This window comes from Pelodiscus sinensis, chromosome 2, assembly GCF_049634645.1.
Source record: "Pelodiscus sinensis isolate JC-2024 chromosome 2, ASM4963464v1, whole genome shotgun sequence".
Classification (NCBI taxonomy): domain Eukaryota; kingdom Metazoa; phylum Chordata; order Testudines; family Trionychidae; genus Pelodiscus; species Pelodiscus sinensis.
In genome coordinates, this window is record NC_134712.1 from 81,005,014 (window position 1) to 81,283,587 (window position 278,574).

At 44.3% G+C, this 278,574-nt stretch overlaps 1 protein-coding gene across 3 annotated transcripts; it reads left to right on the plus strand.

Moving 5' to 3' along the window:
* Nucleotides 1-32,657: 32,657 nt before the first annotated feature.
* On the plus strand, nucleotides 32,658-235,004 carry SMCHD1 (structural maintenance of chromosomes flexible hinge domain containing 1). 3 transcript variants are annotated; one of them, XR_012901535.1, is made up of 49 exons: nucleotides 32,659-33,219; nucleotides 52,631-52,706; nucleotides 53,722-53,883; nucleotides 57,317-57,399; nucleotides 57,493-57,623; nucleotides 59,687-59,801; nucleotides 59,957-60,076; nucleotides 64,990-65,156; nucleotides 65,601-65,694; nucleotides 66,656-66,866; nucleotides 67,820-67,940; nucleotides 68,031-68,214; nucleotides 68,751-68,948; nucleotides 69,582-69,695; nucleotides 78,122-78,228; nucleotides 78,517-78,599; nucleotides 78,755-78,868; nucleotides 79,699-79,776; nucleotides 79,859-79,978; nucleotides 96,861-97,005; nucleotides 97,204-97,300; nucleotides 103,234-103,306; nucleotides 111,494-111,633; nucleotides 120,182-120,316; nucleotides 125,093-125,320; nucleotides 127,042-127,190; nucleotides 130,378-130,466; nucleotides 135,482-135,600; nucleotides 139,995-140,162; nucleotides 141,226-141,351; nucleotides 143,815-143,894; nucleotides 145,832-145,989; nucleotides 154,197-154,312; nucleotides 162,823-162,884; nucleotides 171,193-171,280; nucleotides 171,967-172,098; nucleotides 174,492-174,644; nucleotides 179,296-179,422; nucleotides 179,656-179,775; nucleotides 181,869-181,954; nucleotides 184,723-184,845; nucleotides 185,078-185,268; nucleotides 198,119-198,228; nucleotides 203,996-204,066; nucleotides 205,452-205,623; nucleotides 216,418-216,576; nucleotides 218,470-218,587; nucleotides 221,037-221,191; nucleotides 233,994-235,004. XR_012901535.1 is itself a non-coding variant. In XM_075920926.1 (48 exons), the coding sequence occupies exons 1-47, from the start codon at nucleotides 33,046-33,048 to the stop codon at nucleotides 218,565-218,567; spliced, it is 5,967 nt and encodes a 1,988-aa protein (XP_075777041.1). In that variant the 5' UTR covers nucleotides 32,658-33,045; the 3' UTR covers nucleotides 218,568-218,587; nucleotides 221,042-223,714. The 3 variants fall into 3 exon arrangements, 2 of the variants coding, with proteins under 2 accessions (XP_075777041.1, XP_075777040.1); XM_075920926.1 differs by lacking the exon at nucleotides 233,994-235,004 and having other exon boundaries at nucleotides 32,658-33,219; nucleotides 221,042-223,714; XM_075920925.1 differs by lacking the exon at nucleotides 233,994-235,004 and having other exon boundaries at nucleotides 221,037-223,714.
* Nucleotides 235,005-278,574: the final 43,570 nt, after the last annotated feature.

Sequence of the window (278,574 nt, forward strand, 5' to 3'; positions counted from 1 at the left end):
ATCTTTGTTGACCACTTGTTCTGAATGTTGATGTGATTTGACTCTTTGATTTGAAAAAGTTGCCGACCACTGTGTTATGATGTTTCCTTTTGATGTCCACATGGCTTCAAATTAGGGATGTAATAGTGTAGTCAATTAACCGATAAGCAAAAGCTTATAAGTTAATGCTATAGACTATATGCATTTCCCTTCCCCCCCCACTAAGCAGTGCACTTTTTAGCAGCCCGGCTTTGTTCTGGCTCATGCCAGGTCTGGGACCTACCCCTGCTATGGCTCTGCATTTAAAGTGTATTAGGAGTCGAGTGGGCAGGCAGCCCTACTTAGTTCCAGTTCGTGACAGGTCTGGGAGCTCAGATTACCCCCCTGTAGCCAGACACAAACCCCATCTTGTTTTTCCACAAACCCCATCTTGTTTCCCCCCCTCCCCCAGAGAGCAAGAGAAAGGCAGTCAGCCTTTGATGCCCTGGGAACACAGGTGTGCTGCCTGTCCCTGACTCTACCATAAACAGAAACCAGACAGTAAATGGGCTAGCTGACGACCCGGGGCCTCCCGTCGTCCTGATGGCTAGTACCAGTAATTGACACGCCTGCACTGTCCCAGAGAGGAATCTTCGCCCATCACATACCAGAGGTGCCCATTGTCTGCATTTTTCCCAGGTGTAAATTATGCTTTGCACCCTTCGTGGGAAACTTGGTGTTCAAAGCCATTTTTCCTAATTGGCCACTTGAAACCAGGAAGAAGCCTATGTGACCCAAGGGGTATAAAAGAGGTTCAGCAGCCCACCCCATTGGAGCTCCAGGTATTGCTGGCAGGTATTGATTGTCTCCCGAGGTCTGTGGGACGCCCAACCTCGCCCTACTTCTTCCCGAGGGATTGAGAGAAAGACGCTAGCCACGCCAAGTCTGGAATGCAGGGGTGAGAATATATACCTGCTAGGTGTCTATTTTGCATGCATTTAATAAGAGCTCAGAGAACCAAAAGGGTTTCATGGTACCTGTAAGTGACTTCTTAGTGTAATTTCTGTCCTGTCCTTTGTAGTGGCTGTGTTATCTGTAACACAGCAGTAGCATTTAACAACTAAGTTTACCCTGTAACAATAAAATAGTAACTGTTTAAGCTTTAACCTGACTCCTTCACTTGCTGTAACAGAACCAAGCACAATTTAAAAGAACTTCAGCCGGTCATAAGGGACTCACTGCCCTGACCGTCGGCTGACACCCCCTCCCCCAGACAAGGGCTGCTACCACTCTGCACTGCTGCCTCTTTATCAGAGGCAGCAGCACAGGGCAACAAGCAGCCGGTCTACAAGAGGAGCTATTGGCCCCGCCTCCAGGGACTAAAGAATAGTCAAATAACCTATATGAATTCATGACGTTACTCGACTATTCAATTAACCAATACTTAACATCCCTACTTCAAATATTTGCAGTGATCTTTGATGGTTCTGATCATTAGAGACGGGACATGATAGACAATTCATCCTAGCATTATGTCATCAGCTAATGAGGGTGAGGTGATAACTCCGCACAATTGAATGGGCCATCACTGAGATAAATGATTCTCTAGTGGAGGGGGGGGATACTGGCAAAAGTAAGTCATGAAGGAGTTGCAAAGTTGTTATAGCCGGGCTCTGAAGATAGCAGCTGCAGAGATTCCTGCAGCAGGAGGAGGCAGACTTATGGAGACTGACATGGGTCTGATCTCTCCTGTGCTGCTGGGAGCACCCCAGCTGGGGGTCTTCTGGCTGCTAGTCCCACTTAGTGACCACTAGCCAATTTTGGGAACAACCTGGAAAAATGGGTGCTCTGAGTCCTGGCAAACTCCATGGGGCAGAAGTCCCAAGTCTGGATACCTGAAACCCGAGCAGCAGCTGCAGAAGCAAACTCCCGGAGCCTTGGGTGCTCTGAGCTACAGCAAAATCAGTAGGATGAAAGCCTGGGCAGAATCCACAAAAAGAAAACCCCAAGCCTGACTCCTAGGTTGGCTGGGGAGTCAGAGAACTTGTTCTTCCCCAGCTTGGCTGGGACTGACAATTAGTAGTCACCTGGATGCGGAGATCAGCTTTCACAGAGAAAAATGTATTTCTGGTCCTTGGATTCACTTGGGAGCAGACAATCTGGGTATCTATGAATATCCAATATATGGATCTAGATATGACGGGAACAATTCAAGTAAGGTAAAGACAGCATTGACAAAGTCCAGAGGAGCATGCTAGAGTGACTGGCAGGCTAGTGATGGTAGGGAGCAGACACCCAGTTACCACAGGCAAGCTATCTGTTACCTCCAGGACGAGGGCAACAAGGTGACTCCAATTCTGGGTACCCCAAGATCTGTCACACATACCCACAGGCCTTTCTCAACATAAACCAGAATAGAAAAACCCTTCATTTTTAAAGGAGGTTTTTGAGGGAAAAATAATGAGACTAGTATAGAATCATTTAAAATAGTACAGAAAAAGTGAGCTTAGTCTATTTTTAAAAAATCAAGTTGTGTCCCTTTAAGTGTTCCATGTTCCCAGAAAAAACCCTTATCTTGCTACCCAGACATGTCTGCACCAGAACAGATATAAACAAGGCATGTTATCTCTGGCTACATGGCATATCAGTTACAATGCAGCTAATGTTGGATATATAGTCTATTTTTAAATAAAATTAAGCAAGGGCTCGCATCACAGCTTACTTTAGCTCTCTTCATCCTGTCTTCCTTAGAGGGGTTAATATTAGTGTCTAGAACAGACACTCATGCATAATAAACAAGAGAACATGGATAGCTATCTTTTAAAACTAATGGCTACGTCTACACTGGCAGTTTCTTGTGCAAGAACTTTTTTGTGGAAGAGTTCTTGTGCAAAAACTCTTCCACAAGAGAGCGTCTACACTGCCATGTGCTTTTGCGCAAGAGCATCCATGACAGTGTAGATGCTCTCTTGCGCAAGAAAACTCTGATGGCCATTTTAACCATAGGGGCTTCTTGCGCAAGAAATTCATGTTACCTGTCTATTCTGGCCTCTTCTGGAAGAGCTCTTGTGCAAGAGGGCTTATTCTTCATGGGGAGAGGAATAACTCTTCTGGAAGAAGCCCTGTTTTACAAAAATGCTGTACTATAAATTTACTTCTGGAAGAACGCTCGTGCAGTGTAGTCAGCCGGCAAGTTTTTGCGGAAGAACAGCTGTTCTTGCGCAAGAAGCTGCCAGTGTAGACGTAGCTGTTTTGTTTCTCTCTTTCGTTTCCTACTTTGTACAATGGACAGTAACTTTTTTTATCAACATTTAGTGCCCTTAGTAATTAAATGTACCACGGAATCTCCTAGCTAGCTAATAGAAAATACTTTGGTCAATATTTTGCTTTTTTGATGCATCAATCAAACAATTTCAACTGTAATGAATAAGTATCTATAAAAAAAAGTACCCTCATTGGCTACATCTATACTTTGCAGTTATTTCAGAAAAAGCTATTCTGGAAGAGATTTTCTGGAATAGCTTATTTCAGAATAGCACATCTACACACAAAGGCTGCGTCTAGATTAGCATGATTTTCTGGAAATGCTTTTAACAGAAAAGTTTTCCGTTAAAAGCATTTTCGGAACAGAGCGTCTAGATTGGCACGGATGCTTTTCCGCAAAAGCACTTTTTGCGGAAAAGCATCCGTCCCAATCTAGACGCGCTTTTCCACAAAAAAGCCCCGACCGCCATTTTCACAATTGGGGCTTTTTTGCAGAAAACAAATCTGAGCTGTCTACACTGGCCCTTTTGCGCAAAAGCTTTGCGCAAAAGGGACTTTTGCCTGAACGGGAGCAGAATAGTATTTCTGCAAGAAGCACTGATTTCTTACAGTAGGAAGTCAGTGCTTTTGCAGAAATTCAAGCGGCCAGTGTAGACAGCGGGCAAGTTTTGCCGGAAAAGCGGCTGATTTTCCAGAAAAACTGGCCAGTCTAGACACAGCCAAAATGTGTATCGGAATTGTGCTCAACTATTTTGAAATAGAGCTTCCACATTGATTGGACGCTGAAATGCATTTAAGACCACACAGAACCAGTTCAGGCAGGGCATCAGGTCAGTAGTTACTTCATGTGGCTGCTGCTTGAGGCTATCTGAGGCTTGTGCTTAAAGGGACTCTCCCCCCCCCCCCCACGGACAGCCATTTCTCAGGTTTTCCTGCTTGCTTGCCTACCTCTCTGAAGGACAGCAAAGCATTTTCTCTGCACGCTCTGGTTGCCCTGCTTTTGGACACCACAGTACTCTCTGCTATGGAGCCAGAGTTGCCTCCAGGAAGTCTTCAGCTCTTTCAGCTTTTGCTGCTAGTCATGCAGCAGTTTCTGCAGGCTGCCTCCCAAGCTCTGCAGGAATCTAATCCCCAGCCCTTGTTGGAGACCCTCCTTGGATCTATGTAGGCGTGGCTCCTGCTGCTAGATCCTGCCCTGCCACCTCTGGTGTCTAGACAACAGTGCAGACTTGTGGGACCACATTGTTTTGGAGCGCTGGGAGACCAGCAATGGCTCCAGAACTTTAGAATGAAAAAGGACATGGAGCTCTCTGAGTGGCCCATCCCTCCCCTGAGGCAACGGGACACGCACATGAGGCCCGCCATCCCCCTCCAGAAGCATGTCACTGTCGCCCACTAGAAGCTTTTCACGCCGGCCAGCTACCGATCTGTGGGGAACCAGTTCAGCATTGGGAGATCTCCCTGGGAGATTTTGTTCAGCCCGCCCTCACAGAGCCTTGCCAGTGGTTGAGGTGATTGGAGGGGGTTGCTTCCTAGGAGTGGGTATTGGGGGAACTTTCAGGGGCCTTGGCACCCCTGTGATTATCATAGAATCATAGAGCTGGACGAGATCTCAGGAGGTCATTAAGTACAGCCCCCTGCCCAAGGCAGGACCAAGCCTAACTAAGATCACTGTTTGTTTGTCTCCTTCTTCAGGTGGTCAGGGCGATTAACACCATCCTGATGTGCAGAGTCATCTGCCTTGAAGACATAGACGCCTTTATCGCCAGGTTTGCTAACATGGGCTTCCCCAACTGCAGAGGGAGGGGCTATCAACGTGACCTACATCCCTATCCATGCCCCAGACCACTGGGCATTTCTATACATCAACCGAAAGGGATACTTTTCAGTGGTCCTGCAGGTCGTGACGGACCACCAGGGACAGTTCACTGACATAAATGTTGGGTGGTCAGGGAAGGCACACAATGCATGTGTGTTTCAGAACTCGAGCATGTTCCATAAGCTGCATGCTGGAACTTTTTCCAAACTGTGTCATCAGGGTCCAGAACATGGACATGCCCATCTGCCTGGCGGGGGATGCAGCCTATTCCCTATAGCCTTGGCTCATGAAACCCTATACTGGCCATTTCAACCCCTCCAGAGAGCTATACAGTGCCAGGCTAAGCAGGGCTCGCATTGTTGTGGAGGGTGTCTTTGGCTGTTTGAAGGTGCGCTTTAGATGCCTCCACACTCATCTGGACCTCGGAGATCACAACATTCCCTATGTGGTGACTGTATCTTGTACCCTGCACAACGTGTGTGAGAGGAAGGGGGAGGCATTCCTGCCAAGGTGGGGGGTGGAGGCTGACTACATAGGCAGGACCTATAAACAGCTGTGCACGGCTACCATCACACAGGACCATCAGGGGCCATGCACATCCGGGAGGCCCTGAAGGAGAGCTTCTCCCCTGAGACCAGTGACACTCTCTCTTGGTCCTCCTCACTGGGGGCTTCTGCTTCACCCTTCACTGCCATCCGTCCACTAACCCCTTCCTTCCCTGATGAAAAAATAAAGAATACATTTCTTTTTAAAAACTAAAACATCTGTATTTTCTATGTAGGGTCAAAGAAACTGAGCAAAGAACCTGGGAGAGGAGAGAGGGTGGAAGAAGGGGATAGTGAGAACCTTAGAAGAGGGAGGAGAGAGCTGGAAGGGGGAAGAGGGAGAGGAGAGGCTCAGTGCAGGGCCTGGGATGGGTGCCGGGCTCTGTTGATACCACCGCCACAGATGTGGGGGCCTCAGCATCCATGGGAGGGGGGAAAGTTTTGATGAGGAGAAGCGGGAGGGGGAGAGGGAGCTACAGCAGGAGCAGAGGCTGGAGCCGGAGCAGGCATCATACTCAGGACAAGGGAGTGCGCATCCATGCACATGAAGTGGCCCTGTGCAAGCAGCTCCCGTTAGCTCTCACAACGCAGCTGCAGGTCGTTCTGGACCCAAATGTGGATGGTCTGTTCCAGGGCTCAGCGTGCTGCCAGGTGCTGCCGCTGGAATTCGTCTATGGGATGGTGATGCCTGTGGATGCCTTGGATCCGGGAGGCTGTTGCAGGTGGTGTGGGTTCAGCTGTGGAGAATGAAGAGATGGTCAGTCATCCCACGAGACACTGTGCCTGAAGCCTAGCCCCCATCTGTAAGCCTAGAGAGACAGTTCATAGAATCATAGAGCTGGAAGAGACCTCAGGAGGTCATCAAGTCCAGCTCCCTGCCCAAGACAGGACCAATCCCAACTAAATCAACCCAGCTAGCACTTTGTCAAGCCAAGACTTAAAAACCTCTAGGGATGGAAATTCTACCACCTCCTTAGGTAATCCATTCCAGCAGGGGCAGATGAGAGTGCCACGGGGCCCTGGGCAGTGAAATTTCGCGGGGCCCCTCCTTTGACAAGGCGCATGCGCCGTGGCACCACGGCAATGCGCGGGGCCTCGGGAAGCGCGGGGCCTGGGGCTGCTGCCCTGATCGCCCTGCCCTAAATCCGCCGCTGCATTCCAGTGCTTCACCACCCTCCTAGTAAAATAGTTTTTTCTAATATCCAACCTAGACTTCTCCCACTGTAGCTTGAGACCATTGCTCCTTGTTCCGCCATTCGTCACTAATTGTGAGCAGCCTTTCTGGACGTGATGACCTCTTTGGAACCTCCCTTCAGGAAGTTGAAGGCTGCTATCAAATCCCTCCTCACTCTTCTCTTCTGCATATTAAACAAACCCAAATCCCTCAGTCTCTCCTCATAGATCATGCGCTCCATTCCCCTAATCATTTTGGTCTCCCACCGCTGGACCCTCTCAAATGCATCCGCATCCTTTATATAGTGGGGGACCGAGAACTGGACACAATACTGCAGATGTGGCCTCAGTAGAGCCAAATAAAGGGGAATAATCACTTCTCTGGATCTGCTGGCAATGCTCCTCTAATGCAGCCTAATATGCCATTAGCCTTCTTGGCTACAAAGGCACACTGTTGACTCATATCCAGCTTCTCATCCACTGTAATCCCCAGCTCCTTTTCTGAGTTCTGCTACATAGCCATTCGGTCTCCAGCCAGTAACAATGCTTGGGATTCTTCCGTCCCAAGTGCAGGACTCTTCACTTGTCCTTGTTGAACCTCATCCGATTTCTTTTGGCCCAATCTTTTAATCTATCCAGGTCACTCTGAACTCTATCTCCCTTGTCCCCTAACTTAGTGTCATCTGTGAACTTGCTGAGTGTGCAATCCATCCCCTCATCCAGGTCATTAATAAAGATGTTGAATAAAACCGGTCCTAGAACAGATCCTTGGGGCACGCTGCTATAAACCGACCGCCAACCTGACATTGAGCCGTTGATCACTACCTGTTGGGCCTGACAGTTTAGCCAGCTTTCTATCCATCTTATAGTCCATTTATCCAATCCATATTCCCTTAATTTGCTGGCAAGAATATTGTGGGAGACCGTATAAAAAGCTTTGCTAAAATCAAGATATATCACATCCACTGACTTTCCCATATCCACAGAGCCAGTTACATCATCATAGAAGCTAATCATAGACTTACCCTTTGTGAATCCATGTTGACTTTCCCCTCTTCCAAGTGCTTCAAAATAGATTCCTTGAGGATCCCCTCCATTATTTTTCCAGGGACTGAGGTAAGACTGACTGCTCTGTAGTTCCCTGGATTGTCCTTCTTCCCTTTTTGAAAGATGGGCACTACATTTGCCTTTTTCCAATCATCCGGGATATCTCCCGATCTCCACAAGGTTTCAAAGATAATGGCCAAAGGCTCCACAATGATATTTGCCAACTCACTCAGTACCCTCGGATGCATTAAATCTGGGCCCATGGATTTGTGTTTAGCTTTTCTAAATAATTTCTAACTTGTTCTTTCCCCATCAAGGGCTGTCCACCTCCTTCGCATACTGAATTGCCTAGTGCATTTGTCTAGGAACTGACCTTGTCCATGAAGGCAGAGACAAAGAAAGCATTGAGTACTTCAGCTTTTCCCACATCATCTGTCACTAGGTTACCTCCCTCATCCAGTAAGGGCCTCTCTGTCATTGTCTTAAGGTACGTCTAGACTACATGCCTCTGTCGCCAGAGGCATGTAGATTAGGCTACCAGACATAATAAAATGAAGCGGCGATTTAAATAATCGCCGCTTCATTTAAATTTACATGGCTGCCTCGCTGAGCCGACAAACAGCTGATCAGCTGTTTGTCGGCTCAGCGCGATAGTCTGGACGTGCGGGTGTCGATATCAAAGGTATATGTCGACCACCCAGGTAAGCCTCCTGGGATGAGGTTTACCTGGGTGGTCGACATATACCTTTGATATCGACACCCGCGTGTACAGACTATGGCACTGAGCCGACAAACAGCTGATCAGCTGTTTGTCGGCTCAGCGAGGCAGCCATGTAAATTTAAATGAAGCGGCGATTATTTAAATCGCCGCTTCATTTTACTATGTCTGGTAGCCTAATCTACATGCCTCTGGCGACAGAGGCATGTAGTCTAGACGTACCCATATTGTTAACATGCTGAAAAAACCTTTATTGTTACCCTTCACATCCCTTGCTAGCTGCAATTCCAATTGTGCTTTTGCCTTCTTGATAACTCCCCTGCATTCTTGAGCAATATTTTTATACTCCTCCCTAGTCATCTGTCCACGTTTCCACTTCTTGTAAGCTTCCTTTTTGTGTTTAAGCTCACCAAGGATGTCCCCGGTAAGCCAATCTGGTCACCTACCATATTTGCTTTTCTTGTGGCGCATAGGGATGATTTCTTCTTGTGCCTTTAAAAAGGCTTCTTTAAAATACTGCCAGCTCTCCTGGACTCCTTTCCCCTTCATGTTAGCATCCCAGGGAACCCTGCCCATCAGTTCTCTGAGGGAGTCAAAGTCTGCTTTTCTGAAGTCCAGGGTGTGTGTTTTGCTACTCTCCTTTCTTCCTTTGGTCAGGATCCTGAAATCTACCATCTCATGATCACTGCTTCCCAGGTTGTCACCTACCTTTACTTCCCCTGCTAGTTCCTCCCTGTTTGTGAGCAGCAGGTCAAGCTGCGCATGGCCCCTGGTCGGTTCCTTCAGCACTTGAACCAAGAAGTTATCCCCAACATTCTCCAAAAACTTCCTGGATTGTCTGTGTACTGCTGTATTGGTCTCCTCACAGATGTCAGGGTGATTAAAGTCCCCCATGAGAATCAGGGCCTGTGATCTGGAAACTTCTCTCAGTTGTCTGAAGAAAGCCTCATTTACCTCATCCACCTGATCCGGTGGTTTATAGTCGACACCAACCACAACATCACCCCTGTTGCTTCCACCTCTAAATTTAACCCATAGCTTCTCGACAGTCTTTTCTCCCTCTAAATACTGGAACTCTGAGCAATCATACTGCTCTCTTACATACAATGCAACTCCTCCTCCTTTTCTCCCCCACCTGTTCTTTCTGAACAGTTTATACCCTTCCATGACATTGCTCCAGTCATGTGAGTCATCCCACCAAGTCTCTGTGATTCCAGTCAAATCATAGTTCTTTGACTGGGCCAGGGCTTCTAATTCTTCCTGTTTCTTTCCCATTTGTGTACAAACACCTTAGATAATCAGTTGATCGCCCTACGATCTCCATTCGAGTCAGGGGTCCTCCTTTGTTGCTCATTCCTCCTTGTGTTTCTTCCCGGTATCTGACCCTCATTTACTCCAGGGCTTTGGTCACTGTGCCCCAACGAACCTAGTTTAAATCTCTCTTCACTAGATGTGCAAGTCTGCCTGCAAAGATGCTCTTTCCTCTCTTGTTTACGTGGATCCCATCTCTTCCTAACAATCCTTTTGCCTGGAATAGAGTCCCATGGTCAAAGACACCAAAGCCCTCTCTCCTACACCACCTGCACAACCATGCATTTACTTCCTCAATTTGACAACCCCTACCTGGACCTTTTCCTTCAACTGGAAGGGTGGACGAGAACGCCACTTGTGCTTTAAATTCCTTGATCCCTCTTCCCAGAGCTACATAATCCGCTGTGACGCTCTCAAGGTCATTCTTGGCCATATCATTAGCTCCTGCATGGAGAAACAGGAAGGGGTAGCAATCCGAAGGTTTAATCACTTTTGGAAGACTCTAGGTCACGTTCTGAATGTGAGCTCCCAGTCAGCAGGAGTTCTCGTCCCTGTTACAGGTGACATGCTTGGAGCAAGGCCATGTGTGCTATGTCCAGTAGACCCAGATGTCCCCGGGAGCAGGTGCTGCCCCGAGACTGGGCATGCCCATGTGCTGTGTGCAGGACTGCTGAATGTGTATGTGTGTCGATGTCCCTTGCCTCCTTCTAGAGGTGGCTTGTGGAAGAAGGGTGTCCCACTCTGAGGTCAGGAGCATGGCAGGCTTCTCCAGACACCCTGTGGCCAATAGCACAAGGGTCCTTTGTGGCAGCCTCCTGGGGCCATGTGCCAAGGAGCGGCACAGCATTTGCTCCCACGCACAGGTTGCTACGCAATCCATGAGCAGCAAGGGCCAAGCATGGAGCGCCCAGCTTCCCGCTTCCCCCCACATTGGCCATCCTCTCCACCCCCCTGTATGAAGGGAAAGTGATAGCACTCACATGATATACCTTCCCTAGCCTCGGACGACGCCTGGGACACATCCACGGGGAGGGTTTCAGGTTCCTGGGTCAGCTGGGTAGTGAGGCTAGCCTTGTCTGGGTCCTGTTCCTCCTTGTTCCCATGAGGACAACAACAGGCATCTTTAAAATAAGGGCAGCTGTGGGGCTCTGCTCTGGAGCAGAAGTTGCCTGCCCTGGCATATGCCTGGCGGAGCTCTTTCAACTTCATCTGCACCTGTTCTTGGGTGCAGATGTGACCTTCTTTGGCCAGGCTGTCAGCCACCCATCCACAGATGTCCGCATTCCTGCATCTGGTGCAGAGATCCTGGAGATTGATCTTGTCCCCTCAAACCTCAATAAGATCCAGGATCTCTGCACCAGACCAGGAAGGCACATGCCTTTTTCGGTCCCTGACAGGCTCCTAGGAACTGTCTGACGGCTTGCTGGGAGCAGTGGAGGGCTATGTGGGAGCAGCAGACTGGCTCATTTTAGGAGCACAGCGAGTCAGGTGGATGAGGTAGATGAGGCTTTCTTCAGACAACTGAGAGAATCTTCAAGATTGCAGGCCCTGATTCTCATGGGGGACTTTAATCACCCTGCCATCCGTGGGGAGACCAATACAGCAGTACACAGACAATCCAGGAAGTTTTTGGAGAATGTTGGGGATAACTTCTTGGTACAAGTGCTGAAGGAACCGACCAGGGGCCATGCTTTTAGGAGCAGGGTGGCTCAGGGTTGTCAGGCCTATTGTGAGCCACAAACCCTTTCTGCAGAGGCTGCAGCTTTAAGGGCTCCAGTGAAGTGGGGGGTGGAGGGAAGGGAAATACAGTTTTGCTAAGTGTGGACAAAGCAGCCATCAGGACACCCTGAGAAGGGCTGGAGGCCCCCCTATTTTGAAATATCAGCTATTTCCTGTCTATACAGCACCTATTCCGAAGTATCTATATCAGAATAGGCCTTATTCCTCATATAGAATGAGGTTTACAGAAGCCAGAATAACCTGTCTGCTATTTCAAAATTATTTCAAAATAGCAGAATTGCTGCGTAGATACTTGCATAGTTCTTTTGGAATAAGGGTCGTTATTCCAAAAATAACTGCTGGGTAGACACACCATTGTGTTTTAGAGTTGCTGCTTATGCTTTCATCAAGTCATAGAAGGCAGATGACAAAACAGTTCACTATGTAGATCTGGAATGCAGCTGGGTAAAGTGTTTTGAAACACAGACCCACACTCCAAAACAAAACTTGAGCTAGAGTCATCTCTCAGCAAAGATTATGCTCAGCTCTGAGCTAGATGTTTCTTTAATATCTTATATTATTATGTTTTCAGATTATAGAAAATGACCTAGAATTAATGTGGTATATATTGGATCTTCTGGCTCTCGAATGAGTATTCTGCTTCAAACATTGACAGAGCGATAGTAGTTGACAAAAAATTAGATTCCTAATTATCCATCCTCTTTACACTCCAATAATTATCCATCCACTTTACACTCCAATAATTTCTCCTCGCCATACAGACTGTTACAGAATTTATCAAGTAGATAATACTCCCTTTTCCTCTCTTACTCAAGACTGTTCCCTGTTCTGTCATTTATTCTTTGTAAGCAGTTCTCTTCTTCTTGAATAGCCTTCCTCTTCCCATGGGCCACACATTTTCTCCTGTTCAGAATGCATTTATTTTGGTTCATTTTCTGCCATTTATATGCTTTCCAGAAACTCCTAACTGTATTTATAAGGAAGTAACAAACAAATATACAGAACAAAGCTCTTCATATGACCTGCTATTAATAGATTTTTTGTAAATGCTCTCTCAAGGGATATGTTCTGTTTCACTGCTTACATGTCTCTCCTCCCCTCTTCTCTAAGCAACTTCTCATTATGCGTTTGACTAATTTAGCGCACAACTTGCAGTCTTACTCTTGAGAGTTGTCTACTGACTATATGAGTGAATAAAATCTCAGTAAGATTACATGAGTAAATCGCATTTCAGTTGGACTACTTATATGGATAAAGATGGAGAATCAAGGCCAAAAAGTCTTACTCTCGAGTATTCTGTAAATCTCCAGCTTAAAGATTCAAGCTGCTTGGATAATAGAAAAGTTCACAGTTGATATTAATATTATTTGCAATAAATTATTTGATCAGCTATGATTTTTGGGCTAGATCACCAGCATGTAAATTTTATATATTTATTTTTAAGTTAATGGAGCTTCACATCAGTAGAAGATCTGGCCTTCTGCGCAATATATACACACCAATATATACACGCACGCCACAAAGTAATAAGTGATTTCCAACTCAAGTTAGGATTACTTAAATTACAACTTTTTACTAGTTTCTTCAAACTCCCAGAAAGTTCTGGAGAATGGATGCTCCTCAACCCTTTCTGAAAACCAGACTTGTTTAATGTGTTTGAAGTGAGGATTCAAAAATTGAAACACTCATAATCATTAGTCATTTCTGAAAATGTTGCTCATGGAATAAATCCACTTTCCCAACATGCATTTGTAATCTAATAGGTAATTTTTTTCTTACACTCCAGAGGAGAAACAGGCCTTCTGAAATGGAATGTTGCTCTTAAACTGCTGCACCAAAAACCAAAGATCATTACTACTCTCAGTCAGTTTTGCTACTAAAGTACTGTACATTGTCTTAGTTGGAAACAAATATGTCTGTACGTAGTAATTTTTAATTGGTTCTTTGGCTTTTGTTTGAATATGACTAGTTTGTCATGGAATATCTATTGTGCAGAATGTGATTGCTTAGAAATTCCTTATAGATGTTTGTAATATTTTATATTGAATAAAATGTTAAATATTTAGGTTACCTAAGTGATCCTCTTATGATATGGGTGGGATAAAACACATAAAGAAGATACATAGCACTTGAGTGTGGCCAGAGAAACTTTCTGTTGGATGGACAAGGAGTGCTGCTTTCCACCAAAAACTAAATAAATTTCCTAACTGATCTTTTGGAGCTGTACTGATCTCTAGTAAATGCATTCTATACGTGAAACTATTTTAAAAAAATGGATAAATTTCTTGAGCTATTTAAGACTGAAAAATAATAGCAATAATCCAGAAAGATAAACTTACCTTCCTTATACTTTAAGCAGGATTTTTAAAAGCACCAAAAGGGTTAGGTGCACACATCCAAGGGTGTGTCTAAACTACATGGCTCCGTCAATGGAGCCATGTAGATTAGGCTGATCGGCAGAGGGTAATGAAGTCACGATTTAAATAGTTGCGGCTTCATTTAAATTTAAATGGCTGCCATGCTGAGCCGACCAACAGCTAATCAGCTGTTTGTCAGCTCAGCGCACTAGTCTGGACACTCCCACGCCGACCTGAAAGCCCTTTATCAACCTCCCCGTTATGCCTCGTAGGATGAGGTTTACCAGAGAGGTCGATAAAGGGCTTTCATGTTGACAGGGGAGCGTCCAGACTGCCCTGATCTGCTGACAAACAGCTGATTGGCAGAGCGGGGCAGCCATTTAAATGTAAATGAAGCCACAATTATTTAAATCGCGGCTTCATTTCCCTTTGCCGAACAAACAAATCTACATGGCTCCGCCGATGGAGCCATGTAGTCTAGACGTACCACAATTGACCTTAAATGGGAATAAGGGAGTAAGAAATCCCGATCCCTTGGCCCACTCAGGCAGTGGCTGGCAGATATGGAGACAGCCTGATGCTGGTAACATGGATGCCAGAATCATCTCTATGGCTGTAGGGATGAGAGTGGTGTCATAGCGTCATCTTTGGGATCCCCAAAGGAAATGCATACCACATCTTTGCCAAGAAGACCGATGCCTCACTCCATTCCTTAAAGGATTCCAGGGTTATTCAGATAACTAGGCCAAAAGAGACATTTTCTGGAAAGCCCTTTTCTGGAAATTCTAGCCATTTAGCTAACAAAGTCTTTTCATGGTGGTAAACTCTTGAGACCTAACCCTAATTATCTAGTCTGTAAGGGTTAAAACCATAGATAGTGGGTACTAGAGAATCCCCAAGAATGCTAGGGAAGCAGGAAGTGAGTTGGCAGGAGCCAAGGAGTGTCAATGGAAACAGGGTGTGAGTTTTTTAATTGGAAGAGTGATCTAGCTGCTCCTGTTGTGTCCAGAGGAGAACTTTGAAAGATATGAAAGAAGCAAGGGAGCCTGGCATGGAGATCCCCAGCCACATCCATGCTTAGGGAAAACCTAAGTCTTAAGGATACAGATATGTAAGTAGAATAGGGAATGTTTAGTCAGACGCAATCAGGTTGTTTTCTTTATTTTGGGGTTTGTTGGATTTCTCTGTGCTGAGTCCATAGCTACCATCTTCACTGTAACTTTCCAAACTGAATCCCAGAGAAGCAATTATCTGTGTTTTAATCCTTTTATTTTCAGTTCCCCTGTAATACTTAGCAACTAAGTAATGTTTCACCAAGTGGGTTTTCTTTTCTTGTTGTAGTAGTTTGTTAATAAAACCCTTTTAAGTCCATGATCTGATTTCTGTGTCCTAGAAGGCAGAAGATTCTGTGTGTACATGCCTAAGACTGCAAAGCCAAAATAAAAAGAGAAATTACAGTTTTCAAGCTCTCTCCAGAAGGAGGGTCAAAAGAGATGTACTTAAAACAGGCAGATCTCTAGTTACGGGTGAAATGTAATTCTTCTTACAGATCAGGCACTTAGAAAGTGAGGTAGAAGAGAAGGAAAAGCAAAGGCACTTTGAGGCAGAGAAGACTAAAAAGCAAAAGTACTTTGACCGGGAAAAAGCTGAGAAGCTAGGAGCTGCAGTTACAGTGATCAATAATTCTGCTCCAGCTAAATGCTTTCCAACTTAAGAAATACCTAATGTACAAGGTAGGGAATGATGCAGAAGCCTCTTACATAATTTTGAAAGGGCGTGCCTTGGGTACAGCATTTCCATAGACCAATACATGGTAGAGTTGAGACCACAATGCAGTGGACCCTTAGCAAAAATGGTTGTTGAAATATCTAGAGAAAATATAAACAATTATGAACCTTTAAACAAAAGGCCAGAATTAAGATGGGGCTCAACCCATGTTAGGGGCAGCCACGTCACCAGGGCTCCTCCAGCAGGTAGTCCTGGGAATTAGTTTGTGGACTCACCCCTATTGACAGGAGGGCCCCATCCATTAGCCTCCCCCAAAGTGACCCAAGGGTTGAGGTCCAATGCTCACCCCCCCTTTCCCGGCTACTCAATCCAATGTTCCTCCCCGTGTCCCACGGGTCAAAGTCTATAGTTTGTCCTTCGGGTTCAGGACAACCCAGTTCACTAGTCCCGACATAAGCTGAAGTTAGTTGTCTGTTAAAGAGTTAGTCGGTGCAAAGTACGTATCCCCCAGCAAGAGGTCTAGATCCTCCCCTGCAACTGGACCTCAGCCTGGGGCCCAGTTAGTGGCATCCTCATGCCACGGAATCAGTGGGAATTCCTGACCACAACACGCTGACTCTAATGGTGGCCTGCTAACACCCACAAGTCATCAGGGAATCCTGACTGCAACCCGCGGGCTCCTCAACAGCAGTTCACTCACCCTGGTTGCCATTGCTGCTCCAGGGCTACTTCAGGCTTTTAGGCTCACTAGTAGGCCTCAGTTTCACCACATCCCTCTGTGTTTTGGGCTCCACTCCTTTCCCTTGAACCCAGCGAGGTCTCCAGAGGCATCCTGTCTCCAGTTTGTGTGGCAGAGACCTGGCTTCTAGGTAAGCGCTGCAGCTTGCAGGGAACTGGCTCAGTATGTCCTTTCCCTCCAGCTGCCAGTCCCAACTGAGCTGAGCTGCTCTCTTTTATACTAGTGCAGCCTGAGTATGCCCAGTAAGCTAAAGGGGGTGTAGCCTCTTGCCCTCAGGGCTGAATTAACCCCCTCCTGACCAGTGCGGGGTGGATAAACCCCATGATACTCCCCTTTAAGAGTGGACCCAAAGTGGGTCCATCTACTTATTCCCCACCCTCCAGCCAAGAAAAGAAATCGACATTTGTATGTGTCTTCCCCGGACGGTGTCTCACCTGGAAGTCATAAGGTTGCAGCAACAGGTACCAAGGCATTTTTCGCAGGTTGGTTTCCCTCATATGGTGAATCCAACACAATGGGGTATGGTCCATCACTAGCATGAAAGGGTTTCCTAGCAAATAATATCTCAGTATGTTCATGGCCCATTTTGTGGCCAAAGCCTTTTTCTCGATGGTGGAGTATTTAGTTTCTCAGGGGAAATAGCTTCCGGCTTAAGTAGAGCACTGGTGTCTAACCAGTCATTGGGCAACGGTAGCCACCCGTTCAAAAGTTTCTAAAAATGCTTCCGGGGCATCACCCGGCCCCATCTTAGCGAGTCTCAGTGGGATTCCCAAGGACGAGATCCCCTGATGCGTTAAACTGGGCACTGGGTGGCCACAACAATGTTGCCAGTTGTTGGACCAAACTCTCTTGCTGAGCTTGCTGCTGTGCCACCAATGTCTTTATCATTTCTTGTTGGTGTGTCATCATCTGTTGCAACAGCTATGCATACTGCTGCTGCTGTTGCTGCTGGCTTTCCACAAGTCTGATGTGATTTCTGCATCACTCATCTAAACCTCTTGTAAACAAACAAGCAAAAAAAAAAAAAAAAAAAAAAAAAAAAGAAGGGAACCCTGCGTTCTGTCTGGGTTCACTTTCTTTTCCCCAGCCAGAGCCTCTTCTCAGGTGTGGGGACCTGCCCACTTTCTCCACCATGTGCCAGCCGTGTCACCAGAGTGCCTCCAGCCAGTAGTCCTAGGAATTAGCTCGTGGACTCACCCCTACTGATAGGAGGGTCCTGTACAATAGCTTCCCTCAAAGTGACCCAAGGATTGTGGTCCAATGCTCATCCCTCCAGTTTCCTAGCCACTCAGTCCAATGTTCCTCCCTGTGTCCCATGGGTCAAAGTCTATAGTTTGTCCTCCAAGGTCAGGACAACCCAGTGCACTAGTTCTAACCTAATCTGAAGTTAGTAGTCTGTTTAAGAGTTAGTGAGTGCAAAGTACGTATCCCCCAGCAAGGGGTCTAGGCCCTCCCATACAATTGGACCCTAGTCCGGAGCCCCGTTAGTGGCTTGCTCATACCCCTGAGTCAACAGGGAATCCAGCCTGCAACATGCTGACTCTGGTGGCCTGCTAATACCCCCGAGTCGGCAGGGAATGCTGACCACAACCCACGGGCACCTGAATCGCGGCTCACTCACCCTGGCTGCTGTTGTTGCTGCTGCTCCAGGGCTGCTTCTGGCTTCTCGGCTCACTGGTAGGCCTTAGTTTCATCACGTCCCTCTAAGTTTTGGGCTCTGCTCCTTTCCCTTAATCCCCAGCGAGGTCTCTGGAGGCATTCTGTCTCCAGAGTTTGTGCTCTAGGTAAGCGCTGGGGCTTGCAAGGAGCTGGCTCAGTATGTCCTCTCCTTCCAGTTGCCATCCCCAACTGGGCTGAGCTGCTCTCTTTTATACTAGTGCAGCCTGAGCATGCCCCGTAAGCTAAAGGGGGTGTCGCCTCTCTCACCCTCAGGGCTGAGTTAACCCCCTCCTGACCAGTGTGGGGTGGATATGCCTCATCATATCCCAGAACATGCCCATCACTGTTTCAGAGCCTTAAGATGAAAACTAGATGTGACATACCAAATGTCTACCAAAATGACAAAAATTGTAAAAAATGTAAGAATATGGAAGAGCTATCTTTCCTGATGAGAATGGAACAGTTCCTAGAAGGTGTTCTGGAAGAGATACAAAGATACGTCTCAAATGTGAAGCCCAAAACCATAATGCAGGTGGGGGAAATTGGAGCCAGATAGGTGGAAACGACTGAGAGGAACAGAAATTGTAGCAGTTTGTGAGGATATCAGAAAGGGCATACCATCACTAGGGGGAACCCAAGAGCCTACTTCATATGGAAGAGTCCTCTCCACCACAAATGGAAGCCCCAGATGTCCTCTAATCCCACAATCCTATTCTCCAGCAACCTACCTCACTCCAATGACAAGCCAGCTGGGCAATGTTTTAAATGTCCCACTCTCATGACATTTCTTTTCCCAAAGACACTCCTCCATTGCTTGCCTTTACAGTGGTGTGACAGACCCAGATCAGCTGGCTGCTGCACAGTTATGGAGGGATGACATCCTGGAGCCTGGCTGAACAGTTTTCTCTTCCTTGAGTAAACATGGCCAAATCTAGTGCAGCATAATCAGGAAAGCACCTGAGGCCAATTAAGAGCTTGCTGGAAGCTGCAGGCTAATCAAAACACCTGCACCCCATTAAGACCTGCTGGGGCTTGTTTATAAGGCCTCTCTGACTATGCTGCCTCATAGATGTCTGAGTACCTTCTTCACAGCTCCTTTCAGGAGCAATTTCCATACATACAAAAATAGAATAGTGTCATAAGAAACTTCCCCGAGAGAGAAAAGAGTACATGAAATTAAAAGGATGATTTTTTAACTAAATGGCATAGCCCTTCCCTATAATTTCTGTAACTTATTTATCTAATATAATAAGCCTCTACCGGCTAATGAAATGGGTTAACTTGTCTCCAAATAAAGGGAGACACAGATCCTTGCTGATTAGCCCACAATACGCAACCCTCACATCAAATCTGGGGTGTGATATTCAGTGAAGATGAAGAGAAGGGACAAGGTTGTATTGTCTTGGGTCTGGATCTGAAAGATCTCTCTTTGTACTGGCTCTGAAGCAAAGACATAGTCTGCTGATGTTGCGGAAGTTTCTGATTTGAGAAAAATGTACATAACTGAGAGTAAAAGTGTTTCTGACAACAAAAAGGAGTAGAAAGTCACCTTCTGTTTGAAGGATAAAGATACAGTAATTGAGCAGTGGTAGGGATGTTAAATTTAGTTTAATCAATAAATCGACTAGTCCGGGCTTGGCCAACCCGCGGCTCATGAGCCACATGCGGCTCTTCCCCCAATCAGTGCAGCTCACGAAGCTGCCCCCAAGGCTTACAAAGCTGCCCCCGCACCCACTGAACACAGCCCACGCCTCCCGGCTCCCCTGTACTCGTCCTAATAAAAATGGCAGATCCAATATGGCAGCTGCGGCTGCCGTCAGGAGCCTGCTGAGGCCAAAAAGCTCAAAAAGCCTTCTTAAAGCTGGATCTTGGCTCTTCATCCAGAATGGGTTGGCCACCCCTGGACTAGTTGATGGATTTTTCCATTGACTAGTCAATAAGCCAGGAGCTAACACAGCTACAGCTCTGCCTTTTAAATGTATCAAGAACTGGCAGCACCTGAGACTGGGCGCCAACCAGAAATCAGCTGATTCCTGGCTCGTGCCTGGTACCTGCTACCCCCTTACCTCCTTTGCTCACTGTGGAGATGGTGCTGGAGGGAACTGGCTTTTAAGCTAACTCCCAGCAGCACCAGCTTCTGCTCCCCCTGCTTGCTGCCTCTGATGGGGGCGGGGGGGGAGCGACTAGTTGAGGGACTAGTTGACTATCCGATAAGCTTTTGCTTATTGGATAATAGACTAGTCACTTACATCCCTAAGCAGTGGACCTAGTTTTTTTTGTAATTTTTGTATTAGTCCATCTATCCCTTTGTTAGAAAGACCATCCTCTTCAAAGGGAGATCATTTGCTGTAACCCTAGTATTCACTAAGGATGTTAGAAAACAATTAATTTAATAACTATGTAACTGAATCAAATTTTAGCTGTTAAATGATTATCCAATGGTCTCTGGGGGTGGGCCTGGCAGCCAGTGCATTCCTGACCTCTCTCCTGGGGAGCCCCCTGTAACACCAGCAGCACTGTATCAGAGGCAGCAGTGTGGAATAGCAGGTGAGAGCTGGTCTGCGAGGGGAGCCAGTTTAAAAAAATAGGCTTATCAGTTAATCATGTAGTTGACTATGTATTGATGTCCCTAATATTTATGGCAAAAGAAGAATGGAGATAAGCATGCCTTTTAATGGTAACTATGTGTCATGTGGTTCAATTTATTTTAGATCCAAGGGAAACCAAGACACGCCAGGGCTACTTAACCACTTTCCTATTTATTGCAAGCTTTAAGCAGTTAATACAGTTGTTTAAGTTTTACAAGCCTTAAGAATAATTACTATACGTTTTAAACCTTAAACACTATAAATTCTAAATCAATTAATACAGAGCAAAACAATGCAAAAGCAATTACTAAAAGATCTACTATATACAATAATAAAGCCTAATTCACTTTGGGTATGTCTATGCTAGCCCCTAGTTCTTCCTGGGCGCCGCCATTTTTAAATCCCCCTTAGTCTGAACTCCGTGCCCGCGGCTACACGCGACAAGGAGTAGGTAGTTCGAATTAGGATCTCTAATTCGAACTACCGTTACTCCTCGTGGAACAGAGTTCGGACTAAGGGGGATTTAAAAATGGCGCCCGGACGGGAAGATGCAAATGAAGCCCGGGATATTTAAATCCCAGGCTTCATTTGCAACTTCGAATGCCTACATTAGCCTCCCTAGTTTGAACTAGGGGGCTAGTGTAGACATACCCTTACACTTCACCCGTATGCTATCTACAGTGCCAGGCAGGAGGTCGTGGTTCCGTTTCTTCCCACACATTGGAACACCACACACTGGGCCGCCCGTATGAAGGGCCTAATTACTTTGTTACATCGAGCAGGATGTGTGGATCAATCCTGCCCATTCCCTCCCATCGATTGTTCTTACTAAACCCAATTTATAGCAAAGAGAGACTTGGTCAGTCTAGTAATATTTACCAATTGATTACGTATTGTGAAGGATACGTAAAATGCCCAATGACCCTATTCAGGGTACATCCTGCTGCTCAGGATGTTGCTGCTATTTGCGTAGTTGACAGTTTTATGACTGCATCTGTACTTTTTGCTTATCAGAAACAAGTACCAGTTCAAAGCTGCTTGACCTGTGTTTTTTTGACGTGTCTCGTATACCATGCTTAATCTGCATTGTTATGCAAAACAGTTCCTGACTCTTGGGCCCTTCCTGCATGGTTTGGCACACCAGACTTGAGACAGGCCAGAAATCCACACTTTGGACAAGGCAAACATCACCATTTATTGCCAAGGCAGGGTAGTCTAGGCTCCCCTATACTATGGATCCCAGTGGTTGGGCAAAAGAGTTTCAAACATCAAATAAAGCTCTGAGAACATGCTTCATCACATTTTGGCCATCAGTCAAAATAGTATCTGCCAGCCTTCTTTTATCATCTGGCAAATACCAGACAAACACAGCCATCTTTTCCCGTACATGGAATTGGTAAAGGGCCATCATCATCTGGTAATTAGCCAGCCTATTATTGAGAGAAGAAGAAGAGAAATCCTTTCTTCCTAAGGCATCAAATTTCTTTCTCCCCTCTGTCACCAGGAGTTAAAGTACCTTGGCTGGACCCACCCATTTCTGGCAGCAGCCACCACCAGAAAAGGTGAATATGAAAATAAGAAAACCCTTCATAAGGGTTTTTCTGAAAAAAAATTGCTTTCTCCAAATAGGCAAGCAGGAATCTCCCAAACAGTTTTAGCAGACCACAATGTATCATCCAGCATTGCAATGACAACCTATTCCGGGAAGTATCCACAAGAATGTCAAATACTGGATGGGACAATTGTTCCACAGACATAGAAAGTAATTTTAGTGTGGATGCCATGTGATCCACCAAGTTGTGAAACTACAAAGAAACCTCAGAAGAGGAAGATGCAGAAGCCACACCCACATGTTCACATGAAGACAAATCAGAGAAAAAAGAACCCTGGGTGTGTCTATGTAAATTCAGTTTGCTCCTGCTTTGTTTAGATTTGTTAGACATTGCTCATTGTCAGGGCTCACCGAACCGCGGAGAGCCCCGCTTGCCAGCCACGCTGTCCGGTGATCTGCGCATGCGCAGATCGTTCTGCGCATGCGCAGATCGTTCTGCGCATGTGCAGATCGCCCAAACCCGGCTCTTCCGGGTTACAATCTACTCGCCTGTGGTGAGTAGATTGTATTATTTGTCAAGCCCTGCTCATTGTAATCAACTTAATTTGTGAGCTGACACTAGCTATGTATGTATTAAAGCAAAGAGAGCTGAAATATGGTAACCAATTATTATAATCTTATGGGAATATGGAAAAGCATGACTATGCTAAACTATTCCAAAGGAAAAGGGTCACCGTTAGAGATCTTTCAAAAAAAGTCTTGCGAAAGAGAGTATCCACACTGCAAAAGCGCATCGAGAAAGCGATGTGCTTTTTCGAAAGAGAGCATTCAGTCTGTCTGGACACTCTCTCAAAAGGAAACTCTGATTGCTATGCACAGAATGGCCACTAGGGCACCTGTGCTTTTTCCTCTTTCCTCTTTTTGCACAAAAAATCCCTCTTCCCCATCCACACACACCTTTTTGCGAAAGAGCTCTTTCGCAAAAAATAGTTCTTTCTCATAGAATGAGGAATACCTACGCTGGAAAAAACCCTTTGTTCTTTTGATTTTATTGCATAAAAACGTGCTTGAGGTGTGAACATAACCCAAGTTTTGTTGGAAAAACAGCCGTTTTTCCAACAAAACTCTGTAATGTAGACATAGCCGGAGAGTAAGAGGGACGAGAGAAGGTTATTCTGGTCAGTAGTAAGGTGACCATATATTTCTGTGCTGAATATGGGACAGCTGGTAAAAATTACTCATGTTCAAGTGAATTCAATGGTAATCAATCACAATTGTGTAGTTCAAACATTCAAATTAACATCAAGTTGGCTGAGACCATATTCAAAAGAATACTGTGTAGCTGAAGTTCTTTTTATTTATAGGGGTGACTGACTTGACCCAACCCTCCCTACCTGGTGCTCTCCTCCCTCCATGGCTGACTGGGCTCCTGGGACAGACCAACATTTCCTGATACCTGGCAGCAGGTTTTCTCAAGGCAATATGTGGGGGGCACACAGGGTCACAGGCCTTCCTCTTCAGATTTTTCAGGGTTCACACCAGAAAGTGGCAAGCAGCAGCCTTTCAATACTGCATGAGAAAAGGAATGGGAGCTGAATGGGGATGGAAGTGCAGATAGGGATGACCTGGCCCAGAAAGTCATCTCTTCCCCTTGCCCCCATGCTCCTCTGTGGCTAGAAGTAGCTTGTCCCTTCCTGCCTGCACAGTATAAAAAGGCAGATAATATCTTAAAGCTGTTACTGGCCATTGACATAACCCAGCTGTTGCCTGTCCCCTGGCTACAGCACAGGCAAGAAGGGGTTGAGCCTTAAGGATGCATTGAGCATCCAGCCCCAGGGAACCTGATTGCAGGGGCTTCAGCAAATGAGCCAGAGAGGTGGCTCAGCAGAGGAGGGTTCCTAGGGACAGAGCCGCCCAGCACTCCCTGGGGGCAGGACTTAGGGTGGGGGCAGTGTGTGAAGAGGGAGCTAAATGCCCCTGTTTGGGAACCTGCATAAAGACGCTAGAAGAGTTTAGGTGAGAGGCAGAGAAGCTTCCCCTTGCCAGTGCTGTGTGGGGCTTTGGAGCATACAGGGCTTGGCTCCTGCTGGCCAAAGCCACAGGCCAGAGAGTCTTGAACTTTCCCTAGTTGCCAGCCCAGGCAGAGGCAGTAGACAGAGGAAGGAAGGAGCCTGCCAGCCAGGCTGTTGGTGAGCTCAGGGCTCTGACCAGGGATTGATTCTCTGTACAGTGCCAGGAGCAGGGATGCATCCTGTCAGAGAGATGTATAAGGAGGAGCGGCAAGACAGGGTGTGTGTGTGAATGGGCAGAACAGGCAGAGGACAGGGAGAGGGGAAGCATGTAAAGGGCCAATGGGTGGCCAGCTGAGGTGACACATAACTGGCTAGCACCTGCCTGCAGGTCCAAGGCTGCAAGAGGAAATGGTGGGTTGAAGGCTGCTCTTCTCTTCTGCAGACTAAATTATATTAACTCAATATGGATATCAATGATATTAACTCAATAATGTGTAGTAATTAGTTTGGGAATTGGGGAGGAACAGACAAATTACTGAAAGGAAAGCTAGCCATGTTAATCCATCCAATAGATATACTGTCAAGATAAGTACTTCACAGTTTAAGGAAACTTGCTTTTCTTACAGTTCCCCTATCAAGAAACAAGGATAAAGTATATGGATTTTGGGAATAACTCCTCTCACTCCTGGCTCATGAAGGGAAGGGGGAGAGGTGTGCATAGAAGCCATGTACATTCCCCTCGCTCTCTGATAGTCAGGGGAAAGGGTAGAAAAGAAAGCAGCATCCCAGTACACATGGCTGCTGCCCTTGCAAAATGGTGCCCTTGGATTGTGATAAGATGTACAAACCGCACACTGAGGGAACAAGGGGGTAAGGAACTACTATGGAACCAGCCAGCCCTGCCCTGCCCCATCTATAGCAAATGCTCTAACTCAAGGAGGAGATTAAAGGCAGGGGAACAGCACATTTGATGGCACACCAGGGAAGAGATCAGAACTGTCACTTGCCGCTCCAGCAGAAGAGAAGAGAGGGAAGACAACTGCCCACAGTTTCCTCCAAAGGGAAGGAAGGATTTGTCTCAGAGGCAGCTGGAAAGGGAAGCATTTCCCTTATCCTCCCCTCCCCAAGAACTCTGGACTTTGGCAATCCCTTTACTTTTTGTTTGGGCTGTCCCAGCAGGGGAAAACCCTTGGACTGAGCTGGCCCAGAAGGGTGTGCCATCATCATATATATAGTAGCTCAGTGTCTGTCAGTCTGTAACGCTGAAATGCTGGCTGTTCCCTCTGGGGGGCACTGTTGCTGAAATGCTGGCTGTTCCCTCTGGGCGGCACTGTTGCTGAAATGCTGGCTGTTCCCTCTGGGCGGCACTGTTGCTGAAATGCTGGCTGTTCCCTCTGGGTGGCCCGTGCTGTATGGGGAGTGCGGGGCCCAAAAGGCCGCTTGCGCCGCTTGCTCCCCCGCGGCAGCCCGGCTGACCAGCGCAGAAGTCAGCCGAGCGCCATGGCAGGAGGGGAAGAGGTGCGGGGCAGTGACATACATGGCTGGGGGCGGGGCCTGGCTGTGTACGACACTGCCCCGCCCCCCTTTGCCTCCCACCGTGGTGCTCGGCTGACTTCTGTATTTCTCAGCCAGGCTGTCGCAGGCGAGCCCAAACGGACGCTTGCTCCCCTGCGGTGGCCCGGCTGAGCAGCACAGAAGTCAGCTGAGTGCCACGGCGGGAGGCAAAGGGGGGCAGGGCAGTGATGTGCAGTGTGACAGCAGCTCCAGGCCCCGCCCCCTGGCTGTGAATGTCACTGCCCCGCCCTCCTTCACCTCCCACTGTGGCGCTTGGCTGACTTCTGTGCTACTCAGGCAGGCTGCCGCGTGGGAGCAAGTGGCGCAAGCGACCGTTTGGGCTCCGTGCTCCCCATGCAGCACGGGGAGTGCGGAGCACAAAAGGCCATTTGGGCTCTGCGGTCCCCCGAGTGAGAGGCAGGAGGGGGAGGAGAGCTGAGAGAGAGCGAGGAGGAGGCAGAGAGAGAGAGAGACACGGAGCAAGAGACCGGAGTCTCAGGAGAGAAGACCGATGTGGAGGAGAGACCTGAAAATCCCATCTTATGATGGGCTAAATTGGCTAGTCACATGAGAAGAGGCAGTTGCTGCCGGAGAAAGAGAACTGCCATGCTGTACGCTGCCACCAGAGGGTTCCTCATGGTGAGTGGGTACCCTTCACAAGGCCTTTGGGACAATCACTGGGTTGCGGGGAGATAGGAAGTGGTCCAGGAGTGCAGCCTTAAACAGCTGTGGCTGTCAGATCACTGACAGCCCTTAGAGGGCCCTGAGCTGAAGGCCAGAGGAATGGAAGGACCTGTGCTCTCCTCTCAATAACCTTCCTGCAGGTCACGGACCTTACACCTGACTACAAGGTGACATTATCTTATCAACCGACCCAAGTGAGGGCCATCTTGGGAATATATGGGGAAAAAAGGATTAGAATGGGCATTTTTTTAGCATAGTACTAGAGTCTATAATACCATATCATATTTATGCCAACACCAATATATAAGTCTAATGCAAGAAACTTTGGATTCAATTTTGCTTCCACTGAATTCAACTGTAAAATTACCATTGTCATAAACGGTACAGGATCAGGGCCTAAATTGGTAAGATTTTAAGGGCAATTAAATCTATAGGAGTTGTCTACTTAATTCCCATTTGAGCCTTTGAAAATCTCATCCTAAAATGTTTGATGTTCTACCAAGTATAAATTTGTTATGAAACTTGGGCTCTCACAGTAAAAGTCACAAAGATTGCTTTTCTTCGGGATGGCTGCCCCCTATACTTGGCTCAGAAATGCCAGGTCTCTCTCTCTCTTTCTTACTCTCTTTCCTACAAAATTACTATAATCAGGGGCGGATGAGAGTTTTGCAGGGCCCAGGGCAGCACAATATCGCAGGGCCCCCCCTTTGGAGAAAAAACAGAAAAAAGGGGTCCCCCCCATGCCCACTCCTCCAGTAGCCCCACATTGATCATGTGAGCTACCCCTCCTCATCCCCTCTCCTAACACCTCCCTCTACACACCTGCCCTGCCTCTCTCCTCTGGTGCTGGTCCCTCCCCTGCAGGTCTCTGCCCTTCTGCTTCACCCCCAGAATCCCCTGGCACCTGCACCTTCCCTTACCCCTGCACTCTCCTGGTGCCTCCCCCTTCTCTCACTGCTCCTGCGCCCTTTGCTCTGTTTTTCCCTGATGCCCACCCCCTCACCACCCTCTGCCCCCATGCTTTCACACATGCCTTGCTCCATCCCCACCTTCCTCATGCCCACCCCTCCTTTCAAGCCTTCACCCAGCACCTCCCCCTCCCCCCTTTAGCCCTCAATGCCCTTCCCCTCTCCTCTCCCAGCATCACCCTGTCCCCCCCTCCCACTGACACCTCTCCTCCTGCCCTTTTCCTCATTGTCTCCATTTGGCCCCCTGGCATTTGTCTCTCCTCCCCTTTCTTCTTCTGACCTGCCCCCCTCCCCTCAGCACAAGCCCCTTCCTCTGCCATCCACCTTATGCCTTCCAGTGTGCAGGACAGCCGCGGCCCCGGCCCCGGCTCAGGCTCCAGGCCACATGCCGAACCGAGCGGTGAAACGCTGGGCTGCACGGTTTTGAAGTCCCAGGCCGTGACGTCACGCCATGCCAAGCCTGGGCGTGTCCCCTCTCAGCTGTTGCACGGTGTTTCAGCACACCGAGCATGCGCTCCCTCGGCCCCACGTGGCCCGTATTGGCCGGCGCCGGGGAATTTCAAAAGTGCGGGGCTGCGGCACCCCGCCACAATCCCCCGCCTCCTCCAGCAGCCACCAGATGGCCCTTCGGCGGACTGCCCACCGGGAAATTCCCAGTATCCTGCTGGGCCAGTCAGCCCCTGGCGCTGGTGCAGGGCCTATTGAAGCGCGGGGCCCAGGGCAGCTACCCTGTCCTATATCTGCCACTGACTATAATATTTTAAAGCCACAGGCTTGTTAGTTTGACCTCAATGGCATACAGGATCTCAGAAAACTTTTTGAGACAGAGTAGTTGAGAATATTGAGGCAAAAGGTAATTCTGGTTAAAGGGGACACTACAGTGGGTCATAATGAAAGGTGAACTATCAGATTAGAGACAGGTTGTTCATGGAGTTCTAAAGGATTGGCTCTGGCACTAGTAATATATTAACATTATTATCCCATGTGACTATTAACTTAAGGGCTAGTCCAACTCCCATTTAAATCCATGTCAAAACTCTGTTTGATTTAGTGGAATAGGACTAGTGAATCTGGCAGTTCTTGAATTATGTGGAAAAGATGATACTGCGGGCGGGGGGGAGGGGAGGGGAGCTGAATGTCCAGAGGCTTGCTTTAATTTAAACAGTACTGAGAAGTAAGGAGGCTTTAAAGAGAAATAAGAAAGTCACTATAGGTAGTAATGGGGTCCACCCATTATTCTTGTAACTGTCTTGTAACTATGAGCACTTTAGGCCCCTACTCAGTAATCATCAATGAGGATTCATCATCATATGGGAAAGTTTCTAAAGGGGTTCTCCAGGAAATTGTACAAGGCCCAGTGCTATTTAACATGTTCATGAATGATCAGGAAGTATAATAACATCACTTCTGATAAAATTAGTGAATGACCAAAGATTGTCTGAATTATAAATAAGGAATGGGACAGGGTGTATCACGGAATTATTTGGATTGCTTCATAAACTGAGCTAATGCAAACAAAAAATGTTTTAATAAAGGCAATTGCAAAGTTATACCTCTAGGAACAAGGAATCAGGTCACACCTACAGAAAAAAGCACTGAGTATTGGGGCATGTCTATTCAGACTAAAATCTTTTAAATTAATCTATAGTAAGGTACCACAGTAATTTCTGTGGTGGTCCATGTCCACACTATCCTCCTTCATTCAGTGGTGTCTCATCTCCAGACATGCTTCAAGAAACGTAAAAGGGGCAGCATGGAGAGACAAGCACTCTGGCTGTCACTGCCATAGGCTCTCAGCTCCCCATTCGGAGCCTGGTTGCCCGCCCCAGATCTCAGTTCCTTGCTCTCCAATGGGAGCATAGCAGCCCGTAGGCTCTTAGTTCCTCACTAATAGCAGCTGCCCAGAATATTACCTCCCTGTTCCCTGCCAAGAGAAGGGCAGCCAGAAGGGAACAGGAAGCTATGGTGCAGCTGGGTTTGTGGTATGGAGCAGGATGCTGGTAGCAACCCAGCTGGCAGTGGGAATCCTTCATCATGGAGCTGTGAAATTGACAAAGATAGCCAACACCTCATGTAAGTTACACAATGTTTACACAGACACAGCATCACTGTAACTATACCAATGTAAGCTCCACACTTCTTGTGAAAGTGGAGTTATTATGCCAATGTAATAGGGTTCTTACAGCCTTGCTCCTGCCAATGTAACAGATACACCAGTGGTCTTCAACCTTTTTACGCCGAAGATCATTTTTTTTACAATAAGGGCAACCACCTGCCTCTTCTCTGAAATCCCTTTCATTATCCAAAGCCCCACTCTCCTCACTCCATCCTTCCACTCTATTGTTCTTTCTCTCCCACCCTCACTCATTTTCATGGGGTTGGGGCACAGGGTTGGGATTTGGGAGGGGGTACAGTCTCTGGGCTGGAGCTGAGTGGTCTGCAATGTGGAAAGGGCTTCTGGCCTGAGCCAGGAGTTTGAATACAGGAGGAGGTGATGAGTGCAAGCTCTGAGAGGGAGTTCAAGTGCAGGAAGGGGCTCTGGGCTCAGGCAAAGTGTGGGGATGCTTGCTCTGAGAGTGGGCTTAGGATTAAGGAGTGGGTTTGGGTACTGGCTCTTGGAGATGGCTCAGGGCTGGAGCTTGGGATGAAGAGGGGGCATGGGGTTCTGTCTCTGGGAGGGGGCTCAGAACTGGGGCTTGAGATGCAAGAGGGGATTTGCACTTCAGGCCCTAGCCTTGAGGTGCAGGAGGGCGTATAGGGTACTGGCTCTCAGAGGAGGGTCAGGTCTGGGGCAGGGGGTTGGGGTTCAGGAGGGAGTTTGGGTACAGGACGATTCATGGGGTGCTGGATCTAGGAGCGAGCTGGGGGTTTGGATGTGGCCTCTTGCCAGGGGGAACTTAATGCATGTGGTTCCCAGATGGCAGCACAGTGAGGCTAAGGCAGATTTCCTGCTTGCTCCAGCCCCATGCCACTTCCAGGAGCTAATGCATCCCTATTGTCCCTGGGGGTGGGAGACAGGGGGCCGTGGCAGACCAGGCCGGGTCTCGGCACCGCTGGTGCTTTTGCGGAAAAACTTGCCAGCTGTCTACACTGGCCACTTGAATTTCTGCAAGAACACTGACGATCTCATGTAAGATTGTCAGTGTTCTTGCGGAGATGCTATGCTGCTCCCGTTCGGGGAAAAAGCCCTCTTGCGCAAATGCTTTTGCGCAAGAGGGCCAGTGTAGACAATGCAGTATTGTTTTGCGCTAAAAAGCCCCGATGGCGAAAATGGCTATTGGGGCTTTCTTGCGCAAAACCGCATCTAGATTGGCACGGACGCTTTTCCACAAAAAGTGTTTTTGTGGAAAAGCATCCGTGCCAATCTAGATGCTCTTTTCCACATATGCTTTTAATGGAAAAACTTTTCCATTAAAAGCATTTGAGGAAAATCATGCCAGTCTAGACGAAGCCCCACAGTATAAGCAGAGTCCATATTCATAGCTCCACATACAGATATCACACACATACATGGGTACCGTACATAGAATCAGTACAACATAAGCTTTCATTTGATACCTCACATGGCCCCCTTCATATACACTTTGGGGACTCGTGGGTGCAGCAGTGATCTGTCTGCTCCCCTTAAAATCCAATAACGTGACAGGGGCACGTGGCTCTGTGTGCTGCCCCTCTGCTAGAACTGCTCCCTCAGCTCCCATTGGCCACACTTCCCCATTCCTGGGCAATGAGAGCTGCGAGGGCTGCACTTATAGACAGGGAGCAACACACCAACACCCCTGCCGCCATCCCTCCTCCAATGGTGCCCCACAGAGCAGGCAGAGAAGCTTGGCTTAGCAGCAGCCCTGCGACACCACCACAAATCACGATTGACTAGGAGAGTCCCCAGAATTGACCAGTTGATCACAATCGACTGGTTAATGACCACTGATGTACAATAGAGCATCCAGACAACCAGTTTTGGACAAGGTAGCACACACAAGCAGAGGAACAATATGAGTGCAGCAAACATGTTAGTTCCATGATTTGGGGGGAGAGGGAAAGTAGTTATGTTTTGTGTAGATTTCCTTACTATTCTGTATTTAAGAATTTGATGTGGGGGAAGAACGGGTAGGCAACTTTGAATTCCCAGAATAGGAGGGTCCTTGGGTGGAAGTGGCAGGACAGGGCAGCTAGCACTCAGCGCACCCCAGAGCGCAACCCCCCACCCATCCCACACACCAGTGATTTAAAGGCCCCAGGACTCTTGCTGTCTGGTTATGGGTAAATTGAACCAGTACAATTGATATACTAGATCAGCACTCTTGTTGTAGCCCATTGAGATTCTGCAGAATTTTACATTTAGAAACATTTTCTAGGCTTTATCAATACAGAAGCTTCCAAATGACACAATAGAGCATCGTCTTCCCGAGTTTGCAACACAACTTGGCTTTATTCCTCTCAATAGCTTTTTACCCTGGAATCTAATAATGGTCATGTAATCTGACTGCAAATTATTGTCAATTTGACAATAATCTAGGCTTGCGTGTAGAGCTGTTGGTGTCACTTCAGCACAACACTTTTGCTCTTCACCACTCTAAAAGTTATTTTTAGCATCAATCAACTCTATCCTTAAGAACACAGAGAGCCAGGACAGATTCTCTACTCTCCGGAAATACAGATGGAAAGCAGGGATGTAACCGGTTCCCTTGGCAAAAGTGATGCGTACCGGTTAGTCAGTTACATTCCTACTTCCCAGCCCGGTCGGCTCCATGGCAACTCTGGTTACAAGGGATTTCACATCCCTAGTGGGAAGGGGCAACAGCTGCAGGGAGGCTGGGACGACAGCAACGGACACGTGCCTGTATATTTGGCCTCCTCCAAGAGGAGCAGGACCCTGCACTTGGCGACGTCCCGGGCTGACTGGCCCCACTGAGCGCGAGGGTCTGTGCGGGGCCGGCCCGGGCAGAGGGAACGGAAATGGCCGCAGCTCTGGGCTCAGGCTGCAAAGCAGCCTCCTGCCCGTGGCGCCGCCTCGCCGCCTACCAGCGCAGCAGCTTCGATTTGCTCCGGAAGCGGGCCCGGCTCAGGGCGGGGGGGGGGGGGGAAGCAGAGGATCACGTGATCCCGATGCTGCCGGCGCACATGGTCTTCTCCCCCCCGCCTGCGGGGGCAGCAGCAGCGCTCAGAATTCCCAGGTGAAAAATCGCGGCTTCCCTGGCCACATCATTTCCCCTGTCTATGGTGCATACCGTCCGGAAGTGACGTCGGCCCTTGTTTTTTAGCTTAATCCACCCAAGGATGATTCTTGCGCGAGAAACTTCACTTCCGGGACAGACGGAAATGACTGGTGTTCCTCACCTCCCCCACCCCACCAGCTCTGCTCTCAGGCCGAATCTCCTAACTCAGCCCCGCCCCCCTCGGTACTGTACTTCCGGGTCCTCCTTTGCCGGCATAGGTTCCATCTCCAGGCCCCTCCCCTTTATGCGACTGACTCCGCCCCGTCGCGGGCTCCCCGTCAGCCCCGCCCCCGCCCCCGCGAAAGCTGCTGCTCGCTGGGAGAGCAGCGCCAGTTGGGGGAGCCCGCGCGCCAGACGCCCAGGCAACCGTGACTGCGGAGCTTCCGGCTCTACGGCTTTCGCGCCCCAACATGGCAGCGGTGGCGGGCACCAGGGTTCCCGAGCCGAGCCTGTCAGGGCCGCGCAGCAGCAGCGACCGGACCGTCTTCTTGTTCGACCGGCGCCTGGAGCAGGGGGACACCCAGGAGAAAGTGCTGAGTTGCGGCGAGGAGACCTACTGCGGCTTCCGCAGCGCCTTGTGCCAGGTAGCGGGGACTCAGGCGGGGGGGGGGGGAGGGGCGGAGCTGGGAGCGCTGCGGAGCTGGCGCCCGGACTGGGAGACCAGCTGCCAGGGGGCGGGGCGAGCTGGAGGCGAGGGACTTGGAGCTGCTGTTTCTGCCCAACCGACCGGCCGTTGGGCGCTCGGGCGCGAGAACCTTTGGGGGCGGGAGAGGGGGGAGGGGCTGATGCTGCCGGCACGTGCCGCCGCGCGGTCCCACGTGATCCCGTCGCTCCTTTCTGGGGAGCGGGCGGGGCAGGTGCGGGGATGGAACCGTTCCTGCTGCGCGCTGCTTGCCGCCTTGCACGTGGCCTGCCGCGGCGTCTTTCGTTGCTCTGCTGCAAATGCTCGGCCCCCGATGGTTGTAGCTTTGCGGCTCACCGCTGGGGGCTGCCGCCTCTTGAGCAGAGGGGACTGCTAGGCGGGCTCCACTTGGGGAACTGTGTGTGTTTAGCTCACCAACGAAGTGAGGTTTTGATGGCTTGTGTTTTTGTTAAGGTTCAGTATCCGCTAATTTCTTGGGACATGAGAATTTTTTGGATTAAAAAAACGTGGTAATTGGGACCACAAACGATCTGTTCTGTTAGGAAAAAGTAGGGGATTTTATCTTTTCCCCATTTTTGAATGTAATTATGAAGTATTTATGTTGCTGTCTTATTTCGTTTTTTTTTTTATCCTAAGAAACAAGCTTGAGTTTGGGAGTGGAAAACTATTGGAAGGATAAAAAGGGAAGCAAACAAAGCCTTTTAGGAAACATGAGTTACACAACTCTAGAATTGTGGACTCCAAAATGCAGGCTATGCCCCCATAAGAGGGGATGAGGAACAAATGGGGGATGTGTTAAGGCCTGGGGCCTGCAGGAAGTTGAGGCAGAGAATGCCACCAGAACTGCTCTGCTCTTGACTACAACTTTATAGAGTGGGGATTGGACAGCTTCCATTACTGATGGCAGGAACAATAGAAAAAGCTTGGATACCCCATATCTAGAAGCGCAGATATGAAAACTAAGAAATACCTCCACAGATTTCCTTAAGAGAATGCCTTGTGGTTAATTAGTGCAATTAACTTGGCTGTTGAAGAGCTGAGAGGGTGGAAGTATGACTGATGAAGCAGGTTTCTAAAATCTAGAAACTACTCTTCTTTGATTCTGCCCACTTTTTTCCCCATTAACTTCTTGGCATTTACATCTTGCTGTTGCTTTCTGTATCTAGCAGTATACTTAAGTTGGGTTTGTCATGAGATAAACTAGGGGTGGTAACCTTTTTTGGGTCAGGGGTCATTGACCCATAGAAAAATCAGTCGGGGGCTACACAGAAGTGAGAAGCTCCTGACTGAGAAGGAGAAAGACACTCACATTCCCCTTGTGCCATCAGAGCCTTGGCGTGCCCAGGCTAGAAGCTTTTGTGTATTCCAGTCCTGTGAGTGGATAGCAGGGGGCTGGCGCGGCACCACAGGCTCCCCAATGTGGGCAATCTCTGAGCCTCAGGAACTGGATCCAGTAAAGCCGGGGGCCAGATGCAGCCCCCAGGCCTGAGGTTCCCCACTGTTGGCATAAATAATGACATTTATTTAGACTAGCCTGAAAAAAAGTGTGATTTCTCTGCAGTGTTTCTCAAATTGGGGTACCTGACTAGGGATGTGATAGTATACAGGCAGTCCCCAGGTTACGTACAAGATAGGGACTGTAGGTTTGTTCTTAAGTTGAATCTGTATGTAAGTCGGAACTGGCATCCAGATTCAGCCGCTGCTGAAACTGATCAGTTTCAACAGCGGCTGAATCTGGACGCCAGTTCCGACTTACATACAGATTCAACTTAAGAACCCCAGGCGTCCCCATGTCAGCTGCTGCTGAAACTGATCAGCAGCTGATTCCAGGAAGCCTGGGGCAGAGCAACTCTGCCTTGGGCTTCCTGTAGTCAGCCACTGGTCAGTTTTAGCAGCGGCTGACTTGGGGACGCCTGGGGCAGAGCAGCTCGGGTGCTGCTGGGTTGGTCCAGTAGCGCGGCCGCTCCTCGGCGCTACTGGACCAACCCAGCAGCACCCCAGCTGCTCTGCCTCAGGCGTCCTGATTCAGCCGCTGCTGAAACTGATCAGCAGCGGCTGAATCAGGACTCCTGGGGCAGAGCAGCTGGGGTGCTGCCGGGTTGGTCCAGTAGCGCCAAGGAGCGGTGCTGCGGGACCAACCGGCAGCGCACCACTTGCTCTACCACAGGCCCCGGGCTTTGCTCCATGTCTCCCTGGTCTGCTGGAGGGGGGCACTAGCTGCCCCCCCCCCCCAGCAGACCAGGGAGACGGGGAGCAAAGCGGCGGAGGACCCGGGCCGGATCCGCGGCGCTTCCAGCTGATCTGGAAGCGCCGCGGGTCCGGCCCGGGTCCTCCGCCGCTTTGCTCCCCGTCTCCCTGGTCTGCTGGCTCCACGGGGAGCAGCTTTTCTTCCACGGGGGAAGACGGGGAGCAGCTTTTCTCGCCCCGGAGGAGGTGGGCGGCAGGACCAGGACATAAGTCGGATCCGCGTAACTTGGGGACTGCCTGTTCATGTTTAAATAGTTAACAAATGAGCCTGGACTCATTGGTTAACCTTCATGGTTACATGCAAGCTCCTTCCTCTCCCCATCCCCCACTTCTGGCTTGCAGGGAGCCTTATACTAACATTTTCAGTAGTTGTGTTTACCAAAACCCTCCATATGTAATCTCCTTAGTCCTGGTCCAAAGGGGGTGGTGGTTGCAAGCCTACTGTATGAAGGAAGCATATTGCTACCTTTACTCAGCACTGGTTTTAGAGCTGAGTAGCCAGAGAGTGGCAGCTGCTGCTGGTTGGATGCTCAGCTTTGAGGGAAGCAACAGTGCAGAAATAAGGGTGAAAGTACATACTATGCCACCCTCATTTCAGTGCTGATGGTAGCACTGCTTGTAGAGCTGTTGCTTCCTGTATTTAACAGTTTACCTAAGCTGGGATGGCTACCATTCTCTGGCCACTCAGCTTTTAAGGCACAGTAGAGAGCAGTAGCAAAATGCAGGACAATGTAGCACTTTAAAGACTAACAAGATGGCTTATTAGATGATGAGCTTTCGTGGGCCAGATCCACTTCCTCAGATCAAATAATGGAAGAAAACAGCAGTGGCTGCCTGCCTTGGATGCTGCCTTGCTGCTGGTGACTGTTGGCCTCCCATCTGTGAAAGCATCTCAGAAGTAAGGGTGGGAATACCGTGACTGGGGATGTAATCAACTGGTCAACTAACCAATAAGCAAGTGCTTTTTTTGTGATGGTACAGTGTACCGTCACCTATTGTCCCAGCACACAGTAAAATGAATGGGATTTTCCCCCCGCGCATACTGGCACCTGTTTTCCTGGCACTGTTAGTCTCTTGATGGAAGTCTGGGATCCAAGGTGTTTTATTTTAGCTCCCAGCATGGCATTTTGGCTCTTAAAAAGGCCACAACTGCATTTCTCTCTTCCCCCTCCCCTCTCGTCCTCTCCCCCAACAACTTTTCCAGGGTGGTGGTGGTTTTTTGTTTTTGTTTTTTCTTCAACAAGTTTAAGCCTGGAATACCACACTCTTTTTTTTATTTAAAAAAAAAAAAAAAAGCACCGGTTAACACTATTGACTAGTTGTATCCTTCCCTGCCCCCTCTCCCACTGTGACTCTGCAATATTAAGGGACTGGTCAGCCATCATGTGAAGGTGCTGGCTCAGTCCCTGGTCCCGAGGGTCTCTTGTCAGTCAGCATAACCTCCCCTGTTGCCGCTCTGCATTGTAAGGGACAGGAGCTGGCACATGCAGATGCTTGTTCAGTCCCTGGTCCCACATCTCTCATGAATCATAGAACCACAGAGCTGGAAGAGACCTCAGGAGGTCATCAAGTCCAGCCCCCTGCTCTAGGCAGGATCAATCCCAACTAAATCAACCTGGCCAGGGCTTTGTCAAGCCGAGACTTAAACACCTCTAGGGATGGAGACTCCACTACTTCCCTAGATAACCCATTCCAGTGCTTTACTACCCTCCTAGTAAAATAGTTTTTCCTAATCTCCAACCTGGACCTCTCTCACCACAACTTGAGACCATTGCTCCTTGTTCTGCCATCTGTCACTACTGAAAACAGCCTTTCTCCATCCTCTTTGGAACCTTCAGGAAATTGAAGGCTGCTATCAAATCCCTCCTCACTCTTCGCTTTTGCAGACTGAACAGACCCAACTCCCTCAGCCTCTCCTCATAGGTCTCATGCTCCAACCCCCTAATCATTTTGGTTGCCCTCCGCTGGACCCTCTCCAACGTGTCCACATCCTTTTTATAGTGGGGGGCCCAGAACTGGACACAGTACTCCAGATGTGACCTCACCAGAGCTGAATAAAGGGGAATAATGACATCTCTGGATCTGCTGGCAATGCTCCTCTTAATACAGCCTAATATACCATTAGCCTTCTTGGCTACAAGTACACACTTTTGACTCATATCCAGCTTCTCATCCACTGTAATCCCCAGGTCCTTTTCTGTAGAACTACTACTTAGCTGGTTGGTCCCCAGCCTATAACAATGCTTGGGATTCTTCCGTCCCAAGTGCAGGACTCTGCACTTGTCCTTGTTGAACCTCATCAGATTTCTTGTGGCCCAATCCTCCAATTTGTCTAAGTCACTCTGGACCCTATCGCTGCCCTCAAGTGTATCTACCTCTCCCCCTAGCTTAGTGTCATCTGCAAACTTGCTGATGGTGCAATCCATCCCCTCATCCTGGTCATTAATAAAGATATTGAACAAAACCAGTCCTAGGACCGAACCTTGGGGCACTCCTCTAGAAACCGACCGCCATCCTGACATCGAGCCGTTCATCAGTACCCGCTCCATAACTTCTCTGTCCCTTACAGTGTAGAGCGGCAGCCGAGGAAGTTATGCAGGTTGATCGGAGATCTTGCGAGATCATGCGCTGGCTCTTCTGTCCCTTACAATACAAAGTGGCAGTGGGTGAGGTTATGCTGAGACCGGGTAGGAGCTAGGCTGAGTGCTGTTACTACCTATCCTTATTGAGTAGTCTCTTTAAAAAGTCTATCGACTACTTGCTTAGGAAAGTAACTGCATTTTAACATCCTTAACTGTGACCCCCCCCCCCTTACAATAGACTTGTGACCCCTTTTTTGGTTGGATTCCATAATTTGAGAAACTGTACTTTTGTGTACTTAGACTATTATGTAAAAGGCCATATATCGTGGTTTGTGATGCAGTTTCACAACTGCAAATTTGGTAGCAGTACCTATACCCAGGCCATCCATAGGCAGGAATGGGGCCTACCCCTTCCCCTCTTTTGCTCCCACCTGTTCCAGCTACTGTTCTGTCCCATCCCCATTCCACCCCTTCCCCCAAACTCCCTTCCTGCCTACACTCTGCCCCTTGACAACTCCTCTCTGGAGTGACACTGGGAGCCAACAAGCCTGAGTGGAACTAGTGGAGCTGCTGCCCAGTCCCTGTGGTACCATGAAGTGTAAGGCCTTGGGCAACCACCCCAAACCAGCCAATAGATAGGACAGCTCTGCCTCTAGCAGTGGTTTTCAAACTTTTTTTCTTGTGACTGACTGGATGCACCAGGGCCCAGGCAGTGCTGACTTTGGGAACTGTGTGTTTGCCTGCCCCGCCCTGAATAAGGGCTCAGGTTGCACTGGCCTTGGGAGCTGTTTGTTTCCCTGAACCAGGGCCTGGGCTATACTGACATTGGACTTGCATAGCTGCCTGCCCCGCCCTCTGGCCCCATGGTCTGAAAGGGGCTGCTGGACTGTTACTTTTAGTCCTGGACCCCTGACCTGTGTTCAGGCATTTGACAACCAGCTTACAGTACTCAAATCTTGAAGCAGGCATAAAAATCCTCCTGTGTAAGTCAATGGTCAGTTAGAGAAATGGTCAGAGGTAAACAGAATGAGGTTTAATAAAGAGAAATGCAAAGTGCTCTACTTAGGAAGGAACAATCAGTTCCATACATACAAGATGGGAAGCGACTGTCTAGGAAGGAGCATGGTGGAAAGGGATCTAGGGGTCATAGTGGACCACAAGTTGAATATGAGTCAACAGTGTGATGCGGTTGCAAAAAAAGCAAATATGATTCTAGGTTGTATCAACAGGTGTGTTGTAAGCAAAACTCGTGAAGTCATTCTGCCACTCTACTCTGCGCTAGTTAGGCCTCAGCTGGAGTACTGTGTCCAGTTCTGGGCGCCACATTTCAAGAAAGATGTGGAGAAATTGGAAAGGGTACAGAGAAGAGCGACAAGAATGATTAAAGGTTTAGAGAACATGACCTATGAAGCCAGGCTTCATGAACTGGGCTTGTTTAGTTTGGAAAAAAGATTAAGGGGGGACATGATAGCGGTTTTCAAATATCTAAAAGGATGTCACAAGGAGGAAGGAGAAAATTTGTTCCTCTTGGTTTCTGAGGACAGGACAAGGAGTAATGGGCTTAAAGTGCAGCAGAGGAGGTTTAGATTGGACATTAGGAAAAAATTCCTAACTGTGAGGGTGGTCAAATATTGGAATAAATTGCCAAGGGAGGTGGTGGAATCTCCCTCTCTGGAGATATTTAAGAACAGGTTGGATAGACATCTGTCAGGGATGGTGTAGACGGAGCTTGATCCTGCCTTGAGGGCGGGGGGCTGGACTTGATGACCTCTTGAGGTCCCTTCCAGTCCTATTATTCTATGATTCTATGATTCTACTAATGGACCCAAGCTGCACAGGGAGAGAGCCCTGAAATACAAGAGGGTCCTGAAACCAGTACCAATCCAGACCCTCTAGATTAATCCGAAACAGAAGATCTCTGGGAGTTAGGGCTACTAAGTTCTGGGAGGGCAACATTTGGCTGGGATCAGGTAGAAGACCCCAGGTACGAGAGTGCCAGAAAGGAGGTGGCTGAGATAGATGGGATACCTGTAGTGAGAAAATCCCAACATCTGGGTCCCTATTTCATAATTGGGTCCTCCTATACCAGGTCATGCACCTGCAGGACCAAGAGGTACACCAACTTCTGGTACTCCAGAAGCACCAGAGAGCAATCCTGAGCTTTGCTCATAGTCACCTTTTCAGGGGGCACCTGGGAGTTGAGAAAACCCAAGCAAGAATTTTACGCAGGTTCTTCTGGCCAGAGATGTTTGACGATATTGTGCCTTCTGCCTCGAGTGCCAACTACACAGCCATGCCCCTATCTAAGAGCTCCTTTGATACCCCTGCTGATCATTAAAGTCCTATTTGAATGGCTTGTCATGGATCTGGTGGGGCCTTTGGAAAAAACAGGCCTGGGGGCCACCAATATATATTAGTCATTTTGGATTATGCTATTGGGTACCCCAAGCTGTCCCGTTAAGAAATACAGCTTCCAAAAATATCGCCAAAGAATTAGTAGCTATCTTCTTCCAAGTGGGGCTGCCCAAGGAGATATTCACTGATCAAGGGACTCCATTTATGTCCTGTGTGATGAAAGACTTATGTGCCCTTCACCATGTGCAGACGCTATAGATTTCTGTCTACCACCCAGAGACCTATGGCCTGGTCAAAAGATTTAATCAGACCCTGAAGGCCATGATGAGGAAAATAGTAAGCAGAGATTGAAAGGACTGGGACCTTACCATATGTTTGCAATCTGAGAGATTCTCCAGGCCTCCACTAGATTTCTTCCTTCGAGCTTTTGTATGGCCACCACCCTTGGGGCTTACTGAACATAGCCAAGGAAATTTGGGAGGAGGAGCTGACCATGGGAAAAATGTAGTACAGCATGAATTACAGATGAGGGACCCAATTGCACAGGTTACTCCTGTTGTGAGGAACACATGGAAGAAGCCCAAGAGGTCCAATGGGCATATACAATTGGCAAGCAAATGTTCAGCGATTCCAGCCTGGAGACCAGGTAATAATACTAGTACCTATGGTAGAAAGTAAGCGTTTGTCCCAGTGGCAAGGACCATATGAAATAATTGAACCTGTTTGGGAGGTGAATTATAAGGTACAACAACCAGGACGCGCCGCAAGAAAGTACAAATATATCACATTAACCTCCTAAAACCCTGGAAAGCACAAGAGGCTTGTATGGCAGCCCATGGAAATCTGAGAGATTTCCCAACACATGAACCCTCAGTACGGGTGCAGATATTCCCTGACCTAATGACCAGCCAGAAGGAAGAGGTTTCGGGGATGATCCTCTGCAATCAGGATGTATTCTCAATAAAACTCGGGTGTACTTCTGTGATGTATCATCAGATTATCATGAAGCCTGGGGCCGAGTAACAATGAAGCCCTACCGGTTGCTAGCAACAAAAAGGAAAGAAATAAGAGTGAAAATAAAGATGAAGCTGGAGATGGGGATAAGTGAAGAATCACAGTCAGTGGTCCAGCCCCATAGTGCTAGAGCCAAAATCAGATGGCACAGTAAGATTCTGGTATGACTTCCATTGGCTAAATGAAATATCTCAGATTGATGCTTACTCGATTGCCCGCATAGATGAACTAGTAGACCAGTTGGACAGTGCCCAATTCCTAGCAACCCTAGACTTAACCAAGGAGTACTGGAAGCTCTCGTTATCTGAGGAAGCAAAAGAGAAGATAGAGTTCTCCGTTCCCAGGGCCTGTTCCAATACACGGTCCTTTCTCCAGGGGGTCCCTGTTACCTTTCCAGCACCTCATGGGCAGGCTGTTACATCCCCAGGCCATTTATGCTGCTGCCTATTTGGATGATATAGTTATCTACATCCCAGACTGGGAAACACACCTAGAAAATGTAAAAGCATTTCTTGATACTTTTCAATGAGCCGGCCTGACAGCAAACCCAGCCAGCCAAGTGTGCTATGGGGTTCACAGAAGCCAAATACCTTGGTTATATACTGGGGAAAGGCCTGGTAAGATCCTAGCTGAATAAGTTAGAAGCTATCCAAAGCTGGCTCTGAACAAGGCAGAAAAAACAGATGTGGGCATTCCTAGATTTGGGGTACTACCGGAGGTTTATTTCCCATTTTGCCACATGGGCCAGTCTTCTAACAGACTTAATAAAAACCCATGGACCTGATCTACTTAAGTAATCAGATGCAGCAGAAGAGGCATTCTTGGACCTTTGGATGGCGCTCTATAGTAACCCAGTCTTAACAGTCCCGGACTTCACCAAGGAATTCATCCTACAAACTGAGGCCTCCAATGTGTCTTATCACAAATTGTTGGGGAGGAGGAGCACTCTACCCTGTATCTTAGCAGACAGCTCCTTCCAAGGGAGTAAAAATATGCGATAGAAGAGAGAATGCTTTGCCCTTAAATGGACTATGGAAGCCATACATTACTATCTGCTTGGACGCAAGTTTATTCTCATTACGGATCATGCCCCTCTCTAGTGGATGCAGTGAAACAAAGAAAAGAATGCAAGAGTGACCAGATGGTTTTTTTTTTTTTTCCCTCCAGCCTTTCTAGTTTCGGGTGCAGCATAGAGCAGGAAGCTGCTATGGCCATGCTGATGGGTTGTCCAGAATGCACTGTTTAATGATGCAAGTTACCCAACCATGTTGTATGAAGCAGAGGGGAGGATGTGTGACAGACCTAAATCAGCAACCTGTCACATTCTGTTGGAAGGCAGGTATACAGGGCACTGAGTAAATGGTTTTCTCTTTCCAGAGTAAACTTCTAAAGCCTGCTGCCATAAAACGAAGTCAGGAAAACACTTGCGGCTTATTAACTAGGTTGCTCCCTCACGCAAGTTACTCAACACCTGCAGCCAGTTACAGCCGGTGGAGTTGCTTTGCATCCCCTAGGTAAGGAGAGGGGAAGTTAGTGATAGACCAGAAGAAGAAAAGGGAGGAACAAGAAGCTGTGTGTGAGGTGAGAGCTGGTTAACAGGTATCAGAGGGAGACATTTTGGAGGAGTTGTTTGGGGAAGTGACTCAGGGGAAAAAGCTATTTTAGGGGCCCTGAGCTGGAACCTTCCCCCAGGTCAACACAGTCCTGGTCTTGCTTCTTGGGACAGGCTCTATCGGGGTTTTCACCCCAAAACCATGGACTAGCTTGTGATGAATATGGCTTAGTAAGCTGTGGACCTTGCCTCCTGTAAAGAGAGAGGGGTGTGTATGGGACAACAGTGAGTCTCTGAGGCTAATATTTTATCTGAAACCTATGGGGCATGGCCAGAACTTTGCCACACAATCTACAACTAATCCTGAAAATGATCCCTCACACTCTCAGATCTTGGGAAACAAGCTGGTCCTTGCCTACACACAGCCCCCTCCCAATGTGAAGCAAATACACAACAGCAGCCACTCCACACCACAGAAACACTTACTCTCTAACTTATTCTTGCCCCAAACCCAGTTGCTAACTGTGTGCACATATCTGTACAAGCAACAGCATCACAGGACCTAATCACATAAGCCACACCACCAGGGGCTCATCCACTAACTTGATATATGCCATCAAGTGCCAGCAGTTCTCCTCTGCCACGTATATTGACCAAACTGGACAGTCTCTGTGCCAAAGAATAGATGGACACCACAAATCATACGCCAGGAAAGATAATACATAAACTTGTAGTGAAACACTTTAACCTCCCTAGACATTCTGTAATGGTTTTGAAAGTAGCCAGCCTTCTACAAAAGAATTTCAAACCCCAATTACAAAGGGAGACAGCTGAACTGTAATTCACTTACAAATTCAACATTGTCAGTTTAGGCTTGAATAAGGATTTCAATTGGTTAACACATTACAGAGGCAATTTTCCCTCTCTGGATAGCCACATCTCTACATAAAAGGCCATGAATGAGCTACTTCTACCCAGATATGATTAGCCTCCTTAACACAAGCAACTTCCTTATATATACCCCTCTTTTTGTAACTTCCACTCCAAGTCATGTGATTAAGTGAGTTTTATCCATGAAAGATTATGCCCTCATAAATCTGTTAGTCTCTAAGCTGCCACAGGACTCCTTGTTGTTTTTTGTAGATACAGACTAATGCGGCTTTCCCTTTAAGACTTTCCTATTTCAAAAATAGGAGTGTCAGTGAGCATCAGCCCCTTACATCTAAACTACATCTATACGGTGTTCCATAGGAATTAGTGTATAACCTGTACCTGATGTTTAGTCCTAATGTGGTCTGATGATTTTTCATCTTGATCAGTTGATCAATCTGCCTGTCTTAAGTTCTTCCCAAAATCACACTCTGTATGAGGAGAAAAGAAACACACAGTAGACTTTGCTTGACTTGATTGATTGAACCAAATCAATTAGACTGTTGCCCTCTTTAGAGTTATAGCTGTGTGTTGTAAACTCAAGCCATTTCTTTATAGAGCGTATCAAATTTGGTAACGCAATGCGGCTGGTATACTTCTGCAGCCAAAATTCAAGGCTCGTTGCACTAGAGTTCAAGCGATCCTTGACCTGCCCCAGAAACATGTGTTTTCCCCTTTGAGTAGTGTCCTTGTAGATGCTCTACTCTAGGTGTTGGTATGTCTTCTCTTTGGCGATTAGAGGTTTACCCCCAGCAGTGCTTTGCCATGCATGAGCAGTGGCTGCCTCATGCTGTTATTTCCGTTGGCTGCGTGCGAAGCGCAGCACCCTCAATTCCTTCTCTGATATTCTTGGCAGAAGGTGGAGCTCATCAGCAGTTCATTTCTTCTAGATACAAAATGTTATTTTACTTAGTTTAACTCATTAACTTCTTTTAATCACTTCCTACTACTTTTCAATTTTTCACCTCAACTTTAAAACAAAAAGAATCCTTTCTGCTTTTTTCTCCACAGTTTTAACCCAGCTTTTCTACCATGCCCAGCTTACCCAGTTGTAAAAAAATGAGACTCCTGTGCCCGTGTGAGATGTCTTGGTGAGGGCCACATCTCTCAGAAATGTCAGCACTCTCTGAACATGATGGCTAGAACCAGACAGGAAAGGGAGATGGGACTTAACCTCTTGTTGGAGGAGTCTGTCCACTGGGGCACATAATCTACTTCAAAGCCACAAAAGCCTGTGCTCATGGAATATTCAGCTCCTAGCAAGAGAGCCTTATCTCCGCTCTGAGACTCCTGCAAGTCTACGGCTTCCTCAACTCATTTGTTGCCTGCAGTGCTGACCTCAGCAAGAAACTATTTGCCGGCACTGTTCACCTCCGGCACCACCAACACCTGCAAGACGGTACTGCTGAAGTATGCAGAGTTGGAGCTAAAACGTTAACTAGCCTCCTAAGCACTAGCTGCACCGATCACCCATCCAGCACCAAAAAGCAAAATACCCACACATGCTGCCTCCCCCCACCAGCCAATAATGCTGCACTGGTGCTTACCTCTACATTGGTATGCATCTAGTACTGGCACCTAAGCACCAGTCCACACCAGAACCAGCAGACAAGATTAAACATAAGAAAGCAGACCCTCGGCACTGGTTGGCACTGACGCAAACCTAGACTGTTTTAGATACCTACAGTGACTTGGTACCACTCTCCACTTCCTTGGTGCTGACCGTCCACCCCGGCACTGTGCAGAACATCACTTGCTGTCATCCACACTGTCCTCACCATACCCTGAACTAGGCAATGGACAGGAGAGCAGATTTTCATCACAAAGCTCCTCCCCCACGTATCCTGCATCAAGTTGGTGGTCAGCAAAACCACAAACTACTCAACTGATGCCTCAAATCCATGGTTTAACCACCTATGTCCCTACCCCACTTCTGTCCTGATTGCCACAATGATCCTCATGGACATGGGCTCAATATCAACAGCAGTATATGGCACCCTTCAGCCTGGCCCAACCTGCAGTCAGTCACAACCAACTTGTGTGGCCGATACAATTTCATTTACAGGAGAAGAGCCATTGGAGGAGGACAATGACTTACCTCAGTCTGATACGGAGGATCCCTTTCGAGCCTAAAACAATTTCAAGAATGCTCAGGACATTGCATTATAAGAAGTGCAAGACAAACAACACAAGTTGCTTCAAATACTGCAACCTTCCTTGTCCACAAAAATTGCCCTTCCTATCAATGAGACCACAAGTGATCCATCAGAAATTATTTGGCAAACTCCAGCCTCTGTTTCCTCATCAGCAGAAGGGCAGACCAAACATAATTTGTACCTGCCAAAAGCATGGGCTTCCCCCCCCCCCCCACCTTCCACCCAGTTCATTAGTGGTTGATGTGGTCAACCACCATTCGAAACACTCTCAGTACAGAACCACTCCTCTAGATAACTTCCACAAATGCCTTAACCTTTTTGGATGAAAGGTTTATTCATCTGCCACTTTACAGTTCTGGATTTCTAATTACACCACATTACTTGCCTTTTATTACCACTCTAACTATTCAAAACTGCAGGATTTCCTTAATGATCTTCCAGAGCAAAACAAGCCTCAGTTGCAAGCCACCATCCAGGAACATCAGTCAATTGCCCGTACTTCCTTGAAGGCTGCTATGGATATCATGAATATGGCAGCCAGAGCAACTGCCACTGCTATTGTGATATGTCACACTTCTTGGTTTCAGGTTTCGGGACTCCTGAAGGAACTGCAGACCAGAGTGGAGAACCTTTCTTTTGATAGGGTGTATCTATCCGCCACAAAAGGTGCTCCGTTTGATGAAAGGTTCCCGCACTACTCTCGGCATTTTTGGCATGTATACTCCTCGTAAGAAGAGGAGGCATTACAGCCAGTATTGGAGGCTCCAGGATATGCCCTTCTAATGGCACCACCAATGACATTTTCATCAAAGGTCCAAACAGTGTCCCGGAAGGAGATAGCCACCTTCTACGAAGTCCCAGTTTTGAAGGTGTAGTTGAGGACCTGAGCGACCTCCCCCCAGGAAACTTCCTTCTGGTTGCCTTTTTGGCCATCGCCTATGCCCTTTCTGCCACCAATAGGCTCTCATTACATCACACCAGTGGGTCCTAGAGATACTCAGATCCAGATATATTATCTCTTTACTCTCTAAATCTAAATCCCCTATCTTCTCCCTCCTTCCTCATCCCTCTTCAGGGACCCTTCCCATGAGCACCTATTACTATTGGAGGTACAGAACCTTCTGCTCCACATAGGTGCAATAGAACCAGTTCCTCATGCACACCATAGAAACGGGTTCTACTTGAAGTATTTCCTCACACAAGAACATGGGAGGGTGGAAAGACCTTAGAAGGCTAAACAGATTTATCTGGAATTACAGATGCAAGATGATCACATTAATAGCTATAATACTGGCACTAGATGAGGGAGGCTGGTTCTTGGCCCTCAGCACACCTATTTTTTAAATAACAATTCACTCTTCACGGAGACGATTCCTCAGAATAATTGTTGGGACCAATGGTAACCAATATCGAGTTACTACCCATTGATCTTTCTACTGCATCTTGTGTCTTCTCCAGGATGCTCAGAGTCATTAGTGCCTATCTCATACAATGAGACTATAATTTTTCCATATCTGGACAGCTGTTTAACCAAAGGTTATTCCCAACAACAGATTCCTACAATGCTTACTGCTACACAAGATCTCTTCATACATCTTGGACTATTGATAAACTTCCAAAAATCCATGGTGGAACCCACAAAGTCAATAGAATTCATAGGAGCCCTGTTAAACTCTGCCAGAGCCATACTACCTTATCATTGTTTAATCACCCGCTCTAGTTTCATCACCTCATTTGTCCACAGCCCATTTATATCCATGCACATGTCTTCAAATTTTAGGCCACATGGCAGCCACCACCAGGCTCTTTCTGTATTTAAAAGGCAGAAGTGCAGTGGGGTTAGCTCCTGGGGTCAGCAGTTTACCCCCTTATCAACTAATGAAGTAGTCGATGGAAATTCAACTAGCTGGTTAAACACAATTTAACATTCCTAGTTAAGAGATGGGTAATTGACTAACACAATTAGGTGCTCAGTCCTGGCTTGCACCAAATTCAGGAGTTTCTTCCGCTGCAGCTCTGCAGTTTAAAAGGGTTTAAAAGGGTTTCTAACTCAAGGCATGTTCCTTCATGGTTCCAACACGATGAACATACCTGTTTTGACAGAGTAAAACAGGTCCTATTAAACAGACATCACCCCTTCAACCTATATACCTACCTGAATAAATGGTATTGATTTCGGGCCTGGTGTCGTCAGGAGACAATTACAACTCAATGAGACTTCTATCCTCAATTACTTATTGGGCCTGAAAGAAGATGGGCTTTCCCTGAGTTCCTTAAAGGTTCACTTGTCAGCTATTGCTGTCTTCCATGATTTCATCAATGGCACTTCAGCCTTCACTCACCCCATCACCAAGTGTTTCCTCGCTGGTTTTCACAAGTTACACCCTGATATATGTGCACCTCCAACTTGGGACCTATCCTACCTTTTCAACATTCTCATGAGACTTCCATTTGAACCTTTGGCTACCTGTTCCTTTTGATGAGGTATCATTTTTGGTAACCACCACATCTGCCAGATGCATAGGGAAAATCACAGCCTTGATAGCAGATCCCCCTTATGCTGTTTTTTTTCAAGGAAAAGATTGTTACGACCACATCCCATGTTTTTACCTAAGGTCATCTCCACCTTTCACATTAATGAACCAATACAGCTTTCCATGGTTTTTTACTAAGCAACATAACTGCCAGGAAGGCTGCATTCCACACCCTAGATGTATGGCATGCTCTTACCTTTTATCTGGATAGAACTAGATCCTTTTTCAAATCCACAAATCTTTGTTTCTATAGCTGACCGAACCAAGGGCTCAGTGGTTTCTGCACAGCATTTCTCCAAGGGGTATAATCGTACATACACATGTACTATGCTCTCCGCAGCAAGCATCCCCTACAGAGGACCACAGCTTGCTTAACTCAGGCAATGGCTGCCTCTATAACTCTTCTCCATAATGTTCCTCTTATGGACATCTGTAGAGCAGCTCCTTGGTCATTGCACCACGTGTTCACCCAATACCGTGTGTTACAACATGGACCATTTCCAGCTACTTCTGTGGGACTTTCTCTCCTTGTTACTTCACAGTAGTGATTCCAAAGTCCACCACTGCCTGATGTGGATAATGCTTCATAGTCACCTAGAGTGGAGTGCCCACAAGACCGCCACTTGAAGCAGAAGACAAAGTTACTCCTCTTGTGCACTAACAAAGGTTCTTCAAGATGTATTTCCCTGTGGACTACTTTGGAGTCCAGTGATGGATTCCATGGTAGAGAAGGAACAGAGGGTGCTGCACTGTGCGCGCAGCCAAATGACACTTCAGCACAAGGTGGCCACTGTGCATGTGTAGCATGGCAAGACACTGCTAGGGGAAAACCTCCAATGACTGGTGGAGGATACTTTGGGTGAATCACCCACAGTGACACACATCTTGAAGAACTATTGTTACTGCACAAGGTGAGTAACTTTTTTTTCCCCTGAGGCTTGAAGCATTATGCATTGTATTTAGCTGCTACAGCTGATGCCAAGTTTGTGAGAACAGTACTACAATCAGTGTTCAATTGAAGCAGCTGTAGCTTCATTCCCACCACCTAAGAAGATGCTGCTTGCCGGTCATTGACACAGAGATCTATGCTGATACCTACTTGAAGAATCAAGAATGGTTATCTATGTACAGTAACTGTGGTTCTTCAAAATGTCAGTGTAACTACTATCACCCAGAGTTTGTTGCTGCTTTCGGGGGACTTCCAGCTACCACAAGTTTCAGATTGTGAGTAAATAATGGAATGTTGCAGCTGCTCTTCCCTTTATGGCTTTGCATGAGAGCGTGAAGAGGTGCAAAGTGCATGTGTGGCAACAGAGGACATTGTTATACAAAAGATTCTGATCAGTGTGTTCATGAGACCCATACATATTTAACCATGAGATTCACAATGACTACAAAATCTCAAAAAAACACTGTTAGTATTGGCTAAATAACCATTCTTTCCTTTCTATCTTCATTGCCAATTTTTTTATCCAGGTTATTTCCCTCTTGATGTAATGCAATCCTTTTTCTCACCCTTCTCCTATGTATCTTGCCCCTTCACATCCATCCAAAATGCTACAGCTAAGATCATTGTTTTGGCCAGTTGATCTGACTGACTCATCTCTGCCTTTCCTACTTCTTTATTGCATCAAATAAAATGTACTTATCATTTTCAGACCCTTCATAGTTTAAACTTAAACTCCACTCAACTCAATTATCAACCTTGCTCTCCAGCTGCAGAGAAACTCTTTGTTGGTGAGTGTCATCAAGACCCCTTTTCAGTTAGCTGCTACTTTTAGCTGTTTAGGTTTTTGTATAGAGCTAATTGAAACTCAGAATGTCTGATTTGTGGGAAATTTTAGCATTTTGAAAATGTAATTTTGTTCCAATTCCACATGTCTTGGAATTCTCAGTTTGTAGGACATCTTTGTTTCAGAAAACTTGCATCTAGAAGTTTTTTTAAATATTTTTTGGTACAGTTATTTTTATATATTTAACACTAAATCATAAGTACATACTACTATTACTACTAGTGATATATAATATGATAGTTGAAATTAAGGATGTTAGGAATTGAGTAAATAGCTTATCATGTAGTTAATAGATTTTTCTATCGACTGCACGTTTAGTTAAGGGAGGAAGCCTCCCACATCTCCTCCATTAATATGGAAGAGTGCAGCTCTCAACAACTTTCCAAAATCTTGGAGTGGCTCCCCCATCAAAAATTATTGCCCACCCCTAGGTTAACCGGTTAGGTTAACCAGTTACCGTGGGTAACATCCCTAACTTAAAGTAAGGTTAAACTAAAAAAAAAAAGTCTGGTAGCACTTTAAAGACTAACAAAACATGTAGATGTTATCATGAGCTTTCGTGGGCACAGTCCACTTCTTCAGATGACCGGAGTGTTGGATGTCCAGAACCAAAAATAAATAAGGGAAGGAGGAGGAGGGAGGGAGGGAAGGAAGGGGTTTGGGGGCGGAGGAGAAAGAGGCAGTGGGTAGATGCATACTGGCTCGGCTTTCCCTTTGAAATGTAACAGGAAAAACTGAAAATCAACAAAAGTCTATTAGCACCTAAAGACTAGATAGTTAAAAGAAGCAGATAACCTTTAGTTTGCAGTTTACAACCTATCTTGGAAAATGACCTCTGAATCTGAGGCCTTGGGAAAAAGGTCTATTCTCGCTTACAGACAACCCCCCAACCTGAAACAAATTCTTTCTGGTAACTATGCTACACAGCTACATCAAAAGAATCTAGGAACCCAACCTTGCAGTCAGCCCCAGTGCCAACTCTGCCCACATATCTCTACAAGCAAATTCATCACTGGAACCAACCACATCTGCCACCAAATCCAGAGGCTCATTCAGCTGTACATCCAGTAATGTGGTCTATGCCATCAAATGCCAGAAATGCCCCACTGCAATATATATTTGACAAAATGGACAGTACCCGTGGGAAAGAATTAATGGACACAAATCAGATGTCTGAAAATGGGACATGCAGAAACTTGTTGGTGAACACTTTAACCTCCCTGGACACTCATTAAGGGATCTCCAAGTTGCTGTTTTGGTACAGACCAATTCTACAAGCCAAATACACAGAGATGGTTTGGAACTCCACTTCATTCACAAGTTTAATTCTCATGTTTATGGTTTAAATCACGATATTAGATGGCTGGGACATTATCAACCAACCAAACAATGAAGGTTCATGTGGTTCTTTATGTCTGTGTAGAATCTAGTGTTAATACTGTTCCTTTAAGTTGTAGATAATGCGCTGGAGGGTTTAAGTTGTGGACTGTAGGTAATAAGTGGAATTCTGTTTTCTCTTTTGGATATCTAGTCTTTAAAAGGTGCTAATAGACTGTGTTGATTTTCAGTTTTCCCTGTTACATACTGGCTCGGCTTTCCCTTTGAAATTTATCTACCCACTGCCTCTTTTTCTCACCCCCCCCTTCCAATTTTTTCCTTCTCTTCCCCCCCCCCCCCCCCTATTTATTTTTTGGTTCTGGACATCCAACACTCAGTCATCTGAAGAAGTGGGCTGTGTCCACGAAAGCTCATGATACCATCTACATGTTTTGTTTGTCTTTAAAGTGCTACCAGACTATTTGTTGGTTTTTAAGTTGTTTCTATTACAGTCTAACTCGGCTACCCGTCTGAAGCTTTTAAAGTAAGGTTATTCATATTCCATGTGTCAGGCTCTAAGATTGCCTACAAGATAGCATCTCTTTGTACAGCTAGTTGATGGTGCTTAAATCATGTAAGGGAAATGTCTCATACCAGGACATTCTGCAAAGATGTAACAGAGAGTGAAAAAGAAGGTTTGGAATTACATTGTGTTCTGTTTATTCCCAATTTCATGTCAAGGGCAAAATATTACATACTTAATTATTATTGATTGATTAATGACACAATTAATGGAAAGAAGACCATTCCTTTTTCTTTTCTTTATTTAACAGGTAATTTATGCATCAACTAATTTTTTTACCGTTTTGTAGGCACTCTGCATTTCTTCTGAAGATAACTTTGTTATCACAACAACCAATAGAAAAGAGATTACAGAAGACAACTTCAGTAAGTATCGTATGTTGTTTACCATACATCACTCTTCACAACAATTGTCCAGTGCATACCCATGTTAAAAACCATAAGAATGTTGTTTGTGTTCTTATGCTGCATATAGAGTAGCTTAGATATATATTATAAAACCTTACAAAATTGTTATGAAAACCCACCTGTGGGGGGGAATTCTCACTTTGTCTTTTGATGATGTATTGTAAACTAATATTTAGTTCTCTCAGCAGCTAGATACTTTAATGTGCAACGTAGTCAAATGTATAGTTAAGGTTAAATTTTTTATTTTGCAATGCTAAATACTGCCATATTTGTACAGGAACCCTTGGGGTACTAAAAAATGAATAAAGTTATTTATATTGTAAGTGAATCATGCCTACAAAATGGCATCCCAATTTATGTGAAGCTTAATTTCTTCTGAAGTTAGAGCAAAAAGTGGTGTAGTTTAGTATACCTGGATAGTGAGACACAGTATTTTGTGGTTGTTAAATAGATCTATCTTAATCTTATTGTGACAGTCCCTACACTGTTTTCTTGGTAGCAGATGAGGAACATTACAGGTAACATTGAAAAAATATTTCCAATAAAACTCTCTGCTTTCATTCACTTGATTTTTAATTTTGTGTGTTTTTGTTTTTGGACTCATTTTTGTTTTGCTTCAGTTTCACCAAAAGGTAAATTTAGCTGCAAAACTGGGCGAAAATCTCAGTCATTTTGTCTCATGGTATGCTTTTTCCACTCAACATTATAGTATTGCTTTAATTTGGCTAGTAAAAATATAAATTTTGAAGCTGCAAGGGTTGTATGTAGTACTTCCAGTTGAAGTACTAACTTTGCTATGTTTGGGGATGTGAAAGGTTTTGAATTTAAGTTCCTCCTTGGAAAGTTTCATAGCTAGTAGAAAGTGAAAAGAGGTGCATCATATTTGAAAATTATCTTCCAGATTTTTGTGCTGAAGTTGACCAATATCTGTAGGGATTTTTCCTTTGTATTTAATATTTTAACTTTATTGTAGGTGAAATTGTTCAAGATGGAGTTACTTTGTATTTGCTACAGTCAGTTGATCAGACACTACTTTCAGCAACAAAGGAGCGAATTGACTTCCTACCGCATTATGACACGCTTATCAAAAGTGGAATGTATGAATATTATGCTAGTGAAGGACAAAATCCTTTGCGTAAGTATTCAGATATTTTTATAATCTAAAAATTATTTTCATGTATTTATTCTTTTACCTTAGAAAGGCCTCAAAGACAAGAAACGTCTTGCTTATGAATAATTTCACTTTCATTTTACCTTTTGTCACTTTTGTTGAAGCGTTTAAGCTTTTTTTTTTTTTTTTTTTTCTTCCCAATTTAAGATCACGTTTACTTTTAAAACCCTGGTTTAAAAAGTGACTATAAAAGTAGCATCATGAGGTTCCAAGATTACTGGGTCTCAGTTACATACAGAAGAAATTTGCTTATTTTACAAATAAAAATACTTTATTGTTGATGATTTTGCTAACTAAACTAGAGATTTAAAAGCTCAGCCTTTCTTTCTGATGCCTGTACTTGTCATAGATTCTGTATTTTGAATTTAGTTATTGAAGAATGAGTTTCAATGCAAGCCTGCTCACTGTTCCTATATGCATTTTGGCTTTTCGGGGCTGACAGGATTAAAAAATACAAACTCGTGTTCTTTGTTAATAAACTGATGTACTCTATGACGATGGTGACCCTTGTACATTGGTAATTTTTCTCATCATTGCTGCATTTCAAAATACAAATGAATGTGTACCAAATACTACTAACGTTTAACTTCCTTTAGTATCCATGTCCTTTTAAGCTCAAAACAACCTAGAAAAATCACATTTGTATAACTATATGCACATTGTTCCAAACATGGAATTCTGGATTATAAGTAGGTATGTTAGCTATCATGTAATTGAATAAAATATTGTAAGTTACATGATAGTCCCCGGGGGTGGGGGCCGGCAGCCAGTGCACTCCAGTTCCACTCCCTGAGAGCCCCCTGCTACCTCATGCTGCTGCTTCTCTATCAGAGGCGGCAGTGTGGGGTGGCAGGCAGGTACATGAAGAGAGCCAGTTTAAAAACAAGCTCCCCTCGTGAACTGGCTGCCTGCCACCCTGTGTGGCTGGCCCAGGCTTGCTGCAGACAGAGGCTGCTTCATGGGATGTGGGGCAGCCTCTGTTTGCGGGGAGCTTTGGTCCCCCATGGACAGAGGCTGCTTTGCTGCAACCTCCACTGCTCTCCTACTTCCCTTCCCTTCTCCTGCGCTGCTTCCTCTGATAGAGGTAGTAGTGGGGGGAGGGACAGGTTGGTTCAGGGAAATGGACAAGGGGAGGATGGAACAGTGGGTGTCCAGCCTTGCTGGGGGTAGAGTCCCTCCCATTGCCTCATCACCCCCCAGCCCTCGACACCCCAGATCCACCGCCCATCTTGCATGGTGGTGGCTGCTTGCGGATGGCCCCAGGCAGGGAAGCCTGTTCCCCTCCCCTGCCTGCGGATCCCTGCATAGTGGCAGTGCTGGGGTGGAAAGAGCAGCAGCAGCACATGTGGGGGGCTGGACTTCAATCCCACACCTCTGCGTGGGGTTCCTGTGCCGCCTTTCAGTTTAACTGAATACCTGCTGTTCTGTTATTAGAGAGTGACTAGAAGTACCTGATCTGTTCTTTGTAAACTTCAGTATTTTGTATACCCGGGAGGCAGTTCCAAGCCCTGTCCCCTAGTGTGTTGCCTCGGAGGGAGAGAGTGCGGGTACTTCCCTTTCTATTTAAAGGGCGCACATCTTCCCTGTGCCTTGCCTAGTAGCCACAGGGAAGGCACAAGCCCTTTTAAATAGAAACAGTTGAAAGAGCTCTGGGTCTCTGGCTCCCTAGCAACTTGCTAGAGGCTCGAGGAGCTGTGAGCCCTTTTAAGTGCTTCTATTTAAAGGGCTGGCACCTTCCCAGCCCGTTAGGCAGCTGTTGCCTAGCAGCCACGGGGAACAAGAGAGCCCTTTAAATAGAAACAGCTGGAAGGGATCATGAGCCTCCTGCAATGTGCAAGAAGCACAGGGAACTTTATGCCCTTTCAGCTGTTTCTATTTAAAGAGCTCTCCTGTTCCCCGCGGTTGCTAGGCAAGCTGCCAGGCAAGCATAGGGAAGGGGTCAGGCCTTTAAATAGAAGCACTTTAAAAGGGCTCCAGCTCCCAGCACTTCTAGGGAGCCAGAGATCAAGCCCTTTCAATTGCTTCTATTTAAAGGGTGCGCCTGCTGGGTGTCTGTATTGCCTGGCAGCCACCAGCAGGTGCAAGCCCTTTAAACTAGGGATGTTAAATATGGAGTAATTGACTAATCGAATAGTCACTGAATTTGGCATTGTCTGTTCGATTAGTCGATAGGGTGCCTCCACCTTTGAAGTGTAGCAACAGCCTTAAGGCTGCACTTCAAAGGAGAAAGTGCCACATGGAGCCTGGGGTCAGTTGGGGACTCTTGCTGACCCTGGGCTCCATGCCACACTGCCACTTTGAAACTCTGCGGGGAACCCAGTGTCAGACTTCTCACGGCGTTTCAAAGTGGCAGTGCCACACAGAGCCCGGGGTCAACAGGGGAGTCCCTAACATCCCAATGTGGTGCTGCCATTTAGAAATGCCATGTGCAGCCTTGGGACACCCCAGCTGGCTCTGGGCCACATGCAGCATTTCAAAGTGACAGCGCCGCATAGAGCCCAGGGTCTGGCCCCAGGCTCTATGCGGCGCTGCTGCTTTGAAGTACCCCTTCTTCTTCCCCTGCCATTGCTGTCTCTTTCTGATGGAGCCTGTTGACTATTCGATAAGCATTTGCTTATTGGTCGACTAGTCATTCACTTCCCTACTTTAAAGAGAAGCAATTGAAAAGAGCTTGCAGCTCTGGCCCGTTGCCTGTGAGCTGCCTGGGAGGTGTTAGCCCTTTCAACTGCTTCTATTCAAAGGGCTTGTGCCTGCCGGGCGGCTGCCAGGCAACACAATAGCAGGTGGGTCAGGAGCTGTCTGACATGTTATTCTGGGAGGCTAGCCCCTGGCACCCTGCCCTCTGCTCCAGGTCCCTTCTATTGGCCAGAAGTCGGGTCAGGGACCCCAGGTCAAACAAAGCTCCCACTAGGGCAGCTCTCAACCCCGCCCCTTCCGCTGAGGCTCTGCCCCTTCCGCTCAAGGTCTCACCTCTTCCAGGTCAGCCTGCAGCCACTGCCAAAATTTGTGAAGTGGCCCCCCTTCAAAAATTATTGCCCATCCCTGTTTTATAGCGATGACTGATCCAGAGTATGTTCCACCAGTGAATGAAGAGGTACAGGTTTGCCTCCTGTTTTATGTAGCGGGGGAACCCCTTTCATGTTGTTGTGTTCCCAAGTATTTCTAATGGCCACTCACCTGACAGGAGGCTTAATCATGCTCAGCAAATCTCTAATTAGCACTCATGAATGATCCTTAAAACAAGTGATAGTGGAACAAGTATTTTTCACTGTCAGTTATATAGTGCAAACTTATCCTGAGATTAATGCTGAGAGAATACTGGTTCAAGTATGTGGGCATTTTGCAACTGCTACTTTTAGAGATCAAGAATTACTAACAGTCTTTTCTCTTTCCGTAGCATTTGCTTTTGCTGAGTTGATTGACAATTCTTTGTCAGCTACTTCTCGAAATACTGGTATTCGGAGCATACAGATAAAATTGGTAAGATACAAAAGGATTAGCATACTTGTTTCAAATGTATGATTTCATGTATTCATTTGGCTTGTTTGGTTCTTGTTTTTCCTTTCCAAACAGTTATTTGATGAGACTCAAGGAAAACCAGCAGTTGCTGTGATTGATAATGGAAGTGGGATGACTTCTAAGCAGCTTAACAACTGGGCTGTGTATAGATTATCAAAATTTACAAGACAAGGTGAATTTGAAAGGTTAGAAAGCTTTATACATTATTTTTAATCACAAATGGAAAAATAACAAATTGTGATAATCTGGACAGAGCATCTTTTTTTAAAACAGTCAACTACCAATAACAGGCTTCCTGTCTGGGTTTATTCCATTGCTGTAACCAGTTGAGAGGATATAAAAGTATGAAAAATTGAGCTCAGAGTTCATTAGGGCAGGATAGAGTATCCTAACAAATTGGAGATGTTAGAAAACGTTACTTATGAATGCTGCTATATTAGGGTTTAGTGCCAGTGGGGATTCCAGAAACATACTTAACCTAAGCACAGAGTGAGCCAGCTGTGGATGGGTCCCTTCGGCCAAAACAGACTGCGTTGTATCTAGAAATTACGTTATGACAGTAAGCCACATTTTGTTTCCATTTGGGACTTATTAAATTTGAAATATAGATCAGCTTATCCATTTCTATCGTATGAACAAAGAATTTGCCAAACCAGATCAGTTTGTCCATCAAGTTCCATATTCTTGGAGTCAGACTTAACTACTGCTGGCAGCTATCTCTCTCACATTACATTAGAGTTGGGCATTTTATAGTGCCCTGAACGCATACAAATATATCCTTGGATACAAACTGGTATTTGTGAAACCACAGGACTCTCTCAGGAACTACAGTAGTGAAAGGAGCTGAACATGGAGCTACTGCTCCCAGGAACCAGCACCCTGTACTGGCAACTCTTCTGGTGTAGCTGTACCACCTCCTGCCCTGCCCCAGGCTCATCTGCAACCCCTGAATAGGGGACACAGCTGTGTGGAAGGGACGGGAATAGGACTGGGGATGGTACAGTTGTGTTGGAGGAATTGCTGGCTTCTGAGAGTGGCAGATCCACTTTCTGCTCCTTTTGCTGTTGATGTTCCAGGGAGGACCTTGTGGTTCTACTGATGTGCACATCTGGGGATATAAATTTGTATCCATGCTGGACTCTAGGCATTTGACCATTCAAAAATAACTGATCAAATACCGGTCAAAATGTTTTTAATCATTAATTTATTAAAACAACAATAATAAAAACAAGAGACTTTATGGATTCCAAATAGATTTAGCCTTAAAAACATACATACTTAGTCTGAATTACAAAAAAAACCCAACTTATTTGAGTTATTTTAACTTAAAAATTAGATGAAGTTTTAAAAAAATGAAATAGCATGACTATGGTTAAATTGTGGATGGTCAGTTGATATTATGTGACCGATTAATTGATTGGCTTTCCAAGCCTGCATCATATTCAACAGGATGTCCAGCAAGCTTTCTCATCTTTCTGACCCAAAAATCTGTGGTAAAAAAAGGGACTGTTACGAAGAGAAATTTACTTCCTAGCCAGTGTTTCTTTTTAAACATTTCATATGCAAAGACATTGCTGTAGGCAAAGAGTAAACTAGTCTAGTTTTAGTATGTCTTTTTACCACTCTGTCATCTTAGGGGTCTGTATAATGGCTATCACCATGGTATCTCAAATGTTAAAAACACCGATCTGGCAACTATCAGAAATATTTTTAAGATTGTGTCTCATGTCTTATGAAAAGAACTTGATATAGAAGAAAACTGATTACTCTAAGTCATTTTCCTTCTCTGGTTTGTACAGTATCTGGGTGCAAACAAACTGGTAATAAAACTAAAACTAAATAAAACTAAAAATAATTCAAATACAGATTACAATGCAGAAAAGCAAACAGGCTTATTACCCTGTCACAGGAAGGGCAGAAAAATATACATGGCTCATTGGGGTGGGAAAAGACTTACAAACAATTTTGCTAGATAGCCATGTTAATTCAAGTATATTGTGGCCTACATGATTTCAGAATAGTAATCAATTTTGTTTTTACTTTTACACATTTATAAAACTAGAATCTGAATGATAGTTACAATGTCAAATGTATGCTCTTAACATAGATCTGGGGTCTTGACTGAGCTCTTCAGGGATGATGATTACAGGAGTTCTTTAAAAGAAATAAATGTTTATTCATTAGTAATTTTGTAATGCTTGTTTTGAAAAAAGTATTAAAGATAGCTTTTTTGGGGGTGTTTTTTTAGTGATCATTCAGGATATGTACGTCCTCCACCAGTACCTCGCAGCTTAAATAGTGACATCTCATATTTTGGTGTTGGAGGCAAACAAGCTGTGTTTTTCATTGGGCAGTCTGCCAGAGTAAGTAAAATGATCTATGTATTTTAACTTTTAGTAGTTCTTTACACATTGACATGGAGGTAATTCATCTGTTTCCATGTCACTGAACTGTAAACTTATTTTGGTATCCTACAGTGATTTTTTTTTTAAATTTGTTTTTCTTTCAAACTGAACAGATGATAAGCAAACCTGTGGAGTCTCATGATGTTCATGAGCTTTTCCTTTCTAAAGAGGATTTTGAAAAGAAGGAGAAAAACAAAGAAGCAATATATAGTGGTTACATTAGAAATAGAAAGGTAAAGTAACATTTTTTTTAAATGAACATCTTTCCTAGGCTAACATGTCAGTTTTACATAGGTACACCTATAACTGTTCTTTAGGTGACTGTGTTACATGCACACACTTTGTGGTGTGGTATAAAGTTAATAATGTAAAACAGTGGCGGATATTGTAAGGCTTTCCCACATGTAGTTCTTTTGCCATGTATTTTATCCAAAGGATTGATGAGCTAGTGACACTTTCTATCTGATTCACTGTGCTGCTTTGAGGTACCATCTGAAGGAAGAAATGCTTTAACATTGTTACTACTAACAATTGAAAATTTATTTGGCTTAGTACCAAACATGAAAAGAAAATGTACCAGCTTCAAACAACTTACAGTCTAAGTTACAGAGGGAATATATTTCAAATCAAAATATTGTTATACATTATATATCAGTGAAGTGTTTAGTGAGGTTTTTAGTTTGTTTTTGAATCTTCATGATTTACCATTGAAAAACTTATGGATGAAATGATCCAAGGATCAATCTGAATTGTCCATTCTACTATGCTCCATTTTTCTGCTGTTCTGGAAGAAAAATTAAAAATGAGTGAGAGGGGAAAGACAGTAAGGAGAGAGGCTCAAAAGGAGCATGGGAAGAAAGAAATGAGACTAAAGATATAAGCAGGGTCATAGCTGCAGGCATCTTGGCAATTATAAAGAGTTTGAATTTTGATTTGGAAGGTGAGAAGCTAGTGAAGAATTTAGAGAGTAGACTGATATGGCTAGAGGGGCAGGAAAAGGAACTGCTTTTTGGAGAAATCACTTTGAATATGCATAAGTGGGAGATTAGAGAGAAGTAGTTTGCAATAGTACAGGCAAAAAATGGCTGCGTCAACAGAGTGTTTGCTGTAGGAATGAGAAGGAACAAATGCATTTTGGAGATGCTGTCAATAAAGAATGGCATTTGTTAAGGATCTGGATGTTAAGAATGATTATGAGGTTCTGATGTTGAGATGGGAGGGAGAAAAAAGGAAGGCAGGAAGTTTGATAGAAATGGAGACATTTTAAAGAATGTAGTCATGCATGTACTGTAGTCATGCATGTACAAGTGACTATATTCTTCTTGTTAGCAGCATCTGTTGGGACTGTGCACTTGCCATATGTCTCCCTGTGCTCTCCTGCAGATTTATAAAGGGAACTGTGCCTGCAACCCCCTTCTTTTGTTCTCTCTTACTTAGCAGTGTCTATCTGGTGAGAACTGTTGCATAAACTCTTTCTAAACTTCTGAAACATTTCAGATTAACCTTCATTCTCTTACATTTTGGACTTAGATAATTGTTTTCCAGATCTAAATTCTTGACGTGACTCCTGTACAACATCATGCTACACACCCCATTGTGCTTACAGCCCCTGTACAAGATCTTCAAGATGGAATATTCAAAACCCTGTGATAGTCTAATCTTGTTTAAAGATATATACAGTGGGTCCTTTGTATGCCTGGGTGAATCAAACATTCTAAGCAGTGGCTTTATTTAACTTTTCATTCTCCATTGTATCTGAAAATGATGGGTTACAAGACACAAGGTCCATCTTTGAGAACAATCGATGAGTGTAGCATAGAATCCAGAGTTCCAGGCTCAGAAACTCCCATACTGATCAAACATGCACCCTTCAGTGCTTGGAGCAGGTATGTGGTGCCAAAAATGTCAATGGGAAAGTCTGTACCAAATAAGGAACTGACAGTGACATTGATGCTGGCACTGACCATAGTACTGGAATTGTCAAGACTGTTGCATCAAAGGTGATGCTTAAGATATCAAAGAAGGCCACTGAAAGAGGACACAATAGAACACAGGCGTTCAAAGGAGATTTTGGTGGCCTCTTATGCAGATAGCCAAGGAAGCATTGAAAAATAAGTCCTCCAAAACCTGTCCAGCTCCATACATGAGCGAAAAAGAGTATACTTCAGTGCAGCTGATTCTATTAGTGCTTGACCTACTAGCAAAGGCCCAACTGCCAATGTTGATCCCAGCATTAGGAGAACAATCATAGACTACAGGACCATCATTGATACTAAGACATTCCAGAGCATCATATCCCTTCACACAATCTTTGCAGGAGGTAAACACCTTATCACCATCCCAGTGGCACACCTTGCTGATGTTGAGGAGGAAGTCCTCCCTTATACAGTTCCTGACCAGAAGAACCTACTGTTCCACCCATGTATTCATACAATATGCCACTGTAGTTATTCTGGCATCTATCTTTGCAAATGATGGCAAACTAGTCAAGATCGTTAAGACCAAAGAAGACTGTCAAGAGCTTCAAAAAGATCTCACCAAACTAAGTGATAAGCAACAAAATAGCAAATGAAATTTAATGTTGATAAATATGAAGTAATAATGCACATTGGAAAAAAATAATCCCAACTATATGTACAATATAATGGGGACTAATTTAGCTATAACTACTCAAGAGAGATTTTGGAGTCATTGTGGATTGTTCTCTGAAGAGATCCACTCAATGTGCAGCGGCGGTCAAAAACGGAAATAGAATGTTAGGAATAATTAAAGAAGGGATAGAGAATAAGACAGAAAAAATCTTAATGCCTCTGTATAAAACCGTGGTATGCCCACATCTTGAATACTACATACAATGTGGTTGCTTCATCTCTAAAAAGATATATTGGCGTTGGAAAAGGTTCAGAAAAGGGCAATAAAAATGATTGGGGTTTAGAACGGGTCCCATATGAAGAAAGATTAAAAAGCCTTGGACTTGCTCCTGAACAGATTCAGTCATTTGGAATCTTTGAATTTTGATGTGTGTTGGCATGATTTTTCATGATTGGTGGCAAATATTTTGTTGGGTGCAGATGATGTCACAGTTAGTTTTATAGCTGCTATTGTGACCTATGGAGGGCATCATGGCTCCATGTTGTGGGCATGTGTTATGAAAGGCAAGTCGCTACTGAAGATTTGCCATTTGAAGGAGTGGATACAGATACTTAGCGAGAAAACAATGCCCTACAATCACTAATAATTCTGTAATCCTTTGGAATCTGCACACTTTGGGTTTGCAAAAGTGACGAGGAGTCCTGTGGCACCTTACAGACTAACTGAAGTGTAGGACCATAAGCTTTCGTGGGCAAAGACCCACTTCGTCAGATGCCCTCCATTTTATCCATTTATTGCCCTCCATTTTATCATTTAAAAAAGACAGTGGATGTCTTCCTGTTATAGATGGCCTGAGTACCAATCCAAAAAATGTGAAGAAAGAGCAGAGGACATCAACTTTTCTCCAGTCTACTTAAGTACAGAGCCTTTCATTTACCAGTGAATTTGACAGCTTGGTTGCAAACAAGACCAGTCAACAATCCTTCGGACGCCACCTTGCCTCATTCCTTTAGTCATGGTCAAACGTTACTAACATCATCATCTAGTTACTTTTTTTCTTTCCCCTTCCCTCCCTGTTAAAAGATCAGAGAGAATAAACCACACACTGTAAGTCAGTTATATAGTTTAATGCATTCCTGAACGTTTGATTACTACAATGGTGCAGTATAACAGTGGTCTCCAACCTTTTAAAGCACAAGATCACTTTCTGAATTTGTCAGTCCAGGATCTACCTCAGACCCACATACTCCTGCCCTTCCCCTTCTCCAAGGCCCTACTCTGTCCCACACCTTCACCAATGACCCACCCTCCTCACTCTGTGAAGTGGGGTACAGGAGGAGGGGACAGCAACATCAGTGCCCTCCTTCTTCTGTCTTCCCCACTCTGCAAAACAAGCTGGGGGCTCCAGGGGGCAGCTCTGAGGCTTTGGGCTGGAGCAGTAGGGCAGTGTGAGAAGGGGAAGCTGAAGTGCCATCCTTTGTAGTCTCCCAGCCAAACCATTCAGGATTAAGGATGTAAAAAGACTAGTCGACTATCTGATAAGCATTTGCTTATTGGATAGTATTTTGACTAGTCAGCTAGTTGATATTCCCTCTCCCCTTTGCTGCCTCTCTAAAATAGAGGCAGCAAAGGCTGGGAAGGGGTATTTCAAAGGAGACTTCCCCCAGGAGACTTTTCAAAGGGGCAACCGTTGCATAGCTGATCCACAGATCAGCTGTGCAGCAGCTGCCCCTGTAAAATGCTGCCTGTGCACCTTTCAAAGGGGCAGCCATGGAGCCTGGGGTCAGCTGAGGACTCCCCAGTTGATCATGGGCTCCCCGCAGCATTTCCCCGGAACCCAGGATCAGCTGAGGGAAACGCCCCTGAGTTCCAGGGAAATGATGCAGGGAGCCCGATTCTGATGCAGGGAGTGGCAATTCAAAGGGACAGGTGCTGTGGAGCCTGGGGTCAGCTGCATTTCCTCAGAACTTGAGATCAGCTGGAGAGTCCCCAGCTTATCCTGGGCTCCAAGCGACATGCATTGTAGCTTTGAGCCCGGGGTCAGTGGCTTTGAAATACACAAGAGTTCCCATTGGTGGGACTAGTTCATTTCAAATCAGGCACCTGCGTGCAGCCCGGAGTCTCAGCGGGACTTCCTGCAGGCCCCGGGCTATACACGGAGTTCTGCATTTCTCCTTTCAAAGGAGGAATGTGGAAGTGCCTATTGACTAGTTGATAGAAATTCTGTCGACTAGTCAATTAACCACATTATAACATCTTTAGTCAGGATGACCTGTTAGAGACTTTCTGATCTTCTGGTTGGTGACTACTCCAGTATAAGACCCTATATAGAATTGCATAGGTGTTGAGGGATTGAACATAGATGAACACCCAGATACTGACAATTAGTTAAGCGGGAGCTCGTAAAGAGGATTAGCCTCCCATGTTATATTTGCTATAAGAGTAATTTTTGCCTCCATATGCTGCTAGAGCTATTTTCACTCATTTCTGAAATGATAGAGGGGCTTCTAGTTGAATTCCTGGCTTCTGTTTCTTTTTTGGCCTCTTTTCCTAGCCATCTGACTCTGCTCACATTACCAGTGATGATGAACGATTTCTACACAATCTCATAAAAGAAGAAAGGGACAAGAAGAGTTTTACAGCGGTTGTCGTTACAGGTGTACAACCAGCTCATATGCAGTATCTGAAAAACTATTTTCATCTTTGGACAAGGCAATTGGCGTGAGTCAACATTTAATTTTTGTAAAAGATTTTTCTTATTTTAAAAAAATTCCTATTTAAAAAAATTTGAATAAAGTCAGACTATAATCTGTGCTTTGTATACTTTAAGTGACGTAGTTTGTGTTTGTATTTACTACAGATTTGAAACTCTTAACTGGGTCTCTCTTGTCTGGCAACATCCGTGGTCCGGGAAGACCAGAGATGTTCCAAGACCAGAGAGTCCAGGTGGAGAGCTAGCGCCTGAGAACTCTGTGGGCTGTCAGGACAGTGGGATCCCAGGCCATGGTAGCAGGTCTTCCCAGCTAAACTGCAGTGGGGGGCCAAGAACTAATTCAAATAAATGTTTTAATATGAAAATACTTAGGTTTTGTAAATGTTTCACTTTAGATTGCTCTAGTTTTTTCTGTGTGTTTAATTTAGTTAAAACATTTTTTATAACTTCAGACACATTTATCATTACTATATCCATGGACCGAAAGGAAACGAAACTAACTCTGCAATGAAAGAAGCTGGACCTTTCAACAACATTGATATTGAGGTAGGAATATAAAAAATCTTCCTAAAGTTAATATTTTAAACATAAGAAACCTAAAAACATAAGAACGGCTATACTGGGTGAGATCAACAGTCCATCTACCCGAGTATCCTGTCTACCGACAGTGGCCAATACCAGATGCCCCGGAGGGAGGGAATGTAACAGGTAATCCTCACATCATCCCTCCCCTGTTATCCGTTTCCATATAAACAGAGGCTAGGGACACCATTCCTACCCATCCTGGCTAATAGCTGTTGATGGACCTAACCTCCATGAATCTAGCTAGCTCTTTTTTGAACGCTGTTAAAGTGCTAGCCTTCACCACATCTTCTGGCAAGGAGTTCCAGAGGGTAGGCTGAGTGAAGAAAAACTTCCTTTTGTTTGTTTTAAACCTGCTGCCCATTAATTTCATTTGGTGACCACTGGTTCTTATATTGTGGGAATAAGCAATAGCTTTTCCTTATTCACTTTTTCACACCAGTCATGATTTTATAGACTTCTGTCACCTCCCTCCCCCTTAGTCGACTCTTTTCTAAGCTGAAAAGTCCAACTCTTTTTAATCTCTCTTCATATGGGACCCGTTCCAAACCCCTAATCATTTTTGTTGCCCTTTTCTGAACCTTTTCCAGTGCCAGTATATCTTTTTAGCAATGAGGCAACCACATCTGTACGCAGTATTCCAGATGTGGCTGTACTATGGTATTATATAAAGACAATAAGATATTTTCTTTCTTATTCTGTCTTCTTTACATGGCATTAATACATTACTGTAATCATACTTACTGGTAATTGCTATGAAATGCTGTTGTGTTTGAAAGATGTGTAATTTCATGCAAAACAAAAGTAAAACTATCACAGATTTAATATTAATAACTAATTTCAAAACTGTAGTTAGCAATTTGTAACATTTTTGTTTTGACTGTTGATTAAAGGAAAAATTATACTTGTTTTGTTTTTGTTTTAGATTTTGATGTTTGAAAAAGGAAAAGTACCTAAGATGGTCAACCTTCGAGAGATAAAAGATGACATGCAAACATTGTATATAAATTCTGCAGCAGATAGCTTTGAGTTTAAGTCACATGTTGAAGGAGAAGGTGTAGTGGAGGGCATCATCCGTTACCATCCTTTCTTATATGATAAAGAAACATATCCTGATGATCCATGTTTTCCACAAAGTAAGTCAGTTAAGACTTACTAGTTAAATTTCACAACTTTTCATAAAATTGTGAAATTTAAGTAGTATGTAATAATACATTTTGTCAGTATGCTACTTACATATTTCCAGTTCTTATCACTTGTATAATTTGCTTAAAAGACTCAAGAATATTCTTTCTGAAGTAGATTGTGTCAAAATTTGGAGCTCAATAAACTTCATCCGTTTTTTTGTGGTAAATTTTAAATCTTGAGCCATCTCTCAGTTCTTTGTACTGAGATGAATTTGAAACTGAGTAATGATAACATGGAGGGGAGGGCAATTTAAACCAAGTTGGGACTTAGTACAAATTTTCAAGTGAAGTTTTACAATTTCAGCTTTAGGATAAACTATGTAATGAATTATGAAAATTGTGGACATGCTTAACATTTTTACTCTCGGAGGCCTCTTTTTGTGAGAAGTAGGATTTGGGGGAGGAAGGGCTAAACTCGTGTATACCCAAGGAAGACTGTTAATACATGCCTAGCTAAGTTAGCTTTGCTGTCAACTGGTTGGTTATCTGTTCTGCTATTTTCTTAGGGTGTAGGAAATACAAAATCAGATTTAGTTTCTGGAGTTAAAATTCTAGCCCCTGAAACTGGGTCTGAAGATAGGTTTGAGTCTGTGGTGGAGAAAGTTGTTTGGATATTGAAGATAAGCAGATCAGATGCAACAAAAAGATGCCTTTTTTGCCTGGTAGATGCCATTTAGTGTAAAAAAGGTTTCTTAAGATGAGGAAAGAAAAGGTATGTGATAAACAGAAGTACTGGTAATTAATTTTTTTTCCCCTGTGTGGTATATACCCTACTAAATACATTCTGTTTAAGGCTGTACAGTGCAACTATGTATAATTTAAAAAACTAGGCAAACATTACAATATAGTCTTCTTTTGTTTCTTGTTTTATTATGGTGACGCTGGTGTGGTTTTCAATTTAGGATTAAAAGATGACGACGATGATGATGACTGCTTTGTGGTAGAAAAAGGAGCAAGGGGCAAAAGGCCTATTTTTGAATGTTTTTGGAATGGAAGGTTAATACCATACACAACTGTAGAAGAGTAAGAGATTTCCATTTCTACAATTTAATTATTTCATTGCTTTAGTTTTTAAAAAGATTAAGTTTCTAATTATTTTATTTTTTTGTTAAGTTTTGACTGGTGTGCTCCCCCCAAGAAGAGAGGACTTGCACCAATTGAATGCTACAATCGAATTTCTGGTGCATTATTCACCAATGATAAGTTTCAGGTTAGCACAAACAAGCTTACTTTCATGGACCTGGAATTGAAGTTAAAAGACAAGAACACTCTGTTTACACGAATCTTCAATGGACAGGTAATATTTTTAATCTTAACTTGCATTTCTGCTTGGTGTACTTCAATGAATGTGATTTGTCAAGTCCTATCTTACTTCTTAGTGGTCATTTGTCCATGTCACTAAATTTTTGCACTATTTCCAGTGGCAGTTCATTGTGGAAATTTGCACAGTGCTCTGTTTAAAATTGAAAAATGAACACAATACTTGGGATTTTTGTTCTAAAACAAGTGATTTCGGTGTCTTCTCCTACACCTAACTTTTATTATATGGATGTAACTAGTTATACAATGACACAGACTTTTTATTAAGCCAGACCCTTTTCTATTTGGAGTAAGCAACAGTCTGAAAATTAACTCGATCAGTAATTAAGGATAATTTTAAACATTTACTGGGCTTAAGATCAGTCTTACTTGGAATGTGATTATTTTACAACACTCTTTTAAGAACAGATTTTGCTATGGTATCACTGACCACAATGATTAACTTTGTCGCTATTCACACCTATGAAACTGTGGTTTACATTTTATTAATGCATCTACTAAAACACTTCACAGGAGCAGCGAATGAAAATTGACAGAGAGTTTGCTCTGTGGCTCAAAGACTGCCATGAGAAATACGACAAACAGATAAAATTCACACTGTTTAAAGAAATAATTGCACGTACTGATTTGACTTCCAAAAGAATGCAGAGTCCTTGGGCTACATATTCTGCAATAGAGTGGGATGGGAAAACATACAGAAGTGGACAGTTGGTAAGTTAATTGCTTGGTAAGGTTGACACTGTTTAAAATTTTATATACATTGTGTAGAATATGTACAGTATATAAAGTAAGTGATACTAGTTAGACCAACAGATAATTTTCTGTTAACATTCTTTTAATGTAATTTTTTTTTAACATTGCAAAGGCAAGCTCTAAAATGTTAAAATATTAGATTTTTTTCATTAACCTTTATAATAAACATAGAAATGTTTAGTCCACCCCACTTCTTTTAGCCAGAATTACAAAATGGATATAAAATGAGTCTTATAATGGAATCTGATTATAACCTTAACAATGGACAGGACTGGTCACCTGTGATTTGTTTGAGCAGGAGGTTTGAGAGAAAGTTCCTGGCCACATATTCTGGCGGCCACACTAATTTAAGAAGGGGAAGTTTGGGTTTTAAGAAAAACTTCTCTGCTGACAACTAAAACCTTGGTGAAGAATGTCTAACTTCAGAAAGGTTAATTGTTTGAGTCATACATGCAAGCAAAATAATTGGAAGGTGGTTAATGTACTAATATAATTTTAATGTGTAACTTCTGTGTAGTTGAACCACATGCATCAGGAACCTTATTCAAATTAAGATTTATGATAATTGCTGAGCTATCTTTTTTCTCTTAGGTAAAAACAATTAAAACTCTGCCAATATTTTATGGAAGTATATTGAAATTTTTTCTGTATGGAGATCATGATGGAGATGTATATGCTACAGGAGGAGAGGTTCAACTTGCTTTGGTAAGTAAGCTGTAAACTAAGTCATACAAACTCTGAAACTTACTCCATTTTACAGCGTCGAGGAGTCCTGTGGCACCTTATAGACTAACCGAAGTGTTGGAGCATAAGCTTCCGTGGGCAAAGACCCACTTTGTAAGATGCATCTGACAAAGTGGGTCTTTGCCCACGAAAGCTTATGCTCCAACACTTCGGTTAGTCTATAAGGTGCCACAGGACTCCTCTCCGCTTTTGCAGATTCAGACTAACACGGCTACCCCTCTGATACTTTACTCCATTTTGAAACTCTTTATTTGATCCTGAGACTAGATTTTTAATTTTTTTAAAAAACATTGTTTAACAGACTTTCTAGAAAAGTATAAAAGCAATTTATAGTTGAAGTATAAATCTCCATAGCTCACATTATGGAGGTATGCTCATTGTTAATTTAAAATTGATTCGACAGTGCAGTGTCACAGTTGGCAATTACCATTCTTGCTGGATTTTGTGAGCTTAAATTCTGCTGCCCAGCATCAACAACAAATATGCATATATATTACAATCATGTTGTGTTAGAGTTAAGAATGGAGTAATTTTTTATCTGATGATTTCATCTAGCAGTGTATCCTGCAGCTCTGACATGAATGGGCTAAATAGTATCCTCTTGCCTAAAGATTCTGGAGGCAGTTCAGAGCTGCCATCACAGCTCATGCTAGTGATGCTTTTTCTGGGTGCTGACAAATATTCTGCCTTTTGTGGCAACTGCCAAATGGTGGTTCAGTTTGCTTTCTTCTTTTTTTCTTCGATTTGTTGTTTTTGGCTGTTCAGTGGCATTTAAATTTTTTATTTGCAGGCTTCTTTAACTGTCTCCTTGTTAAGGATTTGTACAGTATGGTGATCACAGCCACCCAGAGCTACTCTTGCACTGCTTCCCAGCTTAGCTTCTTTGCCCCCTTTCAGGTATGGCAGAGCAATCATGCAAGCAGTGAATGAAATCCAGAATGTACTCTGTGAAGTAGCTTTTTCTGTTTGTTCAGAAGGTTAAAAAAAAAAAGGTTCCTCTCTGTGAGTCCAGAAGGCTCCGAGTTTGACTGGCATATTGATATCCACAAACTTCACTGTGAAAAAACTCAATCAGGAAAGACAGTGTAGAACAAGGAGAGGTGTTGCTGATGAAGAGGACTTCATCCAGCTTGCTAAGGAGTTGAATCTTGTGTCAGCAAAGGGTGATTAAGATAAGACTTATCTGGCTGCTTGTTTCCCCTCCCCCAAATGAATCATAAAGTGCAACCTGAATTCCTGAGGAGAGAAACAGGATTCCTATACACAAGAAAGTAATTACTATTGTGGATAAGTAAGTGGGATAAAAATCGGGGACTAAATTCTTTCTTTGCCCTCCCCATGAGGCAGTGTTTGTGGGTGGTTATCTCATTCATAGTGTCTCTCTCTGTACTATGGTCACCATCCTACAGTATGTGTAGTGATTCAGAGAAGCTGGTGCTTCCTGGGCTGCTGTGCCTCAGGCAGCAGGTTAACTGAAATTGTGCCTGCCTGGTTTTCAACAAAAAGATCTTCATTCTGTCAGGGAAAAGTGCTCAGATTTGAGGCAACACAAGAATGGTAATTGTGCTTCTAATCATCAGCTACAAATTCTTGCTTTGACTGGGGAAAGGACTCCCTTCCTCACTCCCAAGGCTATCTCCATATAGAATCTTGAGCATCTCCCGCAATCTGAGACCAAAATAGAGGTGCTTGAGGTCCACTCCCCATGAAGGTTGCATCTTCATGGGATTACAGAGAAGCTCTAAGTGGAACATATTTGCAGGAGCAATCAGGTCCTTGGGACCGCTAACAAGCTATGTTCACAGTTGACTTGTGTATCAGTACTCCATCTCTGTTGCGTGGTCTCCTGACCAAGATGAAATAAATAAAAAGGGAAAGAAGTTATTTGTGTGCAAAAGAAATAAACAAAAAATCTCCAAACATCCTCAAAAAGCCTACATAACTTTTACAGAATGCTAGCTGGAAACCTGCAATGAACTTAATAAAATATTTTTTCTTTCAATCATTATTATGATATACATTTTCCTGGTAATGCCTCATTTGAGGGCTTATGATACAAAAAAGGACACTTGATTAATTGTTAAACTAAAGGGGGTGTGTGTGTGTGTGTGTGTGTGTGTGTGTGTGTGTGTGTGTGTGTGCGCGCGAGTGCATGTGCGCGAGTGCGAGAGCACGAACACAAACGAACCAAGAAAACTCCCAAAGTTCTGAGCCACCATAGCTGCAACATCTTAAGTGGCCTTTTTCCAAAACCATAAGAGTAATGAGATGCAGCACAATAATTTAAAACCTGAGCTATAAAAGTTAGAACGAAAGGTTTTTCATATATTTAGAGGGAAAGACTGTTTTCTGGTTTAAAAAAAAAAAGGGGGGGCTTATCTTTGTTTGAGTGCAGGGGCAATAATTTTTGACGGGGGGCCACTCCAAGATTTTTGGACAGCGGTCGAGGGCCCTGCACTTCCCTTATGTTAATGGAGGAGGTACAGGGTCTGGGATGGAGGTTAGCTGCAGAAGGAAGCTTGGGGTAAGAGATTTGGGTGCAGGAGGGAGAATGGGATCTGAGCGGGAGTTTGGGTGAAGGAGGCAGTTGTGACCTAGGGCAGGAGACTGGGGGTGCAGGGTTTTGGAATGTGGCATAGGGCCGGAGGGGGTTGTGACCTAGGTAGGAATTGGGGTGCAGGAGTTTGGGTTGTGATTTAGGGTGGGAGGGGATTGTGATCTGGGCCAGGGTATTGGTGTGCCAGATATGGGAGGGCGGTTTGGGTATCTGGAATAGAGGGGCAGAGGGTTGGGGAAGGGAGGGACTGGGGTGGTCAGGGGACTTAGCAGCCTGCCTGCCTGCAGAGCTAAATGCTTACAGAGCTTAAAATGTTTCTCTGCCAGCCAGCCAGCCTGCATACACTGCAGGGCCATGTGCTTGTGTGAATGACTGAGCTGGAGGAGAGGGGCCGTGGTGCTTTGCGTGTTGCCTGTCTTTCAAATAGGAAGCTCCCATTGGCCAGTTTCTGGCCAGAAACTGGCCAGTGGGATTGTGCTGGGGGAGGGTGCAGCACCTGAAACCTGTCTCCTCTCCTCTGAGATCAGAGAAATGGTACAGCAGCCACTTTTCTGAGCGGCATGCGGGACATGCAGAGAAGCCTGCCTGAGCCTACCTGCTGTGTCTGCAGTCCAGAATCCAGTGGATTAGCAGGCCAGATTTTGCCCAGGTCTGTTCTAGAGGCATCATATTTGCTTGGAGTGAAGTGTCTCAGTCCTGGACTTGGTCAAACTCTTGATGTGATTTGTGATAAGCAATGGATTCTAACATGGTGACTACAAAGGTGTTATATTACAGCCATAAATAACTATTGTTCATCTTAAATAGATGTCCTGTGCATGCAGACTTACAAGTGAGGAGCTGTTGGAGGAAATAGAGGAATTACTAGCTCAAACTTCAGAGAAGCTTCAACACTTTCTGAAATCCAGCATAGTAATCTATTGGTTGCTGCCAACACCAGAGAGAACCAAGAAAGAAATATTACCCTGGTGGAGGTGGGAGTAGGAAGGGGGAGAGAAATCTTGAGTAGAAGCTTCCAGGCAAATTTAGATCACTTTTCCTTCAAACTAGCAAAACCCTCAGCAGGACAACTTTTCTTTCTGATCCATCCTTTGCACCCAGAGTTGTACATAGCTCTCTGTAGTCACAGCAAAGCAAAGCTCATAGGCCACATCCTACAGTTCCATGACCCGAACTCGAGATTTCCTTCAAGCATGTGGCTTTGCTAAGAAAAGCTTGATTCCCTCAACAAATATAATTCACCTGAGTGTGGACAGAGATGACTAGAGATATATCATCTGTAGATGGATTCAGGAAGATCTAGGACCTGATACCTATGCTGGAGAAGTGCATGCAGCCAACCATAGCCCAGTGTCTATAGCCATTGTGATTTAGTCTTTCATAAATGGGTCTCCCTGTGGGTGAGGTCCTATTAGTTGTCTTCAGGCCTTCTGAGAGTATGATACCATTTCCTGCAGTGAATGTTGAAGTAAGTACAGTTTACTAGTCAGATGCTGTAGTGCCAGGGCCTTCCCATATGCCCAGTAGCTTCTCAGAAACTATTCTGAGGGGATAAGGAATGCTCTATGGCAGGGGTGTCCAAACTTTTTTCAAAGAGGGCCAGATTTGATGAAGTGAACATGCGTGAGGGCCGACCATTTTGCCTGACATTCTTTGAACCATTAAAATTAAATGCAAATTAACTATTTTATGCAAAGTTTATTGCAAACGGCATACTTTTCATTTCGTCACATGGATGACAAATCTAAACAGGTGTTAAATCACTCTGCCTTTCATATCTGAAGGCCAGATGAAAAAAAAAAATCCAGGAAGCTGAAATATATGTCAGGAACATTGTAAAGTACATTACATATTATTGGTAATAAAGGTTGTCTGTCAACTTTTAAGTTCAAAAAATATGAACAGGAACATAACACCAAGTATACATGTTGTGTCCAAATATATTTATAACTGATTTATAGTTATATAAATATATATTACAACTGACATTAACTGAGATTTTACAATGTATTCATCTCAATACATATGGATTTGTTGGGGGCCATAAAAGATAGATATTGCCAAATTACCTGGGGGGCCGTATTAAACCGGAACACGGGCCGCAATTGGCCCGCGGGCCGGACTTTGGACATGCCTGCTCTATGGCCTATAGATCTATAATAGATCTGGAATTTCAAAGTATGGACACTCTGGAATTCATCACTCTCAAATGGAGAAACAGTGGCACACCTTAGATATGAAAAGAACAGTGAAGACTTATATCAAGCATATGGAATCTACAAGGAAATGGTCCTGTCTTCTTTTTCCTTTGTTCGGAGGCGCCAAGGTCTTAGAGAATCAGAGCTCTCCCTTACTAGATGAATAAGACTATGTATTGTTGAGGCATAAATGCTGTCTGGCACATCTGTTCTGAAAGGAATCAAGGTACATTCCATAAGACAAGAGTGAGGAACATCCATCCCACAGGCTGGATGTGATTCACTAGGATTAGCTTAGTGATAGAAATGTAGCTGTGTTAGTCTGGTGTAGCTAAAACAAAAAACAGGACTATGTAGCACTTTAAAAACTAACAAGATGATTTATTAGGTGATGAGCCCACAAAACAGATATTAGACAGGATCACAAAGAAAAAACAGTTTCTTGCCATTTCAACCAGAAAGGACATTGTCTCAACGACTTGATTACCTGCATCCTGCTTCAAAGGCCTTTTAAGACTACACTTGAAAGAGAATCCTCTGAACTCTCATTCATGCTTAAATTCAACACTTAACACTTAAGTTTGAATAAAGACTCTAATTATCTTACCAATTACAAAGATAGCTTCCCCAATTATCTCTAATATTATTAGCTCAGACATTTACCTTCCCTCCTACCCCCCTTCTGTTCTGAAATTTGATTTGTCCTTTTCATATGTGTTCGGGTTTTTTTTATTGTATCCTTTGGTATATATGGTTGTGACAATTTTCTTCCACTATTTGATCTGAGGAAGTGGGTCTGGCCCACGAAAGCTCATCACCTAATAAACCATCTTGTTAGTCTTTAAAATGCTACATAGTCCTGTTTTTTGTTTTAGGATTAGCTTCTGAGCGTCTGCAGGTATAGCTACTCGCAGCTTCTGTTGGTTGCAGTATGCCACCTGCCAAAGGGAACTATGAGAAGTAGCACAGTTTGGGTTACTGCTTTCCTCAGCTCCCATTGTCAGGGAACGGCAAACCGCGGCCACTGGGAGGTACGTGTGGCCGTACCGGAAGACACTCAAATAAAGAAAGCATCTGGTGGTCCACCAGGAGCTAATCTTTTCAAACCACATCCAGCTGGTATGGGAGAGATTTCCCAATCCTCTTCTGTAAAATCTGTGGCAACCTCATGGGCTTGAACTTGTCATTTCACCCCAGAGATCTACAGAACAGCCACTTGATCACTGATTAACATATCTATCAGATGCTACAAGGGGAATTTTCAGTTTCTGAAGAACTCTCCTGTGTTAGAACGGTACTGACATAACTTGATCATTTGAGTCTTTCCTATGTCTTGTGTTCACTTTTGTATCCATCCCAACTCTTGTTTGCTAAGTGTTGCTTTCCAGATGTATTATGCTTCTGGAAGTCACTGATTTGCAGACTGGAAAATGTCTTTCTTAGTAATTCCCTTTCTGCTAGCAATGTCACCCAAAATTCTGTGTGTGCTGGATTGTTTCACAACCAATATTTTGCATCTTATCTTAACAATACAAGAATGGGAATTTTGCCTGCTATCCATAATTAATTGACACTTTGGAATTGCTGTTACTAAAAATGTGTAATATTTTTTTTCAGTGTCACATGGCTCAGGTGAGGACCTCGGTCAGGGAAGGGTAGGGTGTCTGCCTCGCCCCGTCATGCCTGCATTCGCTCCTTTTCTCTCCTAGCCGGTGTCTCCAATATCGCATGCCCAAATCGAATTACTCTTGTCCTCCAGCCTCTGGGTCCCGATCTATATCTCACCCTTATTGGCAGGGCAGTTCAATTCAGTATTCCAATACGACCCAATGGTTCAAGACTATTCCTCAGCAGGACAGTACAAGTCCGAAGTCCTAATATGACCCAATGGTCAAAGTCTGTAAATTGCCTCAATCAGCAGGACACCACAGTTCTTAGTCTCATTATGATCAGTAGCCAAGGTACATAATTCGTCCCTATTAGCAGAGCAGCACAAGTTCATCGTTCTGATACGACCCAATGGTCCATGTCTGTTGTAAAGAGTAATAAATAGGGGAAAGCGTTATATCCCCCAGTAGGGGGGTCTAGGCTCTCCCACTCCGCTAGACCCCAGCTCAAGGCCCTGTCAGTGGCTTGGTCTAGCCATTGAGTCAACGGGGAAAATACTGTCTCAACCCGTTGACTCTTCAACAACGGCTCACTTACCCTGTGGCCATCACTGTACTTGAACTACATCCTGCTTCCAATGTCTCTGTGCACTGGTGGATCTTAATCTCCCCTTCTTCCTCTGGGACCCAGTTACTCCCACCTGCTTCTGAATCCTTCGTGGTCATTAGCTGCATTGGTTCTTCGACCTGTGAGATAGCATCTTGGCATTTGGGCTGTCACTGGGACTTGCAGGGAACTGGCCAGGCACGTCCTCTCCCTCTGGCTAACAGCTCCAACTGAGCAGAGCTGCTCTCTTTTATAGCAATGTACCCTGAGCATGCCCAGTAAGGTAAAAGAGTTGTGGCTCCTCCACTCTCAGGACCAAGATAACCCGCTCCTGTTCAGTGCGAAGAGAGTACGTCCCGTCACACACAGTTTTGGAATATATCATCTGGCAGCAAGAGCAGAGGAGGATGTGGGTAACACGGGTTATGCTGCTGCTTGAACACCTGGAAACTACAGATAGAAGGGTGTTAGTCCATACGTGCCAAAATTATAGAAGACAGTGCTAGCAGAAGGGAAATTATTGGATTAAAAACTTTTCCATTTTCATCTCTAATATAGCATACGTGTGTGTATTTTAGCACTGAATCTGTTATTTATGCACTATAGCTTAAGTGTGAAGGACATATACATAGGTAAAGTGAATACAAATATAATGGAAGACATTTTAAATTACAACCAATAACTTTTGTTTTTTACAAGTTAATAAACAGCATTCAGTTGATACCCCTCCATACAAAAGCTTAGAAGGTTCCGTGAAATCTTATAAGATTCCTCGTGGTATTTTCATATAATCATTTATTGATATATGGAGTAGAATTCCTCGCCACCTTTGCAAGGAGAGAATCTTCATGAAAACTGTACAATAGGTTCTGTATGTGGCTTTTTTCTTCTAGCAAGGATTGCATGAATTTATATGTAATAGACCTTTCCTCTCCCCTTTACATTGTCAGGGGGCTAGTTTCATGGGGGCAACTTGTGTCATACATCTCAGTCTTCATTTATTTATATCAGTGTATGTTAGCCTACCATGCAACTATTGCAAATATAAATTGGACAGAATTCTCATAAGTGTTTGAAATGTAATTGGGTTAAAGTCTGTTTAATACGAAGGAAATTCTGTGAAGCTAAGATGTTCATGTTCATTTTAATTATGATCATACAGATGCTTTCAAAGCAACAGCCAATCACAGAAGAGATTATACACATCAGTTATTACACTATTGGACCCTTGTAACTGAATTGTATCACTGTCCACATGATTTTTAGCATAATCTAGCATCTACCGAATCACCACAAAATATATTTCAGAATATTGCATTATATCTATATCTAATTTGCTGATCCTTTAATGGAAAGTGATAATTCTTCTTTTAGCATGTTACAGCACAGATAATGATAATTGAATTTAATTTATTCAGGAACCTCAGGCGTTGTATGATGAAATAAAAACTATTCCAATTTCAAAACTTGATAGAGCAATATCTGAAAAAGCTGTTAAAAAATACATTGAGGATGAAATGGCAAGGTAAGGTATCTTTTGTAATGAAGCACTTTCTCTTGCTAAGGCTCACTGTCTAGGTTTTTGTAATTCTTCCAGAATAATTAAAATCACTAAATTGATTACTCCTGGTAATCTCATCAACTGCTGTAGTAGAAACAAAGATTTCTGAATTCTTAGCGTAACATGAAAATAAATAGTGGAGCAAATGGCATTACAAAACCTTCTGTCTACATGAGATTATGTGTAAACATCAATTATATGATAATAAAAATCAAGTTCTTAATAACAAAAAAAAATCATGGGTTTTTTTAGACTTCCTGATAGATTGTCAATAACATGGCCTGAAGGTGATGAGCTATTACCAAATGAGATCAAACTTGCTGGTACACCTATAGGTATGTTTCTTTCCATGTACTATTTTAATTTTATGTGGGGTGTTTTTTTGCATATTCATTATAATTTTAAAATAAAACATTTTTGGAACAAGAATCAACCAAATTTATATATTGCTTGTTTTAAAAATTAATCACTTTTGTTCCCTTATATGCAGGAGCATTAAGAATTGAAATATTAAATAAAAAAGGAGAGGCAATGCAAAAACTTCCAGGTACAAGCCATGGAGGGTCAAAGAAACTGCTTGTTGAACTAAAGGTTATTTTACACTGTAAGTACACAGTCTTGAAAAATTAACAAATTATTCCTTTTGTAGACTAATGCTTAGTTTTGCATTTTTTCTAAATGGGGCTTTTCGAAAAAAAAACCCAGCAGCTTAGACGGGGCATTTTTGACAGAAATACCCTGTTTCGAAAGATCCTGTATGGATCTTTTGAAATGGGGCAATTCTGTCAAAAATGCCCCATCTAAACTGCTGTTGTTTTCAAAAAGCCCTGTTTTGGGGAAAAAAGCGGCAGCTGCCATTATGCAAATAAAGCACGGGATATTTAAATCCCGGCTTCATTTGCACTTTCAGTGCGTCTAATTTACAATCCTTTGCAGACAGAGGGGTCTAGGTTAGACACACCTAGTATGTGGATTAGAAGTGCCTCTGTGTTTGGCACAATATAACTAGAGCAGAGTTTCTGAAAGTGGGCAGTGGTCCTGCTTTGGAAAAGCTGTTAAACAAAGCAGCACAGGCCTAAAAGGTCTGTAGACATGGAGCTGTTTCCATCCAAGGGGAGCCCCAGGAAGTACTGAAGTACAGGGAAATAAAAGCGGGCTTCCACTTGCTGTTTTCTCATAAATGTATGTTTCCAGTGGCAACGTTTTGGTGGTTAGGTTCTTCAGTAAAGTTTACTAGTGACCAGTGTGATAAATTGATCCAATTTAATTCAAATTTTGTGTCTCTTTTTAAAATTTAAAACTGTGGTGTCTGGGTATTTGTAACTGTGGTGTCTGGGTATTTGTAATAATAGTTGGTAGAAGTAGTATATAGAACAATAAAGATTATGATACCAAATCTAAATGTATGTTGCTAATTTTTTTTTTCTGTTTAAGCTCCTGCAGGGACTAAGGAAATAATTTCTCACATTAGTCAACATGGGGGTAAATGGCCTTACTGGTTTAAAAAAATGGGTGAGTTTGTCTTTAAAATATTACCTTCAATTTATCTATATTTTGGATTTTTTTAACTTTATTTTTATCTGACCCTATGCAGAAAATATTCACGAACTTGGGAACTACACACTGAAACTGCAGGTGGTGTTGAATGAAAGTAATGCAGATACTTATGCAGGAAGGCCTCTACCATATAAAATATTTAAATTTAATATTGTAGGTAAGGAGAATTCAAACTATTCCGATTTTCTTCAGTGAGCTTCTTCACAAATGCTAAGTTCTTATTTCTGACTCACTCTGTTAAATGTGGTTTGGGTTGAATTTCAAAATATTCATTTTTTTTTGTCAAGAAATGTAGGTTTGACATTTTCAGCAAAGACAAATTGATGTTTAAAGATCTAGGTGTAATCTTGCAAAGGGGCTGAGGCCAGATCTACACTATGCCAGAAATTCGACTTAAGATATGCAAATCCAGCTACAAAAATTGCATAGCTGGAGTAAATATACCTATACCAAATTTATGGGGTGGCCCCACTGCTGGAGGTTGATGGAAGAAACTCTTCAGTCAATTTCCTTTCCTCCTCAAGATTTTGACTGCGGCAACCTCAGCATTTAATTTAGCAGTTTCTTACTAGACCTGCTAAATCGAACCCCAGAAGAGTGTCAATCTTTCTGGAAGTATAAACAAGACCGTAAGCACCTAGCAGCCACTTGAGGTGCCTGATTTCCAGTATCTGGCCCCATTGGGGTTCACACAACTGTGCTCAATTGCCCTAGAAGCCTGTAAAACCCCTAAATTTGCTCAACACCTTTTTTTCCTCTCCCCGCGCCCCCAGTTAAAGTTCCCTAGGTACCCATGTTTTTGCCTCTGACATGTCACTGCAGCCCTGTGCCAGGCATCTAGATATCTGAGACCAGAACATTTCATAAATCAGGAAGATTTGCCTATGGGGCCTACCCCATGATTAGAGCCTGCTTACTGAATTGAGCTCTTTTAGGTATGCTTACATGAAAGGGCTGGGGGACAAGGTTGTGGAAAGGAGGAATTCCCTCATAGCTTTAAGACTAGAAGCTGGGTGTCTCGCATCTCAGGTGAGTACTCTCTGGTTCAAGTCCCTCCTCCACTTGAAGGGCAGAAGAGGTTTGAACTGTGATCGGTCACCTCTCAGGTGAATACCATAGCCACTGGCCTATGGGATATTTTCATGTGTACAGCTCCTTCAGTCTCTTAGATTGAAGTTCTAGTTTGGATGAGTAGGGAGACTGGTTCCTGGGTCTCCAGTCTTGTGAATGAGTGCTCTAAACATCAGGCCATAGAGGAATTTTCATGCTTACTTGCTCACTTTCTCTCTCTTTCCCCCAGCTCTAGCCTAGTGACTCTTTCATTATTTATTCACAGTGGAACAGCTTCAACAGAAGAGACTGAGGGAGCCCCACTTCAGAATATCTCATAGCACAGTGGCTAGGACATTCACCTGAGAGGTGGCAGATCACTGGTCAAATCCCTTCTCCTTCTCAGGTGGAGTGTACGGAGGGCTTGAACCTGGGTCTCCCACATCCCAGGTAAGTAACCCAGTCCATAGACTAAAAGTAAGGAGAGTAGTGCCTCATACTCCGTCGTCTTGCCACAATACCATAAGCATCTAATGCCAAGAGAAGGTTTGCATCTGAGAATAAGATGCCTCTCTGGAGCCCAGACTCCCTCTTTTGGATCCTGTCTGTGAGAGTAGAACAGGGCTTCATTTATAACCCTCTCTTTGGCATCTCTCATTGGCTAGTTTAAAGGTGTGATGCCTAGCATGCTGGTTTTGTGAATCCCATTCTGAGGCACCTAACTCCTCATTAGTTATATAGGAAGCCTAGGCACCAAACTCAGGCTTTGAGATTCCCAGTGATTTTCAAAGTGCCTAAAAGTCATCCTCACTGTGCCTAAGTATCTTTTGTTATACCTAATCCAGGTATCAAGTGATAAGAGCAGGAAAGAATCTAATGCCTGCTGATCCACCGTATCCGGCCTATGACAAATCAGATGATTGCTCTGTCTGTCAGCCTTATAAAAAAAAAAAAAGTATTATTTTGATGGAACCTAAGTGCTACCCTTCAACTTAACTTCCATAAAATATTTATAAAAGAAAAAAACAGTTATTCTCCTTAGTAGATTTGAACATAGGGTACTCACATTAGATTTGGGAACTTGAATTATTTCATCTCACTAACATATCCTACTTTTTATAAAACTAAGAAAAATTGTCTGACTTTACAATATATTTAAAAGAGAGTAGATATGATACAGAAATTGACTATTAAATCCAAATGAGATTGTATAATCTCTTATATTTTGAAGAGTTTACTATGTATGGTAATTATTCAATAAAATGAACAATGTTTGAAGTTGAAATCCTACAAATTTAAAACTGTTCTTTTACTTCCCTTTTGCAAGCAAATTAATAAAAATTCTATTACATATATTTAATTTCTTGAACTTTCCTGTAAGTGTAATCTACGTAAAATGACTTTGCCTGGTCAACGATGGGCCTTATCTGCTATTCTAAAATATTCCAATGTGTATTGCAATCTAATTTAGTTTTTGCTGTCTTATTATAAGAAAAAATTTACAGAACATCAAATTCATCAGTACATATTCAGTATACAGGCAGTCCCCGGGTTACGTACAAGATAGGGACTGTAGGTTTGTTCTTAAGTTGAATCTGTATGTAAGTCGGAACTGGCGTCCAGATTCAGCCGCTGCTGAAACTGACCGCCAGTTCTGACTTACATACAGATTCAAATTAAGAACCCCAAGCGTCCCCAAGTCAGCTGCTGCTGAAACTGATCAGCGGCTGATTCCAGGAAGCCTGGGGCAGAGCAACTCTGCCTCGGGCTTTCTGTAGTCAGCGCTGGTCAGTTTCAGCAGCGGCTGACTTGGGGACGCCTGGGGTAGAGCAGCTGGGGTGCTGCTGGGTTGCTCCAGTAGCACCGCTCCTCGCTCCTCGGCGCTACTGGACCAACCCAGCAGCACCCCATCTGCTCTGCCCCAGGCGTCCTGATTCAGCCACTGCTGAAACTGACCAGCAGCGGCTGAATCAGGACCTGGGGCAGAGCAGCTGGGGTGCTGCCGGGTTGGTCCAGTAGTGCCCAGAGTGGCGCTGCAGGACCAATCGGCAGCGCCCCAGCTGCTCTGCCCCAGGGTCCACAACAAAAGCCTGGTCTGCTGGGGGGGGGGGCACTCTAGCTGCGCGCCCCCCCCCCCCCAGCAGACCACAGGCACGGGGAATGAAGCCGCAGCCGCGGCGGGTTCCCGCGCTTCTGAGGCTTTGCTCTGGCTTTACTCCCCGTGCTCTGGCAAAGCCTCAGAAGCGGCTTCGGTCCCGGTGCCCCTGGTCTGCTGGAGACGGTCTCCAGCAGACCAGGGGCACCGGGAGCAGCTTACGAACGGGGCTTTCTCGCCCCGGAGCTCACAGGTAGCAATCCGCCACCTTGACCTCCGGGGCGAGAAAGCCCCGTTCGTAAGTGCGGATCCGACGTAATTCGGATCCGCGTAAGTCGGGGACTGCCTGTATAGATAACTTTAGAAGATACAGTTGTCTTCAAACTCAATAAAGCAAACTACAAGAAAGAAGACAGCATTTTCCACTACTCTTAATGTTAGTTCATTATTTGTTCCTTCAATATACTCTGTTATATCTAGATTCGCTATAAAACAAGCGTATGATGGGTCATATGTTTCAAAGAGAATTAACTGATTCTGATTTAAGACAATGTGGAGCATAAGTCTAAAATGCACACTCTGCTATGCTTGTATCATGTACTTCAGTCACAATGTTGCTAGCTTTTTATTGATAGGATAATACAAATGAAACTACCTCAGACATGCCTGTTTAATTTTCTTTTCTTACGTCAGTGAAGCTGTGCACCTTTAACTAGTATTTGAAAATGTTTGTAGCTTTTTTTCTGGAGCAATTCAATTCCATGCCATTGTGCAACCTTTATTTAACTTTGTATGTCTATGGAAAACTATGTAACATTCATACTAGGGATGTAAAAGTTTACCTGATAAGCACTGCATTACTGACATGCTTATTGGGGTAACTGTTTAACCGGTGCCTGGGTTCAGCTGAAGCAGCACTACCCTGGGCAGCTGGCTACCGCAGTCCAGCTGGGCCACTGTGTTGCACAGTGACCTGTTAACTGGTTAAATTTATAGTTTTAACAGGGTAACCTATTACATGGGATTTTACATCCCTAATTCATACGTTGATGTCTTGTCTTATGTTGCCTTTCATAACTATGATCAGGGCTTGACAAATCATGTGAGTAGATTACAAGCCGGCACAGCGCATTCTGCGCAGGCACAGCGTGTTCTGCGCATGCACAGCTCACAGAACTGCATGGCTGGCGAGCATGGCTTGCTGCTGCTTGGCGAGCCCTGACTATGACGACACTTCAACTTGCAGTATAGTATTATTTATATGCCTTACATACTATGGAACCTAGGAGGTTATACTATTTTCTATAATTTTGGGCACCTTAATCATAGCATTTCAGAAACAATCTGTGATTTCCTTTATTCCTTTTAATTTATGATTAAATATTTATATTTCACTTCGATTGGGATCTCAGCTAAGATATAGGCTTCCTGCCTGAATGCAATAATCAGCCAAACAGTCTAATCTATGAGCTGAGATTTTTTTTTTTAAGTGGTCACTGGGCCTTGTCCATCTGTCTTTAACATATCTTTAACATGGCTACCCCTCTGAGACTTTAGAAATGCGTAGTCCTGTGGCACCTTAGATACTAACAAAAATATAGAGAGTATCATGAGCTTTCTTGGGTAAAACCCACTTCATTAGTTGATGAGACTAACTTGGATACCCCTCTGAGACTTGTCTTTTACTGATCTACCATACAGTAAGTAAGCAAAGTGTCCCCATCTAGTGGGCAAAATGTGTTTTACTTAGAAAGTGGTAGGATATTGCTGACCTGATTTTGCAGCTCATATTATCAATTTCTAAGGCACAGCTTTTGTGTTTACTCACTATTGTGTTTGTCAGGAGTTCACAATCAAAAGAGAATTGCATCAGTATACTGGAAATATAAACAATTTGGACTTTAAAAATGACTTTTCCAGTAACAGCTCTTTCTTCTTTGAGAGATGTCCCCAGGGTGCTCCACATCAGGTCAGTGCGCCACCGCCAAACCTTCAGTCGGAGACTTCAGAGCAGCACCCCTAGGACTACACATGCACGCGCCTCCAACTGCGTGCTTCTACTGTGTAGCCATCACACATGCACAAGCCCTCCCTCCCCTCAATTCTTTCTTTACCATTTCCAGCCAGAGGTGAAGTTCGGCGGTGTTCCTTACCTCATTCCACATTTTAGATAAGTAGTTCCTCTTCCAGCCTGTTTATTTTCTAGTTAAATAGTTGTTCAGCGTTTTTCGTTTAAAACAAACAAAAAAACATTCACCAGTTAATCCCTTCCCTTAGTTTAAATAGAAAGGTGGTGCCATGCCTGGTTCACCAGGTTTTAAGCGCTGTTCTGCATACAAAGATCTCTCTCTGATGTCTGACAGACACATACAATGTGCCTGCTGCCTTGGCAAGATGCATGTATCCCAAAAGCGTCCCCCTTGTGCAAAGTTAAAATCTAGTGCTCAGCGAGACAGAGACTTCCTCTAGCCCTTGTCTGTCTTGACACAGACACCAGTACATTCCAAAACACCAGTATACCACAACCGCAGTCCCCATCCTCTCAGTGACAGCAAACTCTTGAAGACGACCATTCCGATCCATCACCTGACACCTCCCCAGACACAAATGAATCGCTGGATGAAACAGTCATGCCTCCTCCTCCAATTTACTGCAGATGATTTTGCACATTTTCAAGACCTTTTTAAACACGTGTCTTCAGAACTTAACATTCCTTTTCAGGTTACTGAGAACCAATATGAATCGATGAACATTCTACATTCTGTGACACTTCTAAAATAGCATTACCCATTAATCCAGAAATCATGGCGCCAGCAAAAACAAAATGGCAAACTCCTGCAACAGCAACTCCTGCTTGTAAGAGAGCTAGCAAAAAGTATTATGTGCCACCCAAGAGCTCTGAGTTTTTTACTCACTCAGTACCTACTTTGCTGGTGATGGAAGCTGCCCATCAAAAAAAAACAAGCAATAGCATTTCAGATCCATACCATCGGATCGTGATAGCAAAAGGCTCGATTTGTTCAACACTGCAATTCCAAGTTGCAAACTATGCTGCTCTATAAAGTAAATATGACCATAGAAATTATTCTAAGTTTAATTACTTTATTTCAGATGTTCCTGAGGCAAAGAAACAACAGTTTAGGGTTGTAATTGCAGAGGGCCATACAATTTCTTAGGATCGCCCTACAAGTTGTCTTACATGTGGCCAACGTGATGGCATAGTCTTCAGCTACTCTGGTGGTAATGGGAAGAGCCTTCCAGTTCCAACTGCCACTTAAACAGCAAATAGTGTGGTAGCACTTTAAAGACTAACAAAATATATAGATGGTGGTATGAGCTTTTATGGACACAGTCCACTTCTTCAGATGACTGGAGTGTTTGATGTCCAGGATCAAAATATATGGCGGGGGGAGGAGGAGAAAAAATGCGAGGGGAGGAGACAGAGGCAGAGGGTAGTATCCTAAGAGGCAGAGATAAGTATCAAAGAGAAAGCAGAGTATGTATGTAACTGGAAAATAACAGATAAGCTATTGGCACCTAAAAACTAGATAGTTGAGAGGCAGATAAGAACCATTAGTTAGCAATTAGAGAGGAAGAGAACTAAAAACAGATTCTACACAGACATAAAGAACCATTGGCATCTTCACTGGTTGGTTGGTAGGTAATGTCCCAACAATCCAGGACCTTGATTTAAACCATTAGCACGAGAATTAAACTTGTGAATGAATTGTAGTTCCAATCCTTCTCTGTGTGTTTGCCTTGTGCAGTTGTCTGTAACAAAACAGCAACTTGGAGATCCCTTAATGTGTGTCCAGGTAGGTTAAAGTGTTCACCAACAGGATTCTGTATGTTCCCTTTACGAATATCTGATTTATGTCCATTAATTCTTTCCCATAGGGACTGTCCATTTTGTCCAATGTATATTGCAGTGGGACATTGCTGGCATTTAATGGCATAGATCACACTATTGGATGTGTAGTTAAAAGAGCCTCTGATTTGGTGGCTGATGTGGTTGGCTCCAGTGATGAACTGTTTTGTGTAGATATGTGGGCAAAGTTCGCACCAGGGCTGATTGCAGGGCTCAGTTCCTGGATGCTTATGATGTAGCTGTGTAGCATGGTTACCGAAAAAAATTGTTTTAGGTTGGGTGCTTGTCTGTAAGTGAGAATAGGCCTCTGAGCATAGAGATAATTTTCCAAGATAGATTGTGGATAATGAGTTGGAGGGGTTTAAGTTGTGGACTGGAGGTAATGACAAGTGGAATTCTGTTGTTTTCTCTTTTTGGGTCTGTCTTAAAGTAGTTCATGTCTGGGTACTTTTTTGGCTCTGTCAATCTGTTTTTTGAACTTCTTCAGGTGGGTATTTCAGTTTTAGGAATGCTCTCTACATAGTTCTTGTAGGTGTTTCTCTGTCTGTGGGATCGGAGCAAATCCGATTATATCTTAAGGCTTAGCTATAGACAATAGATTGAGAAATGTGTCTTTGATGGAAGCTAGAGGCATGGAAGCTAGAGGCATGAAAGTAAGTGTAGTGGTTGGTAGGTTTCTGGTATAGGTGGTGGAAATTTTTCCATCATTTAATTGTACTGTAGTATCAAGGAAGTGGATTTATAATGTGGACTGGTCCAGGTTGAGGTTGATGATGGAATGGAAGTTGTTGAAATCCTTGTGAAATTCTTCAAGAGTCTCTTTTCCATGTGTCCATATGATGATGTCATTGATGTAACGCAAGTAAAACAAGGATGTTAGGGGGTGGGATCTGAGGAAACGTTGTTCAAGGTCAGCTATAAAGATGTTGACATATTGTGCCATGCGGATGCCCATGGCTGTGCCGCTGACTTGAAGACACAGATTGTCTCTGTATTGGAAATAGTTGTGGTTGAGTACAAAGTCGCAGAGCTCTGTAATCATGTGTGCATTTCTGTCTTCGTGTATGGTATTCTGATGGCCTGCACTCCATCTTCATGTGAAATGTTTGGTGTAAAGGGCTTCTAGGTACATACTGGCCAGGATAGTATTTCCAGGTAGGTTACTTATGTTTTGAAGTTTCCTTGGGAAGTCAGTGGTGTCGTAGAGATAGCTCAGAGTGCTGGTAGCATAGGGTCTTAGGAAGGACCAGCCAGATAATCCTGTTGTACTTGTGCCAGTGCTTGAAATGATGGGTCGTCTGGGATTTCCAGGTTTATGTATATTGGGTAGCAGAAGGCTCCTGGTCAGGGATTAAGAGAGGTTAGTGTAAATTTGGTCCTGAGCAGCATCAGGGAGTTTCATAAGCAGTTGTTTCAGGTGTTTTTTGTATTCTTTAGTGGGATCACAAGAGAGAGGCTTGTAGAATCTGGTATTGGTGAGTTGTCTGGTTGCCTTCTCTTCATAATCTGTTCTGTTCATGGTGACTACAGCGCCTCCTTTGTCAGTCTCTTTGATTACTAATGGTTTGATTACTAACTAATGGTTCTTTGTCTGTGTAGAATCTGTTTTTAGTTCTCTTCCTCTCTAATTGCTAACTAATGGTTTTTTATCTGCCTCTTCTAACCATCTAGTTTTTAGGTGCTAATAGACTCTCTTGTTTTCTAGTTTTTCTGGTTACATATGTACTCAGCTTTCTCTTTTATACTTATCTATCCTCTGCTTCTTTATGGTCCTCCCCCCCCCCCCCCCCATTTATTTTGGTTCTGGACATCCAACGCTCCGGTCATCTGAAGAAGTGGGCTATGCCCACAAAAGCTCACAATACCATCTACATATTTTGTTAAAGTGCTACCAGACTATTTGTTGTTTTTTAACGTTTTTCCTGTTACAGACTAACTCGGCTACCCCTCTGAAGTTTTCTTTCTCCAGAGAAATTCAATCCACCATCGAAGATCTCCTATTCGATGGACAGAAGCTCTTTGGAATCAACGCTAATGATGTGCTGCTCTCCACAAAAGACTCCAGGGCAACACATAGTTCTCTTGGCATTCACAATCCAGTATCTAGGAGACCGTACAAGTATCAGCCATACTCTAAGCCACAATATCCTAAGTACACTCAAGAATACACCAGACAAGACCAACATCAGCAAAATCATAGCAGAGGCAGAAATCAATGACACCAACTTCTAATAATTTGCAACAGTGGCAATAATCTATAGCAGCAAATTTGAGGAGAACATCAAGGGTCAAGAGAGCCTCTTGAAAGCCTCTTGCATATTCCACCACAATCCTTATCAAGGAAGCTTTTTCATCACTGTCTACTTCCATTTTTAAACAACTGGTGACATATAACCTCTGATAAATGGTGTTCCAAATAATTGAACAAGGGTATACTGCCCACTTTGTCTATACCTCCTTCCCAACCCTCTGCTCAGTTCCTCTTCAGGGACCACTCTCAAAAACCTTATCCAGCAGGACCTAGAACATCTCCTTCACCTAGGGTCCATTGAAATAGTCCCGACGCAATTTAGGGGGAAAGGGTTTTTATTCACATTATTTCCTCACTGAAAAGAAGTTGGAAGGATGGTGACCCAGCCTAGATTTTCAAGCACTGAACAAATTAATTAAAAAGCAGTTCAAGATGGTGAGGCTTGCTGCCATTATACATACTGGCATTGTATCTAGGTGACTGGTTTTCATCCCTCGACTTGCAAGATGTATACTTTCATATATCCATCCATCCAGCTCATAGATGTTTTCTCCTATTTATTTTAGGTGCACAGTACTACCAGTACAAGATTCTACCATTTGGCCTTTCTACAGCTCTGAGAGTCTTTTCAAAGGTCCTTTCAGTTGTCACAGCATACCTATAAAATTGTGTCCTCATATTTCTTTACCCGGATGGCTGTCTTCTCAAAATGTGCTCACAAACCGACTCTTGTTGTTCAGTGAGTCACAAGGCATTCATTCCAACACTTAGGCCTGCAAATAAACAACGCCAAATCAACTTTGATCTCTACACAAAAGATTAAATTCATAGGGGCCTGCCTTGATTCCACAAGTGCCCTTGCTTTTCTTCCCACAGACCATTTCAACAAGATAGTTGCTGTGGTAAAAACGTTGCAGTCCACTCTCAGAGCTACAGCACACGACTGCCTTCAGCTCTTGGGCCGCATGGCAGTGTGTAACTCTGTTGTCAACAACAGTCGCCTTCATATGAAGTGTCTACAAGGCTGGCTCAGGAGAGGCTACAAGCCCAATATCCACCCATTATCCAAATATCTCTAGATTCTTCAAGTAGTGTCCCTGTGGGTGCTCCATTCTAGGTGAAGGGTCGCCCTGAGCCGCAGATCGGAGCTTTGCAAAGCATTTCCCCCCTGTTGAGCCACGCATGCTCAGAAGGCGTCTCGAGCCCTTCCCACCCTCTGCAGTGTGTGGCTCAACCCCCTCCCTTTCAGTTCCTCTTCAACCGCCTTCATCAGCGGACGGAGCGAGCAGGAGTTCCCTCTGTCTCTCAGACTGCTTTTCCATTAGTTAGGTTACCACAGTTTTTCTCCTGTTATACTCCATTAGGTTTCCTTGTTTTTCTCTTTAAAATAATAACAATTTTTTTATAAGAAGAACGAAACTGACAACAAAATCTCCCCTCGGGGACTGAAATTTGCTACAGAGCGGAGCCCCGGTGAACCGGGGCTCGCTCTCTATTGGCTGCTCAGCTGGGAAAACAAACCACATAAAAAGGAAAGGAAAGGGCTATAACAGTCACAAATAAATAAAACACTGAGAACATCAACAGTTTAAAGAAATAAGAATCTCCCGAACTATGTCTGCCTCCTCAGGCTTTAAAAAATGTGAGCAGTGCCGCGAGCCTATGCCGGCTTCTGATGGCCATACAAAATGTATTTGGTGCTTGGGGGAAACTCACTCACCCCACAGCTGCACACATTGTGCTTCCCTCACAGCGAGAGCTAGAAAGGATAGACAGCTCCGCCTGAGGATGATTTTGTTTGAGAAGGCTCTACAGCCTACAGAGCAGGGGGAACCGCAACATGAAACCCCCCCGCCACCAAAAACTACAACAAGGCAGAGAGCCTCACCGTCGCGCTCTCTCCCGCCTTATTCCTCCCCAAAGACCCAGGGAGAGTGGCAAGGAAGTCTGAGGACCCCTGCTAACAAAGCAGAGGGAAGATCCTCGCGTTCAGCACTGGAACCGGTGCGCGCTGCCTCTGAGCCGTCCCGGAAACGCGCTAACCACCCGGGGTGGAAAGAAAAGCTGGCGCCGCTTCAAACCGCGGCGCTGCTTCAAGCCTTGCCACCGCGGAAAACTCCGGCGCCGCTTAAAGTGACGGCGCCGCTCAAACCCTCGGCACCGCAGCAAAAAAGACCCCATACACAGCCGGCACCGACTGCAGCTGTAAAACAGACCTCTACACCGTCGCCGGCAGCAGACAGCGAGATGCACCCTCATGAGTCTGCTACAGAACACTCTCAGACAGCATCTGACACTCACAGCAGGCAGCAGCATTCATGCCTGCTTCCCACTGACTGCTCACCTGGGAGATCCTTTGCAAGGCATTCCCCTCCCAGATCTATGTCTCCAGTGTCCTTGCAAGACGCTACCTTACTGGATGATGACCGACATACGACATATTCTTTGTGACACACGTCGCCAAGGAGGTCTCGCTTCTACTATCGTAGGGCTGGACCACAACAAAGCCCATGGCACCCTTATTGGTCTTACCCACCCCCACCTTACCCACCCCAATGGGGGCCCTGGGATCACTGGGACCCATACAGACGCCGGTCCTCAGCCCACTCCACACCATCTCAAAGGAGCCTGCCTCATCCACAGCTCCTACCTCCTGCAACACACACGGAGGAGGAGGAGGAACGAATTTCGGTCAGTGAATCCGATATTCAATCAATAAACATCACACACCCTGACGACCTAAGTGCCCAACAGGATGATGTAGTTATACCATCAGATACAGTAGCGATTGACGACCTCAAACAATTTCAAGAACTATTTAAGTGAGTAGCGACAAGTCAGCATGTCTCCCTCCAAGAAGTGAAAAAGAAACAACATCACTTGTTGTTAAAGAACCTGCATCCTACACTGCATAGTAAGATTGCCCTGCCAATTGACGAGGCAATCATGGAAACATCTGAGGATCTGTCGAAGACACCCGCATCCATCCAACCAACTAATAAAAAGATTGACAGAAAATACTTCGTTCCACGAAAAGACAACGATTTCCTGTTTACACATCCACAAGCAAACTCCTTAGTTGTTGAATCGGCACAACAAAGAGCGAAGTTGCCACAATACAAAAATGGCAATATGGACAAAGACCATAAAAAGCTAGACTTCTTCGGCAAGAAGATATACTCCTCTTCTACCCTACAACTAAGAATATCAAATTATTCTGCCCTCTTAGCGAATCATGATTTCGATAATTATTCGAAGTTGGGAGAACTGATACCACATCTCCCTGAATCCAAAAGATCTATCTTGAAAGCAATAGTCCATGAAGGCCATACGATTGCTCATACCGCTCTCCAAACGGCAATGGACGTCGCTGACACCGCAGCCAGGACTACAGCTACAGCGGTAGTCATGCGTAGAACTTCCTGGCTACAGTCATCTGGAGTTCCCCGAGAACTTCAGCCCAAAGTAGAAGACTTACCATTTGATAAGCAAAAATTATTTGCAGCTTCTACAGATGAAATGCTACACAACAGTAAGAACTCAAAAGCCACACTTCGCACATTAGGCATGTATACACCGCCTTTCAAACGCAGATGATACACCCCATATAACACATACAATCACTACAGATATGGGCAATACAACTGACCACAGAGAACCTATGAAGACACTAGGCCAAGACAACGACCTCAGTGGAGGCGCCCTAATCAGGGCTGCCCACCAACTGCTCAGTCCTCCAAGCAACAAATTTGAAGATGTGGTCGAGGGTCTGCAATACCTCCCTCACGATCTAGCAACAACGCAACATGGCCATCTTTTTACCCACCGTTAACGGCCGTTCCTTCCACAATGGGAATCTATAACATCGGACCGCTGGGTTCTAGACATAGGCTACACCATCCCATTTACCACTACCCCACCTACCCTTCCCCCTACCCCATCCCTTTTCAGGGACCCCTCTCTCAAGACTCTACTAAAACAAGAGATCGATCGACTCCTTTCAATTGGAGCCATAGAAAGAGTACCAGTAGAGTTTCACGGGAAAGGATTTTACTCGACTATTTCTTGATCAAGAAAAAAACAGGGCTGGGGGCCCATATTAGACCTCCGCAAACTGAACAGGTTTCTCAGGAAACAACGTTTCAAAATGGTCACACTTACAACAATCATTCCTGCACTAGATCAAGGGGACTGGTTCGCAGCCCTCGACCTGCAAGATGCGTATTTCCATGTAACTATCCATCCTGCCCACAGATGCTATCTACGCTTTACGCTCGGCCCAGAACATTTCCAATACAATGTTCCCCCCTTCGGCCTCTCGTCAGCTCTGAGAGTATTTTCAAAGGTACTAGCAGTTGTCGCTGCGTATCTCAGGCGACAAAATGTCATCATATTCCACTACCTAGACGACTGCCTTTTAAAGAGCTCGACACAGGACGAAACCGCCTCCATGATAAGTACGACTACATCCCCCCTCAATTGTCTAGGTCTTCTAGTCAACGAAAACAAATCAACATTGCACCCAGTTCAAGATATAGAGCTTATTGGTGCATGCCTGGACTCAATCACAGTTCGTGCATACCTACCTCGACAACATTTCATAACTACGCAAAAAATTATAAGTGCGATGTTTACAACTCCTACCACTACAGTACTTACTTGTCTCCGACTAATAGGACACATGGCTTGGCTTCCACCACCTACGTAGTCCACCACGCTCATCTGCATTTTCGATGCTTCCCACTCTGGATATCAACTATGTACATACCATCACGACACACCCTCAACAAGATGGTGACTATTCCACCAAACGTTCTTGCATCCTTACGATGGTGGACAGTACCGAACAACCTCCTGGTAGGCGTTCCATTCCAACAAATCAAACCCACTATACAGATCACCACGGATGCTTCCCTCCTTGGCTGGGGAGCACATATGAACGATCAAGGGGTTCAGGGAAGGTGGTCCCCATCCGAGACACTACTACACATCAACCTCCTCGAACTACGGGCAGTAAGGAATGCCTGTGCACACTTCGCCTTCAACATCACCAATCAGACGGTCCGCATCCTAATGGACAACATCTGCACAATGTTCTACATAAACAGGCAGGGCAGAGCCCACTCCCGCTTCTTCTGCCCTGCCTGTTTATGTATATGCCTGTGGAACTCATGCATCATTTGGTCATCCCATCTCCTTTATGCCTTCTCTTGCCCCTCTGCCCTCCCCCCTATGTCTCTTTTAAACAAGGTCATCTACAAGGTAAGGAGGGACAAAGCATGGCTAATTCTCATAGCCCTCTCATGGCCATGAATTCTTGGTTTCCCTTCCTGACCAGGATGTTCACCAATAGTTTCCCTGCCACACACCCCAGATCTCCTCTACCAGCCCGGAATCCAGACCAGTCATCCCAACCTCCACATGCTGCATCTGAAAGCTTGGTTTCTGGATCATTTTCTGAATAAGAACTAAAGTGTTCATAACAGGTGCAACAAGTTCTGTTTCACAGTAGGGTGCAAAGCACTTGTAAAACTTATCTTCAAAAATGCAACAGATTTTCGGTAGGATGCTCAAAACATCAGGTCACCCCCTCCACATTTTCCTTACCCTTTATTCTTGAATACTTGCTGCACTGTAAGCAGGCAGGGCTTGCCATAAACTCCATCAAGGTTTACCTTGCTGCTATAACAATCTTCTATCTCAAGGTAGAGGTTACACATCCACTCACTAAGAGGTTCCTGAAAGGCCTACAAGCACTTTACCCAAAGAGCTGGAGACAGTAGTGAAGCATTTCATGCATGACTGGCCCAAGCTCTTCATGGAGAAGACAGACTCTTCTCTCCATACCTTAAAGCTGTGGTCCCCAACACGGTGCCCGCGGGCGCCATTTCTTGGCGCCCGCCAAGTGCTCAGGGCTGGCCTGGCCCCGGGCACGTGGCGCATGCGCGGTGCCGGAGCCGGCCCCGGGCACGTGGCGCACTGTGAGCGCCGGCCCCGGGGGTGCCGCGGATTCACCCCCTGCGGCCCATGGGGGAGGGGGGAGAAGAAAGCGCTAGCGCCGGCCCCAGGCGCGCGGCGCTTGGGGGAGAGCGTCGGCCCCGGGTGCGTGGTGCTGGCGGGAGGGCGCCGGCCCCGGGCGCGTGGCGCTTGGGGAGAGAGCGCCGGCCCCGGAATGCGGCGGCCCCGCCCCCCCCGGGCGCCCAGCGGGCGAACGGCCACGCCCCCTGGCGCCCGGCAACCCCAAACGGTTGGGGACCACTGCCTTAAAGGATTCCTGGGCTATCTACTCTGACAGAGACAGAAGAGAAGATACATTTCTCAGTCGCAGTATAGGTCATGGTCTCATCAGTACCCACTATTCCATCTTTATTATAAACTGCAGCGCAAGAGATCCAGTCTTCAAAAGCAGAAGCAGTCAGCCACCCAATCCATGACCTCTCAGTCTCTTGTTAGCGATTCTGACAGGTATGTGAAGGGTCCAAACAATTGTTTCTCGCAACATCAACAAATAGCTACGAGTGCTCCTTTGCTGTGCAAGAGGGACAGGAAATTTTCAGTTGGGAGAATTACTTCTGACAGACAAGTCTTGGGGATTATTTCAAAGGCATGCATCATTCAGGTCATGACCATCCCACATTCTAACTCATCCGTGTTCAAGGACTCTTGTCATGAGAATCTACTGTGCCAGGAAGTAGGCCATCTGCTATGCCTAGGAGCCATAGAACCAATCCCGGCACAACTCAGGAGCAAGAGATTTTACTCTAGTTATTTCCATGTACCAAAAGCGAAGGCAGGTTAGAGTCCTATTCTGGATTTAGAGACATTAAGCAAATGTGTGAAGGTACAGAAGTTCTAGATGATGATGATGCTAGCCACCATTATTCCAGCTCTAAAAGAAGGAAATGGGTTTTTGGCCTTCTACCTCAAGTTACTTATTGCTACATTACAACATGACCATGGCACAGGAGGTTCCTAGAATTGACATTCAGGCAGGACCATTAGTAGTACTGGTTACATTTGAGAGGCTGAATGTGCAGTTCTGAGTCTGTCCTGAGGAAACATTCCATGGGAGAAGCCCTCATTCTTTAATGGGAGAGGACAAAGGTATGCTTTCCCCCCATTTTTCCTTATGTCCAAGGTTCTGCCGAAAATTCAACAGACAAGCTATTATTCTGAGGTAGCTCCCCAGTAGATTTTCTTCCACGTTACAGAGGTCTCTGTACTCCTTTGTAGAGCCCATGGCAGAGACTTACAGAAGTGACCAGTGATTTGACTTTTTAGCATTTTTTCTCAAAAAGGAGGCCTTCTTTGCAAAGGATTGGTGTGCTCAGCATTTTTTTTAAAAACAATCAGGCTCCATAAAGGTGCTCATTTTGAGAATTTGATAACAAAAATATTTATCCTTGCATGTAAACTAAATTTTTTTATGTAAATAGATGTCTATATAAATAGTCTTTAGTTTTTATAAACCATGTCCACTGTCCCTTTGGATTTTGTTGAGACATTTCACAGTACTCCAAAGTTGCAGACATGCTCTATATGGAGGTTCTTACACCTGTCTTATATGTTTATATTTTAAATCCATACAGACTGAAGAAGGCTTTGCACTATCTTTGCTGCCAAAAATTTACTTATCTACTTATCTGTTAGGTTGGGGACCCCCATCTCTTTGCCTACTAGGGTTGTAGCTTAGATGTCTGTACTGATGCCTCAATTAAAAGAAATATGTGTAGTTATAGATAACGTTAGCTACATTAACATATTTTCTCTTTTAGAGGGGAAACCAGAAAAATTTTCAGTGGGTCTTTTGGATCCTCCATTTCGAGTTGGAGTACCTTTTAATATTCCTTTGGACTTGCAGGATGAATTTGGTCATCCAACACAGCTGGCAACTGATATTAAGCCAATTCTTGAAGCTAGGTAATTATATATCTATATATATCCTTTTTTCTCTTTATAACTCTTTTGAACACAATTGCTCTTTAATTTTGCAGGGTGTTGAACTAAGTATTTTTAATGTGAATTAGCTAGCATTTCTTGTTGATTCTGAGCTTTTGTGTATATTGTAGGTAAGAATTAAAATGATTCTCTTTAAATTAATTTTAATTTATTTTGTAGTGGTTTGACTTTACAGTATGAAGAAATAAGTAAAGGAACAAGTTGCGTTATTAAGGGTGTCACTGCTAAAGGACATGTAAACAATTACCTGGGCAAGGTAGGCTGAATGATTTAAATTTGGAGAGTATATTAAGTGCTCACTGTTTTATCTGTCAAATGCATGCTAGTGTTCTATTGTCTTCATTCTTATTAATTGACTTGGATATAGAATGTCTTACAATAACATACCTGTTTCTTGGATTGGATTATCCTTATATGTAAATATAGTCTGTGAGGGTGCTGGGGTATCATTGATGGGGTTTCATAGATTAGAGGATGGTAGTCATGATTTCTGGAAGAATTGTTCTGAGGGAGACGTTTGAAGGAGGAGAGAGAGGACACATACTTGGTCTTTGAAAACAGGGAGTTTCACTCTTAGGGGGTTCAGTATGTGAAGGTAGAAAGCTAAAAGCAAGGGAGGAGCAGAAGGGAAATATGGTAACAGAGTTGGAAGGAATGTAGGGAGAGAAGAAAGTAGTGAGTATGGAAAAATAACAGCAGACATGTAGATTATGGCAAGATTATTGGAGGATCTAGAAGATGACCTGAGAAACTTCAGTTTGGTCTAGTAAAACAAGAAGCCACTGTAAGAACACAGCATTACAAGAATGTGATATAAGCATAGCAGTAGAAGAAAACTACTCTTGCAGTGGCTAGTTAGGATAAATTGTGAGAGAACTAGAGATGACAAAATAAATACACATGTTTTAGCTGTGCAAATGAAGAAAGGATGGTTTATGATTCTCAGAAGTGGTGACAATACCTAATGGGCCAGAATGGAGGAGAAAGGAGGAGCGAGAGGATGATAAAATACATTTCATTGTACTAATGAATCTAGGAGATAAGTTGGATAGTGTAGTTGACAGTGGTGAGAGAGAAAAGCAAAGTGCAGGAGGCATACAAGGTGGTTAGGAGGAAAACTTCACTTTATTCAAAATAGTTTGAGATGATAAAAGAGCTAGGATACTTGGCAGAGGTAGTTAGAAAGGATATTGTATGGGAGAGGCATAACTTGGGAGTAGAGAGACTATCCTGGCAATGGTTACTCTCTGTGATAGTCTCTCTAGAATGGAAGAGGAGGAGGGAACCCAGGAAAGAGAAACAGGAAATATTGAAGGACTGAGTCTGCAAGGTGGAGAAAAGCCTAGATAATAGTAATAGGGAAATAGGAGAGAGAATATTGTGGTTCAGTGTAGCACGCATCGAACAGGTAACTGTAAAGAAGAATAATCAATATTTTGGTTTAGCAGTGAGGTAGTTAGTGACATAGTTCAGTGTGATTTTAGTGGAATGGAGAGAGGGACAAAACCAGATTTTAGGGGATCAAGGAGACAGGTGGAGGATAAGAAGCAGAGCAAGAAGATGGCACACTCTAAGATTTTAAAATAACAGAAGATGGGTGCTGAAAGGAGACAAAATGACAGATGGGAATAGGTGAAGATTATTTTCAAGATACTGAAGCTGATTCTAAGAGCATGTTTGAAGGCAAAAGAAAAAGCATAGATGGAAAGTAAGAGAAGAAGGGGTCTTAGAAGGACTCAGGCATGATAACAAGACTATCTGAGTTAGGGATGTCAGTGTCAGTAACCACACGATTAACCTATAAGCCTGAGTTTATTGGTTAATCTTGTTGACTGCATGCATTCCCTCACCCCCTTGCTGCCACTGATAGAGAGGCAGCAGCATGGAGGGTGTGGGGGGCAGGCTGGAACCAATGTGTGCGGGGAGCCAGCTTTCAAGCCAACTCCCTGTGTTGGAGAGGCAGCACGTGGGGGGCAGGCAGGAGCTGGTGGGAGCCGGGAAGAGGGAGATGAGGGTGGCTGCTGTGAAGCGGCTTCTTCCCGCAAACAGAAGCTGCTCCGCATCCTATGAAGCAGCCTCAGTCTGCAGCAAGCCTGGGGAGCTCAGACCTCTCCTCCCACAGACAGAGACTGTTGCTGTGGAGCAGCCTCTTTCTGTGGAGAGCTTGGACCCCCCCCTCAGACAGGGCTGCTGCCCTGTAAAGTCTTTGCCTCCTGCCCCCTGGTGCCCAAAGAGAACTTCCAGCTGTTTTGAACAGTTGGTAGTTCCCTCTAGGTGCTGCGTGCCCCTGGCTCCGCCTGCCAGTCCATGCTGCTGCCTCTAGACTTTACGTGCTCCCCTGCCCCCAGGCTAATCAGGGTCTGTGGTTGGGGAAGCATGGGAAGTCTCCTGGCTTTGCCCCTTCTGTCCGGGGCAACCTGCAACCATTTGAAAAATTTGTGAATTGGACCCTCTTCAGAAACTATTGCCCACCACTGTCCTAGAAGACTGGAGAATATAATGCCCATCTTGAAAAGGGGAGAACCAAGAGGATTTGGGTATTAAGCCAGGTCAGCTTTACTTCGATATCTGAAAAGATAGTGGAACTAATTATTAAACAATCAGTTTGTAAGCATGTAGAGGGTCATAGGGAATAGACAAGCATGGATTTATCAAGAACAAATTGTGCCAAACCAGTCTAATCTCCTTTATCAGGATTCCTAGCCTTATGGATGACACATCATACTAAGTGATATCGTTTGGGTTTTTTGTTTTTTTTGTGTGTGGGGGGAGGTTTAGTAATTACTTTGGCTCAGTCATGCTTGACATTCTCATGCACAGACTAGGGAAATGTGGTCTAGATGAAATTGCTATAAAGTTGGTTGAAAGACTGTGCCTAGTTATCAGTGGTTGGATATCAAACTAGGAAAAGCATATTTAGCAGGGTCCCACGGGAGTCAGTCTTGTTCTGGTACTGGTAATTATTTTGATTAATGCCTTGGATAATGGCATGAAGAGTAGGCCAATAAAATTTGAAGATGACACCAACGTGGGAGGGTTTATATGCTTTTTGGAAGATTGAATTAGAATTGAAAAGGTCCTAAAACTGGTTCAAAATCAACAAGATAAATGTCAATGAAGACAAAAACTTTGGTTAGGCAAGAAGAATCAAGTGCACACATACAAAACGGGGAGAAACTAGTTGGGGCGTAGTAGTGCTGAGAAAGATCTAAGGGTATGTCTACACTACCAAGTTAATCCGAACTAACAGCCATTAGTTCGAATTAACTTTCATAGGCGCTACACAGGCAAACCGCTAGTTCAAACTTAATTCGAACTAGTGGAGCGCTTAATTCGAACTAGGTAAACCTCATTCTACGAGGACTAAAGCCTAGTTCGAATTAAGTAGTTCGAATTAAGGGCTGTGTAGCCACTTAATTTGAACTAGTGGGAGGCTAGCCCTTCCCAGCTTGCCCTGGTGGCCACTCTGGGCACAACCAGGGAAACTCGTCTGCCCCCCTCCCAGCCCCGGAGCCCTTAAAGGGTATGGTCTGGCTACGGTGCCCGTGCTAGGTGCAAGCCTGCCAGCACCCAGCCAGCAGACCCTGCACCTGGCACGGTATGAGCCAGCCATCCGCTGCCACCCAGCCCTCGCCCTCTTCCCGGGACCAGGCTGGCGGCTCCCAAGAGCCTGCCCGGGACCGCAAGAGGCGGGTGCCCACCTGGTCTAGTGCAGAGATCGTGGACCTCATCCAGGTTTGGGGGGAGGCCTCCAACGTCCATGACCTCCGCATTAGGCACAGGAAAGTGGCCGTCTAGGGCAGGATAGCTGCCAGCCTGACCACCAAAGGCCACATGCAAACCCAGGAGCAGGTTTGCATGAAAATCAAGGTGGTCCAGTAAGACCCCTGACCCTGAGCTTAGAATATAAGAACATAAGAATGGCCGTACTAGGTCAGACCAATGGTCTATCTAGCCCAGTAGCCTGTCTCCCGACAGAGGCCAACACCAGTTACCCTGGAGGGGATGGACCAAAGACAATGACCAAGCCATTTGTCTCGTGCCATCCATCTCCAGCCTTCCACAAACAGAGGCCAGGGACACCATTCCTACTCCCCCCCCCCCCCCCGGCTAATACCACTCCATGGACCCAACCTCCCTGACTTTATCTAACTTCACTTTAAACTCTGTTACAGTTCTAGCCTTCATAGCCTCCTGCGGCAAGGAGATCCACATGTTGATTATTTGCTTTGTGAAGAACTTTCTGTTGTTAGTTTGAAGCCTGCTACCCATTCCTTTCCTTTGGTGTCCTCTAGTCCTTCTGTTATGGGAACTAATGAAGAACTTTTCTTTATGCACCCTCTCTGCACCACTCATGCTTTTATAGACCTCTATTATATCCCCCCTCAGTCTCCTCTTTTCTAAGCTGAAAAGTCCCAGTCTCTTTAGCCTCTCTTCATATGAGACCTGTTCCAAACCTCTGATCATTAACTAATTCGAATTGTTAGTTTGAATTAGTGCAGTAGTGTAGACATACCCCAAGTGATATATTCAGTCACAAATTGAGTAAGTTAATGTGGTGCTTTTGCGAAAAAGTCTAATATTCTGAAAAATAGCAGTTAGATGCAGGAGAGAGTTCTCCTGCTCTGTATGGGACTGGTGAGACCTTAGCTGCAATACTATGTCCAATTCTTGGCACCACTTTAGAAAAGATGTGGACAAATTGGAGATATTCCAGAGTAGAGCAATAGAAATGTTAAAATCTGTAGTAAATCTGATCACTGAGGTAAAGTTTAAAAAAAAATGACATTTTCATTCTTTTCTCAAGAATGAACACCTGATAAAGTCTTCAGATATATGTAAGTCAGTTAAAAAAAGGATGATAAATTGTTCTGTGTATCCAATCTGCAGCATGGGAGATACAAGTTAGATGTAAATGGTAAATTTTCAGAATGGAGAGGGGTAACTAGTGGTGTTCTCCAAAGGTATTGTCCTAGGACCAATCCTATTCAACATATTCATAAATGATCTGGAAAAAGGGGTAAACAGTGAGGTGGCAAAGTCTCCAGACGATACTAAACTGCTCAAGGTAGTTAAGACCAAAGCAGACTGTGAAGAACCTCAAAAAGATCTCACCAAACTAAGTGACTGGGCAACAAAATGGCAAATGAAATTTAATGTGGATAAATGTAAAGTAATGCACATTGGGAAAACGTAACCCCCAATAAAGAGGCTGCGACTTTTCAGCTTGGAAAAGAGGAGACTAAAGGGGGATATGATAGAGGTATATAAAATCACAAGTGGTGTGGAGAAAGCGAATAAGGAAAAGTTATTTACTTGTTCCTATAATATAAGAACTAGGGCCACCAAATGAAATTAATGGGCAGCAGGTTTAAAACAAATAAAAGGAAGCTCTTCTTCACACAGCACATAGTCAATCTGTGGACCTCCTTGCCTGAGGAGGCTGTGAAGGCTAGGACTATAACAGGGTTTAAAAGAGAACTAGATAAATTCTTGGAGGTTAAGTCCATAAATGACTATAAGCCAGTATGGGTAAAGAATGGTATCCCCAGCCTCTGTTTGTCATAGGGTGGAGATGGATGGCAACGAGGTTTACAGGATTGGTTGGCAAAGGCTTTCCTTGCCGACCTATCCCCGTCTTGACTGCTGGTTTGCACCGACAAACAGCTGAGCCGGCATAGCGCGGTGGCCATTTTTATTCTAATAAAGTGGGGGATATTTAAATCCCCACTTCATTGACTCTGTCGCCAGAGGCATGTAGTCTAGACATAACCTGAAATGTTAACTGAGTAAACTGGGCATTGGTTGGTCCAGTGAGCCTGGCCAGGCTGGAACAGACTCCTGCTTGTGGCATGAGTATGAGGCTATTCCAGTCCAGCCAGGCACCAGTTAACTGGTTATTGATAAACATCACCCAGTAAGATAACAGGTTAAACAGTTGCCCATTTACATCCCTACTGGGTTCATGGGGTTGATATGCAGCTACAAGAATAGAGATATTTGGAGGCAGTAACATCAAAAAACTGATAATCTAGTCTGCAACTTAATACAGAAAATTCGTTTAAACCTTTGAAATTTCACAAAAATATGAATGAAAGTCCAAAATATGTATTTGTAGGATATGAAAATATATGTAAACAAGTCTGATCTGTTTGTTCATGTTAATCCTTACAATGTTCTTTTCGATAGAATTTCAATCTGAAGGTTATTCTTCCTGGTTTGAAAGAAGACTCTCAAATCTTGAAAATAAGATTGCTGCCTGGTAAGTATTTTGAAATATTTGTGATTACATGTTGAAAAATATCATAACGTGTTTTTTGAATTGTACTTCCACCCAAGAAGACACGATACCTAATGAGATGTAGAAAAATATTTATTTCTATGTAATGTCTCTATTACCCTCCATATTATATCAGTCCAGGTAGCAGGCTTTGTCTCTTATTACCAGCAAGTGAAGCCTGGAAACTAAACTTTATGATGCTTCCTCTATATGGAAAACATTGGCTTCGCATTCCTACTTCTAACTTTTCTTATCGTGGTTGGAAATCACCTGTCTGACTGAAATGCGTTTTGTTTTATTTTAATCTTTTTCTTATCACATTTTTTTCTAACTCAGCACAATTATTTAGCATTTTTATTTCCTCTTAATCCTCTGGAGCTTTCAGCTGCCCTCCGGTCTACCTTTTTTGCTCCCTTTTTAGGCAGGTCACTGAACACATTTCAAACTTTTCATTCAGTTTCTTACTGACCCAGACTCTGAAATCTTAGCTGGGGGTTTTATGGATATAGCATCTCAAATTCAAAGTGTGCATCCTGTAGTAGTTGCTGACTTTTAGCATCATGCATTCCTTCCTCTTAAAGACTAAGTGGCATAAGTAGTACTCCATCATATTTCCAAATCCTTTTGTGGATGCACTGGACTGAATGAATATGTGGAATTTTTTGGCATGAACAGTAATGAGTTTCTCAGAAACATTGTAGGTGAGGTAACTTTTTTATTCTTTAAGTTGATGCAGCCTTATATTCAATATACAGGCAGTCCCCGGGTTACGTACAAGATAGGGACTGTAGGTTTGTTCTTAAGTTGAATCTGTATGTAAGTCGGAACCAGCGTCCAGATTCAGCCGCTGCTGAAACTGACCGCCAGTTCTGACTTACATACAGAATCAACTTAAGAACCCCAAGCGTCCCCAAGTCAGCTGCTGCTGAAACTGATCAGCAGCTGATTCCAGGAAGCCTGGGGCAGAGCAACTCTGCATCGGGCTTCCTGTAGTCAGCGCTGGTCAGTTTCAGCAGCGGCTAAATCAGGACGCCTGGGGCAGAGCAGCTGGGGTGCTGCTGGGTTGCTCCAGTAGCGCCGCTCCTCGGCACTACTGGACCAACCCAGCAGCACCCCATCTGCTCTGCCCCAGGCGTCCTGATTCAGCCGCTGCTGAAACTGACCAGCAGCGGCTGAATCAGGACCAGAGCAGCTGGGGTGCTGCTGGGTTGGACCAGTAGCGCCCAGAGCGGCGCTGCGGGACCAACCGGCAGCACCCTAGCTGCTTTGCCACAGGCGTCTGGAGAAAAGCCTAGTCTGCTGGGCGGGGGGGGGGAGGGGGGAGCGTACTAGCTGCACCCCTCCCACCCCAGCAGACCAGGAAGACACGGGCGGCGGACCGAGACGCACCGCGGTCCCGCCGCCTGGGTCCTCCGCGGCTTTGCTCCCGGTCTCCCTGGTCTGCTGGAGACCAGCAGACCAGGGAGACGGGGAGCAAAGCCTCTGAGGACGCCGGCAGTGGGACAGCCCAGGTGCGCCTGGGGTGCCCCGCTGCCCAGGCCCCCCCCTCGGCTGAGGTGTCCTTGCATTCAATGTGTTTGCATGTGATCCTCCTGCCCCACACCACTGGAATACAAGCAATAAAGAGGCTGTTGTTCAGAAATAATGTGAGTTTTTTTTTAAATTGAATACTGCAGGGACAGAAAAGGACTCCGTAGTGACAACCTCATGTGGTGGGGTGCCGAAATCAGAAATACGAGGATGGCAGCCTTTTGTTTCACAACACCTTGGAGGTTGAGTGTGAGGATGCCCTTAAGGTCCCTCACCATGTCCTCGGGTCCCTAGGGAGGAGGATACGGACCTGCATAAGTAGGGATATTAGTTCTGCAAAGGGTGGGAGGGAGCCTCTCCAGATACACATCTTGGAAGACCACATCACAGATGTCAGGATCAACAAGACATTCTCTTAGTACTTCACTTGCAGTTCCCCGCATGTTCTCCTTTCCTAACGCTCTGCTCTCATCTCCTCCAGTAGCATATTCCTCCACTCATTTGTGAGCACTCCCTGTCCAAGTGGGCAGATAGCATTTGCTCTTTTAACGTGTCTTCCCTTGTCCATTTTTGCCTCCAGATTTGTGTGAGACAGACAGCTAGTGGAGCCAAAGGAGTACACAGAAAACTCCCTACTATTTCCACTGTAACAAAAAGTTACAAGGGCACACATTACAGGAGATACATTGTGGAGCCTAAAACCTAATTTGTTAACATAAAGCAGAGGTCTCTCTAAAGACAGTGGAGATGTGTTCTGTGCAAGGCCAAAGTTATACTTTAAAGCAGCCACTGTACACAGATACACAACAGAGTTCTCAAAGGAACATCTGGACTTGCACGGTTTTGAGGCAAGCATTGTAAGGGACCTGCCAGGGCACAATCCTTTGGGCGGGAGAGGGGACAAGCAGCAGCTCCCACGGCTTCCCTCCTTTTGTCCACTGCACCTCACTTCCCGGGCAGAAGGCAGGAAGAGGGTGCCAGAGGCTGAAGCCATGCTTCACTGGAGATGGAGATGGATAAATGGATGTTAACAGTGGGGGCAACAGCTGTTAGGTTTCCCTCCTTCAACCAGGCTTCCATGCGAGATATCGGTCTTCTCTGAATCAGAGTGCTAGGGAGCTGATACTGACTGGATGTGGCCATAAATCTAGGCCTTATGCTTCAATGATCCCAGACCGCTTACTGGTAGCTGGGCGTAGGAAAGTAAAATACCATGGAGGACGGAATAAGGTAGGCCTTCCCAGAAACCATGTGAGAAGGATCAAAGAGTTCCTCCGAGGGCTTCATGAAGATTTGCAGGGAGGATTCCCCTTCCATCTCCAGATACGTTAACAAGCTGTTCAACCCCTCCCCCTCTCCACATTGTGTAGGCACAAAGCTTGCCGCACATCACCCCCAATTACCTTAACCAGCTTGTAGCAAGTAAAAATGCAATTCCTAGGATCTGTGCTCGACTGTGAAATGTTCTGGGAGGAGGAGATTGTCTTGAAGGTAATAAAAAGTTCTTGGCTCTTGCTAGTTGCCTCCTGAACATTCTCCACCACCACTATGCTGTCCTCCATGCTGCTCTGAGGATTTTCTTTGGAAGATTCCACAGTCTGGGTTCTGAAACTGGTCAGGTCCACCCCAAGATCAAATGCAGCCGCTTGTAAAAGCGGCATGTTTGTGGTAATGCTCAGGAATGTCTGTTTGCCTCCTTTGCCTTTTAGTAAGACTTCCTCAGCTCCTTTATTTTCACTCTGCACTGCTGGGTGACCCTGGCATATTCTTTCTTCACCATGGACTTTGCAATCTTTGCATAGATATCTGAATTTCATTTGCTAGTTTGGAGCTCGGTGACAGAGGATTCCTCTCTATGGGTGTGTCTAGACTACAGGGTTTTGCTGACAAAAGTGGACTTTTGTTGACAAAACTATATCTGCGTCTACACTGCCGCCGAGTTCTGTTGACAGAATGCAGCAGTTTTGTTGACAGCGGTAAACCTCATTATACGACCAATAACGCCTTTTTTTGACAGAGTTATGTCAAATAGAATTGGTCCCAGTACAGACTTTACCATTTATTTCTACCTTTTTGTCTTTTATGTTTTAACCAGTTATCAATCCATAAGAGGCCTTTCCCTCTGATCCCATTACCGATTACTTTGGTTAAGAGCCTTCAGTGAAGGACCTTTTCAAAGGCTTTTTGGACATCTAAGTACACTGTATCAACTGGATTTCCCCCTTGTCCACATGCTTTTTGACTCCGTCAAAGAATTCTAGTAGATTAGTGAGGCATGATTTCCCTTTACAAAAACCATGTTGACTTTTCTCCAAATTTTGTTCATCGATGTGTCTGACAATTCTAACAATTCTGTTGTTTACTAGTTTTAACCAGTTTGCCCAGTACTGAAGTCAGACTTACCAGTCTGTAATTGCCAGGATAACCTCTAGTGCCCTTTTTAAAAATTTGTCACATTAGCTATATTCCCATCATTTGGTTCAGAAGCTGATTTTAAGGATAAATTAGAAACCATAGTTGTTAGTTCCACAATTTCACATTTGAGTTCTTTCAGAACTTCAGGGTGAATATCATCTGGTCCTGTTGACTTGTTAATGTTAAGCGTATCAACTTGTTCCAAAACCTCCTTTGACATTTAAATTTAGGACAGTTCCTCAGATTTTTTTCACCTAAAAAGAATGGCACTGGTTTGAGAATCTCCTTAACATCTTCAACCCTAAAGACTGATTAAAATAATTAATTTTGACCTTATTGTGCCTGAGTGCTCTCAGAGCATCTTGATCGTCCAGTGGCCCCATTGGTTGTTTAGCATGCTTCCTGCTTCTGATGTACTTTTAAAAAAATGTGCTATTACTTCTTGAATTTTTAGGTAGGTGTTCTTCAGATTCTTTTTTTGCTCTTCCTAGCTGCATTTTTACACTTCACTTGACACAATTTATGCTCCTTTCTATTTTCTTCATTAGGATTTAACTTTCACTTTTTAAACAATCCATTTTTATATCACTGCTTCTTTTACTTGGTTGTTAAGGCATGGTGGCATTATTTTGGTTCTCTTGCTATGTTGTTTAATATGGGGTATACATTTAAGCCGATCCTCTATTATGGTGTTTTTGAAAAGTTTCGGTGCAGCTTGAAGGGATTTTACTTTTGGCAATTTTTAAATTTCTGTTTAACCTCATTTTTGTGTCATTCCCCTTTCTGAAATTTAAATACCACAGTGTTGGGCTGCTGTGGGGTTTTTTTTCTCCACCACAGGGATGTTACATTTAATTATATTATGGTCACTGTTTCCTAGCAGTCCAGCTATAGTCACCTCTTGGACCAGATCCTGTGCTCCACTTAGGACTAAATCAAGAATTGCCTCTTCTCTTGTGGGTTCCAGGCCACCTGTTCCAAGATGTAGTCACTTAAGGTGTCAAGAAACTTTATCTCTGTATCCCATCCTGAGGTGATGTGTACACAGTCAATATGGGGTTAGTTTAAATTCCCCATTATTATTGACTTTTTTTATTCATGTAATCTCTCTAATCTCTATTTAGCATTTCATAGTCATTATCACTGTCCTGTGGTTGGTAATATATCCCTATTGCTAAATTCATATTATTAGAGCATGGAATTATAATCCATAAAGATTCTATAGAACAGTTTGATTCATTTAAGATTTTTGTTTATTTGATTCTATGCTTTCTTTCACGTATATTGCCAATCCACCACTAGCACAACCTTGTATTTATACCCTGGTATTACTGAGTTTCGTATATTATCCTGATTCCACCAAGTTTCTGTGATGCCTATTATATCAGTATTCTCCTTAAATACAAGACACTCTAGTTCATCCATCTTATTATTTAGACTTCTAACACTTGTTTATAACCACTTTAAAAGCTTGTCACTATTTAGCTGTCTGCCATTTGCCCGATGTAATTGAATGGGAATCTTTCATTTGACTGTTTCTCATCTGATCTTACCCATATCTTATCTTCCATCCTCTCCTCTTTGCTAGGACATAGAGAATCTCTATTAATAGAGATCCTCCCCTAAGGGATATCTCAGTCCAATCTATGTGCTCCTTTGCACGTCTGCTTCCCCGCAGCCCTTACTTTAAAAAAACGCTTTACAACCTTTTTAATTTTAAATGCTGGCAATCTGGTTCTATTTTGGTTTAGGTGAAGCCCATCCTTCCTGTATAGGCTCCCCAGTTCCTAATAAATCTAAACCCCTCCTCCCTATACCACTGTCTCATCCATGCATTGAAACCCTGTGCTTTTACCTCTCTGTCTAGCCCTGCTTTTGGAACTGGAAGCATTTCAAAGAATGCTATCATTGAGGTCCTGGATTTGAGTCTCTTTCCAGCAGTCTAAATTTGGTCTTCAGGACATCTCTCCTATTTTTTCCTTATGTCATTAGTACCTACATATACCATGATCACTGGCTCCTCCCGAGCATAAACATAAGTCTCTCGAGATGTCTCAAGAGATCTGCACCAGGCAGGCAAGTCACCATGCGGTTCTCCCTGTCATCACAAACATATGTTTCTAATGATTGACTCCCCCGTTACTAACACCTGTCTTTTCTTAATAAGTGGAGATCCCTCCCCTGGAGAGGTATCCTCAGTGCAAGAGGATACCACAACATCATCTAAAAGGTCCCAACTATGGGATGGTTTCTCTCTGCTCCATTTGGATGTTTTCCTTCACTGAGCTTTTCACCCTTATCAACAATACAGAGACTCTCTGTAAGGGATAGATCAGCAAACTCTGGGTAAAGCTTTTTATATCTGTTTTAAATTTAAGTCATCTTCAAAAGTTGTCATTGTCTTTCTCTCTCCAAAATAGTATCACTTAATAGGCCTTTCCTCACTTGATGATAAAAATTTAGATTTAGATACTTGGGTTGGAAATGTATAGTTCTTAGCTCAGGTGAGAAATCATAACTGATTACTTGGTTCCCTTTCCCTTTTTACATTTTTTTCTAAATGAATGGATCTTTCATTCAGGGTTTAATATTCTGAGTAATCATAGGGTAGCAATTAATGTAAACAACTAATAAACAAAAACAGAGATTCTTTGCAAAATGTTTCTGAAAATTGACCAAAATTATTTACTCTCTTATTTAGTCTAGAAAGACTTTGAAATATGCCACTGGTTGTAAACCTAATAACTTGCAGTTTTCTTTAAGGATACAACATTAACTTTCAGAATTATAATTGACAACATAGACATTTTTTTACCTTTTTAAAGTAGAAAGTCTATTTCAAGAGATCTCACTCTGCCCTCCACATAACATGATTTTCTGTTTTTATTTATTTTCTCTGTGTATGGATTGTAAAGGTGGTATATTACATGATTTGATTACCTTTTAAGCATGATTGATTACATTTATTTGTGCTTATCTGCACCAGTAGTGAGCAGGGGTGGTACACGTCTGGCTCTGTCAATCTGTAAACTGCGATACCCACACGAGGAAGTGAGGAGACAGATTGACAGAGCCAGACGTGTACCCAGAAGCCTCCTGCTACGGGACAAGCCCAAGAAAGAAACCAACAGAACACCACTGGCCATCACCTACAGTCCCCAGTTAAAACCTCTCCAACGCATCATTAGTGATCTCCAACCCATCCTGGACAATGATCCCTCGCTTTCACAGGCCTTGGGAGGTAGGCCGGTCCTTGCCCACAGACAACCCGCCAACCTTAAGCATATTCTCACCAGCAACTACACACCGCACCATAATAACTCGAACTCAGGAACCAATCCTTGCAACAAACCTCGGTGCCAACTCTGCCCACATATATACACCAGCAACACCATCACAGGACCTAACCAGATCAGCCATACTGTCACTGGTACATTCTCCTGCACATCCACCAACGTAATATATGCCATCATGTGCCAACAATGCCCCACTGCTATATACATCGGCCAAACAGGACAGTCCCTACGTAAAAGAATCAATGGACACAAATCTGATATTAGGAATGGCAACATACAAAAACCTGTAGGGGAACACTTCAATCTTCCTGGACACACAATTGCAGATCTAAAAGTAGCCATCCTGCAGCAAAAAAACTTCAGGACCAGACTTCAAAGAGAAACTCCTGAGCTACAGTTCATCTTTAAGTTTGACACAATCAACTCTGGATTAAACAAAGACTGTGAATGGCTTGCTAACTACAAAAGCAGCTTCTGCTCTCTTGGAATTCACACCTCCAGATCAGCTGCTAGAAGTGGGCCTCATCCTCCTTGATTGGATCTACCTGGTCATCTCCAGCATGATCCTGGAATGCATATTTATTCCTGCCTCTGGAAATTTCCACTATATGCATCTGACGAAGTGGGTCTTTGCCCACGAAAGCTTATGCTCCTACACTTCAGTTAGTCTATAAGGTGCCACAGGACTCCTCGTCGCTTATTCAGGAGATAGTAAACAATGTGTATGCAAGGACAGAACTCCCTGCTTATTTCAATACTAACATTCTAAGGAAAGATTAACGAATGTGAATTGTGCTAGACTGTTTGTTGCCAGAGTTACCCTGGCAGTTTGTTTGTCAATTATGTTAGTTGTACAGAGGAACTAGAGTACAATACCTTGTAAAATTCTGAAGTGTAAACTCTACTATAAAATTGTGTGTTTTTACAGGCCCTCCTCATCAATTGAAAGTGAAACCTGATTCTGAAATTCTGAAGATTGAAAATGGGACATCTTTCCCCTTTCAGGTTGAAGTGTTGGATGAAGCAGAAAATATAACTGCACAACCAAAACTCATAGTTCATTGTAAGGTAGGCTACATTCTTTGCATACTAGTGCAGGCTTCTGCTGTGACACTTGCTTTCATAAAAAAGTATGGAATGGGCCTATTTTGTTTCATCAAGCAAATGTAATATATTAGTAATAGTCCAGACATTTTGATATTTTATTGTAATTGCAACTTCAATGCCACCTCTACCATATAGCTCTTTACTAAGAGTATAGTCCTTTACTAAGAGTATGTCTATACTATGAAATGAGAAGTCAACCTCACTATGTTGGACCTAATTTTATAAAGTTGAAGGTGCATGTCATGTGATCAATGGAGTGTGTCCCTACTGCCACAGCCACAGCTAATATCGGCTCTTACAGGGCTGCACTGTAGGTAGCCATTCCATAGTTCCTAATGCCCATTTGAATTCTGGGTTAGGTTCCCAGAAACCTTGTTTGCAGGTGGTTCTTGGTATACATTGTCAGCGTCCCATGATGCACTTACCTCCTTCCTCTTTCCCTTCTTGAAAGCAATGGCAAACAATTATTTTTTGGACTTTTTCCCCTGGTTATCTGAGCAGACACCATAGCACAGCAAGCATGGACCCCACCTGGTTACACACTGCTGTGACAACCTTTGCAAACACCTCACATGTTATTCTGTAGTTTGTCCAGTGCCTGTCCACAAGATGCCTGCTCAAGGAAGAATGTGAAGAGGCTATCCACACAGTCCCTACATTAATCCATTGTTATCATATGTTGGCAGTGGTTGGGTATGTTGATATGGTTCAGTGCTGATTCTGGACCAGGAAACCACATATTGGTGGGACCACATAGATTTATGCAGCTATGGGATGATAACCAATGGCTGCAAAACCTTCACAAGCCTACAGCCACTTTCATGAAACCTTGTTAATTGCTTTCTCCTACTCTGAAATGAGACCTGCTCTGACACTTGTTTCTCAACTGGTCAGTCAGGAATCAGTTCAGAGTGGGTAAATCTACAGTGGGGGCTGCTGTGATCCATGTAGTCAGGGCAATCAATACCCTTCTGCTAGGAAGGATAGTGTCTCTGGGAAATGTGCAGGATATAGAAGATGGGTTTGTCACAATGGGGTTCCTTAGCTGTGGTGCGGTGATAGATCTCTTTCTTCATACCAGACCACCTTGTCAAAAAGTACAGAAACCAAAAAGGGTTATTTCTCGATTGTGTAGCGAGCACCAGCAGATCACAAGAGCTGTTTCACTGACATCAGTGTGTGATAGTTAGGAAATATGCATGATGCATACATGTTTAGGAACTTAGATCTCTTCAGAAAGTTGCAAGGTGGCACTTTCTTTTCCAATGGGGAAAATTACCATTAAAAGATAGTGAAATCCTTAGAGACCCAGCCTACCCCTTGATCATGAAGTCAAATAGTGGCAGTGTTGACAGCAGGAAGGAGCAGCTTAACTATAGGCTGAGCAAGTGTAGAATGGTGGTACCATGTGTGTTTGACCATTAAAAAGAATAATGGTGCAGTTTCCTGATTAGGTTAGACCTCAGTGAAAGCCTTATTCCCATTGTTGTTACTGCTTGCTTTGTGCTGCATAATAGCTTTGAAAGTAAGCGGGGAAAGTTTCTGGCAGAGTGAACGATGGAGGCATATCGCCTGGCAGTCAATTTTGAGCAGCCAGACACCAGAGCAATAAGATCACATTGAGGTTCACTGCACATCAGAGATACTTTAAAAAACAACTTTAATGAATGGCCAGACATTAATGTGGCAGTTGTGCATTGCTCATTACCAAGCTGCCCACCATTGCCCTGTAAACTCCCTCTTCCCACTACCACCATTATCCTAGTTGGGAAGGTGAATAAACATCATACTGTTCTGAAATAATGCATTTTTATTTAGGCAACACAGTGAACTCAGAAAACACTTTATAGAAAAGCAGTTGTGAGCATTACAAGGGGCTAATAACATGGGGGAGGGGCACAAGGGTGCATGTCTTATTACAAATGTCCTTTGTAACTACTAAAGCTGTGGGAATAACATCCTTCTGCTCCATGAGCCAATCCTCAGCATTGAGTGAATGGCTTCCCAGGTCACTCCCTATCTCTCCCCTTTGCCTCCTCCCACGCTGCATTTTAGGACTTCTGAGGGAGGAGGACGTGTTTTATCAATGGATGCAAGGGGGCTCTGTGCTCTAGCTGGTTTTCCTGCACCTCTGCCAGGTGCTTCATCAGGTCTGTTTGCTCCCCTATGAGCCTGAACATCTCATCCTGTGTGTTATGCTCATGCTCCGTGAATGCTCGTCTTTCCTCCTGTTTGATGCGGATGACTCCTAGCAGTGTGCAGTTCTATACATTGAATTGGGCCCTATCAGTGCTGACCGATTATATGAACTTGTTAAACATTTTGTAGCATTTATGAGTTATTTTGCCTTCTAATCTGTGAAAGCCTAACGGATGGGGCAAATGCCACTAACAGGCCGCCTGCTGCATTAGGAAAAAAATAAGTGTAGACTTTATAGAAAATACAGAAAGTTAACTCTTTTACGGTGAATAGCACAAAGCACACTTGTTAGGTACAAGGACAATTTTTTTTAAATTGAGTGTGTGCCAGCAAAGGCTAAAATATGGCAGAGCACTGAGCAGCGGAACTTAGTTTGCAGGCAGTCATGGTAAGCAACTTGTTAGGAGAGTTCTTTTGCTTCTGCTGTGAAACATCTGAGAGAGGATTTTGCCTCTACAGCCCTCATTGTGTGTTTGCCTTTCCAAATGGGGGCAGTGAGTTTGTGTTTGAAGGGCACAGAAAAGCATTGTCAGGTGGGGTTTGCCCTAGGGATGTTAAAATGTGGTTACATTCCTAATTGAGTAGTCAATAGATTTTTTTTTTTCCATCAACTACTCAATTAGTCGATAAGGGTAGGTAGTTCCAGAGCATAGTCTGGCTCATGTTGGATCCCAGCATAATCTCCCCTGCTGCCTCTCTGCATTATAAAGAACAGGGAATCCGGCACACAGTTGCTGGGACAGTTCCTGGTCCCACGGGTGTCTCATTCCTTGGCATAACCCTCTTCTTCACCTGCTGTTGCTCTGCATTATAAAGGACAGGGAAGTTGTCCACGCTGGCTTCCATTTCCTTAATAATGAAGAGCAGCAGCAGGAGCAAAGGGTGGTTATGCTGAGAAATGAAAGACTTATGGGACATGGGACTACTCTAGCGACATCGGGTGCCAGCCTCCCTGTCCTTTATAATGCAGAGCAGCAGTGGGGGGATCATAGAATCATAGGACTGGAAGGGACCTCGAGAGGTCATCGAGTCCAGCCCCCCGCCCTCAAGGCAGGATCAAGCTCCGTCTACACCATCCCTGACAGATGTCTATCTAACCTGTTCTTAAATATCTCCAGAGAGGGAGATTCCACCACCTCCCTTGGCAATTTATTCCAATATTTGACCACCCTGACAGTTAGGAATTTTTTCCTAATGTCCAATCTAAACCTCCCCTGCTGCACTTTAAGCCCATTACTCCTTGTCCTGTCCTCAGAAACCAAGAGGAACAAATTTTCGCCTTCCTCCTTGTGACACCCTTTTAGATATTTGAAAACCTCTATCATGTCCCCCCTTAATCTTCTTTTTTCCAAACTAAACAAGTCCAGTTCATGAAGCCTGGCTTCATAGGTCATGTTCTCTAAACCTTTAATCATTCTTGTCGCTCTTCTCTGTACCCTTTCCAATTTCTCCACATCTTTCTTGAAATGTGGTGCCCAGAACTGGACACAGTACTCCAGCTGAGGCCTAACTAGTGCAGAGTAGAGCGGCAGAATGACTTCACGAGTTTTGCTTACAACACACCTGTTGATACAACCTAGAATCATATTTGCTTTTTTTGCAACAGCATCACACTGTTGACTCATATTCAACTTGTGGTCCACTATGACCCCTAGATCCCTTTCCGCCATGCTCCTTCCTAGACAGTCGCTTCCCATCTTGTATGTATGGAACTGATTGTTCCTTCCTAAGTGGAGCACTTTGCATTTCTCTTTATTAAACCTCATCCTGTTTACCTCTGACCATTTCTCTAACTTGCTAAGGTCATTTTGAATTATGTCCCTATCCTCCAAAGAAGTTGCAACCCCACCCAGTTTGGTATCATCTGCAAACTTAATAAGCGTACTCTCTATCCCAATATCTACATCATTGATGAAGATATTGAACAGTACGGGTCCCAAAACAGACCCTTGAGGAACTCCACTTGTTATCCCTTTCCAGCAGGATTTAGAACCGTTAACAACAACTCTCTGACTACGGTTATCCAGCCAATTATGCACCCACCTTATCGTGGCCCTATCTAAGTTATATTTGCCTAGTTTATCAATAAGAATATCATGCGATACAGTATCAAATGCATTACCTAAAGTCTAGGTATATGACATCCACCGCTTCTCCCTTATCCACAAGGCTCGTTATCTTATCAAAGAAAGCTATCAGATTAGTTTGGCATGACTTGTTCTTCACAAACCCATGCTGGCTATTCCCTATCACTTTATTACCTTCCAAGTGTTTGCATATGATTTCCTTAATTACCTGCTCCATTATCTTCCCTGGGACAGACATTAAACTGACCGGTCTGTAGTTTCCTGGGTTGTTCTTATTCCCCTTTTTATAGATGGGCACAATATTTGCCCTTTTCCAGTCTTCTGGAATCTCCCGTCTGCCATGATTTTTCAAAGATCATAGCTAAAGGCTCAGATACCTCCTCTATCAGCTCCTTGAGTATCCTGGGATGCATTTCATCAGGACCTGGTGACTTGCTGATATCTAACTTTCCTAGGTGATTTTTAACTTGTTCTTTGTGTATCCTATCTTCTAAACTTACCCTCTCTCTGCTTGTATTCACTACGTTAGGCACACCTCCAGACTTCTCGGTGAAGACCGAAACAAAGAAGTCATTGAGCATCTCTGCCATTTCCAAGTTTCCTGTTACTGCTTTTCCCTCCTCACTAAGCAGTGGGCCTACCCTGTCCTTGGTCTTCCTCTTGCTTTTAATGTATTTATAAAAGGTCGTCTTGTTTCCCTTTATGCCTGTAGCATAAAGGAAGAGGGAATGCGACTAGTCAATAGTGTTAACTGATAAGCTTCTGCTTATCCTTTAGTCAACTAACCACTTACTTCCATAGTTTGCCCGCTGTCCCATACAGCAGTGGATTTGAGGCAGAGGAGCTCAGATGCCACCGCTCCTCCACCGGCCTGCATAGCACGGGGTGATCCCTTCAAGCCATCGAAAACAGAACAGCACACCCTGGGTCATCATTTGTTTGGGATGCGCAAACAGGTTGCTATCAATTACAAAACTGCCCCCATTTCACCCAGATCACCATGCGCGATATCAGTCTTCTCTGAATCACACAGAATAATAGGAACTGAATGCTGCATGACCTTATCCTGGATGTTATGCTGCTCTTCTTTGTGCTGGAGTGATGCTAAGAGATGTGGAGGGAAGGTCCTCACTCCATCTCCAGGCATGTTTACAAACTGGTCCTGGGAGCTCCTACTGTGTAGGTATACTGGCCCCACTGTTTTCCACTTGCTCAAAGAAGATCAAAGATTAAACCTAATTATACTTAACCAGTCTAGCATGATTACAAATGTGCACTTACCAGAGGTGCTCTCCCCACCATTAGGGTTTGGCAGCAGTAGGCCCTGGCAGGGGATTGGCTCCAGTGTTAGGTAAAGGTCCTGACTGTCAGTGAGCATGGATCCTCTGCTTATCTGCTGAGCATTCTCCTCCTCCTCCTCTTTCTCATCTACATTGTCCTCCTGTTGTTGTCCAAGACTGCCTGAAGAGAACTGCTGCTGACAGTTCTAGGGTAGTGCTCCCCACCCACCCCAAATCCAGTGCCGCCATTCATAGAAGCGGCGTGTCTGTAGTTCTGACCTAGAGTGACTCTTTGCTTTATGCTATGCTTGCCTGACTTCCTTTATTTTCACATGATAGTTCTGGATGTCCCTAGTGTATCCTTTTTCCACCATATCCTGTGTGATACTGGCATATCCCCTTTTCTTCTGCTGCGTCAAAGTTCTGCCTGCACAGATTCTTCTCTTCGCATGGAAATTGGATTCTGTATCTCCTTGAATGCTCCATGCAGCTGCTTATTTGCAACATTGGTATTCATGGTCAGGTATACTCTTGGGCAATGCCATCTTTAAGCTGATGTAGGGCCCAGAACAAGCCCCCCTCCACCTTAGGAATTGCCTTTTTCCACCTTAGGAATTGCCTTTTCGCTCTGCCCTACTCCATCCTATCCCAACCCTATCCTACCTCTTTCTGCCCCCACTCCATCTTTTTCCCAAGCGCCTCCCTCAAGCGATACAACCCAGGAGACTACCTAGTGCCAGCAGCAAGGGTTGTCCTTCCTCCTCCTTGCACTCACTGCAGTGATGGGAAGCAGACTCACCTGGCCCCAGCTAGGTGCACTCTGCTGAGCCTGGTTTTCAGGCACATCACTCCACTTCCACACCACAGTGGAGTGGTTGCACTGCTTTCCATGGCTCCAACCACTGCTTGTGAGTGTGGGAGCAAACCTCACCCCTTTCTGCTTGCCAGGCTCCCTGGTAATCCCCCAGATCACCCTAGGCACTACAGGGCTCCCCAAATCACAGGGCCTGGAATGGATACCCCAGTGAACAGGACGACTCTCCTGCAAGGCTTGCCACAATGACCAAAAACAGAAATTGAAATTCAGAAGCTCGAGGGGCTTTTCCTATGCACCTGGGAGTGCAGCAGAGTTGAAAGTGCTGGATGAAGTGGTCACATTGAGGCACTGTAGGACACCTTCTGTAGTCCAAGAGTTGATTTGAACACTGTTGTGTTTACTCCCCCAAATTTGGCCCTGGAAATTTTAAATTTTGCACTACTCCTCTTATCAAGGTGGAGTATAGTAGTTTATTTTAAAAGCCTTTAAGTTGGTGGAAGGGGGTTGGTGTGGATACTTCAATTATAAAATCGAACTAACACCGCTAACTTCAACTAATCTCATAGCATAGATCAGGCTTAAGGTATCAGAGCTACAAGAAACTGATATTTCAGGGCAGTGGTCTCCAATCTTTTTAAGCACAAGATCACTTTTTGAATTTTAGTCTATTCAGAATCTACCTCAAAGCCAAAAACCCTTGCCCTGTGGCCTTGCACCTACACCAGTGGCCCTGCACCTACACCACCCTTTCTCCAAGGCCCCACCCTGTTCACTCTGTGGACATGGAAAGGAGGAGAAGGACATCCGGACATCAGCACCCCCTTCTTCCACCCTGCATAGCAAGCAGGAGTTTCCTGGGAGTAGCTTGAAGACAGAGAGGGCAGGAGCGGCATAGCAATGGGAGGAGAGGCGCTGAAGACAGCCTCCCAGCCAAACTAGTCAGGGTCACCTGTAAGAGGCTCCAGGATCTACCAGTAGATCCCGATCTATTGGTGTTGACCATTTAGGTCCTAGGGATATTGGGATGAGGATATTTTATTAACAGTATTAAGATACTGCAGGTTATGCTTTAGAGAGAGAGAAACTGCTTAAATTTATTTTTGGTCTGGAATTATCTAATGCCTCATTAACATAAGAGAATAATCTATTATTTGCAATATATTATATGAGAGTTATTTTTATTATTGGTTGTTTCTATCTGCAAATAACTGCAGAAGTTAGTATTTTTAACTACTCTAAACTATTTCCTGTATTTATCTTTTTCAGAAATAAACTCACTGTAGGCAACTTAAAAAAGTTAAACAAGAACATTTTCATTTTGATTTTCATGTGTGTATTGTTTATGCATATTACAAACTTAAATTTATTTTTGTATTTTATGAACGATGGGTAAATTCACTCCATTTTAGAGCATATATCAAAATGTTTAAGTTTTTGAGACACATGAATCACTGAAAAAAATAGTTTACGGCAAAATATTTTTAAAATGAGGGATGAAAATGCAGGCTAATTTATATAAAAACAAATAGTATATTATTCATGTATCCTAATGCCAGGTGTACACTAGAAACTAGCTGTCAGTTAATGATTTGGGGATGTTTGTTTGGTGGGATTTTGTTTGGTTTTCTTGTGGCATTTCTATAATAGCAAAGCACGTAGAGTAAATGCAGTTAAATTAGCATAAAATTGTCTTTTGCCAGTATACTTTATTTCACTCCACAGACTGATATAAACTGTACTGTCAGTATAAGATGGGCGTGGACAGAATGGTTTGCTAGTGTAGATATATTAGTAAAAGTTTTCGAATGTAAACTGCACCTATATTAAGATAATGTTGATGGGTTGTTAACCATTGTTTAAGACTAAACTACCTTCTTGCTATAATTAAGGAAGGACTAGTGCTTGTTCATAATATGTTCATATGCATTATTAGATATGCATTATTATATGTGTATTTCAGTCACAGTTGTAATCCTTATCTTTCTAGGCCTCTCCTGTTTCTTCTGGATTCTAAGAAATCCAGAAAATCTCTAACCTTATGCATTCTTACTTTTGGTGTTGCATAAGTAATACTTTATCTTATTTATATGCTACTATATTTACATATAATTTTGCATTTTAAATAGTTTGTAGGTGCTCCGAACCTTCCTGTATATGCCGTGGATTGCAGTAATGCTGGAACAAATATTTTAACTGGACCTGTTGTGCATGTACAGAATATAAAGAAAGACCAGATGCTCAAAGCAAGGATTGAAATACCAGTAAGTATTGATCAGGGGGGTGCATGGAAATGAAAGAGTTAAGGATGAATTTAAATGGCAGACAGCAGTTTTATGAACTTCACAATGGAGTGGTGTTGCTATATGCCTATTCAGTCACACCCCAAATGAGTTAAATGAGACCAGTACAGAGTTAAAGAACTTCTATCCTATAATCAGTAAGTCACGTTAGACCTTCTCTAGGGCTCATTCTTTCTACTTCCACTCCATGCAAAGAGGTTAGAGACTACTAAGGGGGAACCTCTGTCTTAGACAGTTTTAGGTCTCCCTTTTTTCTTAAAGGCATAAGGTACATCAGTGAAATCCCAGGTCTCATTTACCTTGGGGAGCCAGCTTTTCTAGCCTTTATCTACTCTAGGTGCCAGCCACAGGTTGTGATGAACTAAATATCCAGTACTATTTCATAACATTCGGTTTTCCATCTCTATTTCTTTTGCCTAACTTTTGTCTACAAAATGCTTCTGTGATTGTGAAAATCTCACCAGATATCTGCCAGTTTGGCACATTGAGAGAGAAAATTCCTTCATAATCTCCCAAATAAGCAATTGGTTATAGCCACAATATTTTTTACATGCAACTCAATATAATGCAAATGCAGGAATGGAAGAAGGGTGGGGCAGCCATGAAGCACCTGAAAATGGACTGCAAAAGCACAGGTGTGCTTTAAATTAGAGCGATGGGGCATGTAAGAGCCAATCTGTTCCTCTGTTCCCCACACCTTTCCAGCTTGGGGAAGGCAGAGAATATCCCCCCCATCTTCCAGGTGTATTTCCTACCTATTGATTTGGGGTGTCCAGCCTGATATGTTCTTCCCAAGTTGAGTTTCATTGCCTTTTAGTGTGATCAAACATCATATTTCTATTCTTGAGCAAGGAACAGGACATGTGTTGTACTTATACATGAATACTTTCAGAAATGAGTATTTTTTTAAAGTAGTCAAGAGAAGGAATTGCAGAAATTGCTTTAGCTAAAAATATTTTCCTTGTTTTCCTTGGCATAGTATATAGTGACTAGTTTATAGTGCTTTGGAAAACTAATCTAAAAAGCACAACATAAACAAAAATTGTACTTATAAAATGTAGAACTTCGAGATTTGAAAAAAATTGCAGTCATTAACAGGTGCAAAGAGAAGACATCAGTGAAGGAGTTTGCAGTTTACTCTGTTTTTGTGTTAGATAAAATATTTTGTTTTTTTTAATCGTCTGTTTCTATCATCTTGATGTTTTTCTGTGCTTTGTTTTCTTTATATTTCTTATAATATGTTAATAATGGAAATTTTTTTTTTCTAATTCTTGTTATTTAATAACCCCTCTCAGCCAGCACAGGTTGTAGTTCAAAGAAGCTTGCTTCTGTCGCCAGCCATTATCCCTTTTAACCCAATAATTGAGGTTAAAACATGAGGAATTTTAGTTGGTTTTATCTTAAAATCAGAGATTAGTTAACCTATAAACGCCTTCTTCCCTTTAAAGAGATAAAATCCAATCTTTATTTTCCAAATAAAATTGCTTTTTTCAGTTTGGTAAGAAGGATTGCTAGGCAACCAGTTTTTGACTGGAACACCCTTTCAGAAAGAACCCTGGTGGCTCCGATCAGCATCGCTGACCAGGCCATTAAAAGTCTGGTTGATTGCACAGACAGGCTCCATGTGGTTCCTGGGAAGCTGCTGACAACTGCTCTGGCTCCTACCTATAGGGCAGCCATGGAAGCTCTGCCTGCTGTCTTTGTACCAAGCATCAACTCAGCAACTCCTGTTGGCCAGGAACTGTGGCCAATGAGAATGGAGAGGGCAGCACCTGCAGGTAGTGCACAGAGTCTTGTGGTTACACTTCTGCCTAGGAGCCAGAGGGAGATGTCACTGCTTCCTGGGGGGCAACATGAGATAATTGTAATCCATACCCTGCACTTCAACCCCTAACCCACCCTTGAGCCCCATCCAGGACTCTGAACCACTTGGTCACATTTCAGAGCACCCTTCTGCACAGCATACCCCAGCGTCACCCCAGACTCCACACCCACAATGGAAGCCCTCGCAACTTCCCATGCCCCAAGCCTCTGTCCTAGCCCGGAGTCCCTTCTTTCACCTCTAAAGTCCTACTCTCTGGTTTCACTCCAGAGTTCCTCCTGCTTGGCAATGTAGCAGGGCTAAGGCAGGCTCACCCTATGCCCTGGCTCTATGCCACTATCGGAAGCACATCCAGCAGCAGCTCGAGGGGCAAGGGAGAGGTGGCTGTGCATGCTGCCCTCAGTTGTAGTCACTGCCCTCATAGCTTCATACTTGGCCAGGGGTTGCTGCAGGAGTAGCACCTGCTGGGGAGGACAGCACATGGAGCCCTCTGCAGAAATGTGCCAGCCACTTCCAGGAGTGGCACAGGGCCATATCAAGCAGGGAGTCTGCCTTAGCCGTGTTGTACTGCCAAACTAATAATCTTAAAGGCTGGATTAAAAGTCTTAATAGGCTGTATACGGCCCACGAGGCATAGTTTGCTCACCCCTGCTCCAGGGTAATCCTTTGCTTCCTGGGTATGTATGTATATACCAATCCTGAAGAGAAAGTATCATAAGCAACCCTGCAAGCCTTCTATCACCAGACCATTTAAGCGTCACAATCCAAATTACAGAGGATGCAGAAATGGAGATATAATGCCCAGTACACTTCCTCTGCAACTACCAAACTCTCTATCCCACCTCTTCTATCATAAGATACTTTTGACAGGACACTAAGGAACTGTAACGTAAACCAGCGTACATGGAAATGCCACCGAACTTAGAGAAACACTTCAGTGGATGCCTAGCACAATTTTTTCGTAATTGAGAGCAATAACAATGAACAGCAGGTCCTTCCTTTAGCTCAGTACAGGTTCATCTGATGATAGCTGTCAGCACTTGTCACGCTCCAGTGAGTAGCTTCTTGATCTTTAGTTTTACTTTTTCTTTAAGAACTTGATTGGAAGGTGACTGGGTGAGTAAAGATCTTAATTAGAATTTTCCCACTGGTAGTAAGGTTCAACAGAACCTTAATTTTAGTACAGGTTGGATCTCTCTGGTCTGGCATCCTCTAAACCCAAGTGGTCCCGAACAAGGGTGTTGGCTGGACCACAGGAAATCAATTCTGGACCCTCTACTGATGGACTCTGGTCTCTCCGGGGTCTGTCAGCAGATGCGGTGGGCTCTTCTCCTCACCTATGAGCACTGCTGCTGGCCAAAGACTCTGACCCTGCCTGTTGGGCTACACGCCCCTTGCCATTGGGCTCCTTGCCCCGATTGGGCTGCATGTGTCTGGCTGCTGGATAGCACTGCTGCCTCAGCCTCCAGACTCAGTGCTCCAGTCAGGCTCTGCACTCCCCCGGCCGCTGGACAGCACCACTGCTCTGGCCAAACTCTTTGTCCCAGCTGGGCTCTACACGCTGCTGCCCCAGCTGTCAGGATCCCAGTTGCTGGGCTCGCTGCTCTGGCTGGGCTCCTCGCTCCCAGCCGCTGGTCAGTGTTGCCGCCACAGCCACCAAGCTACCTACCCCCAGCGGAGCTCTGCTCCCTGGCCCACGGATGTTGCTGGACCAGAGATCCCCAAACCAGAGAGGTTCAATCTGTAATTTCAGTACCTGCCAAGCCACCTTTCAAACCCCCTATTTAGCTGTCTCATGCATCACCTAACTATGAAGGTTGCTTTTTTTTATTGCATCATCTTGGTCAGGTAAGCTGGACTCTTTGCGCTGTATTTCATAAATATAGGATCTCGCTATGATTACATCTATAATTCAAGCTTACGGTAGTTTCAGAAGTTCACATAAACAGGCTATCCACTTACCTTTGTTCTTTCCAAAATACCACATCTTCAGCACAGAGACTTCATTCTTTCAGCATTAGATGAGCTTTGGTATTTTACCTACAGAGAAGAAAACAGATCAGAAGGTCATCTAGACTGTCTTGTGCCATAGCGGGACTAGCCTGAGGACAAGCATTTTTCTACAAGTGTATCTCCAGCTGTATCCTACATTTTTAAGTAGGAGGCCCACCTTTTTCCCCCACTGAACTACTGTCTCACTATACAGGAGCAAGGCAGCAGCCTTGGTGGCATCACTTCTAGAAGTACCTGTGCTTGATATATGCAAGGCACCCATGTGGAGCTTGATCCACACATTCTGAGCAATGCATATTGGTCCAAGCCTCCTGCACTGATGAATCCTTTGAGACAGTGGTTCTACAAGCACCATTGTCTCCTGGATCCTCTGACCTTCCTTCTGTTTCCATACTGTTTGTCAGTCATTCACGATGGAATACGCATGAGGCACAGTACTTGATGAAGAAAGGGCAGTTACCTTTATAATTGCAGGTTTTTGAGATGTGATGTCCCTATCACTGTCCTCTTTGTCTGCTGTTTTGTCTCCTCTATGATTCAGAGTAAGGAGAGGAATTGGAGAAGCCTAGATATACACTGCATCTTATACTCACAGCACAGGGAGAGCAAGGGCACAGGTGCAGACCAATGGACTTTACTGACTAGAATTCTTTGATCTCAGGAGCAGCCCACAGTGGAATACTGTAAGGGATTATGCATCTCAAAGTATTTCTCTGTTTCCTAATAGGATCTAGCTAGATCCCTGTATGGTTGCTTCACCTAGATTTTAGATGTTGTAGGAAGGATATGGGATCCTTGGATCTGAACTGGTCAGATTAGTCCTTTACATAGTACTTAGTCTGGTACAAGTATTTATTTCATGTCTTCTTTATGTTGCATTAAATGTGTTTTGCCATTCATAGAGTTGTAAAGATGTGCCACCAGTGGAAAAGACTATTAAATTGCTCCCCAGTAGTCAAGTTGCAAGACTACAGATTTTTAGTGTGGAAGGACAAAAGGCTATTCAAATCAAGCATCAGGATGAAATTAACTGGATTGCAGGGGATGTCATGCACAATCTTATCTTTCAAATGTATGATGAAGGAGAACGAGAGATCATCATAACTTCAGCTCTAGCAGAAAAAATTAAGGTGGGTATTTTAGAAGAATCTTTATGATGAATTCAAAGTAGATGGAACACAGAAGAAACAATCAAAAATGTACTGGCTTGTTTACAAGGGGTTTATTCTCTCTTTTTTTAAAAATAAGGTGCATGAGCAACATTCCAACTGAGAGTCTCATGATATACTGACATAACATTAAAACTCCCTTGGCTGATCCTTGTCAGCAGATACACATTACTGGACCGCAAAGTTGAAGAGTAGATATTTTGGCGTGGTTGGAGCCTGGAACTCCCTTACTGCATGATCCCAGAGCCTGGACTCCAGCTCAGTCCTGAATGTCTACACTGCACTTTTATAGTCCCACAACCCCAAGCCTCAATCAACTGACAAGCCAACCCTGGGTGTTTTATTGTAGAATTCATAACCTCACCTGGAGCACTGTAAAAACATGGAAATGTTACTTTTCTCATTTAATAAGATTGTTTGATACCAAATTTTTAAAAAAAGTTAAAATAATGTCCATAGGGGGTAAATACACTTAGGGTATATCTAGATTACATCCCTCTGTAAACAGAGGATGTAAATTAGGCATACTGAAATTGCTAATGACGCGGGGATTTAAATATCCCACGCTTCATTAGCATAAAAATGGCCGCCGCTTTTTGTCACCACGGAACTTTGGCGACGAAAAGCAGCAGTCTAGACGCGGTTCTGTTGCTCACTAAAGCCTTTGACGACAGATCCCTTATGCCTTGTACAACGAGGTATACAGTATCTGTCATCAAAGGCTTTAGTGAGCGACAGATCCGCTTCTAGACTGCCGCTTTTTGTCACCAAAGCTCCATGGCGACAAAAAGCGGTGGCCATTTTTATGCTAATGAAGCGTGGGATATTTAAATCCCCGCTTAATTAGCAATTTCAGTATGTCTAATTTACATCCCTCTGGTGCCAGAGGGATGTAGTCTAGACCTATCCTTAATGACCAGCTTGTTGAATTGAGTAAGACATGCATAATATGCATCATATTTGATTACCATTAATGTATTATGTAACCCATTTTATTAATTAATGTATGGCTTTCTTGTCCTCAAGTCTATTGAAATTTAGTATGAATCCTGCCTGAGTAAAAATTGCAGAACAGGCCCCTTTTTTGTTCAAAACATCTTTTGTAGTAATATGCATTATGAAAAGTAGGTTAACATTTTCAAACTCTTTTTTAAATAAAGATATGCCTCCTCCAATGCAAAACTTCCTCAACTCTTCATAGCCACCCTGCAGTATAACCTGTTAATCCCAGCAATACCTGTTTCAAACCCACAATCTTGGCTTCTGGGGCTCTCCCAACATTGAGTAGCCTAGTCAGATTTATGTCAAGCCTAATTACTCCATGAAGCACTTACATTCCCGTATGGTTTTTCCTCCTATATACAGATGTAGGGCTTTATACCAAGGCAGAGCTCCATTGAATTGATTCACCTTTTGTCTTGGTAACGTTCCATAGCATTGGGACTCTGTTAATGTGGCATTTAGGCAATCAGAAAGGCTGAATGTCAGTTCTCTTCAAAGTAAACTTCAGTATTCAGGAAACCTAGGTTGGTGTTGGAAAAATTCAAGGGTTTAATGCATAAGGCTACTGCTGTGTACATTTTTACATATACAGTTCAGTCTTGAAAACCATAATGTGTATGTACAAATAAAGGATGAACATTGACTAGCTAGTGGTTAGTTAATAAATAATTTGGTTTTAGGTTAACTGGACACCCAGGATTAACAAAGAACATCTGATTCAGGGACTACTGCCAGATGTCAAAGTACCAACATCTGTAAAAGATGTGCGTTATTGCCTAATTGCATTCCATGATGAGCATGTATCTTTGGAGAGTTCATTTACAGTCAGGTCTGTTCTTTTAAAACACACTTTTATTGATAATGCTTATTGTAAAGGGTTGTAATACTGTTTTAAAAATAAAAAATTAGTGTCTTTTCTATAAAAAGAAAACAAATGAAATTTATGTGGTGAAAGAAATTATACTTTCTAAAGGATGAAATAGGCTATCCAATGGCAAAAATGATAATTTCAGAGAAAGAACAGTATGTGAAGAAAAGCATGTGTATGTACATAACCTGATGTTCACCTGTGAATATAAATCCATTTTAAGGGAGGATGTGGATGAAAAATATTGCTAGGATTTAGTTGCCTGTGTAACAGGATTGTTGAAAAGCATTGACCTCTTGTTACTGATTATAACAAGAGGGAGATACTAGCATGAGTGCAGAGCAAATTATTACAGGTATCAAACAATTGGAAGCAATAATTATTAAATATGTAACCTACTTTCAGCATCTATACAACTTCATGGCTTAAAAGCAGTGTACAAATATTAACTAAAAATAATATTTGCAAGGTAGATTTGCATCAATTAGACCAGGTTTCCCAACCTATGGTTCAGGACCCAAAAATGGGTCGCCATTTCAAAAGGGTCACCAATAGTCTCTCCCGGTGGCTCTGCCTCCCCTCCTCCCCCCGTTTTTGAATTGCCTTGGGTCACCAAATCTTCTTGAATTGTCAAAATGAGTCCCCATCGGGAAAAGGTTGGGAACCGCAGAATTAGATGTTCTCAAAATCCACAAAAGACAAAATGGTAACCAACACTGAAGGAACAAGACTGTACAAACTTACTTAGAGGGAATATATTTTGATTTTCATTAGATATCCACCTCCATTCTTCTTTAGGAGAGCGGTTTTTAAAAAACAAAATAATTGTTGCTGAAACAAAACAGAACAACAGAGAGATCATCTTTATTTGATTTTTTTTTTTTAATCTGATAAGGTGATTCTTCTGTCTTCCTCTTGATAGAAACTTTAACTGCTTGTATTTAGGAAACTGATTCAAGCACATTTATTTATAAAATAGGTTTATCTTTGCATCTGAAAAAAATATTTTTGTCAGACTTGGGTGTGAACATTACCAAACTAGACTCTTCACATAGTAGGCATTAAATGCTTGTGCCAAATGAGCTGGCTGTTTGGAGTCCAAAGACTTATTTGATGCCCATACAACGTTAATATTACTTTTTTTCTCCCTCGGTCTCCTCTAGATGGACCCAAGGACTAGCTTAGGAACAAGGCTTAATACCCCGAGAAGAATGTATGCAGTGTTCTTTTAGCTGTTTCAGTCCCAGGATATTAGAGAGATAAGATGACTAGTGTAGTATCTTTTATTGGACCAACCTTTGTTGGTGACGGAGACAAACTTTTGAATGACCTAGAGCTCTTTCTCAGCTAAATACAGCCTTTACCTTGAACGATCCAATTAGAATATATACTAATGATTTATACTAAACTATATGTTCTGCTCAGCCTTGTGTTTTGCTGTGAAACCCTAAGTACCTTTCCCAGACCAGAGGAAGAGTTCTGGGTAGCTTGAAAGCTTATCACTTTCACCAGAAGAAGTTGGTTCGATTAAAAAATATTATCTCACCTATAAGGATGTTAAGTATAGAGTAATTTACTGATCAAATAGTCAGTGCATTTTTGCATTGACTATTCAATTAATCGATAGGGCGCGTCCGCCTTTGAAGCATAGCAGTAGCCCTAAAGCTGTTGCTACACATCAAAGGCAAAACCACCGAAGGCCGGGGTTAACTGGGGACTCCTCCGCTGACCTATGGCTCTGTGCGGTGCTACCAGGGTCAGCTGGGGAGTCCCCAGTTGATTCCAGGCTTCAAGTGGCACTGCCGCTTTGAAATGCCATGAGGAACCTGACACTGGGCTCCCCAAGACATTAAAAGCGGCGCACCGCATGGAGCAGCTGACCCCAGGCTCCATGTGGTGCTGCCACTTTGAAGGCCTTCTCCCCTCCTCCCCCCCCATGCTTCCTCTACCTGATAGAGGCAGCAAGGGTGGGAGAAGCGACTAGTCGACTATCTGAAAAGCATTTGCTTATAGGTTAGGGTGTGTCTAGACTACCTAGTTTTGTCGACAAAAGTGGACTTTTGTCGACAAAACAATACCAGCGTCTACACTACCGCGGAGTTCTGTCGACATAACGTCGACAGAACTCCGCGGTTTTGTCGACGCTGGTATACCTCATTTTACGAGGCAAAACACCTTCTGTCGACAGAGTTCTGTCGACAGAAGGTGTTATTACCTGTAACGTTGCGTCCAGACTACGGAGTTCTGTCGACAAAGCGGCTTGCTTTGTCGACAGAACTCCATGTGTCTGGATGCAAATTGTCGACGGAAGTTTTGTCGACAGTATCTGTCGACAAAACTTCCGTCGACAAAACACGGTAGTCTAGACGTACCCTTAGTCAACTAGTCCTTCATATCCCTACTCACCTACCCTATCTCTCTAAGAATAATCAATCCTAAACAGAGTAGACAACGCTTAATCTGATCATTGACATGGCCTCATTTAGAACATAGCTTGAGTGCTGATTCCTTCAGCTGTTCATAGTCAGACAATGCCCATGGAAGACAAACATCCTCTCACTAACTATTTGTGCTACGATTATACATACTATACATTTATAAGAAATACCTCAGTCCAACATCATTGGTTCAGTCAAAATGCACTGAAGGAAAATCTGGTCTGCATGCCTTTCTTTATGGATGAAATTTTGATATCTTTGCCTATGTATATCAAGACACATAATCACAATCCAGATTTTAATGGATTTTATAACTAGAAAAATATTTTAAAATTTACATCTCTACACTTTATTAGGTCCTAATCTGGTTACAATTACTGTTCCAGATTGAAGAGCAGAAACAGAATTCAGTCTGGTTACAAAACACAATTAACAATCTCATTTGTACTAAATATTGATAGACAGATTAGCAGAAAAATAAGTTTTAACCAGGCTCCCTTACATTTTATTATACGTACAGTGTTCACATTGGTTGCGAATTAAGTGAAAATTCAAAAGTTCATCAATTATTAAATCAAATGTAAACACTTAGCCCCACAGTATATGCAAGGATATAATTTTGAAACTCCAATTGTTATTAGTTATTTTTGTTAAGTATGTTTGAAATAAGTTTACATGAAGAACTACAAGTCAATTGTATGTCAATTTAGACCACTTCCTGATGAGCCAAAACACATTAAATGCAAATTAAAAGGACCAAATACATTACAGATGGGTGAAGAGCTACAAAGTGAAATCGGTGAGTACCTAAGACTCCTATGCTTTATTGTGGAGTTTTTCTTATCTCTAATATTGTATTCTCTCGTTATCAGTACAAACTGCATGTGGCAGAAATTCTGGTGTACGTTGTCCAATAAAAATAGGCAGCTACAGTTTTAAATAAACTATTCCCTACTAAGATTTTAATCACATTTCATATTGAAAAAATTAGTACTACAAATATCTTCTATAAGACAAAACCCACAAGTAAATCCAAATTCCCATTCCTCCCTCTAGAGCTCAGATCATCAAGAAGATTTTTTTATTCTTCAAGTGATTGTTCATGTGCATTCCTTTATATATGTGCATGCACCCTGTGCATGATCGTCAGAAAGCTTTTCACAGGTGTTACCCAACGGGTCTTCTGTGGCATTGCAATATATACTCCTGCTGACCCTACCTCCACTTCAGTTCCTTCGTTCCGCCAGTGATGGTCGTTGGAGCTTCTAACTTCTTTCTTCACAGATAGGTAGTCCCTAGCATAACATTCCTTGGCTGTTTTTGTTGTGTAGATTAGTGGTTTTCTTCAAGTTACTTAGAGAAGCTAGTTTTAAGGCAATTCCTCCACCTATTGTTTGTTCTTCTGGGGCATTGTTTCAAGCAGCACCTTTCCTGGACGGCAATGGTCTTGATGGCACTGACAACACCACCTTCTGCACCAGTGTTCACGGTGCCAGTAGTGTTGATGCAGCAGTCATGCTTTGCACCGAGCACAGCAACACTGGCTCTGGCACTGACTATGGCTCTGCCAACTGTTCTGGCACTGGCATCCTCCAGCACCATCCTTCCTTTAATGTCCATGCCCGCTTGCCTCGGTACTGCTCTCTGGCACCATTTGCATCAACCCCGTTTGCGTCAATATCGGAGTATATTGTGGAGACAGAGTCCCTCATTTCCAGGAGCTTGCAGCACTGTTCTAGCTCTGAGCACCACTCCCAAGAGACTGCCCTCTCTGACTGCCTCAGTGGTACCTTTGACAAGGGTCCCGCCTTCTGCCTCATTGGTGACCCCAACCCCACCTCCCATGCAGACCCAAGGAGGCAGGAGACATAAGCTCTGGTGGTCGCCCAACTGATGATCCCTCTTCCCAAACCCCAGCTGGCAGGGGATGTGGTCAGAGCAGGCAGGCCAGGATGACCCTGTTTCCATTCTGGCCTCTTTCTTGTCATCACCTGATGAAGCCATGGCAGGTACCACCCTGTCACCATCCTCTATGGACTCTAGAGCCCACCAGGCACTGCCAAGGCACATGACCCAAAGCCTCAACCTCCCAGCAGAAGGAGGTAGTCGAAGAGTCCTACCCTGTCATGAATGTTATTTCGCCCGAGGTTCTTTTGGGGTGGTCTCTGATCTAGTCAATCCAGATGACCACTGAAGTACTCTGGCAGACCCCGGCCTCCATTGCACCCATGGCCAAGGGGGTACAGAGGTGGTATTTTGTGTCACAGAAAGGGGTATGAGCATCTGTATACCCACCCTCAGCCAGGCTCATTGGTGGTGGATGCAGTTACAGCACCAACAGCTTGGTCCTGCCCCAAAAAATAAGGTCTCCGAGATGCTGGACCTGTTTGGGTGGAAGGTCTGTTTAATTAGGAGGCTTCAGCTGCGGGTCTTGAACCAGCAAGAGCTGCTCTGTCTGTATTCATTTAACTCCTAGAATGCCCTCTCCCACTTGGCAGGGGTCTCAGCATTGCTGCAGGAGGACCGCACAATCCCTAAGATGGTCCTGCAGGTGGCTATGGATTCTGTGGCCTCGGCAGTGTGCTCGATGGCCATGATCCTAGCAATGAGATACAACTCATGGCTGCATGTGTCCAGTCTCCCAGAGGGGGTACAGTGCATAATTCAAGACCTGCTGTTCAATGGACAGGCCTGTTTGCTGAAAACACAGACTCCCAACTGCACAGTCTCACAGACTCCAGGGTTACCCTGAAGTCCTTAGGTATTCACACCCCAGGTCCTCAGCGTTGCCATGTTAGGTTGCATCAGCCATCCTGGTTTTATCCTGGGCCCCCTAAACAGGACTCGGATTCCACAGGGGCCACCTGAATAATGGGATGTGGTCTCATCATTTCTCTTCTACCCAAGGGCAAGGTTACTTTAAACAGTTGCCGGAGCCCAAGCCTAACTTTTGAAGGTGTGCGGAAGGGCGGAATCTCGACTCAGTCTCCTTCCTTTGGGAGCAGGGATATATATGCAATTGCATGGGGCATCACCACAGGGGGGCACCACAGCCAAACTGACTGGTACCACTAGGGAAAAGTGGTACATGATCATGCATATGGTGCACACACACACACATATTGGAATGGACATGAGCAATGCATTTCGAAGAACAGTTACTAAAAGTAAGTAACTATTCTATTTGTTATGCTGTTTAAAAAATCCTAATATGATATTATTTCAGGCCTTATTTCAGAAATCTGATCATCTCTATATTGACATCTGAGTAGCTATCCTAGATTGAGATGTGCTGGAACAAATTAATAAACAGTAATAAGCAGGGCTCGCCAAACTGCAGCGAGTCCTGCTTGCCAGCCGTGCTGTCCAGCAATCCGCACATGCGCAGATCGTTCTAGATCGTTCTCATCGGGCTAGATGGCATTTACCCAAGAGTTCTGAAGGAACTCAAATGTGAAATTGCAGAACTAGTAACTGTAGTCGCTAACCTTTCATTTAAATCCACTTCTTTAGCAAATGACTGGAGGATCGCTAATGTGGCACCAATTTGTAAAAAGGGCTTTGGGTATGATTATGGCAATTACAGGCTGGTAAACCTGATTTTGGTACTGAGCAAAGTAGTTGAAACTAGAGTGAATAGCAGTATTGTCAGACACATAGATGAACATAATTTGGGGAGGGGAGGAGAGTCAACGCGGTTTTTGTAAAGGGAAATCATGCCTCACCAATCTACTAGAATTATTTGAGGAGGGTCAACAAACATGGACAAGGGGATACAATGGGTATAATGTACTTAGATTTTCAGAAAATCTTTGACAAGGATCTTCACCAAATCTCTTAAGCAAAGTAAGATACCTTGGGATAAGAGAGAGAGCCTCCTTGTGGATTGGTAAAAGATAGGCAACAAAAGGTAGTTATAAATGGGCAGTTTTCAGAATGGAGAAATGTGTAAATAGTGGTGTTCCCTAAGGGTCTGTTCTGGAACCAGTTCTATTCAACATATTCATAAATGGTATGGAAAAAAGGATAATCAGGAAGGTGCAAAATTGGTAGATGACACAAAATTACAATGATAGGTAAATCTCAGGCAGACTATGAAGAGCTACAAAAAGATCTATCAAAACTGAGTGATGGAGCAACAAAATTGCAGATGTAATTTAATTGTGATAAATGCGAAGTCATGCACACTGGAAAACATAACCCAACTTATAAGTATAAAACCGTGGTGACCAATCGGTTCAGAAGCAGTAGCCACTATAGGATGACTAGCCACACTCAAGTGGCCAAAGAACCACATGTGGCTAGCTTGTTAGATACCGTGGATATAAAATGAAGTCTAAATTAGCTGTTAGAACACAAGAAAGAGATCTTGGAATTATTATTAATCGTTCTCCAAAAAGATCCATGCAATATGCAGCCATAGTCAAAAAAAGAATGTTGGAAATAATTAAGAAAGGGATAGATAGATATCGTATAACCTCTATATAAATTCATGGTATGCCCACATCTTGAATACTGCATGTACATGTGGTCGCCATATCTCAAAAAAGATATATTGGATACAGTTGAGGAAATGGTAACAAAATTTGTAAGGGATATGGAATGGCTTTCTGAGGAGAAATTAATAAGACTAAGAGGTTTTCAGCTTGAAAAAGAGACTACTAAGGGGAATATGACTGAGATCTATAAAATCTTGACTGGTGTAGAGAAAGAAGATAAGGAAAAACTATAGTGATAGAGATGCAGCTGTGTTAGTCTGATTTAGCTGAAACAAAAGACAGAACTATGTAGCACTTTAAAGACTAACAAGATGGTTTATTAGGTGATGAGCTTTCATAGGCCAGACCCACTTCCTCAGATCAATATGTGGAAGAAAATCAGCACAACCATATATACCAAAGTGATACAAGCCAAAGAATCAATGCACACAAAACAGACATAAGACTCTCTCACAGAGAGAAAGCTGTTGCTTGCCATTTCAGCCAGACTGACCATTCCCTCATTGACCTTAAAACATGCATATTGCTACCAAGAGACTTTAAACTCCAGGCTTCAATGAGAAGCTTCAGAATTGTCATTCATGCTTAAATATGACACTTTATGTATGGGTTTAAACAAAGACTCTAATTATCTCAGCCATTACAAAGATAGCTTCCCCAATTATCACCCCTAATTTCATTACCTCACAGAAACTTCCCCTATTATCACCCCTATATCATTACCTCACAGACACTAACCTTCCTCCCTCACCCCCACTCTGTTCTAAAATTTGATTTGTCAATTTCACATGCGTTCATTTTTTTTAGTAGCACTTAGTGAAATAATACATTGTGGTGATTTTTCAGCGGATTGAGAGGTGTGCAAGTAGTTTAACTGCATGTGTAAAGGACCACAACATGGTCTGAAAAGTATAAGATAATACTTAACTAGCTTCTAGAAATTAAAAATATTAGGAGTATTTTGTGGCAGTATAAAAATATATCTTGAAATAAAACTGTTTAATTTGAAGCAAGAAAAATAGGCAAAAGACAGTTGATGGCAGTGCTTTAATGTATTCTCAAAAGAATTTCAATATTAAGAAGACTTTTGTTTTTATTCTGTGTCAAGTTAAGAAATGATTTACTGCTAAAGGTTTGGGGGGGAGGAGAAGTCTTGTCAGGTATAGCCATTGTAAATTAATATTTTTTCCACTATTTTCCACTTTTATATAGATTTTATACCTATAATGTACATTCATGCTTTGTCTTATTAAAGAAGACGTGCAGCTATAGATTTATTTTTTTTTTGAAAAATAAGAACTTTTCTTTTTAATAGATGTGATGGTTACAGACCAATATGGGAATCAGATTCAGACACTCACGGCCTCTTGCATAAATTCCTTAGGAGTTTCAGGGAATGGGCTGGATAAGTCAAATTTGAAAACTACTTGGCAGGTAGGTACTCATAAATGCTTTCTAAGATGTCCTACACTATGTTGTTGCCAGCATGTAGCAATTAATCATAGGTAACTCACACAAGTCAAAAAAATTGTCATTTAAAAAAAATAATTGCACTGCTAAAAATAGAATACTAATTGAAATTTATTAAATATTGTGAAGATTTTCTGTGTTTTGAAAGATATTGATTTCAGTAATAACAAAATACAAAGTATAAGGTACTCGTTTTATTATTTATACTGTAAAAAAGGAATACAAAATAGCATTTTTCAGACCACCTCATACCAATATTGTAGTGCAAGGGTTCCCAAACTTTTTGTCACCGGGGACCATTAAATCCATTCACAAGCTTTTGGAGGACTGGTAACATTTATTTGCATATTCATTAAGCAAATGATGACTATGCGAATAAATTGTTTCTGGTCCTCCCAAAGCCTCCAGTGCCAACTTTAGCCCGCAGAAAAGTCAGTTGGAGCCACACAAGTGAGATACAAAAACACAACCCCTCTAAACCCCTCAAACCTCACTAATGTGGCCCCAGCTGTGCTTGTGGGTGCTGGAACAGAGTTTTGGGGAAGGGTGCCAATGAGTGCTGGGGCAAGGCAGAGGGTGCTTGTGCATGCTGGGGCAGGGTACTTGTTGGGCCTGGGGGGGGGGGAGGGGGGAGGGACCTATACCTTGGGCCTTGGCAGCTACAGGATCCCCAGAAGTGCACGGGCTGCTCCCCTGTCCCCCAGACAGTGGTGCAGTACCTGACATGCTGGTCCATTGCACGCCTGATGCCTTCCTGTGTGGGGGGCAGGGGGAGTCCCAGTCCTGGACTACGCCAGCCCCAACCGGTCGGGCAGTGCGCATGCATTGTTCCTCCACTCCCTACGGCAGCACGCGCCACCCGAGCAGCCAGAGCTGACACAGTCCCAGATCCTCACCCACTCCCCCACACCCAGGAAGGCAGCAGGGGAACAAAGTCCCCAGTGCGTGATGGACCTGTGTTTTAGGTACCACACCGGCTGTTGGGGCAGGAGGGAGAGCAGCCCGCACACTTCTGGGACCTGGTGAGCAGCTGCAGAACTGCCCCCGACCCCGCAGGAAGCCCGCGCTACCTCCGTGGTCCCTGGAGGTAGCATCAGTACGGCTTGCATCTTGGGGTTTGGGGGCAGCGAGGCGAGTTCTCTTGCAAAAAATTTTCTGAGGCCCGGTATTTTTTTTTCCATGGACCGGTACCGGGCTGCAGACCACAGTTTGAGAAATTCTGTTGTAGTGCAATCTCATAATGAAGTGTAACTTAGAAATGTAGAGTTCTTGATACAACCCTACACTCATAAATAAAACAGTGTGAAACTTTAGAGCCTACATGTTCACTCAGTCCTTCATATTCAATAAATCATTTTGACAAACAAGTTTATTTACATTTACAGATGATAATATTTCCTGTTTACAGTTTCATCTGAATGTGAGAACAGGCTTTTGTTTGTCACTTTTGTAACCAGCATTGCAAGGTCTTTACGTGCCAGATATGTTTCCCTTCATGTTTGGCCACCATTTCAGAGGACATGCTTCCTTGCTGATGATTCTTGTTAAAAGAAAATAGTTAAATTACATTTGTGTTTGAACTCCTTGGTGGAGATCATTGTATATCTCATATTCTATTTCACCTGTATTCTGCCATGTATTTCATGTTATATCAGACATGAATGATGACCCACCACATAGTATGTTTTAAGAATACTTTCACTACAGTTTTGACAAAATGCAAAGAAGGCACCAATGTGAGATTTCTAAAAATAGCTATCCCACTTGACCCAAGATTTAAGAATAAGTGCCATCCAAAATCTGTGAAATAAAGGTGTGGAACACAGTTTCAGAAGTCTTTAGAGTTATACTCCAATGCAGAAACTACAGAAGTCGAACCACGAAAAAAGAAAATCGGCCTTCTTCTGGTGCTATCTGTCTTAGATGGTGAAAATGAACATGCGTTGGTCTGCTCTGCTTTGAATCTTTATCTAGCAGAACCCATGATGTGTGGATGCATGGCCTCTGGAATGGTGGTTGAGACATGAAGGGACACATGAACCTTTAGTGAATATGGCATGTAAATATCTTGACACAAGCTATAACAGTGTCGTGCAAATGCCTACCCTCACTTTCAGTGACATTGTAAACCAGAAGCAGGCAGCATTCTCTCTGAGTGATTGGCTGAGAAAAAGCTAGGACTGGTTGGACTTTTAGGTCTAAAATTTTACATTGTTTTCTTTTTCACTGCATTTATTTTTTGTACATAATTCTGTATTTGTACGTTTAACTTTCATGATAAAGAGATTGTTCTTCAGTACTAGTACTATTTGAATTGACACACATTATTATGGACTGTTGTGTGATTATGCACAAATATAATTACATAAAAATGTCTAGTGGTGCATATAAAGTTCCTCTAAATCAGTTCTTCAGAAAACTAAACTATGAAACAAAAATTCCCTTTTGTTTCTTAGCAATAAACTGATAACTCATTTTGCCTGAAGTTAAAATATATCCATTATTACCTGCTCAATAGTCTTTCTCTCTCCAAGTTGGTGTTGTCTAAAACAATTTTAGCAGGTGTATGCTTGTAGCAGTTCAGTTTCTTTGTGTGTTCAATCCTTTCTCGGTAGACTGACTAAATGTTGTGACCTCTCAGAGAGGGTAGCAAGTTAGTCTGTATCTGCAAAAATGAGGAGTCCTGTGGCACCTGAAAGACTAGCAGATTTATTTGGGCATAAGTTTTCGTGGGTAAAAACTATAGATGAAGTGGTTTTTAGCCATGAAAGCTTATGCCCAAATAAATCTTAGTCTTTGAGGTGGCACAAGACTCCTTGTTGTGTTTAAATATTGAGATTTTTTTCAACTCTTAGTATCATTTTCACGTTCTCTGTTTTTCCTTTAAAATGTTTTGCTTTTCTCCAGCTGATTTTAATTAAAACATTTTTCCTCAGTTTCTAACATAAAGGCACACAATCTTGCTACACCGACTTTGTCAGATTCAACTTAATTTGATTTTCAGTGGCAAACATCAAAAATAAGGAGATGGGGATATTTTACACTGTACCTTTCAATTATGTTACAGGAATTCCCTATTTTGTGAGGCTCCACTGTCCTAAATAATTGGATTAAGGAGCTTTTAGCATTTATTTTCATACACAGTAGCTGTTCTATAGTTATGTTTGAATAAATTGATATCTTCAGTCTGCTTCTCATTTGTAAGGGTTCGGACAATAAAGTCAAGTGGCTGATTTTGAATTCTATCTTTGGCAGTTTAATTTAGTATATGTTCTAGGGATGTAAAATTTCAATTATTTGATAATTTAATAATCTATGCAATTTGCATCAACTAATCAATTAGCAGGGCTAATTGATTAGTTGATGCAAATTGCATAGATTATTAAACAGTCCCCTGCTGGCCCCAAGCTCTCCACAGTGTATCAAAGCAGCAGCGCTGTGTGTGGAGTCCGGGGTCAGCTGGGCCCCTGCTGAGCCCGAGCTCAATGCTGCACTACCACTTTGAAACGCTGCATGCAGCCTGGGTCCCCAGCTGGCCCCAGGCTGCACGCGGTGTTCCAAAGCAGCAGCGCCATGTGATGTGAAGCATGGGGTCTGGCCCCAGGATCCACATGGCATTGCCGCTTTGTAGCACCCCCTTCACTTCCCCCTTTTGCTGCCTCTTTCTGATAGAGGGAGCAAGGGAGGGAGGCGACCAGTCAACTAGCCTGTCGACTATCTGATAAGCCTTTGCTTATCGGATTGTCAACTACTCCTTCACATCCCTAGTACGTTCAAATTTGATTTTAACATAACCTTTCAGTAGTCAGCTCCTTCGTTTATTTTGAAGAGGAATAAGCTATCTTTTTTTTTTTTTTTTATGCTCAGTTGTCATGCTAAGACCAGTAAATATATATTGTGCCTGGGCTCAAGGTTCCCTGTAAGCTACGGGACAGCATGGTCCTGCAGCTATCTGCTTAATCAGCCCTGGCTAGACGAGGCTGATTAAGCAGCTATGGGGCCCTGCTATCCTGCAGCTTAGAGGGAATCTTGTCTGGGCTTATAAATTTTTGACATTTTTCATGGTTGAGTTCTTATATGATCTGTGCTTAGGTATCATGGCATAAAAATAACTATGAAAATAGATGTTTTAAGAAGGTGTAGAATAATATTCAAATCAGTCTTTCATTTGCTGATCACAAAATCCCTTGACATTTTTTAACAGATCAAACATTGTAATATCTTTGTCTTTTTGTTGTACATTTTGTAATAAAATCACATCAAATACATATGCTAAGTCACGTTTTTAGATCTGAAAAAAGAAGGAATTACATTTTGTTTTGGTTTTACTAATAAATTGGTATGTTTGTGTTTAATAGGAAAGTACACAAACCATGACAGTCAAAGGTATTAAGTTTAATCCTGGTCCTCCCGGAAGCAAAGAATTATGTTTTGCTTGGCGTGAATTTTCTGATTTTCTCAGGGTAAATTTGACTTCGGGACCTCCAGTTAAACTACATCTTATGGATTGGCCAGAATTAGAGGAGGTAAGTCAGCTTCTTTTGGTTCTGATCCAAAGGGTTTAATACCATCTTTTTATATTTCTAGACTTTTTGAAATATAGGGAACAAAAATGAAACTTGTTGAGTTTTTCTTTCAATATAACATATTCAGTGTTCTTGAAAGTTTATAGAACAAGACTATCTACCAGAAAATATAGTACAGATAGAATCAGTTCAAGCTTCCTCAGTTCCCTTATTTATATGAATGCCTGTGACCATGCAGTCATTTTATGTGCAGTAGATTACCAGATGAGTCACAATCAGTTGGTTTTTAAATGCAGAATTTATTTTAAAAGTTTGCTTTCTCAAATCTGAATTTTACAATATTTTGTAATAGTAATTCACTAGGCATTTTAAACTGTTTTACTCTCATACTCCTCTTCCTTAGTCTACAAGAAGTGAACTGTTGGAGACACTCTAGCATTATCACAGTGGTTTCCATGACTAAACTCAAGCAAGCTTGAGAAGCAAGGTGTAAAGGTTCTGCCTTTGGCAGTAGAAGTTGGTAGTTCATCCCTCTTCTGTTTCTAGCTTTTATTTCTAATATGCTGGTTTTTAAAGGTAACAGAAACATATCCCTTGCCATTATGTGCTTGCCATCTAAAGGGAAGAGATGGAAAGCAGGAAAAAGAATGCAGCATTCAGGTAGAAAGAATGTGGTAATGATTAGCATTACGTGTATTAATACTATCAGAACATTGGGTTATTTCTTTTTTTACATATTAAATGAGAACTAAGAAGGAAACTGATGTGGAAAGGCAAAGCAAAAGAATTAGGGATTGTGACTGAAACAGTGAATACATTTTTTTAAATTGAATATAAGATCTGAGTGTAGTTAGGATAATATTAGGCAGGTTACTCTTGCTGCAGCTCTGTTGAAGGCAGTAAAAAAAAGCTTTATCATAGGCAGCCAACTTTAGGAGGCAGCTGATGTTCCTCATCTTCCTAGGCCATAATCTGTTGGGAGAAGAAGGGTAGTTCTTGCACACACACCAGTAATGATTGTCTGACACACATTCCATTAAATATATATTTGTATCTTTTTCAGCCTATTGCAGTAATTAATGGCAGAGAACTGCAGAAGCCTCTAATAATTCAACTATGTGATCAGTGGGAAAATCCATCTCCTGAACCAAATGTCAAAATCAGTATCCTAAAGTCTAGCAACTTAAAGGTAAAGTGAAATTTTAGAAGATGTCCTGGCATCTTTTATGTAGCAAAGCTTATAAATATCATCTACCAAGCCATAGCTGCATCACCTCCCTATATATTTCTAGTTTCTCCTTTTTAAAATTATATTGCTAAATTTTAAAGTATAATTGTGAATGTATCAGCCAACTAACATAATCTTTTACATTAGTAACATATAATAAATAATAACAAAAATTCATCTGATTCCTCAGTTTTTTTCTTTTAAACTAAAATTAAGTGCTGTAATAAAACTAATAATTTATGCTATTTATATGTAACTTTTCTTTAACTTTCCCTAAGCCTTTATCTGAACCTTCTCCATTGTCCTTCCATTTCTTCTTTTTGCTACTCTTACTTAGTTTTCAGGTTCATAGTAATCTACCAAATGAACCATACTATTAATTCCATTCTTTGTAGTATGGTTCTTAGTCTCCTTATTTAGTATTTCCCAAACTGTGGTCCATGGAAAACTGTCTTGTGGGCTGCAAAAAGCTGGCAGTCTTTGTAATTCTGACTTCCCTTCTTGTTTCCTGTCTTGTTTCCTGTCTTGTTTCCCTGTCCTAATGCTGAGATAAAGGCGCTTTGCAGTGAAGATCAAATGGAAATGAGAGAGATAGCTTAGGTGTATGTCATCAATTGCTGTTGTTGCCACCAGGATATTATGGAAATATATGTGTAAGATGGCCTTCACAATTGCAAATGGAGGTGGTTTGTGAGATGGTCTCTATTAAAAGGTGGAAAAGTTGAACAGCCCTGATTTTTTTGTCTATTTTTGTCCAGTTCCTTTTCTGTTCACCTGTGGAGACATTAACTTTCTCCTAGCCTAAACAATTTCCAAACTATTATCCTTTCACTGAATTTTAAAGTTGCCAATTGATTGGGCCCAATTATTAATTTTGATGGTTTAAATTAATGCTTCTGCTTTACTCAAATTATCCTTTCATTAAAACTATATCCTACACACAACAATATTTGCAATACGTATTACAATTAAGACACACAAGACAAACTTGGACAGAACACAAACTTATTATGTCATGACACAGAACCATGTTTTTTTGTTGTTGGTTGTTGTTTTTCTTCAGCTGGCACCAGCGCTTTCTGATGATCTGAAAGACAAGAAAATATTTCTACCCCCGTCGAGGTGGCCATTATAACTTAAAATACTGCCTAAGATCTGTTAGGGGAATCGGTTACAGCTAGTTCCTTACCACTTCCATGGGCGAGTGAGCTACAACTTTACGAGAACAAGAGCGCTTCATCGGTACTCGTGACCTTCCACTCCCTCAAATTACCTCTAGAGTTGCTAGCCCTCCCCAACAGTGGCATGCCTCAGTTTCCCTCTTGTACTACAGATCAGGCTTAATGTGTGAAGCTATAATGCTTCTCCTTAGCACAAGGTGTTGGTTAGTTATTGTTCCAGCAAGCAAAAAGCTTTTCTTTTCCTGAAAAGAATCATATACAGTGTTACTTATTAAGACTGTAGTAATAATAATATTGACATTAAATTTTGTTAAATGGGCGCTTATAAATATTTTGCTTGTATTTGGACAATTTACTTGAGGGGACAGATGTTTTTTATATTCCTTTGAAATATCCAGGCAGCCTGTATTCACATATAATGTTGGATTTGAAAGCAAGCTAAAAGTGTTATCAACTCAGCCTTGAACAGAGACACAGTGAAGTTTCAGGGCTTGGATTCTTAAAACAAAGATTTGTTTTCTTAAAGAGTAAATTTAACCTTAAGGATTGAATGTATAGATTTCATTCTTTTCTTTTTGAATATTAAAAATGTGTTTAATATAGCTTTTGCTTGAATATAAGATGTTCTTTTTGTGATGCACAACATCTCTCCTCATTCATTACAAATAGGTGATTCCTCGTCTATGGAATTTGGACATGGTCCAGTGTTGAAGAATACTGCAGAATAAAACTATACTCTTCAGCTCAGGCCACCGGAAATGTTGCCTTTTTTGGCAGAACTAGTGTACTGGAGATTCTGTATCAGCTTCAGATTAATTTAAAATTGGAGCTTTATACTGAAATAAATGTGGAAATTACTAATGCAGTCACTGCAGTGTATCCTCTGTTAATTATTCAGACTTACTTCAGTTTATGTTGTTTCCAAAGTTTTAAATGTGTGCTGCATAATTTTGTATTGAAAAGTTATAGGCATCACAGATGCTAAATGAGACAATAAGATTCTGAGAATCTTAAGCTAGTCGAGGATATTCCAGAACCTGTGAAAATTTACATTAAATCATAAGAGTCAGGAGAGGTACACTATAAATGATTAGGTGAATTGTCAGTACAAGGAAAGGGATTGAATTGAAATAGTGTGATAGAAAAGGGAAAAACTATATTTTTGGTTTAATTTAAGAATTGACACTACTTGTCTGTCATTAAAAGAAAAATATTTCTTGACAACTTTCAATTCTATTGACAGATCACTCCATCAATCCAACAACATAAAACAGATGAAAATGGTAGGGTTAATCTGGGAGTAATTAGCATTAATGCACCCAGGTAAGTAATGAAAAGGTATAGACAAAAATTAACTTTTGATAACTCTCTTAACTGGTCCCAAACAAGGAAATTTGCCAGACCAGGGAGGTCCCCTGCCACTGGCTTCCAGCTTCCTGCTGGCTCCGCTTCCAGTGCCAGTTGGCCCTCCTCCTTCAGCTTCCCGAGCCCCAGGGCTCCCATCCTGCCACTGGCCTCCCTGCCCTTGGGCTCTCTGGTCCAGGAACATGAATGTTGCTGGATCACAGATGATGTTGGACCAGAAAGTCCCGATTTAGGGAGGTACAACCTGTAATATATTTTTAAAGATGAGAAATCCCGGTCTACATTAGGTACTATATGGTGGTAGATACTTTTAAGTTAATTAGCTATATGTTTGCTAACGTTGTCTAAACACTTTTTAATAGTATACTCCATAGGTCTGCCAAGAGACGCTGTTGTTCTTGTTTTCAGGATTTTTTGTAGACATGGAATGCACGCTTAACCACCATGTAACACCTAACATTTTATTTGCATATTTATTTACATAATGAATATGTAATAAATATGCAAATAAAATGTTACTGGTCCACCAAAAGCCCTGGCCCCTTGCCTAACTCCTAGAGCCTCCCACCTTTCTACTACCTCCAGCACCAGCCACTGACCCTATAGTCTCCTGCAACCAATCCCCCTATACCAGCCTCCTTCCCTCAGTGCCATCCCCCATCCCAAATGCCTCCCATCCCTTAGAGCCCCCATCACCAGACATCCCAGTGCCAACTTCTTGTTTCCAGAGCTCCACTGCACCCACTCCACCCCCTGAGCTGGCCCTAGTGCCAGCCCTATATCCCCTAAAGTAGCCCCAGAGCCACCCACTACTAGCCCCACCCCCAGAACCCCAAGTGCCAGCCCCCCTCCCAGGATGGCCCCGTGCCAAGACCCTGCTTCTTAGAGCCCTTCACCCCCAAAGCACCCCAATACTAGCCCACCCCCAGAGCCTGTCCCGCCCCCCTCACCTAGCCCTGCACTACCTCCCAGGTGCCAGCTGAGCGCTGCTGCCTGGGGTGCAGCTGCTCTAAGGTGGCTGTGCCAGGCTATTCACAGCCCTCCTGCCATGTAGCAAAGCACTCTTCCACTGCCGGTAAGAGACCCTGCCTGCTTGGCTTAGAGGCGGGGCAGGACATGCCTCTCCCAACAGCCACAGTGGGAGCGGTGTGCCACAAGCCACAGCCCCCAGAGCCACGGCAGCCGAGCAACATTTGACCTGTAGTTGGAAACGGCTGGTCCAAATGATCTAAACTATGCTAGAAGTGAGATTGTAAAAAAAGGCATTGAGAATTGGTCAAAATGGTGGAATATTAAAGCAAATGTACATGCAAATAACTACAAAGTTAGTTGTGAGAACATCTTAAACTTTAGGCATTTCTTGACTTGTGAAATTTCTAACCTTTCATTAATACAGGTTGAACCTCTCTAGTCCAGAACACTCTGGTCCGGAAACATCCTTCGTCCGGAATGATTTTAGTTAGTTGGATGTCCACTTTTTGTGGGTGTGGCCAAGTTTCCTGCAATCCCATAAATTTTGTTTACAGTCCTAGTTCACAGTGTTCTGAGCTGTTATTTAGCTCTAATTTACCCCTAAAATGTTCTTTAACAGAACAGAAAGAAGTGAAAATGTTGGTAATGCTGCTTGACAATATTGACCTCCTGTGGTCTGGAAAATTCTCTGGTTTGGAGCTGGTCAGATCCGGACTAGAGAGGTTCAACCTGTACATTTTTGCCTTTACTGTAATTTTGATATTGATAATAGAGCATGTATGTGGGGAGGAGAAAATTGTAAACTCTAAAAGCCAAATAAGTCACAGGTACCTTTATTAAGATTCATTTAAAAATCTTTTTGAAAAACTGCTATTAACTTATTGTATTATAACAGTTTGTGTTATGATTGTTGTATATTTCAGGGGAGAGCATACTTTACAGCTTAAAGCCTCTTACAACAGGAACATATTAGATTGCCTCATTATCAAGTTTAATGTCCTGCCTGACCCAGAGAAACCTGTGTGTTTGAATGTTAAGTATGACAAAAATGCTGCTTTTGCAGCAGGAAGTACTTTCCCTGGTGAGTAGCTCTATTCAGTTTTTTAAAAAATTTAGAAAACTGTCCAAATACATTCTGGCTTTTGATGTTTGTAAAAATTGATTTGTGTGATTTATTTCAGTGGTGATCAGTATTTTCATACATCACGTTTATCCAATATTCCATAATGCCTGACTGGCAAAAAGAACTTTGCCATCAGCATTTTGGCTTTACTGATCGAGAAACAAGAGGCAAATATGTGACATGAGTGAAAGAAGTTCCAGTGTTGCCCTTTTTACCCAGTTTTTTCTTCACGCCTGCAAAAAGCGTGGAGGAGAAGAGATGCTTTCGTCATCCTGTCCCTCTCAGTCTTACTCCACTTTCTTTTCCTTTGCAACTAAAAACCATTTAGAATTAAATCCATATTTTTTGTGTCCAAACTGGCTCAATCCATCTCTAAACAAAAAAAAAGCTCCAGCGTATGTTCTCAGTTTTAGGGTATAATCTAGACTGGTATCTTCTATTTCCACTCATCCCAAGAATGTTCCTGTGATTCCTTTCCAGTTATATATTTGATATAAAAGGGCCTAGAGATTCATAACCACCTCAGAGGGCTAAAGGGGAGCATCATGTGGGGAGAGAAGCTATCCCATCACAAGAATGAAAATCCTTTGCCTTAAAGTTAAAAGAATGGAAAAGTGCTATAAAGCCTAGGAAAACAGCCAAGAGGCAATCTACAGCTGCACATTCTTTTACCTGTTGTAGGTTGTCCCTCTCATTAGAGGAAACATTTTAATCAGACAAAATACCTGATTCATAAATAGAAAGAATCACTCTTTCAGATGTTTGAGACCATGAAGAGGAAAATGTTGGTCACCATAGCTGAGATTAGCCCCTAAGATTGGCACAAGGTAATAGCCATGGCATCCCCAGCCTCACTACCACCACCACATTGAGATATCTCTCTGTTGGCTGTTCTGGGTGCCTAGAACCAACACACCTGCACTGCTAGGGAATGGCACATGAGCATTTTTGTGGGTTTCCTTTGAGGGATGTTAGCGTGTAATTGAATAGTCGTGTAACTGCATCAAATTTTAGTAGTGACAAAACTATTAAGTAGTCTCCAGAGGCAGAGCTGGCAGCCAGTGCACTCCTGGCCTTGCTCTCGGGGAGCCCCCTGCAGCCATGAGCTGCTTATCAGAAACAGCAGCATGGGGCAGGAGGTGGAAGCCGGTTTAAAAACCAGCTACCTGCACAGACCAGCTCCCTGCTGCTCTATGGGATGCACACACGCATGCAGCAGCAGCGTGGGAGAGGCAGGTGTCATTGGCTCCTGCCTCCTTCTCTCCCGCCTGTTCCCCTCACCCTCTGTGCTGCTGCCTCTCTATCAGAGTTGACAAAATTAACCAATAACCCCAGGCTTATTGGTTAATAGTGTAGTCATCTACACATAAACATACTTAGTTTCCTTTACCTCCCCCTCCATCATTTTTCTCCATGGAGGCAAATCCGTGGGGAATATGAATTATGTGCATTCACAGTGGCACAGAAAACCCCCTCAGGAATAAATTACCTGAAAATTTCCTTGTTTGATGTTTGTACATAATTTTTCGTTAAACCAAAATTCTGAATAGATCTTGTTTATTCAAAAGAAATATTTAGAATTAGTGGTCACTTTTTCATAAATTAACATTTGTCCGCAGAGGTTTATTCATAAAGTCTTCGTATTCAGAGCAACTCTCTAATTGTTGTGTTCAAAAGTGGCCACTGTCTGTCTTATCCAATGAGCATGAAACCTCAGGGAAGATAGTGGCCCCCATGTGGCCAGAAGATTAAGAGGATTCTATGAGGAAAATGTGAATGTAGTTATTTTTAAGGTTGTGTGGTATCCACTGTGCCTAAGTGCCCCCTGACTGTCCTCATCTAGCCCCTCTCAGGGCAAGTTACAGTCTGTATGGGTTGCTCATCATTGGCATTGGGGTTATCTCTACTGCCCCGCTTACCCAGGCTGCTTGTAATCCGCCTCCGAACCCTGGGCCTTGCCACCGGCCCCTAGCCAGGGGGAGTCTTGGCTGGCCCTCTCCCAACCCTAGCTGGCTATCCCCCGCTGGTCTCCCTCCTGGGAGCTCCTGCTTCCTCTGCAGTCAGCCCTTCACCGGCTCCCCCCACTAAGCAAACTGTGCTTTTCTATATAGCTGCCGGCTGGCCCCTCACTCGCCCTAATGGCTTCAGCTGGCCTCTCCAAGCCAACTGTGCTGCACTAGATAGCTGGCAGTTGGCTTCAGCTGGCCTCTCTGTTCCCAGCCCCGGCTCAGGGCCTGCGTCCTGGTCTTAAAGGGCCAGTGCAGGGCAAGCTCCCTGTCACAAATGGTAATTGAAGAATCTAACATTATACTCATAATTCTTAGGAATAAAAATTGTGTTACACTAAGAAACTTACCTAAAGGACCCATATTTAACTAGTTCTAACTCTGATGGATTTACTGGTAATATTAGGAGTAAGTATAGTAATTTTAGATAGATGTTCAACAAAAGGTTGAATAACAGTTTAAAGCACAACACTCAGTTCAGCCTTAACTGAGGACCACGTTTTCTGCCAATTCAAGTACATAAAAAGTTAATAAATGGAGAAAGGAGAAAACTTGTTCTCATTAACTTCTGAGTACAGGCAGTCCCCGACTTACGTCGGATCTGCAGTTACGAACGCGGCTTTTCTCGCCCCGCAGGACACGGACTGCGGGACCTCGTGGACCCGCCACCCGTGTACTCCGGGGCGAGAAAAGCTGCTCCGCATCTCCCTGGTCTGCAGACCAGGAAGACGCAGAGCAAAGCTGCGGAAGGGCTCGGGCAGCCGGGCAGCCCAGGCACACCTGGGCTGTCCCGCCGCCGGCTTCCCCGAAGGCTTTGCAAAGCCGCGGGGGAAGCTGGCGGCGGGATAGCCCAGGTGCGCCTGGGCTGTCCCGCTGCAGGCGTGCTCCAAGGCTTTGCTCCCCATCTCCCTGCAGACCAGGGAGATGGGGAGCAAAGCCGCGGAGCACGCCCACAGGGGGACAGCTCAAGCGCACCCAGGCTGTCCCGCTGCGGGCGTGCTCCAAGGCTTTGCTCCCCGTCTCCCTGGTCTGACCAGCAGACCAGGGAGATGGGGAGGAAAGCCTCGGAGCACGCCAGCAGTGGGACAGCGCGGCGAGCCTGGAGTGTCCCGCTGCCCGCGTGCTCTGTGGCTTTGTTCCGTGTCTCCCAGGTCAGCAGACCAAGGAGACGGAGCAAAGCCGTGGAGGACTTGGGCATCCCCACCCCTGTCTCCCTGGTCTGCTGGGGGGGGGGTGCAGCTAGTGCCCCCCCCAGCAGACCAGGCTTTTCTTGCCTACCCCTGGGGTAGAGCAGCTGGGGGCTGCCGGTTTGCTCCCGCAGCGCTGCTCTGGACCAACCCGGCAGCACCCCAGCTGCTCTGCCCCAGGAGTCCTGATTCAGCCGCTGCTGGTCAGTTTCAGCAGCGGCTGAATCAGGACGCCTGAGGCAGAGCAGCTGGGGTGCTGCTGGGTTGCTCCAGTAGCGCCAAGGAACCGCGCTCCTGGAGCAACCCAGCAGCACCCCAGTTGCTCTGCCCCAGGAGTCCCCAAGTCAGCCGCTGCTGAAACTGACCAGCGGCTGACTACAGGAAGCCCGAGGCAGAGTTGCTCTGCCCCAGGCTTCCTGCAATCAGCTGCTGATCAGTTTCAGCAGCAGCTGACTTGGGGACACCTGGGTTTCTTAAGTTGAATCTGTATGTAAGTCAGAACTGGCGTCCAGATTCAGCCGCGTTTGAAACTGATCAGTTTCAGCCGCGGCTGACACCAGTTCCGACTTACATACAGATTCAACTTAAGAACAAACCTACAGTCCCTATCTTGTACGTAACCCGGGGACTGCCTGTATAAGATAAGATGCAGTGGAATTTAATGAAAGCAAGGGAGATGTATATTAGACATTAAGGAGAACTTCCTACCAAGGCAGTTAAGCACTGGAATACATTGCCTAGAGAGGCTGTAGAATCTCTGTCATTGGAGATGTTTAAAAGCATGTTAGACAAACATCTGCCAGAAATACAGGGAAAATCTGTGTCACCAGATATGACTTCTGTTCCTTGTGTTTTAGAATATCGTGTCTGAAGTCCAAAATTTTAACTAATTCTTCTTCAAGAGTTCATTTGGCAGCCTTCTCAGCTTATGTCTTAATTGTTGGTAGGTTGTTGTGTGTACAGTAAAAAGATTCCTGAAAGGATTGTCTACTAAAGTACCCTTGCACTCTCCTTAGGGTATCCATTTCCAGCATGGGTTCTTAATTTGTTTTTATTTATACTTATGCTGTGATTATGAAGATACCTCTTGACACCTTGGCAGAGCAAACTTTATTTTATTTATCTGTTAAGACTGTTTATTATTGCTATAACATCAGTAAAAAGAATGAGAAAATTGCATGCAGTACCACCATTTATTGCTTTCCATAAAGATTAGGTGGTCCTTAGACATTTTTCTTCCAAAAGTAATACCTGAGCTTCACATAAGCCCAGCAATAAATTTGAGTTTTTTCAGAAACCATTTGCTAATTAACATGAATCTGCTTTACATCCATTAGATGCCAAGAGTGTTCTAGCATAGTAATTTTCAAACTAAGGGTCGTGATCTGCAGCAGTCCCGGACAGGCGCAAGCCAGGCTTGCTCAGTTGATCTGTTTCAACAAGCACCTCTAGAAGAACATATTAAGAAATATAGAAACAAAAGCTACTTCATAGCAAATAATTATAATTGCCTAATAGTTAGGATGTTTAAACACTGGAATAAATTGCCTAAGGAGATTGTGGAATTTTCATCATTGGAGGTTAAATAAATACCTGTCAGAGTGATTTAGATATAGTGCTGGATCCTGGACTGGACTTGATGACCTCTCAAGATTCCTTCTGATTCTATAATTTGTGATTCTATGATAGCTTATTTTTATTTTAAAATTAGTGGTTTTAGAAAAAGTGTTAGTGTTTTATTTTCTATAATCACATATACAATTGAAAATACTGTTAGCCATGTGACACCTGCAAATTGCATCTGTGAAAGTCCTATTTATGGATCCTTTCTTAATGCCAAAGGGTATGTCTACACATCAAAGTTAATTCAAAATAACAGTCGTTATTTCAAATTAACTTTAATAGTGTCTACACAGGCAAACCGCTATTTCGAATTAACTTCGAAATAGTGGGTTGCTTAGTTCGAATTCTATGAGGAGTAACACCAAACTTGAATTAGCTAATTCTAAATAAGTGCTGTGTAGACCCTTAGTCCAAATTAGCTGGCCTCCAGCCTTCCCAGTTTCTCCTGGTGGCCACTCTTGGGCCAAACCAGGAAAACTCTTCTTCCTCCCCCCAGCCCCGGAGCCCTTAAGGGGGCAGACTCTGGCCACAGTGCCTGTGCCAACTCCAAGCCTGCCGGCCCAGAGCCAGCAGTCACTGACCCGACCCAGTGGCCCCAAAACATGAGCTAGCAAGCCACTGGCAGCCAGCCCTCCACTGCTCCCCAGGAGCAGTCTGCCAGCTCTCAGGAGCCTGCCAGAGCCCAGAGAAAGTGGGTGCCTTCCTGGTCCGGGGGAGATCAGGGTGGACCGTACTCAGGTTTGGGGGGATTCCCCCAACGTCCATGATCTCTGCACTAGACAGAGGAACACAGCCGTCTAGGGCAGGATAGCTGCCAGCCTGGCCACCAAAGGCCACATGCGAACCCAGGAGCAGGTATGCATGAAAATCAGGTTGGTCCAGCAAGACCCCCAACCCTGAGCTTCTCCTCTCCCTTCCTCCCCTTGCCTCCCCCTTCCAGCTCCCTCCTCCCAGGTTTCCCCCTCTCCTCTCCCATCCTCATTGCCACCCCAGTTTTGGTCAATAAAGACAGTTTGTTTTTGGCAAGAAATGTGTTTTTATTTGACATCAGGAAGTGGGGTTAGGAAGGGGTAAGTGGAAGGACCTGAGAGAGAAATGAAGCATAAGCCCCCAGTGGGGCAGGCCAGGAAGGCTCTTAGTGCTCCTCAGGGTGGAAGCTCTCCTGCAGGGCCTCCTGGATACTGACAGCTCTCCGATAGACCTCCAGGATCGCAGCCTGCAGAAAGTGCAGCCAGGCTCGCAGCAACACGTTCACAAGAAGCACCAGAGTGCCCAGGAACAGCTCCGGCTCCGTGTTGCAGAGTGCTGTGGTGTCCCAAGTGAGGGCAATCAGAGCACGCAAAGACACAAATGCTTTGCTGTCCCTCATCGAGGCAGGCAAGCAAGCAGGGACACCTTAGAACTGGCCGCCCGGGGGCAGGGGGAGGGGGGGTTGCCTCAGTCAGCAGCCCCACACAGACACTCGTGACCTGATGCCCTGCCTGACCTGGTTCTGGCTGGCTTTAAATCTGAATCTGTGTCCAGTCAGTGTGAATGCAGTATTTCGAATTAGCAAAAAGCTATTTCAAACTGCATTTTGTGTGTAGATGCGTTAATTCGAATTACAGGCAGTCCCCGGGTTACGTACAAGATAGGGACTGTAGGTTTGTTCTTAAGTTGAATTTGTATGTAAGTCGGAACTGGCGTCCAGATTCAACCGCTGCTGAAACTGACCAGCAGCTGACTACAGGAAGCCCGAGGCAGAGTTGCTCTGCCCTGGGCTTCCTGGAATCAGCTGCTGATCAGTTTCAACAGCGGCTGAATCAGGACGCCTGGGGCAGAGCAGCTGGGGTGCTGCCGGATTGGTCCAGTAGCGCCGAGGAGCGGCGCTGCGGGACCAACCCAGCAGCGCCCCAGCTGTTCTACCCCAGGCGTTGGCAAGAAAAGCCTGGTCTGCTGGAGGAGGGGGAGGGGCGCACTAGCTGCGCCCCCTCCCCCCAGCACACCAGGGGGACGCGGAGCAAAGCCATGGAGGATGCGGGCAGCGGGACCGTGGCGCGTCTGGGCTGTCCCGCTGCCCGCGTCCTCTGCGGCTTTGCTCCACATCTCCCTGGTCTGCTGCGGGGGGGGGGCAGCAGACCAGGGAGACGTGGAGCAAAGCCGCAGAGGACGCGGGCAGCGGGACTGCGGCGTGTCTGGGCGGTCCCGCCGCCCGCGTCCTCCAGGGCGAGAGAAACCCCGTTCGTAACTGCGGATCCGACATAAGTCGGATCCGCGTAACTCGGGGGCTGCCTGTATCTTTTGTGTAGTATTAAGTATTTCGAATTAAGATGACTCGAATTAACACTGTAGTGTAGACATACCCAAAGAGATGTGGGGAATAGCCCACTCTACTCTTCCAAATTTCTCTATTTCCACAGTATTTTTTGTAATGGCCAGTTTATTGTTTGTTTATACTGAACAAAGACTACTAGTATTAACCATTGGAAAAAGAGGGTTTCAAGCCACCATATTCTAGCATTTTATAATATTTAAATCTTTTGATATTCAGATTATAAAGGGTTATAGTTGTGCTACTGAGCTGAAGCATCAGTATACTTGCTACAAAGTCCTACTGCCATGAGAGGTCAACAGGATAATATTTAGCCCTTATTATTTTTTAGATCATGTTTGCGTAGCACAGCAGTTCTCAGACTTAAATGCAGTGCAACCCTTATGACAACACAAATTTCTATATGACCCCAAAAGGCCTGAGCCCACCCAAATGGGAACGAGGGAGACCAAAGCCCAAGCCTCACTTCCCTGAGTGGGCAAGCCAGCTGAAGCTGAAATCCAAGGGATTCAGTCCTGGGCAAGAAGCCTGTAACCTGAGCCCATCCACCCAGGACTGAAGATTTTGTGCTTGAGCTTCCATTCCAAGTAGTGGGGTTTGGGTTTTAGCCTTAGGCTCCAGCAGTCTAATGCCAAACCTGGGGATCTCAATAAATTGGGGTTGTGACTTGTGACCCATTTTTGGGTCCCAACCTGCAGTTAGAACTTCAGGTATAGCAAAATGCTCTTGAATATGTGTTTAGCTTAGATTAATTATGAAATATTTTTGGTTGCCTCCTAACAAATACAATATGCTGATAAACAAATACTGCTGTATTTAAAATAAAACTTTTTCTCTGCAGTGTTTTGTTTTAAAGATAATTAGTTTTTATTAATTTAAACATGGGCTAACACTCATTCTCAGTTTTATTGTCTACTTGTGACAAATGTGGACGGGGAGGGAGATGGAGGATGCTAATTTACGTATCATTCTTGAAGTCAGATCTGAGTTTCTGAATGTAACCTTGAAAAATAACATCTTAATTATTTATTTCTGCAGATTTTATGGTTAGCATAATATCTGAAGATAACAGCATTATTAAAAATATTAATCCAGGACGGATTTTTATGAAAATGTGGGAAGGACAGAGTAGTGGAAACAAAGTACCAGCTAATGTGAGTAATTGGGAAATGTTGTAATACACACAATTTTTATCAGAAGAGAATTCTGTGTGCTTTGTTTATAGAAACGTCTTTCTCTGAATTGCAGCGAATAGTTATTAATTTTACTGTCTGAGAAATGTATGTCCATGCCAGCTGCTCTCCCAGTTACTTTAAACAAGATTAAACAGGCAAAACTGTAGGACTCCCAACATTAAGAATGTTGTTGCTATTGAGCAGAGATTCATTAATTCACACTCAGGGGAGACCTATTACAAATTACACTGGGAAGTTTCTGAATTGCCAAAAAACAGTAAAGGAGCATAATGGAAGTGTAATGTGTATTAATATATATTTCATGTTTTTTGACAGTTGTTTAATATATGATGATGCAACAATATACAATTTTAAAATAATGAAATATAGTCATGAGATTAAGATTATCGTAACAGTATTGTGCAGTTTTCTTAATGTAAGGAAATCTGTTGTTTTGAATTTGTGTATATAGCTGAAGTTTTAGGTACTGTGGTTCTTAAAAAGCATGAATTCATGACTCTAAAAAGCTGCTAATCTCCAAACCTTAAAAACCAAAGGAGCCTCTTTATGCTCTGTCAGGATGTCAGAAGAGATGTGAAGAGTTACCAGTTGCCAATTTGATGCACTTTGTTTGAAGCCTCAAATTCTTCAAGTGATTGCTCATGTTCATTCAACATAGGGGTGTGTAACAGAAGTTTTTCCTTAAGCAGTACCCATAGGGGCTGGAGTCCCCAGCGTCCCTTGGAGTGGCACATGCATGCTGCACTGTATAGGGCACCCCTCCCACCGTGGTCCCTCCCTCCTCAGTTCCTTCTTACTGCCGGTGATGGTGCTTGGAACAGCATGCTCCAACATCAGCTGTGGCAATCATTCCCTTTGCATCCAAGTTCCCCTTTAATGAACTGTGATATACCTGTGAACTGTAAATCTTCAACATATATGGGAAAAAAAACTGCCTGGGGGATGGAGCATGCCCTGCTCTCCCCCCAAATCCCTGGCTTCAAAACCTGTACTGCATGTCACAGGCAAATGCCAGTTAGCGACCTGCATCTGACTGTTTACGTTGTCTGGGGGGAAGGACATATGTTGGACAAGTATCATGTTTGCAGGTCTTTACATTCCATAACTGCTAAGGAGCATAGTATTTGGCTGAAAGTGTTCTTGATGGAGTCTGTGCTAGCTCTGTCAGTCCAGCAGTTGGACTTGGCACCAGGTCCTGGTGCCTCAGGGCACAGCGCACTGCTGGTGTCAACAGCTTGGCAGCACTCATCACCCCCAGCCCTGACTAGGCTTGCTAGGAAGCCAGGCAAAGACCACTCCTCATACAAAGATAAGGGGAGGAAAGGCAATCAGCCAGCAGACAACCCAGAGAAGGCTCAGGAGACACCAAGCCTGCATCCTGGTCACCGTCATCGGTGTTGGAGATCTGTCTTCCCTCCACACCAGAGGCGTTACAGGCCAGAAACAGGACATAAGCACCATGCCGGTTCTGCCCGCAACATCAGGCACTGGGGTGAACTTCCATTTGGTTCCCGCTGCTCAGCATGGTCCAGTCCTGCTCTCCTCCAGCATCTGAGAGGAAAGTGTTATTAAGTCCCCATAGGTCTGCACGTGAGAGACCAGGGCATGATGTGCAATCTTCTGTATTGCTGAAGTTAGTGCACAGACCTGTGCGGGCATACTCACCCTGACACCAGAAGCATAGAGGAGATAGCGACTCTTCCAACTCGTTGCACTCGCTGAGGGGACCGCTCCCCATGACACAGGCACCATTCGTCACGCTATAGATACTCGTCAGCACCAAGCCTCTACAGCTGCAGAGGCAAGTCCCATTTCTCCTGGTCCCTGTCCTGGTACCATGGAGCCTTGGTCCAGCACCATTTGCCAGACTTAAGTAATGGGTCATTGGGCCTTTGAAGTTCCTGTAGACGCTCCCGGTCACCACTGTCTCTATTTGTGACAGAGATTTAACACCAGAAAAGCTGCTGTTCCCATTCATCCTCATGGGCTTTGGCAAACATCCATTCCCGCAGCGTGGGGTTAGAAACAGCCTCCTTCCCACCCGGTGCAGTAGACCGCGCAACTGACCATTGCATGGCACACTGTGGCCACAGTTGCAGTGGCAGCCACAATGGTGCCCATGGACTCCCTGGAGCTTCCTAGTCCCAGTCCCAGCTCACCTGCCCAGTTGCTGGTGTGTCCCAGGCTCCTTCAGTACTGCCAGGGCCTTGTGGACCCCAAGGGGGCGTGGGCACGCCTTTTCCCCTCACCCAACAAGCAGTGGGCACAGAGGACCAGCCCCCACAGGATGAAGAAGCCCAGTTGTCCCTGGCCTCTTCCTTCTCATTCCCAGACAAGACAGTCGTGGCTTCCTTCCTGGTGGTACCCCAGAAGGATTTGAGGGCCCACCAGGACCTCCTAAGGAGGGTAGCCAATGGCCTATGCTTACGAGCCCAGGAGGTGCAGGAATCTTTGGACTCATTCGGAGTCCTGCGTGAAGTGGGTCCAGGCAGGATGGCATTACCCTTGCATGAGACGGTCACCAAAATTGCTAAGGCGCTGTGGTAGACACCCTCCTCCATTCCACCAATAGCCAAGATGGCAGAGTAGAATTACTTTGTCCTGGAGGGGAGCCATGACTACCTTTATACCCACCCACCGCCCAACTCCCTCATGGTGGAGTCCATGAACTACAGGGAACGCCAAGGCCATCCAGTGCCAGCACCTAAGAGTAAAGATTCCAAACGACTGGACTTGTTTGGTAGAAAGGTTTATTCCTCGATCAGCATCCGAGGGTGGCAAGCCCTCAGGCCCTTTTTGCAGGGTATGGCATGAACACCTGCGGAGTGTTGGCAAAGTTTGAGGCCTCCTTGCCCGAAAAGTCTCACAAGGAGTTCAAGGCCCTCATTGAGGAAAGTTCCTCAGTGACGCTGCCAGCTCTGCAAGTGGCATCTGATGCTGCAGACTCAGCAGCTCTCTCCATAGCTTCAGCAATTTGCATGAGGCAGGCGGCCTGGTTTCTCCTGTCGTATCTGTCTCCGGAGGTACAGAACTCCATTCGGGACTTGTCATTTAACATGTGGGCCCTGTTCACAGAACAGACAGACACACAGAATTGCACAGGCTCAAGGACTCATGTGCAACCTTAAAAACTTGTGGGCGGTTCAAGCAACAGGTCCTCTAGCAAGTGCCAATATCCTCACCTGAAGAGGGCCCCTTCATACCTTAAGCCTCCAAAGTGCAAACAAGGACACCACCTATCATCTGGCCAACAATTGATCAATCAGGCGAAGTCCCAGGGCAAGCGGTTCTTTTGAGGGTGTGCCTGAGGACAACATACCAGACTCCTTGGATCCTGCCTGTTTTTTACCAAGCTCCATTCCTTCCTCCCAGTATGGAGGGAAATTAAGTTGGACTGTTGGGTCCTGGCCCCTGTCCAACATGGCTGCATCCTCCAGTTCTCTATACTGCCTTCCCACCCACTGCTTCTCTCTCTCTTCAGGGACCCCTCTCATGAGCAACTCTCAAACAGGAGCTTTCCCAGTTGCTTCAGGTGGGAGCAGTGTAGAGAGAACCACCATAATTTGAGAACAAGAATTTCTACTCTCCTTATTCCCCAGGCGAAGGGGGAACTATGGCAGGACCTGCGAGGCCTCAAGTATCTTGTCTGCTTCAAGTTCTGTATGGTCTCCCTGGTCACTATTTGTCCCTGAACTGAATCCTAGGGACTGGTTAAGTCACCCTCGACCTCAAAGATGCATACTTCCACATTGCCATCTTTGATGGCCTCACACAATTCCTGAGATTTATAGTTGTAAGGAACACTTCCAATTTGCAGTCCTGACCTTTGGACTTTCTACAGCCCCCAGGGTTTTTATCAAATGTGTGTTAGAGGTGGCAGCATACCTCAGGTGTCAGGGCATTCAGGTGTACCCTTACCTGAACAATTGACTAGTCAAGGGGCTGTCCAAATGGAAAGTTCAGTGGTACATCCTCCTCCTCTTCCTGGACATGTGCCATCAGCTTGGCCTCCTAATAAACAGAAAGAAATCCCTCTTGGTGCCCACCCAGAGGATAGAGTTCATAAGAGCAGTCCTGGACTCCACTAGAATCAGAGCATCACTTTCCCAGGAGAGATTTGAGGCGCACACTGCCCTCATTCATCAGCTCATGCTTGCCCCCATGACTACAGTTCAAGTTTGTTTCCAGATCTTGGGCCTTATGGTGGCTTATGCATATGTGGTGCCCCTGGCCAGGCTCAGGATGAGCCCCCCTCCCCCCCCCAGCAGTGGTTGACCTCTGTTTACTCTCCAGCAACACATTCCCTAGAGTAGGTAGTGACAGTGATGCCCCGGTCCTGTCTGCTCTGGGCTGGTGGACAGACCCAACACAGGTTATGTCAGGCGTGCCATACCTCTCTCAACCATCCTCCAGGGAACTGGTGGCCAACGCATTAGATTGCGATTGTGGAGCCTACATGGGAACCCTTTGCACCCAGGCTATGTGGTTCCCTCAAAAAAGAGCTTTCACATTTGCATGGCATGCTATGAGCAGTCGGAAATGTACGCACGGTGTTCTTTCTAAATCTAACGGACAGAGTGGTGTGCGTACTCATGGACAACATAGCCACCATATATTATATAAACAGATGGGGGAGGGGCAGTCTCCAGAGCTCCGCATAGAGGCAATGAGGCTCTAGGAGTTTTGCGTCCTGCACAGCATCACGCTGGAAGCTTGTCACCTTCGAAGAGTCCAACACATGATCATAGATTTTCTCAGCAGAGAGTTCTTCTCTTACCATAAATGGGCTCCCCATGCCGAGATGACTGTTTCCCTCTTCCAAGACTGGGACTATCCCCTAGCAGATCTCTTCACAACAACAGATTACACAAAGTTCAGTCAGTTCTGTTCCAGACACGGCCTTGAGCGGGGCTCTCGGCTTGATGTGTTCCTGTTCAGGTGGTCGGAAGGCCTTCTGTATGCCTTCCCTCCATTTTCCCTCATCAGAAAGGTCCTACAAAAGGTCAAGAGGGACAAGGTGGTGATCATCCTCAACACTCTGACCTGCCCTCCTCAGTGCTGGTTCGAGGTGCTGATGAACCTGGTGTCCCACATGCCCAGGAGGCTGCTGCTGAGGCTGGACCTGCTCTCCAAGGACCAAAGTAGATTGCTCCATCTGATGGCATGCTTCATCCATGACTGAACCTGAAGGAGCTGGAATGTTCGGAGGACATGCAACTGGTCCTCCTTGAGAATCATAAGCTCTCAACATGATCAACTTACGTAACTAAATGGACCCATTTCTCCAAATGGGGGCAACAATGGTGGATGGTTCCAGGTTAGGCCTCCCAGAAGCAGAAAGGTTTGGCCTTGGCCACCACCAAGGTCCACTTGGCAGCCATCTCTGCCTTTCACCCGCTGCTGCAGGGTCGCTCGATATTTTTCCATGGTGTTACCTCTCAGTTACAAAGGGGCCTGGGGCGGCTCTGTCTCCAGGTCGGGGACACTCTTGTCAGGGGAACCCGAACCTGGTCCTGGCAGAGCTCATAGGTTCCCTGTTTGAGCTGTTAGCTATGTGCCCCGTGTCACTACTCTCCTTCAAGGTAGCCTTCCTGATACCCATCTAGCCAAGGTAATGGCAGTCAGAGCTTTGACCATTGATGTCAGAACCAGCTGTTCTCCCTAAGGTGGTCTCCGCCTTCCATGTGTACCAGGACATTTTTGTGCCAGTCTTCTCCCCAAGTCTCATACAAACAGTGAGGAGGAGAAGTGCCTCTACACATTGGATGTGCGTCTGGGGCTGGTGTTTTACCTGGAGAGGACATGGGCCTTTTGCAGCTCTATACAACTGTTTGTGGCTTGTGTAACATGGGAGGGGTTCCCCATCTCCTCCCAACGACTGTCTAAATGGATTACTTCCTGCATCCGCATGTGCTGTGAGTTAGAGGGGGCCCAGCCACTAGAGTTAATTAGGGCCCGCTCCACTAGGGTTCAAGCTTCCTCGTGAGCTTACCTCGCACATTTCCAGATTCAGGACATTTATAGAGCAGCAACATTGTTGTTGGTTCATACATTAATGTCTCATTATACCATCACGCCTCAGGCTAGGGAGGATGCCACATTTGGCAGGGCTGTATTGCAGCCTGCATTCTCATAACTCCTATCCACCTCCGTAGATACTGCTTACAGTCACCTATGTTGAATGGACATGAGCAATCACTTGAGGAAGAAAAAAGTTACCTGTTCTGTAACTGGTGTTCTCCAAGATGTTTTGCTCATGTCCATTCAGCTTTCCACCCTCCTCCCTTTTGTCAAAGTTCCGGCAAGAAGGAATTGAGGAAGGTGGGGCTGGCGCACCCTATATAGTGCAGCATGCATGCATGACTCCAGGCGACACTTGGGAACCCTCCCCTATGGGTACTGCTTAGTGGAAAACTTCGGGCACTGGTGCATGTGGTGAATGGACATGAGCAACCCATCTCGAAGAATACCAGTCACAGAGCAGGTAAATATCTTTTTTCAAAGCCTATACTTGTCAGTGGGTTAAAATAAGTACAGGTAGTCCCCGAGTTACGCGGATCCGACTTATGTCGGATCCGCAGTTACGAACGGGGATTTTCTCGCCCCGGAGGACTCGAGCGGCGGGACACCTGGTCCTGCCGCCCGCCTCCTCCGGGGTGAAAAAAGCTGCTCCCCGTCTCCCTGGTCTGCTGCGGGAGCCAGCAGACCAGGGAGACGGGGAGCAAAGCGGCGGAGGACCCGGGGCCGGACCCGCGGCCGCTTCCAGATCAGCTGATCTGGAAGCGGCCGCAGGTCCGGCCCCGGGTCCTACGCCACTTTGCTCAGCGTCTCCCTGGTCTGCAGTCCAGGGAGACGCGGAGCAAAGCGGCGCAGGACCCGGGCCGGACCGCGGCGCTGATCTGGAAGCACTGCGGTCCAGCCCGGGTCCTCCGCCTCTTTGCTCCGCGTCTCCCTGGTCTGCTGGGGGGGGACTCAGCTAGTGCCCCCCCAGCAGACCAGGGAGATGTGGAGCAAAGCCTGGGGCCTGTGGTAGAGCAGGTGAGGCGCTGCCAGTTGGTCCTGCAGCACCGCTCCTTGGCGCTACTGGACCAACCCGGCAGCACCCCTGCTGCTCAGCCCCAGGAGTCCTGATTCAGCCGCTGCTGATCAGTTTCAGCAGTGGCTGAATCAGGACGCCTGGGGCAGAGCAGCTGGGGTGCTGCTGGGTTGGTCCAGTAGCGCCGAGGAGCGGCCGCGCTACTGGACCAACCCAGCAGCACCCGAGCTGCTCTACCCCAGGCGTCCCCAAGTTAGCCGCTGCTGAAACTGACCAGCGGCTGACTACAGGAAGCCCGAGGCAGAGTTGCTCTGCCCCAGGCTTCCTGGAATCAGCTGCTGATCAGTTTCAGCAGCAGCTGACTTGGGGATGCCTGGGGTTCTTAATTGAGTCTGTATGTAAGTCAGAACTGGTGTCCAGATTCAGCGGCTGAATCTGGATGCCAGTTCCAACTTACATATAGATTCAACTTAAGAACAAACCTACAGTCCCTATCTTGTACGTAACCCGGGGACTGCCTGTATAAGAATTATCTCCAAACGGATATTTTGCCTTTTGGCATCACAGCACACTCCCTCAGATATTTGGGGTCCAGGTAAAGAGAAGCAGGACACTTTTCACTGAAATCTGGAAAGCACGTATGCACCATTACTAAAGATAACATTTTGCAGCTTTCAGCTGCGATTCTGTTCTAGGATGTTATCTATAAATGATGCATTCGAGTTGGATTAGTGTCAATGAAAAGTTTTCCTTGCCTTTAGTGGGACAAGAATTGTACCCTATGCTTTTCCAGTATTATTCACAAACTCTTTGTGAAGTTTCCTCCCAGCCCATGCCACTAGACTAGCACCCACCAGGAATCTTTCCAGATGGAGCAGGGGGTATCAAGATGCCTCTGTGCATGTGCATGTAAGCAGATCCCATCCATCAATCCAGATTCTAGATTGAAGAGAAATTTTATTGCAGGGTTTTTTTTTCATCATCTGTTTTAAATTTCTGTTTGGTTGATTGTAGCACTAGCTGTTCTTGTCTTTGGAAGTGAAGAAAGGAGACAGGCTTTTGTACAAAACATTTTTTTCTTCTGAAGAACAGAAGGGATATTTCCAAAATTATTTGGTAATTTTCCCTGCTAAACTAAGGAACAATGCTGTGTTCAGATATCAATTATTTCACATATCTCTATTATGCGGATATTAAGAATACCAAAATAGCTTCTAAATTACTAGTTATTTCAGGAAACTGCTATGTGGTACTGTTACTGACTTCCAAGTTTTATTAATTTAAAAAATGTATTTAATGGGAACTGCATTTAAGCTATATAACAAATGTACTATTTTTGACAGATGTTTAGTAAGGCTATAGATAGCATGTATGAAGTGCTTTAAAATATTAGATCTGTTACCTTTACCTTTTTTAATCCTGTTCTTTTCAGGCTACAACTTTTGGCTGTAGTAAAGTCAAGGATGGCAAGGATGAGGGCTTTTTTTACTTCAGGTACAAGTCAACTCCTTTATAATTAATATTCAGAATAGAGTAAGTATTAACATAGCTATTGGAGAAATGCCTTAATTTCAACATCACGGATGAGAAACTTATATGTTCTAATGTACTGACATAATACAATACATATGGAATGGATTCCTTCACAAGAAATAATCCCCGTTCTTTTGAGATCAGTGAGAGCATTTTATATATAATTTTTCAACATATTAAAATACAGTCTTGGGGTATTGCATACCTCATTTTAAAGCCACCTTCCCAATCCATAATTATTCATTTATTTGGGATAGGGAAAAGGATCGTTTTCATTCATGTCTTCTCCTCTGTCCCCAGTCGGTGGAAGAGATTCTCTTTTTTTCTGTCTCATAAGTTATCCATTAGTTCTCAGAATCGGGTTATCTCCTTTCTCTGCAGTAGAGCTACAGTTAATAATCTGTGAACTTGCCCATACATATTCTTTACGTGTGTCACATGCCCTAACTATAATGGCAGGATCACACAACAGCAGAATGTACTCTCTTTTTCTGGAGTAGATTTTATCAGCTTCTGAGCAAGTATGATACAAAAATGGGGTATCTCAGTAATACTCCAAAAGTAACTTAAGTGCTAAATAGTCTGGGGAAGCAAATTGGAATCCTGTCAAGAGTGCCAAGATCCTGTCGTAGGCTTTTCCCAATACCAATGGAATCCTTCATAGTGCCTCTACTTGAATAACTTTTTCACACAAGGATCTTTCCACCTAAATATAGTGAAGGAGAACACATCCAAAGTATGCATGCTCACTCGTGGTATTTGTTCACAAAGAAATGTAGGAGCAAAAGTCTAAGAAGCCTAAAAATTGTAAGTTAAAAAATCATTATTCACCCTCTCCCGTTCCCAGCAACTCTGCTCTGGTCAAACTGACCATGACAAGACAGAATTAGAATTCCTGAGAGAGATTCTTTACAACCCAGTTCTTTGATATTCGTCACATGAAGTCTGGTAACAGGGAGGAAAAAGGACCTAAAACTTAGGCAAAATATTTCTCCTTTGAGATTATCTTGAGATCTGAGTGAGAACTTGCAGAAAAAACAGAGGTTTTATGATGAACTTTTACAATTAATAGGAACCAAGGTTGATGAAGCAGTAGACTTGCTAACAGAAGACATGCTTATTCTTTTGCGGGAGAGACTCTTCTTTTCCCAGTAGGCCATAGATATGATGATGGAGCTTATCTTTTATAAGGATTTCAAAACTTCTTCAACAACCATCTAAATAGGGTGGGATTCAGTATGGCCAAATGTAGTAATCTGAAGAAAACAAATCTTTAAAAGTAGGATAAGTTTTTTGTCTTCTATTAAAATAAATTGTATCTTTTTGGCATAAGATTCTTCTATGGTAATTCAGTTAAGTATTCCAGAAAAATATTTTTCCCTGTGAAATGGAAAAATAATCATTAGGAATATAACCTAAATGTTGCATACTAGAGGCACAGAAAACTTTAAATTGACCAATTCAAGAGGACATCACGGAAGTACTAGTGTCCACATCAGGAGTAAAGACCGCTTGCATCTCCTGACCAGATTTGTTAGTAGCAATGTGTCCTTATATTCCATGTTCTTGAAATGCAACAGACTTGACATCCAATCTTCTGTGATCTGAAAATGGTGCCATTGTTAGGCCAAACTCCTGTGCTAACTTTCCCTAAGCTTAGATTCAGATATTACTCATTCTTTCCATACTGTGTAGTAGTAATATAAGGGAGAATGGATTTTTTTAATTTCCCATTTCTTCTTTCTGTGATGATTCTACACAAGTCCAAATTGTTTACATTTGTAAATTTAATAATTGAATTTGGATTTCTATTCAAATTTGAAAGAATCCAATTAAGTGTTCAATGAAAGTTAGGTTTTTGTACACATAAGTTTCCTTATATATTATTCCAGTGCCTTTTAGAGAACTCATCTGAGTGAAATAGGAGGGCATTGTGATCAGGATGGCAAATAGATAAATATCTTGGATTACATACAAATCCATTGCACAGAGGAGACAAACTAATTCTGTAAACCAGTGAAGAGGCTAATTCCTGACAGCCATATTGTGACAATGGTGTACAGTGTATGATTTATCCTTTGTGTCTGTCACTTGATAACGATCTTTAGTTGCAAGGTTCAGCAGTGAGTAACGAATGGCACATTCTTGTACCATCCCAGACAGACACTTGCGATTCTGTACTGCCTCCTACTTTTCATTCCCTTTTCCTTGATTTAACTACTGCTATTGCCATTTAAGCAGTCTCTTGTTTGTTTACAGTGTGATAGCTCCTGAAATATGCCAAGTAGTTTAAGACACAAAAGGCATATTTCTGGCTCAGGTGCCTACAGTTTCCTGGGTTGGAATTGCTACTAACATCACTGCTGGCTGAAATTATGAAACAACCCATGCAAGAAAGCAGAGCTTTTTGTTTATAAAATGGCGGAGGAAAAAGAGGAAAGTAGTCAAAATGGAAGTAAATAAAGTAATCTAAAACAATTTTAAAATGTTCATCCCATTCTATTAAATATATCTGATAACTTTCCATGAGGTAGTTTAAAATGCTGTGAATATAATTATGGTTGTGACACAAGCTAATATAAGAACGGCCATAATGGGGCAGACCAAAGGTCCATCTAGCCCAGTATCCTCTCTGCCAAAAGTGGCCAATTCCAGATGCCCCAAAGGGAGGGATCACAACAGGTAATCCTCATGTGATCCCCCCCACCCCCCACCCCCCAGGTCACTCACCTCCAGAGAAACAGAGGCCAGGGATACCTTTCTTACCCATTGTGGCTAATAGCCATTGATGGACCCTAACTTCCATGAATCTATCTAGTTCTTTGTTTAACCCTGTTAAAGTTCTAGCCTTTACCGCATCCTCTAGCAAGGAGTTCCAAAGGCTGACTATGCCCTGAGTGGGGGAAAAAAACTTCCTTTTGTTTGTTTTAAACCTGCTGCCTATTAATTTCATTTGATGGCTCTCTAGTTCCTTTATTATGGGAATAAATAAATAACTTTTCCTTTTTCGAGGATATCCCTGCAGGGTGCTCCACTGTGGGGTGCTGGGCTTGCCTTGGCGCCGCAGTATGAAGAATTTTCTGGAAGCAGTATTTGGCCAGACCGCACATGCGCCACGGTGTCTCGCGGCATTCGCGCTCTTTTCCCTGATGCGTGGTCTGGCCTCTCGCCAGTTCCTCTCAGCCGCCTCAGGCTGCAGAAGGACGGAACTGTGCTCTTCTTACCAATCCCTTTGTCCTGAGATTACCCGTTCTATAGCTATACTTGTACATACTTATACCCTTACCTTCCTCGTTACTGTGTTCATCCTCTTAGTTAATCTTTATTAAAAAAATAAACTATAATTAATTGTTTTAATCCTTATAGTAGGTTTCCTTTCCTCATTTCTTTCTGTGTTCACTGTATATAGTTAAACAGTTCTCCTGAAGTTTAAAAAAAAAAACACGAAAACAACCACGGTTAGATCCTTATAACTCATAAGAAGAAAAGCTGCAAGCGCGCCAAGTAAAGACCACCCATGAGGCACTCAGTATGCCGTCTTCACTGGTTTTTAAGAAATGTGAAAGCTGCCTTGAGGTAATGTTGGCCTCTGATGGCCACTCCTCCTGCATAAGGTGCCTGGGGGAGTCCCAGGTCCCCCAAAAATGCCCCCATTGCACGAAACTCACGGCAAGGGCAAGGAGGGACAGAGAAATGCTCCGGCACATGCTCTTATTTGATAAGGCTCTGCAACCTCAGCTTCTTGCTTCTACTGCAGATGCACAGCCTCCAAAGTGTAGGGCATCGTCCCCTACCGCAGCCTCCCCAAAGAAATCAAAAGTCTCTTCTACAAGATCTCTACCCACCGGCTCTCACAGCAGAGTCAGCCATGGGGACACGTCCGGCACAGATAAGTTGCGCACTAAGCTGTCAGCGGCACCAAAGCCTAAGGAAGCCGGAGAGCTTCCACAGCACCAAGGGTCACATAGGCTCCGCTGGCACCCAAACCACCGGCACCAACGATTGAACCGACACCGGAGCGCACGGCGCTGATGCAAATGCCATCCGATAATGCGACACCAACAATGCCAGTACCGGAATCGCCGGCACTGGCAAGAGCGGCACCTATCACCACAGCACTGCACTCGTTCACCAGCGGCACCGCGAGCACAACTCCAATGACACCACCAGGATGAAGCCATTCTTGCTCCCTTGTTTTCTCGCCGGCACCATCCCCTTCTCCTCCGGCAGCGTGCTCTCCACCCTACCATAACAGCCGTCACAGATCTGCACATTCACCATGCAGATTACAATCTCCATTCTTGGCTGCCTATCCTAACCGTGAAAGCCATCACCACAGACATTGGTCCATCTCTCTTACTTCTTACAGGGTTTCTTATAACCGCTCTCATTCTCCTCGATCTCCACGAATTCATCATTGGTAGTGTACTCATTCCTACTATCCAGAAAAACGTTCAACGTTGGATAGGTTGTACCACCGAGATGATCGTTATTCCTGCGATTCCCAAAATAGATACTCCTATCATTACAGGTCCTGTTCTCCCTTGCAATCCAGCTATGACTATGGTTCCTCTAGGCATTCACCAACTCCGTCTCCCCCAACTCCCACAGGACAGACAGCATTACCCCCTCCTCTGTCATCAGAACCGGAACACTCACACTCTGAGGACCAGCCACCTAAAGTCTCTCCAGTAGACTCCTTTCCACCAGACAAAGCAGTCATTCCTGGCGAAGTGTCTCCACCAGACGACCTTCGTCAATTTCAAGAACTCTTCAAACAAGTAGCTATTACGCAGGAGATACCAATGGAAGAGGTCAAAGACTGACAGCACACACTGTTCAAAAATCTCCAACCCCAACACAGGTCAAGACTCTCTATCCCTCTTAATGAAGCCATCCTAGAGATTGCCGAAGAAATATCTGGGACAATTCCTCAGATTTGTCACCTAAAAAGAATGGCTCAGGTTTGGGAATCTCCCCAGTATCCTCAGTTGTGAAGATTGAAGCAAAGAATTCATTTAGCTTCTCTGCTATGACTTTATCATCTCTGAGGGCTCCTTTAGCATCTCGATCATCCCAGGGTCCCACTGGTTGTTCAGCCGGCTTCCTGCTTCTGATGTACTTAAAAAACATTTTGCTATACAGGCAGTCCCCCGACTTACGCGGATCCGACTTATGTCGGATCCGCACTTACGAACGGGGCTTTTCTCGCCCCAGAGCTCGCGGGCGGCGGGACCGCCCAGAGCGCAGCGGTCTCGCCACCGCATCCTCCGGGGCGAGAAAAGCTGCTCCGTGTCTCCTTTGTGTGCTGGGGGGGACTCCCCAGCACAGCAGGGAGATCCGAGCAAAGCTGCACAGGCGGCGGGACGCCGCCGCCCGTGCGGCTTTGCTCCTTTGCCCCGGAGCAAAGCCGCACGGGTGGCGGGGTCCCCCACCTCTGCGGTTTTGCTCCTGTCTCCCTGCTGTGCTGGGGGGGACTCCCCCCCCAGCACAGCAGGGAGACAGGAGCAAAGCCGCAGAGGCAGCGGGACCTCTGCGCCTCCGCGGCTTTGCTCGGGTCTCCCTGGTCTGCTGGGGGGGGAGGGAGCGCAGCTAGTTTGTCCCCCCCTTCTCCCCCAGCAGACCAGGCTTTTGTTGCGGGACGCCTGGGGTAGAGCAGCTGAGGTGCTGCCGGGTTGGTCCTGCGGGGACCTACCCAGCAGCGCCCCAGCTGTTACGTCCCAGGAGTCCAGATTCAGCTGCTGTTGAAACTGATCAGCGGCTGATTCCAGGAAGCCGGGGGCAGAGCAACTCTGCCTAGGGCTTCCTGTAGTCAGCGGCTGATCAGTTTCAGCAGCGGCTGAATCTGGAGCCAGTTCCGACTTACATACAAATTCAACTTAAGAACAAACCTATAGTCCCTATCTTGTACGTAACCCGGGGACTGCCTGTATTACTTTTTGACTTTTTGGCTAGCTGTTCTTCAAACTCCTTTTTGGCTTTTCTTATATTTTTGCACTTAATTTGACAAAATTTATGCTCCTTTCTATTTTCCTCACTAGAATTCGATTTCCACTTTTTAAAAGGTATCTTTTTATCTGTCACTGCTTCTTTTACCTGGTTGTTTAGCCACAGTGGCACTTTTTTGGTTCTCTTACTGTTTTTTATTTGGGGTGTACATTTAAGTTAGGCCTATATTATGGTGTCTTTGAAAATCTCAGCTTGCAGAGATTTTACTTTTGTCACTGTACTTTTTAATTTCTGTTTAACTAACTTCCTCACTTTTGTGTAGTTTCCCTTTCTGAAATTAAATGCCACAGTGCTGGGCTGCTGAGGTGTTTCCACCACAGTATTGTTAAATTGTATTATAATATGGTCACTATTTCCAAGTTGTCCAGTTATGTTTACCTCTTGAACCAGATCCTGATGCACTCCACTTAGGACTAAATCAAGATTAGCCTCTCCCCTTGTGGGTTCCAGAATCAGCTTCTCCAAGAAGCAGTCACTTAAAGTATCAACAAAATTTATCTCTGTATCCCGTTCTGAGGTGACATGTATCCAGTCAATATCGGGATAGATGACATCCGCCACTATTATCCAGTTTTTAATTTGATAGCCTCTCTAATCTCCCTTAGCATTTCAAAGTCACTATCACTGTCCTGATCAGGTGGTTGATAATATATCCTTACTGCTATATCCCTACCTTTAATATCAGCAATTCACAGACACTTACCTTCTTTCCTCCCCCTTCCCACCCCCCCGCATCCCCCTTCTGTTCTGCAATGTGATTTGTCCTTTTCATATTTGTTCATTTTTTTTAAATTGTATCCTTTGGTATATATGGTTGTGACTACTTTCTTCCACTATTTGATCTGAGGAAGTGGGTCTGGCCCACGAAAGCTCATCATCTAATAAACCATCTTGTTAGTCTTTAAAGTGCTACATTGTCCTGCATTTTGCTTCTTATTATTAGAGCATGGAATTACTATCCATAGTAGTAGTTCTATGGAATATTTGGGCTCATTTAATATTTTTACCTCATTTGATTCTACGTTTTCTTTCATGCGTAGTGCTACTCCCCCACCAGCACGACCTGTTCTGTCCTTCCAATATGTTTTGTACCGTGGTATGACTGTGTCCCATTGATTGTCCTCATTCCATTAAGTTTCTGTGATGCCTATTATATCAATATTCCCCTTTAAAACTAGGCACTCTAGTTCTCCCATTTTACTATTTAGACTTCTAGCATTTGTGTATATGCACTTTAATAAATTGTCACTATTTATCTGTCTGCCATTTCTTTTTTAGACTTTTTCATTTGATTGTCTCACCTGATCCAACCCATACTTCTATCTTCTCCTCCTGACTAGAACATAGATCATCTCTATTAATAGAACCTCCCCTAATAGATATCTTTGTCCGATCCATGTGCTTCTCTGCACCTGTCAGCTTTCCCCCAACCCTTAGTTTAAAGACTGTTCTACAACCTTTTTAATGTTAAGTGCCAGCAGCCTGGTTCTATTTTGGTTTAGGTGGAGCCCATCCTTCCTTTCTGTATAGGCTCCCCCTCTCCCAAAAGTGTCCCCAGTTCCTAATGAATCTAAACCCCTCCTCCCTACACCATTGTCACATCCACGCATTGAGACTCTGAAGGTCTGCCAGCCTACCTGGCCCTGCGCGTGGAACTGGAAGCATTTCAGAAAATGATACCATAGAGGTCCTGGATTTCAATCTCTTTCCTAGCAGCCTAAATTTGGCCTCCAGATCCTCCCTCCTACCCTTCCTTATGTCATTGGTACTTTACATGTACCATGACCACCAGCTCCTCCCCAGCACTATACATAACTCTATTTAGGTGTCTCGAGAGATCCATAACCTTTGCACCAGGCAGGCAAGTTACCATATGGTTCTCTCAGTCATCACAACCCCATCTATCTATGTTTCTAATGATCAAATCCCCCATTACTAGCACCTGCCTTTTCCTAACGAAACCCAGGAAATTCAGTGCTGTTATGCAAGTGAGGTGATCGGGATGGAGGGATAAGTACATTGTAAAATCAACCATTCCATCTTTCTTAAAGGAAGAGAATGTAATAAACGCAATAGAAAGCCTTCCTTAGACAGGTTATCACAGGTTTTGTTCATAAATTTGGGGAAAGAAAAGAAGAATCTTTATTGAAAGTAAAGTACCTCATGACTTTGCAGTAAATGGTGAACAGAAATAGATAAGATTTTATTTTTGATCATATTTGTAATGTGAATATTAATATATCTTTTTTAATTAACATAGGGATAAAATAGTTCCAGAGAGAGTGGGAACCTACAGCATCCAGTTTGCTTATGCGGTTGATAAGACAAATATACTCAGCAGTGAACAGGTTTGTTTCTGTGATGAATTGTATATAGTTAAGTGTGCATACACTAGAAAATTAATTCTGTAACTTCTTTAGAGTAAATGAAAGATGAAGTTTTAATAAAAACATTTGGCTTCCTATTACAATTGGTTGATTTGCAAAATCCATAACTTTATTTTTGATAGTAAGAGACCTTGAATAGTTCATTATGAAATCATGTTTTTATTGGCATTTTAAGTAGGCAGACATCTGCTGAAAAGATTTTTTTCAGTTTGTTCTGTTGTGTCTCATAAATACTAGGGATATTAGCATGTAGTCATCTATATGATTAACCGATAAGCCTGGGTAGAGGCAGCAAAGGGAGGTGGGGGTTTCAGGTGGAGCCGGTGCTTGTGAGGAACCATCTTAAAAGCCTGCCCCTTCTGCGTGTAAACGTGTACCCATTGAAAAATTCAGCAGTTACAGGTTTGCAAAAATAAATGTTTGCTAACATCCCTAATAAATACCTCCTGGCTGTTTCTGTTAAAATATAACATTTCTTTAAACTGTGTAATTTATAAACTAGTAAAACTTATGACCTTTTAAGTTTACAATTCAGTTTTAAGAACATATTTTAGCTTATACGCTGCATTTGTTTCAGTATTGTTGAGTAGCCTACATATTGTAGATGAAATTTCAATTAACTATGTAGTTCCTCTTATTTTCTCAAGATCATAATTGAAGTGGTACCTAATGATCCAGTGCAGTTGCTACCAGACTCTCTACCAGCTACTCCTGTGGTTTCTAATGTTCGAACTGTTGCCAGCCGGACTCTTGTCAAGGATTTATGCCTCCATATAAAGGTAATGTTACTTTGCTACAAAGCAGTAATTGTAGCAATAAATAAAGGATCATTAATAATGTAAACATTATTTTGCTTGTAAAAGTTGTTTAACTGTAAAATGTTGTATAAATAGAGCAGTGTGATTAGATGCAGCTATTCAAAATTCAGAACTGTTTAAAAACAATTAAAAAACTATACGAGAAAATAAAAAATTAAGTTAATTATTTTTTCAGAAAGAATGAACATAGTACAGTCCACTATTTCGTTTACTTTTTCTGTGGACCTGAATTTGTAGGTTTCTACTTTAATCTTTTTTTATTCAAGATTGTGAGAAGTTCACACCTTCAACTGTTATACAAGTTACTTTGGTGCTGAGTGCAACTCTGAAAGTAGCCACCTCCTCTAGATAGCATCTTCAAACTCCTCCGTGCCCCCCAACCCTCCCCCAAAAATACCCCTTCTCCTCAAAGGACAAAAAAACCCAGATTATTACAAGAGCCACAGAAGGTGAACTCTTCCATGATTGCTCCATTTTCTGCTGTGATGAAAAATTTGAAACTGAATCAGCCAAGACTCACTTGGAGACATCTTAACAAGGAGGGATCAGTCCTTTTTGAAACTCTGAATAAAACATATTGTCCTTGCCAGTCAATGATTCACTCACAGGATGGAAGTCTAGAAATTTCATTGAACCTACAGATGAAGTACAGCTCTAAAAGGCAAAGCACATGAGTCCCATCCCAGCTTTTTAAGAGGGTTACTCACGTTATTGTGTTGCGTGACATTCTGACTCTCCTGAATAAAAGTATAAAGAGCTCTTTATAGATCCTACCAGAGAAGGCATATGTGCAGGCTAAAGCTAATATATTTCATGCAAAACTAAAATTTTTAGAGGTTATTAGGGAGAAATGAAAAACTCTTGAAAATAGAAAGTGACTTCATTATCAAGTCTTGAGATTATGCAGGCCCCAGAATGAAATAAATTGTCGTCATGATGTCCAGAGTTTACACATTACCAAAGGATAATGATTAATTCCTGTTAAGAGGGACGTCTTTTCCAGAGACCCAGAAGACCAGGAAGATAGAAGTTTCCCTTGCAAGGGACTTAAAAGCACTTTCAAAGCCATGGGGGTGACCAAATGCTTCGCTAGAGTGCCAGTAACTGATGTAATGTCCTACAAACATCAATTTCTCTCACTCATGGCAAATTCAATCCATATTGAAGAAAATATTCTTATAGTAGTAGTGATCCTTGAGATTCAAGTCAACCAATTCAGTGGCCAGATGCCAACTTTAGCTATAATGTCTTGACAGTAGATAACTTCTACAAAATAAATTTATTAACATTACTATTCATTCAAGTGATTGTCCACATATTTAGCTTCTGGTGCATGTGCACACCATAAATGTGACATCAAATCTTTTTAGCTACCAGTGTCTGTTGATGCTGCCTCTGCATCTTAGATTTGCTCATGGCTCCAATCCAAGAACATAAAAGGCTGAGAAGAACAACCATCCCTCAGCCCCTTCTTATTACCCATTAAAATAAGACAGAACCCCCACAGTGTCTGCTTACTGTGCACCTCATGCAACCTTAGGTTAGCTAGTAAGTGTAGATAGTATTCTTACAAGTTTTTTTTACACCCATTTGCACAAAAAAACCATAAAAACTTTATAAATATGCTTAGGGACTATTCCCATTTCCGGAACCCTTGACAATATGGCTGAAACAAGTCCCTGGCATTTAAAGCATGCCCCTTTTGTGGTGATGCTATTCCACTCAATGACGGGCATTCTGGGTGACTGTTTTGCACTGGTGAGGGATACATCCTGGACAAATGCTCTGTTGTTCTTTCCCCAAGTGGACCCAGAAAGCTCTTTCTACTGGAATGTTTAATGATGGCATCTTCAGAACCAAGGGTAAAAAATCCCATCAAAACAGAGTAGAAACTTTTGGCTAGTGATCTTGTGAGTTGCAGCTCTACAGACCACTGCTTTTACCTAGAATTTGATGTAACAAAAAGTAATACTGCATTCTGTCTTCCCAAGTCTGAACTTTTCCTCACATGCTGAGCGAAAGAGTATGAAAGGCAATTTAATAGTGCCAACTGGTGATTTCGTCTATAACATTTACTCTAAATCAAGGGTTTCAAAAACCCTTGTGACATCAGTAGGTGGGGTCGTGGCAATCCCTAGTGAGTGGAGGCCACACCATGTGCTGTGCTTGTGAGGTCAATCTGTGGAGAAGACATAATTTTGCCGTACAAAAGGGCATCTTCAGATGGAAATAATTCATTAAAACGAGGCCATACTGGCAAAAAGTTTGAGAATTGTGACCTTAAATATTCAGTAAACTTTTTATTCATGAACTATACAAACTTTTTTTTTTTTTTTTTTTTTTTTTAAATAAAGGATGAATACAACAACCATACAGGAAATGATTTGGTGGGCAAGATAATAGCTGTAATTAAGAGTTCCAGTGAAGAAGATGCAGAGATCCCACTCTTTCAGGGGAAAGTTAAAACAATTGAGTTTCCATTTAACAGAGGATCTGCTGAAATTGTTGTAAGTGTTTTAATCACAATGAAAAATGTATTTGTATTTGTAGGTGTAACAAGGGGTGCTCTGGTGGGACATCACTGAGAGTATGTAATTCAGGATAAACTGCTTAGAGACAGGGCTGCCACAACCAAGATTGGGGTTCCTCCACTATAAAGCACACCTAATAGTCAAAAAGAATTTGTTTCACCATACTGGTTAACAAGAACATATACGAGCAATTCCCTCAGACACTCCAGTCCAAATTGTATCACCACTAGTAGCCTACCTTATGCAAGTGATAGGTTATGAAAAACAGTCTCATCAAATAAAAATTCTTCTAATTCCAAAGGACCAGCTATGTTCCCAGGTCAATGTAACTTAGATCTTACCCATAATACACACTTAAGCCAATTCTTATTAAATACACTAATTTTAAAAGGAGTATTGGTAAAAAGATTAATATGCATACAGACATGAGTTCAGTTGTGAAGGTTCAAATATCTAATAGAGTTGTTGATCTTGTAGTTGTAAAAAGTTTGTTTAGAATGTACTGCATGGCTGTAGTCGAAAATTCCAACATCCTGTTCAGGGTGTACTAGCTTTGGGATCTCAATCCTTATGGTTTAGGATTCCCCTGCATGAAACCTTAAGCAAGTGGTAAGCAGCTTGTGGGCCACAGGCAGCCTAGCCTGGTTCCACCTGTAGCCCATGGACCCCTGGCTGCCACCCTCTCCTATGTGTCTTGTGGTCATTGGGGCACTTTTGAGGGAGCCACCAGTTGCTTGAATCAGCTGTTTGCAGTATTCTAGCTCTGAGAGGGAAGTGGAGGAGCAGGTAAGTGTGGGGCTCTGGTGCCCCAGTGCGCGAGAGGTGCATAGGAGCAGGGGGACAGACAGAAAGACCACAGGACAGCAAGTGGAAGCCCTATGATCTGCAGGCTACTGCAGCCCACTGTGGTGAAAGAGGGCCACTCACACAGCCCACCCATACCAATGGTTGCCCATCCCTCCCTTAAGCAGATATGAGATATTGTAATTGTTTGTTATAGGGGCATCAGGGTATTTTGGGATCTTGCAGCTTTTACCATGAACATTCAAGCAGATATGAGATAAACAGGATCAGCACCAATTTTCCCTCCAATTAGTCCATCTGTGTGGAATAAATTTTGTTGTCTGTGCACCAAGGCATATACAGATATGCACCACCAATAGAAACATATGCTGCCAGTTGTGGGCACTCTGCCAATCAGCTGAGCGGTACCTGAATTTCTCCAGGGCGGCTGCCCAAGAGTTCAGCTTACAGGGTGTGTCTAGACTACATCCCTTTTTCAAGAAAGGGATGCAAGTTAGGCACGTCGATATTGCAAATGAAGCCGGGATTTGAATTTCCCGCACTTCATTTGCATAATGGCAGCCACCGCTTTTTTCTAAACAGGGCTTTTTCGGGGAAAAACCCAACAGTTTAGATGGGGATCTTTCGAAAATAGAACCCTTTTTCGAAAGATCCTGTAAACCTCTTTTTTTGTGGAGTACAAGATCTTTCTAAAAAGGGTTTTATTTTCGAAAGATCTCCGTCTAAACTGCTGGTGGGAGTTTTTTCTGAAAAAGCCCCATTTAAAGAAAAAAGCGGTGGCTGCCATTATGCAAATGAAGCGTGGGAAATTTAAATCCCGGCTTCATTTGCAATATCTACGTGCTTAATTTACATCCCTTTCTCGAAAAATGGATGTAGTCTAGACATACCCATAGGGAACAGTGGTCAGGACCAAAAGGCTTTCTATGCAGTCCTTGGTTAACAATAGTTTTTTGATGCAAACTTCAGTTTCCCAAACATCATGGTAATTAACATAAGGTAATTTATCCATTCAACAGTTTCAGAAACTTTAGAGATACATTTTGACAATGATGTTGTTTCACCCAAGATTTATCTAAATGTTAATATTCCTTTTTAAATCTCTGAATCAACAGTTATAGTGATAGACAGGAACTGTTTTTTACATGGTTAGATCTATAAGTAAACACACACAAGTAGTATTGCCTCTAATTTATAATGATATTGGAGTTTTCCCCTTCCAAGTTCTACCCTAACTAGCATTGAATGGTCTTAATTATCTCTACTTGTTTAAGCATTTCTGGTCATGTGTCCTTATTGGCACAACATTTGTTGCAACTATGTAACAGTGCTATCAACAATTTTTTATGGTCATATTATAATTTTATGGTCATATAATCAGATGTCACATTAGGTATCATTTTAGTAATTTGAAGTAAATCTATATTTTTAATGTAATACCTTGTTCTTTTTCATAGATGTAATAGATTTTAAGGCTAGAAGAGGCCAGGAAACTAGCTATTCTGATTTCCAATATGTCAGAGGCCATCAGATATCAGTTATCTGTGTATTGAGCTCAATAATTTGTCTTGTAAACATCAAGAATCCACCACTTGTCTTGGTAGTTTCTTCCAATGGTCAGTTATCCTCATTATTCAAAATGTGTGCTTTATTTCTAATTTGAATTTTCCTGGTTTCAGTTTCTAGCTGTAAATTCTTGTTACACCTTTCTACACTAGATAAGAGCTCTTTTGTGCCTGGCATTTTCCTCTCATAAAGATTACACAGACTCCTGCTGACGGTGTAGACCTGCTCATCCCCATGTGAGTCCACGCTGCCTCATCCCCACCCTTACTGGCAGTGGCAGCGGGGAAGGTGCAGCAGGACAGCTCTAGCTTACACAGCACTGCTCTTCCGCCATGCCGTTTCCTTCTGTGGAGTGCTGAGGAGCAGTGTGGCCAGAGTCACCTTGCTTCATCTTTTCTACTGCCTCTGTCAGTGAGTGCACAGGGGGACAGCACAGACTCTTGTTTCCGGTACTGGCCCTCCAGCCTGGTAGCCCCCTGCCAGCTGTTGGAGGGCCCCTCCCGCCCACTTTGTGTTGCCCTTGGAGGAGGATGCTGGTGTTAAGATGTTCCCCACCTTTTACCCCCTCCACTTCTGTATCCCATCTCCACAGAGCAAGGGCAGACACTACAGGGCGTCAGGAGTTAGGACCAAAAGAGTTTACAGGCAGTTGCTGCTGTATCTAGACCAAGCAGCTTTCAGACTGATGACTACCAATCTACTATAAGGGAGGCAGCGTACTTAACAAGGCAACACACCTCTCTCTGACTCACACACACACACAGTCACCTCCAAACATATGCTTATATCTTATTTTGTTGTTGCTACTTCTTGATACTTTCAAAGTGCTGCTGTTTGAATGTTTTGCTTGGTCCTATGCATTTCATAATTTTTATTTTTGTCTTAAACTTAAATATAATTATTTGAATAGCAAGCTCTAAAATGCCTAACCTCCTGGCTGGCGTTGTTATCCCTATGATAACTTTTTAAAAATACGTATTATGTCTAGGTTTTTGTTTCTACTGCTGGCTCGCACCTGTATATTACCACGATATGGTGAACATGGATGGAAAAAAACTATAGGGAATGCTGGTCTACATTGCAGCTTACGTCCCAGCTCAGATATGCTTGTGCTTGGCTAGCTAACACACTAACACTGTGGATGCTATAATACTGGAAGCAACTCAGGCTTGCCCATCTGGCCCCTTACACCTGTCTTGGGTGGTTGGCTAGCCCAGGCTGCTACAAGTGCCTCTGCTTCCACACTACTGTTTTTAGTGTGCTAGGAAGTCCATCTATCTATGCTGGGAGGCATGCTCTCAGCTGCAAAGTAAAAATACTTCTGAGGGCTGGTACTCTGATGGAGAGCCTGTGTTGAAGTCCATGCCACTTATGAGCTCATTGAATTTCTCGAAAGTTTATATTCTATTTCTTCTTGTATTAGTGGCTGTTAAAAGGTGGCTCTCTTGTCTGATTATGTAACATTCTCTCAACAGTGCATTTCAACATTAGATTTATTGTGATAATCATTTAGCATTTTTCCCATACTTTAAATTTTTTTATTATGTGTTATTTAAGTTTTACCTTTACTAATTTTAATTCTACATCATGCGTGGTGGCTGTGGTATTTGCTGTATTAAACTGTAGGGAAAGATGAGGAGTTTTTTAAATGAGAAATTATTGAGAAATGGGATTCAATTGTTTGGACATGGGCTAATTTTTATCTTACAGAAAGTGCCTTTAAATAATAAAACGAATTCTCTATCATAACACTTTGTTAATTCACTTGGGATCTACTGTCTATTTCCATAGTAACAGCAGCAACTTTAGCTCAGCATTGGGAGTTAGACACTTTTCTTGCCAGGGTTTATATATTTGGCCTCATTCCCCATTGTGTTTGCATTGTTTTCACATTAAACCAATGCATGTTAATACTTCCAGAAAAATTTTATTTGTGGGAAAGAGTACAAGGTATTTTTTTAATGTTCACATTTAATTTAAAAAATGCAGTAAAAAATAAAGCTGATACTTTAGGCCTTAACCTTAATTCACATTTTTATTGATAAAAGAAATCATAAATATTGTTAATGAAGGATAAAAGATAGGTGTCAATAAAATTCTGAAGTCGGTATTTAAGACTTTATCCATATTTTATAAGTAGTATTTAGCCATGTGAGATTTGGACTAAGATAATTCTTAAATCAGATTTTATTTCTTCTATTACACTTCTACATGTCTCATAAGATGTATACCTATATGTGTATATTTGTCTTTACAGAATCTAGTGCTGGCAGAAAATAGTCCTGGAAGAGATAGCACTGAATACATTCTTGAATTTGAGCCAGACTTACCAGCTTTGACAAAACCTCTGGAACCATACCGTCTGTCTTTCATGTTTTATAATGGTGAGTTTCAAACATAGCTTCAAAATATTTCTCATTCTCTCATTTCTAAAGTTTGACCTCTATTTCTGTCTTTCCCCTCCCCCCCCCCCCCCTTCCTCCCCTGCAATTCATAAAGTTGGTTTTGGGCATCTTTTCTCTCCATCAAGCTACATGGCTTTTTTAATAGGTGCTTTTACTAGTATTATTGACACAGTGTTGATATGTTTAAAAAAACCTCAATTTTATTTATTTAGATTTTAAGAAACAGCAGCGGATGGCAACACTTACAAGAGAGAGAGATGAACTATCTAAGTCAATTGCTGTATACAGAAATATGTTTGATACCACTGAGCAGCTTATTACTGAAATAAAATGTAAGTCATGTAATTTATATGTATAACTTTAATGTTTTAACTATATAAAATAACTTTCTCAGGTAGATAGCTAGCTTTTTTTCTTACTATGATTTTGACATGAGGAGATAGTAAATAGCAAAACTGAAAAATGAGGAAATAAAACGTTCATTTCATTTTAGGGGGGAAAATTGTGTTGCATTGGGAGAAAGGTATCTGGTTATTTGAATAAGTGTAAATAAAAAATTTTGCAGTTACCTTCACATGAAGCAAAATTCTTTAGGACAACATTTTCTAACCTAAACATGGGCACTGAAATCACTGGCCTAATTTTCACAGCTTCTTTTCATTTCTTCAGAGAGAGCTGCAGGTGCTCTGCTGGAAATCATACTATCTATTTAGCTCCATAAATAGAAATGTTGAGACCTAACTTAAAGCCAACATTTTTAGAAGTGGATACAGCAAAACTCCGATGGTCCGGCATCTGACGGTCCGGCACTCCTGATGGTCCGGCACCATCAGGAACCCGGAAGTGCTCCGGGCAGCCGGACCATTGGAGCTGCTCTGCCCCCAGCTTCCCCGATTCAGCCGCTGCTAAAACTGATCAGCGCTGAATCCAGGAAGCAGGGGGCAGAACAGCTGGAGTGCTGCCGGGTAGGTCCAGTAGCACTGCCCCTCGGGGCTGCGGGACCAACCCAGCAGCACCCCAGCTGTCCCGGATTCAGCCGCTGCTGAAATTGACCAGCGGCTGACTCCAGGAAGCCCGGGGCAGAGCAGCTCTGCCTCTGGCTTTCTGGAGTCAGCCGCTGATCAGTATCAGCAGCGGCTGACTTGGGGACACCTGGGGCAGAGCAGCTGGGGTGCTGCTGGGTTGGTCCAGTAGTGCCGAGGAGCGGCGCTGCGGGACCAACCCGTCAGCACCACAGCTGCTCTGCCCCAGGCGTCCCCAAGAGCAGCTGGGGTGCTCACGGGTTGGTCTCGCTGCACCAAGGGTCGGCGCTACCGGACCAACCCAGCAGCACCCCAGCTGCTCTGCTGCAGGCGCCCCCGATTCAGCTGCTGCTGAAACTGACCAGCAGCGGCTGAATCGGGGACTCCTGGGGCAGAGCCGGACTATCAGAAGGGAGGGCTATGAAGAGGTCTGGGGTAGCATCCCCCCACCCCACCCCAGACCCCTCATAGCTCCCCCTTCTGATAGTCCGGCATACCTGATAGTCCGGCACCCCCTGGGTCCTAAAGGTGCCGGATTATCGGAAGTTTACTGTACTAAAGTTTTATAATGTCATTTTTCTCCCGCATTCAAGCAAGCACAATATCCAAAAGTATGAATCTGTGTGTGTGTGTGTGTGTGTGTGTGTGCCTTCAGAAAAAACATCAGTGTTTATAAAAAGTGATTAAAGAAGAAGCTGTCAAATAGATATGTAGGGAAAGCTTGCATGAAAGAGTGAGATAAATAGTAAAAGCATACTTGTACACTTTTGCATATTCTTAAACTTACTTTGTTTAGATCAACCTTATTGTTTTATATGCCACATATTTTGAACACTTCCTCTCTAATATAATATAATACTTCCTCCTAATATAAAAGTAAATGAAGAATATGGATACATTTTAAGAAATGTTTGGTTGTTGCAGTGTTAAGATAAAGGTAAAATTCCATAGGTGTAGTTCTAATATGGGCTCTCAGTGCAAAGATGGATTCTAATACTTGTGGTAGAGGAAGTTTTAGGAGCATTCTCAGATTTCAGCTATTTCCATCTGTGCTAGAATATGAATTGAAGTTGAATACTATGCACTATTTTTACTTAGCTTTGATTTGTTGGATTATACAGAGAATAAAACAGCACAATTGTTGGTTTAATTCTTCGTTTTCAAAGCTGTTTCAATATAATTGAGAAGGACTTATTTGAAGAGAAATATTTTGCAGTCTGACCAAGCACAGAAGCTATTGTGATCAAATCTGAGGTGTGTTTAGTGTACATTGGAAAGCAATTGTAATGGAAATATCTCTGACTAGGAGAAGGAATACTCCTAGAAGAGCACTTATTGGGTAATATATTTTCCATTCCTACATTACATACCACACTAAATGTTGAATTGTTAAATTGTTTCAGATCAGGCTCAGGAAGCTGAATCAAGAGAGTCTCACCTGAAGAATGAATTGAAAAAGCATCACATTGATATTCCACAGACAAACACAGTATGTTTTTTTTAATTTACTTTTTAATTATTTATTTCACAACCAGAAAAATATTTAACACTGTAGAAATGAAGCCAACTGTTCATTTCTGTTAAGTCAAAGATTCAAATAAAATGGGTAGAAATTTGGAGATAAGTATGTATGGATTAAAGTGTAAACTTATTGGGTCACTTACGTGAAGTAGTGCCAAGCTATGCTTTACCCCTTACATAAAAAAGCTTTCATTTACTATTCTGTCAATATGCCTGAGCAGAGATTTGAAAGGACTGTTTGAGGATGAGAAGTTAGCTGTGTTTGTCCATATTAGTGATGTAAAATCCCATTTAGTTAACCAGTTAAGTGATTTAACGGGGTGAAGGGGGAGGTGCCTGGAGCAGTCCCCTGCCCTAGTCCATATGTATTCCTTGCCCCATATCCCTAGTCCATATGTATTCCTTGCTTCTTGGCAAAAACTACCAATAGAACTACCAGTTGTAGGGATCACTATTTATAGTGTTATAGAGATGGGTATACATTTCACACATTACTGACCAAAGCTTAATTTACATTAGAAATTTAGAGATTCTGTAAAATATCTCCTCTTATCAGTTTCTCTGAAAATTCTCTTTAAAGCCGTGGTCACCAACAGATCGATTGCGATCGACTGGTCGATCGCGAGGTGTCCTGTCCACCCCGCCCCCATTTCCCTCTCACCCCCAAAAAGCCCCACTACCTACCTCCAGTGAAAATGGAGGTAGTGTAGGCTTCCCAGGGATGGACAGAAGTCCCGCAGCTTAGCGCCACTTCCGGCGATTCCGGAAGTAGCACTAGCTGCTCTGCTGGGTGTACTGCGGGAGGGAGCATCTGCTCCCTGCACCACACAGGAGGGGTGAGTCAACCCCGGGTGAGACGCGTACGCGCGCGGGGGTCGCCCACGGGGGAGGTGCGCGCGGGGTTTTCCTGCACCGGGGGGTCGACCCCAGGGCAGGCGTGCGCGCACGGGACTTCCCTGCGCTGCGGGTGGGTCGGGCCCGGGGCAGGCACACGCTGGTTTCCCTCTGGGGGCGGGGGAATCCTGGGAGGAGGCATATACAGGGGACTCTCTGCCTCCACTGGCACCCCACTCCCCAGCCACAGAACTCTGTCCCCACTCCCCTAACTCTGTCCCCACTTCCCTGTCCCTAGCCACAGAATTGTCGCCACTCTCCTGTCCCTAGCCACAGAACTCTGTCCCCACTCCCCTCCCCACTCTCCGAATGCTGTCCCCTCTCTCCCGTCCCCAGCTACAGAACTCTGTCCCCACTCCCCTGTTCCCAGCTACAGAACTCTGTCCTTATTGCTGTCCCCACTGGCACCCTGTCCCCAGCTGCAGAAACCTTTCCCCACTGGCACTCTGTCCCCTGCTGCAGAACCCTGTCCTCTGCCCTCCTAGCACCCTGTTCCCTCTCCCCTGCCCCCAGCCGCAGAACTCTGTCCCCACAAAATGTATAATTATAAATGCTTCATTTTAGATTTAAATAGCATGAATAAAAAACAGACCATTTATTTCATAACTATAAACACATGATTTTAATTTTATGCATCGCATAATTTAAAAATAAACTGTTTATCAGAGTCTGTAAGTAAGGGCTGGGGATAGCAAATGATGGACTGGAGGAGAATAGAAAGGGGCGGGACTTCAAGAAAGGGGCGGGGCGGTAGATCTTCACCTGTTCTGAGATTTAAAAAATGATCTTGGGTGTAAAAAGGTTGGAGACCACTGCTTTAAAGAATCTGATGAGCTCTTGCATTTATTAAAGTTTTGAGTTCACTATTGAAATAATGTAATACGGAAATGGAGGCTATAATGAAAGTAATACTTCATCACTAAACCAATAAAATTAAATGTTGTTCTATGCATTTAACAGTCTGGCCAGTAAATTTTCCCGTTTGTTTAGTCTTTAGGCAAAGGGCTTAATTGCACCCTTCTAAAATTTGTTCTGCCCAATCAGATACAATCCTTCCCTCTGGCTCTTACACTTTCTTCAGTTCCTCCTCTTGGCTTAAAAAGGCACTTTCATTTCCTCATGAAACTAGGGTTGCCAGATGGTTTCAACAAAAATACCAAACACCCCCTCTCCCCCCCAAAAAAAATTGGGGAAAAAATGCTGTTGAAGGGGGGGGGGGAAATGGGGAGGAGGGAGACCAAAGTTGTTGAGCCAAAAAAAAAAGGACCCCAAGAGTTAAGCAAAAAAAAATTTATAAAATAAAACAGCATGGTCCCTTTAATTGTGTCCAGAGTCAGAATAGGGATAGGAAGAGAAGAGGTTGAGTACTAAGACCCAGGGAAGGCATTGCTTCCCCTTGCTCAGGTCTTTAGGTTTTTTGCCAGCGGCCATCTTGTTTTCTTGGTCGAGCCAGAAGGGAGCTTCCCGGCGGAATCAGGTAAGGTGTGGGTGGGGGGGGGGGGGTTGTGCGGGCCCAGTTGCTGAGTGTGTCATAGGGTTGCTAGGTGTCCAATATTTTCCCCTTCTGGCAGGCGGTAAAACCCAAAAAATACCGGATATTTTAGGTGTCCAGTATTTTCTGAATTTTTTTTTACTGGACAGAGGGCGAAAATACCAGACTGTCCGGGTCAATACCGGACACCTGGCAACCCCACATGAAACAGTCAACTTGTCTGACAGCCATACTAAGTCTGGTCCAGATTGCTGACTGCTTCATAGCTGAAACCTGATTACTGCTTAGTAAAATCTTTTTCTACAAGATGAGATGATGTGCATTTGTTAACTCTCTGTCTTATTTTACAGTTGCAATATGTTGATTCTCTCATAAAACAAAAGTTATCGGAGCAGGAAGGAGTAAAGAAACATCCAAGAAGATCATGTACCCTTTCAAACTATCCCAAAGACAGTCAGGATATTTTAGGGAAGGTGAGTTTTAATAATTTTCTTAATTCCATGATAAGATTCGACCTGTTCAGTTAATAAGCTCCTAAACGAGTTACTAAGTAACCTCCGGGAAAGCAATCCCTAGAAAGGCATGCAAAGACCATTTCATAAATTGCAGTTATGGAAATGACTGAGCCTTCAATTGAAGAGGCATTGTGGTTAGTAGGGAAAAACAAAAGTGATCTTCCAACAAGTATTTACTTCTGTTGTACAGATTGCACATTTAGCACAGATTGAGGATGACAAAGCAGCAAAGGTCATCTCTTGGCATATGGCTAGTGATATGGACTGTGTAGTCACCCTAACTACTTCTGCTGCTCGTCGTATCTTTGATGAAACTCAGGGTCGACAGCAAGTCTTGCCTCTTGATTCTGTTTACAAGAAGACTCTCCCAGATTGGAACAGGTAGAAGGAAAAAAAATTCACTTTTCTTTTCATGGGAAACTTTTCCTTTGCTATATTTTTTTCCTAATTTTGTTTAACCTTTATATTAGGAAAATATTCTAATTATAAAATATCTTTACATTTATGTTAATTAGCAGGAATGTAGCTTAAAATCTTAAGTAATAGCCCATCTTTGTAAATTTAACTTTGTATTGTTACTTTCTAGATTTTATAAGAAGCTTTTCTTTTATAGTACTGGAGACAATAAAAACATTCTTGGATAATATTATGGCATATAGAATTAGGTATTTGGACTTACCACATAGTACTTTAAGATGGAATAAACCCTAACTTTTTCTGTTCTAATTATGAGCACATTCCCAGAAATTATCTGTAGTCATTCAGATTACTATACTGATCCATTTCTTGGAAAGAGAAAATGCAGTATAGGATTTCAGATATACTCCCAAAAGAAATTAAATAATCAGTTTAAATAAATAACATTATATGCATTTGCTTTTTAAACACACTTGTACTTAAGTATATTGGGGGGGGGGTATGGGGGAGAAAACAAAAAACAAGGTCCAGATCTTCAGCTGTTTATAAAACAGTGATACAAATCTGGCCTATAAAGGACTGTTACATTCAAAGTCAGCTCAGTTCGATTCTTCTTTGAGTAGTGTCCCTGTGGGTGCTCCACGTTAGGTGTTTTGGAGCCCTGCACTTCTAGTTGGAGACTTTGGTAGCAGTGCCCTGATTAGCCACATTTGTCTAACAGCCTCTCCGAGAGGCTACTGAGGGGATACAACCAATCCTCCTCAGTTTCTTCTCTACCACCCTTGGTTTTGGAGCAGCACCCTTTTCTGTTTTCACTCTCTTCTTTATCTCAGTTAACTCCATGCCTGCTGAAGGAGGTGAGTTTTTATTTATTTACCATACTGCAAACTCCCTATTAGAGGCAGTTAATCAAGAAAGCCATAGCAAATGAAAAACTACCACTTATGACAAAGATTGGAAGTGCCTACACACCTTTGGCAAGAAAGCCTATTCATCAGCAACACTCCAGTTTCTCAGAGCAAACTACTCTGCATTTCTGGTCAAATACACACACAACATTTTTTTTTCTCAGGTGTCATCTTTTATTTATCACATCCAGCTGATAAAAAGGAAAAATATAAGGCTGATCTAGCTGAAAGATTCCTCATTCCCAAAACTGTTTTGCAGGCTTCTCTAGACTCTGCTGACATGGCAGCTTGTTCCATTGCCACGTCCTTTGTCATACAGAGGGCTTCATGGGATCCATCTTTCCAGCTTCCCCAGGGAGGTCCAGGCAACAATAGAGGACCTACTTTTTGAGGGGTAAAAATTATTTGAGAAAACTGACATCTACTCACAGACCTTGAAGGACTCCCATGAAACATTAAAAATTCTTGGTATCTGCATTCCTGCAAACAAAAAGAAACAGGGCTGATTCTACAACCAACAATTCGGCCATGTTCCATACACTTGGCCTCCGTGACACTTATGATCAATGCCACAAGCAACATCAGATGAGACGCCATGAGATGCCAGATCAAATACTGCAGCTCAGCCATCCACTTCTAGGTAAACATTTTGAAATGTTGGTTAAGGACACACGAGCCCCACGTTCCCCAATCCCAGAGTCCTATCCAATCTCCAGCCTGTTTGGAGGCAGCCTTACACCATTTTACCCAGTATGGAGAACTAGCTCCACAGACAAGTGTGTTCTGGAAATTATGCAGAAAGGCTGTTCCATGCTGATTCTTTCCATTCTGTCTACCCACATCACTTCCCCTGTCCCTTTTCAGGGACCACTCTCACAAGCATGTGTTACAGCAAGAAATACTCCATCTCCTGCAATTAAGTGCTGTGGACCCAGTACCAGTTCAACATAGAGGTCAGAGTTCCTATACAGACTGCTTCCTCACCCCTAAGAATACAGGTGGATGGCAGCCCATTCTAGACCTATGCAAACAAGTTTGTGAGAACACAGCACTTCAAGATGATAGATAACTCTAGCAACCATACTTCTGGCATGGGAGAAGAGTGATTGGATCTTAGCCCTCGACCTACAGGATGCTTATTTCAATGTCAGCATCCACCCAGTGCACAAGAGACTCCTATGATTCACTCTTGGCAACCTATTCTGTCAATACAAGGTACTTCCCTTCCGTGTTTCTATGACCGAAGGATTTTTTTCCAAAATACTGGTCGCAGTTACCAGTATTATGCATCTCTAGTGGGATTGGGGCACATTTGAACAACAACACTATCTAGGGCCAACAATAGGAATCAAATCTCTGCATAAATATCCTGGAGCTTTGAGCAGTTTCAAATACTTGTCATCACTTTCTCCCTCTAAAACTGTCTAAATTCTAAGAATAGTGGTAGAGATGTAGCCGTGTTAGTCTGGGGTAGCTGAAGCAAAATGCAGGACAATGTAGCACTTTAAAGACTAACAAGATAGTTTATTAGATGATGAGCTTTCGTGGGCCAGACCCACTTCCTCAGATCAAATAATGGAAGAAAACAGTCACAACCATATATACCAAAGGATACAATTTAAAAAAAATGAACACACATGAAAAGGACAAATCACATTACAGAACAGAAGGGGGATGGGGGGGGGGAAGGAAGGTGAATGCCAGTGAGTTAATGATATTAGAGGTGGGGAAGGGGAAATGTCTGTGAGTTAATAGTATTAGAGGTGATAATTGGGGAAGCTATCTTTGTAATGTGTAAGATAGTTGGGGTCTTTATTAAGTCCGGTGTGGAGGGTGTCGAATTTTAGCATGAATGCCAGTTCAGAGGATTCCCTTTCAAGTGCAGATTTGAATGTCTTCTGAAGTAGGATGCAGGTTAGCAGGTCATTAAGACTGTGTCCTTTCTGGTTAAAGTGGCAAGAAACTGTTTTCTCTTTGTGATCTTGTCTGATATCTGTTTTGTGGGCATTAATCCTTTGGCAAAGTGTCTGAGATGTTTGTCCAATGTACATAACAGACGGACACTTTCGGCACATGATAGCATAGATTATATTTCTGGATGCGCAGGAATATGTGTTCTTGATCTTATAACTCACTTGGTTAGGTCCAATAATGGTATCAGCAGAATGAATATGTGGACAAAGCTGGCAAGACATTCAAATCTGCATCCTTCCTCCCTGGAAACCAGAATGCCACTGCAGACCACCTCAGCTGGAACGTCTCACAGACTAATGAATGGGAAGTAAACACACACATACTGCAAACTATTTCATTAATGGGGATTCCCATCAATAGACCTCTTATGGTGCTTCAGCCCCCCTCCCGCCCCCCGCTCTAACCCAATACCCTCCCTTTCCCCCAGAGCCAGGCATTCCCAGCCTCACCCCTCCCCCAGAGCCAGGCACCCCATCACTATCCTCTAACCCAATCCCCCTTCCCTCCCTCAGAGCCCAGCACCCGCAGCCACCTCTTCTCCCCCCTGCCCCAACCCCCAGAGCTAAGCATAGTCAGCCCCTGTTTTAACCCAGTACCTGGGTCCCGGAGCCACCACCACTACCAAGCGCTTCTCTCTCCAAGCACTGGGGGTGGTGTTCAGAATGGCCGGCTGTGAGAGCAGTCCAGGTGCGCAACTCAGAACTACCAAGAGCCTAATTTCTTTAAGCAAAGAGCCACATGTGGCTCTAGAGCCACGGGTTGGCCACCCCTGAACTAACCCATTCAGAAGGACTCCTAAGCTCTTTGTCTCCACCGTGCGATGATCTCAGGGAAACAGCATCTCCAAGCAGAGATTGTTTAAATGGATAGCCAACTGCATGTGCTTGTGCTTCAAACAAGTCCAGACTCCTGTCTTCATCAGAGTGCATTCTACATGTTCCATCTCCATGTTTATGACCTTCCTACGCAATGTTCCCTTTGTGAACATATGCAAGGCATCCACATGGGAATCAAATCTCACATTTGAACAGCACTATGTCCTCTAACAGTACACTGCAGCTGACGGTAGAATGGGCAGAGCTGTTTTGTCTGCAGCCTTCCAGCCTGATCTGAAGCCCCTACCGTCCTAGAGTACACTGCTTAAAGTTACCTGAGTGGAGCACGCACAGGGACATCTCTGGAAGGAGAAGAGGAGGTTACTCACCTATGCAGTAACTGATGTTCTTTAAGATGAGTGTCTCTTGGGTGCTCCACTACCCACCCTCTTCCTCTCTACTTTGGATATTATACTTGTCCGCTGTAGAGAAGGAAATGAGGAGCTGGGACCACAAACGTGCTCTTTATACTCTTGACAGCTTGTCAGGCAGGCAAAGCGCGCACACAGCCTGGGGAAATGACACTGCTGAGAGAAAATCTAGGGTCAAAGGCACTGGGATGCACCCTGACCTCAGTGGAGCACCCACAGGGATGTTCATCTTGAAGAATGTCAGTGTCTGCATAGGTAAGTAACCTCCTCTTCTCATACCTGACCCAGATGTCTGTCACATCACAAACCTTTCCCTTCCCTCCTCACCTACTGACACAAGATGCAGAACTCTTCTATCACTTCAACATTACGGCCTTTTATTTCAAGGCATGACTAATCCAAGGTTGACAGAACTCAAAAGATGCTGCTCCAAGGAGGTCCAAGACTTTCTATTTAACAACTAACATCTCTTCACATAAAAAACATATGCACGAAAGTGGAAAAAATTCTCCATTTGGTGCCGAGACAAGCAAATCACTCTACAATTGACCTTCTTACATACTATTCTTGATTACATATTGTCGTTAAATAAATCTGTCGTCTTAAGTAACTCAAAGTGTACTTATCTGTCGCCACCACCTGTCATGCTCAGGTGAATGGACTCAGTGTCTTCACCCATCCACTCACTAAGATTTTCTCAAGGGTATTGAAATCACTTATCCCATATTAAAGGACCCAATCTTTTTCTGCATCTACTGTTTACAGACCTTTTGAACTGCTAGCAGCCTGCTTGTTACTACACTTATCCATGAAGGCTGCCTTTTTCACATCAGCATAAAGGGTGGGAGAACTGGCTGCTCTAATGGCACACTCACCTTACACCATGTTCCTAAAGGACAAAGTAATCCTACAACCACACACTAAATTCATACCCAAGATTACCTCTCTCTTCCATCTCAATAAATCTGTTTATTCTCCTGTATTCTTTCCTAAGCCACTTGTTGTCAAGAGGGAGGCTTTCCTTCACACACTAGACATCTGCAGAGCTCTATGTAGTGAGAATAAAAACATACAGAAAATCATCCAGGTTATTCATATCTACAATAGGCCAAACCATTTCCAGACAGACTTTCTAAATCAGGGGTGGGGAACCATTTTTGGGTCGGGGGCCACTGACACATGGTAAAACTAGTCAGGGGCCATACACAAGTGAAAAGCAAAAAACAAAAACCCTCACTGACATGGCCTCTGACTGAAACAGAAAGACACTCACCACATTCCCCACACACAACAGAACCTGGGGGCGGAGCCCAGGCTAGTATATTTTGTATGTTCCAGCCCCATAGTGGAGTAGCGGAGGGGCTTGAGCTCCAGTGTAGGCTCCCCAGTGCTGGGGGGGTGTAGCCTGCTGAGATACATTTTTCCTATCCTAACCTTTTTTATATATATTTTTAATAGTATGCTAGTAATGCAAGAAGCCTACAGGATCAAACTTGTCTTGTATGATCCAGCTTTAACAGAAGTAGGGTGATAGGGTTAAGATTTATTCTTCTTATTTCCCTTGTTATTTTTCCAAGATATGTATTGTGTAAAGATTATGAAAGGCCTTTTGCAGTTAGTCTAATTTTGAGACCATTACTCAGTTTGGCCAGAACAAACATCGGCAGAATGTACAAACGCCAACAAACTGAATCTGCTCACGCCAACAGACTGAGGTGCCCAGATTTCCTTTACCTAACCGCAATGCTTCCCGTTCTTTTCTCTGTTCTGGAAATCAGTCCAAGAAGATGTCATGTCTTTTTGTATGCGTATTCATAGACACCCTTCTCTTTCCTCCCTCCCCCTTTCCCCCCCCCCCCCCCCCCCCCATCGCAATATCTCTTCCAATCAGTTATAGGTACCTACACAAATCTTAGTGCACCGGGCCCAGTTTTGGTTAAGGGGTTGGACATCTGGAACATTTTGGCGCCAAAAAGGGAATATAGGCCCAGGGATTAAGGAAGGAAGGCTGCTGCGGCTGTCGCTGCTAGAGCTTGCTTCAGAGTTTATACTCTCTTCTCTCAAGGTCAGAAACCAAGTTTTATCTTCTTTCTCTCTTTATATTTTTGTCTTGCTTAATTTATTCTGTGTCTTGCTTCTAAGTATCTCATACTCCACCTGCACCGAGGTCCATCAGGTGAAGGGAGGCTGGGTGCTCCACTACCACCTTCCTCCCCTCTACTGTGGAGTTTGACTTGATCCTCTGGGGTAGAGATGGAACTAAGGAGGTTTGGCTGAGCCCCCAGAGTAGCCTCCTGGAGAGGCATGAGACAGCTGCTGCACATGCGTGGCCAATCAGGGCACTGTTACTAAGTCTCCAACTAGAAGTGCAGGGGGCCAAAACACCTAAAGTGTAGCACCCACATGGACAACCATTTCTCAGTTACTACACAATGTGAGTAACCTTCTCTTCTTTGAGTGCTTACTCATGTCCTTTCAACATAGGTGTATGTGCTCATCACATGCACTGGTGCCACAAGATTTTCCTTCAGCAGTATCTGTTGGGGACCAGATCTACTGCCCCCTGAAGTGGTGTGCATATGCTGCACTATATAAGGCGCTCCCTGGACCTCTGCTTCCCTCAGCTCCTTCTTGCTGTCAGTGACAGTGCTCCAACTTTAGCTATAGCTTTAGTTAATCCAATAAGGCTATCCAATAAGTTTCTGGACTGCATTGGAGACAACTTTCTGTTTCAGAAGGTTGAAAAAGCTACCAGAGGAGAAGCTGTTCTGGATTTGGTTTTAACAAATAGGGAGGAACTAGTTGAGAACTTGAAAGTGGAAGACAGTATAGGGGACAGTGATCATGAAATAATAGAGTTCATGATCTTAAGGAAAGGTAGAAGGGAGACCAGCACAATTGAGGTAATGGATTTCAGGAAGGCAGATTTTGATAAGCTCAGAGAACTTGTAGGTAAGGTCCCATAGGAAGCAAGACTGAAGGGAAAAACAACTGAGGAGAGTTGGAAGTATTTCAAAGGGACGTTGTTAAGGGCCCAAAAGCAAACAATTCCGCTGTGTAGGAAAGATAGAAAATATGGCAAAAGACCAGCTTGGCTTAACAAGGAGATCTTGCATGATCTCAAAATAAAAAAGGAGTCATATAAAAAATGGAAACTAGGACAACTAACAAAGGATGAATATAGGCAAGCAACACGGGAATGCAGGGGCAAGATTAGAAAGGCAAAGGCACAAAATGAGATCAAACTAGCTACAGGCATAAAGGGAAACAAGAAGACCTTTTATAAATACATTAAAAGCAAGAGGAAGACCAAGGACAGGGTAGGCCCACTGCTTAGTGAGGAGGGAGAAGCAGTAACAGGAAACTTGGAAATGGCGGAGATGCTTAATGACTTCTTTGTTTCGGTCTTCACCGAGAAGTCTGGAGGTGTGCCTAACGTAGTGAATACAAGCAGAGAGAGGGTAAGTTTAGAAGATAGGATATACAAAGAACAAGTTAAAAATCACTTAGGAAAGTTAGATGTCATCAAGTCACCAGGTCCTGATGAAATGCATCCCAGGATACTCAAGGAGCTGATAGAGGAGGTATCTGAGCCTTTATCTATGATCTTTGAAAAATCATGGCAGACAGGGGAGATTCCAGAAGACTGGAAAAGGGCAAATATTGTGCCCATCTATAAAAAGGGGAATAAGAACAACCCAGGAAACTACAGACCGGTCAGTTTAACGTCTGTCCCAGAGAAGATAATAGAGCAGGTAATTAAGGAAATCATATGCAAACACTTGGAAGGTAATAAAGTGATAGGGAATAGCCAGCATGGGTTTGTGAAGAACAAGTCATGCCAAACTAAGCTGATAGCTTTCTTTGATAGGATAACGAGCCTTGTGGATAAGGGAGAAGCGGTGGATGTCATATACCTAGACTTTAGTAAGGCATTTGATACGGTCTCGCATGATATTCTTATTGATAAACTAGGCAAATATAACTTAGATAGGGCCACGATAAGGTGGGTGCATAATTGGCTGGATAACCGTAGTCAGAGAGTTGTTGTTAACGGTTCTAAATCCTGCTGGAAAGGGATAAGAAGTGGAGTTCCGCAAGGGTCTGTTTTGGGACCCGTACTGTTCAATATCTTCATCAATGATGTAGATATTGGGATAGAGAGTACTCTTTTTAAGTTTGCAGATGATACCAAACTGGGTGGGGTTGCAACTTCTTTGGAGGATAGGGACATAATTCAAAATGACCTTAGCAAGTTAGAGAAATGGTCAGAGGTAAACAGGATGAGGTTTAATAAAGAGAAATGCAAAGTGCTCCACTTAGGAAGGAACAATCAGTTCCATACATACAAGATGGGAAGCGACTGTCTAGGAAGGAGCATGGCGGAAAGAGATCTAGGGGTCATAGTGGACCACAAGTTGAATGAGTCAACAGTGTGATGCGGTTGCAAAAAAAGCAAATATGATTCTAGGTTGTATCAACAGGTGTGTTGTAAGCAAAACTCGTGAAGTCATTCTGCCGCTCTACTCTGCACTAGTTAGGCCTCAGCTGGAGTACTGTGTCCAGTTCTGGGCGCCACATTTCAAGAAAGATGTGGAGAAATTGGAAAGAGTACAGAGAAGAGTGACAAGAATGATTAAAGGTTTAGAGAACATGACCTATGAAGCCAGGTTTCATGAACTGGGCTTGTTTAGTTTGGAAAAAAGAAGATTAAGGGGGGACATGATAGCGGTTTTCAAATATCTAAAAGGGTGTCACAAGGAGGAAGGAGAAAATTTGTTCCTCTTGGTTTCTGAGGACAGGACAAGGAGTAATGGGCTTAAAGTGCAGCAGGGGAGGTTTAGATTGGACATTAGGAAAAAATTCCTAACTGTCAGGGTGGTCAAATATTGGAATAAATTGCCAAGGGAGGTGGTGGAACCTCCCTCTCTGGAGCTATTTAAGAACAGGTTAGATAGACATCTGTCAGGGATGGTGTAGACAGAGCTTGGTCCTCTCGATGACCTCTCGAGGTCCCTTCCAGTCCTATTATTCTATGATTCTAATCTGTTCATTCAGATGTAAATATTTTCCCTGTAGATTAGGTAAGTGTAAATAGTTAAATTAGCAGTTTGTTAGTGCCCTGTAGGGACTTAGCCTGGGGAAGGGACATGCCCCCTCCCCATTCTCCCCTTGGCTTTAAAGCTTTGGTGTTTAACACACAGGCCACTAGGGGCTATTTGGTAAGTTGAGTGTTGATAGTTGGCTTGAGCAAAAAAAACCACAAAAATCATTGCATTCCAAAAAAAAATGTTAAATAAAAAAACAAAAAATTTCCAGAATTAAAAAAAAAATTCAGAAGATCTTTCTGAGTTCTAAAGCCACTTTCTGTTAATTTGACTCATCTGCTGGATGGAAACTTCCATCAGTTCACAGAATAGCTTACATATGCCACTTAAGCCGGAAATCATCATGAATCATTGTAAGCTGCAGCTGGTATTTCCAGGTACTAGTATTTCATTGGTATTTATCATCATACCCTTTCTGAAAGTAATTCTGAGTTCTCTGTGTGAAATTATTTGTTTTTGTACAAAGCAGCTGAGTTTTGAAACTTGCTACTCTTCTCCTAGAATTCATTTCAACCATCAGTTTAAATGCAGGTTCATCATGGGCACGCAATTAGGTTCAAATGTTGGCTGTTCAGTGGCCAGAAATGTTGTCCAGTAAATATAGTAGTGTATATAAATATTTCTTCTCAAAGTGGTTTTTTGGTTTTGGTTGAGGGGTGGATATTTTTTTTGGTTGGTTGGTTTTGTTTTGTCTTTGATGGCTGGTTATGGCCATTCTACACAACAAAATCCAGCTTACAAAGCACACATTTGAATAAAAATTTTAAAAATCTTTTAAGTGTAACACTTCAAGAGATATTGAATTTTAAAAATTAGGGTACTTTTTTGGCCTTCCAACAATATTGCATTCTGCTTTGTGCCGAAACTGAATAATATGAATTCATTTTTCTATAATTGCATCTGTGGATCCGTTGGTTATTAGAAAGCATAATTCTAAAGCAGGTGAAAGCACTAGTACTGAGTCGAGTCAATGCAGAAAACAGCAAATCATGGGCAGAAACTACAGCAAAGAGGAAAAAAAAAGATCGGAAGGACATCAAATGTAAATTTCAAGAGAAATGGATATGCCATCACTGAGGTGAATGAAAAGCCAATGAGTTTTTCGTATAACAATTCTGGCAAAAATAAGACTGACAAAATTGTCTCCAATTATTTGGATTTGGTTTTAGCAAAATTGACTTCTGTTACAACTAAGGTGCGCCAACTATGATGGGAAAAAATTCTAGATTTGTCTGTCTTCTGAAAGAGCACCTGCAATCTAATAAAATGAACAACAAATTGCTTTCCTGCAATTTGCATCAAGAAGCTCCTTGTGCTCAGATGTCCGCAACAGATACTTTGAAAGACTTGATGGATATTGTGATCAAAATTGTGAATTTCATTTGCAGCAGTGCTCTGAACCATCACCAATTTGTGGAATTTTTGAAAGAAATCAAATCTGAGCACTGTGAAATCATCTGTTTTGATAATGTGCAATGGCTGAGTTGTGGAAAGGTGCTTGAGCAGTTCCTTGCACTGCTTATTCCAATCAGAGACATGCTTGTCAAGAAAGGAAAGCTGGACAATTTTTCCGCTATTGAAGATAAGCAGTGGCAATTTGATTTGCAGTTCCTGACTGATATTACCTATCATTTGAATGAACTCAATCTGAAACTTCAGGGAGAAAGGGGGAGCTGATGTGTGATCTAGCCCAACACATTCACAAGTTCACTTCAAAGCTACAGCTATTCATCATTCAAATGAAGGTAGGAGAATTCATGGTCCCAAATTTGCAGAAAATTGCTGAAGATATTGAATTTGAGCATGATGACCTTGATTGTCAGTGAGATGATTTGAAAACCCGGTAATGGAATTCAGCTGGCATTTTGCAGATTTTTAAAAGCTTCATGTTGGCATTTCCATTCATGGAAAAACCAATTTCAGTTCAACATTACTAATTCTCAAGACCTTGTCAATTTGCTTGGTCTGGACAAACGTTTGTTTGAAGAAGATATGCTCACATTTCAAAGCCAGCCTCATCAATCAAAAAATGATTCGTGTTTGACAATATGGATGCACTTTTGCAACAGAATCATTTTGCTGTTTTGAAAATTCTAGTTGCCAATTTTTTTTTCCATGTTTGGTTCAACATGGCTTTGTGAAGTGTCATTTTCTGTCATGACCAGTTTTCCTTCTAAGCTGCGTGGGGCTGATTAATCCCCTATGAAACTGCTATCATGTAGTATCGGTCATGGTTACCGGATGAAAATTTGGAGGCCACGTTGAGATGTGCTGTCAGTGAAAAGTTTTTGCCTGATTTCATAGGTTTAGCAGTGAAACTTGTCAAGTATCCCATTGATTGAATTTCTGCAAAATGTGATGATTTCTGTTGATTAAAACCAATGTTGAAGTGCTGTTGACATTAAAAGACCAGAATTGGTATGTTCAGAGAGTCTCACACAATTATTGACATTTTCAGAATAATATGACTTTAGTGGCTACTGCTTCAAAACTAGTTGGATACCACAGCTTTAAAGCCTGTGCTGCGTTCCGCAGGCCTGTTCCAGTCAGTGATCTGCATGCTGACTGTCTCTGTTGTCTGTGAGAAACCCATATCCAGATGAATGAGGAAAGGTATCTCCATGCCTTTGACATCAAGAGGGCACTCATTTTCTATCTGGAGAGAACGAAGCCCTTCCGTAAATGCATGCAGCTCTTTTGTGGCTTATGCTGATCGGATGAAGGGTCTTACAGGATCTTCAGAGCATCTCTAGGTGGATCGCCTCCTGCATTCACATGTGTTATGAGTTGACAGGTACTCGGCTGCCCCTATTTGGTGAGGGCTCATTCCACCAGGGCCCAAGTTTCTTCGTCTGCCTTCCTACCCAGTGTTCCAATTCACGACGTTTGCCATGCAGCAACGTAATCTGCAGTGCACACATTAACATCTCTTTATGCCATCATCCAACATGCTAGGAACGACATAGCATTCAGTAGAAAGTGTTGCGGTCTGTATGTCCTTGAAATGCCTACCCAACTTCACAGATACTGGTTGCAGTCACATACGTTGAATGGACATGAGCAAGCACTCAAAAGACAGTTAACTGTTTCCATGAATGATGTTCTTTGAGATGTTGCTCAAGTCCATTCAACTTTCCACCCTCCTTCCCCTATGTTAGAGGTCCAGCAAGAAGGAACTGAAGAAGGAAGGGCCCATGGAGTGCCCTATATAGTGTGGCCTTTGTGCATCACTCCACGGGGTGCTGGACCAGGTCACCTGTGGATACTATTCAGGCAAAGACTTCAGGCAGTGGAGCATGTGGCGAGCACCCACACCTATGGTAAATGGACATGAGCAACACATCTCGAAGAATACCAGTTACAGAAATGAGTAACTGTCTTTCATATATCCCTAAGAATTTGGGTTTCCTCGGAATATATGTATTTTGCATTTTAATTAATGTTGGAAACTTCCAGCTTCTGGTATTGAAGTGTTTATATATAAATCAAATATAGTTGTCTGTTTTTTTTATTAGCAAGTCAAACAATGGCAGAATAAAATCAAACATAATTTGTCTCTTTTTTTTTTTTTTAACCAGGACTTTACCTCACTTACGAAATGGAAGAAATCATTTCAGACCTATTGGAAACCCTGTATTTGCGAGAGATTTGTTAACATTTCCAGAGAATTTAGAACATTGTCAGATAGGTAAACATCACTAAAGAAATACTTAATTTATAAACAGAGAAGATGCAGAAACCATAACAAATGATAAAATTAACCTCTCTTAAAATCTTTACAAATGTTACCAAATGAATCACATAACTTATGTTGGAGAGAATGTTAATTATTTGTAAAAGACAAAATTTTTACAATGACCACTATTACTAATCTTCATTCTTGATAGTAATTCTCTTTTTGTTGTGTGTGTGTGTGTGTGTGTGTGTGTGTGTGTGTGTGTGTGTGTGTGTGTGTGTGTGTGTGTGTGATGAGTGATGTCATCATGTCACTTTGCATCCCACCTCTGCCTCCCTCCCTCCCCTTTCCCCTGTGCTTGGCTGCTGTATGGGGTCTGAGAAGGCCCCGAGTGACACACGCACACCCCCGGTGCTCTGTGGGAAGCCAAAGTTGTGCTGTCTTTCCTCTCCTTGACTCCCCAGTGCTTGCAGGGGGGAGGGAGAGGAAGCTGCATGGCACCTTTCCTCTTCCCCCTTCCCCTCCCCGGTTCTCCAAGGGGATGCTGAAGCCACACAGCGCCTTCCCCCTCTCCCAGTGCTCTGGGATGGGGGCCAGAACTAGGGTTGCCAGGTGTCCAGTATTGACCTGGACAGTCCAGTATTTTCACCTCCCTGTCCGGTTAAAAAAAATGCAGAAAATACCGGACACCTAAAATGTTTGGTATCACCTACAACACACTCAGCAACAGGGCCTAGAGACGGACCGACCCATTACCTGGTTCCGCTGGGAAGCTCCCTTCTGGCTCGACCAGGAAAACAAGATGGCCGCTGGCAAAAAGCCTAAAGACCTGAGCATGGGGAAGCAATGCTTTCCCTGAGTCTTAGTGCTCAACCTTTTCTCTTCCTATCCCTTGTTCTGACACTGCATGCACTTAGAGGGGCCATGCTGTTTTAATGCTGTTTTGGTTTGTTTGTTTATTTGCTTAATAACTCTTAGGAACTTTTTTTTTTTTTTTTTTTTCCCCTCAACAACTTTGGTCTTCCTCTCATTTCCTCCTTCCCCCCCCCCCCCCCCCCCCCCCCGAATTTTTTCCCCGGTGGGTGTGTTTTTTTTTTTTGTTTGTTTTTTGAGGGGAAGGGGGGTTTGGTATTTTTGCTTAAACCATATAGCAACCCTAGCCGGAACTGCATGGCTTTTCCCCCTCCCCCCTGCTCCGAGGGGAAGAGCCTGAGCTGCACAGCCTCTCCCCTCCCCTGAGCTCTGGTGGGAAGGAGGGGGTGAAGCTGTAAGCTGCATGGCTCCAGGAAGCACGTGACCTTTTTCCTCCCCCCCACCCGTGCTCGGGGGAAGCAGAAGCCACAAGCTGCAAGGCTTCTCCCTTCCCCCCCTTTTTCGGTGCTCTGGGGAGAGGGGAGGAAAGCTTAGCAGCCTCTCCACTTCTCCCCAGATTCCGGGGGGCCTCTCTCTCTCTCTCTGGTGATCCAGGGGGGCCTTGCCCTAGCCCCCCTCCTTGGCGGTTGTGGGGAGTTGAGCCAGGGCTGGTGGTGGAGATGGAAGGGGTTGGGGGGGGGAACAAGGGCAGGGAGGAAGAGCTGGGGCTGGAAATGGAGTGTTTAGCAGGCCCACTTGCTTTCTAATTTAGTTTAGCCCTTATTCGTGTGGTGTTGAGTTTCTTTCATTTGGAGGGGCTCTATTTTGTTCCCCCATTTTTCCTCTTCCTACTTCTTCTCTTAATGGTATGTCAGGATCACCAAGATTCAAGCATTGTCTCACTTACCCAAACGCTATTCTGCTCAGTGACAAACATTCTTGTTATATTAGCTGTCAGAGGTACATACACATCCCTTTAAAGTATAATTTCTGTACCGCTATTAAGAGTGGACTAGAATAAAGTTGATACATCAGATTCAGACTTTTCAAGATGGAGCACTGTATTCATCCTGTCTTTGATCCTGGTCAGGGATCCACTCTGTGCATCAGCCACCAGGTGAGCTTATTGCCCCATCTGTCTTAGCAGCACATTCACCCAGATCTTTGAGGGAGAAATCATCATAGGATACTGAAAAGGACTTCCAGTTCCTTCATAGACAGTCTATCTCAAAAAGATCTGTCTCCACTGAAAGTAGTTGTTTCTGAGCTGCCATCCCTGTGTTGGTACTATTGAGACTTCAGACTCCTTCTGTACTGATAGATCTCCAAGGCCCTGAGTTCATCTAATAATTACAGTTCCAAACATGCTTTGGTGTTTAAAAATACTTTTGTACCACCTAAGTGTGACCAGAGGAACAAGGAGAAATAGTCCTGATACTAGCAGGGCAGTAATAGACACTCATATTCAGTCTGGAGTACCTAGCCATATGACCACGTCAATACCACAAGAGGTTAAAGTGCTTCAGGCTTCACACTCTTTGAGGCATTCAGTGTTATTGGTACTGACAGTTCTACAAAGGACTCAATAATGCAGATCCTTCTTCTTTTTCCCTTATCTTACCTGCTACTGCAGGACTTTAGGTACTTGAAAGATCTACATGTCTCTGAGCCAGTATCTCCCCTTGTACTGAGTACCAAGCACAAGTCAGTACCAGGATTGTCATGGTCACCAGAATTACTAGTGTCTCTGATATCACTGGATTCTCCACCAGTTTTGGAGCAAGATGTAGGGCATCTTCGAGAACATTGTGAAGAATTTCTCATCTGATTTTCTATGTCTCTCAACAGTATTCCCCTTATCATTACAAAGGCTCCCTCCCTGATACAGGGGGAGAGACTGTTCATGAGAAGAGCATGCTCTCACTTCTCTGAAGTGTGAACGTCAATGGGTGACACCGGCAGTGCTTTATAGTTCCCCATGACTGGTCATAAGGAGACCCTGGGGACACTTATCAACAGCGTTGGAACAGGCAGTTCCCTTTCTCCAGACTCCTCAGTTTCAAGAGGAATCTTTTGCACCCACCACTATCACCTTGAGGCTGTGATGCCTTTTTCTCATTCCCTGGCCATGATTTCAAAGAATTGCAGGATAACACGAAGCAGATTGCAGGCTCATTGCAGATCCAACTAGAGGAGGTCCATGAATCTTTTGGACATTCTATAAATGTCATGTTCACTTTCTGGTCAGCCAGGACCACTTCCAATGTCAAGTACTCCCATTTCGACTTTGCTCCAATAGTATTTTCAAAGGTGCTGTCATTGGTCACAACCTACCTTCATCAAAAGCCAATAACAGTCTTTCCCTGCCTCCATGATTTACTGATCAATGTTTGGTTTATGACATTCTTTTCACCTTTAAGATAGCCTTAACCACTCAAGAAAGAGATCCGAGAGTCACTGTGGATAGTTCTCTGAGAAAAACTGCTCAATGTGCAACACCAGTCAAAAAGTAAACAGGATGTTAGGAATCATTTTTAAAAAAGGGATAGAGAATAAGAGAATATCTTATTGCCTCTATATAAATCCATGGTAAGCCCACATTTTGAATACTGTTTACAGACGTGGTCACCTCATCTAAAAAAAGATATATTGGTACTGGAAAAGGTTCCAAAAAAGGCAACAAAAATGATTACGGGTTTGGAACGAGTGCCATATGAAGATAGATTAAAAAGACTGGGACTTTTCAGCTTTAAAAAGAGGAGACTAAGGCGGGATATTATAGAGGGCTATAAAATCATGAACAGGCATGGAGAAAGTGAGTAAGAAAAAGTTACTTATTTGTTCTTATGGGAACTAGGGTTCATCAAATGAAAATAATAGATAGCAGGTTAAAAACAAATAAAAGGAAGTTTTTCTTCACACAGCACATGGTCAACCTGTGGAACTCCTTTCCAGAGGTTGTTGTGAAGACCAGGACTTTAACAGGGTTCAAGAAAGGACTAGATAAATTCGTGGACTAGATAAATTTGCCCACCAACACTTATTAGCCAGGATGGGTAGGAATGGTGTCCCTAGCCTCTGTTTGTCAGAGGCTGGAAATGGATGACAGGAAAGTGATCGGTTGATGATTTCCTGTTCACTCTCTTTGGGGCATATGATATTGGCCACTGTCAGAAGATAGAACACTGGGCTAGATGGACCTTTGGTCTAATCCAGTATGGCTGTTCTTATGTCCCTGTTCCTCAGGCTAGGTCTCCAGCTCAGCATCAAGAAGTCTGCATTGATTGATCCCTCTACAGAGAATAGAATCCATAGAGGCATCCCTATATCCAGTATTAGTCAGAGCTTATCTCCCCCTGGATAGGTTCACAACTCTTATCACATATTTTTGCAATGATTTCAAGCAAGCCTGAAGAGTTTGATAAGTAATTGTGTCCAACTTTGGAGACAGTTTATATCAGTCATCAAGGAGGACCAAGATCCCCTTCTCTTTTTGCCAAAGAAATAAAGCTATAGAACTGGTATATAGCCAATCACATTGTCATTTCCATGACACAATTTCTAGGCATAGAAAACACCATAGTTAATGCTCTTCACAGGTTTTTCTCAAATGATTAAATGGGATTCTTCAAACATGTCTTTCTAGCCTGGGGGTTTCCAGAAGTGGACCTTTTCGCTGCTACAAATTTCAACAAGAAGTTCAGATAGCTTTGTTCAAGAGGAATGCTAGGCCATCACTCACTGGGAGATGCCTTCCTTATATCAGAGATTGTGGGGAGGGGAGAATTACTTCCTTACCTCTAATTCTTACTTCTAACATGGCCAAGACAAATCTGATATCCTTACTTCCTGCTATGCTTACCTGATGTACCTGGCTATTTGCAGCCTTCTATCCATTTCACATCTCCCTGTTTGTCTTGAGACTTTCTGTTATGCATAGGTACAAACAAGTGCTGTTGATGAACAATAGGAAAAATTCCACATGATATTCTTACCCTCTAAAATAGAAGAGAATAGACCATTGATATGATCAACAACATGTTTCATCCATTCATTCTTTCCACTCAGCTGTTCTGGGCTACTTTCTAGAATTGAAAAAGATAGCATTATCTGTGTTCCATCAGAATCTCCTTGACTTCTCTTAATGGCCTTTCCTTTCTCGCTTTAGCATGTCTCAGAGTTCACTCATTCCACCACATAGTTTTTTGAAGGGGTTGAGGAAACTTGTCCTTCAGTTTAAAGGACCTTCTCCTGTTTGTGATCTGAACTTAGAACATAAGTGTTCTATGCGATCTCCCTTTGACCCAATAGCTATCTGTCCCCTCTTGATCCTATTCATGAAGATGGCCTTTTTGATGACTGTCACCTCCGCCAGAACAGAAGGTTCTGGGGGAAAAAGTGGCTTTAGTGGTGACATCTCTCTCCCCCCCCCCTCCCGTTAATGTTTTTTTCACCCTAGGACAAGATTTTGATATGGTTACATTTGTTATATAATAAAAATTGCAATTAAATAAAATAGTAAATTCTAATGGGCTGAAATGGAAAGGAAATGGTTATATGTGGTGGTCTCTTTTACCTCCTTCCCACTACACAACTTAAATTCAAAGTTTTCTTACATCTTAAATGTCACCCAGAGTTTCATTATATTGTGCATTCTTTGTCTTTTTAGCTAGGGAATTACATTGTAAAAATCTGTTTCATAGTTAAGATACGTATCACATCTTAGTTATAGTATAGCGTATATTTTTTAAAAACCCAGTCAATGATTATGCAAGCTTTTGTTAAGAATTGGTACTGCTTTCCTTAAGCTATTGTTTTGGGTTGTCAATATCTGTTCATTTTGGATATTAAATTTAATAGAGACTAATACCTGTTGAAAATATTTTATTGTTGAAGTTCACCATTTGAAAATGTATTACATTTATAGTGTTCGGGATGCTCTTAGGAGACACTATCATCATTGACAATTTAGATGCTGCCAATCATTACAGAAAGGAGGTATGTACTGTACCTTAGTGTTTGTGCTTAAAGAACATCCTGTTGGGTTACAGACTTAGTATATATATAAATGTAAAAGGACGGATCCTAAATTGGTGTACATTTTCATATCTTCATTAACTTAACTATAGCTATGACAGTTTATATTAGCTAAGAATCTGCCCTAAAGTGCTTTTCATTCAGAAATTCCAGTACAATGAATGTAGTCTATAATATCAACAATGACAAAATTGTCTGACTTTTTTGTTTAAAAAAATCCAAATCCTACCATACGAATATTGCAGTATATTAATTATGGCGTTTACAGTTGAGCTATTCAAATGGTGTCCTCTTTGTTGATGGACTCTCCCTGAAATTCTTACTCTTTTGCTCTGAGTCGAGAGTACTCAATGGAGGGGATGAACCAAACATGCCAGTCTGATTGTGAGCTCTTTGCTCTGTGTAAAGGTCAGAGGTCTGTGAACAGGCAGATCATAATTCACCTTCCAAAGTGACTGAATGATATTTCACATAAGGAGCTTTGGCTTTTATCCCAGCATTTTGGGAAACACTGAGCTGCACCTCATGAGGACTAGGGGGATTGGGGGCGTGTCCCAGCAGAAAAGAGTTTGTGGTAGATCTGGGTGATTAAAAACCTCCATGTGTCTTAAGTACTTGATTTAGAAGACAGAGACAAGGTAGCGGTCACTCACTATTGCTCAAAAAATGTATAAAAATAAAGCAGGCAGAGGAAACTGTCAAGAGCAATGGGAACTGCCATTAACTGCTGCTGCAGAGGCAGAAGCTCTGATAGTAAACCAAAGGAGGCATGACCAGCACAGGCTGCACTACAGAATTGAGCTACAGAACTGCCTGCCCCTGCCCTACTGCCTCTGTCAGAGGCAGGGGTGGAGGGAATGTGGGAGCTATCTCCCTGCACATGCCAGGTCCCAGAGCTACCTGCACACACCCACTGCCTCCCACTGAAGCAGCTACCCCAGATAGAGGCAGGAGGGAGTCAGTATATGTGGGAAGCCGGCTTTTAAACCAGCTCTGTGCATGTGCTGGCTTCCATGGAGCTGCCTTTCCCTCCTTCCCACTGCTGTCTCTGTTGGGGGGGGAAAGGAGGGGAGAGTCGGAACTGGTGTCCCCAGGGGAGATGGTTTAAAAGCTAGCACCCTGTGAGTACTGGCTCCTGCCTGCCCACTGCATGTAAACATGTAACCACTAAAAGTTACAGTATTTCCACGTTTACACAAATACGCCATTTTTAACAGCCCTAGTATCTATAAAACTCTAAATTCTACAACTATCTTACCACTGCTGATGTGTAAGTTTTTCCTTTTTGCAGGTATACTATTCCTGCATACTTTTTACCTATCAGATTTATTTTTATACCTATGTAGGTTGTAAAAATCACACATTGTCCAACATTACTGACTAGAGAAGGAGATAGAATTCGCAGCAATGGAAAGTTTGGAGGCCTTCAAAATAAAGCTCCTCCAATGGACAAACTCAGAGGAATGGTATTTGGAGCACCCATGCCAAAACTTTTCAGTACTCTTTCTGGACAAATAGGTAAGTTCATAAAGTAGTGATACCGTATCAAATGTTATGATGTTGCTTATGTATGTTTTTTGTTACATTTGTCCAAGGTAAAATGTATTACTCTAAGTTGCGTATAAAGCTCCCTTTTTTAAAATACTACGATACAATTACTTTTTTGACTGAACATTGACAATTTTGCTTCTAAAATCTGTAATGAGAGAAATCACACAAAATATAAATGTTTCCTATTTCATAGGTGTTAATAGTAAGAGTATTGTGATAAGTTGTCATCCCTGGAATGTCATATGAAAGCAGTGGGAACCACTTTGTTCCCAATTATTCAGCTGGCCAGGCTAGACTCCTTCAGGCTACTTTTCTGGTGATTCAGCCAGCCTCTTCAGGCCTTGTTATCACCAAAGTAGACAGCAGGTGGTGCCACACACCCAACTGAACTACTTGAGTGCTTTACCTATGCTACTCAAGGACAGACAGAAGGCAACAGAAAATTTCTCAACTCCCCAGTCTTGCATCTTTGCTGGAATATTAACCCAGTGTTGTACCGTCTTGCACTGATGAAGGATCTGTACAGTGCAATCTCAAAGCAAATTACTTACACAAAAATGCAAACTAAGCCCAATTTCCTAGACCGTATGAGATCAATTTCTCTCCCTGACTAAGGATTACAAGCAGCTTTTTAAGGCACAGACTGTAATTGTTGTGTGCCTTGGTTTTTCCTCCTCCATTACCAACCTTTCTGGTATTAAGTTGTGGACAATTCATGTCACTCTAGACCAATCATGAAGTCACTCCCCACCTTATAGAGTCTCTCTAGACTGTGGAAACCCTTTGTTTCAAAAAGTTTATGGCTCTCAATTTCTTTTTCAGCCTCTGTTTCAGTTCCAAACCTCTCTGGTATGCAGCTGCTTGCCTCTGCAACTCAATTTCCAGATGTCTATTATGTTCTTTTTCTTTTTCTTCTTCCAGTAATCTGCACAGCTCCAATTTCAGAAGTGTTTCAAGAAGTGTTTCACTCTTTTTCTGCCCCAACTTTCTTTCCACAAAATAACAAGCTAGTAACCTTTTTTATCAGCCAAAGGGTTCTTCTGATCCTAAAGGTCCAGCCACTTAACCTGGTCAATGTATAATTCAGATTTTACGCAGTAAACATGCCGTTGCCCATCCTTTAGTATCTAGTAGCTAAACATTCATTTATGAAAAAGAAAGGTAAGAGCTGATTGATTAAAGGAATCAAACACATACCATAATTGCAGGGTTCTTGGATCAGAAGGATAGCGGTGATGGAATACATTGCTCTTTTGTTAAGGCTCTGCTTGCTCCAAGATCATTGGTAGGTCCTCAGTCCCTTGGTTAGAATACTTCCATTTATATAAGTTAATAGTACAGAGATTAAAGCAAGGAAGAAGCAAAATGGAGGTGTTCCCAGGGCCTTTTATAGTTTCTGGAATGTGGAGGGAAACTCATGTTCTAGGTTGTGGAAAATTATAGGTAACAAGATGATGTTTGGAGTTGCATGGCTTAGTCACATGTGCTGGCATGTTTCACTGAGTTATAACAGAGGCCAGTACCCATACTTCAACTAGAACATTCACAGGAAAACCCATTAGGTGTAAATAGGCTTTTTCCATGGTTCATTATATTCGTTGATGAGCCATCAACTTGGATACTCCATTTACAATATGCTGGTGAAATACCTTCTGGGTATTACCCAGAAGCATACACTTCTGCTAGACAGGTATCGAGCAAATATTAATAAATTTAGATATAAAAATGATGCATGTATAAATAGCATAATCAGCAAATCAACTTTTTCATCAACATTTTACATGACACATTTTATACAAGATTTTTTGCCAGTACAGGTTGACCCTCTCTAGTCTGGCACCCTGGGGACCTGACCAATGCTGAACCAGAGAATTTTCCGGACCATAGGGTTCGATATTATCTAATAGCATTACCAAAACTTCCACTGCTTAGTGGGCCGTTAGAGGACATTTAGGGGTAAATTAGAGCTAAATAACAGCACAGAACACTGAGAGCTAGGACTGGTCATTATTATGGGACCACAGGAAACTTGGCCACACCCATGAAAACTGGATATCCAGCTAAAGAAAATCATTCCGGATGACTGATGTTTCCAGATCAGATAGTTCTGAACTAAAGAGGTTCAACCTGTGAGTATGTGTAGGAATATAAAAAAATGGTTTAAAAACTGTAATCATACAATAGTTAAAAATTCTAGAGGTTACATAGTTAGCCATTTTTGGCCAAGTGAACTAAGAGAAAGATGGTGGTGGGGTGCTCCTGTGGCTCCCAGAGCACCACCTGCCACCCCATGCTGCAAGCTCTGCCGTATTATACTACAGAGCTTCAGTGTGGAGGGGAGCCAGTGTGTGCTGGGAGCCAGCACACACCTGCAGGACAGAAGAGGTTAACCAAACAGAAACTAATCAGCTGAAGCTTATTTAACTGATTAAAATCTTACATCCCTAATTATATAGCAGTGGTAGCAACAAAGGTTTACATGGTCATATTTTAATTATATAACATCACAAGCATCACTAGTTATCGTTCAGACCAATATGAAGATAGTGGTTCTAGAGAAGGTAACTTGATTGTGTTCCAGTCTCTACAAGAACCTGATGCTTTAGTCTTTCTACACAGGAAAACAGCTTTATTCCAGTTAGAATTTAATGCAGAGTGAGTTCTAGTACAGGAAGCCCCCGAGTTACGCGGATCCGACTTATGTCGGATCCGCAGTTACGAACGGGGTTTGCTCTGTGTCTCCCTGGTCTGCTGGAGACCAGCAGACCAGGGAGACGGGGAGCAAAGCCTCTGAGGACGCCGGCAGCGGGACAGCCGCGGCGCGTCTGGGCTGTCCGCTGCCAGCATGTTCCCTGGCTTTGCTCCCCGTCTCCCTGGTCTGCTGGAGACGCGGAGCAAAGCCGCGGAGGACCTGGGCGGCGGGACCGCAGTGCATCTCGGTCCACCGCCCGCGTCTCCCTGGTCTGCTGGGGGAGGGGGGGCAGATAGTACGCTCCCGCCCCCCCTTCCCCCAGCAGACCAGGCTTTTCTCTGGACGCCTGTGGTAGAGCAGCTGGGGCACTGCCGGTTGGTCCCGCAGCGCTGCTCTGAGCGCTACTGGACCAACCCGGCAGCACCCCAGCTGCTCTGCCCCAGGCGTCCTGATTCAGCCGCTGCTGGTCAGTTTCAGCAGCGGCTGAATCAGGGCGCCTGCGACAGAGCAGCTGGGGTGCTGCTGGGTTGCTCCAGTAGCGCCGCTCCTTGGCGCTACTGGACCAACCCAGCAGCACCCCAGCTGCTCTGCCCCAGGCGTCCCCAAGTCAGCCGCTGCTGAAACTGACCAGCGCTGACTACAGGAAGCCCGAGGCAGAGTTGCTCTGCCCCGGGCTTCCTGGAATCAGCCACTGATCAGTTTCAGCAGCAGCTGACTTGGGGACGCCTGGGGTTCTTAAGTTGAATCTGTATAGAACTGGCGTCCAGATTCAGCCTGTTGAAACTGATCAGAGGCTGATTCCTGGAAGCCCCGGGGCAGAGCAACTCTGCCTCGGGCTTCCTGTAGTCAGCCGCTGGTCAGTTTCAGCAGCGGCTGACTTGGGGAAGCCTGGGGCAGAGCAGCTGGGGTGCTGCTGGGTTGGTCCAGTAGCGCCAAGGAGCGGCGCTACTGGAGCAACCCAGCAGCACCCTAGCTGCTCTGTCGCAGGCGCCCTGATTCAGCCGCTGCTGAAACTGACCAGCAGCGGCTGAATCTGGAAGCCAGTTCTGACTTACATACAGATTCAACTTAAGAACAAACCTACAGTCCCTATCTTGTACGTAACCCGGGGACTGCCTGTTCTGAGTGATATGAAGCAGAAATGGAATAATGCAGTTTCATGGAACTATTGCTTACAGGAGGCTTAAACATAATTTGCCTAGCAACAAGGTATTGGACCTTATTTTAAATGTTTCACTTCACCACCTTAAAAGATTCTTCCCTCAATGATTAGTTTTCTGAAAGGAAAAATATATTTACACAGCAAGTGATGGTCCATGTGGATTTCAATTGTGGTGCGTATGCATGCCATATACCAGAGCCAGAACTGCTCATGGTAGTCTTTGTGGATTACACGTGTTGTTCATATGGCACCATCTGAGGCTTTAAGAAGCTCTGCAGGTTGATATTGCTCCAGTTCTCACGAACCAACACATGGCCAAAATTGGAACCCCTATTTCAGAAAACTTGTCTCTGTTGTATGTAGTTTTCTTTTACATAGTTTTAGTTGTTTTTCATTTGTTCAGTCACTTAGTTCTCCTTTAGACTTCTCCTCTCTGGGCATCCCCCTCTCCCTTGCCCAGGGTTTAAATACTTATCTTGTGATTGACACTGGCATTAAGTGCCTTCGTGGGCCCTTCTCAGTCAGCATCGGTGCACCCACCAAAAATCCATTTTGTGCACAAGCAGCATACTTGTGAGTACTAAGATGGCTTCCCTACAGGGACTGATCCTAAATGCAACATTGGCTCTGTGAGTGATAGCAGGTTGACTGAGAAGTTCTGTGTTAACCCAGATGCCCTCGCTCGGAAGTACAAGCTCAAGCACAAGTCCAAGGAGCACAGTCTGCCGGTGTCAGCCATGGTGATCAGAGGCAGGTCAGTCAAGATCATGAGAGACAACGTAGCCTACGTATTTTATATCAATCATTAGGTTGGGACACATTCCCACACGCTATATTCCAAAGTGATATAGATCTGAAATTGGTGAATAGCTGACCAAATAGTCATCTCAGCTTCTTACCTTCCAGGTCTTCAAAATACTGTGACAGATGACCTCAGCAGACACTTTTCCCAGTTATGAATAGGAGGTGGACTCATGAGTCCTCAGCATTCCATAAGTATATTCCTTTGAAACTGCCACTAACAAAGCACAAGAAATTTTGTTTCAGAGTCTGTCATCAAATCCCGCAGTTCTCCAACTCTCCTTTTACAGTGTTTTCCAAGTAAAAGGTATCATTACAACAACATTCAAAGTTTCTACCTAAGGTGTCTTCTGAATTTCCTGTTAATCAGCCATTCATCTCCAGTTCTCCTTCCTCCCTGCACCCTGCAATCCTAAACTACATCGGACTAGACAAGATGATGATGGATATAAGGAGGATATTAGCCTTTTATCTGGACAGAACCCATTGGGTTTTTACCAGCGCATACAGCTACATGGTCTCCCACTGCCACTCCATAATCATCACCAGGGCTTGACAAATGGCAGCAAAAGCTCACCAGCCCCGCACTGCGCATGCGCAAGAGCCACATTGTGCATGCGCGCGCCACCGGTAAACGGGGCGCTGGGCTGAAATCTACTCGCCACGGGTGAGTAGATTCAGTAGTTTGTCGAGCCCTGATCATCACCATTTCGTTCCCCTCCTTCAACAAACCCAGGTGGATCCAGCAGACAATGATGAAAACTTAGCTCAAACCATGTCAGAGACCTCTTCGCAGGCCCTGCAATCTTCTGCTTTGCCAGATGAGGCGTTTTTTTATCATGGTCTTCTCTACCAGTGGACGACCTGAAACAGTTCCAAGAATTATTCAAGCAAGTAGCTCAATTGGAGGACATTACACTCCAAGAAGTGCAAGATAAACAATACAAATTATTTAAAATATTACAACCTGCTATGTCCTCCAAGATAGCTTTACCTGTCAATGAGGCTATTATGGAGCCATCAGATGTACTCTGGCAGATGCCAGCCTCTATTCCTCCCACCAGCCTGAGAGCAGATAGAAAGTATTTTGTCCCAGCTAAATGATGATGGGTTTTCTTTTCTGACATCCCTACCCGAATTCATTGGTCGTGGACTCTGTTCATCACAGATCAAAGTACCCTCAATACAAGTTTACGCCTCAAGAAAAAGAACATAAACAACTTGATCTCTTCAGGAGGGAAGTATATTCCACCATCACCCTACAGTTCAGAATATCTAATTACACTCCCTTTAGGCTAATTATGATCATGCCAATTATTCCAGATTACAAGACCTCTTGCAGGACCTTCCTGAAGACAAGAGTCCTCATCTGCAAGTCATTATCAAAGAGGGCCAATCCATAGCAAAAACAGCTCTCCAGGCTGCAATGGATGTGGCTGATACAGCAGCTAGAATTTATATTCAGCAAATACAGCTATAGTCATGTGCAGGGAGTCATGTTTACAATCTTCAGGAGTCCCAATAGAGCAGCGGTTCCCAACCTTTTCCAGATGGGGACCCATTTTGACAATTCAGGAAGATTTGGTGACCCAAGGCAATTCAAAAATGGGGGAAGGCAGAGCCACCTGACAACCCTTTTGAAATGTAATGGCGACCCATAGGTTGGGAAACCCTGCAATAAAGTTAGACAAACATAGAGGAATTTCTCTTTGATAGAAATCAACTGTTTGCCACAAAATCGGATGAGGTGTTACACTCAATTAAAGACTCCCGTACCACACTGCAAACTCCTAGATATGTATATCCCACCTAATAAAAGACGCAGATATGCTCCATACCAAAGACCAAGAGACTTCAGCTACCATAGGCAACTACAAAGGTCATATGACAACAGGCCCAAGCAACGTCCCAACAGAAGGAGGGCTGAACAGAACCAGTCTTCCACATCTCAGCCCACTTCAAACAGGATATTTGAAGTTTTGGTCCAGAGTCTGGGTGACCACCCCAAAGATCCAGTGCATCCAAATACAACTTTCCATCACCATCTGAGCCCCTTTTACCAACAATGGGCCCTTATTACTATGGACAAATGGGTTCTCACGATCATCAAATCAGGCTACACAATCCCTTTTACATCTGTACCCCTTGCCCCTTCACCATCCCTCTTCAGGGACCCTCTCTCACAAGCTCCTGTTACAAGCAGAGGTGCAAATACTACTCAGCCTAGGGGCTATAGAGACAGTTCCTGCAGAGTTTCAAGGAAGAGGGTTCTTTTCCAATTTTCTTCTAAATGCCAAGAAAACAGGTGGTTGGAGGCCAATTTTAGATCTCCGAAAACTCAACAACTTTGTACACAACAGCAAATTCAGAATGATGACTCTGGCAACTATTATACTTGCACTGGATGAAGGGGACTGGTTCTCAGCCCTTGACCTTCAAGACACTTACTTTCATATAACCATACATCCTGCCCACAGGAGATTTCTCAGCTTCATGATAGGACAAGAACATTATCAGTATAGAGTCCTTTCTTTTGGTCTGTCCATGGCCCCTCAAGTTTTTTCTGAGACCTTAGCCATGGTCATGGCCTTCCTCTAGCAGCAGGGCATCATTATTTTTCCCTACCTCGTTGATTGCCTAATCAAAGGGCCTACATATCAAAAATAATAATCATGGCAAACACTACCAGAGATTGCTTCTCCAACTTAGGCCTGCCTCCTCAGAAATACCCCAAAATCTACCTTGCCACATACCCAAATGATGAAATTCATTGGGGGCACTTCTAGATGCAGAGACAGCCAGAGCCTGCCTCCCACTGCAAGGGTTCCAAATGCTATGCAAACATATCAGGGAAGTCAAACATACTCCCTTCACCATAGCACACAAATGTCTCCAAACCTTGGGACACATGGCAACCACAATTTTCATCTTTTTCTTTGAAGACTGTACATGTGTTGCCTGCAGTCCTGGTTCATGATCGTCTGCGTTCCCAACCAACACGCCTCGCAAAGCGACTTACACTCCTATCAGTAGTACTGCAATCTCTTGACTGGTGGACTTCTCCAAACAATTTACTAGCTGGTGTACCTTTTCATCGCCCAGACCCATCAGTAGTGGTCACAATCGGTGCATTACTTCTGGGATGGGGGCCCACTGTGGCACAAGAACAGTGCAGGGCAGATAGTCTCAACCTGAGATGCACCTCCTTATCAACATCCTGGAACTCAGGGCCATCCACCAAGCATGTACTCACTTCTTCCCCCTTGTAAAGGGCAGAATCACTCATGTCTTCATGGGCAACACACCCTCTATGGTTTACATCAACCAATTGGGGGGCGGGGGTGCCTGATCATGCTCACTCTGTGCAGAGGCAATCAGATTTTGGAACTGGTCTTGCAAAAACCAGGTAATCCCAACTGCCGCTTACATACCACGCAAACAAATTGCCAACAAATTGAGCAGACACTTCTCCAAACAACATGAGTTGGAACTCAGTTTCAACGTTCTCCTCCCAATCTTCTGACAATGGGGATTCCTGCTCAGAGATCTATTTGTGACAGCAACCAACCACAAATGCCACCAATTATGCTCTCAAGCAGGTCAGGGCAAGAGATCGGCGGGAGATGCCGTTACCATCCACTTGACCACTCCCATACTCTATGCTTTCCCACCAATTCCTTTACTCTCTAGAGTAATCAACAAGATCCACTTGGACCGGGATGCTCTCTACTGTCCGAGACAACCTTGGTTCCCCTACCTACTTCACTTATCAATAGCTCAACTGATTCCTCTCCTTGTGAGTCCCCACTTAATAACCTAACACCAGAGCAAGACCCATCCGAACATCAAAACCCTGAAACTCACAGGATGGCTTCTCCATGATTCCAAAATGAAGAACTTATCTGCTCACAGTGTTAAGCAGATCCTACTGAATAGTTGACACTCCTCCACAAAATACACCCACCAAAACAAATAGAAATGTTTTCAGGAGTAGTTTGTAGAGTTTGTCAATTACAATCAAAAACAATCAAAAACTGCTCCCATACCTTCCATACTGGAATACTTGATGGATCTCAGCGACACAGGCCTTTCCATCAGCTTGATTTGAGTCTGTCTCTTTGCTATTACAGCCTTCCATGAACCAAGCAACGATCTCTCACTCTTCACGCACCCCATGATGAAGTATTTGGTAATAGGCTTGCAGAAAACACAGACAAATTTACACCCGTCTCTACTTCCTTGGGACCTAAACCTCATACTTGACACACTCAGTAGGCCACCCTTTGAACCACTAGCCACAACCCCATCACAGTATCTATCGACAAAAGTGGCTTTTCTAGGGACAATAACATCTGCGAGACGACAGGGCAAAATTGCAGTCCTCATGGCTCACCCGTTGTATACTACCTTTACTAAAGGTAGTGTCATGCTCAGATCTCATCCCAGGTTTCTCCCTAAAGTTACATCAGATTTCCACCTGAATGAACCCATATACGAACCCACGTACTTTCCTAAACCTCACACCTCTCTGCAAGAATCCATCTTTCATCTTCTTACAATAGGATAAAAAGCAATGGGTTTAAACTGCAGCATGGGAGGTTTAGATTGGAAATTGGAAAAAATTTCCTAACTGTCAGAGTGGTGAAACACTGGAATAAGTTACCTAGGGAGGTTGTAGAATCTCCATCTCTGGAAATATTTAAGAGCAGGTTAGACAGACACCTGTCAGGGATGGTCCGACAGTATTGGGTCCTGCCATGAGGACAGGGGACTGGACTCGATGACCTCTCGAAGTCCCTTCCAGTTCTAGGATTCTGATTCTATGATCTTGCACACTTTAGATGCCAGACAAATCCTAGCCTTTTATTTAGAGAGGACCGAGGAGACCAGGAAATTGGACGTACTCTTGATTTCTTTGTCCGGTCCCCACAAGGGAACAGTCGTCTCTGTGCAGTAGATTTCCAAGTGGATTGCGAGTCACATATACACGTCCTACCAGCTTCGTGGAAAAGAACCATCACAGACCATTAGGGCACACTCTACATGTGCGATAGCCAGATCAACTGCTTTCCTACGTAACGTGCCTCTAGCAGACATTTGCAGAGCAGTGACATGGTCTTCCAGTAATACTTTTGCACAACATTATGCTCCACAGAAAGGATGCAGACCTACCACCAGTCTAGGAGATCCTCGCGTCTTCACATAAATGACTCCAGTGCCCACCACTGTATGGCAGGTATTGCTACTTAGTTACCCCAGTGGAGCACCCACTGAAACACCACTCAAAGGAGAAGTTACTCAGCCTGTGCAGTAATGATGGTTGTTCAAGATGTGTGTCCCTGACGGTGCTCCATTACTTTCCCTTCCTCCCCTCTTCTTGGAGTCTTTTATCGGATTTCCGGTAGAAGAGGAACAGAGGGAGGCTCAAACCACCCGTGCACCTAATGGACGAAAACAGTGTGAGATGGTGATTGCGCATGCGTAGTATGGGAAGCACTGCTAGGCAAAGATCTCCAATCAGCAGTGCGAAGATGCACCAAGACCTGAGTGGAACATTCACAAAGATACACATCTTGAAGAACTATTGTCACTGCACATGGTAACTTCTTCTAAGGTGTGTGAATTTTTCACACTTTTGAGTACCATAGCTATGTTAGCCTAACTTTTAAATATAGAGCAAGCCTCACCAGTTTCAGCTTCATAGTTCTAACAGTAAAAAGTAAGGGAGTAGAACACACTGATTTTCAGTAAAATATGAACCAGAGCACACAAGACTAACAAATCTGTTAAATAAGGAAGTCTTTCCTGGTCATTTTTCAGAGTAGATTGATCATTTGAACCACCGCAGAGACCTCAAAAAATAAATTCAAAATGTCAAACATGATTTTTCATCCTCTGTGAAAGTCTTTTTAAACACTGCAGCTGCTCCAGCGGATTCTGTGAATGATACTGTCTGCAAGGAAGCTTACCTTGCCAGTATTATGTCTGTCAGTCTTTTTTATTAATGGCCATTTAAAAAATACCAGTAGTGTGAGCTTAATTATTTTACTGTTTTCCATGTTTTGTGTTTTATTTATTTTCTCTTTTGTTCTTTTTCTTCTGTTAGATCTTCTTCAGCAGTACCGTACTGCAGTGATTAAACTCCATGCTGCTAATGAGGATCTTCATTCACAATTACAGTCCCTTAATACCCCAGAGATGAAAAAGAAAAAAGAGGAGCTTGCTGAACAAGAGAAAAATCTCAAACTAATAGAGCAGAAACTGGGTATGTTATATCAACTCTTTGGGTGTGTCTAGACTACAGGGTTTTGTTGACAAAAGTGGACTTTTGTCAACAAAACTATACCTGCGTCCACACTGCCTTTGATTTACGTCGACGTAACGTCGACAAAACTCAGCAGTTTTGTCAACGTATGTAAACCTCATTCTACGAGGAAAAACGCCTTTTGTTGACAGAGTTATGTCGATAGAAGGCATTATTGCATCTACACTGTCCTTTGCGTCCACACTGTTACATCAACAAAGCGGCTTGCTTTGTTGACAGAACTGGCTGTAGTCTAGACGCTCTTTGTCGACAGAAGCTTTGTTGACAGTATCTGTTGACAAAACTTCTGTCGACAAAACCCAGTAGTCTAGACATACCCTTTGTTATCACTACTCCTCTCTCTGGCCAGAGGGGGTGAACAGCTAATGGACTAGCATATATCCGCATGTATTCATTTTCTGAAAACTAGAGAAACCAAACCACAAAATGAGTTTTTACTTTCAAATGAGATTTAGGTTTTTTATAATTTACAATTTTTTAAAGGAAAATAATATAAAAACTATTTTCCATGCTGTGTTATGTATAGTGTTCCAGATGTACCTTTTCTTTCAAAGTGTCTTTAACTGACAATATTTTTATTATCTAAGATGGCCTGCGAATATGAGCATATGATCTCACTAATAGGAATTACATACCTTTATTTGTTGTTGTTGTTTGCCAATGTTAGGAAGAGCTGCTTGTTGAAATGAATGCATAGCAAAGAGATGCTCTGAGGGTGCTTCCATAGCAAGGTGTTGGAGGCAAGCTGGCCCCTTCCTTTTTGTGGGGCAGAGTGAGGATTGTTATTTCCACATGGTTTAGTCTGCGTCATCCCCCTTTGTCTTAGAATAGCATGGCCTAGCAGAGAGAGTCAATATAACTGCCAACTCCTTTTGTGCTGTGTAGCCCAATGGCCAGAGACAGTGGAACCACTGACTCTGGCCTTTCAGTGCATTAGGCTGCATTCAGCAGGGCCATGCAGCCTAAGTGGCTCAAATCAGCATAAGTGCCTGGCCTAAGGGCCAGAATCGGTATGGCTGCCCTATTCAGCCCAGTTGTGTCCTAGTTGTTGGTCAGGGAGTAGGTCAGCACCTAAGAGTGAGGGGACCCAGACTCTCCTTGCCACATTGGGTCCCAGCTCAGGGCCTTTGTAGTAGAATTTCCCCTGAGTTATTCTATCCCTGCTGCAGGGATCCTGTTGTCTCCAAGGTCTTTAGACTGCTCAACCTACGTAGCTCTCAGGGCCTCCATTTTTCCTTGGTCATCCACCTGGGTCTCAGCATTTCTGGCTTCCACTACCTGGGGCATTATCTTAGGCTGAAGCATGCATCATCCCTCCTCCAGGTCAGCACTTAATGAAATGATCTGCTCCCCTTTATTCTTGGTCTGCAGCCAGCATATGTCCAGCAGGACAAGGAGTTGTGGCTTCCTCAACCCAAAGGGTAGAATTAATCCTTGCAAATACTAGTGCCGGGCAGCATGCCTCATCACACTAGAGCAAAATATTTTTTGGCTCTTTTTTGTTTTTGTTTTTGAAGACCATAATTCCTTAAAGACAGACTTTCCAAAGATAAGAAATGTATAGTGAGTTGGTGTCAAACGTTCGTATAATGTATATGAATAATATGGAAACTGTTTATTCTCTGAGACCTATAAATAAAGTTTAAGTGATTATTTATGTCTATTTTCCTTGAAGTTAACCATTTTTTAACATTAAGGAAGCTATCATTTTTGTGTTGAATGGCAAAACTTACCCATTTTTAATTTTTTTATTTAAAATATTTTTCTGTGGAATTTTATATGAACAACAGGGTGTTTTTAATTTTTTGGTTTTTTTATTTTTACTTCTCAAAGGTATGACCCCATCAGGTAAATGCACTGAATCATTACTTCACCCAGAAGCACTTGATATGTCGGACAGTCCTACTCCTCCAAAAAGAATGAGAAGATAAACAGTAGAAAAGTTTTATAGGTATGTCAATCCTGAATTCAGCCATTATTTTCCCATGTACTCATCTAACAGAAAATTGTTTTATTTCTGCTTCTGGGAGAGGAGGAGTTGTTGTTGTTGTTGCTTATTTTATTAACACTCAAGTACAATCTCAATCCACTAAGATGGATATAAATATTGTCTGTAGGAGGCAGATTTCCAAAGAGGCTTTTAACTTCCTACAGAACTTGTGCTCCAACTTAAGTTCTACAGAAAGTCTTTATCAACCATATTCTGCTCCCATCTCTGAAGTGACTGGCTCTGATCATTGCTGCTCTTGCAGACAGACAGCTTTTTCTGCTTTTCAGCTCTCTTGCTCCTTAGAAAAATTGAACGTCTACCTATTAGTTTCTCCTGAAGAAGTGGGTTGTGCCCACAAAAGCTCATACCACCATGTACTTGTTTTGTTAGTCTCTAAGGTGCTATGTCGTTTTTAAGTTTTTACCTATACATTATAGGTAGCTAGATCAGTGTACATTCCTATGTAGATTAGTCCAAACAAGTGTTTTGAGGTAAGATCTCTGACACCATGTGAGGGCAGGAAAGACAGGCAGCTGATCTTTTTAGCACACATACTCACTCTCTTTCTCTTGGGTTTGTCAGCAACCTGTTTCTCATAGACTCATAGTCTTTAAGGTCAGAAGGGACCATTATGATCATCTAGTCTGACCCCCTGTACAGTGCAGGCCACAGAATCTCACCTACCCCTCCTAGAAAAATCCTCTCATCTATATCTCAGATATTGAAGCCTTCAAATACTTTGAAGACCCCAAGATGCAGAGAATCCTCCAGCTGTGATCTGTACCCCATGCTACAGAGGAAGGTGAAAAACCTCCAGGGCCTCTGCCAATCTACCCTGGAGGAAAATTCCTTCCTGACCCCAAATATGGCGATCAGCTAAACCCTGAGCATGTGGGCAAGACTCATCAGCCAGACATCCAGAAAGTTCTCTAGTAACTCCTATCATCCCCTCCATTGTCCTATTTCCCAATAATAATGAATGGTCAATTACACTGCAGAGCTTGTAACGCTCTGCCATGTCCAAGGAACACATCTGTTTTGCCCAAAAAAGTCGGAAAAGTGGACATGGTTTTTTTGGCATCCCTGCAAACCTCATTTTATGATGAAGAAGGGATAGTCTGAAAGAGTGTAGACTGGCTAAATTTCGGAAAAGTCTCTTTTGGAAGTAAATCAGAAAAAGATGTGTAATTTGCGTACCGCAAATTGCATTTTTTTCCAATTTATCTTTGTAGTGTAGACATGCCCAAATGTCCCTGTGCAGTGCAAGGTAAGGGTTTCCCTGTGGAGCTCCACATTGATAAAAATATGCATAACCATTGAATTGCCCCCATATTTGTCCCACTGCTTCCTTTTTGCAGTAAAGCCGTGCTACTTCTGCTGCCAGTGGCTCCTCTGCATCCGTGAAGAAAATGGCAAGAATTGCCCCTTATTGATTAAATGTGTTTTTGCTTTCACACAACCCAATTTCTCTTGTTTGACCCTGCCTAAGCTTAAAGCTGAATTTTTCAACTGAGTTTACCACTCATGAACGAATGCCAGAGAATTCTGTAGTTCTAAGAACCTTTTTTCATGTTTTGCATGGTGTTTTGAGATCAAGAAGTTCCAGCCTCTGAAGGATTTACTTATCTTCCACTCCTGTGATATTAGTGTTAACCAGTGAAAGAACCTATATCTGCCCCATAAATCAGGATTATTGCTTGCTCTTTTTCTAAAGAAGACTCCAGTATTCTGCTTTCCAATTTCCCACCAGTGAATGTATCTCTTTAGGTTGGTTTCTGAATATTTTTTAAGCCAAAAACATACCATGAATAATGTAAGTGTACAGTTTTAAGATAGTAGGGAGAGTTAATTTTTGTTCATTTCCATATGCCATTATAATACTTACAATTAAATTGTTTAATTTTATAGTAGATTATAGTACATTTGAGACCATTTAATTTTTGATAGCTGTATTCTGTAACAGTATGATCTTACTGTGCCACATTTGCTTCTTTTTACTATTTTCATTTTTTCCTCCTCTTAATTATTGCCTAAATGCAAAATTTTAAGTAGCTTGCCAGTGGAGTTATCTAAACAATATATTACCCTGCTGCCATCCCCAGTGTCTATCAGAATAAGTATAAGATCAGTGATAAGTATGAAAGTAATCTATTTACAATATTAATAATTATATTTTACTCTTATCTCATTTTATCCATTAATTGCAGAGAAGTTTCAGTCACTACATCACAAGTGGAATGATTCCTTCTCCACAAATTTTGATACAGGCCCTCCAGTTAATTTACCTATCAGATCTCCATTGAAATTGATGGCTCTAAAACAAATTATATTAGCTGAGAATATGCCCCATTACATGAATTATAGAATTGGTTTATAAAAACTAATACCTGTACCATATTTTCTGTTTAAGTTCAGAAGAATGTATCATCTCTCCTATGAAGAGCAGCAGCAACCAATGCAACAGCAGCAGCTAGTGCATATTCCAATATCAGAATTGAGTGATACCCAACAGAAGAGAAAGTCATAGACCAGACTTGATGGAAAGTAATTGTGTATTGAAAAAATGTAAATAAGCTTTAATTTTTGTAAAGTTAATTTTTATTTCTAAAAGCTTTCAAGAGTTTTTAGTTTCTTGAACATGGAAAAGTTTTAAATATACCCTTGTTTATTTATGCAATAAAATTGCTGCAATACAAAGAGCATTGCAAATACAATATATTGTGGTGATTTAAGGCTGAAGTAAATGTAATGAAATATTATTTTCATTATGAAAGTGTCTTAATATGTCTTGGATAAAAGGAACAGGGCAACCTAGAATAACAAGTAGATGAGGGAAATAGTAATTCTAAGACAAAATTATATGGATAGAGCAGCAGTACATTGAGATCCAACCAAAGCAGAGTCCTTAGGCAATTGACTTCAAGCCAGAGTCTAAGGTCCTGTCCAAGGAGTAGAAACAGAGGGGTTGCAGATGTTGTTAACAGAAGAGGCAAGGTTTGTCTTTAGGTACTAGATCTGGAGCTTAGGTTGATAGAAAGCCTTTCTTCCATTGTATGGCTTGATGAAGTGAGAAACTTTGAGAGCCTATAAGAATCTTCAATACATGAAGCTGAAGATTACATGGTTGGTTATGATCACCAGACATTTTTTGTTTCTTACATTTAACTACCTGATATTGTCCTGATGATAATCTATTACTTGCTTTATTGCAGCTCCTATAATGTACTATTTGCTTTCTGTGCAAATAGGAAGAGTTCCTGCCTCAAAAAGCAAACAATGCACAACAGCAATAGATGGTTGTGAAGAGAGATAAAATAGACAATTAGAAGATTTTTTCAGATTATCAGGTTTTCCCAATTACCTGTCCATGTAGCCATTGTTATCTAGCTAGTTTCTTTTCAGGATCATGATGAGAGAGGAATGGGAGGCTGTATTTGTAGGAAGAGAAGGTAGTGGCCTTACAGACAAACTCTGAGTTGAGATCCAGTGCCTGAGAGATTACGTGGAAGAAAGCACAAAGACATTTGTGAGAGAAGCACACAAACAGGCAATTGAGACAAGTAGCTTCAGTAGAAGAGATGTGATGAACCACTCCATAGGGGCAATCTGCAGACACGAAGGAGCTTGAAAGCAAGAACCAGAAGTTTGAATTTAGAGCAGTGGGAAAGTAGCAAATAGAGGAATTTTAATGGGGGCAGACATAAAAATAAGGAAAAATATCTTAGCAGCTGAATTTTCCATGAACTGGTGGGGGATAATAAGTGTCGGAGACCTCAGAGGAACATGTTACAGTAATTAAAACAGGAAATGGTGAATATCTGAAAAAAATTCTATATATGAAGACAGAAGGTAACATTTTGAAAGTACACAAGTCCTACTGACTTTGACTAAATCATTTAGCTGCTCTTGAAAATTTTACACTGAAGTCTCTGGAACTTAATGTTTTAGAGGAAGCATTAAGATTTGGGCATGTCTTGGATGTGAGAGTCAAAGGAAGGGGAGGAGTTAAGAATGACCTCCAGGTTCTTCAGTTGGGTCATAGGAATGGTGATCATGTGGTCAATAAATGACAAAATGAGGAATACTTGATAGGAGAGTGGTTCAGTTTTAGCCCCAGGTAGAGTTTAAATAATTGGAGACCAGCTGAAATGGAAGTTTGAATGAAAGGAGACAGGTCAAGAATGGAAAGGTAGATTTGTGAATAAGTGTAATTGTATGGTGGTTTAAATGAAGCCTGAGCAGATGAGATGACCCAAGAAAAGATGTTGAAGGGGGTAAAAATATCAAGAATGTGTTCCTGTGGGTTATACTAGCCTCTATTAACCCATTCCTTGAACCCAAATTTGATACTGAGAACCTAGGTTTCTTCATTACTCCAGCAGTAACATAGCATATCATTACCCATAGAATGTAGGTTGGAGAAATTTATTTATACTCACTCAGCAACAAGGAAGTTAGGGAACTTTTTAAGCTAAAGCATACTGTGCAATGCTATCCAGGAGAGTAACACTTATTCTCTTTCTTAGCAGGGAACAAAATGAGCAACTTCAGGAACAAAAACCCTTTTCAATAAACTTGAAAAATACTGGTTAGTGATGGGCAATTGGGGAGTGACATTTCTAATTAAAAAAAAAAAAACTAAGCACAGGAGACAATGAGATACATTGATCTGTCATTTTATTCCAGGCATCAGTTTGTTCCACTGCTTGTTTTCTTTTTAAAAATAACACACATTTTACTGCAGCAATGTAAAATTAACTACGGGTGTAATAATAAAAAAGGATTTTCAATCTGGTTAGAGTACCAACAGCTTCACATGTAATGGCTGTCAGAAAAATAGGAACTAAAGGTAAGGTGCATATCTGCTTCTATGTAGTTTTCATTCTAGCACCTTGAAGTACATGCTCTGAAGCATACCAGACCATTTGGGTTCTCGCGATGCTTTTTTGTTGGTTTATACAGTATGTATAATTAGAAGTAGGAAAAATTGCACTGTAAATTGTTTTCTTATGATGTTAAATAGCTATTTAATACATAAGTTTTGGATTTTCATGTAATTATAGATAATAAACAACTGAACTGAAACAGTATAGCTGTAAAATATTTGGTTTATCCAGGACCATTTATAATGATTGTGACAAAAATCCTAATCAAACTTGGTGGGTCCTGCACTTTCAGGCAGATTGCTTGTCTCAGGGGCTCAAAGCAGTCCTCCATTTGGGCACGACACGTATAGCATCACCTTGCTGTTGAACTACTCTCATCATTAGCCAGCATAAGGTACAGAGGAAAACCAAACTCCACAGTCTCGATGGACCCCCAACTTATACAGTGCTGGGTAAACCCCTTTCTTTTTCCCAGTCAGTCTTTTACCACCCTCTACTCTGGGTTCCAGCTGAGGGCCCTGTAATAGCAACAGCCTATAAAAATCTCCAATAGCAGCTCTGAGACAGCTACAGAATCCCTGGTCTACTTCCCAGCACCTTCCTTATCTCAGGCTCTTCCTACTAGAATCCACTGGTTCTTGCTCCTCTGAAACACTCTTTAGCATTCCCTCCATCCTCTCAATTCCTTGCATGCTAACTGCAGAGAAGCTCTTTTTATAATCAATCTCAACTGGTTTTTTAATGGACCCCAGGTATTCTAACTAGTCTTGGCTCATTTGACTATGTAAGCCCACTTAATTAGCTCCAAGTGCTTAATTGCCCTGATTGATTCTGGCAAGTTCATAGAATCATAGAGCTAGAAGAGACCTCAGGAGGTCATCAAGTCCAGCTCCCTGCCCAAGTCAGGACCAATCCCAACTAAATAATCCCAGCCAGGGCTTTGTCAGGCTGATACTTAAAAACCTCTAGGAATGGAGATTCCACCACCTCCCTAGGTAACCCATTGCAGTACTTCACCACGGTCTTGGTGAAATAGTTTTTCCTAATAGCCAACCTAGACTCTCCCCCCCCCCCCCACCCCCCCCCCGGTAACTTGAGACCAATGCTCCTTGTTCTGCCATCTGTCACCACTGACAACAGCCTCTCTCCATCCTTCTTGGAACTCCCCTCCCCCTTCAGGAAGTTGAAGGCTGCTATCAAATCCTCCATCACTCTTTTCTTCTGTTCTCACTGGTTCTGGACTAACCCCTACCAGTTTACCCTGCAAATAGAGAGATTTACTCAGTCTCAGGCTAATATATCTCCCTTACATTACTTTCTTGTATCCCTTTGGCCTGACCCTATCTCAAAATGTAATTTGAGTCCCTAAAAAAAAGAAGTATATCCCATGCGGTGGGGGGAGCCAGGTTCCAAAGAGAAAACTGGATAAGCCTTGTAGTTTGAACATATGTGAAATGAGCACCAGAGGGCAATGGGAGTCACTAAAATTGCAATTTTATCTGAGTCAAGAAGAAAAAAATATGAACTAGTTTGAACTCTGTAATTTAGGTCAAAGAATGTCACCTAATAATTTCTGCATCAAACGCACAACTTCCGTTGAGGTTCAGCATATCTTTTAGAAAGATATCCAGTCTTGACTTAGACAGCAAGTGTTTGAAAATCTACCATGTCCCCTAGGTAAGTTGTTTCAATGGTTAATTACACTCTCTGTTAAACCATGTTTCTACAGGCTGAACTTCCCAAATCTGGGAATCTCTGGCCATAGATATTGGATCAAAGAGCCCTGGAGCCAACTGAGACAATGCAGGGGCTAGGAGCCCTGGTTAGGCCCAATGGCATCTGGGGAGTGACCCCACCATGGCATCAAAGGGGCCAGGCAGTGGCCAGAGTGACCCCAGTGTCAGTGGGGCTAGGCGGTGGCTGAGGAACCCCTGGCTGCAGTGGGGCTGTCGGCAACCAGGCAGCCTTGTCCAGGAACACCAGGAAACCCCCATCGGCAGCAGAGCTGGCTGAAACAAATGGCTCTGGCTGGGGAACTTACAGATTTCCCAGCAGCGGGGAGGCGGCCCTCGTAGCAGAGCGGGGTAGCCAGGTTGTCTTGGCTGGGGAATTCACGGTAGCAGTGGGGCTGGCAGCAGCCAACTGGTCCCCACCGGGAAGACCTTGGGACAGCAAGGAGGGGAGTCATGCTGGGCCAGCATTAGTGGGGCAAACAGCAGGGGAGGGGAGGGAGCCCCACGGAGAGGATCCTGGAGCAGGGCAGCCAGTAGAGGAGCACAGACCTCCCTGGTCCAGCAAACTCGCTGGTTCAGGGAAGCTTGGGTCCCAAGGGTGCCGGACCAAGAAGGTCCAACCTGTAGTTTGAATTTGTCTAGATTCAGCTCCAACCACTTGGTCTTATGTCTTTTTCAGCTAGGTTAAAGAACTATCAGAAATCTTTTACTGCTGTGCTTGTTACACTGTGATCAAGGCACCTCATAAGCATCTCTGCAATAAATCAAACAAACAGAGCTTCCTTAGTTTCTCACTATAAGGCATGTAGTCCAGATCATAAGTCATTTTTATTTGTTTTCTGAATCCTATCCAGTTTTTCAAGATCCTTTCTGAAATGTAGATAACATAACTGGATGCAGTACTCCAGTAATCATCTTGTTAATACCATTAACGGAGGTAATTAAATATCCCTACTCTACATGACGTTTCTTTATTATACATCCAAGAATTTGCTTTCAACCTTTTACCTAAAAATGACAGAGATCTACCCTAAATACTTTTCAGGGTCACTGCTTTCTAGAATATAGTCCCCTAGTTTATGAATGCAACCTACATTATTTCTTCAAGTGATGGTCTGCATGTATTCCACACACAGGTACTCATGTGCCCAGTGCTGCTGAGACCATCAGATCCTGCAAGTAGTATCTGTTGCAGAGGTGACTGGTAAAGAGGGAACCTGGTAACTCGACACCTCCCACCTGCCCTGGGACAACCCTCCCACCCCTTCCCACCCTTGTTCTGCCCTTTCCCTGCCTCTTCCTCCAACCAAAGTGGCCCAGGAAAATAGAAGGACCATCACTGGCACCAGGGGTCCCCCTGCCCTGAGCACTCACTGACAGTGGCAGGAGAAGCGGAACAACATGGCTTCGCTTCTCTCTGGCTACATCTAGACTACACACTTCTTTCGAAAGCCTTTTCGAAAGAATGTTTCAAAGAAGCTTCTTTTGAAAAAAGCAGCTCGATTGCACCAAGCGGATTGAAAAAGAAATCTGCTTTTTCGAAAGAGAGCATCCAAACTGCCTGGATGCTCTTTTGGAAAAAAAAAAAAAGGCACCGGGAATCACTTCCGGCAGGGTAAGGAGGCAGCATTTACTTCCCAGTGCTGCTGCATGCCCTTTGCAGAGACACGTGCCTAAAGGGACACCTCCCCGGACAGCCATTTCTCTGCTGCTGCTTCTGACTTGTCTACCTCTGGAGGGACAGCAAAGCTACTGCAATGATTGTTCTGGTTGCCCTGCTTTCTTGGGCTATGTCTAGACTGCAAGCCTCTTTCGAAAGCATCTTTCGAAAGAGCCTCTTTCGAAAGAGAGCGTCTAGACTGCACGGAGAAATTTCGAAAAAGCGGCTTGCTTTTTCGAAAGAAAGCATCCAGTGAGTCTGGATGCTCTCTTTCGAAGAAGCCCTATTTACATTGAAGAACGCCTTCTTTCGAAAGAGGAACTTTCGAAAGAAGGCGTTCTTCCTCGTAAATTGAGGTTTACCGCCATTGAAAGAAAAGCCGCGTTCTTTCGAATTAATTTCGAAAGAACGCGGCTTGAGTCTGGACGCAGGGGAAGTTTTTTCGGGAAAAGGCTACTTTTCCCGAAAAAACCCCTGAGTCTGGACACAGCCTTGGACACCACAGCACTTTGTTTTTGGTTGGTTTTTCTGCTTTTCATTTATTTTTTTTGCCATGGAGCCGGAGCTGCCCCTGGGTAGGCGATGGCCCCATACAACCATGCTGCATAGAATCATAGAGCTGGAAGAGACCTCAGAAGGTCATCAAGTCCAGCCCCCTGCTCTAGGCAGGACCAATTCCACTAAATCAACCCAGCCTGGGCTTTGTCAAGCCGAGACTTAAACACCTCTAGGGATGGAGACTCCACTACTTTCCTAGGTAACCCATTCCAGTGCTTCACTACCCTCCTAGTGAACTAGTTTTTCCTAATATCCAACCTGAACCTCTCCCACCACAACTTGAGACCGTTGCTCCTTGTTCTGCCAACTGTCACTACTGGGAACAGCCTTTCTCCATCCTCTTTGGAACCTCCCTTCAGGAAGTTGAAGGCTGCTATCAAATCCCCCCTCACTCTTAGCTTCTGCAGACTACACAGATCCAACTCCCTCAGCCTCTCCTCATAAGTCATATGCTCCAGCCCCCTAATCATTTTGGTTGCCCTCCACTGGACCCTCTCCAATATGTCCACATCCTTTTTGTAGTGGGGGGGCCCAGAACTGGACACACTACTCCAGATGTGGCCTCACCAATGCCGAATAAAGGGGAATAATGACATCTCTCAATCTGCTCGAAATGCTCCTCTTAATGCAACTTAATATGCCAGTAGCTTTCTTGGCTACAAGGGCACACTGTTGACTCATACCCAGCTTCTCATCCACTGTAACCCCCAGGTCCTTTTCTGCAGAACTACTACTTAACTGGTTGGTCCCCAGCTTGTAACGATGCTTGGGATTCTTCTGTCCCAAGTGCAGGACTCTGCACTTGTCCTTGTTGAACCTCATCAGATTTCTTGTGGCCCAATCCTCCAATTTGTCTACGGCCCTCTGGACCCTATCTCTGCCCTCAACCCTCTACCTCTCCCCCTAGCTTAGTGTCATCCGCAAACTTGCTAAGAGTGCAATCCATCCTCTCATCCAGGTCATTAATAAAGATATTGAAAAAAAAACGGTCCTAGAACCGAACCTTGGGGCACTCTGCTAGAAACAGACCACCATCCTGACATCAAGCCGTTGATCACTACCCGCTAGGCCCGGCCTTCTAGCCGTCTTCCTATCCAACTTACTGTCCATTTATCCAATCCACATTCCCTTAACTTGCTGGCAAGAGTATTGTGGGAGACCGTATCAAAAGCCTTGCTAAAGTCCAGGTATATCATATCCACTGACTTTCCCACGTCCACAGAGCCAGTTACCTCATCATAGAAGTTAATCAGATTGGTCAGGCACGACTTGCCCTTTGTGAATCCATGTTGACTATTCCTAATCACTTTCTTCTCTTCCAAGTGCCTCAAAATGGATTCCTTAAGGCTCCCTTCCATGCTTTTTCCAGGAACCGAGGTAAGACTGACCGGCCTATAGTTCCCTGGATCATCCTTCTTCTCTTTTTTGAAGATGGGCACTACATTTGTTTTTTTCCAGTCATCCGGGATTTCTCCCGATCTCCACGACTTTTCAGAGATAATAGCCAAAGGCTCCTCAATGACATTTGCCAACTCCCTCAGTACCCTCGGATGCATTAAGTCCGGACCCATGGATTTGTTTACGTTTAGCTTTTCTAAATAGTTCCTAACCTGTTCTTTACCCACCAAGGGCTGTCCATCTTCATCCCATCTTGCGTCACTTTAGCGCATTAGTCCGGGAGCCCACCTTGTCTGTGAATACAGAGGCAAAGAAAGCATTGAGTACTTCAGCTTTCCCCACATCATCTGTCACTAGGTTACCTCCTTCGTCCATTAGGGGCCGCACACCCTCTCTGATTACCACCTTCTTGTTAATATATGCCTGTAGAAACCTTTCTTGTTATCCTTCACATCCTTAGCCAGTCGCAATTCCAATTGTGCTTTCACCTTCCTGATAACCTCCTGGCATTCTCGAGCTATACATTTAAACCCCTCTCTGGTCATTTGTCCAAGTTTCCACTTTTTGTAAGCCTCCTTTTTGTGCTTAAGTTCACCAAGGATTTCCCCTGTAAGCCAATCCCGTCTCCTACCATGATTGCCTCTCTTACTACGCATTGGGATGGTTTCTTTCTGTGCCTTCAATAAGGCTTCTTTAAAATACTGCCAGCTGTCCTGGACTCCTTTCCTCTTCATGTTAGCATCCCAGGAGATTCTGCCCATCAGGTGTCTGAGGGAGTCAAAATTTGCTTTTCTGAAGTCCAAGGTGTGTATTTTACTACTCTCTTTTCTTCCTTTGGTCAGGATCCTGATCTCTACCGTCTCATGATCACTGCTTCCCAGGTTGTCACCCACCTCTACTTCCCCTATTAGTTCCTCCCTGTTTGTGAGCAGAAGGTCAAGCTGCGCACGGCCCCTGGTCAGATCCTTTAGCACTTGTGTCAAGAAGTTATCCCCAACATACTCCAAAAACTTCCTGGATTGCCTGTGTACTGCCGTATTGGTTTCCCAACAGATGTCAGGGTGATTAAACCCCCATGAGAACCAGGGCCTGCGATCTGGAAGCTTCTCTCAGTTGTCTGAAGAAACCCTCATCTACCTCATCCACATGGTTCGGTGGCCTGTAGCAGACACCAACCACAACATCACTGCTGTTGTTTGCTCCTTTAAGCTTAACCCATAAACTCTCAACAGGTTTTTCTCCCTCTTTATACTGGAGTTCAGAGCAATCATAGTGCTCTCTTACATATAGTGCAACTCCTTCTTTTCTCCCTTGCCTGTTCTTCCTGAACAGTCTATACCCTTCCATGACAGCGCTCCAGTCATGCGAGTCATCCCACCAAGTCTCTGTTACCCCAATTAAATCATATTTCTTGGACTGGGCCAGGACCTCCAGTTCTTCCTGTTTGTTGCCCAGGCTTCTCGCATTAGTGTATAAACACCTCAGGTAACCAGTTGATCGCCCTATCTTCTCCATTCGAATCAGGGGTCCTCCTTTCTTGCTCGTTCCTCTCTGCATTTCTTCCTGGTATCTGACTTTCCCTTCTTCCAGGCCTACGGTACCCTCTCTTCTTCCCAGACCCTGTTGAAGAGACCCCTCAGAGCTTGTGTGCTTGCCTTAGGGTCTGCCTTAAGCATTTCAGCAGTGATCTGGTCTTCCCTGGGCACTCTGTTGCCCTTCATCTATTTGATAGCGTCTGCTGTCTCCAGCTCACTAATGTCCCCACATTCCTTGTCTACTTGGAGGTTCATACTTCTAATATCAGCCTCTTCTTCTGGGTCTGGCTGTTGAGAGTCTCCCTGAAGTGTTCCGTCCACCTGCTGAGCTGTTCTTTTGCTGTCACCAGCATTTTCTTGTTCTTGTCTCTTACTACAGTAGACTTGTTGGTAAAGTCTCCTATAAGAGTCTTGGTGATCTTGTACACTGTCCTAGTATCACCTCTGTCTACTGCTGACTGGGCCTCCGTGGCAATATTGTCCACATACGCTCTCTTATCTCTTTGTACACTTCTCTTCATGGCAACATTTAGGTCCCTGTAGACTTGTTACAGCTGTTATTTTATCTTTGTCACTGCCTGCAAGTGTGCACTGTTTAACCACCTTTCTGTTCTCAATGAGCTGCCACGTAGCATCTGAAATCCACTCCCTTCTCTGTTTCTTCCTGTACCCCAATACAGTCTTGCTGGTTTCCAGGTATACCTTCTGGATCTCCTCACAGTGGATATTAATATCATCTGCTATCAGGTCTTCGAGCAGGCTGAATCTGTTAGACAGCTCTAGAGTGAACTGGATCTTCACTGTTGGATGTTTTAGTCTACTGGAGTGAAAGAGCTGGCCACCAGTCTTTCTGTCTGTCCTTTTCAGACGTTTCAGCTTGAGCTGCAACTTGCAAAGAAGATGATGATGATCGCTGTTGGCATCTGCTCCTCTCAGCTCTCGGACATCTCTCATGGATCTTCTCCACTTCTGGTTAATAGCAATGTGATCAATTTGGTTACAAGCTGGGGCATGTCCTTCTATCTGGAGATATCCAGGTCAACTTATGTATTGTCTTATGTTGAAAGACAGTGCCTCCTATCACCACAAGGGCACCATTGTGAAGTTACCCAAAAAAGGCGATCTCTCCATCTGCGGGAATTGGAGAGGCATTAATCTGCTGTCTGTGCCGGGAAAGATTTTCTGTAGAGTCCTGCTACAGAGAATTCGAAAGGTCATTGAGAAAATCCTCAGAGAAGAACAGGTTGGCTTCAGAAGTGGAAGGTCATGCACGGACCAGATCTTCGTCCTACGCACCATAGTGGAGCAATCAATAGAGTGAAACTCTTCGCTCTACATTAATTTCATCGATTTTGAGAAGGCGTTTGATAGCATTCACCACCCCTCATTCTGGAGGATTCTACAAGCATTCGGGTTCCCTGGGAAGGTCATTAATGTCCTGAAGGACCTGTACACTGAGAATCAATGCTGTGTGTGACATGAAGGACAGCAGAGTGACTGGTTTCACGTGAAGACAGGGGTCAGACAGAGCTGTGTAATCTCACCTGTTATCTTCCTTGTGGTCATCGACTGGGTGATGCGCAGAGCCACTGAGGGCAGATCAAGGGGACTGCTATGGGGACCAACTGCTCGGCTTGAGGACTGCGATTTCGCAGATGACCTGGCGCTTCTCATGCATGATCAGCAGGACATCCAAGCAAAGACCGACATTGTTGACCGGACAGCCAGAAGTGTTGGGCTTAGAATTCACCCTGGCAAGTCCAAAGTGATGAAATTGAGGACAACTAACACTGATAAAACCACCGTCATGGGTGAAGAGTTAGAGGAAGTATATGACTTCATGTATCTCGGCAGTTACATCTCAGCGGATAGCAGCATCAACAAAGAGATCTCCGTTAGAATTGCCCTGGCAGCGCAAGCCTTCCAAAAGCTTGACAACATTTGGAAGTCGTCACTGTTGCAGACCAGGACTAAACTGAAGATCTATAGGTCGAATGTGTGCTCAGTCCTGCTGTATGCTGTAGAGACTTGGAGGACTAACAAAGAAGATTGAGAGCAGACTCAGAGGCTATGAACGACGGTGCCTTCGTCGTATCCTCAGAGTCCGCTGGGAACAGCATGTTACCAACAAGGAGATAAACCAACGCACTGGCATCAACAATGTTGTGGACGAGATCATGTAGAGGCACTGGAGATGGCTGGGGCATGTCCTTCGGATGAACGAAACAAGACTCCCTCGTATGGCACTCAGATGGACTCCACCTGGAAAGCATAAAAGAGGGAGGCCGTTGGGCACCTGGAGGAGGTCTGTGGAGGAGGACATGAAAAGGAAGGGCACGACCTGGGAAGAAGTCAGACAGCTTTCTCAGGACTGTGAAGGCTGGAGAAGATTCGTTGGCACCTTATGCTCCATCAGGAGTGAAGAGGACTAATAATAATAATCCGACTTTCCCACTCCCCTCCGGGTTTTGGTCACCGTCCCACGACGAACCTAGTTTAAAGCCCTCATCACTAGGTTTGCAAGCCTGCCCGCGAAGATGCTCCTTTCTCTCTTCGTTAGGTGGATCCCATCTCTTCCTAACAATCCTTGTGCCCGGAACAGAGTCCTATGGTCGAAGAAACCAAGGCCCTCATGCGACACCACCTGTGCAACCACGCATTTACGTCCTCAATTCGACGATCCTTGCCCAATCCTTTCCCTTCAACAGGGAGGATGGATGAGAACACCACTTGCGCTCCGAATTCTTGGATCCTTCTTCCCAGCGCTACATAATCCACAGTAACCTGCTCAAGGTCATTCTTGGCCGTATCGTTAGTTCCCACGTGGAGAAGCAGGAAGGGGTAGTGATCCGAAGGTTTGAACAGTTTGGTAAGCCTCTCAGTCACATCCTGAATGCAAGCTCCTGGTAAGCAGCACACCTCTCGAGATTCCAGCAAATTCTGCTGCATCTACATAACACCGTGATGGTGCTCCTGCCCTATTTGGACCCGGACCAGAGCTATGAAACCTTCACCTGGGATGCAGGACCAATGCCCTTGTCTCCAAACTTATTGAGGGAGAGGTGTTTTTGGAGGCACAAAACGAGTTCAGACTGGTGGGACCGGCTCATCATGGAGCTGTGGAACGACTAGCAGTGGCTCCGCAACTTCTGTATGCAGAAGGCCACATTCCAGGAGCTGTGTGTCTGGCTCACCCCTGCGCTCCAAAGACAGGACACCCACCTGCAGCCCATCATCCCCCTGCAGAAGAGGGTCGTAATTGCTCTGTGGAAGCTGGCAACGCCAGACAGTTACCACTTGGTGGGACACCAGTTTGGTGTGGGGAGGTCTACCGTAGGGTCCGTCTTGGAGGTAAGTCACTTTCAGGGGACAGTCCTCGCTCAGTAGCGGGGCTGAAAAGGAGGGACTGTCAGGCAAGGGCAAGAGGGATTGGGGGATGGAGTGAGAGCAGGAGGGAGCTCCTCGACTAACCCAGCACTTCTGCAGGGGAGGCGGGCATCCTGAGAAGGGGAATGCTGGGGTGGGTAGGTTCTCCTCCCATGGTCTCAGGCACCCCGTCTAACTCCCTGTTTTTTGTCTATTTGTCTCTTTATGCAGTTGGTGAGGGTCACCAATTCGGAGCTGCTGCACAGGCTCGTCCATCTGGGAGACCCGGACGCCATCATGGCCGGCTTTGCTGGGCTTGGCTTCCCTAACTGTAGAGGAGCCCTCAATGGGGGACACATCCCAATCCGTGCACCGCCCCATCAAGCAGCCCAATTCATTAATCGCAAGTGCTACTTTTCAATGGTACTCCAGCCCCTGGTCAACCACTGGGGACAGTTTACGGACATTTGTGTTGGGTGGTCGGGGCGAGCATATGATGCCCGCATCTTCAGGAACTCTTACCTGTGCTGCAGGCAGGAATGTTTTTCCTGCAGCAGGAACTTGCGTTTGGGGACGTGCAGATGCTGCTGTGCATCGTGACTGACGTGGCCTACCCCCGATGCTGTGGCTTATGAGGCTCTACACCGGCCACCTGGATGTGAGCAAGGAGCTGTTTAATACACATCTTAGCCGGGCTCGCATGCAGGTGGAATGCATGTTTGGCTGTTTGAAAGGGAGGTTTCGTTGCTTACTCCCACGGCTGGAGATGGGGGAACACAGCATCCCCGAGGTGGTGGCCATGTGTTGCGTTCTCCATAACCTCATGGAGAGAAAAGTGGAGGCCTTCCTGCCGGGGTGGGTGACAGGTGCTGATGGGGAGGGGAGGCAATTCGAGCAGCCCTGGACAGCTGCCATCCACCAGGCTCACCAGTCCAGCATTCGCATCCCGGAGGCCCTGAGAGAGAGGTTCTCTGAAGGAGCCCACTGACTCCCCAGGGCCTCCCTTATGGGGGCTGGGGCCTGGCCCATCCAGATCTTTCCCTCCACAACCTCACCCTGACCCTCTTTCCAAAAAGAATAGAGAAACACCAGGTTTTGTTTCTAAACATAAATTTATTTTTTATTAGAAACAATATAACGAAAATGCGCTAACTGTGCAAATAAAACCTTTATATTTTCACTGTACAAACGTTTATAGGAAAGCAAAGTTTTTAATTCAAAAATAAATAATTTTTTAAATTAGCTAAATGTTCTGTAACTGGGCTGGTTGGGGGCTGAAAATCTAGACGGGGAAGGGGGATTCAAGGAAGCCGGTACTTCCTTGATCACAGGCTCCTGCTGTCTCGCGTCCTGGCACCACCATGGCCTTTGGATTGGGTGGGGCGAGAGACAGTACTGTGCTGGACAGGACAGGGGGCAGCAATTGGGTCTGGGAGGGCTGGGGAACGGGGCGGGGCTGGAGAAGAGGGAGGCCAAGGAGGAAGGGAGTGGTGGTGGGTCCTGGCATGCAGGAGGAGTGGTACCTGGAACAGGCAGACAAGGCAAGGCCCTCCTGCTGCTGGACCAGTTCATTCATGCCACTCAGTCTCTGCCTGCATCCTCTGTTGCAGAGTCCTGTTGAGGTCCTGCAGGGCTGCTACATGTTCTTTTAAAAGGTCTGTGAAGAAACCCTAGTTCCTGCAGGTGCCACGTGTCCAGGATGGTGGTGGGACTGGTGTGGTGTGACCTTCTTGCGTGGGGGCCCGGCTGTGGAGGAAAAGAGGATGAGGCAATCGGGTATGCATGCACCCGCTGTCCCCGAGGACATGCCTTTGCCAACAAAGTGCTGAGTTAGCAAAACGTCGTGGCCATTTTTATGCAAATTAGGCACAGGATATTTAAATCCCTGCCTCATTTGCAATGTTGACCTGCCTACTCTGCATCCTTCTGCCGACAGAGGGATGCAGTCTAGACATACCCTAAAGGTAGCCCTGCATATCAAGATCTACAGCAACTGCAATAGTAACATGGTGATGGAATAAATATCAAGATTATAACCCTAACCAAGGAGTGTAAGGGGGGAGTATATGTCAGTACTGGTTTGAAATCTTGTTAACTATTTGTTTGAATTTTACCCTTTTAAAATTTGTATCATTCTGGTGTTTTGTTTAGGGATAGTGAAAGGAATTATGTTATCAGATTAAAAACTGGCAAAATTCCCATAACATCAAGTCTAACAATGTTGTACAAGGAAAGGATCATGTCTTTACAGGCATTCAGTAGCAATGCAGATCTGACAGTTGGTTTGGGGAGGCACCTGGCCAATGACATGCAGACTTGCAAACTACCGTTTTTGTACCATATGAAAAAAGTTAAAAAAACAGACTTTGGTGTAAACCGCCAAATAGTGAACTCTAACTCTGTAGTAACTGTGGTCTGAAGCCAACATAAGTAGCCCACTTAGGATGCCATTTGAAAACAATTATGTATCTAAAAGGGGCATACTGTAAAGGACATACCAGGTGAAAATGTGACCCTCAGCGATGAGCTACTAGATGTCACCTTTAGTAACTGGGGAAAGATCTGTCCTCTAATCAGTAATCCAAGAGTGGGAGGTGGCTACACTTATATCAAGACTACTAATGGTTACAGTATATCATTAATAAGTTCTGCATACAGTATGAGTGGTAAGCAATAAGGCTACGTCTACACTGGCCCCTTTTCCGAAAGGGGCATGCTAATTTTCAACTTCAGAATAGGGAAATCCGCGGGGGATTTAAATATCCCCCGCGGGATTTAAATAAAGATGTCCGCCGCTTTTTTCTGACTTGGGGAAAAGCCAGAAAAAAGCGTCTAGACTAGCCCGATCCTCCGGAATAAAGCCCTATTCCAGAGGATCTCTTATTCCTACTTTTCCCCAAGCCGGAAAAAAGCGGTGGACATCTTTATTTAAATCCCACGGGGGATATTTAAATCCCCCGCGGATTTCCCTATTCTGAAGTTGAAAATTAGCATGCCCCTTTCGGAAAAGGGGCCAGTGTAGACGTAGCCTAAGTGTTAGTCCTTCGAGGAGAGTCCCTTGGGCATGCCACCATAGGTGTCTTGGCACCATACACTTATAAAACATGCTTATAAATCTGAGACATCTTCAGTGGAGCACCCCGAGAGGCACCCATCTTGAAGAACACCACTTACTGCACAAGGTAACCTCCTTTGTAGTAACCTAGAATTTTTTTTTTTTTTTTTTTTAGAATTGGGAAAAGTTCCACAGTTAATGAAGGATTGAAAGTTGCTAAATTGTATTGCTCAACAGTTTATAAAACATGTTACAAGAAGAGTCACTTACTCTTTCAGTGTGTCACTGGAAGCTTTTCAGGTATGGTGTCAGTGACAATGCACCCTAATTAAGCTCTGATCTAACTAAGATAATGACAACATCTTATGTATCCTGTCCACAGCTTCTTTGCTTCTGTTCAATCCAAATGAGGATGTGTTTGGACACTTGGTAGCTATCCATTCTTCTTCGGGGATGTCCCCGTGGGTGCTCCACTATGGGTGCTGGGCTTGCCCTGGTGCCGCAGACGGAGACTTGTCGTTAGCAGTGTCTGGCCGGACCACTCGTGCCGCGAGCTCGCGGCTTTCTCGCTCTTTCTGTCACGCGGTCCGGCCCCTCCGCCAGTTCCTCTTCACTGCCTCAGGCTGCAGACGCTTGTAACCGCCCTCCTCACAGAACTAGACCACTTCTAGTTCTCCCTTTGTATATAAAATTTCCTTTTCCTCCCTCTCCCTCCTTTTTTCCCCATAAAGTTTAAAAAAAAAAAGTTTCTTTCAAGAGAGGAAGGACAAAGAAAGAACTGTCGGGAGTGAAAGCGGAGGCTGCTTACCTCCTGCCTCTCAGCTGTTCTCCTGTCAGCTCTCCGTATATAGCTCTGTTCACCCCCCCCCAAAAAAAAAAAAAGACAGACTGTTAAGATAAAAAGAACAAAAGATAGCTGGCCAGAGCCATTACCAGGCTATCAGCCTTAACAACCACCTACTGTTCAAAAAACAAAAGATAAAAAGCAGCGGGCTGCTGGCAAATGTCAGGGACCGGCTTTAAAAAATGCGTCTCCTGCCCGGAGGCAATGCCAGCCTCTGACGGCCATGCAGAGTGTATTTGCTGCCTGGGGGAGTTTCACATCCCCCAAAAGTGTACCCACTGCTTAAGGCTCACCTCTAGAGCCAGGAAGGATAGGGAGAGGCGCCTCCGTATGCTCCTCTTTGTACAACGGCAGCAGGCTGACTCTAATCAGCAGCCTCATAAGCGCCAGGCTTCCTCCCCTACTGCGGGGCTCCAGAAGAGAATGAGCCTGTCCCCAGCAAGATCCCTGCCAGCTGCCTTTAATGGCAGGGAGAGCCAGGCAGAGACACCTGGGACGTCTGGCATTGTAAAGCCACATCCCCCTGCCTCGGCAGCTTCAAAGCCTAAGCGGCCACGGGAGTCTTCAAAGACGCCGGCTCCCCAGCCTGCATCAGCACAGCCGCTTCCTCCTCCAGCGCCGAGTGCGACCTCGGACCCGACCACAGCACCGACACCGGCCCCGGCACCGACCCCGAGTCACCGCGCGGTGCCGGACTGCACAGCGCCAACCCGTTACGTGGCAGGCACGCTGCCAATCGCTTCTGCCCCGCCGCACCAGAAGCTGACCAACTCAGCGGCTAGTGCTTCAGCGCATGCCGCAACTCAGCTACCCTGGAGCCCTGCTGCTCCCCATTCTCCACACCGCCGCAGCTGCTCCCGCTTCTTCTCCCCGGCACGGTCCTCTCTTCTGCCGGCACTCCGATCCCCACGCCGGTCTCCTCATCAGTGCCGGTCTCCTCGTAGACTGCCCTCCCCGTTTCTGGCTGCTGTATCTTCCCATTGCAGGCACTAGTACAGGCATCTCTCTGCTTCTCCTGCCTCGTCCAGGGCATCACACCTCCGCTCCTGCTCGCCCTGCTCCCCGTACCATTATCTGTATGTCAGCCGCTCCAGCTTCCATGGTGACCGTTCGCCGCGCCATGGCACCTACCATGGCAACGACCACGACTTTCGGCATTCCCATAGCCGCTATTCTTACTGACCACGATCCGTCTCAGACTATGCTGCACGCAGGCGCTCTCCAACCCCGGCTCCCCTTACTTCAGAGCCGGAACATACTCCCTTCATGCACCATACCTCGGGGTCTTCCATTCCGGTTTCATCTCTTCCGGAGGATGTACTGAACCCCGACAACAGCTCTCCTCCAGACGACCTCCGTCAATTCCAAGAATTATTTAAGCGGGTAGCTATTACACAGGAGATTCCGCTACAAGAGCTCAAAGATAAGCAGCATAAGCTCTTCAGGAATCTCCAACCGCGACATAGTTCACGCCTCGCCATCCCTCTCGACGAAGGCATCCTGGAACTCGCTGACGAGGTGTGGCATGCTCCAGCGTCGGCCCTTCCCACCAACAAAAGAGCCAACGAAATATTTCGTGCCACCAAAGGGCATGGAATTCCTCTTTGCCCATCCACAGGCTAACTCTTTGGTAGTTGACGCAGCTCAACAGAGATCTAGAGCCCCTCACCTCAAACACCAGAGCTCTGATAAAGACGTAAAGAGGCTTGACGTCCTGGGCAGGAAGGTATACACCTCAGTGACTTTACTCCTCAGAATCGCCAATTACTCGGTGCATCTCTCCAATCATACCTTCGACACATTCTCACGCCTCACTCCCCTCATGGATCACCTCCCCAATTCAAAAAGATCGATCCTGAGATCAGTCATCCAAGAGGGCTACACATCAGCGAGAATGTCCCTCCAGATGGCCATGGACGTGGCTGATACTGCTGCTCGTTCTGCCGCTACGGCTATTGTTATGTGTAGAGCTTCTTTCCTTCAAGCAGCAGGAGTTCCAAAGGAACTACAGACAGAAGTCGAGGACTTACCCTTTGACAAGGATAAGCTCTTTGCAGAGACCACGGACGCAATCCTGCACTCCTCTAAAGACTCTCGGACAACCCTGCGAACTTTGGGGATGTATACGCCCCCCTTTAAGAGACACCGGTACTCACCCTATCAGCGCAGATATGGTTACCCCTACATTAGACACCAGTGGCAACAACGGCAACAACAACAGAGGCCTTCTGACCACCAGCGTTCTCGCCAGAGGCCTCAACGAAGACGAAACCCGACCGGCAGAACGAACATGCCTTCCAACAGCAAGCAACAGATTTGATGTGTTAGTCGAGGGCAGGCAGACAGCCACAGGCAGCACCGTGAATCGTTCAACCCAGCTATTCCACCACTGTCTAAGACCCTTTCTCTATCAATGGGCAAAAATCACCACGGACAAATGGGTCCTCGAGATTGTTCAGTTCGGCTATCCTATCCCTCTCATAGCCATCCCACCGACCACCCCTCCCACCCCGTCCCTCTTCAGGGACCCCTCTCATGAAACTCTCCTCAGACTAGAGGTCGACTCCCTTCTCTCTCTGGGTGCCATAGAGCCAGTTCCGAAGGACTTCAGGAACAGGGGATTTTACTCTCACTATTTCCTCACCCAGAAAAGGTCCAGAGGCTGGCACCCTATCCTAGACCTCCGTCGTCTGAACAAATATCTCTGGAAACAACGATTCAAAATGGCTAGCTGCCATAATTCCGATTTTAAATCCACAGGACTGGTTTGCCGCCCTCGACCTCCAGGACGCCTATTTCCACATCCCTATCCACCCTGCTCACAGAAGGTTCTTGCGCTTCGTCGTGGCAGAGAGCCATTTTCAATACAAGGTCCTCCCCTTCGGGCTATCCTCAGCCCCCAGGGTGTTCTCAAAGGTCTTATCCGTGGTCACGGCCTTTCTCCGATGCCAGGGGGTGCTCATCTTCCCTTATCTGGACGACTGCCTGTTCAAAGGCGCTTTGGCACACGAGGTCTCCCACATGGTTCACCTCACGATGCAAATCTTTCGATTGCTCGGACTCCTCCTCAACGAGCAGAAGTCTGTCTTGCATCCCATTCAGGACATCGAGTTTATTGGGGCCCATCTGGACTCACTTGCCGGCAGAGCATTCCTACCTTTGCAGAGGTTTCAAGCCATCCAGGACGTCATTTGCACCATCACCGTGAGCCCCACCGTTCCACTCATCACATGTCTCAGACTCATGGGCCACATGGCCACCAAACGTACGTGGTGAAATACGCCCGACTATACCTACGTGCTCTTCAGCACTGGCTAACCCTCGTATACCACCACACCAGATACGATCTCCACAGGCCCGTTACACCGCCACCTGGCGTTCTTCAATCGCTCCAATGGTGGACAAACCACACAAACCTGCTGTCGGGCGTACCATTTCACCCGCAGCAGCCTCTCCACCAAATCACAACAGACGCCTCCCTACTAGGCTAGGGGGCCCACATGGGTTCTCTCTCGGTACAAGGCCAATGGTCCCCACAAGAAGCAAGGTTACACATAAACCTCCTAGAGCTTCGTGCTATTTTCAATGCATGCAAATCCTTCCTCGTCCACATTCGGAATACCACTGTGACGATACTTACAGACAACATCGCAGCCATGTACTACGTAAATCGCCAGGGCAGTGCTCGCTCCCGTTCGCTATGCACGGAAGCTATCCGCTTTTGGAACTGGTGCATTCGCCACGGGGTGACTCCTTTGGCATCCTACTTACCTGGCACCACAAATGTGACGGCAGGCTTCCTGAGCAGACACTTCCACTCGAAACACGAATGGGAAGTGCACGACGGCATATTACGCGACATCTTCCAACGCTGGGGGACTCCCCGAGTTGACCTCTTCGCAACTCCCGCCAACACAAAGTGCCGCAAATTCTGCACCAGAGTGGGCCTGGGCCACGCATCTCTAGGGGATGCCTTCCTCGTGACTTGGCGCGGACCCCTCCTTTATGCATTTCCCCCCATACCTCTCATTCCCAAGGTCCTTCAGAAGCTGAAGGCGGACAGGGCTACACTAATCCTCATAGCCCCAGATTGGCCTCGTCAGCACTGGTTTCCATTCCTGCACCGCCTCTCTTTGCAGATACCGATCCGCCTTCCGCCTCTCCACAACCTCCTCACACAAGACTGAGGACGCCTGAAACACCCCCAGATACAAATGCTGAATCTAACAGCATGGTTCTTAACTGACTGAACCCATGTGAATCTCTCTGCTCTGCCGCAGTCCAACAGGTCCTAGTACAAAGTAGACGACAAACCACTAGGAAAACTTACCTTCACAAGTGGCACAGATGATACTCCTGGTGTACCTCGAACCACCACAATCCAATACGTCCGTCCATTTCCTCCGTACTGGACTTTGCACTGCACCTAAAGAACAAGGGTCTCGCGTTAGCCTCCATCAGGGTGCACCTCACAGCTATATCAGCATTCACACCACCTATAGATGGCATTTCTATCTTCACCCATCCTACGACTAAAAAGATTTCTCAAGGGCCTTATCAATATGGACCCACCACGCAACCCAGTCCCTTCTGTGTGGAGCCTGGGCGTGGTACTTGACGCCCTAATGAGGCCACCGTTCGAGCCTCTGGCGACCGTATCCTTACAATTCCTCACTCTGAAAACGGTTTTCCTGCTCGCAATAACCTCTGCACGCAGGGTTAGCGAGCTTTCTGCCATGATGGCCATCCCACCATATAAGATTTTCCATAGCGATGGAGTAGTCTTGAGATTACATCCATGATTCCTACCCAAGATTGTCTCCAATTTCCATGTTAATGAACCAGTCATCTTGCCAAACTTTTTCCCGAAGCCCCATGCCTCGCCATGAGATGCGGCCCTACATTCCTTGGACATCCGCAGGGCCTTAGCATTCTACATAGATCGCACTAAATCGTTCAGGTGTACGGACCATTTATTCGTCTCCCTGGCGCACAGGTCAAAGGGTCAACGTCTATCTTCCCAAAGAATTTCCAATCTCTTAACCGCATGCATAGTGCAGTCGTACGCAACAAGAGGGTTACCCTTTCCGTCCCAACCACATACTCATTCCACTAGAGCCATGGCCACATCTACAGCGTTCCACAGAGGCGCATCTCTGAAGGACATTTGCAGAACGGCGACTTGGTCCTCTCATGGGACCTTCGCTAAGCATTATTCTATCTCTCTCACTCAGATGGGGCAGTGGCGACTGCAGTGCTCTCCACGGTGGATAAATAGGGTCTCCTTGCCCTCCTTCCGTTTTTGGCGACTACTGCTACGCAGTCACCCATAGTGGAGCACCCGCGGGGACATCCCCGAAGAAGAAAGCGAAGTTACTCACCTCCGGTGCAGTAACTGTCGTTCTTCGAGGTGGTGTCCCCACGGGTGCTCCACTACCCGCCCTCCTCCCCGCTTCGGAGTCCTCTCTCTCTCTCTGCTCTTGTCTCTTACAGACTCCGAGGCAGTTCCGAGGAACTGGCGGAGGGGCCGGACCACGCGACAGAAAGAGCGCGAAAGCCGCGAGCCCGCGGCACATGCGTGGTCCGGCCAGACACTGCTAATGACAAGTCTCCGTCTGCGGCACCGGGGCAAGCCCAGCACCCATAGTGGAGCACCCGTGGGGACACCACCTCGAAGAACGACAGTTACTGCATCGGAGGTGAGTAGCTTCGCTTTCTGTAAGTCATCTTGAAGACATCTACAATGAATGCATCAATATATCTCTTCTCATGATGACCTTTGGTTCTAAAAGGAAGTTTCAGGACATTGGCATGTACAATATGTTTAAGGTTGATACATTATAGTATGTTCAGAAGGAAGGTACCAACAGAATTTGTTGTTGTCATCATTTACTTAGCCTGACAGGCTACCAGAGGCTCTTATGAGAATTGTGACATATAATGGAAATAGCCAGTCTTCCAGAATGACACCATGTAGAAAATCACCTAGACCAGGGCTGGGCAAACTACAGCCTGGGGGCTGGATCCAGCCCACCAAGCCACTAGACCCGACCTGCAGGTCATCCTGCCGGGAACCCTCAGGAGCACAGCTGACATGGTTTAAAACACAGTCCCTTCAGCTCTCTGCTCTGCAGGGAGGGGGAGGCTTCATGCAATCTCTCTACCCCCAGCCCAATCCTCAGCTCCTATTAGCCAGAAACAACCGGCCAATAAGAACTGATCTCAGCCAATCTCTCAGCCAATCAGAGCTGGGAGATTGGCCTGAAAGACTGGGGCCATGCAAGCCTCTTCCACCACGTGGAGGGAGCCCAGCCTGTATTTTCAAGGGGGTTGGGGCAGGAGCAGGCAGGGAGCCCAGCCTGCCTGGGGGTGCTGCAGCCTGCTGGCCAGGAGACACTTAGGAAAACTTATCCTTAGGTAAACTCCTCCCCACCTGCCTCTGACACCCAAACCCCTTCCCTCAGATCATCCAAACCTTCTGCAGAACTTGACCACTTACCAAAACCTTGGAGTGGCCCCCTTCACCAAAAATTATTGTCCACCCTGATCTAGACTATTTCTTGCTATAGTTGATCAGGCACAGGGACGAGAGATTTCCATTCAGAGACTCTCAAAATACATTTCTCACAGTATCCTCCTTTGCTATCATTTTGTGTGCTTCTGTCCCCAAGATGGAGTGAGGGTCCGTTCCAGTAGTGCACAGGACCCTCACTGTCATCCCTTTGAGCAGTGCCCATTCTGGACATTTGTAAGCTGCAATATTGAGTTTCTTCACATTTTCACAAAGCATTGCACTTCGGTTCAAACCTCCTGTGCTGTTGCAAGCTTTGGAATTGCAATGTTACAAACATTTATACTTCCTGCACCTCACATATACACTGTCCCTATTTGAATATAGCTTGCCAGTCACCCATGTGTGGTAGACTGACAAGACAGCATATAGACATCAGCACTCAAAAAAAGAAATGGAGGTTACTTATCTTTCAATCATCATTAGATTCATGGTAGAGAAGGAAATGGAGGTTTAGTTGGTCCACATATCCTCATATACTATTGGTACTGTGGATAAGAGATCCAGGGCCCAGGTGCAGCTCAACTGACACTATTTTCAAGATTTTCTGGTCTTAGCAAGCATCGTGTGAGGGCGTAGCCATATGTGGGATACACAGTGGGACCACACATCTTGAAGAACTTCTAGTTTCAGGTAAGTAATCTTCAATTTTCCCTACATGACGTTGCATTTGCCTGTGTTAAAATGCATGTTGCTCAAATGAGCCCATCTTACCAAATAATTTATGATGGTCTTTAGAACTGACCCTATTGTTGTTTACAGCACCGCCAATTTTTATGTAATCTGCAAATTGCCAGAAGTGACTTCATATTTTCTTTAAGATAATTAATAAAGATACTGTGTAGAATTTGGCCCTATAGGACACCTGTTAGTTGACAATTCCCAAACTACAATTATGTTTTACAATCTATCTGTTAAACAGTTTTTCATGTATTTAATGTGGACTAATTTTTATCAGAATATGATGTGTAACTAAATCAAATCCCTTCTAAAAGTCTTATGTTTATACAGTTATCGTTATCTACCAAAATGATAATATCAACATGATATAAAGTTTGTTGATGTGACCTATATTAAACAATATTGTTTGGTATTAACTATGATAACATCTTTGCTAATTGTATGAGAGATCAGCCTTTCTATTGTTTTGCCTAGAATTGATTTCATACTAATGGGCCTTTTATTTCCCAAATCATCCAGTTTACCCTTTCAAAATATTGGCTTTAGATGAGCTTTTTCCAGTCTCTGGAACTTCCCCAGTGTTCCAAGATTTGTTAGAAATCAACCTTAATGGTTCAGAGAACTCCAATAGCATTCTAGGATTTCATTTGTCCTGGATATACTTAAATAATTCCTTATTACTGTTCATCTCTATTGGCCATAGATTTTTCATTGATACATTGAGCTTTCTTTGTCAAGTGTCCACATTATATAATCGTTGATTTTTATTCACTGCTATCAGCTTTGCCATTTTCACTTTTCTGTCAGATTGTTTTGGTAGAGGATTCCCCTCCTTTCCCATCCTCTTTTAACCAGGATGTTTGTTTTTAATCAAAGAATATTTATGCATAATGCTTAATTGTGTGTGTTGGGGCATGTAAAAAGCATGCCTGAACAATTCCCAATTATCCTATACATTCCTAGTTTTAAAATATGTTGTCCAAATCAATTTTGCTCATGAGAGTTTTTGTTTTTAGTAATTGGCCTTAAAACCTCAATTAGTGTGCACTAACCCATAAACATTCCAGGCCTCATCTTTCTCAGTTGTTAGTAGCTGTAAATCCAGTCATGGTGACTTTAATTTACAATTCCACCCCACCTCCCCTTCTGCTCACTCTGTCTGTCCTAAATAGGGTGTATCCAGTGTTTTTAACATTCCAGTCAGGTGAATCATCCCATTGGCTTTAATACCAATCACATTTGTTTGAATGAATTAGTATTTCTAATTACTCTGTAATTACATAAATATTTCCATAACCAGGCCTCCTATAGCCATTGGGACTCTTTGGAAATGGACAGGAGTTAGCATTATGACAAAGTTATTTGTGCCGATTAAACATGTATGCTGGCTGCATATGCACCCGAGAATTCTCAAAAATAATGGCTCCTTCCCAGTTTACATGTGTTCCTTGCAAAGGTAGTGGCTCCAAGAGACCAATCCGTAGCAGTAGTAAACATAATAATTTAATCGAAGTATACTTTCCTAATGTTTTTCAGATTTTGCTATAAAATTAGACACTTGTTTAAGTGGCCTGTTCTTCAAAGTGCTGAATACCTGCCATACTTTCTGGTCTGTCTGTCTCCAAACAGAATTAGTTATTTCACAATCTCTGATGAGCTTTCCATGTGTTATATTTAAATATATTTATCTCAGAGTTTTGTGAAGACTGATCTTTATCAAGTGTTTAAAATGAAACTCTTTTAAAATAAAATACAGAGAATACATTTTAATAAGTCCCTACATTAACCATTTACTAGTACAGTACATAGGCAATGATAAATAGTTGTGTGTGCTTAACACTGTTAAGTTCCATTAGTTCAATTGATACTAAACACATACATAAATGTAAGCATATGAGTATCTATTCATAGGATTTGGGTCTTGATCTATAGAAACTATCATTCATTCAGTCGTAATCATTTAGATTTTGTTTTACCAAAACTGTTAACTTCCTACTCTCAAAAGAAGAGCAGATTGTGACAAGATTTTCACATAATAAATGTTATCTTAAACCCCTCCCCCCAAATGACAAAGTTTTGCCAGGGTAAGTGAAAGTGTAAACACTCTGGAAGAGCTCTCCTGCCAACAAAGTGAAACCTCCCTCGTCGGTTGTGGAAGTATTTTGTCCACAAGAGTACTCACAAATAGTGTTCACGTAAGCTAGCTATTCGCAGCAAGGCTTTGTTGACACAGCCTTGTTGCTAAAAGCTGCATAGTGTAGACATACCCCTAGTAACATTCGTTCTTCTTCGAGTGCTTGCTTATGTCCATTCCACTAGGTGTGCGCATGCTGCGTGCATGACTCCAGGAACTTTTTTTACCCTTAGCAGTACCCATTGGGCCAGCCTGGGGAGCCCTCTAGCGTGGCGCAGGTATAGCCGCGCATATATACCCCCACTGGCCCCAACACCCCTCAGTTCCTTCTTACCGCCCATGATGGTTGACCGGAACGCTTGTCTTGCTCTGAGAGACTGCCCTTGGCGTTTAGTTAGTTATCTAGTGTAAATAGTTCTCTGATACAGTTAACATTGGTTCTTTGTGTTGCATAGTTAAAGTAGTTTACACCTCCCCCTGATACGGGGAGGATTATGCCGGGTCCGCAAGGCTTCAAACCGTGGCAGCATTGTTCCAAATCTATGCCCTGTGGAGACCCGCACAAGGATTGTTTAAAGTGCTTGGGTGAGGGGTCTCTTACAGACTCCTGCAAAATCTGCAAGTCCTTCAAGCCCCATACTAAGAAAGAGCGCAACTCACAACTTAAGCTTATCCTGATGGAATCGGCACTCCAACCCATGGCACCGGAGACACCGTCAGTGCAGAGCACACTGGGGTCAGTGTGGGAAACTGGGCACCAGGAAAGACACTCCTCGGTGTGGGAAGACCGGCCGGTACCACTGCACTGCTCCCAGTCCCAGGGCTCTCATACTCACAAGAGGGTGTGCAGAGTCAGGTTGCCTTCAAGAAGGAGCGGCACTGAAGGGGACTCAACTCTCATAGGGAGAGCAGTCCTGACTCCCTGGGCCTGTCCATGGAGGAGGTCCATCCACCGTTAACTCCAGAGACATTCCTGGTGGCACAGGAGCTCATTGAGCTCACAACGTCCCAGGGACCAGCACCACCTGGGACTGATGCCCAAGCCAGCCATGACAGACAGGGTGCCCAGCCCTCTTTGGCGTTGCCAGCCCCGCTGACCCCCGCCCTGGCACTGCTTACCTCAGCACCTCCGCCACCAGCCTCGGCACCGTCCACCATGGCACCGTTGCCCTCGGCGTGGCTGCCTCCAGCTTCATGGGTCCTGGGCACCATCGGTCCCGGTGCCGCCTGTCCAGACAGGGTGGCTGGCACCGCCCTAAGGGGTACAAGACCAGGCATGGGACAGACCTCATGTGTCCCCCCCTTGAGCGCCCACCAGCACCGGAGCCCAAGACCATGCTGCCACCGGCACCTCCTGGGCACCGTGGTAAGCTGGCGGCTATGTTTCAACATATTCAAAGGGATCAGGAGCATCCGACGGCACCACCATGGTCGTCATCAGGGTAATCCTCCGAGTCTGAAGTGGAGTTCCTTTCTTCTAGGGCCACCTCTAGGCACTCTGGTAGGTCACATAGGTCTACCCCTCGGTACTGTTCTAGGTCTTGGCACCGATCGAGCTTCCAGCACCAGTCTCAGAAACACCAACAACTAGAGATACAGACCTGGCCACCTCAGTGGCAGCCTCCTCTGCAGTGGCCGTTCTCAGACCCTGTGGGCATATCACCAGGCCCAGGATCAGGATTCAATGAAGTCAGGATCAGTTAGTGCCTCCACATACTCAGGGCACAGGATGGCCCCCTCCGGGTTAGAGTATAGGGCCAGCCTCCTGGGGTCGGCTGGAGCAGGGGCTCCTCAACAACAGAGCTTCTTGCCCCCTGTTTAGGGTCAGACAGTGTCCTGACCAACGCAGGAATCAGAGGCCGTGCCCCCACAGAAACAGCCAATGGCAAAGGAGTCGTCTTCCTCATCTCTGGACGAAGCCCAGGCAGATCCGTCTCCCCCTATGCCCTCTATGGACATGAGGGCTCACCAAGACCTCCTCAGAAGGTTGGCCCAAAATCTAGGGGTACACCTGAGGAGGTGAAGAAGGAGGAGGACCCGGTGGTCAATATCATCATGGAGGAGGTTCCCACTAAGATCACCCTCCCGCTGAACAAGACGGTGGCAAAAATTACTAAAACTCTCTGGCAAACCCCAGCGTCTATACCACCTATACAGAAGGGAGTTGAGAGATGGTATTACGTCCCCCAGGCTGGCCATGAGCACTTATTCTCTCACCAACTGCCGGGTTCGGCAGTGGTGCAGGCAGCCTGTCAGAGAGAGAGGGAGAGAGGCAAGGGCAGGCAGGCCCTACGCCCAAGAGTAAAGAGCCAAAAAAGCTTGATTTATTGGGCAGAAAGGCTTATGCGATGGCTGGCTTGCAACTGAGGATAGCCAATGAACAGGTTATGCTCAGTAGGTACGCCTTCAACTCCTGGGTGGCAGCTGATAAGGCAAGGTTGCCCCAGGACTCAGAACAGGAGTTTGCAGCCCTTACGGAAGAGGGTATAGTGGTGTCTAGGTTGGCCCGCCAGGCCGCTCTCAATGCAGCGGACTTGGCTACAAGGGCTATGGCTACCGTCATAGTCATGTGCCGGAGTTCTGGCATTTCCCCCAGAGGTGCAGACGACTCTGGAGGACCTACCTTTTGAAGGGATGGGCCTATTCTTGGAGCAGACAGACTGTAGGCTCCATAGCCTGAAGGATTCTAGGGCGACTTTAAAATCCTTGGGTCTGCATACTCCAGCACCTCTGCACTGCCTTCTGAATTCTCAAGAGCAGAGGGGCTTTAATCAAGAGGCCAGGTTTGACAGCAGGTGCAGGACCAGGGGTGGTTCCACTAGGAATACAAGGAGGCGTTCTCGTTTGGGGTCAGACCACAAGCAGGGCCCACCCAATAAGCTCCAGAGCCCCAGCTCAGGTGTTTGATGGTGCACCCGAAGACGACATACCAGCCCCCATTATAGATCGACCCTTTACGGACAGACTGTTCCCTTTCCACCAGGCCTGGAGTACCATCACGTTGGACCACTGGGTCCTCGAGGTGGTGGCAAGGGGATATTCTATCCCTTTCCTATCCCTTCCTTCCTCCCGCCCCCCTTCCCTGTCCCTCTTCAGGGACCCCTCTCATGAGCACCTCCTCCAGCAGGAGGTATCTGTGCTCCTATCTTTGGGGGCAGTAGAGGAGGCCCCCCTGGGTTTCAGGGAGAAGGGTTTTTATTCCCATTACTTCCTTATCTTGAAGTCCAAGGGAGATCTTCGCCCCAAACTGGACCTCAGAGGGCTCAATGCCTTCATAAGGAAATCAAGGTTCAGAATGGTAACGGTAGTCTCCATTATCCCATCACTCGATCTGGGAGACTGGTATGCCGCCCTCAACCTTCGGGATGCATACTTTCACATTTCCATTTCCCCTTACCACAGGAGATTCCTGAGGTTCATGGTAGGGACAAACCACTACCTACCAGTTTGCTGTGCTACTGTTTGGCCTATCCACTGCACCAAGGGTGTTTACAAAGTGCACGGCAGTGGTTGCAGTCTTCCTAAGAAAGAACAGGGTCCACATTTACCCCTACCTGGACGACTGGCTCATCAGGGGGAGGTTGCGAGGGCAGGTCTGTCAGTTCATAGATCTAGCCAGGCAGACCTTTGAGTGACTAGGACTATGGCTGAACGAGGCGAAGTCGACGCTTGTTCCCACGCAGGTCATAGAGTTCATGGGGGCAAGGCTAGATGACACTGCAGGGAGGGCCTACCTTCTGATCCCCAGGTTCCAGTCCATAAGGGGGATGGTCCAAGACCTGCAGGCTACCCCTATGACCACGGCAAAGCAATTCCTGAAACTGATGGGCCACATGGCGGCATGCATGTATGTTGTTCGACATACCAGACTACATCACCAACCCCTTCGATGTCCTGTCAGCACTGGACTGATGGAAAAGGGAGAGTGAGGTGTGCAGTGGAGTCCCGTTCGCGCAGCCCCTCCCTACAATGCAGCTGGGGATGGATGCCTCAGATGCCAGCTGGGGAGCCCATCTGGAAGAGCTCAGGACACAAGGTATGTTGTCGGAGGCGGAGAAAAAACTACATATCAATGTCAAGGAATTGAGGGTGGTGTGGCTCACTTCTCTGATGTTCCTTCCCTGTCTGAAGGGCACCTGTGTTTCTGTTCAAACAGACAACATGGCCACCATGTACTATATCAACAGACAGGGTGGGGCTTGCTCCTCTCCCCTCTGCAAGAAGGCGATAGCTCTTTGGGAGCTTTGCATTGTCCACAACATTCATTGCAGGCAACCTACCTCCCTGGGGGCCCACAATACCCTGGCGGACCAGCTCAACAGGGCGTTTGTGGCCCATGAGTGATCCCTCAAAGAGGAGGTAGCCAGCTCACTTTTCCACAGGTGGGATACTCCCCTCCTGGACCTATTCACATTGAGGCACAACAGGAAATGCCCCATGTTCTGCTCATACCATGGGAGGGAACCAGTGTCTCTGGGCCCTGATGTTACAGTGGCTGAAGCGTCTGCTGTATGCCTTTCCCTCTTTCCCCTGCTTCACAAAGTGCTTATACTGGTCAGGCGGTATGGGGTGACACTGATTCTCATTGTGCCATCATGGCCCTGTAAACATTGTACACTATCCTGCAGAATCTTCTAGTGGAAGACCCCCATGCCTCTCCCTCAGGTTCCAGACCTGCTAACTCAGGACTCGAACAGGAAACAACAGGCTTTACACACGTTAGATGTCAGGAGTGTACTAGCATAATATTTAGAGAGGACGAGCCAGTTTCACAAGTCCACCCAGCTCTTTGTCTCCATAGCTGAAAGAATGAAGGGTTGCCCGGTGTCAGCTCAATGTCTGTCATCGTGGATTACTGCATTCATCAGAGAGTGCTATGACCTGAAAGGGAAACCAATGCTCCCATTCAACCAGGGCCTGGGCATCATCTATGGCATTCTTAGCGCAGGTGTGGATTTTGGATATCTGTTGGGCGGCCACGTGGTGGTCAATCCACACGTTCATGTCTCACTCCACAATTACGCAGCAGTCCAGGCAGGATGCAGCGGTAGGGGCTGCAGTCCGTTTCTCTTTAGGTTCCAACCCCACCCCTGTAGGTGTGACTTGGGAATCACCTAGTGGAATGGACGTAAGCAAGCACTCGAAAAAAACCAGTTACTTACCTCGTAACTGTTGTTCTTCGAGATGTGTTGCTCATGTCCATTCTAATCCCACCTGCCTCCCCTTAGTCAGAATTCCGGCAAGAAGGAACTGAGGCGGGTTGGGGCCAGCAAGGGTATATATGTACAGCTATAGCAGTGCCACTCTAAGGGGCTCCCCAGGATGGCCCAACAGGTACTGCTAAGGGTAAAAAAGTTCCAGGAGTCATGCATGTGGCACACGCACACCTAATGGAATGGACATAAGCAACACATCTCGAAGAACAACAGTTACGAGGTAAATAAACGTTTTACCTTCTATAAGAAATATTCCTATGAGATGGAACAGAGGAGGAAGATTACAACAGTGCTTGGGAATTAGATATAAAGCTATTAAATACCTAGCATGCAGCTCTGTGCATATACAAGAACCTTCCTATGCTTAAGCTGAGTCTGCCAAGCTGCTAATGATAGCTGTGACAGCAAGACTAGCTGTAAAAGAACTTCCTTAAGTTTATGGAAATAGTCTTATCTTTACCCACTCATTAATTGTCCCGAGGCACACAACTGAAGGAGAGGAGCTATTTGCAGTAGCATGGCAAAGAAAAGGATAGGATAGGCCATTTATCTGGATACCTTTTGGGAGGAACAGTTGTACAGGAGGTCTGCTTGCTGTGTATGTCCTAGCCCCAGGCAGAGCTCTTAACTGCAGCTCAGCCTGAGTATGGAATGTGAGCTCTGCAGAGAAGAGGCGCTCCCAGCTTGTACCCTTGTGGCAGGGAGTCGGAATTTTGTTTACTGTGGGAGGCAGGGTCATTAACATAAGAAAGGGCTGGTAGTTAAATTAAAAATTAAAGTGGTTAATGAGCCTGTAAAACAGGAAACCCTCTAGTGCAGGGCCCTCTTTGAGAATGCAGGGGATTCAGAAGAAATACAGCCAAGGTCACATTCAGACATTAAGGCAGGTGAAAAGAAGGGGCCAGGACCCAGGGAGAGTTAACAATGATACAGAAAAGTTCCCTCTTTACCTGTGGGAACTTACATGGCACTTATCATATATCTCAGGGGTCTCAAACCTTTTTAACCACAAGATCACTTTTCCAATTTAAGTGCAATGTAAGATCCACCTCAAACCGACTTCCTTCTTGCCCCTTTTTTGAGGCTCTGCCCCTGCTCCACCCCTTCTTCAAGGCCTCACCCTGCTCACTCCATCCCACTTCCTCCCCCATCCTCACTCACTTTCACCAGGCTGCGATAGGGGGTTGAGATGCAGGCTCTGATCTTGGGCCAAGGGGTTTGGAGAGTGGGAGGGGCTCTGAGCTTGGTCCAGGAGGGGTGTCAGGATATAAGCTCTGGAGAGGAGTTTGTGTGCAGGGAGACTCACATCTGGGGCAGGAGGTTGGGTGCAGTAGGAGGTTCAGGAAGCAGGCTCTGACTAGGCTCCATTTAACTCAGATGGCTTCTGGTGGTGGAGCAGTGTAGTTAAGGCAGGCTTACTCCTGCCCTGGCCCTGTACCACTCCTGAAAGCAGCTGGCATGTACAGCAGTGGCTCCCTGGTGCTATGTGCTGCCCTTCATCTACAGGCACTGAGCCCACAGCTTCTACTGGCCACAGTTCCCCATTACTGATCAATGGGAGCTGCAGGAGTGGTGTCTGAAGGCAAGGACAGTGTGTGGAGACCCCCTGCTCTGCCTTTCTCAGGTGCTGCAGGGACATGTCAGCCATTTCTAGGAGCAGCAATTACCACAGGGATAATGACTCCAGCCACAAGAAGTTAGGCATTTTAGAACTCACTACTCAAAGAATTAAATTTAAGCGTAAGAAAGAAATGAAAATTATGAAATACACAGACCAGTCAAAATCCCAAGTAACACACTTTGTAAGAAGTAAAAGTAGTAACAACAACCCCCCATGTATGTGCGGTGTTGGGAGACGAGAATTAAGAACAGTGCATGTTTGTGAGAATGACAGACACACACACACTGTGAGAGAGTGACAGAGATTTGCATTGCCAAGCTCCCTCCCTCTCCTTCTCTCTGTGTGGAGATAGGGTAGAGGAGTGGTGGAAGGAGGGACACCCTGACATCAGCACCCCCACTTCTCCCTCCCACATTCTGCACAGCAAGCAGAAGGCTCCTGGGAGGCAGCTCCAAGGCAGAGGAGCAGCATGACAGTGGTTTGAGGGGCAACTGAAGTGCCAGCACTTGACAGCGTCTCAGCCAAACCAGTCAGGATCACTTGTCAGAGGCTCCAAGATCTACTGGTAGATCCCAATCTACTGGTTGGTGACCACTGATATATATCTGATGACAGGTTTTAAAGAGGTAGCCTTGTTAGTCTGTTTCAGCAAAAACATCAAGGATCTGTTGGCAGTTTAAAAACTGATACATTTATTAGAGTATTGGAGAATGAGCTTTTGTAAGCTACACCTCATTTCCTCAGATGGTAAAAAGGAAGCAAGGATACAGAGATGGGAGTGTGATATCTGTGCTAATTAAATCTGAGTGGATGTAGCTCATCTCCAACAGCCGAGAAAAGGGGAGAATACCTGCATGGGAAACTATCTATTGTAATGCAAGAACCACTCCATGTTTATTTAGACCTTGGTTCAGGATCTTATATTTGCATATGAATTCCAGCTCAGCAGTTTCAGAGTAGAGTGTTTCTCATAGTCCAAGAGCTGTGCATAACAGTCTATATTAGACCTGCTAAATTGAACACTAGATACTTGACCTCTGGAGGGTCAATCTACTCACAAGTGTAGACATGCCCTAAGAGTCTTCTGTGGACACTGCTAGTCAGTCACTGTAGTGTTATGTTTAAGAGCTTTCTGAAAAGTAAATAGCCTTTAAACAGAAGTCAAAGAGTCCAGTTACAGCCAACAGATGAGCATCCACACAGTAGACTCAGCTAGGTCCATAACAGAAATATTCTCAAGGAATATTGATATCATGCAGGAAGTCCATCATGTTGGAGTAGAACCCAGGTCTCTCAGGGCTAGCTCCCTATCCACTGAAGCAATCTCTCTCTCTGCCTCAGCCTCTATGTGCTGCAAAAAAAGAGGACTCTGAGGGTGTGTCTAGACTACAGGGTTTTGTCAACAAAAGTGGACTTTTGTCGATAAAGCTATACCTGCATCCACACTACCGCTGAGTTCTGTCAACACAGGTAAACCTCATTTTACGAGGCATAACGCCTTTGTCAACAGAGTTCTGGCGACAAGCAGGGCAGTCTGGACGCGGGGGTTTCTTTTGTCGACAGAAAAATACCTCCAACGAAATCCCATGATGGACAGTCCTTCTTCAGAAAAAAGCTCTTCTTGTTCCTGTTTGTAGCCATGTTTTAAAAGCACAGACATCCCTGGCAGGCATTGTGACAGGAAGCTGGCCACAGAGGAAGCCTGTCAGCACAGAGCTCTCCCAGCTTCACCTGCATGTGGCCATGTGTACATCTCCAGAGCCACGAGGCCCCCAAGGACCTTCTAGAGAGCCAGCCCTGGTGCCCACAGCCGAGAAAAAGAGAGCCCCAGCCTGGTCAGGGTCAGAAGTCCTGACACTGCTCGAACTGTGGGGGAAGGTGGAAGCAGTCCAGGCCCTGCACACCCAGAGCAGGAACACCAGCATCTATGGCCGCATGGCTCGGGGTTGGCCGATAAAGGGCACCACCCCAGGACACTGCAACAAGTCCGGGCGGAAGTCAAAGAGCTTCAGCAGGGATACATGAAGGCCCAAGAGCACAGCTCAGCATCAGGTGCAGCCCTGGTGCACTATGCCTATTATAATGAACTGGACTGCATCCTGGGAGGCCAGGAACCTATGTCTGCACTGGTGCTCGTGCAGACAGAGTTGCACACAGCGGTGCAGTAGAGCCGGCAGGAGGTCCCCAGGGAAGATGTGGAGGAGGAGGAGGAGCAGACGGAGGACACCCTGACCCCGACTCTGCAGCCTGTCCCAGAGACCCAGGAAGCCTCACAGGCATCCTCCGACACTGGTGAAGGAACATCAGGTGAGTGTAGTCAGGGTCACAGACACAGAACAGGGGAGGTGGGAGCAGAGAGCAGAACAATGTTCAGGTCTTGGTCCTCCTGGACAGCTTGCATCTCTCTGTGTGTGTGCAAGCAGGCGGGCAGGTGGTGGGTATGTGGGGGGAGGGGTGGCCATGGGAGACCCAAGGTGCTGCAGGCCCCTGTCCTACTGTGGCTGCACACTGATCTGGCCTGGACGGCCACAGTGGAGGGGGGCAGGATGTAGGGAGTGGAGGTGGACATTGTCCTAGCCACAACGGGGCGCCTGTGCAGCCGAGGTGGCTGGCAGGGCCAGACGTGGCCTACCAGTAACAACATTCCCATCCCTTGCTGTATGGACTTGTGTGTGAATTGCTAACACTGATCAGTTTTCCCTCTTCTTCTCCACAACCGGACCTGCTGCTGCTGACCTCCGAGCGACACCTGTGCCACCACCCACCCGGTCCCACAGCACCCACAGGCATTGGAGGGCCTATGCTGACCTCTTGCAGAGGCATGTGGAGGTGATGGAGAACATTATGGGGACCATGGCCAAAATGCAGGAGACCATGGCCAAAAGAACCAGGGAGGAGGCTCGCTGGCATAACTGCCTGCTTGAGGACTTCCTCCCGCAGTGGAGCTCAATGTGTGCCACCGTCTGGGAGCCCTGGGTGTGCCAGGTCCTCTCCCCCTGGGGACTCCTCCTGCCCAAGCAGCTCCAGCCCCCTCTGACCTCCCTTCCTCTCCCTCAGCCCCTGCCACCCCTCCAGCCCCTTCCCTCTCCTCCCCCCCCCCCCCCACTAGAGCAGAGTCATCTTCAGCCCCAACTCGAGCCTGAGGACGGCAGGGTCCACGGACAAGAGGTGGCAAAGCCTTGCAGCCCAGGCGATACCGCCATTACCCTTAAGTTGTTTGCCCTCCCTCCCTCCAGGTTGAAATACCCCCTCCTACCACAGTTATAAACACAGGTTAATAGTTCCAAAAAAGTTTATTTTTTAACAGTTGAACAATACTATGTTTTATAACAGTTCCTAATTCTAACTTTACTTGTTAATAAACATTATATTTTTCATATTTAACATGATGTGTGTGTTGTAACTGCTTGGAGGTTGATGCAGGGATGGATTATGAGGGGGAAGGTTTTGGGACGGGGGGTCCCAGGGCCACAGACCCCATTGGGGATACCTTGAGGAGTCATTGGGCTCCAGCTGAGAAGCGCTCACGCAGAGCCTCCCGGATGCAAACCCCCACCTGATGGGCTTGGCAAATGGCAGGTGTCTGAGGCTGCGCAAACCACCTCCCCTCCACTTCAGCCATTGGCCCTCAACCTGGGAGGAAGGCCTCCCCTTTGCTCTTCTCCAGGTTGTGGAGGATGCAACATGCTGCCACCACCTCTGGGATATTGTGTTCCCCCATGTCAAGACAAAACTTCTGTTGACAAAAGCCTGTAGTCTAGACGTTCCCTGAGAGATGGGAACAAAACAAAGAAGGCCAGTTCTCTGAGACTCCAGCAAATAGTCCCAGGATGTCACATCTGACAGCATGAAAAGGAGCAGAGAGGTCAGGAAGGATGGAGATGAGATCACTTAATTCACAAGAGGTAGCAGGTTCTGCCCCATGATGGGTGTAGAGCATCAGCTGCTGTGCAGTTTTGCATATTAACAGAAAACCGTTTTGTTTTGTCTTTTTTTTCCCCTGAGTTGAGAAAAGGGAGGAATGGGAAAGTGTGAGATGAGATTCAGATGTCTGTCTCAAATTCTTAGGGATTCATGTATATTTGGGCCAATTCTAGAACAAAGAACGAGTAATACAGAGTCCATAAAAGTTGACAATGGTCATGATTTGTGTTTATTAACTGGGCACCAGCTGTGTGCTCAGCACTGTTCAAAATATGCCAAAAATCATAGTCTTTAATGCGTGGCCCTGGATAAGATGGTTCAGATATTTAATATGATGTGTATAGTCACTGATCACATGTTAAGACCTGTGAATGTAGGCACTGTCATCAATAGAAGTTTTACTTGATTAAGGACTTCAAAATTTGACCCTCCAACTGTTTTCAAGAGTAAGAGTTGTCTGCCAAGAGCTCTTATGCCTGTTTATTTTCCTTTCCTGCCTACTGTGGGCCTGATAAATACATCAGAAGACTCAATTTTGTTCTGAACCTTAAAAATGTGCAATTTTCTTTGAGTTTAGAATATTTAAAACTAGTCAGTCACTGTAGTGTTGTGTTTAAGAGCTTTCTGGAAAGTAAATAGCCTTTAAACAGAAGTGAAAGGATGCAGTTACAGCCAACAGATGATCATCCACAAGGTAGACTCAGCTAGGTCTGTAACAGAAATAGTCTCAAGGAAGCATAGAAAAGAGAAACAGAAAAAGGGAAGCTATCCAAGTCTATTAAAGTAATATTTCTGCTTGTCATCCTTATGTAAAGTTAAGTGACAACTGAGCTGAAAGGTGTCCTCTTTCACTGGAACAAAAGCAGAATTATTGTGGATGATAAAGGAACCATGCATTTTATATAGAGATCCCAGGATGTTTACAAGTTTCTTTGAAGCTGCCTCCAGTTGGTTCCTGTGTATCTTTTAATTCAACAGAACTTCATCCTCTTATACCCAAGGAGTCCTAAACTTAATAATCATGAAAACCACATCTTGGAGGGGTTTGTTTGTTTGTTTGTTTGTTTGTTTGTTTGTTTGTTTGTTTGTTTGTTTGTTTGTTTGTTTGTTTTTTGGTGTGTGGACAATTTTACCTCCTATTCATGGTCATATAATCTCCTTGTGGTAATTTCAGCCATTTCTTTACAAGGAAATACAATAATGATGGACTTAATTTTGAACTCTCAGTAGTATAATAAGTGTTTTATCCTTTTTGGAAAATATCAGTCATATTGTCTTCTACTCTTCCTGGTTTTATGGTAGCCCTACCTGTTCCTTCTCAGCTGGCTTCATCATCATTCAGACATTATTTGGACCACCTAATTCCCTTCAGCTTTGGCCTATTTGGTTAATTGATCCCTTTCCAGACTCGTTAGTATTTTTGGTGGTGATAAACACACCATCACACTGCTGTACAGGCAGTCCCCGAGTTACGCGGATCCGACTCATGTCGGATCCGCAGTTACGAACGGGGCCCTCCCTCTCCCTGGTCTCCAGCAGACCAGGGAGAGGAAGCAAAGCGGCGGAACACGCGGGCAGCGGGAGTGTTCTGCCGCTTTGCTCCCCGTCCCCCTTGTCTATAGACCAGGGGGACGGGGAGCAAAGCAGAGCAAAGCCGCGGAGCCTGGGGTTCTTAAGTTGAATCTGTATGTAAGTCAGAACTGGCGTCCAGATTCAGCCGCTGTTGAAACTGATCAGTTTCAGCAGCGGCTGAATCTGGATGCCAGTTCCGACTTACATACAGATTCAACTTAAGAACAAACCTACAGTCCCTATCTTGTACGTAACCCGGGGACTGCCTGTATTCAGGTTCCTGCCTTCACCTTGGAAATTCTTTACTTTATTTGTTTTACTAGTTGCTTTTAGGTATCTATTTTCATTTAATACCCTTATTTTATTTCACAGTTGTGCTGGTTGGGGGGAAGGTAAAGCTTCTTCCTCTCCCATTCTTCAATCTTTTGTGTTGGAACAGAATTTGTTATACTTGATATCACAGGGACTAAGATCTGTGAAATTTACTATAGGTCCTTCTTCTGGAACTTAACTGCCTGTGAGGTTTGGGGGAATTTCACAACTTGTCTAAACCCTCTTAGGTCTGTCAGATCCAAGAAAGACAGGAAGACCAGGTTTAACCTTCTATGAATGGAATGTGCCCTACCTCAATAGCAGTTCACTTCCATATCTGTACATTGGCTTCTATATCACACACTGCCTTGGTCACAGATACAGCCCCAAACAAGAAGACTTTTGGAAAACCTTAACTAGGAAACTACAAAAGGAAATGCTGAAGCATTCCATTTCAATTAATTTGGTTGAAAAATTAAAACAGTGACATTCTGAATCCATAAATCACTATTTTTTCATCTCTGGTATAAAAACATCTATCTGAAAACATTTTTAAGAACTCTTTTCTTATTTTCTTTATTTACTTGCATGTGTTTACAAAAAAAACATGTGTTTGGGTATCCTGGGTGCTGTTTTAGAGTGTTCTTTTGATTTTGACATTATGCCATTGAAAAAGCAAAAGGGGAAACTGAATCTTAAATATTTATGATGAAAAAGAACTAGTAGATCCTCAGTTAGAATTGTTCCATATAATGGTATGTTTTTTCCAGTACAGTTTTTAGACTGCGCTTCCACCATTTCACATTTGAAAAAGACCTCATTTATTAGGATAGTTTCTTAATACTGTTTCTGTGTTTTTGTTTTTACTCAGTTTCACCCCATTCCTCTTAATCCTGTCCCTTTGTATCATCCAAAATTATTCCTTTTTATTTGGTGTTTCACTCTTTGTACTTGAGTGTGTAAATACTGTGTGTAAATTTTATCATATTCTCCTTAATCATCATTTCAGAAAACTGTACTATGCGTATGTAATTGCTATAATCCCTCAAGCATTTGAATTATTTTTATACTCTTTAAATGTCTATTACGATACAATATAAAATTTTATTATTATAATAGAAATACCCAATGTGTCTGTCTATTCAGTCTTCTATCTAAACTTACCATACAACCATCACAAAAGGCTATATTCTGTGCCCTTAATTAATTTGTCAAATTATTTAAAACAATGAGTTGTACAACTGCAATAGAAGGAAAAATGGGTCCATAAAGATTAGCTCTACATCTTACAAAACTTGGAAAATATTTTAAACCCTCCTGACACCATGAAAAGTTATTCACCCTAATACAAACATTAAACAAGAGCCAATTTTTTATTAAAAACAACTGTTTGCATATGCAGTCTAAATGAACTCAATGAAACAAAAGGAGCTAGGATTAACATATGGGAATCCCACCCTCTAGAACAAAACTTGTAAGTAAACTTTTCCTCTTTTTACAGAAAGAACCTCTAATCATCCAAAAAGTAGAGATAAGAAAGTGATGATAAAATTTGGAATGGTCCTCTAGGAATGAAAGATTGGTGAGATTTTCGTTTTGTTTTGTTGTTTTGGGTGTTTTTTTTTTGAGTAAGTGATAGACATAGGCCAAAATGCACACTTTGACTTCAGTAGGAGTTGCTGGTTACTCTGCAGCTTTGAAAAACAAGCCATTCTTCTAGGTTCCTAAATATGGATTTAGGGGCCTAACTTTGATGTCTACTTCTAAAAATCTTGGTCACACCTATGGACTCAAAAGGGTGCCCAGATAGCAAATGTTAAAAATTGGGAGGTAAAGGGTTATAGGTGCCTATTTAAGGAAAAAGCTCCAAATATTGGAACTGCTCTTATAAAATCAGGACATCTGGTCACCCTAGAACTTGTTCTGATTACCAATGACTTGACTTCAGTTTAAGCAACATTTTTATTTCTAAATGATAATGCAAGACCTAAGGCTCCAGTAGTAACTGAGGGGTCATATCAGGGAGGATTTTTCCCCTATTGCTCTCCTTGGTTTACTCTCCAGATGGTTGGGCACAACAATATGTGTATTTTTAATTTTGTACTATTCTGAATGTACCCAAATGCTTTTTGGGCCTCAGGAACAATTATGAAAGCAACATGCTTTTGTCTGCAAGTGAGAAGGAAAAGTTTCAAATCACTTTAAAGTGACCAGTTATGCCTTATGCATAAAGACTGTGTGTGCGGGGAGAGGGGGAGAAGAGCTGAAGGCTAGCCATAGAGGTGCTATGGTATTGAAACTTGGAAGGGGGAGAGAGGTGTTTCCTTCTTTGAGACACTGCAGACAATAACAAATGACTAATAATTTAAGAAAACATGCAAGGAGTTAAAGAATAATGCATGATGTAGGTAAGTGGATAATAATGCATGTAGGTAAGTGGGTCATAGTGTGGGAGCAGGATGGAGAATGTTAACTTTATTAATTGATTAAAGACTTTGTATTTATATTTCATTTCAATTTTCCCAATAGAAAATTGAGGAAACTACATTTTCCATCAGAAACTCATTCCAGTGGAAAATTCCCAACTAGTTCAAATACTGGTATATCTTCTAGATGATGTTATGCTGATAAAAAGGTGATTTATAATAGTATCACTTATTCAGTTTCCCAGCCTGGAATAACATATATTGTGATAAGGAATTTTCTACCAGTAAAACTGCATCTGCACTACATGGTGAGTTTTGTTACTTTATCAGTGTAGTTAAAATGGCATATCTTTCTAGTATAGACAAGAGCCACACGCTCTTGGGGAAATGATTGTGACTTCCTGTTGTTTGTACACCATCTAGCACAATGGGGCTCTGGTCCTATTTGCAGCCTCAGGACGCTACCGCAATATAAATATATAATAAAATAATATTTTTAAGATGTTTCTTAACCCATAAGAATAATATGCTCATTGAAAATCTACAACTTAAAGACCAAACTATGAATCTTCAGCTCAAATATTGTTTCCATCCCTAACATACAGATGTGAAAGCTTGGGAATCCACTCGAGGGATAGACCAGAGAGAGGTCTGCGAGCTCCATTCAGGTGGAATGCAAATATTTCCCTCTAAGATTCTAATATGCAAGATTTTCTGTCTGAAAATGAACTGGTTCTTGACAAAATAAAGATAATAAAGAACATCTTGTTGCTCATAAGTAACAGTCTGAAGATTACTTTTCATTAGAAGCTAAACCAACAACTGGAAACATAATCCTTTCAGAATTGAAATCAGGGCTGCAGCAGGAGGAGCTTACCTTAAGTGGCTCCCAGGCCGAAGTGCAGTGGGGATGCTAAGGCAGGCTTCCTGCCGGTCTTGGCACCACAGACCATGAAGCAGCCAGCAGCAGGTTCCCAGCCAATGGGGATGCAGTGCTAGTGCCCGGGCCTAGCCAATGTGTGGAACCCTGTGTGCTGTCCCACCCCCCATCTCGGAGCCAGTCCTGCTGCCGGCCACTTCTGGTGTGCATCGCAGTCTGTGGTGCCAGGACAGGCAGGAAGCCTACCTTACACACCCACTGGTCACTTGATCACCCTGCAGCAAGGAGACCCAGTGCCTGATGTTCCACAACCCAATAAACCCATGGTTTAAAAACCACTGCAATGAGCCACGAGAGTGCTTGTGGGAGCTTTCTTATGATGAAATGTTACAATCAGAATTTCCAAGACATTCCCTGATTGAAAACTGGATTCAAAGAACTGTAGTACCCAGAACTTTCAGACCAATCAGTGCTTTTACTGATTCCATGTGCTACTACGGACCTGTGCAGGACAGGATTTTCATCACTTACTGCCCTCAAAAGCCAATACAGAAGCAGAATGCATGCTGACTTAAGACTAAAGCTGAGCAACAGCTTTATTGAACTTTGCTCACAAAAACAGGCACATCCATCACATTAGAAAAGTATGACTACAGGCAGTCCCCGGGTTACGTACAAGATAGGGACTATAGGTTTGTTCTTAAGTTGAATTTGTATGTAAGTTGGAACTGGCTCCAGATTCAGCCGCTGCTGCTGAAACTGACCAGGGGCTGACTACAGGAAGCTAGAGGCAGAATTGCTCTGCCCCCAGCTTCCTGGAATCAACCACTGATCAATTCCAACAGCGGCTGAATCTCGAGCCTGGGACAGAACAGCTGGGCTGCCAGGTAGGTCCCTGCAGGACCAACCCGGCAGCACCCCAGCTGCTCTACCCCAGGGTCCACAACAAAAGCCTGGTCTGCTGGGGGGAGGGACGCACTAGCTGCGGCCCCCCCCCCAGCAGACCTGGGACATGGGGAGCAAAGCCGCAGCGGTGGCGGGGTGCCGCGCCTCTGAGTTTTTGCCAGAGTTCCGCCTCCCCGGCTTTGCTCCAGGGGCACCCGGAGAAGCTTTTCTCGCCCCAGAGGTCGAGGTGGCGGGACCGCTGCGCTCTGGGCGGTCCTGCTGCCTGCGAGCTCCGGGGCGAGAGAGCCCCATTCGTAAGTGCGGATCTGACGTAAGTCGGATCCGCGTAACTCGGGGACTGCCTGTACTTATATTGAAATATTAGTTGTGTGCTTTTATTTGTAAAACAAATAACTATGAATTAAGTTTTGTATATAGCACTTTACAATAGCTGCTAATAGTACAAACGACATTTGGAAGATATGCAATCTAAGTAGTCAACAGAAAAAATATTGAGGCCCAGTGATATATACAGTTGTCTAAATGCCTTCCAAAGAAAATATCAAATAATAATTAGATATTACATAGAATTAAATTATAACAAATGTTGAGATTCACAGAAAGGTCAACCCTCATCTTTAAAATTATATAAAATTATATATAAAGGAAATATCTAGGATGTGTTGAATGAAGCCAAAGCATTTACCCAACTTCGTCAAGACATAAAAATAATCCTTGAATTGAATACTATTAAGGGAGGGAAAACATACGTGATTTAGCTATATAGAGAAAATGCAAAGTATTCCAGGATAGACAGGTGTGGTGGGCTTTGTTTGAGTCCTAAGTGAGATCTGGGAGTGCGAGAAGGATTTAGTTTCAGATACTGTTCTGTAATCTACTGATGGGAGGAAAGCTTGTTTTAAAAGGGTAGCTCAGTGGTTTGAGCTTTGGCCTACTAACCCAGGGTTGCGAGTTTAATCCTTGAGGGGGCCATTTAGGGATCTGGGGCAAATCTGTCAGGGATGGTACTTGGTCTTGCCATGAAGGCAGGGGGTTGGACTTGATGACCTCTCAAGGTCCCTTCCAGTTCTAGGAGATAGGTATATCTCCATATATTTAAATGTTAACTTTCTTAAAAGAGAGTGTAAATAAAACATTTTAAAAATTGAAAATACAACATTACAGAAAGTACTAACTGAATCCATGACTGAGTTCATTCTGGAGTAGATGCAGCCATATATAAACTGTCCGCCCTCTTAAATAAATTCTAAAATAGTGAGTTAATTCCAGTGCTACTACATACTGTCTTGTAATGCTGTTAACTTATTTAAGGTATTAGATCAACTTATTTTCAGTCCAGTGTACAAAATACATGTCAGTGGTTTATGTTGTTTGAAAGTTCTCTTCTAACACAGTGACCTCTTCCACCACTCTTGCAGCTGTTGCTAATCCAAAACAGTACAAAGTCCTATCCTTTATAGGCTATGGATATTTCCTTTAAACAACAAAAAGAACAAAATAAGGATGACAGAGATAAATGCATGACTAAAATGACCATCAGTACACTCTGCAGCAGGAAGTGTGTTTAAAGACCAAGAGGTGTCTGAAGAATGAAAGGAAATAGCATCAGCAAATAATTCTCTCAGGTGGGTGAAAGGAAATTAATCACTTGGCTGGGTTTGAAAAGTTGTTCTCTTGTCGATAATTCATAGAAACTACTGAAATCCCCTAAGTTTCTAACCTTGCTTTTAACATACATACTGACAAATAAATGCTTAATTCACTGACTAAAGGCTATCCAATACTCAGTATGGTGGCCTGGGCTGTTCTTCCTTGCCAGAAATGACTGACAATTTATTGATAATGTAGAGTCAGGATTACTGGTTAGGAGGTTCTCCCTCTAAAACCCATCACAGTCTCTTGGTGTGTGACAGAAAGGATAGGCAAGGCCAGAGTAAGAAAAAAACAGTTATCTCAAACCATTGTCTTTTCTCTAAATATGTGTTGTGTCAATTCATGTTTTACATAATGTGAAACAAAAAAGACCCAAATCCTGCATCAGGTTCTGCTACTGCAGACTCTCATTAGTGTCAGTAGGACTCCGCACAGTGCAGAATTGGGGCTGTTGTTGTTTGTCCTTTCATCTTGGATCATAAATGTTCTTCTTCGAGTGATTGCTCATGTGCATTCCCATAGAGGTGTGTGTGTGCGCAGCGTGCACGCACCGTCGAAGACTTTTCCCTCAGCAGTACCCTTAGGGCCAGTAGAGAGCCCCCTGGAGTGGCACCAGTATATTGGCCCATATATACCCCTGCTGGCCCCCTGACCCATTCAGTTCCTCCTCCCCAAACAAGGCTCTGGCTGACTCTGCACCCTCCATGCCCTGCATGGATGCCAGGGCCCACCAAGACCTCTTACGCAGTCTAGCCCAAAGTCTGGGAGTCCACACGGACAAGGTCTCTGAGGACTTGGACCCAACCGTCGACATCTTGCACGCTGCCGCTCCCTCCAAAGTGGCATTGCCGATCAAGAAGACGGTAGCCAAGAGTTTGGCAGCCTTGTGGTAAACCCCGATGTCCATCCTGCCAACCAATAAACGTGTGGAATGGAGGTATTCTGTCCCTCTTCTCCCAACCTCCCCTGGGTTCTTTAGTAGTTTAGGTGGTCAACCAGAGGGAGAGGCCAGGGACAGCCCGTGGCCACCTCTAAGAACAGGGAGGCTAAAAAGACCAACTTACTGGGCAGAAAGGTCTATGCATCCAGGGGCATCCAATGCCGAATTGCCAGCCAACAAGTCCTTCTGTCCAGATACACCTACAACACCTAGGCATCAATGAACAAGTTTACGGACTTGTTCCCCAGAGACTCCCATGCGGAGTGTAAGGTCCCTTCAAGGAGAAGGGAAAGTAATTTCCCAAATGGTGTTACAAGCAGCACTCGATGTGGCTGATGCAGCTTCACGAGTCATGGCCACCAGAGTGGTCCTGCATCGCAGTTCATGGCTTCAGGGCTCCAGGCATGTCGCTCTTCTCTGAGCAAACTGACCAGTGACTGCATGGCCTGAAGGACACTAAAGCCACATTAAAGTCCTTGGGCCTACACACACCTGCCACCCATATAGCAACAGGAACATTCCTAGACTACCTCCACAGGGCCCACGTCCAAACTTTACCTGACGTAGGGGCAGGGGTAATAATGGTAGGAACAATAGGCACCTCCTTCGCCCAGCCCCAGATTCTAACCAGGGACCCCCAATAAGCCCCCCCGGCCCTAACAGGGTTTTTGACAGGACCCCCCCAAGGGCTCCTTACCAGTCTCCCCGTTACCCTTCTGGGACCGTTTATCCCATTTCCTCCAGGCCTGGCACTCTGTTATATCAGACCGATGGGTTCTGGAGATAGTGGAAACGAGTTATGTAATGCCTTTCCACTTGCCCTCCTCCTTCCCAACCCCTTACCCCATCCCTTTTCAGGAGCCTCCTTCCCAACCCCCTACTCCATCCCTCTCATGAGCCTCTGCTACAGGAGGAGGCTCGCCACCTTCTCAACTTGGGGGCGGTGGAACGAGTTCCCCTCGAATTTCAAAACAGGGGTTTCTATTCCTGCTACTTTCTGGACCCAAAAGCAAAAGGAGGCCTTTTCCCAATCCTGGACGTCAGAGCTCTAAACCTCTTCACCGTCAAGACAAATTTAATAATGGTGGCTCTGGTGTCCATCATTCCTTCCTTAGCCCCCGGAGACTGGTATACCGCCCTCGATTTTGAAACATGAAAATAAGCATCTTTTATTGCCCTCTTCCACTGAAGGTTTCTGAGATTCACTGTGGGCCAGGACCACTACCAATTCATGGCCCTTCCCTTTAGTATTTCTGTGGGCCCCCGGGTCTTTACCAAATGTATGGCAGTGGTGGCCGCCGAGCTCAGAAAAAGGGGAGTCCAAGTGTTCCCTTATTTGGACAATTGGCTCCTCTGGGGGCAGTCGGAAACGCATGTGAGAGAACATATCACCATAGTCCGCGAACTTTTTCAAGAACTGGGTCTTCTTTTAAACGTGGACAAATCCACCTTAACTTGTACCCAGACAATAGAATTCATGGGTGTGACCTTGGATTCCCGGTCTCAGAGAGCCTCTCTACCCAGCTCCCGCTTTCTCACGCTACAGTCGGCGGTCAGGTCACTCCAGAACTTTCCAGTGACCACCGCCCGGGCTTGCATGTATTTACTGGACCTCATGGCCTCCTGCACTTATAGTGCAACAAGCCAGACTGCACATGCACCCGTTTCAGATGCAGCTATCGCGAGTCCACAACCCAGCTGTCCACTCCTGGGACAGAGTGTTAACTGTCCTGTCCTCCTTGCACTGGAGTGGTGGACCCATCGAGCGGAAGTCTGCGCAGGGGCCCTATTCTCCCGGCCAGTCCCATCCATCCAACTGGTCACAAACGCGTTGGACACAGGTTGGAGAGCCCACCTGGGAGAGCTGCACACTCAAGGTACGTGGTCCCCCCACGAAACCTCCCTGCATATCAACGTCAGGGAACTCAGGGCAGTCTAACTGGCCTGTGCGGTTTTTCTTCCCCACCTGAGCGGCAAGACTGTCCTCATCCTGTCAGACAACATGACAGCAGTGGCCTATATAAACAAGCAGGGCAGGACTCATTCACTTTGCCTGTGTTCGGATGTAATGAGCCTATGGGAAATATGCATCGAGGTGCATATCCACCCGATGGCCTCGTATCTCCCGGGCTCACAGAATGTCCTAACAGAAAGATCGAGCAGATTGTTTGCAAGTCACGAGTGGTCCCTGCGTTGGGACGTTGCCCAATCCATCTTCCGCATTGGGAGTTTCCCCATCTGGATCTGTTTGCCACAGGGCAGGACCCCACTACTGCTCCCTCATGCTCCTCCTCTGCTGGCTGCAAGGCCTGCTGTATGCCTTCCCACTAGTCTACAGGGTGCTGTTGAAAGTGAGGGAGTTCAGGGCATCATTAATTCTAATCACCCCAGCATGGCCCAGACAGCATTGGTTTTTGACCCTCCTCGACCTTTCATGCTAGAGGCCTGTAACCCTCCCACTAGTCCTGGGCCTGATATCCCAGGACTTGGGCAGGCTTCACCACCCAGACCTACGATCCCTCCACTTGACAGCATGGAAGCTCCAGGGTTTATGGCAGAGGAGCTCCAGTACTCTCAACGAGTCCAAGAAGTCCTTCTGGGTAGCAGAAAACTTTCCACTAGAACTATGTGCCTCGCTAGTGGAAGCAGTTTTGCTGTTGGGCTTCTCAGAAGGGGGTACACCCGAGGTGGGCACCAGTCCCCTTGATCCTGGATTACCTGTTAGACCTTAGGCTCCAGCATCTCTCTTCCTTTTCTATTAAGGTCCACCTAGTGGGCATTTCAGCATTCCACCCAGGGGAAGGGGGGAAAACGCTATATCCCAACCCTATGGTCAACAGGCTCCTGAAAGGAATGGACAGACTCTATCCGCATGTCTGGCAACCCATTCCCCAGTGGGACCTAAACCTGGTACTATCCAAACTTATGAGGCCCCCGTTCGAATCGCTAGCCACGTGCTCCCTCCTTCACCTATCATATAAGGTGTCCCTCCTAATGGCAATCACATCTGGGTGTCTGAGCTTAGGGCGCTGATGTCCGATCCCCCCCTACACAGTATTTTTCAAGGACAAGGTTCGGCTCCACCCTCACCCAGCCTTTCTGCCAAAGGTCATTTCTGCATTTCACGCTTCCCAGGATATTTTTCTACCAGTTTTTTACCCAAAAATGGATACATCGGGGAAAGAGCAAGCTTTACACACATTAGACATCTGCAGGGCACTAGCCTTTTATTTAGACAAGACCAAACCATTCCAAAAATCACCACAACTTTTCATAGCCATCGCGGAATGCATGAGAGGCCAACCTGTATCCACTCAGTGGATCACCTCATGAATAACCAACTGTATCAGGGAGTGCTACTCCACAGCGGGCATTTCAGCCCTGCCTCTTAGAGCACACTCCACGAGAGCTGTAGCAGCTTCACCGCTTTTGCTGAGTACGTTCCCATCCTGGACATCTGTAGGGCTGCCATATGGTCCTCGGTCCACCCGTTTGCCGACCATTACGCACTGTCCCATCAGGCCAGAGAGGATGCTGCCCTAGGTAGGGCGGTCCTTAACTCCTCCGTGGTTTCAACATCCGGCCCTCCGCCTAGTTAGGTTCTGCTTTGGAGTCACCTATATTGGAATGCACATGAGCAATCACTCGAAGAAGAAAGAATGGTTACTTACCTCGTAACTGTGATTCTTCGAGATGTGTTGCTCATGTCCATTCCAAATCCCCGCCCACAGCCCTTTAACTGGAATATGACAATAAGAAGGAACAGAGTGGGTGAGGGGGCCAGCAGGGGTATATATGGGCTGATATACGGGCGCCACTCCAGGGGGCTCCCTGCTGGCTCTAAGGCTACTTCTGAGGGAAAAGTCTCGGATGGTGCATGCACACTGAGTGCACACACCTATATTGGAATGGACATGAGCAACACATCTCGAAGAATCACAGTTACGAGGTAAGTAACCATTCTTTATCAATTCACAGCCTTGTTCTTCAGCCCTTAACATTCATACACAGTCTGTATTGCACAAAAACACATTATCTGTCTACAAATTCACAGATAATGTGCCTCATTTAATCAATTAATAGTTCTTCCTTATAGAGAGAGGGAGAGAGAGAGAAAGTGCTAATTTTAGTTTTTTCTCAGTTTGTTTAAAAATGGGGAAAGTGTCATTAGAAGCAATTAAAAGCAAAATGATACAAAACAATCCCTCCCCCCTCTTCATGTATAAGTGTAGCTTTGAGTGTACCTTCTAGAAAGGTGCAGAACATCTCCTAAATATTTATGAAAGTTTGTCTGTCTGTGGTTTTTGTCTGTCTGTTCAAGAACTCCTCCTAAACGGGTAAGAACTCGGATCACCAAATTCAATATAGTTTCCTCTTATCAAAACTTAAAGGAAGGTCAGGATTTGGTTGTGCCAGGAAAATGGGATGTGCCAGGAATGGGATTGCTTCTCATCAAACCATACAGAAAACAGACAGAATCCCCAAGCAGGTGAAAGGGGCTGGCTGGGAACGTGTCCCCCACCCCCAATCTGGGACTGCACCAATCCCAAGCTTCCCACTCCTAGGTGCCCTTTACGGAAGGCAAGGGGACGGAAGCACACCTCCCTCCCCCATCCATACAAGAATGTTGATGGCAGTTCCCCTTTGTCAGGGAGTGAGGAAAAAGCACACAGTTTGCAGCATTCCTCACTCTAGCTGAGGAATACAGGGAGCATATGAACCTGAACCTGCCCCAGCTGGGGGACATGCACCCCTCCCCCAGCTGGGCTTGCTGGAGCTGCAGCAGCCATGGAGAGGCACCTTTCATCTGGCCCCAAGCTGCCATGATGAGAGAGAGATGAGGTGGTCTTCTTTCCCCAAGGCAGCCTGCATACTGAATCCTGCATTCTCAGCCCTACCCCAGAGCAATGATTTAAATGAAGCATGCACATTTTCATTTGATTTTCCAAAAAAACCTCAAAATTGATTTAAGGACCCGAGTAATACTGGCTAAATCTTCTGGTTTATAATAAGCCATTTTAAAAGTGAAAACTAGAGAGGAGAGTTTCCCCTCAATTTGCTTTTGGACTTATGTTTTTTTTAAACAACTTTCATTTCTTAATGTGACAACTAGTGTAATTGAAATAATACATTTACAGAAAAAAGTTGCAGTGTGTTCTACAGAATATTATGGCTTGAAAACCAGAGAAAAATTGTGGAATCCAAATATATATTGCTTTATATCCAGCTGGCTATGACAGAAAGAAATAAGTTGGCTTCCATAAACCTTTTTAAACATTTCCATTTTTTAATGTGGTTAAGCATGAGGTCAGAGGTTTTTGCTAATGAGCTTTTACATAATACCATGTTTTTCTCAGTATTGTATTTTGTTAGGTTTTCTTTTAAACACACATTCCTATAAGAACATCATAAGCTTTTTTTAAAAGGTATGCTGGTGAACAAAAGATAGAGTTTACGTTTGAATAGCGGTTCCAGTTGGATCTGGAGTGTGGAAAGCTGAGAAACTGTCACAAATATTAAATACACCATTAGAAACAGCAACTGTTCCACATAAATGGAAATCCACTAATGTACTGACAACTTTTTTTTTCCAGGAATCAAGTAAGCTGTTGAAAATTACAGTCTTACTGTCTGCATGAGAAGGTTTTATCAGTTAATTTAAATCAGTTTTAAAATGTACTTGGTTAAACTAGAGCAAACTCCTTTGTTGATACTCTGATTTCAGTTTAAGAGGGATTACTGTAGTTTATATTAAGTTGATTCCAATAATAAACTAGACTAAAATAGGTTTAGTTTAAATGAAAATAAGAGCCCACATGCAGAGGTTTGCACCTGCTTAACTAAAGGTTTCAAATCATAGCCTTGAATTTTTGGCCATTTAAAAAGTGTTTATCTACTTTGTGCAATTTTCCCTATGTTGATAAAGAAGTCTTACATTTGCATCTAGTCTATTTCCCATCATTTTTGTGTTATCATGCAATAGCATGCTGTCAAATGTTTAGGTTACAAACACTGTGGAGAAATGCGTAGGTTTTGTGGGGGTTTTTTGAATTATTTTCACTGGAATTTGAATTTAAAAGTGTGAATAAAAAAACCTAAAGTTAGTAGTAAATCAGGTCAGTGGCGCTTTATGATCTATTTTTTTAGCCATAGTCTAATTACTATGTATATGTACCCAATTAGGAAGAGCCAATGTTGTCAACATTCTACAGTCTGTGAAAACTTCTGAAGTGCACCATCTCCAAATTAAAAATTCTCCTCTGCAGGAGGGGGTAAAGAAGATGCCCCACATATTGTAGGCATCATCTTGGAAATTTCTACAAGTCTGAAATGACATGATAGATCCCAATAAGAACTGTTATGGTGTGAATGTTTGTCATACGAAAGTAATTTTAATCTTGAAACTTGGATTCACCCCAAACTCTTTTAATATAACCAGGTAGCCCATTAATATATGCATCAGGGAACAGAGCTTGAATAGCACCTTCAACATACATTTGTGTCTAAAATTCTTACTTAGTGCATTGTAGCCTGCTCAAATGATTTTTGACATTGAGGCCAGTTCTAGATCTCTGCCCAAATTCAACTGTTTCAAGCCAATTAAAATTCTTCTCACTGCATGTTCTTCTTCAAGTGATTTCACATTCCTATGTCACTCTAGGGGTACGTCTAGACTACAGGCTTCTGTCGACAGAAGTTTTGTCGACAAAGAGCGTCTAGACTACATTGAGTTCTGTCGACAAAGCAAGCTGCTTTGTCGACATGGTAGTGTAGACGCAAAGGACAGTTTACATGCAATAACACCTTCTGTCGACAGAAACTCTGTCGACAGAAGGCGTTATGCCTCGTAAAATGAGGTTTACCAGCGTCGACAAAACTGCTGAGTTCTGTCGATGTTATGTCAACAGAACTCAGCGGTAGTGTGGACGCAGGTATAGTTTTGTCGACAAAAGTCCACTTTTGTCGACAAAACCCTGTAGTCTAGACACACCCTAGGTGTATATGTCCATCCCTGCACAGTGTCATCAGAAATTTCTCCCACGGGACTGTGGTGGTGAGGTCTACACTGTGGCAAGCATTGCTCATTTATTTTTTGACTTTTGAAGAACATGGTACCAAATGTAAAAATAACCCACTAGGTTCACTCCTAACTGCTGGTACCGATAACACTGTTCCTGTACTGCTGGTGATACTGGTACTGATAGTGAGAGAAGGGCAGAAAATGCCTCTGATGTTATTGGTACTGTAGATATAGAAGGCTCTTCTGGTTTTGCACTCAAAAGTGTCTGCATAGATGCAGAAGTCAATGGTGCTGCCTTCTGCAGTACCAAGGCAGGGGAGTGTTTTGACTTAGATAGAACTCAAGGTTGATCCCCATGGCTGACAAGCTTCAGTATCAAGGATCACCCCCTTTTGTCAGTCTGTTTTTTTAGTCACTGGGGATATAGAAAGATGGTCCACCTAACTATTCCTAGCTGTAGTGGACAGGATGAAAGGTGTCCCAGTCTCTTCTCAGACAATTTGTCCTGGGTAACTTTCATGTATTCACACTTGTTAGGATCAGGCCACTGTTTCACTGCCAGCTAACTTGATTGTTCATTTCACAATGTCACAGTCGTCCTGTGCAGCATTCTTAGTGCACATCCCTATTCTGAGCATTTGTAAAACAGCAACCTGGCTATCAGCGTACATGTACATATGTCCTCAACCCAGTTTAGTTGGGCTTGTTTAGTTTGGAAAAGAGAAAATTGAGAGAGGACATGATAGTGGTTTTCAGGTATCTAAAAGGGTGTCACAAGGAGAAGGGAGAAAAATTGTTCTTCCTGGCCTCTTAGGATAGAACAAGAAGCAATGGGCTTAAACTTCAGCACGGGAGGTTTAAGTTGGACATTGGGAAAAAGTTCCTAACTGTCAGGGTGGTTAAACACTGGAATAAATTGCCCAGGGAGGTTGTGGAATCCCCATCTCTAGAGATATTTAAGAGTAGATTAGATAAATGTCTATATGGGATGGTCTAGATAGTACTAGGTCCTGCCATGAGGGCAGGAGACTGGACTCAATGACCTCTCGAGGTCCCTTCCAGTCCTAGAATTCTGTGATTCTTTGTTGTCCTCCCATTACCCTGTCCCTCAGCATTCCAGAGATTATGCCAAATGTGGTTGAGCTGTACTGCAGTCCATGTGCTCATTGACTCTGATCCCGCCACCTATTTAACTGTATGAGAGTCCCCCTAGAGTGGAATGAACATGTGCAATCACTTGAAGAAAAAACAGTTCCTACCTGTCATAGCCCTTGTTCTTCAAGATGCGCTACACATGCCCATTCTCTGTCTCCCTCTGCCTCTGTCTCCGAGTTTTCCAGAAAGAAGGAATTGAGGGTCAGCCAGGCATGTTATAGTGATGCTAATGGTGTGCAACAGCAGAAAGCATTTAAGCTGCCTTCAACGTGTACCACTGGGGGAAAATTTTCCAGTAACTGCATAGGGCATGCATGCACTTAGGGTATGTCTATACTACAACGTTAATTCGAGTTAACTTAATTCAAAATAGTGAATTCGACTTAAGCTAATTTGAAATAACACATCTATACACAAAAACTATTTAGAAATAGCATTTTGCTATTTCAAAATAGCGCATCCACACTGAATGGACCCTGAACCGAAGTTAAGGCTGGCTGGATCCAGTGCCGGCAGAGCATCAGGTTAGGACTTAGTGTGTGGGGCTCCTGCCTGAGGCTAACTGAGGTCCATACTTAAAGGGACCCTACCCCCACCCTGGACAGACAGTTCTCGGGTTTCCCCACTTGCTTATCTACCTCGATGAGGGACAGCAAAGCAGTCCTGTCTTGGAGTGCCCTGAATGCCCGCTCTCGGGACACCACAGCACTCGGCCACATGGAGCCAGAGCTGCCCCTGGGCATGCCGGTGCATCTCGTGGGGTCGTTGCCATCAGCCCGGCTGCACTTGCTGCAGGCTGCCATCCGAGGGGTCCATCAGGGAGCTGTCAGGATCCTGGAGGCCCTGCAGGAAAGCGTCCACCCCAAGGAGCCCTCAGAGCCACTCTGGTCCTTGCCACCAGGGGCTCGTGCCCCATTTTTCCCTCACGTCCTTCCACTTACCCCTCCCTAACCCCCCTTCCTGGTGTCAAACAAAAGACACGTATGTTCAAAAATAGAAACTGGGTTTATTGAACAATACTGGGGGAGGAGGGATGAACCTCTGTGGAGACTGGGAAAAGGAGGTGGGAGAGGGGAAGAGAGAGGTTGTGAGAGGGGAGGGGGAAACCTGGGAGGAGGGAGCTGGAAGGGGGAAGCAAGAGGGAGAAGGGGGAGGGGAAGCTCAGGGCCCAGGGTTGGGAGTTTCGCCGGACCAACTTAATTTTCATGCAAACCTGCTCCTGGGTTCATGTGTGACCTTTGGTGGCCAGACTGGCAGCTATCCTGCCATAGACAGCCGCATTCCTCCATCTAGCATGGAGATCATGGACGTTTGGGGGCATCCCCTCCAAACCTGAATAAGGTCCATCATCTCCACCCTGGACCAGGAAGGCACCCGCCTTCTTCAGCCCCTGTCAGGCTCCTGGGGAGTGGTGGAGGGCTGGCTGCCAGTGGCTTGCTAGCTCATGTTTTGGGGCCACTGGGTCAGGGGCCCCGGTGGCCACTGCTGATTCTGGATTGGAAGACTTGGAGCTGGCACAGGCACTGTGGCCAGAGTCTACCCTGTTAATGGCTCCGGGGCTGGGGGACAGGAGAGTAAGTTTTCCTGATTGTGCCCAGAGTGGCCACCAGGGCTCCCTGGGAAGGGTTGGAGGCTCCCTATTTCAAATTAAGTGTCTACACAGCACTTAATTCGAAATAACTATTTGGTTTTACTCCTTGTAGAAAGAGGTTTACCAAATTCTAATTAAGCGCTCCATTATTTTGAATTAATTTCGAAATAGCGGTTTGCATGTATAGACGCTATTAAAAGTTAATTCGAAATAACGGCTGTTATTTCGAATTAACTTTGCAGTGTAGACATACCCTTAGAGTGGAATGGACATGTGCTACACATCCCAAAGAATAACAGTTATGAAAGGTAGGTAACTGTTTTTATCTTAATGCTGTTGTTTTCTTTTTGAGCCATTAAAGCTTTTTACTCCATGAAATACTGTGCAGGTTCAAAGTTCCATGCAGCCTCAGTTTCATTGGTAGGAAGAGTACAATCCTAAAGGATTTTATTTTTAAACTTTGTGGTTCATGTTTAATTTCACAATGAAACAAATCACAGAATGCCTTGTGACTGTGGTGGATGAGGTATCATATTTCCTTCTAGTAAACCAGTAATCGCAGCAAGGATTATCATTGGACCTCATAGCATTTATGAGGACTCTTAATTGTTGGGCTAGAAGTTAGAGGCATTGATATTTCAGAATATATTAGATCCATTTGATCACATTTATCTTGAGTAGATAAATATTACCCCATAAGGGTGGAGTTCGGAAGGAAGTTTCAGGCAATTGTTAGCTGATTCATTATTTGTCATAACAAGGAGATTAATAAATGAAGGATTATAGTTACTCTCTGTTCTGCTGTGTTTCATGTTGTGTTTGATCACAGAATCTAGGTTTTCAAGGTTGTTAGGGTACCTCAAGGCAAAATTAGAAGAAGAAATTGCTATGTCGTTATTATGGGGCACATGAATAATTTTCATTTAGCACAATATAAATTCAAAGCAAAACATTTTGTGAATAAAAACATATCACTGTTTCTTACTTATTTTTGTTTAAATCATCCATTTCATTTTTGCAGTGTATAGTCATTCAAAAGATAGGAATGACCTCAGTCCTCGATTACTTGATGATTTTCTCTTTGGGGCCAGACCACTCCAACATATTACTTGTAGCTTTTTGAGAAGAAGCCAGTTGGATTTCCTTTAGTGAGGGAAAAATAGAAGAGTCTTTGCTTTTGTGTTTATGGCATTTTTGGGAGCATGCTGGATTATATCTTGCCTTTCTCAAGAAAAATTCCACAGAAGTTCTATGGGCACAAATAGCTAAGTCTATTGTAATGTTATTGCAAGTGTAAACCATAGTGCAATAGATTATTTGAACTTTGCCTGTAAAATCATTTATTTCAGACAGACAGTTGTTGCGTTCCCCTCAACAGCTCTGGGCACATGTTATTGAAAGTGAAACAATAAGGAAATACATCATTTCTAAATGGATGAAAAGAGAGCGCAGTAATCTTGAATAGTTCTTATTTAAATGAGTTCTTCAAATGCATTTGTAACTTCCAAAAATGTTTAGTAGCAAGCATTGGTAGAACATTTTAGCAGTTTCAAGTGAAGCAACTAAAGAAATTTGCGTAATGATTTGGCCTCATAGCTTTGCAAGATAATTTTCTTTCAGATTTGGTGGTCTTATCAGCCAAACAGATGGAAAAGACCAAGTTTACGATATGGCAGATTGGCAGGTGGAATTCAAGTGAGGTTAGGAGTTATCAGACCACGTGAGAAGCACTTAGGTAAAAAGATAAATGTTGTTATGGTAATGATTTATATGTTTGTATTATAGTAGCACTCAATTGTATACCAAGATATCATTGTGATAGGCACTGTGCAAACACAGAAGAAAAAGATGCGGATCTTCTAAGAATTATAGGAATATGAGCCTGTCATCCAAAGTAATGCCTTTAAAAGGACAGGGGCTAATGTGAATCTGTGGATACTCCACTGTGTTCTGGGCAGAAATAGAGTTTGTTAGGATATGTCTACACTTGCAAGTGACACAATTTATGTCATTCATAGGTTCTTAGTTCCCACCCACACCCTGAACCACAAAAGTTTTGCAGCAGCAAGTGTAAACACTGCTTTGCAAGCAGGAGTGTTCTCATGCTGAAAAAGCAAAAGCAGCTCTTGGGGATTAGAAGTATTTTGTCTGAAAAAAATGCTGACACACAGCGTTTACATGTTTCAACTTTTAGCAATAGGGCTTTTCACTAAAAGTTGCATAGTGTAGACCAGTGGTTCCCAAACTTTTCAGCAACACGCCCCCCCCTTTTTGATTTTTGAAAAACCCTCACCCCCCCCCCCAAAAAAT

Excerpts from the sequence above, each read along its gene's own strand:
- SMCHD1 (XM_075920926.1), top strand. The coding sequence starts at position 33,046 with ATGGCAGCGGTGGCGGGCACCAGGGTTCCCGAGCCGAGCCTGTCAGGG. Across the intron at positions 79,777-79,858 it reads TTACTGGTTTAAAAAAATGG|AAAATATTCACGAACTTGGG; the intron begins GTGAGTTTGTCT and ends GACCCTATGCAG. Across the intron at positions 135,601-139,994 it reads ATTTGAAAACTACTTGGCAG|GAAAGTACACAAACCATGAC; the intron begins GTAGGTACTCAT and ends TGTGTTTAATAG.